The sequence below is a fragment of the Rhineura floridana genome, chromosome 1 (assembly GCF_030035675.1).
Source record: "Rhineura floridana isolate rRhiFlo1 chromosome 1, rRhiFlo1.hap2, whole genome shotgun sequence".
NCBI lineage: Eukaryota > Metazoa > Chordata > Lepidosauria > Squamata > Rhineuridae > Rhineura > Rhineura floridana.
This window is the reverse complement of record NC_084480.1, coordinates 42,644,995-42,933,352: the sequence shown is the minus strand read 5'-3', so window position 1 is coordinate 42,933,352 and position 288,358 is coordinate 42,644,995. Positions and strand designations below refer to the sequence as shown.

The 288,358-nt window shown below is 41.0% G+C and overlaps 3 protein-coding genes across 9 annotated transcripts; 1 reads left to right on the top strand and 2 right to left on the bottom strand.

Moving 5' to 3' along the window:
• Positions 1-14,877: 14,877 nt before the first annotated feature.
• LOC133376456 (interleukin-6 receptor subunit beta-like) lies at positions 14,878-47,457 on the top strand. Its single transcript, XM_061608610.1, has 12 exons — positions 14,878-14,941; positions 15,062-15,176; positions 22,427-22,566; positions 24,681-24,763; positions 25,595-25,805; positions 26,225-26,380; positions 28,540-28,659; positions 32,347-32,499; positions 40,730-40,873; positions 42,514-42,610; positions 44,306-44,387; positions 45,651-47,457. Exons 1-12 carry the CDS (start codon positions 14,878-14,880, stop codon positions 46,062-46,064), a joined length of 1,779 nt encoding a protein of 592 aa, XP_061464594.1. The 3' UTR covers positions 46,065-47,457.
• A 1,936-nt stretch (positions 47,458-49,393) lies between these two features.
• SREK1 (splicing regulatory glutamic acid and lysine rich protein 1) lies at positions 49,394-83,182 on the bottom strand. Of its 4 annotated transcripts, XM_061619497.1 has the most exons (13): positions 82,943-83,182; positions 75,689-75,822; positions 67,442-67,554; positions 66,562-66,726; positions 65,848-66,026; positions 63,664-63,794; positions 61,727-61,835; positions 59,735-59,854; positions 58,552-59,178; positions 57,599-57,694; positions 52,842-52,980; positions 51,958-52,029; positions 51,298-51,385 (listed from the first exon to the last, which is right to left on the bottom strand). In XM_061619497.1, the coding sequence occupies exons 1-12, from the start codon at positions 83,101-83,103 to the stop codon at positions 51,982-51,984; spliced, it is 2,022 nt and encodes a 673-aa protein (XP_061475481.1). In that variant the 5' UTR covers positions 83,104-83,182; the 3' UTR covers positions 51,298-51,385; positions 51,958-51,981. The 4 variants fall into 4 exon arrangements, with proteins under 4 accessions (XP_061475474.1, XP_061475488.1, XP_061475498.1 ...); XM_061619490.1 differs by lacking the exon at positions 51,958-52,029 and having other exon boundaries at positions 49,394-51,385; positions 82,943-83,180; XM_061619504.1 differs by lacking the exons at positions 51,958-52,029; positions 66,562-66,726 and having other exon boundaries at positions 49,394-51,385; positions 82,943-83,179.
• A 7,835-nt stretch (positions 83,183-91,017) lies between these two features.
• ERBIN (erbb2 interacting protein) lies at positions 91,018-226,962 on the bottom strand. 4 transcript variants are annotated; one of them, XM_061619456.1, is made up of 28 exons: positions 225,863-226,962; positions 178,831-178,887; positions 177,317-177,529; positions 171,677-171,874; positions 169,890-170,007; positions 154,852-154,930; positions 154,627-154,716; positions 152,788-152,844; positions 149,333-149,396; positions 148,521-148,595; positions 147,447-147,591; positions 146,698-146,770; positions 146,206-146,335; positions 136,442-136,557; positions 134,496-134,565; positions 133,214-133,313; positions 127,873-127,994; positions 126,791-126,961; positions 124,708-124,890; positions 119,270-119,384; positions 118,283-118,466; positions 115,849-117,385; positions 103,408-103,551; positions 101,336-101,467; positions 99,677-99,886; positions 99,177-99,269; positions 96,550-96,624; positions 91,018-93,769 (listed from the first exon to the last, which is right to left on the bottom strand). In XM_061619456.1, the coding sequence occupies exons 4-28, from the start codon at positions 171,863-171,865 to the stop codon at positions 93,665-93,667; spliced, it is 4,377 nt and encodes a 1,458-aa protein (XP_061475440.1). In that variant the 5' UTR covers positions 171,866-171,874; positions 177,317-177,529; positions 178,831-178,887; positions 225,863-226,962; the 3' UTR covers positions 91,018-93,664. The 4 variants fall into 4 exon arrangements, with proteins under 4 accessions (XP_061475440.1, XP_061475430.1, XP_061475449.1 ...); XM_061619446.1 differs by lacking the exon at positions 177,317-177,529; XM_061619465.1 differs by lacking the exon at positions 177,317-177,529 and having other exon boundaries at positions 126,803-126,961.
• Between the last annotated feature and the right edge of the window lie 61,396 nt (positions 226,963-288,358).

Here is a 288,358-nt window from a genome sequence, read left to right as displayed (position 1 = left end):
TTTTCATGGTAAGCGGCATTCAGATATGGTTTACCATTGCCTTCCTCTGAGGCTGAGAGGCAGTGACTGGCCCAAGGTCACCCAGTGAGCTTCATGGCTGTGTGGAACCCTGGTCTCCCAGGTTGTAGTCCAACACTCTAATCACTACACAACACTGGCTCGCACTCCTACCTACCCATTGTGCAAGTGCTAATTCTAGCACTGGTGCAAGAAGTTGGTTGAATACTGTCCATGATATCTGTTCGTCCTACTTAACTGGGCCAACAGATATGATGGACAGTATTCTACTATTTTTTTTCCAACAGTGCTAGAATTAGCACTAGCACAATGGGTTTTTCCTTCACTCACATGTGCCCTGTGCCATCTGCTCTGGAGGGTTGGGGGAACACTCAGAACAGATTTAGGGGACATGCAGGGGGATAAAAGGGGAAGATCATTTTGTCGTGCAAGAATAAATCCTTCTTCTGATAGAATGCTACGCTGAATACAACCCAATTCTCCTGGCTTAATTAAACCATGTCCACACATTCCCCTTCATCCCCCCCCAAGTATACTAGCTTTGGTGCTCTGATTGTTATTTCTTTACCAAAACACAAATGTTCAAAATAGAAAGTGCTAATAATACAAAATAGAAAATTCCATTAACTTGAAATGGGTGTATGGAATTTAATGAATCTTGCTTCTAGATAACAATACTAACCATTCTGCAGCTCAAGAACTTGGGATGCTACCCCTGTGAGCACCTCACATGTAATTTGTACTGATCTATCTGGCTACAGAAGCCCAGCGATCTGGCACTTTGCACACCTCTGAGCAGGACTAACTCAGACACCCAGAGAACTAGACAGGCTGGAAGAGGGGCAAAATTTGACTTTTGCAATTCAAATATCTCTGTAGATAAAACTCAATGCACAATCAAAGCAGCCACAAATATCAGTAACGACAGTAAAATCCAGCAAAAACCATAAAAGTATCCGATAAAGCCAGCTATAAAACACGATGGAATGCCTGGGTAAATAAAGAGGCCTTCTCCTGGTACCAAAAAGACAGCAAGGTTGTCACTTGGCCATCCCATATGGTTGGAAAGCATTCCATATGTGGGGCTGCACAACTAAGAAAACCCTCTCCCTGGGCATCACCCATCAAACTTCAGATTGCAGGGAGGCCCATTGGAAGACCTCTGATGAAGAACAAAGGGTTTGAGGAGACTCATAGACTGAAAGTGGCTCTTCATTTAACCGGGTACGGAACCATTTCTAGTGACAACCAGAATCTTGAATTATGCCAGAAACAGACAAACAGCCAGGGTAGCTATTTAAGTAATAGTGAGATGTTTGCTATAGCCAATCCCAATTAGTAGCCCAGCAGCTACTAATTTGTATTAACTGAAGTTTCCAAGAAGTCTTCAAAGATAGTTCCATGTACAAAGCATTGCAGTGTTTTGTCAATAACACTAGTGATAATACTAGTGATAATAAGCACCACAATTTCCCCCTCCCACAGTTTCACCTTTGGTGGCCAATTGTTTCCACAATGGAAGATAACATATAAAAATGCAACTGCAAGAAAGGTTTGAAATAAAATGAAATAAAATGAAGTGTTCAGCTGGGTCAGGAATGGTTGCTGCACAACATCCAACAACATCTCCAACAAAGAACAAGGGGGGGGGGACAGCAGAAGAAGCCAATGTGGCTTCACAAAAAGCTTAGAGATTACCTGAAAACAAAAAGGACACATACAGGAAGTGGAAAGAAGGCCAGGCTTGGCTCAGCAATACGACATGTGAGAAGGATCTTGGAATTGTTGCTGATCACAAGCTGAAAATGATCCAACAGTGTGATGTGGCTGCAAAAAAGGCAAATGCTATATTAGGCTGTATTAACAGGAGCATAGTTTCCAAATCACATGAAGTATTAGTTCCCCTCTATTCAGCAATGGTTAGGCCTCATCTTGAATACTGCATCCAGTTCTGGTCTCTGCACTTTAAGAAGGATGCAGACAAACTGGAGCAGGTTCAGAGTTCAGAGGAGGGCAACAAGGATGATCAGGGGACTGGAAACAGAGTCCTGTGAGAAGAGACTGAAAGAACTGGGCATGTTTAGCCTGGAGAAGAGAAGACTGAGGGAAAATATGATAGCACTCTTCAAGTACATGAAAGGTTGCCACACAGAGGGGGGCCAGGACCTCTTCTCGATTGTCCCAGAGTGCAGGACACAGATTAATGGGTTCAAGCTGCAGGAAGCCAGATTTCGACTGGACATCAGGAAAAACTTCCTGTTAGGACCATATGATTATGGAACCAATTACCTAGAGAGGTAGTGGGCTTTCCAACACTGGAGACATTCAAGAGGCAGCTGGACAGCCATCTGTCAGGAATGCTTTGATTTGGATTCCTGCATTGAGCAGGGGGTTGGACTTGATGGCCTTATAGGCCCCTTTCAACTCTACTATTGTATGATTCTATGATCTGGAGGGCTACAGGTTTCCCAACTCTGACGTAGGGGCTTGTCAAATGTTATCCAGTGCATACATCCCTGGAAACAGTTGTTTCCTAGAATTACTCAATAATTTATCCTGTATTGAAGAGATGGTGGAGACTCTGCTATTTAGTTTTATATATATGCTGATCCTAACTCTGTCATTTACAATCTGGGACTAGGAGGGTTCATCTAGACTAGATTTATACTGATATAAAAGAAAATAAGGAGCATAACCAGAAAGTGCAGAATATTAACAAGGCTAAGCATGTACTGTGAGAGGAAATTGTGGTCACAGATATGAAAGTAACAGAAACCAATGTGTTAAGAGATACCACAGTTAAATGCTAGAGTACAGGTTACTGTAACACAAGGAAATATTTCCGTTGCTGTCCTCAGACTGTCAAGTGTATAGTCATTCATCCATGAAGGTGCGAAACCTATCCATTGGAGTAGAAATAGAAACCTCAAGTTCTTTGGTCTTTGGAGGAGAAAGAGGGCGTGGTTAAGTTTAAGGTGGGATTCTGGTGGATTTCTAGAGATGTGTTATTGAGAAGAATGGGAGAACAGAGGGGGTTTAAGAAGCATGAAGAAGGAGGCAAAGGGACCAATTTTGAGATGTTAGGCAGGTGGGATGAAGTGAGAAGAAATGTCCAGTATATGAAGGGAGGAGGGCCTACAGAAACCTAAAGAGAAGGTACGGGACATTAATAAGAAAGAAAATTACAAATCTGAGAATAGAAAAGAGGAGTATGTGTGACAGAAGCACCTGGATGTGAGGTAGGAAAGAGAAGGTTTGGTTGTCAAAGATCTAGTTTTAACCTTGATTTCTAAAGCTTTGAGAAATTCTCAGCCTCTTCTATTCAAGCAAGCAATTAAGAGAAGATTTTTGTTTTAGATGCTTTGGCTTCTTCCTGCCCCCTTTCATGTTGTGTTATTATTTACTGCTTCTTAAAACAAGGTATATAAATTTGGGGAACGCTCTATAGCAGATTGAGGGGAGAGTGGGAGAGGGGAGTCCTCCAACCCTCCAGATCAGATTTTGGTGGTGCATGGGTGAAAGACAGGTAGCTAAGTCCTATTTGCATGAGCAGAAATCTGTTGTGTAAGTTTGAAGCCTCGAGTGGATATCACTGACTATAAATATAAACACATACATACAGATTTTTATAAATACAGAAAAAAGAAATTTCTGTATTTATAATTTCTATTTGTATGTGTTTATCTACTTAAATAAATAAGCCTAAAAACTAGGCTAGCCATATATCATCAGTGCTGCTCTTTCACTACTGTTTATATTTAGTCATATATGCTTAGATGTTTTTAATTGTTTTAAGTATGTTTCTTATCTTGTTGTTTTATTACTGATGGGTCTACAACTGGGCTAATTTGACAGGGAGAATGAGATATAAATTTAATTATTACTATTAATAATAATGGGTTGTATCCAACTAAATTCTATTCAGAGTAGACCCACTGAAGTTATTAGATTTAAGTGAGCCATGTCCATTAATTTCAGTGGGACTGCTCTGAGTAAGACTTACTTGGATACAACCTGTAGAGATCTAGGTGAGAGGAGAAGAGAAGAGTAAAATATCCATTTTCTCCTTCCAACACTCCTACTTTTCTTGATATGAAAGTTCCCAGTATGGTTGTCCATATTGCTCTATAATAGGCTACAGAATGACAAAGGCCACTGGTGGGAAATTACATCTGCCAAACTTCACCTTGAGCTGATATTTAGCTTAGCCAGCTAACAACGCTTGTGTGTACTTCTTCCACACTCACTGAATTTATGAGGCCAGCTCAGCCAACGTTATTTTACTTCTCTGACAGTATTGCATGAAGGTACACAAGAGCAGGGAGTGTGCAGGTGCAACACACATTCTCATTCTGATAAACCATGGTTTATTGGACTGAGATTGTTATGTCTAAACAGGGCCCCTGGGAAAATAAAGTTGTATTCAACCTAGCACTGAGAAGATTGATACATTAGGTCAAGCATTTCTGCTTGCCTAATGGAATGATCTGCCCTCTCCTCCGCCAGTGCACTGCACTGGGGTTTCTTCAGACCCTCAGATTAGGGGTTTGGAGGGAGGAGAGGGGGAAAGTCCACTGGTGCTAGCGGGAATCCTTGCACTGGTTTTGAATATGGCCCATAGGCCCCACTTTTGAAACAATGGAGACCATTTATTGTTGCTATAATGTAGCAGATTGCTGGATAATGTTGGCTTATTTTATCAGACCGTATCTCCCTAAATGAACCTGCCCGGGCCCTCAGATCTTCAGGAGAGGCCCTTCTCTCCATACCCACTTCCTCTCAAGTTCGACTGGTGGGGACACGGGATAGGGCCTTCTCGGTGGCGGCCCCTAGACTGTGGAATTCTCTCCCTAGGGATATAAGAATGACCCCCTCCCTGCAGTCCTTCCGGCGTCAAGCAAAAACTTTCTTATTTCAACAAGCTTTTGATACTGATGGATGCTAAAGTTAGGACTGCCGGGACCTGCACTGCTAATGCCAAATATCATTATTTTATATTGGCTTTGATCCTCTTTTAGCTATCAGTTTGATAATTTGTGTGAGGCTTGCTAAACACAGGTTCTCGGTAGATTTTGATTATATCTCATGCGAAACATTTTGTATAGCGTTGGAGTTTGCACCTTGGGGCATCTGATTCTTTGTTTAGATAATATGGTAATTACAGGATGATATGGTAATTACAGGATGACTTTGCAAAGCAATTTGGATTTCATATTGTTGACACAGCAGTTTTGGGAGAAGTTCCCTGTAGGTGGCTATATAAAATATATTTCTGTTTCTCTGGAGAGGGTGGCAGTTTCAGCTCAACTCTCCCCATAGCTTTGGCTCACAGAGTTTCCAGCCTAACAGTGAGTTCTGTTAATGAAACAGGATAGAGTATTTTCTTAATCAAAAACTGCTTAATGCTATTTCCATTTAAAGCCCCTCTAAGAAAAGGGAGATGGAAACTGATCAAATATTTTACAGCCAAGAGAGCTAGGAATCATCATAAACTATGGGAAAAATAGATTAAAAACATGCTGTACTCTGTGATATATATGGTATGAAATATGTATTTACACTTATGTTTTTCAGCATGGAAAAATATGATCTTAGCTGCTTGAGTCAAGGTAAGAATATACTGAACTGAATAATATGAAGTCCATATGTGTTCTCTTTTATCTGCTCCAGGTGCCTGCTCCATTTTTGGTGGTGGTGGTGGGGTGGGGAATGGAATACCTGCTTCTCCTTTTCACAGCATAGTGTGTCCTGGAGAGGGGCATGGCTAGCTGAAACCTTGAACTGCTATATTCTTGATAGAAGATGAGGTTACATGGCAACATGTTGCTGCAGATCCCCCTTACAGAAGTCTAATTGTGAAAATGCTATAACAAGATCTTCACCAAGCAATACTGGTAGATGGACATACTGGTAGCTGGGAATATGAGAACTACAACAGACATAAGGTGCATATTATTCATTAGTGCCTTTCTGAATTCACATGGGCTCCTTGATGATAGTAACCTGAGAGTGCAGTACTGTTTCATCTGCAGTCAGGAAACCGAAGGGATTGTACTCTGGTGTGTTGTGAGTTTTCAAGAAAAGTTAGTGAAGGTGGTGATAAAAACAGGAAAATGAAGAGTCCAATGGAGCTTCTTGTTTGGCTATTATGATCCAAAGTACTGAACAGGCATCTTATAGTTTAAAAAAGAGCAAGCATGCCTATCAGTTGGGGAAAATGCAGTTCTAGAAATAGGGCAATGTAAGCAAAAACAAACTGTAGAACAATTAATGGGAGGAGCAGCAGCACAGAAGGAAAATCAGCTTCAGATGCTACAGATAATAGGAACATAGGAAGCTGCCTTAAACCGAACCTGTCCATTGTCCATCTAGCTCAGTACTGTCTGCACTGACAGGCAGCTCCTCCTCAGGGTTTCAGACCAGGCAGGCTATGAAGTTTTACTTCCCAAAAATGATTACGCTTTTATTATATTTTTTTGAAAAAGATCCCCAGTAGTTCACCTATAATGAAAATTCTTCATTTCCAGTACAAAATTCATATCGGTAATACTTTATTTCATTTGATGGAAATTGTCATGTTTCCAAGACTTTGAACTTTTATTATTAGGCTCAGATTCTTTTAAAAATAGTTGTGAGTTTGTTATGCGGTGTGTGTATTTGTGTCCTTTCTGAGCCCTCAGTATTTTACATTTTGTAGCTTCACCCTACAAATTGTTTTTTTCTTGGAATGGTTGCTTTAAATCAGATTATAATATTGCGTTGCTTAAGCTCTATTTGAATATTATAAAAAAGTGTAACGTACCGTGTGAGGAGGGAGCAGCATGGAGCACTCTAATTCAGAGCCCCCTCCCCATGCCAGTTTTCATTGCCTTCCATGAGTTGTAGCCCATGGACACTACACATTTAAAGCAGTATCATACCAGTTTAAAGAGTCATGGCTTCCCTGAAAGTGTTCAGAATGACCTATTCCTGAAAACATCAAGAGCTGCTGCCAGTCAGAGTAGGCAGTACTGGGTTAAATGTCTCAGTCATCTGACTCAATGTTAGATAGCTTCAGATGTTTATTTGGGGCCCAGCAGTTATAGTGATGCAACCAGAGGAGGCCCCAGAAGTTGTTTATCGAGAGAAAGAAATTAGATTCAAGTGGGGTGCTTGATTAAATGTTATTGACACAGTATGGGTGAGTGTGTATAGACATACATTCTCAAAAGTTAGCCAGCACAGCTATGACGAAACTTACTTGATGGTAAGTCACAGTAATGGTTCATACATGGCTTAGCACTACTTGAACAAAGCTGGCTAGCTGGACCCTTGGAATAAAATGATCCCTCCTTTTCCTTCTGTCTTTTTTGTGTGCACAGCAGTTTCATTCTTACCTTCCTAGTTTGAAGCAAACTGTGTCAAACTGTGTCATGCAGTTGCCTTGCTAATCAGGACCGGGGACATGATTTTGGTTTCCAAACATTGTTTGCAGGGCGAGCACATACCACAGTCTGCAAGTTTGGATGAAATGGGAAAATATGGTTTGTCTCAAAACAGGAAACGAGGAAGAGCAATTAGCACTAAAAGGCTGAAGAATGTTCATGAGGATTTCTTTTTAAAAATCACAAATTTCATGCAGAAATATTCCATGCAGAACTGAATTTAAGACTGGAAAAATGAGAAATTGAGAGAACTGAAACTGACAGATCTTTCCATCCCTACCTGAAAGGGTGGAATACAGATGTAAGGGATAAATACAGTGAAACAAATGACTAATTATCCTTTTGTTTCTTTTACAAAGGACAAAGGAGGCAGTGTTTATTCTTTGCATTTTTGGCTTGGGTCATAGTAGGTGAGTTTTATTCACTACAAAACACTTTGGACAAGGGCAGTCCTATTATGAGACAGGATAGCTCTATCCCTTCAGTCAGCATATTGGTTAACAGTTAAAAGGAAAGATAATATTGAACAGCTGGTCAAATTTAGGTGCTCATGTGCACCACATCTCAGGTTGCTCCTTTGAAGCTGCTTTAGGGTGTGTGCCCGAAATACGCATGCATGTATGGTAGGATGGAAACCCGTGGCCATGCTGTTTGACTCCACCTCTCACCAGCCTCACACTGCATCGCCAATGGTGAGGGGTGTTGACAGCTGGAGCCCAACAACATCTGGAGGGCCATAGGTTCCCCACCCCTGATGTACAACAGCATCACCTTAAGAGGCATCATTTCCCCCATTCCTCCTCCAAAAGAGCAAATCCGTGCTTCTTTTCCATCCTCATGACCTACACCGCAGATTACAGCAATAAGACTAATTGCAAACATAAAAACTGATGGAATGTGAGTAAATTTTTAATAAATGTTTAAGCATTAAAGGATTTCTTTCCTAACAATATCAGATTATAGTACATCTGAAGCATGAAAAGTCTAAAATTTTGTGGGATAGAACAGCCTTTGCCAACCTGGTTTTTTGGACTCCAGCTCCCATCAGCCCCAGCCAGCAAGGGCAATGGTTGGGGTAAAGGGAGTTGATGTCTAAAACAACTGGAGGGCATCAGGTTGGGGAAGGCTGGTTTAGAGATATACGCTGTAATATCCAAAATTAAGTGTGGGGGGAAATTCGTGGAAAAATTAATCAGTTCTTTGTTTCTGTCAATATACAACTCAATATAAATTAATGTATAGATAGAATTTCATTCCTTAGAGTCTGAAAATATATTGTGTGATACATTCTAATGTTGAAAATGTAATGTTCAAAGAATGGACATATATTTGGTGGCTGTATTTTACAGCTCAAACATATTTGCTTCTCATTAAAAAACAATATTCAACAGGTAACTGGAATTATGTGAATCCATAAAGCTTTAACAATTCTGCATAATTGTTTAGAAGATGGTAGATATAAAACAGCCACGCTCTTAATTATGAATTTCTTAGTCCCCACAAAAATAATGTATGCTCTTCACTGGAAATCCCCTAATGTTCCTCCTATTTCAGAAAGATTTATGAAGAAACTTAAAACTGTACATATGGACAAATTTACAAAAACCATTTAAATAAGAATTTGTCCTCATTTTAAAAGTCCACTGGTGCTACAAAAGTGCTACCCTTTTTATTTATTTGAATTAGAACACTAATTTGGAAAGACTGGAACTATCAGTTATTTGAATCAATCTGGTTTGCAATTATTCCATTTCTTTTTTTGTTGTTTTGTTATTTTTCATGTGATTTGGTTGGTTCTTTTATTATCATTATCATAATGGAAAACAGCAGCTGTAAAAATGCCAAAGGTGACAGGGACAACTAATACTATCAGGAGCAGGTATTTGTGCCTGGAGGGAGAAGGAGCGCAGTATAATGGATAAAGCTGGCCATGTAGCTCAGTGGTAGAGCACACACTTTGCTTACAGGAAATGCCAGGTTCGATCCCTGTGTGAACATTCCAAAAGCAAGCTAATTCCTTCTTAGCTCCTTCTCATGGGGCAAATTGCCAGCATCAAGCGGGGCCAGTCCTACCAATAAGCAGAGTGAGGCACCCGCCCCAAGCAGCAGTTGCTGATGAGCACAGAACAGGGTGTTTGCAACACGATCTGCTTGCTGCCCCCAGGTGCAGTGGAAGGTGCTGCTCCACTGCCAGCGTAAGATTAAAGGGCCCGTCCAGTTGGCTTCTGTACATAGAATGGAGAGGACATCATCTTGTCCATTGCCTCAGGTGGCAACATGACTTGGGTCAGCCCTGCTGCCAACTCATCAAATCCCAAATGGTTTAGGGATAATAATTGGCTTACCTCATCCCAAACTCAGCTTTTCTTTTCTTATCTATACTAGGGGTAGAGAATCTGTGGCCCTCCAGATGTTGCTGGACTCCATCCCTGGCCATTGGCCATGCTGGTGAGAGCTGGAATCCAGCAACATCTAGAGGGCCACAGGCTCCCTTTCCCTGATCTATGCCCTCTACTTTCACAACTGTTAAACAGGAATGCCTTCTGGTGGCAGCTGGTTACTCCCTTTCTGTATCTTTTGATTTTCTCTCTTCATAGCTTCCACTCTCTGCGAGCATGATGGTCTCTCTGTCTGGGGAGGCAGCAAGAGAAACACTGGCTATGACTCCCGTCACTCAATGCCAGCTCCAGGTAAGTGCCAGTCTCGCCAGGTGAGCTGGGTCTACTCTTCTGTCCTATTGTCAGGTCCCGGCCAGGGGAGTCCTCATCAGAGTATGACCAGGAGGCTCCAGGCTTGGGCCCAGCCCTGGCTCAGGCTCCATCTGAGGGTGAGAGGCCAGGATCCTATGACAAGGCCCAGGATGGGCTGTCTGCACCCAGGGCAAGTTCAGCCTTTGGCTGAACAGCCCCTGAGCCCAAGGGAGAGCTGTTGCCTTTGACGCCAGATGGAGACCTGGCCCATCCAGAGGAGTGCCTGACTACAGGCCTGGACTCCTCAGGAGTAAAGGACTGGCTGCAGGTGATCAATGGGAGTTAGCTGAGGTTTGGGGTGTGGTTCAGCAGCTCCAGCATAAAACCCCAGTGCTAGGCTAGGAGGGCTGCTGAAACAATGTCTATACCTGCCCTGTCTATTGTCTGTGGACCCTGGATCAGTCTCTTGCCTTGTCCCTTACCTGCGTTGCTTACAGACTGCTTGGCTTCTGATCCTGGACTGCTCTCACCCCGATTCTTGCCTGACCCCCTTGTTTTTGAGATAGACTTAAACTTCAGACTGATCCTGGATACTACCCTTGTTTTCCCCTCACTTGTGCTTCTGCTGGGGAGTCTCTTGCCTCCTTAAGGAGCCTCTGCCCCTACCCCCAGCAGTTGTCTCCTCCAAGGCTTATATAGCAACAGGGACAGAGTAGAAAAGTTGGTGCATTGGGCACACTCCTGTCACATCGCATCTGGCCCAGACACAGTTACATCCGGCTGATCCAATCATTCCAGATTATGGCCATGTGATCTTGCATCCCCCAGTTTCCCCACATCCCAATTATAATGACCAGGTAGCAGGATGGGGGAAGACCTCTGCTTCAGACCTTGGAAGCTACCGTACTGAGAGTCCTGTCCAAGATGTAACAATGGCTTAATCAGTATGGTAGCCTCAGATGGTTGTCATGGGTATGTATTTGTACAGCTGCAAAATTCTCATAGATCAGAGGTCCCAAATTGTGGTCCAAGGACCTCCAGTGGTCTGCAAGCTTCATTCAGGTGGTCCGGAGTGTCTGTGGATTTGTGGTTGAAGATGGGAGGCCACACATCCATGGTGTTAAATGTCCACATTGATTTTTATATCACAATTTGAATTCTATGGAATTACAATTGCTACAACAGGCAGAAAAATCATCAAGCGATCTGCCAAGACCCTCAGCAATTTTCAAATGGTCCATGGGTGTAAAAATTTGGGAACCACTATCATAGATTATGCATTTGTGTGAGAGATTTACTAAAAGACAGCATGAACCACCATCAGGTTCACTCTGAAAGCAATTCTCTCTTTGCCACCCTGGGCTCCTGCTGCGAGGAAGGGCGGGATATAAATCAAATAATAAATAAATATAAATAAATAAATAAAAACTCTCACTGCTGGCAGAATACCTCCAACAAATCTATTAGCAGCCACCAACCAACTCAACACAGTTTGGAATCATTAGCCAACCATACAATGTCATGTTAAGAAAAACAGTGCAATCCTGTACGTATCTGTAATCCTGAATATGTAATCCTGTACATATTTGGAAGCAAGCCCAATTAAATTCAATAGAACTTATCCCTAGGTATAGGTGTATATTATTATTATTATTATTATTATTATTATTATTATTATTATTATTGATAATGATAATGACAATGACAATATTTATTGCCCACCCTTCACCAATAGGTCCCAGGGTGGTTTACAAAATCTAAAATACAATATTAAAAACAATTAAAGATCATTTCAATCACAAGAAGACAGTGGATTCTGAAAACATATATGTCAGGAGCTGTGTCGTTAACATTCACTGAAAACTGTATAGCAAAGGTACCAGAGGCACCTCTGTATAGGATTGCACTGTAAGGAAAGTTTTTCAAGCATAATTTTGAAAGATGGTAAAATAACATTTTCATTCATTTTTATAATTTCTTCTTACCTTGTTATCTCTCTTACAGATTCTTCTGATTTCTCAGATTGCGGACAGTCTTTGTGCATGTTGCATCCAGGTGATTGTCTTTGATTATTATCAATTACAGAACTGACCCTCCCCCCATCTGCTGATGTCACCTACCCATTGGAGAGATGTCAGCTGGTTGCCAGGAGGGCACAGCTTTTTTAAAATGGCCTTATGACCCAAGCTGGAGCTCCTGGCAATCCAAGATTGGCTCACGGGTTCCCTATCCCTGTGGAGAACTGATGCACACAACTAAGGCAGCAGGATTTAAGTCCTCTCTCATCAGCTGGGAACTGATGACTGGGGGACATAAATCCTACTCAGTTTCGCTGCATGAACCAGTTCTCTGTGGGAACTGGAGTATGCAGCCAAGACAGCAGGATTTAACCCCCCACTCATCAGCTGATTCAATGCAACCCCTTCATTTTAGCTCCTTCTGATCACTAAGAGTTGTGCGTTGAACCCCCTGCTAAAATAAAAGTTTTGTTTTTCTTCTGTTTTAGTGCGTTGTTTGAAGTCCTTACTTTGGGACTTCAGAGCACCAAATCACCTGATGTCATGAGGAAGGGCAGGATATAAATCAATCAATCAAATAAAATAAAGGATCTGGCCTGTGGAGCCTAAAGATTCCCCATCCCTGCTGTATATGCTGTTGCTAGAACATAAGGTGGTCATACAACATCCCATTTTAATAGGCTTAGCTGGAACAAGTTCTTGGGCTGTAAACATACTAGCCACCAGATCAAAGCATTTCCATTAGCCACACCTGGAGGGGGAATGGGTTGATCTGCCAATCAGTTGCAAAATCTCTTTAAAGTTGAATTTTGAAAAGAAAAAAAAAACAAGCTGCTCCCACCAAGATTTACAATAAAAAGGCGCAGGGTTTGATTAGCATCATGTGCCCCCATTTTCAGAAGAGAGAGGTGGAGATGTATTGGAGCTGGCAGAACAGTGAGCGTGTTTCTACTTTGCAGCAGCTTGTAAGGAAATTTCAACTATGTGCCATATTTTCCAGTTGGCTCAGACTGAAATAGCCCAATGGAAAGATTGGGTACAAATTTCTAGTAGGGGAAAGGTTTCTACTTCCCTTTCTGACTCACTCAGACTAGTTTCTGCTCTTTCTTGGCTTTCCCCCCAAAACTCTATCATTGCATCATTTTATGTATCTCAGGATTTCCCCCCAAAGTTCTTATTCACCTGCAAGTCATAGAGTGTTGATACTGATCCCTACTAGTCCTAAAATGAGAAATCAGGGGCTAGCTTACAAAATCATTTTGTAATAAGTTAGGTTAATTGCCCAATTAATTTGTAGGAAGCTCTAATTTGAGTCATACCATTCTCTAGCAGGGTAGATAATTCAGTGGTAAATAATAAGATTAGAACCTTTAAGACATTCACATCACATGTCTGTATCTTGAAATAAACTAGTAAGTAGTATTTCTCAGAAGCCATCCTCTAATTCCTGTGAATTCACAGCCCATGTATTTTAAAAGTACCATGAAAAATACATGACTGACAATGCTATTCTATGCAGGTTTACTTAAAAGTGAAGATGTATATTGACAGCACATTTAATTTAACTCAGTGAGACATTTAAAGCACACACCCCAAAAAGAATCCTGGGAACTGTAGTTTACCACTCACAGGGCTACCATTTCCAGCACCCTTAACAAACTATAGTTCCCAGGATTCTTTGGGGAGGGTGCTTTAAATGTCTCACCGAGTTAAATTAGATGCAAGGAATAGAGTAGTGGAACTTGGGGATGGAGGAGGGTTATCCTGGCTACCACCAGTGGTAACATCCACCCATACTTTTGGCAGGCATAGTGGGGACATCTCCAGTGACAAACACCCACTGCCAGGGCAGCCCATTGGAGCTCAGCAGGGCTGGGCGGAGGACCACCTGTACTGTTACCTAACCCAATCTAGCACAGCAGCAGATGTTAGGATTGCTCTGCCTCTTCCAAGTTAGTATAAGCAAGATTGCAACCTGAGTTGCTTAAAGTTAAGATTCCTGACACACATAATACTTGGCTTATCCAGTTACAAACATAATTCAACAAATGTTCATACAAAGTAAAACAGACAGGAGATAATAGTGACCTTAAAAACACACACGCCCTGCAATCTGAACATTCCTGACCCATGCTTATCATGAAAGACTAAAAATAAAATATTATATTGTGAAAGCATTTGTTGTGATAGATACTTTAACTGAGAATTAGTACTTAGGGTGCAAGCTTTTGCTTTAATTTAGTCTCATTTTCCTTTTTTGTTTGTTTGTTATTCCCTGACTCAGCTCTGTCCTTCCTTGGTTCGAATAAGTATTCAACCCCTTGTGAAATTATTGAAGTTCTTTTCAAAATATTACTGGATCTAACTTGTGGTTTCTTCTTATTCATTACCAGATTTTCTGTTTAAAAAGTAAACCATCTGTTTTGTTAACTTTTTTTATTTTAAAGCAAGTCTGAGCTTTTAATTATCTATTTTCTGTTCAGCCTGCATTTTTAATTGCTGTTTACTTGTTCAGTTTGAATTTTTAAAAATGTATTGTTTTCCTTGTTTTGTTAGTTATAAATGCCCCCCTGAACTAGTGTAGTGATCCTCAGTAGCAAACAGCGGAAACACTTATCTGATCTCCCAGCAGCTGAGTGACTGCTGCTTACCAGGAGGAAGAAGGGGAGGGGCAAGGCAGTGGAGAGGGTGACAGAGTATAAATGCAGCAGGAGCACTAGATTCTCTATGCTGGTGTATTTACACCTTGCTGCCACCTCATCCCCCCTCACTCTCAGGTGTATCACATCAGGTAGTTGCCTCTGCTCATCTACATCATCCCCTAGTGGTGATCCTTATGGATGCTAGCTACAATCTGCAAAATATAATCCTTCAGTCTCAATGGATGAGGTTGCTTGCTTTAATTTTTCAGATTGGCAGGATGATCTGACATGCTACTATATACAAGAGAAATGGATCCTGTATTGTTCCTGGTTACCATTACACCATCCACCAGATTCACTTGTATACACTGTGTTTTTAAAATGGTAAGTCGGGTTCGGGGAGGGGGATTCTGGAAACCACCTGCTTTCTCAGGCCTGAGTAATTCAATGTGCACCAAAGGTGTGTGTTTGTGTTTTTAAAAAACTGTTTCAAAGAAGGAATTTCCCATAGGATCTTAGCTGGGGAGGTAGAGTTAAAGGTCTCCTGTTGTCCTGGTAATGATCAGCATCCTCCAGCTAATGCAATATTTGTGTTTATGAAAATCTGCATGTTAAATGTAAAGTCACCTTTAATATCAATTGCAGTTTCAGCCTCATTTCCTCAACCACATGTGTGCAAGAGTGTAGCCTCAGTCTCTTCATTGGAGCACTGCCACCTGCCGGTATCGTGTGCAAGATTAAGAAATGAAAAGAAGCCAGGATAAAACTGGAAGGCAAACTTTAGAGCTTATTCAAATGAGGCTTACCTAAGGAGAGAAAACGATCTAAGTTAACTGGGTTTGTGCATGGTGTGTAACGCAGAGATTCCCAAATGGTGGTCTGTGGACAACCAGTGGTCTACAAGCTTCATTCAGGTGATCCCATAGCATATCCACATTCGATATGCATATAGATTTTTAATTGTATTTTTATTACTACTTTTATTTCCCACATCCCATTTTATTGTATTACAATTTGAATGCTATGGAATAAAAATAAAAATAAAAAAATACAATTAAAAATAATACAGCATCTAGCACAGTGCATTACCAGTTGCTACAACAGGCAGAAAAATCATTATGTGGTTTGCCAAGATCAACAATTTTCAAGTGGCCCAGGGGGGTGGGATTTAGGAACCACTGGTATGAAGCATTTTTTAAAAAGAGAAGTGCTGCAGCTCAAGCTCACCTGTGTCATATTACCTGATAAAGTCTTGCCCTGCACTCTTTCTGTTCACATATTCCAGGATTGAGCACAACTGTGTGGTTGAATTACAGGGAGGCAAAGGGAGTAAGGACACCTTACCTTTTGTGATGGCCCCTTTGGCTACAGTTTTTAGAAGGCAATGAGAGTTGGGGGAGCAGGCAGGATTGGCTAAAACTGGAGATAGCCAGGAAAGGCTTATTATGGATTTCATTAAGGCCTCTTTTCTACCCCCCTGGCTCAAGATGAGCCCCTGTAAAAAAGCTGATCCCTATTTACAAAGTATGAAACAAGCCTGTTTAACTCCCAGTCAATGCAAAGAGAGAACCACCTCAAGTTAATTCACACACAAAGCTTCTCTAAGCTCATGATGGTTATGTGATGACTGAAAGTATTTGTGTACTGAGGGCCTAACTACCAGTTGTGTTAATTGCATGGCTTGCAGCCATGATAGGGGATTTTAAGTTTTAATTCTGGAGGCAGTGCGAGGTGTTTTCTCTCACCCATCCCAAAGCAAATAGCAGCATGGAGGTGGTTTTCATGGGGATCACAGCTTAGGAAGGAAGGGCTAAACCTTCCTTCCCAGCATGCTGCAGTCCAAAAGGAAATCATACACCTAGTGTTTATTCCTTTGCTTACTAACAACACTTCTGTTCTCTGCGTGACTTACAATAAAGGTTAAAACCATAGAATAGAATGTTTTTTTAAATCCCTTGCTGTGACTGCAAGCCACACAATTAAGGTAATGTGTGGTTAGGCCCTGAGAACTATGGAAGACTGTCTGAGGTAGAGCAACCATTGTGGTCAGCTGATTAGTATTATGCATGGGCTTCACACAACAAACACCACAAGTCTCTCAACTTATTTGGAGACCACAGGCAATATAAACACCAATAAAAAGAAACAAAGCCATGAGGCATGCTCACAGCTAGGTCTCAGATAGCTGCGGAGTAAAGCTTACATCAAGAGAACTTGTAACAAAGAAGCTTCTCTTTAAGGTATCATGACACTTTTATTATAACAAACTGTTTCATCTGTTGTTTAAAAAATTGCTTTGTGATAACAGAAGGTTTAGCAGAACCAGTCCTATTCTTTGAGAATTTGGACTATTCATCCAGAATGTTGGTTTGTGGTTGTGTTTAAGTGAAGGGTTGCTTCTTCAGATACATGTGGGAAAATTACCTCTCTCACCCACTGGTTTAGACTGTCATGTTTCAGTTTTTCATTCAGACACATTGACTGTTTCCAGCTGATTAGTGCCATCAAGTGGTCCTTGACAAGTGAGAAAGTTTTGGTACAGAAGTTGCCTTATATTGTCAGAAAGTCTCTCTGGAAAGAGTGAATACTGCACTGCTAACTGGCTTGCACATTTTGTTTTAAATGGAAAGGTGGGACATAAGTGCTTTTAAAGCAAAGAGTTAGACCCACTTAGTATGCTCACTGCTTGTCAATTTTATTTAATAAAAAAATCATGGGCAGAACTAGAATAGGCTAAACCATGGAAGGACCTAGTGGGTCAGAGGTGGGACCTTGAGGAATCTGGTGAGGTTGGGACCTTAGCAGCTTTTGGGTGGTGACTGGGATAAACTGATGTGCCATGGTGGAAGGTAACCATCTGGAGCTTACAGAAAAGAGGATGAACAGCTGAGGTGCTAAAGCCAACAAATGGTGACCATTTGTTTCAATGCTGTGACACTGCATAAAACAAAGCGTGTGGGTAGGCTGCAGTAGAACAGGGATACTATCCAGAACCTTTGGATGACAGCGCCTGTAACTGGCCATGCTGGCAAAGACTGATGAAAGTTGAAGTCCAAGAACAGCTGGAGGGCACCACATTGACATTTGAGGCCAGCTGTCTTGAAACTTGGACTAGACTCCTTGGGCAGTATTTAACTAAGTCCTACTCAGAGTAGATCCATTGAAATTAATGAACTGAAGTTAGTCATGTTCATTAACTTCAGTAGGTCTACTTTGAGTAGGACTGACATTGAATACCACCCCTTATCTTCAGATCATCTTTTGTCGGTTTATAATACACTGCAAACATCTAATGCATTTCTAAAAGTACTTTCATGGAATAGCCATGAAAAGGAGCAAAAATATTTTTTTAAACACACACACAAGAATACAACTTTTAAATGAAGAATATTAGGCTGCAGAAAATCAGTCTTTTGATGCATGCCTCATTTTGTTTTCTGTCTGTCTGTGAACGTTTCCACTTTTAGATCACCTGCTTTATTAAGACACTGTGTGTGTGTGTGTGTGTGTGTGTGTACACATGGATGTATTTATTTTATTTATTTTTTATTATAATTATGTATGTGTATATATTAGATATATTGAGTTTGTTCTATGGGTTTTTTCTCTCTGAAGGAAATGGAATGCAAAGCAACATTGTGATAAGGTGGAAACAGCCTTGCCTCCTTTAAGAAGAAAACGAGTTCATATTCGTTTACATGCAAATGTCACTATATGGGTATCAGGCAATTATTCCCATGACAGCTGTGCGATAACAACGAAAATTTCATTTATACCTTACAAAACAAGTATAGTACATTTCTTCAATTGTATGGAGCTGCAAATTTTATTGTACAATATTTGTGTTTAATTTTTTTAAATTGTAATTATTTTTACTAGCCGACATGTTAGCTAGTAAATTCTAACACATACAAACAGCTCTATTCGCACCCACGCTGACGTAGCTATCCAGTCACTAAGTGGACAGTCTTCCTGTCTAACCCCTCCCCATCATTTCTCTCTCTCTGTTTCCATCACCCTTTCACTGTCTGGGATAATTTTATGTAAGTCTTTCCTCTTTCTCCTTCCCAGATACACTGTGTGTGATGAGGCTTCACCACACCAGGGCAAAGCAAGACTTGATTATATTATTATTTCAACATAAGCCAGCATTGTATAATCCAGAAACGGGGAACCTGTGGCCCTCCAGATTCTGCCGGACTCCATACGAGCACAGGAATCTGCCTTATACCAAGTCAGATTGTTGGTCCATCTAGCTCAGTATTGTCTAAACTGACTGGCAGCAGCTGTCCAAGATTGCAGACAGGGTTTTTTCCCATCTTTGCCATGACATGCCAGGGATGAACACGGGACCTTCTGCATTCAAAGCAGATGCTCTATCACTGAGCTACAACCCTTCCACCATTTCTGCTGACTGGAGCTGATGGGAGTTGGAGTCCAACAAATTGAAGGTTGCAGGTTCTCCAACCTAATCTGGAGTTAGTTAGGAAGCTGATTGGGTGGCCACACACACAAGTTGCTATATCTTCCTCTCTAATGATCCTGCCCAAGAATTTTATTCTACCAAAACCGTTCTCTGAGATAGATGGCAGATGAGTACCAGAAATAAAGCCTTTGTGGTTGTGACACCTAGAATTTGGAACCACTACCTAACAGAGGTTGCCATAAGTCATAATCAACTTGAAGGCATATAACAACAACAAATGTAAGAGAGGAATGCCTGTCCCCATTGCTGCTTGGTTTTAGGTGAACAGTTAAGACAATTCTATTCTAGGATACTATTTTTTAAGAAGGATGTGACTGCTGCCACTTTTAGATGTCATAATTTCCATCCTTAACTGTCATTTGGCTGTTCCTTTTATTGCAATTTATTGTAGTGGGCTTGGAGCATATACTCAATTTTCTTCCTGGTTTTGAAGAACAATGGGAGTGTCCAGGCTATACTCAACCTCAAGTGGCTGAATCGGAAAATGTCCTACAAGAAGTTCAAAATGGGGACCTTGAAGTCTATATCAGAGGCTATAAATCGAGAGGACTGGATGGCATCTATAGACGTTTCTGAGGCCTATCTCCATATCCCAATTCGCCGACGACACAGGAAATATCTTCACGTCTGTTAACGCCAATCAACATTATCAGTAAAAGGCACTGCCCTTTGGTCTGACCTCAGCTCCAAGAGTGTTCACCAAGGTACTAGTAGCTCTGGTGGCTCATCTGAGGACCTTAGGGGTGATACTTCACCCTTACCTCGATGACATCTTGGTCAGGGCTCCTTCCAGAGGTCATTGTGCCAGGGATGTACAGACAACGTTGGATTGTCTTACCGACCATGGTTTCGTGGTTAACTACAAGAAAAGTACCCTGGAACCCACTCAGATCATCATTCATCTAGGGGTTCAGATAAACTCAGCCCTTTTCAACATGAAGCTCACTCAGGAGTGAGTAGACAAGATTTGAGACCTCACAGCAAAAGTGATTGCTTCAGAGTCAGTAGACTTGATGGATTTAGCCAAGTTGCAGGGAATGCTAGTTTCCTGCAAGGAGTTGGTGAACTGGGCCTGGTTTCATTCTCGTCCCTTGATGCAGGTGCTATTGCCTTTCCAGCATCAGATAGCAGAGTCACGCAGGCTGAGGATTCCCATCAGACCAAGTCTGCATGTGGAGTTGGGATGATGTTTGGTCCCTCAGAGGCTGCTGATGGGGATAAGCCTAGCATCACCAATGAGGAAGATTCTGACCACAGATGCCAGTCTCTACGGGTGGGGGGCACATCTGGATACTCATGTGACACAGGGAATATGGAAGGACAGCAAAAGGTGACATGGTATCAACTGGTTGGAGATATGGGCCGTGTGTCTGGCACTCCAGGAGTTCACATCACAGGTCTCAGGGGCATTTTGGTGAGAACCGACAACACTGTTATCAAGGCATACATCAATCATAAAGGAGGAACAAGATCGTCCACGGTGGCAAAGGAGGCTGGGAGGTTGTTGAGTTGGGTGGAAACTCATCTCCTGTCCCTGAGGGCAGGACACGTGGTGGGAGTCCAGAATGTAACTGCAGATTGTCCGAACAGGACCTCCCTTTCAGATACGAAGTGGCGTCTTCATCCTCAAACCTTCCAACAAATCATCAAGATCTTCGGAGTTCCACAGGTGGATCTTTTTGTGACGTATCAGAATGCTCAGCTCCACAGGTTTTTCTCCCGTTTCCACCACTCAGAAGCCCACTGGATGCATTGGTGATGGACTGGCCAGCAGCTCCTCTACACCTTTCCTCCCATCCCTCTTATTTTACAGACGGTCAGAAGCATCAAGTATCTGAAAGCCGAGGTGATTCTTGTAGCTCCATGCTGGCCGAGGAGGGCATGATTTCCAAAGTTACTACACCTCTCAGTACAGAACCCATGGTGCATTCCATTCTGACCAGACCTCTTGAGCCACGGCCCAGTTTTCCGCCCTTGCCCAGAGATCTTCTGACTAACAGCGTAGAGGCTGAGCGGCAATGGTTAGCGGAATTGGAGTTTTCCGGCTCAGTTCTGAATACCCTACTGGCATCATGAAAGGCATCAACTCATAAAACTTATGGCTCTACCTGGAAGGCTTATATAGACTGGTGCTGAGCCCAGGGGCAAGAACCAGGTTCTAGACAGATTGCGGATGTCCTGGGCTTCCTGCTGGGATGGATAAGGGGCTTAGTACAAATACCCTTAAGCACCAGGCATCGGCTATTGGTAGCATTCTGAGCTGTAGGGGTGATCCCTTTGTCATAGTATCCCTTACATTGGCAGTTCCTTAAGGGGTGGGATTACAGAATCCCCAAGTCATCCATTGGCTCCCCACATGGAACTTAAATTGAGTACTATCAGCCCTTATGGCTCCACCTTTTGAACCCCTGACCACATGTGAGATAAAGCTCTTGACTCTTAAAACAGCATTTCTGGTGGCTATTACATCAGCTCGAAGGGTATCAGAGTTAGGGGCCCTGTCCTCAGACCCAGAACTTTGCATATTTCATCAGGACAAGGTGCTCCTGAGGCCAGACCCATCATTTATTCCTAAAATAAATTCAGTTTTTCACAGAGCTCAGGAGGTGATCCTTCCCTCATTTTACCCCGATCCGTCTTTCTCTAACGTATGGGCCTGGCACACTCTGAATGTGTGTAAGGTGCTCAAATTTTACCTGGAGAGGACCACTAGCTTTAGGAAATCAGAGGTGATATTCATTTCCTTTGGCGGGGTAACGATGGGCAGGAAAGTTTCCCCCTCATCCATCTCACAGTGGCTTAAGGAGGCCATTATCCAGGCCTATCAGGCTTTGGGCAACCCTCCACCACGAGGGCTCATGGCCTGCTCCTTGCGAGGGGCATCTACCTCTGTGGCTGCTAAAGGAGGCTTCCCAGTCATAGAAATCTGTAGGGTGGCCACATGGGCATCACTGCATACCTTTGCCAAGCATTACAAAATTGACTCCTGGGCCTCAGCAGATGCCACATTTGGGAGGAGGGTTATGCAAGGGGTGGTCCAGGCATGACCTTCCCTCAGCCGGAATCCCACCCAGGAGGTTATTACTTTGGATTTTGTTATTTGTAGAAACCTATGGCTTTTATACTTTTTTTTTTTTTTGCATTTTAGGGAAATGTCCTTCACCTTCCAGCATAAGAGTTTATCAGTTATTCCACAAGTTAATAATTATGTGGGACTCACCAAGAGATATACTGCAATACGAATTGCAATACAGGGAAGCAGTGGAAGCAGCCGTACCCTGGATATCGGTAGGTAAATGCAAAAGAGGTGTATTGGAAAGTTTCTTGTGGGCATCTGGTTTGGTCACTGTAAGAACAGAACACTGGGTTAAATAGGCCTTTCATGTGCAGAAAAATCATAGAATAGTAGAGTTGGAAGAGGCCTATAAGGCCATCAAGTCCAGTTGAGCTCAATGCAGGAATCCCAATCAAAGCATTCCTGACAGATGGCTGTCCAGATGCCTCTTGAATGCCTCCAGTGTCGGAGAGCCCACTACTTCTCTAGGTAATTGATTGCATTGTCGTATGGCTCTGATGTCCAGTCGAAATCTGGCTTCCTGCAACTTGAGCCCATTATTCTGAGTCCTGCACTCTGGGCCGTTCGAGAAGAGATCCCGGCCCTCCTCTATGTGACAACGTTTCACGTACTTGAAGAGTGCTATCATATCTCCCCTCAGTCTTCTCTTCTCCAGGCTAAACATGCCCAGTTCTTTCAATCTCTCCTCATAGGGCTTTGTTTCCAGTCCCCTGATCATCCTTGTTGCCCTCCTCTGAACCTGTTCCAGTTTGTCTGCATCCTTCTTGAAGTGCGGAGACCAGAACTGGACGCAGTATTCAAGATGAGGCCTAACCACTGCTGAATAGAGCGGAACTAATACTTCACGTGATTTAGAAACTATATTTCTGTTAATGTAGCCTAATATAGCATTTGCCTTTTTTGCAGCCACATCACACTGTTGGCTCATATTCAGCTTGTGATCAACAACAATTCCAAGATCCTTCTCACATGTCGTACTGCTGAGCCAAGTATCCACCATCTTATAACTGTGCATTTGGTTTCTTTTTCCTAAGTGTAGAACTTTGCATCTATCCCTGTTGAATTTCATTCTGTTGTTTTCAGCCCAATGCTCCCGCCTATCAAGGTCCCTTTGAATTTTGTTTCTGTGTTCCACAGTATTAGCTATGCCCCCCAATTTTGTATCATCTGCAAATCTGATAAGCATGCTCTGTACCTCCTCATCCAAGTTGTTAATAAAAATGTTGAAGAGCACTGGGCCCAGGACCGAGCCTTGTGGTACTCCACTCATTACTTCTGCCCAGTTTGAGAAGGAACCACTGATAATCACTCTTTGAGTACGATTTTGGAGCCAACTGTGGATCCACCTGATAGTTGTTCCATCTAGCCCACATTTAGCTAATTTGCTAATCAGAATACCATGGGGCACTTTGTCAAAAGTTTTACTGAAGTTGAGATATATTATGTCCACAGCATTCCCACAGTCTACAAGGGAGGTTACCCGATCAAAAAATGAGATAAGATTAGTATGGCAGGATTTGTTCTTCATAAATCCATGTTGGCTCCTAGTAATCACTGAATTGTTTTCAAGGTGCTTACAGATTGACTGCTTTATAATCTGCTCCAGAGTTTTTCCGGGAATTAATGTTAGGCTGACTGGTCTGTAGTTCCCTGGTTCCTCCTTTTTGCCCTTTTTGAAGATAGGGACAACATAATCTTAGCACTGTTTTCCCTGTGAGTTTCCACTGCGTTTTCAGTGTTGCCAAATCTAAATTTTGCAGTTGCTTTCTTACTTTTCCTTAGCTTTCCTACTGCTTATGTTCCAGTAGAATTTCTTCTACATACCTTCTTCAGTATCTTTCCACTATTGAAGCTGTCTAACTGCAGCTTCATGCCTAGATGCAGACTTGTTCAGACTGGATTTCATGGTCCTCGATATCTGATTCCTATCCTGTTGACACTGCATTGTTTAAAGCTGATTGTTATTTTAATTAAGGCACCTGGCCTTTGAGAAGAAGTGCAACAGATAATCTCTTTTGCTATGGGAATTATTAATCATACTTATTTGCAGGTTCCTATAGAGAGCGGGGCCTTTAATGCAACTATCTCCAGCGTAAATATATTATCATCATATGTTGCTCGCCTGAGATGCATGCCCGATGGTAAAAGTTGTTCTGTTTGTGTTTGGATTGAAGAAATTATGATCCCACACAGTAAATGTCATTCATATTTATTGATCTGACAACAAATATGGATGTAATTCAACTTTTTGCTTAATTTGAAAATGAAATGCTGATCATTAATATGCTTCTGAGCTGAAATTTGCCATGCTGTTGTTGTTTACTAGAACTTACTGAAAAGCCAGCAATTCTGGAAAATGCACCTAAAAAGATCTCACAAGGAAAAATAAGTATCTTTCTTAAATGGAAGGTAATGTACACTTTTATATTGTACAGTTATATGATTGTATTATATTTTTTATCCTACTCTTCTTCATTGGCATTCAAGCTACCCCCCTCCTTATATCCTTACAACAACCCTATCAGGTAGAATAGAATAAGGGATGGAAAATGGCCCAAAGGCACCCATTGAACTTAATGGCTCAGCAGATATTTTAATCAAGGCTTCTCCATTCAACATTTTGTCCACTGTATCACAATGTGTCTTACTTGGACATCTGAAAATTACTTCAAATTTGTGAAATTGATGTAACTGAATAAACAGCTACTCTGTTCTATGGCTGCGTGAATGACAAGGCCCAGGTCTGATGGAATTATCTCAGTCCAACAAATTATCATGTGCCTTATCTCAGTACTTCCTGGATTATTTGATCACAGTTTCCTGTGAGGTCTGAATTAGAAACTAGTTTGAGCAATAGAAACCAAAATAGCTCAAACCACGGTTTCCTAGTTTGGACATCTGGGAAAATGTGGTTTAACAAACCAGGGTATATTGAGTTAAAGCTGAGAGAGAGGGATGCTAGGTTGACCAACAAATCTCATAACATCTGAACCAGGGCAAAGTAAGATTCAGTAATAATGAAGGTTATGATGTGAAGTTTGCAAAACAGACAAGAAAATATATACAGAGATAATTGATATTGGAATCCATTAAAACAAAATTATGATTAATTATATTCATTGAAAATGTATCTTTATATAATTTACTTTGAGTTGCAGCTTTAACTATGTCTACAATATGTTATGTCATTTTATTTCTGGTGCTTAATAACTGTTTAATGTTCACATTTGTTTACATTAGACATCACAAAGCAGAAATACCATTGGTTACTATATAAACATTGAGAGAATACCCCGCTATTGCCCCTATGTACTGACATATCTGAATGTAACAGAGAATTGGGTGCATCTGAATCTCTCCATGGCTTATTATAGAATCAAAATCTCTGCCTACAATGAAGCAGGAGAATCCCCTCCACTAACATACCTGGTTCCAGATTTCACTACAACAGGTACAGAAATAATATTATTCTGTCAAAGGCATTAATGAAAAAAATGAAGAATTAAAACTTGCCCCTCTTGTTTTGAGGTTTAAGGCTGCATAAGTTGATTGTCATTGATGTGCTTGTTTGCATATTTCTGTCTGATTTTGTATCCCTATGAACTGACTGATGGCATAATGCAAGACAGAGTTCAGTCTGCTTAAGCCCATTTGAATCAGCAGGCTAAGTGCACTTATTTGTGTGCTGATTGTAGACATCATGTGATGCTGAGACCATAAGATGGAATAGTGTTTGCATGCCAGTGAAATCAATAGCATTCACTTCCATGTACATATATTGGGATGCCCATCCAAGAATTTTCTTTTTAAAAACAAAACAAAAAAAACCTTTCTGTTATTTTTAAAAAATATTTCCCTTTTCCCTTACAGATTTACCTGGCCAGATCAATGTCTCAAATCAGCAGAATTATACTGTTATCAGCTGGAATCTAAAATACAAATCACATTGCATTGTGATTGACTGGGGCACTGGATTAGAAGACATGACAATTCGTGTTTCATCTTGGAGAAACAAGACACAACTAAGTATTTAATCAACTTCTGTAAATTTGACAAAACAGGTTTTTTATTTATATTTTTGGTTTTAGACACTTAAGTGATAAAAATAATCAGTTAACTACTTCATTTGGGTGCTCCTGATCGTGTTCAACAATTGATGACCCAGGATAAGAATGTTAGAGGGGCCTTTTTGGACCAGACCAAAGGCCCATATAGTCCAGCATTCTGTTCTCATAGAAGCCATGTGAAGCCCGCAAACAGGACAGAGCACAATAGCATTCTCCAACTTTTATTTCCCAGCAACTACTATTGAGAGACATGGTACATTCAATACTTACATAGATACCATGACTAGTAGCCACTGGCAGCCTTATCTTCTAATCCCCCTTTAATGCTGCCCAAGTTAATGGCCATCGCTATATCTTGTGGTAACAAATTCCATAGTTTTAACTATGCACTTTGTAAAGCACTAACTCCTTTTGTCTGTCCTATATCAACAACCATTCAGCTTCACTGGATAATCTAGATTCTAGTAATAGGAGAGAGAGAAACTTCTCCTTATCCACTTCCTCAACACCATGCATGATACAGATGGAAACATACATGCCCATCTGCATAAAAAGACATCTTTAGCTAGTTTAGTGGGGCCTGGATGAGCACTGTGATGGAATTACACATTCACAGTTAGTGTCTGTGTTTGTACCAGCAGTACACTGGGGTCACAATCTAACACAGAGTTACGTGTGGCTAAGCCCAATGAAATCGAGCATCAGCTGTGGCCTTGGAAACCTGTTTCCACATGTGGATTTCCTTTCCTGGACTATTTATCTTTTGATCAGCCTATCTCAGAGCTGCTAGCTATTTTTCTGGCCAACAAGATCTGGGCATGATTATAGCACAACCACATTCATGCCAAGCATTGTCAAATGTAGCTGTCAAGCAAACCCAAACACCCTATGTAAGATTTCAGGTTTTGTCTTTAAAAAGGGGTATGCAGGGGAAATGTTTCAAATATATGCAGGTATAGAAACAAATTTAAATCAGGATGGGACAATAGGTATAATCCACCAAGTGCAATTCCTGTGCATTTTTTGTTTCTGGGGAGCTTGCACTGAAATCCTGTACAATACTAGATGAAATATCTGGAGAAGATGCATTGCACCCATGCAGTAGCAATGGCAAAACCAAAAGCTCAAAGCCCAAGGAGTCAACCAAAGGCATCCAGTGAACAAGGAAAAATTCTTTACCATCCTTTCCCTAAAAGCACTCTCCATCTCTCTTGCTCTGTCCTTGCACAGTCCTATTTTCCTTTTCTCCTGCATCAGCCCAGCAACTACCAACAAATTCCAGTTTCAGAAAAAGTACCATTAATAAGAAAAAGAGCAGCAGTTACATCAAACTCACACAGTGTGCCTGTTCATTTGGCAATTTTCTGTGTTAGCAAGCCAAGGGGGAAAGGGTTACACATTTTATACTGAGACACATCAGAACAACAATATGGACGAGAAGACACTCTTTGCCCATAGCCACCTAGTGCCGTAAACTTTCCTTACCGTTCTGTCACAGGCTAAATAGCTTTTTCTCATCTTCCTGAAAATTTGTTCTTGCAAAGCCCAAGAAAAACTCCTTAGCTTGTCACAAAGACCATCAGCTTCTAATTCAAGAACATTTCACTGGACTCGTTCTGCATATTGATAGGGATCACACAGGTGATTCCAGCAAACAGATCAATTGGGATTAGTTATAATGTACATTGGAAGGCATCTGAGCTGAGGTTGCCATCAATTATTCATCACCTATTTTCCTTGACCTTCTTTTATTACATGCTCATTCTCTTCAAGTTGCTTTTTTAAACGCTTCCGGAACAGGAAAAAAAATCCATACTTGAACCATCAGGAGTAAAGTCATTTTCTTCTCCACATCAACTCAACCTTGTAGATGTAGCAAATCTAGCATATTTTGAGAAGCAAGGCCATGTGTTATATAATCAACTTCTCATTTAAACAACAGAACACACATATTGTCAATAGGTGGGCTGGAATCCATGTCTATTCAATAAATTCATTTGCAGAATCTTATTAGACTTCTGAGCTTCAGATGGACACACAGCAGATTGATACCTATTTAATTTGTTTATGAATTATACTGTACATTTGCAAGTGTTAATATCTGTATCTACTATCTAGATGGCCTCCAACCATATAGGCTATACAAAGTAACATTGCATGCATTTGACTGTGAGTGTGAGGATTTTGTGAAGCATGAATGGACGTTAGCCAGGACTTACTTCTATGCAGTTGAAGGAGGTATGTCTTACAGCGCGCATATATATATATTTCTTTTTTTTCTTCCAACTTATCACTTTTAACAAATGCCAGTAACGGTCGTGTTGCACTGAGAAGGCAACAATCTAAAACAGAGGTAGCCAACATGGTGCCCTCCAGATGTTGTGACAACTTCCATCATCCCAGACCATTGGCCACGCTTGCTGGGGCTGATGGGACTTGAAGTCCAAAACAGTTGGAGGGTGCCACATTGGTTACCCGTGATTTATTTTATTTATTTATTTATTTCGATTTCTATACCGCCCACAGCCAAAAGGCTCTCAGGGCGGTGCACAACACAGAATAAAATACAATAGAATTACAAAGGTCAGTAGAAAGCATACATATTAAACAGTAAAACAGCCTGGTATAAATTGAAAGCTAAAAAATAAATTAAGTTAAAATGCCTGGGAGAATAAAAAGGTTTTAACCTGGCGCCGAAAAGATAAAAGTGTAGGCGCCAGGCATACCTCATCGGGGAGACTGTTCCATAATTCGGGGGCCATTACTGAAAAGGCCCTGGATCTCGTTACAACCCTCCGAGCCTCTCTGTGGGTCGGGACTCGGAGGAGGGCCTTTGATGTTGAACGTAGTGAGCGGGTAGGTTCATATCGGGAGAGGCGTTCAGCTAGGTATTGTGGTCCCGCGCCGTGTAAGGCTTTATAAGTCAAAACTAGCACTTTGAATTTAGCCCGGAAACAAATAGGTAGCCAGTGCAAACGAGCCAGGACAGGTGTTATATGTGCGGACCGCCTGGTCCTCATCAACAGTCTAGCAGCTGCGTTTTGCACTAGCTGTAGTTTCCGAACTGTCTTCAAAGGCAGCCCCACGTAGAGCGCATTGCAGTAATCCAAGCTAGAGGTTACCAGAGCACGCACGACTGAAGTGAGGTCATCGCTTTCCAGATAGGGCGTAGCTGGGCTACCAAACGAAGGTGGTAGAATGCATTCCGTGCCACCGGGGCCACCTGAGCCTCGAGAGATAGGAATGGATCGAAAAGAACCCCCAAGCTACGAACCTGTTCCTTCAGGGGCAGTGTAACCCCATCCAGAACAGGTTGAACATGTCATGCCCAGTCTTCCATACTATGATTAGTTTGAGGCGTTTGATGAAGTTAGTACAGGAGAGCTGACTAGATTTAATTATTTATTTAATTATGATGTTGATATCTCACCTCTTCTCCAATTAGATCAAAGTGGCATATACGATTCTGTCCCTTCCCCATTTTATCCTCAGAACAACCATGTGAAGGTAGTTTAGGCTGAGAGACAGTGACTGGCCCACTGTCACTCAGTGAGCTTCATGGCTGAGTGGCTTGAACCCTGGTCTCCCAGGTCCAATGCAGCACATAGCATCTGTGACATATAACTTAGACTGTGCAAATAACAATTTGTTCTGGAGTTAAAGGTGTATTCTGTTGCTTGGCAAAAGGTAAGCCCTTCTTGTTACACCATTTGCCACTTATAACAATCCTATTAACATGAAATGTTACCTCTAGCTGTTACGTCTAAATATTACATAGGGCTGTGTGGGCATAGATGCCTCTGTCATGGACTGAATGGCCACAGTGAAGTTATTCTTATGTTCCACTTAAATAATTGGGAGAAATTTGTGGCAATTAATTTGAGGCCTATTGACTTTGATGGGAATTAAGTGTGAGTAGTCTTCTCTGGGCTGGGAACAATGGCTTTAGAATACCGAGTGGGCAAGTTATTCTCCCACTGTATCCTCCTTAGCCCAATTTCATACAATACTTCTGTATTGGTTCTATCGATGATGACTGCAGCTGCAATAGGCCAATATGATGAATCAATGAATGCTTTTTAAAATTATTTTAAAAGACAGTGAGTTAACATATACTCGGGATGAGCAGATTTCTTTTGTTTTCACTCTGTTCTTTTTCAAATATCCTGGTATTCCTTCAGTTCTGCTCCACTGGAATTCTGTCAGGAAGTTTTGAATGTTGGTAATGGATTTAGCATATGTGTTCTCACAGTGAACCAGTTTTGACATCAGAATAAAGCACAGTTTATCATTACTGGAGTGAGCTGCAAACTCATGAACTCCCTCCCCTCTTCCAGCATGGGTGAGAGTGGAAAGTTTGCTTCCATTTCTGATTAATCTGCAGCTTAGTGTCATCTGAACCAAACTGTTGACATACAGGTATATTTCTCCATATAATTTGAGTCAGGAGAGACTAGGCATGATCTGGACCATTGTCTAGGTGCAGTGGTGGATCAGATGAAGGCCAATAAACTGAGCTTCAACCCTGGGAAGATAGAGGCACTGTGGGTGAATTATTGCTGTGTCTGGAAGATTGGCCACTTGCCTGTTCTGAATAGGGTTGCACTTCCTCTGAAAAGAGGAATGGTGACTACAGCTGTTCTTGGACTGGTATAGTCCTCTGGCCACTGTGCATTGGTGACCTTAAAACTCAATTATTGCAATGTGTTATATGTGGGGCTACTGCTGGATCTGGTGCAGAGGCTCCACTGGTACAATTACAACCTGGCTGTTGATGGGGACCAAATATCGCCAGCACATAACTCCAATGCTTAAAAGCTTGTGCTGGCTGCCCATATGTTACCAGGCCAGGTTCAAGTTCTTCTATTAATTTACAAGGCCCTTTACAACTTGAATCCAGGATCCCTTAATGACTGTCTCATTAATTTTTTTGAAAAGAACAAAAAAATGGGGTATCCATGTGCAAGTGGAATGGTCTTCCACTCACACAGTGGGACTTTACCTTCCTCTCCATACCCTTGCAGCCCATCAGAATCTTCTCCAAATGATTGAGGGACTCTCCAAAGCAGATTTGGGTGCATGGGAGTAGGAGAGTAAGGGGAAGTCCCATTGTGCAAGTAGAAATCCACTCACATAACAGTGGATTCCACCTATTCCTCTTTTTGAAACTGCAAAATTCTTCAACTCCATATTTTTTTTGAAAAAGGAAAACAATTTCAAGACCCTTTGTTTTAAATTTATTGCAAAATTCCAGTAGAATATTTCAGTGGGTTCTGACATTTTGAGTGCTTTAGGAAACATATCCAGTAAGGTGGAACTTCAAAATCTTGAGCAGAATCCAACGGAGACAGATTAATTTGGGATGTTTATGGAATCTAAGTGTGCCCAATGAAAGATGTTAATTGTATCAACATCAGTGTTGCATTGCTAAAGGACAAACCATTTTCCATATTTTGTTGCTTATGAAAAGCAATAGAAAGTCATTTCTTCTGCTATGGATGAAGAATAAACTGCAAAAGCAAACAGAGTAGCTCTTTTTTACAAGGGGCAAGTTTGCGCAACATCTAGTCTTATTGCAGGAGATTCCAAGAAACCAGCCCCCTCCCTCCTTCTCTCTCTCTCTCTCTCTCTCTCTCTCTCTCTCTCTCTCTCTCTCTCTCTCTCTCACACACACACACACACACACACACACACACACACACACACACACACACACACACACACACACACACACACACACACCTTTTGTCCAGATGAGTAGGTGAACTATGCAAATGAGATAGACAAAAACTGAAGACAAACTAATTTTCTCCTTGGCTACCAATAAGTGGGGAAGTCTAAAAGGACAGCAAATACATAAAACTAGCCAACAGAAGTGCATTTAGGGAGAGGGAAAAAAAACTGAGCTGGATTTTCTTCTTTAAGTTCCCCAAATAGGTCCAACTAATGTAACCATTGCAGTTGTGACAAAGCATTCAGCTGTTGTGAAATGGAATGAGATACCTGCAGAAGAGCGCTTAGGATTCCTTCAGGGTTATAGAATTTGCTACACGGATATCCTGAAAAATCTCTCTGTGGGTAGGTCACTTTATTGGCTGGATATTATCCCTGAAAGGTTTGTCATCTAGTTCTGGGAGCCGTGACCCCAATGGGGGCTGCAAAGTAACCCAGAGGGGCTGCAAACAGTAAGTAAATGAATTATTTATTAATTTTTTTTAAAAAAGTCTTCATTCCCTGGACACTGTCTGCCCTCCACTGCTGCTGCAGATGACACCTTCCCCTTTACTCCAAACAAGAGGGGAGGACTTTTGCTGAAGCGACAGAGCATCTTTCAGGCGCACTAAAGGCAGGCATCTGCCTATAAAACACAGATGCCAAAGGAGGCTGAGGGTGGAGCTACCAGCAAGAAAAGGGGATTACTATCACCGACTTCCGTCTCCTCACACTGCCCCTGCTGACAACACCCTTACTCAGAACAAGAGGAGAGAGCTTTTTGTGAAGCACAAAGAAGCAAGGCTGCAAGGAAAAGCTGCTCTCCCCGATCCTTCCTGCCAGCCAGCCTGTCTGCCTTTCTTGGCTCCTGATTCACTGCCATCTCCTTTTCAAAATTATTCTTATTTGCGAGGCGGCCCAGATCTTGCTTTCGGCCCAGACGGAACCAAGGAGCAGTGAGGAAGCTCTGGACTTGCTTGCCCCCCATCTCTGAGGCTAAGTGTGTGTGCCAGTGTCCCCCCCTTCTTCCACTTACACTCTGCTCCCCCTTCTTTTTCTCCAAAATGCTGTAGCAGTTGAGGGCTTCCCCCCTCCCATGTGCCCAAACACCTGCACACCTGCAGATGCTTGCAAGAGGGGCAGGTATGTTTGTGTGTGTGTGCATGTGTTGATCTGTCTTCTGGTCCACTCTCGTTCCCCAAGTATAAGCTAACCAAGCGACTTCCCAGGAGGATCCCTACGCCTGTGCAGCCTCTGAGACGGGCTCCCGTCTTGGATGAAACTTTTCCAGTTTAAATTCAGTCAGAAGGCTCTTTTCTGACTGGGAATAATTTCTTCCGGTTAAAGAAGAAACGTGAGATTTCCTACATAGCTTTGTTTTGATTGTTGGAGTCTGGAATTCGTCAGAATTGTCTGTCTTCCAGCAGCTCAGACAGAGCGAGGATTTTTATGCTAGCTCAGCTGGATAAGTGACCCGTTTTTTTTTATACGGATTAACAGGCAAACATCCTCCTGTCTACATTCATCATTTTCTTATCTATACAGCTAAAGAGATTTGTCAAAGTAACAGCAATTGAGATAACCTAGGTGAGGTAAGACTTTCCTTTTTTTATTCACGGAACTAAGGGGGAAGAAAATATAAATAGCTTATCTTTTTTTTTATTGCAAAAAGCTGACATGGAAAATGGCATTCTAAAGATTACAACGGGCGAGAGATTTCTGATGGGAGGAGATAAGAAATCTTTTTGATCTATGGCTGAGATTATTTTTTCTGATCTACTCTTTTTTTGACGAATCTGCTCATTCTCTCTGCTACTAGCTATTTCGACGCTGTGAACTAAAGCTGTTCTTACACTTTCAGGCAGATAAGAGATAAGGGCTGTCTAGCGTGTGACGTAAGTTTGTTGGAAAAATTAACTCCTTTGTAACTGGTTAAAGAAATAAGCTGCTCTTTGTTTGGGACATTGAAAATTGAAGGAGTTTTGTTCCTTTGGCTTTAAGAATGACAATTAAGAAGACCATGGATGTACAAGAAGGGACTTTATCTCTAGACATGTTTCAGAAAATAATGAATGGGATTAACTCAATAAAACAAGAACTGAGAAATAATAGACAAGCGTGGAGAATTGAATTTTACGAAATGAGACAGGAGCTGAAAGAAACTCAGGATTCTATGAGAAAGGAGAATAAAGATAGATCTGGAAAACAAAAAAAAGATGAAAGAGAAATTAAAGGCAAGGTTCAAACTATGGAGATTGGCTTAATTATGGACATGAAAAAAGATTTGGATTTCCTGGCTGTGATGGATCCTGGAGACAAATATTACAGTTTGGAATTCAGCGCTGTCCCTGAAGGAATTGAAGAGATTGGAGATAAAGATATTATCGGTTCAAAAAAATTCTTGGACTGGAAGGATCTGATGGAACTTGAAATGGAGAAAGTTAACAGAATTAATCCCTGTCTTGTGTCAATGGAAAAACCTTCAAGAGATGTACTAGTGTATCACGTGGAAAAGAGGAACAGAGATGCGGTTTTGCAACAATACTTCAGTGATACGTTTGGATTTGATGGCAAGAAAATGTCTGTGATGGAGGAAATTCCTATCAGACTTTTATTATATGACTATGATAGCAAGATTTTTGGGTGCGTAAAGATGGAAGATGGAAGATGGACCCAATATGGATAATGACAGAAGAGCGATTTAAAATCACTGGACTTAGTAGATTTGATGAGTTGGATTAATTGGCATGTTTATTTAGAAAAAAAAAATGATTGACATATCTCAAGGATTGGAAACTTCTCTTTGACTTTTTGTGGAAGATTAAAATGATATGATGTTAATGAGATTTGAAACCAACTAAGATAACTGTTGGAGGAAGGTGATTTTATAATCTATTAAGAGATAGGTCTGTTACATATTATAGATTTATAGTTGAATTATAGTGTTTTGAAATTACTGGATTTAGTAGATTTGATGAGCTGGATTAATTGGCATGTTTATTTAGAAAAAAAATTGATTGATATATATCTCAAGGATTGGAAACTTCTCTTTGACTTTTTGTGGAATATTAAAATGATATGATGTTAATGAGATTTGAAACCAACTAAGATAACCGCTGGAGGAAGGTGATTTTATAATCTATTAAGAGATAGGTTTGTTATATATTATAGATTTATAGCTGAACTATGACAAATCGGAAGTCAATATTTTTATATATATGTATTTTTTTTGTATTGTATTAGTTATTGATTTGTGTTGTTTTCTTTTTGTATTATTTTGGTTTTGAAAATTAGAATAAAAATTAATTGAAAAAAAAAAAAAAGTATAAGCTAACCAAGCCATCCATTCTGATAATCGTACCAAGGCCTAAAAGCACTAACCCCTCTACTCAAACTATCCACCTTTTTGTCTTCACAATCTAGCTTCCCCAACACTACCATATTGGTGCTGCAGCTCAGACAGAGCGAGGATTTTTATGCTAGCTCAGCTGGATAAGTGACCCGTTTTTTTTTATACGGATTAACAGGCAAACATCCTCCTGTCTACATTCATCATTTTCTTATCTATACAGCTAAAGAGATTTGTCAAAGTAACAGCAATTGAGATAACCTAGGTGAGGTAAGACTTTCCTTTTTTTATTCACGGAACTAAGGGGGAAGAAAATATAAATAGCTTATCTTTTTTTTATTGCAAAAAGCTGACATGGAAAATGGCATTCTAAAGATTACAACGGGCGAGAGATTTCTGATGGGAGGAGATAAGAAATCTTTTTGATCTATGGCTGAGATTATTTTTTCTGATCTACTCTTTTTTTGACGAATCTGCTCATTCTCTCTGCTACTAGCTATTTCGACGCTGTGAACTAAAGCTGTTCTTACACTTTCAGGCAGATAAGAGATAAGGGCTGTCTAGCGTGTGACGTAAGTTTGTTGGAAAAATTAACTCCTTTGTAACTGGTTAAAGAAATAAGCTGCTCTTTGTTTGGGACATTGAAAATTGAAGGAGTTTTGTTCCTTTGGCTTTAAGAATGACAATTAAGAAGACCATGGATGTACAAGAAGGGACTTTATCTCTAGACATGTTTCAGAAAATAATGAATGGGATTAACTCAATAAAACAAGAACTGAGAAATAATAGACAAGCGTGGAGAATTGAATTTTACGAAATGAGACAGGAGCTGAAAGAAACTCAGGATTCTATGAGAAAGGAGAATAAAGATAGATCTGGAAAACAAAAAAAAGATGAAAGAGAAATTAAAGGCAAGGTTCAAACTATGGAGATTGGCTTAATTATGGACATGAAAAAAGATTTGGATTTCCTGGCTGTGATGGATCCTGGAGACAAATATTACAGTTTGGAATTCAGCGCTGTCCCTGAAGGAATTGAAGAGATTGGAGATAAAGATATTATCGGTTCAAAAAAATTCTTGGACTGGAAGGATCTGATGGAACTTGAAATGGAGAAAGTTAACAGAATTAATCCCTGTCTTGTGTCAATGGAAAAACCTTCAAGAGATGTACTAGTGTATCACGTGGAAAAGAGGAACAGAGATGCGGTTTTGCAACAATACTTCAGTGATACGTTTGGATTTGATGGCAAGAAAATGTCTGTGATGGAGGAAATTCCTATCAGACTTTTATTATATGACTATGATAGCAAGATTTTTGGGTGCGTAAAGATGGAAGATGGAAGATGGACCCAATATGGATAATGACAGAAGAGCGATTTAAAATCACTGGACTTAGTAGATTTGATGAGTTGGATTAATTGGCATGTTTATTTAGAAAAAAAAAATGATTGACATATCTCAAGGATTGGAAACTTCTCTTTGACTTTTTGTGGAAGATTAAAATGATATGATGTTAATGAGATTTGAAACCAACTAAGATAACTGTTGGAGGAAGGTGATTTTATAATCTATTAAGAGATAGGTCTGTTACATATTATAGATTTATAGTTGAATTATAGTGTTTTGAAATTACTGGATTTAGTAGATTTGATGAGCTGGATTAATTGGCATGTTTATTTAGAAAAAAAATTGATTGATATATATCTCAAGGATTGGAAACTTCTCTTTGACTTTTTGTGGAATATTAAAATGATATGATGTTAATGAGATTTGAAACCAACTAAGATAACCGCTGGAGGAAGGTGATTTTATAATCTATTAAGAGATAGGTTTGTTATATATTATAGATTTATAGCTGAACTATGACAAATCGGAAGTCAATATTTTTATATATATGTATTTTTTTTGTATTGTATTAGTTATTGATTTGTGTTGTTTTCTTTTTGTATTATTTTGGTTTTGAAAATTAGAATAAAAATTAATTGAAAAAAAAAAAAAAGTATAAGCTAACCAAGCCATCCATTCTGATAATCGTACCAAGGCCTAAAAGCACTAACCCCTCTACTCAAACTATCCACCTTTTTGTCTTCACAATCTAGCTTCCCCAACACTACCATATTGGTGCTGCTTTTATTATTATTATTATTGATAATTATAATGATAATACAAATTTATTTTTAAAAAGCTCAGCAGGTTGGCTGAGCCAGGGGTCCACACACTGCAGCTGAAATGAATTTATTTAATTATTACTGCATTTATATCCCACTTTTCCTCCAAGTTGCTCAAGGTGGTGCACATAGTCCTCCCCCTTTCCATTTTATCCTTACACTGACCCTGTGAGATAAGTCAGGCTGAGAGATTGTGTTTGGTTAAAGGTCACCCACTGGGCTTCATGGCTGGGTGGGGATTTGAACCTGGATCTTAGTCAACACTGTCACCCACTGGTGCTGGGAGACAGGACTATACATCTTCAGATTAGGGAGATGGGGATATAAATTTGATGACCCTTTGCATTAAGAAAAGAAGGCAACATTTGCAGATATGATTTTGCCATGCACCATTTTTTCAATTAACAGAGGCTGGAATTACAATTAGCGTGGTGGGGGGTCTTGAAAGGTTTTGAGCTTGCAAAGGGGGTTCCATACTCATAAAGCTTGGGAACCACTGATCTAGTTCACAATCACAGATAATACTTTGTTTCTAAATTGAAATCTGGAAGAAAATTGTTCATTTTTTTCAGAGTTTCAATCGTTTGGTATGGTAGCCAATGGCAGCTTCTCCCTCAACCCAAATTATAGCTCCGCAGAAGCGGTAGGGTTTAAAAAAAACGTAGAGGAGCAGGCAGTACTAGTCATGGGGAAGATCCTCCTCCCAAAGCCTCAGAACACTCTTGCAGCTGCCTGAGCATGTTGCTATTGGGCAGTGCAAACACTCAGGTTTCATTGCAGGGGTAAAGAATCTGTGGCCCTCCAGATGTTGCTGGACTACAACTCCCATCATCCCTGATCACTGGCCATGCTGGCTGGGGCTGATGGGAATTGGAGTCCAACAAATTGTCCACCACTGGGTTAGGGAGCAATCCAACTTGAGTTTATGCTGGGCTGGGGGCAGTTGGATGTGGCGCACCCCTCACTGAGCTGGCAGGCTCTGGCTCTGCTGGGCTTCTTCAGTACAACCCCATCCCAGGAGAAATGTGGTGCTGCTGGGACCCTGCTAGGAGTCCACTAGGGATGGCCAGCGTGGGGGACAGAGAGCCAGCAGAACCAAGAGTATCCCTGAAAAGGTGTTCAGGGGGGAGCTGCTGGGAGGGACTTGCAAAAGTCCAAGTGCCCCTTGCAGCGTTCCCGCAGGTCCTGATCCAGTTCTGCTCGCAAAAAGGTTGATGCAGTACAATTATTCCAATGGTGGTCTAGGGGGAGTGCTGACTCCTCAGGAGGCCTGTCCGTGAGAGCCAACTCTTCCCTTCCAGCTCCCATACACAGCTCCTGTTGGAGCCTGCCTTCAGCAGGGCCAGTGGCTCCCGAGTGGCAAGCAGATGCCATGGAGCCTCCCGATAGTTACTCTTGAATTGGATTGCCTTGCCAGAGTCGACATGCCAAAACTGATACAAATTCTATTGGCCTGGAGGAGCCACCAGCCATCAAAGTCCATTGAGAGCACCTTTATCAATCAGTAACAATACATTTATATGGCACTTCTTGTAATGCCAACTGAAGGAATACATGAAGCACTTTGAGAGTTCTCTTATTTCCGTATTATAGATGGAGAGTTGAGGCTGAGAGAAAGCAATTTACATGAGGCCATTTGCTGAGTCCATGGTACAAGAGCTACACTGAAAACTTCCCAACTTGTACATGTTACCAGCTATATGGCTATTTAAAAGCTTATAGCGAAAGTAACCTCTCCAGACAACAGATTATGCCCCACATAACTTTGTAACAAAAGACCTCCTGAATGAATTCAGTGGCCACATTGTTGACTGGAAGTAGGAGGTTTTATCATATAACACTGATCCTGGCCTAACTTTATTGGCTGCCAATTAGTTTCAGAGCTCAATTCAACTTGCTGGTTTTGATCTATAAAGCCTTACACCTTACACTCAGGGCCCTAATACTTTCGGAACTGCTTCTCCTGCATGAATCTACCCAGACCCTGCATTTGTCATCTGAGACCCTTCTTTGTGTGCCCCCTCTGTGAGATTTGCAGAGGGTGGCAACACGAGATCCAGCCTTCTCAGTAGTGGCTCCCCGATTGTGGAATGCTCTCTTCAGAGAGATGCACCTAGCACCATCACTATCAACCTTTAGGCACCAGGTGTAGATGCTCCTATTCACCAGTGCATTTTGCTCTTAATCGGTGTTCATCTTTTAACTGAATGGGATATTTTTATGTTATCGCCGGATGAGCAACTTTTCTGATGTACTGCAAGTTTGGTGTTGTATGCTTGTTTTGTTTTAAATTGCAAGATAAATAAATATAATAAATAAAACTGTAGTCCAACAGTATCTATAGAGGGTGTTGTTATTGTTAATAATCATAATTTGCCGTTCAACCCTTCCTTATACACCAAGACACTGTTCTTCAACCTCGGATCCCTAGATGTTGTTGTGCTATGTCTCCCATCATCCTTGGTCGCTGGCTGGGAATAATGGGAATTGTAGTCCAACAACATCTGGGGACCCAAAGTTGAAGAACAGCGCACTGAGACATGCCCTTAAGGCAACCTTCTTGACAGGAAAAAAGGAGACGTCAAAACATCTTTTACTACTGCATATGCTGAATAAGCAACTTTCACATAAAATGTACATTTTATTTTGTTTAAATTTTAAAAATCTTGCCGTTCTTCCAAAGAGCTGTAGGTGGCTTCCCCCACCCTTTTATTCCAATAACCCTGTGAGGTAGGTTACACTAAGACACAGTGGTCCAGTGTTACCCAGTGAACTTTGTGGCTGACTGGAGATTTGAACCTAGGTCTCTTAGGATTAATACTGTTACCACTGTACCACACAGGGTTTTGTTTGTTCAAGGACCAGTAGACATATTGCCATACATTAAATGCATGATGCTGATATACAGTAATTGGGTTAATCCAATATAGATGAAACATATGTACATGCTTATTCTGAATTCTTAATAGTGACCTGTGGTGGAAGCAAGGAGTGTTGCTCCCTACAGAAGCATTACATCCTTGCATTTGACCCCATCATCTTTCGTAACATTTTGACTTCTTTCTTCTTGTGTTGCAGCTATTACGGTCAGTTCTTCAGCTTACCAGTACCTCATGACAGAACTGAAGGCAAAAACCCTTTACAAAGTACATATCACAGGATTCACCAGTAAGGGAGAAGGAGTTAAAAGCCAGCCACAACTTTTTACAACACTTAAGTATGGTATTGTGAAGGTTTTTAAGCTTTAATTTTTATTTTATTTTAATATTTCAAAGGTGTACCTCACCTGTCAATACAAATACTGACATGTTGGCTAATGGTGACAAACAATAAACACAACAGGTTGCATCCAGTAGTGCTTCCCCTCATGAAAACTGGGACACCCAATTTTTTGCTGATCACTTAAGCTCCTCCCTGCAAAGCTGCTCCTGAGGACTGGGGTTCCTTCTGGAGCAGAATAGGGTATGGCACAGATGGCTGTAGGCAGCTGCGTCTCCATAAACCCAAGTTGAAATGCCAACTTTGGATAAAATAACTACAGTAATAAAACCATAAAACCATAGCATACCACTTTAAATGTCATGGCTTCCCCCAAAGAATCCTGGGAACTGTAGTTTGTAAAGGGTGCTGAGAGTTGTTAGGAGAGCCCGATTCCCCTCATACAGCTGCAATTCCCAGAGTGGTTTATCAATCAATCTCTCTTCCCAGGGAATTCTGGGAATTGGAGCTCTGTGAGGGAAATAGGGGTCTCCTAACAATCCTCAGCACCCTTTACAAATTACAGTTCCCAGGATTCTTTGGGGACAGCCATGACATTTAAAGTGGTATGCTACTGCTTTCAATGTATGGTGCAGGTGGGGCTTAAGACAACAGAATACAGCATTAAAACAATCTGGCCAACAGTTCAAGAGAAATCCATAGATGGGATGCCACACTACCAAGAATGCCCTCTTTCCGGTCACCATCCACCTCAACTGAAGTGGAGGGGACACCAGGAGGCAGCCCTTTGATAATGATCGCTGTGTTGAAGCAGATTTGTTACTCCTTCTGAAGTTTTTCCCTGAATTATGTGTAGTATGTTAAAGTACTATATTTTTTGTGCATTCCTACAGTATATAGCCTCAATTTTAGCCTGGGGAAATAACAGCTGTAATAATTTGGTTTATAAGTGCAGCAGCCACACATGAGATTCGGGTGCATGTAATTGCCCTAAGCGTGAGCCCCCATCCAGCACAAACAGGTTCCACGGAAAGCTTTTCGTCTATACTTTTAATATAGTAGGATGTACATTAGATGTAAAGGAACAGGTATGTATGCTAAAGGAGAGAAGGGGGAGCGAAATGGACCCTGACAATTTTTCTTGCCAGGGGCACATTAATAATTTCCTCTGTTTCCAGTGTTCAGATTGTGAGTAATGTTGATTCTGTAGCTGAAAATAGCCCCACGCACAAGAGGTAGGGACTCGGCAGGCTTGGGTGAATTCAAAAGGTTTCCAGAAGTACAACACAATCTTTGGGGGGAACTCCTAAGGGTATACCCTAAAACAGCCCAATAAGAATAGAGCATGCCCAGTGCCACGGAATGCTGGCTAGTTGATGTTGGAGAGGGGAATACAGTACCTGGAACCCCAAACAGAAGCACTCCACAGTGCAACATTTTGTTGCAGGGTCCACCTATATGCACCTCATACAAAGTGCAGTGTAAATAAGTAAGCGACATTTCTGCAGAGGCTGCTTTGAAAACCGTAATGGTAGGAGATTCCATTAGCCCTCGGAGCATATGGGTTCCATTGTCACATTTTAGTTAAGAACCCATTTCCAACAATTCATTTAAACAAGTATTCTTAATATTCACATAATCAGATCCTGGGGAATTTGAAGGAAGTGTGGCTGGCCTCTGTCTTGCCATCATGATGAGCATGGTTGCTGTTGCCACACTTTGCTCCCTGATACTTAAAAGGTAAGAGTTTAATTGTCTTGCATGTTTTTATTTAGCCTATATTATTTATTAAGCACAAACCTTAAAATGTGGCAGAAGAGACAATTTAGAGCTGGTATTGTCCAGTGGTTAGTTAAAGAATTCAAGTGGATCCACCCCACTTCCTCCAGCAAGTCACCTTCCTGTTTCTCTCAATTCACTCTCTTTCATTGTTTCCCCTCTGTAACAACAGAAGTAACATAGACCTTCCATACAGGGTTGTTTGTGAGAACTATAAAGATATTAAAGCATTTAGCATTAGCAAATTAAAAACTGCCTGGCTATTCCTGGAGGCCATGAAATCAGTACAAGTATTTCAGGGAAATCCTCATTATGTGACAGGGAGAAGCAAATTATTTGCTAGGAAAAACCATTTAACTGGTGATCAGGAGTTGAAACAGCAAATTATCTGATACATTTAAAATAAAGTTTTTAATTTATTGAAAAGACTAAGACAATCAACATTTAAATACAATTCAAAAATAAATAAATTCCAAGTGCTTGTTAACAGTTCCAGTATCTTTGCACTCGTTGTCTGGAACCCTGGAAAATGGAAGGTTTTACTTCTTAGTGAACAACTGGGTAGAAGACTGCCTGCATTTTAAACATGTTTTGTAGCCCTGGAAGGAGAAAAGCTGTAATATTTAATGAGAACTGAACATTTAGGGTACAGTCCTGTGGTATCTTGGAGGGCATCCCAGGAGTTATAGGAAATAGTAGGACTCTTTGTGGACAGAGGAGGTCCATGGGCAGAGAAGGTGGGCCGTCTGTTGCTGCTCTGCTGTTGGCACTCAGACAGTGGTGAGGACCAACTAGAGGTGATCTGGCAACATCGGGGAGGATTTGAATCTGCTGGATCCAAAGCCCCCTTCTGCCCTAGACATCTGCCCACCCCTCAATGGGGATGGGGAATGCACCACTCCTGGTGCTGCCATACTTATTTTTCTTCCTACCGGAAACAATGCGGAAAGGTGGAAGATATTTTTAAAAATGTTTTTAGAAGGAAACAGCAGAGAGCAGGAAGTGAAAAAGCCACCAGGGATTAGGAAGTGGTAGTACCTCCACCATGGATTCTCCCTGTCCCACCTCACAGGGTTGCTCTGTCTGACAAGGCGAGTATTGTTTTGCTTTGGGTGCATTGGGATTTTTTTTAATCTACATTTTGTGTCAATCACTTTGTGGAATTTATTGTATTCTCATATAGCATTAGGTAAAGATTCCTTTTCCAAAATCCACCCACTACATAAATGGTTACTTAAAAGCAATTAAAATTGCCCTTTTCACTTCTGCTATCAGCTGTTCAGGGCACCTGACAGGAGCCTGGTGCAAATATTAATTGTTTCACTTCAGCAAGGCTGCTGTTGAGTCTCTATTTTTGCCAACAGCTCCATTTCCTCTCCTTTCCAAATGTTTTTATACTGCCCTTCATCAAAAATTCGAGGGCAGTTTACAACACGTAAATACCAATATAATGAAAACAGTTAATTATACTCCAATAAATACAGTAAAATCAGCAACAGTAGCCAGACATTTCTCAATAGCACAGAGTATCAAAGCCCTGCAAATACCTGAGTGAATATCTGACTAATATTAAGATCAGAATGAAATTGCTGGACCTTTTAAGATGTTAATAACCGAATGTGGTCTTCCAAGCTTAATTAAAATTTGTCCTTGCAGATCAAGAAAACTATTTTGGCCAGCCATGCCAAATCCAAGATACAGTACAGCTATACTGAGTATGGAAAGAACCATTCCAGTGGTATGAAAAGATTTTAAAGCATTACAGCACTATTCAATTGCTACCGACTTCTTTCTATGTATTTATAAGCAGCATAGTTATAATGAAGTCAGACATCAGGCAAGTGAGATATCATCAGGGCACATCCACTGCTTCTGAATACCAGTTGTTGGAAAACTCTTTGACCACTGAATTGCCTTCCAATAGACATCTGATTGGCTACTGTGAGAACAAGATGCTGGACTAGATGGGCCCTTGGCCTAATCCAGCATGATGTTTTTATTTCAGGGTTGTAAGTGTGATTGTCACCTTAAGGCTCCAGTAAATGCTGGGGTCACTTTTACAGGACAGTTTGACAGGTTTAAGGAGCCAGACCTGTATGCTACACCTGCATTACCCATGTACCACAGCCAAAAGCAGTTAAAAGTGGCAAATGGATCAGTTCTGTCTGCTGAGTTTATTCAAAATGGTCAATATCTGCATATAAAACTATTGTGCTTTTGAAAAATATTGCACTTTGTCTATTGACTTTCAATTCTATACAAGCGCTATAAATTAAAAGCATTCTATACAGTTCCCCGGCAGGGCTCTTCACATAGGCCTGCACAGGGTTTTTCCTAGGCCAACAAGAGGAGTGGGACCCTGGATTGTACTGATGGGGACAGTGGAAAGTTAATTTATTGTGCCTGAACATAATACTGCTAAGATCACTTTCTGCCCATTGTAGCAACTGTAATGTCGTGTGCTAGATGCTGGGATGTTTAGTTGTATTTATTGTTTCTTTATTTCTTAGACGTTGTATTTTAGTGTATTGCAGCTTGAATTCTATGGAATTTTTGAATTCAAATATACTAAAATGCAATGTTATAAAAAAAGAAACAATAAAAATACAATTAAAAATCAATATATTTAATACAATGGATATGCCATCTCCTGTCTTCAACCACAAATTCACGGGCACACCGCAGGCCACCTGAATGAAGCTTGTGGTCCATGGACCAGGTTGGGGATCCCTGTAATACAGTATACAGATAGTGAATGAATTCAGAGCCACAAATAGAAGATGCATGTGTGTGTGTGGGGGGGGTGTATACACAAACACATTATGTGTGATACCACTAGGTAGTCAGGTCAGATGAAACTCTGAGTTCACCAATCACAATACTTTTCATGACATTTAACATGAATAAGGATTAATTCCTTTACCATTTACTATACTAGTCAATTTGTGGTCACAGTAACAAGGCCATGCCTTTTCTTCTTTCAATTTTGTCTTATATATAGGTTCTCCTGGAACCCAGTTCACACCCACTGCCTCAGTCACAACCATCTAATGGACCCAATAAGCTTTATGTGGTAGAAAATGATTCACAGACACCGTCAAGACAGGGATCCCTTTCTAGGGGCATAATTACAGTGAAGGTTTCCGCAGAGCATTCTGAAAGACTTGCAGGGGTAAATGCAGACACTGCCCTGAATCCTTTGAAAATCCCTGACAAAGTAAATGCCAGTGATTATATTGGCGTGGATGTTGGTCATAAAGCCATGCAGAAGCTCAGTGAGTCTACCCACAAGGAAAGACTATCTACAAAGGAAGTTGATCAACAATTCAGGAAGAGGGCAACCAGCTGCATACTCTCCTCAAAATCCTGTGATGGAAAGCCAAGATGCTGCTTAGTGCAGCAACTCCATCCTTAGAAACCAGAGCAAAGTGCAAACAGAACCGTCTCAGCATTAGGCCAAGTAAATGTAATGAGTGTTCATGTTGAGATGAACAGCAGTTATGGGACAGATTATGGTAATACCTCCCAATGGACTTTTGGAGACAGAAAAATGCAATTGACAATGCAACTGAATTAGCCATTTTGGGGTCTAATTATGATTACACATCAAACTGAACTTTACCTTTGTTCACACAGACTATTTTGGGGGTTTTCTCTGCCATAGGAGCTTAGTTAATCATTAACTAAACACAGCAGCATTTGATTACTAAAGACATGGAGAAACACAGTGCTGCATGAAATCAGATGTGCATGTAGCACATTAAGACAGCTGAAAACTTAAATGCCATTGTTAAGACACCAGGCACTACCAACCTTGTGACCACTGCACCAAGAATGTCTTACACCGCTTGTTTTATTTGTGTAACATGAACAAACAAAATGGGTTAATAGAGATCTTCAAAATGAGTTTGTTAAAGGTACCTAGCTGCAGTGTTTAATTTTAAAACCATCACTCTATGTCTGAACACTTGTTGAAGCAATACTGCTGGTCTAAAACCTGGGCACTGCGTTGTTGCTTGCTGTCCTAAACCAAACCGCACCAAAATGATGAAGATGAATTGAAGGCATTGCAAAAAACGAATATAACAGACATAGACGACAGCTTAAGCTGGCCAACTGAACTGTCTTTTAACCAGGAGACAGGGGATTGGATTTTAGTTGGCTCAAATCATTCCGACTGCTGAATTGGAACTAAAACTGATAGCTACCTAGTATGCTTTCCAATATAAACCTCCAACCTTGGTAATATTGTTGTTTTTTTAAGTTATTTTCAGTGGTTTTGTGAAACTTTGATGGAACGAGATAAAATGTACTCCCAGTCTGTTTTGAATCTAGTCAAATTCATTACATTTGTTACAGTGTACCCAAGAAAGGTATGGAAAGGCCCTAGCTGTTTCTTTGAGAAAGGCCTTTGGTGAATTAAAATTGGCTGTGCTCTTCTTTTCCACACAGGAAGCCAGCAGCTATGCTATATGTAATTTCAAGCAGCCTCCTTATGCAGGCTATTTTATGTGAAGTGGGAAACAGAACATAAAGCCCAACAAAAACCACTGTCAATAGTTTAATAACTGCAAATCTTCAAGATAAATTGAAGAGTAATATCCAATGTTGTCTCCATTGTCTTTTTGGCACCTACTGAAGACTTTCCTCTTTCAACAAGCCATTTAAGTAGAGACCTTATCCCAGTTTGCATCTGTATTGGAAATGTTCTTAAATATGTTGTTTTTCAGTTTGTTTTTTCAATAGTGTTTTGTCACTGTTTGCTGCCATGGGCTCCCTTTGGGAGGAAGGATGGGATATAAATTTAATAAAGAAAAAATTAATCATACTCTGAGTAGACCGACTGAAAGCATAACTTGTTGTAACAAACATATTGAAAAAATGTTTGCACAATTACTACTACAGTCCCTTAGGGGCTTTTTTAAAGAAAAATCTAGCCTAATCAACTGGATGAGAGGAAATACAAAGCACCAACCTGATGCTCAGCAACATCTGTTTTTATACCCATGCCACAGTTCAGGAGACATACAATACTGTTCTCAGAAAATCTTTCATATCACCTCCCTGACTACTACTTATCTGTAGAACAGCTGCTAACTTTCCTTTGTCTCCAACTTATCACCTCTGTCTAGCTACAGAAATTAAAACTGTGATTTGGTCTGCAACCCACATAAAATACTAGTTACAATGTATGCTTTATGAAATTATACACATATCTTCAGGCTCAGCCCTGCTCTTCCACGGCCTTGTGGTGATGGCTCTGTGAATTGATAAAACGTTTGCCCCAGCTATCATCCAGAGAGACATTTCCACTAATATAAAAATGAACCTATAAAAGTATAACAATATTCCAGTGCAGTCGGACATACTAGAATGGGATCAAGAATGAATGCTAACATTCAAGCAAAATAATCTCTGCAATACAACTAAGCATTTTTCACTTTCAAAGAGTGGTGCAGCTCAGCCAGGGGTCATGAGGGAACTGCTGGACTATATTGTCATTCACCTTATGAAATTTAGCATGCAATTTCAAACAGTTCTAATGCAGTGGTAACTCACATATTGGACAACGTTCTTCAGGGTTGTCATACTCATAGGTTTACAAATCAAAAGACTGTTAAAAAGCTTTGAAATGGGCAAATCACTAATAATTACCATGTGGCGAAAGAAGAAAACACCAGCAGGCAAATGTGGAAGAAAATATGAGATATTTAGGGTGGATAAACATTTGAAATGATGCCATACCAAGGGTAATGCCAAATAGAAGAGCTGGATGTATGCACAGGTGCTTTTGTACAAGATATGCATGCCCCCCCATCCCCATAAAATCACTTTCACTCCAGAATATCTCATTTCTGTCTCTGTCTGATGCTAGAGGTAGGGTAGTTATACTATTATGTGGATTCTGTCTACCTCTAACAAATGTCCTGCATCCTTACGTAAAGATGGGAGTTGGCAGGAGTGGGAGAAGTGCAGTTTACTGGTGATGGCTTCCAGAAACAAGAGAGGAGATAAAAGGAAGACAACACACACACACCAAAAAACTTTTTATAGTGCTACAATATACAGTCTGTACATCTCACACTGAATTATATTCAGGATCAAAAATAGGCTGAACCTGAGTTCTGATCTACTAGCCACAATACTTTACACAAGTTCCATTGAACTGAGTGGGAACTGAACACGAGTACATCCTTGCTCTTTTGCAATTTAGGCACAAGGAAAAATTTCATTGTAGGCTGGCGAGGAAGACTTACTGTTCCCTGCAGGGGATATGAAGTACCCAGATCAAACCTTGCCGCAGCCATGAACTCACTAGATCGATTCTCAGAGCCTCAGACCTCATATGCAAACTGGCAATAACAGCAGTCTTCACAATTAATGTGAGGCACCTGAACGATATGAATGCTAAAATATTAAGCATTGCATTATGTTGGCATTAAAGACTTTTGACACACACACACCCCTGCCTTCCTCAGTACTCTACATTTCTGCATCTTTGCTATACATCAAATGCAAACTTAATGCATTCATATACGATCAAAAATCTGCTTCACTAGTAAAAAATAATCAACTTTCAAGTATTCCTTTAAAAAGTGAACAAAAAATACCTTCCCTCTAAAATATTTTATTAGTGATAGTACCAAAGATAACAAGCATACAATCTTTACTCTATGCTACCTGCACATCATAAATATGACAGCTGTTGTTTCAAGACACAATTTTTCAGTCTTTCAAGAAGCATGAGATTTGTCATTCCTTTATTGTCAGAATAAGCTGTGTGCTAGCCAACGTCATGTGGCTTAAACATAAAAAAATGACTGTCCATACTTTACATGGTAAAGCATACACTATAGTTTAATGTACACAGAGTCCAAAAGGAGGGGGGAAAACCCCTTTAAACTATAACAAAAAAGATGGGCTATTAAAGCAGAGTCACAATCAATGGGCTTCATTTCCTTACAGTGTATTTTAATTTTCCCATTCACCAAAAAAAGGCTTACACTTCTATTAACTGTAATTTGAAAAAATGAAAAATGAAATGAACTGTAATTTAGAGAACACAAAATGAAAGCTAATATATTTACTTGGCTTTTCCATAACTCCCGTGAGGTAAGGCAATTTGATTGTATTATACTATATTCAAAATAGTTCTTGATTTTAGTGTAATAATATTTTAAGGTATGAGCTTTTGTTGTCAGTCTTGCAATGCTGAAATGAGAGTTGCATTTGTCATGTTCTGTTCTCTTACATGCTATTTCCCAACTAGTAAACAGGAATCTGGGCGATTACTTCTCCAAGGAGAACTTGCAAGCTGTTCCTATCATGTTTCACAACTGGTGTTAGAAATGAAGAAACTCTTAAGAATGTCCAAAATAGGGTAAACATTTAAAGGGCACTTTTGATTTTGATGATAATACCCAGCCTAGTCCATAACCCAGTGAAGATGTACTTTTATTAAAACTGTTCAATTCACTAACTTGCCATAAGGTAGTTAGTTTATAGATGGACTGGATTTCAGATAGGGTCATTCCACCATATGATGATCCTTGATTTTAGCTATGAACCTTTTTTTTTTTCATTCAACCAGTTATCAAATGACCAAGTACTGACAAGGCTGACAGATCTATCAAATGCTTGCCTACTGGTATGAATCATCTAGAAGATAGATTAGACGAAGGGATTAAAAAGCATGTAATTCCTAGAAATTACTATTCTGTTTCAAAGGCACTAAAGCATCAGCTTGTGCTCTCACATCCCAGTTCAAAAGCAAAACATTTATTTTTGTCATGGGTATCTGTCCTATTTGCAGGTGATTGGGCACACTGCAGTATAGCTCAAAACAAAGCCAGTTGTTTGAAGATTACTACATAGATGTGCTTATAGTTGGAAGAATGGAAATCTAGTATAAACATGGATGTTCTTTCTAGAATCTGAACATTAGCATGCACTGATCAACTACTAGTAAGAGAAAGCTTTTAGACTTACTTGTAAGGAAATTACTTAAAAATATAAAAGGAAAGTCACAAGCAACAAAGTAAAGAATCTTCACTTGCCTTTGTGGGCATGAACACAATAACTGTAAAACTGTTAGGTTAAAACTTTTCATCACTGTCATGTACAACAACAAGGGAAGCATGTGTATCTCTGCACCATTTTCAAGCACATTATCAAAACGTATCACATTGAGTTTAGTTTAAAAACCCACAAAGCAAAACATAAAATTCAAAACTACCAATATTTTAACAACTCTGAATGCATCCCCAGTAACTTTTCTAGGTAGTACAGATTACAGCTTTCCATTTATTTGTAACAGCTGTTGACCAATCTTATCATCACAGAAATACATGGATTCTTACAGATGCTGTTTGCTCTTGTCATAGCGCATCCTATTGGTCAGTGCTGCTTCTTGCTCATCTTCAAGATGATCAAACCATCATAAGAACCAGGAGAGCTGCTAGCATAATACAACATGTCCGGTTGATTGCTCAACAATTTGTATCCTCTTTTGGTGGATTGTGGGGGAGGGGAGGAAAAGCTTTGTCTCTCTATCCACACAGTTGGGTCAGAGGTCCATTCAGTACTCTACACATCTTCTGTTTTAACTGAGAGGTTTTCTTCATTTGGTTGACAGTTGCCATTATGCTGTAGTTTGACTTCTTCTGCAACAGCTATATCCTCCTTCTCTGCTTTGTCAATTTCAGAATTCTGGTTCTCTTTACTCAGATCCTTATCCTGCACAATATTTTTAGAAAAGTACAGAATTGTGGCATAAAAAGACTACACTGCAAGAAAGTTATGTTACATTAAACTACTTCTGTAAGCCTAATGGAGCCTCTTTCTCCCACCCATATCACATGACATCCCCCTTTTGAAACCAAAGGCTTTCCAAAAGCAGTTTGTGATATGGAATGGGACATTGTTGGAGAGCGACAAAAGGAGGCAAATCAGAGCAGATGGGACCCACAGGGCATGGCTCTCAGTCGCTGGAATAAAGTTTGGGTTTTCTGACAGAAAGAGGGGAAGGTGGAAGAGAGTGGCTGGGTAGGCAGTGATAAAGAAAAAAGAACTGGAGAGTCTTAGGACCAAAGTCTGGTATTATATAGAAAAGTGCCAAAAGCCCAGAGTTTCCGGAAGTGGCAAGTCCTTCAGTATCCTGAAAGGCCTGAAGCATCGGAAGGATCAGGAGGTGGCACTGTCCTGATCCATATGAACCAGGATCAAAAAGGTTCTCTTCAGTTTTCCTCTTCAACACCAGGAACAAGTCAAGAAAGCAGAGTGAAGTAACTACCTAGTTGCACCCTTACCTGCTTCTTCGAGATCACCTGCCATTAAACCTTATGATGTGGCACCACCATCAGCCCCATGACAGCAGGCGTCTACCATTCAAAACAAAAACAAAATTCTACTGCGCGTGCCCAAAGTAGCTCTTCATATCCCACCTCAAAAATCCAAGTTAAAAAAAAAGGAAAAGAAAGAACTATTTAGATCACCTATCGATCCTCCTAAGCATCTGCACAAAGAGGTCTTATTCAAGGAGTCCTGTAGATTTCCCTAGTCATGAGTTCCACAGGAAGGGGGTTACTACTGAGAATATCCCAGGGCCAGTACTTCACCTGAGCGCTTGCAATTCAAGTATAACGGGACACTATTAAAAAGCAGTGTGTTTACGTATTGTGGATCAAATACTTGCAATATTTGATCCACAGTGGCTCAGTCACATCTGCAAGTTCTCACTTGGTAACACATGTAGCTATACCACTTCCAAAGTGTCAGCAGTATCCTTAGCAAAATAACTCATTTCTGCACAGCACCAGAAACAGATGGGGTTCTTCTGCTTACGTTGTCCCACCTGCTATACTTCCTGCAAATTTTCCAAGCTGATTCCAGATCCAGACGGACAGGAGGCAGGCAGCAATAACATTGGAAGACAACAGGATAGGCCAATACAACTGATCTTGTTGCCTCTACCTTGAAATGCCACCTTGAATATTCTCCTTATCATCTAAGCTTTAGAAATAAAGTACACCAAGATGAACTATCTATTAATACATAGCTGCCTTGTATTCTCCACAACAAAGGAGCTTTATCAAATTGAAAGTATTCAGTCTGAATGAGGTATCCAAACAATCAATGACAGGCACTCTGTTCCACAGTTATTTCTTGCTTTCTCACTCATTCAGTGGCTTACCTTCAAAGTTGTGGTTTTATCAGATTTCTCTTTAACATCTTTGTCTTTGCTACTCTTTTTCTTGGAGGTAGATCGCTCCCTTTCTCTTCTATCATTACTCAAATCTCTCTCCTTTTCTGTCTTTTTGTCTTTCTTGTTTCTGTTTTGAAAATAAGAATTAGTTAATTGCAATTAAAATAGTAATATATGGCCTGTACACATCCCCCTGCATGCATTTGCTGTAAATGCTGAACATGCCACCGGGGGGGGGGGGGGAGAGAGAGAGAGAGACGGACAGTAACATGGTCTGACAATCTCACTTTCTCATCTTACAGTGTGAAGAAGTTGGCCAAGAGACATGAGCCTGAGCTTGTCTCTCAAGCCTGGTGCAATAGAGATGGAGAGATGATCCCTGCCTTGTCTCTAGCTCCAAACTTTATTGTTATTATTTATTTATTAATGTATATCCCTCCCTTCCTCCCAAAATAGCGCAGAATGGCAAATATTAAAAAATGTAGCAAAAAGGGGAAAAAAACTAAAAACAGTTTAAAACATTCAAAAAACACAATTACAATTTTAAAAATTCTAAAACACAGCTTAAAAACAGTCTTTCCTCAGCGATCTTCAGGTTGCCAGGAATAGTCCTCTTCAGCCATCAAATGCCTGGATAAACAGGAATGATTTCAAATTCCTCCTGAAAATTAATAGTGATGGAGAAAGAGGCACCTCACTGGGGAGGACATTCCACAAATGGGAAGCCACCACTGAAAAGGCCCTGTCACGGGTCAAAATCAACCAGGCAATGCTCAGTGGCAGCCGGTCATTGGTTTCATGATGCTTTATAATGGTCAGGGCCGGCACCAGGCATGACTGGGCCCTTAGGCAACAGCCTGCCCTGGGCCCGTGGCACCGCACCACCTACCTCTGTCCTGCCCAGAGTGAGAATCATGAAACAGAGGCGAGACTGGAATTACTTCCTGTTTTATTAGAGTAACATTGAAGGCAAGGCATCTCATAGATTTCGCTAACTAGCTCACTGTAATCCCTAACTAAACTACTCAGGCTTACTCTGTAGCATGTTAAGGGGAGTTGACTCAGCACCCTCATCGGGGGTGCGTGCTTAAGTAGCAAAGGTTTTTGCCCATAATCTCTGACTCCTGCGCAGGACCTCCCTCTGGCCAAGCCTCTTTTCTCAGTGGCGCACACGAGGTGACAGAGGGCGCACACACGTCTGCTCATCGGACAGTCTAGACTCCTCAGGTGCCGGCTCCATTGAAGGGGAGGAGACGTTTCTGGCAGGGAAGCGCCTGAAGGGCCAGACAAGGAATCCTGGGGGGGTGGAGTTGGCGCATGCGCGAGGTCTTGCTCCAACGGCTCTTCTGGGGTCTCCACGTGAGTGGGCGAATTTCCCGTGGGAATCAGAGAGTAGTTGGTCATGTCTCCTCCCCCCAGATCTTCAGGAGCATCCTCCACATATGACATATCTCCCATCTGCAGAGCTGGGGGTGTGCCCTTGAACAGCTCCCCTCCAGAGTCACTCTGTGCCAGGAAGGGGCCCTGGGGCTCCCCCACCTCCTGATCCAGGCCCCCCTGGGGTTCGACAACTTCTCCCATTGCCTCACGTGAATGCTGGGTGTGCTGCATGCGCACACCTGCCATCAACAAAGATGGTGGCAGGGGTGTTAGCCTCTTAGGGAAGCCTCTGCCACCATCTTGGTTGATGGCAAGGATGCACACACAGCATTCACAGAAACGGGAGAGGTAGATGGGGCTTGCATGTTAGCTTATTGAGGCCTGTACAGTCTGTATAGGGGGGTGCCTGGGAGCTCCCTCTCTGCAATCTGCAGCAGGGTCAGGAGTCGACGCTGCTGCAGATCACCAAACGGGAGCACTACCCTCCCATTGGCAAAGGCCCAACCTGGCCACCCTCCGGTGCCGGCCCTGATAATGGTGAAGGCACTTTTTCAGATACTTGGGTCCCAAGCCATTTAGGGTTTTATATGCTAGCACTAACACCCTGAATTGGGCTTGGTAGCTCACTGGCAACCAGTGCAGCACTTTCAGGACCAGTGAGACACAGTCCCATGAAACCTCCCCATGGACTGAAGCCTGCTATTTGTTTTTGTTTTGTACTTGCTGGTTAAAGCAGAGAAACAAAATAAGCTGGAGAAGGCTGGGAATGAGCTTACTCCTAGTAGTCTTAGCCATGGATCAGGAAGTGCCCAATTCAAATCTTGCTTCTGCCTTAAGACTCAGTAGCTGGCCGACTTCCGGGAAGGGTGACTTCGCTTGTGCCTGCTTTTGAGACGGGCTCCCGCCTCAAAAGAAGCTTATTCAGATATAAATCAGTCAGAACATTTTTTTTTTGACTGATGAAATTTCTCCCGGGCAGGGAGAAACGTAGAGATCAACCTCAAAAGCCTGTTTTTGTTGGGAGGACTGGATTTCATTAATTTATGAGAAAAGGTCCAGCCAACAATGCCGGACGGACTTCCAAACTTTTGCTCTATCTGTTTAATGCGATACGTTTATCTTTTCTTCAAAGAGAAAACCGACTAACAGGCAAGCACCCTTCTTTCTATTATTTTTCTTACTTGGTTTAAATTGTTGCAGCAAAAGGAGATTTGTCAGATTGATCGGCTTTGAAGTACTTCTGGGTGAGCTATAACTCTTCTCTGTTATTCACGAAATTAACAGCTTATCTCTGTTTTTGTTGCAAAAAGCTGTCCTGGAAGTGCATTCTAAAGATATAAACAGAAGAGGGATTTCTATTCCGAGGAATGTTATATTGTCTGGGACTATTCTCTTTTTGGTCTATTTTATTTCGACGAATCTGCTTCTTCACGACGCCACTAACTGTTTTGATGCTGGGAACTAAATTTGTTTTGTATTCTTGAACATAGAGAGATAAGGCAGGCTGCTCTGTTTATACTGTGATGTCATCAAGCCTGGAATATTAACGCAATTGTTGCTGAAATAAGAAGTGGTTCTTCTTTACTTCTGTTTTGCTTTGTTTTCGTGGTTTTAAAAATGGCAATCAAGAAAGTGGCTGAGAATCTGGAAGTAATTATGTTTCAGAAAATAATGGATGAGATTGAGATAACGAAACAAACCCTGCGACAGGGCAGTAAGGAGCTGAAAATTGAACTGAGCAAAATGACGCAGGAACTTAAAGAAATAGGGGATCCTGTGAGAGAGGAGAATGAGATCAGAGATGAGAAAAGAAAAAATAAAGGGAAGATACAAGCCCTGGAGATTGGAACAAATGTGGAATTGGAAAAAGATCTGGAGTTTATGGATATTAGAAATAAAATTTACTGTTTGGAATTTAACGTTATCTCTGAAAAAATTAATGAAGATATTAGAGATAAAGTTATCAATGGCTTGGATAATCTTCTGGACTGGAATGACGTGATGGAGTTTGATATAGTGAAAATCTATGGAATTAACTGCAGCCATGTGACAATGGAAAAACTCTCAAGAGATGAGCCAGTGCATTTTGTAAAAAAGAAGAACAGAGATATGACTTTACAACAGTACTTCAGCAACTTATTCAGAATGGATGGCAAGAAAATATTTGGGATAGAGGAAATTCCCATCAGACTCTTATTATATGACTATGGATATGACAGCAAGATTATTATGGAATACTGATAATGGAAGATTGGACACTGAAATTACTGGACTTAACAGGACTATTGAAGATGGAAGATGAAATTAATAGGGATAATGGAATAATGGCTATTGAAATTATTGGACCTAACAGATTTTGATGAGATGGATTAATCGAAATGTTTATTTGGAGAAAAATTGATAGATATATTTCTTAAAGAATTGAAACCTCTCTTTGACTTTTTGTGGAAAGAATAAAGTAATGTTTATGAGATTTGATGATTAATTAAGATAACTACTGGAGGAAAGTGATTTTATAATATAATTTAAGAGACAGGATTGTTATATATTGTAGACCTATAACTGATTTGATCTGTGACAAATGGGAAGTCAATATTTTATTTTTTGTTTAATCATTTTTGTTTTGTTTTGTTTTTTGTCTTTGAATGTTTTATGATTTTGTTTTGTATGTTTTATGAAAATTTGAATAAAAATTATTGTAAAAAAAAAAAAAAAAAAGACTCAGTAGCTGGCCTTAGGCAACCTTTCCTCTCGCATCCTCGGTCCCCCAGTTGCAATACTGGGATAATAATAATATTGCTACCTTACAGAATTACAACAGGATAATATATGTAAAAAAAGTGAGAACATGCAAGAGTGCAAAACAAATGCAAATATCTAGAAGGATGAACTGTTATTTTGAAAACTACCTGGTGCTTTCTGAGGAGTAGAATACAGTTTCTTCAACATACTAAGTTATCCTAAAGTAATTTGCCACTGGCACAATGTCAAAAATGCACCCATAGTTCAGCTCATGCCCATCTTAAAATTCACATCCCCTCCTTTCTTTATTATTTAAGTTATTTTTAAATTTTATGAACCACACTTCAATATAAATATTTCCAGGATTGCTTGTAAAGAGCAGAGTAACATCAAAAGGGCACCAGATAAAATCAGCATACAACAGCTCAATACAAATTAGAAGGCCTGGAAAATAAAAAGGAAGCAAAATGCAGTTTGGCAATTTCTCATGAACTTTTGATTGACACCTGAAAATTTAATTTTCATATCCTCTCTACTCAGACTAGTAAAACTGAGTGATATGTACGCTGGGGAAAACCTGTATATTGTAGGACCTGGTGTGATAGCTCTATATATACACTTACCTCCTTGGAGATGGAGATCGGGAAGATTTCCTTTTTGCAACTTTAGATGATCTGGGAGACTTTGAGGGACTTCGGCTCTTCCTCTTCCGTCTGTCCCTGTAGGATTCATACATTAAATATTGGCATTGGCAATCACAATTCGCAAGTGGGATCTACAACAAAATGTTGCAGTGTGGAAAGTTCCTGCTCACCATTCTAGTGAGTCAGCCATGCCTGCCTCCACAATCCTCCATTCCATTTCCCCTTCCACCTGGTTTCTCTCCCCCCTCCCCCCGCCCAAACAGTGAATCAGTGTTCTTTGGCCACTGGGCACACCCAGTCCACATTGCACCTTTTCAAGTATTAAATTAAGCTACTAAATAGGAAGAACTTTTAATCATGGCAACTGCTGCCTTATGAACATGTGTGATTTTCAACAGGCCACTCCTGTGTAGAGGCATTTTGTGTGAAGTAGTACCTACTGTGTTTTCTGCTATTTCTATGATGGATTGTTTTTTGAAGGTCCGGTATGTCCCTGAAATAACTGTGGGGGTTGCTGTGATATATGCAACCAAGCCTTTGTAGGGGCAGATCACTCGCCCTGGTTCACACAAATGGTCCCTTTAGACTCCCCAGGCAATACCACATGGGCATGTCATTAGAGAAACGGCTCAACAGCTTGCCAGGGCCTCTCCTTTGCCACATGTATAAGGTTGGCAAGAACACCAGAGTTCTACCCATCTTTCTCTAATCACCTAAATATCAAGCTTTTCACTGCCTGGTCATTATCAGAAAAGGCTGATTTATTATCTGAAATCAAACAATTCTTAAAGACCAGCTATTTATCTCCATGCAATTCTAATGAAATAAGATTGTACACTGCTTTGAATAAGTTTTCTAAATAGAAAATGGTAATTTTCAAAAATAGAAGCAATAAATCTAAGAAACGTGACAAAATTAGAAAAACAGGAAACCTGCTGGAACTCCGTGATCTTCTTGAGGAACTGTAGCTTCTGGGGGGCGTCCTGGATCTCTTCTCCTTCTTCCTTTTTTCATCTCTCTCTTTCTCTCTTTCTCGTTCCCGATCCTTCTCTCTGTCTTTTGCTTTCTCTCCTTCCTTGTCTTTAACTTTTGGCTTCTCGGCTTCCTTCCCTTTTTCTCTTTCACTGCTTTTCTCCCCCTCTTTTTCTTTCTCGTGGTCTTTCTCCTTGACGTCACCCTTGTCATCCTTCTCCTCGCCTCCCTCCTTCTCTGTCTCCCTCTCTTTTCTCTTTCCCCCCACTTTGTCCAAATCCTCTGCCTTGTCTTTTTCTGTGTCTGAGCCTTTCTCCACGTCTCTTTCTTTTTCCTTCTCCTTGTCTTTTTCCTTTTCTCGAGCTCTCTCTCGGTCTTTGTCCTTTTCTTTTGCTCGATCTTTGTCTCTATCCTTGGTCTTCTCCTTGTCCCTCTCCCTCTCCCTGCCCCTTTCCTTCTCCCTGCCCCTGTCTTTGTCCTTGTCTCGATCCTTCTCTTTTTCCTTCTCTTTTTCCTTCTCTCTGTCTCTCTCTCTACTAATTTTTTCTTTCTCTCTGATCCTCTCTTTGCTTTCCTTCCTCTTCTCCCTGTAAAAAGAAAACATTTATTCATTTAACACATGCAGAAATCATTACAACAGAACTAAGCACTAACGTCTGCTAAAGAGCTTCTTATAACCCTCAAGCACGCCTCTTCAGAGGAGGCTACAGCAGAAACGGAGGACAGAGAGATGGCAAAACAGCATCTGCTGGCAAATAGTAGAGGGTGCTAAGTCTAGTAAAGGAAGCACAACATCCACTGAACCTGTTTTATTTGCTTTTATGTTTTTATACTGTGTTATTGATTTTAGGCTTCATTTTGTTTTCATGGATATTGTTTTATATTGTACATAGCATACACCGCTTCAGAGATTTAAAAAATATTCAGTGGTTTAGAAATGCTTTTAATTAAGTAATTTTTTTAAAAAGGCTAACTGTCCTCACATCATGGGGAGAGTCACTTGTTACACTGAAGGAGTCAAAATGTATGTAGGTTATAAGAACCACAATTCTACAGTGAAATTGTAGCCCTAAAATGACTTTTTCAGTCATTAAAGGCTTCACAATAGCTATAAAAGAAATAGCATAATCATTTGAATCTTACCGAGAAGGTGAACGACTTCTTGACCTCAGCCTCTCTTTAGATTTCGAGCGCTTTTTGGGTGGAGTTCTGGATCTGCGTCTGTCCTTCTGGCTAGAGTGTGATCTGTCACGGGATCTACTCCTATAGCATGTAACAGCAAAAGACAAATTCTACAGATTACGTTGTTTCACCAAGTCTATTTATAAACCATCTCTTATAAATTTTAACCTGCAGTTTTCTGCACAGACTATTTTTCTATTTTTTAAATGCAGCTTAGGGAATATAATTCAAAATAAGTTTCCGAGCAAAAAGCAACTGAAAAAGATTTTTTTGAGAAAGCCAGCAAAATTAATAAAAATCATAAGCTTATCAACATGGATGCAAGCATTCCATGATGAAGCCCCTTCCCCCCAATTTTTTTTTTGAGGGGGAAGAATCTTGTGACATTTGCTTCCATGCATATAAACCTTTATATTTTGTATCACATTACAAGTCTTTGTATGGAAGATTGCAACATATATTCCTTCACGATTTGGGATAGGGGGACATTTTGGTGTCAAGATTCATTCAAATGGCCCATATATTGAAGGAAGGTCATTAAAAGATAAAAAAATCTATTTATTATTATTTATTTATTACATTTATACTCCGCGTTTCTTTTCATGATAGAAACCCAAGACGGCTTACATATGGTTCCCAAGTGGTCTCCCATCCAGGCACTAGCCAGACCTGACCCTGCTTAGCTTCAGCAGGTAGCTAGACTCATGTGCCTTCAGACCATAGCCTGGGACCTAGAATAAATACCTGGGATCTAGAATAAATACCTGGGATAAATACTGCTTAATGAATGTAAGCTCCTTGACCTTTCTAATAAATCATCATCATCACACTATACAATGCACCACATATGCTGCTGTTCATGATCCAAGTGAGCAAAGCAGCAGTTCTGTGATCTAAGGGAGATTATTGTATACTAAAAAAATCTCTCCGAGATACAAAATCATCTTTGTGGTGCAAAATGATTATGTATCAGAAAATATTAATGAATACCTCTGCAAAACAATCTCACTTGTTCAGATTCCTGCCCTATGTCATTCTTTACTGCAATAACCCTTTGATGCAACAGGACCTCAGGTGCATGTTAGAGATCTGGAATGGAGCTAATCAAGTTCCCACAAATCAAATTTGTCTTTTATATATTATCAGACATTTATATCCCGCCTTTCTCCCATCATGAAACCTAAGGCAGCACATATGTGGTTTTTAGGGCACTGAAAACCCCCAGGTTGCAGGATTAAAAACACCTCTTTTCCTTCACGGAGATGAGGGCAGAAAAGAGAGGTGGTTTTGCTCCCACATGCTGGGCTTTTGCAGAAAGCACAAGTTACTTCTTGCTGCCTTTCACAAAAATTTAACAAGAAACTAACAAAACACCTTCCCTCCCCCAGCTCCATGGGAGAATAGAGATAGCATTTTCCTGCCCATTAGATTTTTGCAAGAGACAATGGCATGGGTACTTCCTCTGCACAAGTCGCAGGACTCAAAATATGGTACAAATGTGTCTCTGCGTTGCGATCCATGTGGGTGCTTCTGAAGTTTTTTTTTGGGGGGGGGAATCTTGAGTATCATGAGTTTTTAGGTAACTGAGGTAGACCCCAAATCAATCTAACAATCTCAATCTACAAAACAAACGTGCTGTTTCCTCTTAATTTCAGCCTCACAGTAGACAATTAAGCATACAATTAAGACCCTCAGACTGAGGTAGTGTTGAATACTAATTCTCAAGACACATTGAATTGTTTTTACATTTGGTGAATATCCATTTTGCAACACTGTCTGAAACGGTTTTTCTATGGTATGAGAAAGAATGAAACTAAGTTCAAAAGAATTCAAAATTCTCATTTCATTCATCTACCAAGTGTACGTAAATACCTACGCCAAATTTCCTTAAGAAACACAGAATGGACAGATCAACTTATTGCTTTCAGAGATGTTTACACATGAGAATTTTACCTGCGTTTTGAGTGTGATCTTTTCCTTCGAGATTTTGAACTAGATCTGGATTCTGAACGTGAATGGGAGCGCGACCGACCACCTTTTCTTTCACTGCTCTTTCCAGACTCTGAGAGAAAAAACGACTTTGCAGTGTAAGCTCAGAATATTTAAAGATCCCAGCTAACAATCTGGCACAAGTGGAATGTACCACATATATTGCAAGGGGCCTACTCTCTGCACATCTTCCTTCTTTGCAAAAATCCTTCAGAAACATCCAAGAAAGTCATTGCATATATTCGTTGAGTGCAGCCATCCTGCAGCAGTACACATAAACCAGATAATTATAAACAGCTAGCTAAATAAGGAATGGGATTTATGTTGCCGCCACAATGCACAAGATTAAAACACGTTTGGTAAAACCAGCAAGAAACACACAAATTCCGATATAGCAATTTGAAAAGCTATGCAGAAATGCACAAACTTAGCACTGTATTTTATTGTCAAAGCACTATTACAGTTAAGGAGTTTATGCCTGCAACTTGAGAAGGCTAGGTAATCAGAATACCTATAAAGGGAAGCAACAATTCAAAAACTGAGAAAACCTAGCCCCCCTTAGAATGCATTTCACAAACAGTTTCAGTAATATATGCTTTGTATAAAAAAAATGACATGAAGTAGTAGTAGACTGGGAAGAGCTGAAACAATCAACCAAAGTTAGATAGATATATTTAAGCTCAGTTGTTTTCAAATCTGCTCAATTAGAGGAACTCTAGCCAGCCGGATCAAGAAAGAGTATCAACCAGATGCTCACCTTAAGCAGTGACACACATTTCTGAATTGGGGAGTTTTAAAAAATTAACACACACTTTTTAAAAACAGAAACTCTAATACATCTGATTCAGAAGTGCCAGTTACTTTGTGAAGTAGCTAATACAACTGCATGCAGTTCAGTGCTATTTGTTTCTCTTTAAACAATTAAAATATTACAATAAAAATAATAATTAGCAAGCTAACTATTATATACTTTTCTAATGAAAACTTTTACAATAGCTAGCTCTTGCCAGTGAGACCTCTTTTGAAAGTGCTATCACAGAATATTCAGGGTTACTCTCTATAAACTAGGATTGCAAGTTACAGTTTGTTGAAATGGATATGTTACATCTGAACCAGATCTGTTTCCATCTCTCACCTTCACAGAAGATACTAGAATGTGATCAGTCACTTAGACAGTTTCAGAAGTGAGCTCACAAACACAAAGTGAGCTCGCTATAATATGGTTTTCTAATGAGATTAGATATCACATGAAACTGTGATTTAACAAACTAGGAAGTCTTCTCTGAAGCTGTGGGGGCAAGGGAAGAGAGAACACTTGAGCTTCCAGCTCATTCCCACTGTAACAAATCACGGTTTGTCAGACCACAAATGTTGTATTTGAACACAGAGAAAAAGGTTGGAAAGCTGAATGGGATGATGTCACTGAGAAAAGGTGAGGAGGAAGATGAACACAGTAGGAAGTGAGATAAAAGGAAACGACTGAAGAAGAAATAGAAGCCTGGGGGAAAGAAGGGCAGAGGAGGAGGAGGAAATCCATGATAGGAGAGACCAAGAGAAAGGAGCAAAGGGGAAAAAGTCCCATTCCATTTCTTTAATGGCTATTCAAAAGGACTCCCTTCAGCACTTTGACAATAGAAAGCAGTGCTACCTAGTGCGTGAACAGTTCTATCTTGACTATGTAAAGTACTAAAACCACTCAGTGACTAAACCAGTTAGACACCATCAAAACTGATGAGTCACAAAAGAATGCTGTCGACTGGTTGTCACTCAGGGTATCCTCTCTCTTTATTTTGGGGGCGGGGGGAAGCTCTTCTAAATAATCATCAGGATTCATTGCAGTGGAGATATTTTCATCCTAGCAGTGGAAATATTTGCATTGCAAGAAAGTAGTAATATCCTACCTGGTTCAATAGCAGCAGATATAAAAGACTGGGCTTCTCGTACTCTCTTCATCACTTCTTCCAATTCCTTAGCAGCTGCTTGCGGTGTCATTTCAGGAGGCTTCACTATTGCATTATTGGAGTGATTTATTCTAAATTAAACAAACAAACTTAATTGAGCTTGCATGTCACTCCACATATACACACTAGTTGAGCCAGATATACAGAAAAGGTACACGTTCCACATATAGAACCGGGGACCAGCACAAGGCTCAGAGTCTTAGTCCACAGCTGGCTTTGCTGCAACTGGGGGATGACTGAAAATCTACCTCATTATGTTCTTGATTGCTCACTTGCAGAAAGGGATATTCTCTTTCTTTTTTCCTCTGATGCCCCCTTTCCTAATTAAGCTTTGTGCTTTTTTAGATGTTTAGATATTTTGTTCTTTTTAGCTTAACTATAGTATAGTGCCTAGAGTTTAAATCACTTTACAATTAATGAATATTCTTAAATATATTATTATGCAAAAGCAAGAGCATCTTGCTGGCTCCATGCAGATGATATTTGTATCTGATTCTGCAAAGCTCACCTATTTTTTTTACATAGGAAAGAGCCAAAAGGGGACTACAACAGCTGTCAAAATCAGGACATAATTTCTACAAAATTCTTAAACTTAAACTTTGATTTCTGATGATTAATGCCAGATTGCTTTTACCATGTATATTTGTTCTCATCAGCTTGAAAAGCAAAAAAGACATGATTAGCTTTTGGCAAGGGTGGGGAACTTTTTACAGACCAAGAGCTGCATTCCCTCGCAACCTTCTGGAGGTCGTATGCCAGTGGTGGAAGGGCCAAAGACAAAAATGTGTGGAGCAATGGGTGCGACTCTTACCTTTTTACCATAAAAAGTCAGAGGTTTCTACATAGACCCACATCATATGCACACATACACCTCTCATCTCCACCCAGGCAAGCAAGAGGCATTATCACAGTTCAAGGACTCATTCCATCCAGGCAAAAGCACTCAAGAAGATTGCTGAGCAGTACTACCGAATGGCACAGCCAGGAGATGGGAGGGCAGAGACTGGGAAGGAATGTGGCCTTGGAAGAGTCCTGAGGGCCACAGACAGACACCTAGTGGGTTGTATTCAGTCCGCAGGTCTGAGGTTCCCCACCCGTTTTATAGGTTGGATTCAGACTAACCAAGATCCAAGTGTCCCCTCATGGGACACTCCCACGAGCAGAGGTAGAGAGGTTCAAGCGATTTCTACGGAGTCCCCTCTCTCCCTGCAAAGCTGCTCCAAAAGGTTAGGGGACCCCACCAAACAATGTGGAAAGTGACACAGTTTGGGGGGGGTTGCAGGAGAAAAGAAGGAAATTGTGAAAATCCCCCCCCCCATGGGAGCCTCTGGAAGAAACCCTTCTATTTGCAGAATGACACGTCTGGATCCAACCCAGTTTTTCCCCATTTAAATCTTGATATTGCTTTCTATATAAATTTTATGTTGGCTTTTAGCAACTACTCTCCCCACCTTTTTAAAGCTTGCTAGCAGCATATCCTAGACCTTTACGTATTTTAGTATTAAATAAATTAAGCAGTGGCTTATTGGCTCGGTTTTACCTGATTTTGCAAAACTTGTCTCTCACCTCTAGAGCTGGATATACCCATGGTCTTTCTATCAGGGCAGGATCATATCATCACAATATAGAGCCTGAGGGGTATTAAAAGGTAAATGGGGTAGAGCTCACAGAGAATGCTGCTTGAACTGTTGTGGCACATGCCTCTGTTTGCACAGAAGCAACAGCTAAAGAGAGTAAGTATGCACTTCCCCCACCACCACAGTGCTATCTAACGGCAAACAGATTAAAAAGCTTTATCAGCTACTTGCTTTGTTGTTAGCAAAGGGATTAAAGTTACCATTAAAAGAGCAACACCTATATGGAAAGTCTTTCATGGGGTTTCAGCAAATCTGTTTGCCAACATAATCACAATTTAAACCCTAGGATTTAGGGTCTTGCATAAACAAAAAGGCATTAAAATATTGCTACAGAAATGCTATTACTTGCTAAAAATGGTCTATAACTTCTATGTATTACTCTATAGTTTCCCCAAGACTGGACCAAATTGCTTTGTGGCAGAATTCTGCAGATAAGGTTGCAATTATGCACAAATTTTATTTTGATAGTATTTATACAGTTTCTTACTTCAGCGGCCTGTCTCCAAACACAACTCCATTAAAGGCAAGGGCTCTAGGTACAGAATTTTGGTCAGCAAATTCCACAAAAGCAAAACGTGTTGGTTGAGTCTCATCGCCAGCCATCCGCACAAACTTGACTTCTCCAACTTGTTTAAAAAACTCAAGAAGCTGATCAGCGGTGGTAGTCTTTTGAGAGAGAAAGACAGAGAGAGATCAGCTCAAGTACCATTTTATATGTATACTTAACAAGCCTGTCTCCTGGCCTTTGACCTGCCCAAAATGAACTGAGCCCCAACTACTGAAAACTCCTACAGGCCACTCCCCATACTGTACTGTCTGTCTGTCTAATGCAGACTATAAACCAGGATAGTGAACATGACGCCCTCCATACATTGCTGGGACTACAACTCCATTCAGCCTATGGTCAGATATGATGGGAGTTATAGTCCAACTACATCTAGAGGGCACCACGTTGAACAGAGCCCTGTGACCAACGTGTTGTGTACAGCACAATGCTGTACAAGTTGGGAGGAAAAGTCATCATTTTTAAGCTCCTGCAGTTTGAAGCTATGTAGCCTGTACCTAACCTCTGTAAACAGCATCAGGGAAAGGCCGATGCAGCAGATGCTCTTTTAGTTTGCTCAAAATCAGAGCTATTTTAAGCTGTGGAATATAAAGCCACACTTTCCATTAATGCATCCACTGTAGCAAAGACATTTACCTGGGAATTCAAGTTTCCAACATACACAGTCCTTCTAATTTCATCAATCTTGGAAGGATCCACATTGCCCATAATGGGCGGCTGGGGTATGTCTCCAATAGCTGTAATATTATGATCCAACGCTGCTGCTGGAATCGCACCCAATGAACCAAGAGGAATGCCAATCTGAAAACAGAGGATTTTTTTTTTTTACAGAAACAAGCATGAAAAGTTTTCCTCCCACTGTAAACCGATCCAATACAATGAATTTCAAATGAAATTCAACTCAAAATTCCCTAGCACTAGTCCTAAAATTTGCTGTTTGATACGTGGCCACAAGTCATCTTAATTGATCTACCAGGTCAGGAAGGTAATATTCTTAGGAGGAAAACACCAGTGTAACAAGCTGGCTGCACTGTCACTAACCTTTCATGTGAGGAGACCTCTTTAATGCTTAGAAAAAGCATTATTGCATAGGTATTTTCAATCTCTCAATCAGCCTTCTTTCAGTCACAGAAAGTTTAGTACCCAGCAGATGTTAATATACAGTGCACAACAACTCCTGGAGTCCATTTTAAAATTATTTCAAACTGCAGATATTGCCATTTTAACACAATGCCAGCTTCTTCTCCCCACACCCCACTTTTTTTTTTTTTTTTGCGCTTAACATCCAGCCTGACAAAGAATTCTGGAGAACTCTCAATCTTGTCTTGCTGAGACATTTTGGTTGGTCCTAATAAATGTACTCCCCAACTGTGGGTTTTGAATAATTTCAGATCAGGATGTTATCAATAATTACCATTACAGCAGTCATTACACTGTAATGGAACGTGCATCAAAAATGTAACTGAGTGGACTGCAACATCTGTTAAGTAGAATTATTAAATTAAAATCTACTTACTGAACTCACAGGTGGGGTTGGTATAGGAAGCAACCCTCCACCAGGAATCAGGCTTGTCATTGTAGGAGCAGGAGCCAAGAGAGATAGGGCTTTGGCTTCATCTGGAATTTTACCTGGAGAAGCAAATATATTTATTATTAAAAGTTAGGCCACCTCCAACGTGCTATTTTTCTATTTTTTTTAGCAATATCCTTCAACTTAAAAATAGTAAAAAAAATATCAATCTATGAGAGCCTTACAAAAAATAAAATAATTCAAGTTTTTCCTCTGCCCCTGCTCCACTAGGAACAAGAAGTGAGCAAAACTAGCAATTACCGGATTATTACTTTAAAAACTGAACAATGTAGACAATTATTTAACACTTTGAGCTATGGGTCACCTGTACTGGAAACTTAATGTTCATGAACCAAACGATATCAAGCATGGACGCTTTCGCAGGACGTTGTTTTCACGGTGATCGAAAGTTGTGTTACACATGACAACCGTTCGTGTTGGCTGCATCACTAATAGCACACAGAACATCAGATACAGAAAAGAAGAACATTTTTTAAAGTTTAATCCCCAGAAATGGCAAATAACCAAATCAGTCAAAAGGAAAAAAAAGAGGAAACAGGAGTGTGCTAACCAAAATCTTCCCTTTTCTTCTGCTAAAGTAGCTGTGTGAAAAACATTACCAGATGGCTGCCTGATATCAGCCCGGTACAACAAGTCAAGCAAGACAAGAAACCTAGAACTGCACTGATTTGAAGCTAAGGTACTTCAACGTAATGAGGCCCCCAGTTTCCTTAACTTTAGGAGCGAGTGGGGCATTTACCAAAATATTTGCTCAATCACGCTGGTCCAATGCAGACCATTATAACCATTACCAAGCATTACGTCTGAAAGCTGAATCATAGTTAAGTATACATCTTCATCAAGTAAACATAATTAAGGCAGTTTTACTACCTGTCCAGCCTCTTTATTTGCAAGGTGACAAGCAGGTTCTGCTGATATATCCTCTGGGGGCAAGGCTTACCTCAGTAAAACAAACCATAATTTCACTATATGTTTGGGATCTTAACCCAACCATTGCCTGCACTGAATTACTAAGTGCAATGAACTTTACTAAAAGCATACTTACAGTGCAATCCAATGCATGTCTACTCAGAAGTAAGCACCATTGGGTTCAGTGGGACTTGCTCCAAGGTAAGTGTGTATTGGATTGCAGCATTAGGCTTTTCCCTAAGATGTCCTAAGAACAGCTAAATATTGTGATTTCAGTTTAAACCTCAGCATCTTGACTCTAGAAAGCCATAACAAATTCTAACATACACAGATCAGAAATAATTAGTTGCAAAGCTGACCAGAAATTACTATCTGCACATGGCAAAGCACTTTGCCAGAAGCCACCTTTGCCTGAAGTAACACCAAGTATTACTTGTCAAAGAAGCTACAAGCAATCTAATCCACAAAGTCCTCAAAGTATCTCATTATCTGGTGTTTTAATAGCATTTCCAAAGTAAGAAATATAGACCCTTTTGGTATCTTTTTAATACCTGCCCTTTAATACCTTGCTATCTGCTCCTCTTCTAATGCTACAGCTCATCTTCCACAGAAAGTCAAAAACCCTATATAAGGTAATGCTACACTTCAAAAACTCAAGGGAGTTTCTGCTGTTAGAAGCTACCTGAAGACCTGAACAGTGATTTTCAAGCTCCTGAGACAATTTGAGGTTCTGAGGCATACAATGGCAAACTAAACCTAAACAAATATTAACACAGCAGTACAACATAAAATCTTCTTATCCAGATAGGAGAGTTCAATGGTTGCTGATTTAGGTGCGGGAGGTGGGGGGGAATACAAGGCCCATATGTAAAAAACACAACTATGGTCCAGGTATCTATAACTGGCCAGTGTCTCTTGACTGCAGGAAAATTCAAGTACAGAAGTGTTCCTAGTTCTGAAGATCTTGACCTCAAGATCAAGTGAGTGCATGGATAAAAATCAATGGGAACATTTGCCACTGATTTAAATGGTAAGCAGGCTGCATTTACACAAGACTATTTGCAAGCTTGAGTACTGAAAGTAAAACCTTTTCTAGACATTACTAGAAAACAAGCCGTCGCTTTTATTAAAAAAGCAGAATTTTGAAGACTCATCCTCAAAACAGAAAAACCAAAAATTCCATTTCTGATCAAAACAATATTACTAAATGTAAACTAACATACAGAAAACAAATTTCACATGCAACTTCAATTTCTGTGCAGCAAAACTAACCTTTACCTAAACAACATATTTTGTTCCTGACTAAACATGTATCTATACTTTTCTCAATTTAGTAATAAAGAATGGAATTAAAAGCCACAAAAAATAAAAACATTTTTCAGTAGTTTCAATCTCCACAAAGTGCACGCGCGCAGACACACACACACACACACACACAGAGTATCCATTCAGAGCTAGACCATGTTATTTTAAACTGATGAATCACTGTAATTACTTGTGTCAATTTACTTCTGAGTTTAAAAATTCTGGTGTCTTACTCTCACTTCAGGTTATCTTTACACCTCGAAAAAATTTAACATGGGTTTTATATGAATTGGCTCATTAGAAAAATCGGCAGCTTCTGGGAGGTCTGTTGCTAATAATATAATTCCCTATCTCCTCACATTAAATTTCTAAAAATTTCAGAATTCTTTACTGAAAAAGAGAACTACAATGAAAGAAATAATATAATTTGTGATTTTATCACTTCTGTAGAAATATGTAACAGACGAATGTTGGTATTTTTCTTGGAAGGTTTACGCAGAAAATATTCAAACTTGACAACGAAAACACGTCTATGATGTGTCTCTGCTGTATCTAAGAGTATTCCGTAAACATGTTTCAACTCAAGATGCAAGAGAAAAACGCTTGCCGTCTTCCCATAGAATGCTACAGTAAAGAGAAGACAGTATACAAAATAAACACCGGTCAATACTTCATAGTCAATTCACAACTGAGCATTCTCCAGTTTTTCAAGATTTGTGCCAGAATTTAATGATTAAGAATATTATTAGTATGAATGATTTTCAGATAAATTGGCCAGGTACAGATCTTGAAATAACATCCCCCCTTCATGCACTTGTCCAACCATGTGGGAGCGTCTTCCCTAAGGACCTCTCTCACATGGTTTCAGTATTCACATACATACTACAGCTAAGAACACAATGGAAAAGTGGCTCCCACATAACTCAGTTAACTCATGTGAAGGGAGCCATTATCTTTCTAGACTTGCTATTTTCTACAACTGTGCTTGGAAAGAAAGGTTGGGGAGGGGTAGGAGGAATTTTCAAATGGCTTTTCAGGAGAAAATAAGTTTTCAAAGTGTAGTCTAGAAAAGCCATGTAATATATAAACTTCAATAACTTGAGCCAATAGAAACAAGGGGATCACTTCACTTGTCAAGTAATTCTAGCCACATTTACTCAGAAGTCATTCCCATTAATTTCAATTGGCTTCTACTTCTAATTATGCATGCTTAGGATTGTATCTGCAGTCTAATTACAAAGTCTAAACTTTGGGGGTTTCGGCTGATTGATCAACATTTTCACAGGGTCAAGTTTAAAATGAACCATGAACTCTTATAACAGAACACCATTTTTACAGAACTGAAGAACCAGCTCACAGGTAGAAATGAAAGAATTAAAGCAAAAAAGGGACAAAATTAACAAAAAGAAGAGAAAAGAAAGCAAAATAAAATAATAAAAACAGAGACAGGGCGTCCATCTTCTGCAGGCCAGACTCCGCTCTCATTTCCCCCATGAAGTTGTCACTTGGCGGCAGGTTTAGTGGCATGGCAAACAATGCCTAACTCAGGCAAGTGTAACAGGTCTGCCTTGGCCAGTCTAGTCATCTAATAATGCACAAATATCACACAGAGAAAACATACAAAACCAAATTAATAGTCAAAATCCATCTTCCAGAAAATGTGGACATAAAAAAGTTCAGAATGATGGTTAAAAGTGGCATCTCTGACACAATTCAATCTTGCACTCTCTCAAACCAGAACAAACTTTTAGAGAAATTTCAGCTACACATACTATGGTAGAGAAGCCACATTTTGACAATGGTCTTTTGCTGCAACCATAGTCACAATGCTGGTTAATAATGTGAATAGTGGTGAAGTGTGTTTATGTTATTATTTATTTATTTTTATTTATTAATTAAATTTATATCCCACCTTTCCTCTCAGTAGGAGCCCTGGGTGGCAAATGTTATACATTGAACAACTGTGTAATGTCCAATGCAGACTTTTTCATGAAAATCATTTTTGAAACAGGATAGGCTTATTTACAAAAGTTTTTTGAAATTCTTCTGTCTCCCACCCCCTCCCACTCCAATCCCATCTCCCTTTATGCCTAATTTCCACACAATTATCACTTCAGTAACAAAATTATTATGCAACATTTGGATTTCCTGGCAAAGACTAGCCATTTGTGGGCTAATGTAGATAAACAGAGTCTGCACCATTTTCTCCATTTGGTCCAAGGGAAACTCATGGCAGATGCTGGTGCATTTCTATGAAGTTTGACCACTGCTCAACCTAATGCATTTTCTAACTACATAGGAAGCTGCCTTATACCAAGTCAGACCATTGATCCATGTAGCTCAGCATTCTCTACACTGACTGGCAGTGGCTCTCCCAGCCCTACCTGGAGATGCTAGGATTGAACTAGGGACCTTCTGCATGAAAAGTAGATGCTCTGCCACTGAGGTAAAACCCCTTCCGCCAAAATCATTTGGACTTCTTATTAACAGTCCCAAAAAGCACATCATTAGAGAAGTATAGTGAAATATTCCTCTACACACAGCTGCATCTTTGGTATTCCTTGTTTGCACGGCCCTAATTAAGTGCTCATTAAGGCTGCAATCCTTTACAAGCTTACCTGGGATTAAGAAGTACCGTTTAAGAAGCTATACAAGATCAGCAACTTTAAGGAAGCTGATGTAGAAGGGTAGATATCCATGATTTCCACTTACATATACTATATAATGCTTTTTGGAGTTGTACACTATATGCAAACACAGTATTAATTATCCACACCATGTACATATTTTCAATTTATTCTTACACAAACACAGTATTAATTATCAGCACCATGTATACATTTTCAATTTATTCTTGCCTTTAGTTATTTTGACATCTTGCAGTAAACAGTATCTACATATTTTTAGTGGTGGAGCGTAAACTTGAACATGTTAAATAATCTGTAAACTCTGTATCAGAATAGGAACAAGCTAACGAGTTTTCCAACAACTCGTCTTACTAATGGGAAACTTTAATTAGAGATAACAGGGCAGAGGAATACCACCAGGCCCCTGGAGCAGTCAAGTACAAGGGAACAAAAGAAAGAGGGACCCAATTTACAGCTGGAGGAATGATGTTTTATTGTATTTTCTAGCTGGAAATAGTTCTCTCTCATGTGCTTGCCTATTCTTTTCTCCCAGGAGTTACAAGAAGCTCCAGTGAAAGGCAGAGGAGAGACCTGGAAAGCAGGGTAGCAGACGACTCTTATTTGTTCTTAGCACAGTAACAGTGCTGTCGTGTTCTTGATAGGCAAATATAAAATACAAAAACTGTTATCCACACCCAAACTATCAGCCCATAAATAAAGCATAATAATCTTAGAAAGAGGTTGGTTGGTTCAAATATTTTCTATGCTTTAGAAATCTGGTTCTGGTTGGATGAAGATACCCCATGGGTCAAGAACCTATGGCTCTCCAAATGTTGGACTACAACTCCCATCATTCTTTACCACTGCTGAGCTGCCTGGGGCTAACAGGCATTGAACAACACTGAGGGACACAGGTTCCCTGCAGTAACTCTAATAACACTGTTGTATTCAGGGAATTCCAGGCATATGATAAAACAATGCCTTGGCTTATTTTTCCTCTCACTGAATAAACTATACTAAGAAACAAACTCAGAATCATCAATGAAAGCTATTAAAAACTAAAACAAAGGGCATGAACTGATTGGTTAATAGTACTTTGTCATTATTCTGACTCCTGAGAATTTTGCGTGTAATATACCCGTGACATTTGGCAGGGGAGGCATACTATTGGTCAGAACATACATTTTAAGAATAGAACTGTACTGTGTGTACTCTACATCAAAGCTCCACACTCATGTTCTGGGTAGTACAGGGGGCATCCAATTAACATTCTGCCAGTGAAAGGATTTTCAACTATGCAGTGGAACCTCCCCCCTCTCCTCTTCCCACATTTGCCCCGCACCCTTCTGCAATCTGCTCTGGTGGATTGGGGGAACCCTAGCACAAATTAGGGGGCATGGGGGAAAAGTAAAAAAAAGTTCTGTTGTGCAAGTGGAAATCTCTGTAATGATGGAACAAGTTAGTTCGCTCTATATTCAATTTTGTGAACATTATTTTAATTTGCTTAATTCACTTTCAGTCCTGTGAAAGCAAATATTTCACAGAATTAGTTGTATTTTAGCAAGCAATATGGAAGATTGTTAGAGCTTAACTGCTCTAATGGTAGGTGAAAAGGACACCGAAACACAGCCCTCAGACAAAAGAAACCTGATAGCTCTTTGGCTTTTTTATGCTTTTAGTACATATTACATCTCCATAGTCAGAAAAGCTAAAAATCCAGATTTTAACAGGAAAAGCTGAGCTCCACAGGAAGGCATACTCTCCAGGCTACACACAGCCATGTCAATGGGGCTCATCAATTGCAAATACTCTTGTTCAATAGACTGCCGGAAAACCAGACACCAAGAAGATGATATGACACAGAAGCACTGCTTCTACTGCATTTGGGATAATATTGCCAAAGTGATATTAATTTACTGTAATAAACTAGGTCATGATAATGTAACATCACTACGAATGTAAGAAAATAAACAGCAGGTATTGTTAATTCCGAAAATATACAACAAGAATTCTTGACAATTGTTCAGTATAGAAAGTTGAAATCTGTTTCAATAATTAAATTTTAGTAAATGCATTCCTCTTCTGTGTACTAGGAAAATTCTAATGCAAGAATACTTTTATATATCCAGAGTTTATACACTATGCCTATCTCTTTTGGAACTGAGACCTTAACGTTTGGTATCATAACTTCAGCAACAAATGTTAAATATTCTCCACATATAATCATATACATATCTATTGAAGTGTGTAAGTATCTTGGGTTAGTGACCTACACTGTGGCTAAACATTCTTGGCTCATAAGATTACCTCAAGAATTTCCTGTTTTCTTTACTACTTTTCATTTCTCCTCTATTACTGTGGAACTGGGCTACAAAAACTTCTAAGATCACCTATGAACATTAGCAGTTAATTGCGTTTGTAGATCTTGGCTGATGCTCCTGAGACACTTCCTGTCTACCAACTAGGCTCTGCAGGGACAATTCCTTATCTCCAGAAATTTCCAAGACCCTTCCCACAAATGCTAGGTTCCGACACTATTTTCTCCTCTCCCTATTAGGACTAGGAAATTGGCATTCAGATATACACCTATGCAGCTAACAAAGCTATTACTGATATCATACGTGATCTGAACACGGTTGCATAAGGTTTTAAAGGGACTTGCAACACAACTGTGAAAGCAGCATAAAGGCACACTTATTATAATATAGTCACATTAAAGCTAGAGAACAGGCAATTTACTACTCACTAACACCCCAAAGTTAGGATTGTGTTACCACTGAATCTTTAGGATGGGGTTTAACACTTCTCAAACCAAGGAAGAATTAATCCCACCCCAAGTAATTTACTACAATTCTTTTTGATACCTGAGAATCTTAGTTTTCAACCAAAATAAGAAAGTAGTATTCTAGCTCCTACTGTTTCAGAGATGTGTGAGTATGTGATAGGAATTTTCTGGTGTAGCTTCACTTCCATCTGTGATGCCCATCCTTTTCAGACAGATGGCTAGCACATTTTTTTAGGATGAAGTTGTCAGTGTGCAGTTTTAGTGAAAGAAGCAAATGTTCATCCTTGCAAAAGATAAATGAAACATGACCACAGTTCAAAAGAGAAAATACCCACATATTTCAGACCTAATGCAGCACAGATTTTTAAATTCCATACAATTTTTTAAAAAAAAGAAAGGTGTCTTCTGTCCTATCAAATTAGTTTGTATTACAAGAAAAGCAAGACACATAACAACTTCATCTCCTTCCCAGCTGCTGAAAAAAACACAAGCGACAAACTGACAGAACAGAGACCATCAAAACAAAAGTATGCCTGAAATACTAACCTTCAGCACAGGGGACAACTATCAGAGCTCTGTCAATAAAAACCGTGTTTGTAAGATGCTGGGCCACACCAACACTTGAAGATTCCCGAAACTTAATATAACATACTTTGGAGGAAAAAGCAAGTGGTGCGTTGCTGGAAGAAAAAGAAAACCAATTAGGTGCTGTAGTTTTACTGTTTTTGCCAGCCCAGCCCAAATGCAACTATAAATATTACAGACCTATAAAACATGACAACTAAAAGTTTTCCCACATAGTATCAGTTTATGGGCTAGTAGAAATATAATACCAACTCATTCATTAACTACAATTCTCTAGTTCAGGTCAGGGCTGTGGAGTCGGAGTCGTGGAGTCGGAAGCAATTTTGGGTGGAGTCAGAGTTGGTAGAAATGTACTGACTGACTCCTTCAAAAATGGCAAATGTATATTAACTAGTAATAACAAATTTACTGTAGTAAAATGGTAGCACAAGGCATTTCATCACCACCACGTGAATCCAGAGCTTGGAAAAGTTACTTTTTTAAACTACAACTCCCATCGGCCCCAGGGATTGGGCTCGTGGGAGTTGTAGTTCAAAAAAGTAACTTTTCCAAGCTCTGGATTCACGAGGTGGTGATGAAATGCCTTGTGCTACCATTTTACTACAGTAAATTTGTTATTACTAGTTAATATACACTTGCCATTTATGAAGGAGTTGGAGTTGGACAGTAGAAAAATAGAGTTGGAGTCGAAGGTCTGGCGTACCGACTCCACAGCCCTGGTTCAGGTGAGCATGCTTCACACTAACCATGGTCAACACAAACCCTGAATCCAGCCTTTGGAATCTGAATTAGCATAGCCAGTCTCTTAATCTGAATTAACAACTCAGCTAATGTTTCATCTGCATTGTCCTTACTTTATTTGTGTGTGTGTGTGTGTGTGTGTGTATGCACGTGTGTTAAAAATAATAATCCAAGTACTAGCAAAGAAATATTCCTTCACCAGTGGTAAAATTTGATTTCAAGTAATCAAAATATTTTAACTTTTGTAAATTGCAGACAAGACTCCTATGCTAAAATGAAATAAACATTATACATTAGGTAAACCTCTTCGTACAGTTTAAGATTATTTATTTATTTTATTTATTTATTATTTTATTTATACCCTGCCCTTCCTTCCAGCAGGAGCCCAGGGAGGCAAACAGAAACACCAAAAACATTTTAATACATCACAAAAATACCTTAAAATATATTAAAACAAAACAACGTTAAAAACATTAAAAAAAACTTTTAAAACATCTTTTTTAAAAAAAAGGGTTAAAGATATTAAAAGACAAATTAAAAGCGATTCTAACACACATGCAGACTGGGATAGGTCTCAACTTAAAAGGCTTGTTGGAAGAGGAAAGTCTTCAAAAGGCGCCGAAAAGATAGCAGAGATGGCGCCTGCCTAATATTTAAGGGGAGGGAATTCCACAAGGTAGGTGCTGCCACACTAAAGGTCCGTTTCCTATATTGTGCAGAATGAACCTCCTGATAAGATGGTATCTGAAGGAGGCCCTCACCTGCAGAGTGCAGTGATCGGATGGGTATATAAGCAGGGCTGTGGAGTCAGAGTTGTGGAGTCAGAAGCAATTTTGGGTGGTGTCGGAATCGGTAGAAATGTACCGACTCTGACTTCAAAATAAATTTTGATTGACAAATTTTTAAACATATAAATTCAAAATGTCAAAGAAGCTTCCCATGAAGTCAGCTGTAGTTGAGCATTTCACCATAACTCAAGATGGAAAACATTTTGTGTGTCAGTGTATGACACAGGACCCAGATGAAGACAAATGCTGTGATGCCAAGACCAGCTCATATCCAGGCAGCGATAAAAATGCTCCTATGAGAGCTTCCAATTTAAAAAGATATTTACAGCCCTTTCCAGGGCTGTGGAGTTGGAAGCAATTTTGAGTGGAGTCGGACAGTAGAAAAATAGAGGAGTCAGAGTCGAAGGTCTGGCATACCGGCTCCACAGTCCTAAGATGGTCTTACAGGTATCCTGGTCCCGAGCTGTATAGGGCTTTGTACACCAAAACTAGAACCTTGAACTTGGCCCGGTAGCAAATGGGCAGCCAGTGCAGTTCTTTCAGCAGCAGGGTGACATGTTGGCGATACCCTGCCCCAGTGAGCAGTCTTGCCGCTGCATTTTGCACTAGCTGCAGCTTTAGGACCAACCTCAAGGGCAGCCCCACATAGAGCACATTACTGTAATCCAGCCTAGAGCTTACCAGTGCGTGGACAACAGTGGTCAGGCTATCCTGGTCCAAAAATGGCCACAGCTGTTAAGATCTACAGCTATGTTAAGATTTTTAAGAAATGGTGCAATGCTGTAATAGCTGGAATCCTTTTGGGAATACTGCCCCTACATCCCTCCTTTGCAGCTGAATCTGCAGACTCATTTTTTTATTACCCTGGCATAAAGTCCACAAAGTAGCATAGGGGCATTTTAATATTTGTCAAATACACCCTTTTCCTTCTGCACAGGTTGCAGCCTTAAACGCTTGGGGCAACAGGCTCTCCCATGGGCTTCAATTAATAGCAGAACAATCCTAGATTCAGATAACAATATCTGATGCTATGCTAACTCAGTGTACAAAGACAAGACCTTAGAGAGTGTGCTTAAAGAGTGCAGATGCATGACATAAATTTATTTATGACTGTAAAATCCCAAGCAATCTGTGAAAAGCTGCAAAGAATCTCTCCAAACTGGATAAAAAGAAAAAGAATGGCAGAAGAGATTCAGTATCAGTAAATGAGAACTGGTGCATACTAAGACAAGGCCCAGTTTGTATGTCATGGTAAACCAAAGTTAATAGTCTCCCACGAACATGCTTTCTGGCCTGTTTGTCTCTTCTCATCAACCATACGAGGAAACAAATCACTATCCTTGGCTTAGGTCCATATACAAACCAGGTATTGTTGTTTTTTCCATTCCATCAAAACATGATCAGTAAGCCAAGAACAAACCTTGGCTACACATTGTGGATTCTTAGGAACAAAATAAACCAAGATTCCTGCTTCAGATGTAATGCTAAATAAAGGATCATGATTGATCACTAGAGTGATGCCACTGGAGACTTGGGGCAAGATGTCATCTGTATGCAATGAAACTCAGTTCTATTTCTCCGTAACATCTGAAGCAGCAGAGACTATGCAGGTCCTGGTCCTGTGTCTGGATGCAGCAATGGATAAGGGCACATAAATTGAGCTTGCATAGGAACAAGATGGAAGCCCTGTAAGTGGTTCCTATGTCTGAGAAAAGTCCAGTTGCCCTGGACAGGATTGCACTCCCTCTGAAGGAACAGGTTTGCAGCTTGAGGGTATTCCTGAACTCAGCTTTGTCATAAGAAGTCCAGGTGACTTCTGTGGCTAGGAGCAACTTTCACCAGCGTTGGCCATTCCTGGACTGGGATAGTTTCACCAAAGCAGTCCAGACACTGGTAACATCACTAATGGATTACTGCAAATACACTATGTGGGGCTTCCCTTGTGGCTGGTCCTGGCAATTAGTGCAGAATGCTACAACACAATTGCTAACAGGAGTGAGACCACACCAGCATATTACACCTCTCCTCAAAGGCTAGCACTGGATGCCAATTTGCTACTGGGCCAAGTTCAAAGTTTTATTATTAGTATATAAAGCCCTCCTATTACATTAGGCACTCTTGCTGTGCTGGTTTGATGTCTGCTAAAAAAAATTTTGTTCCAGCAAGCCTGCCAGGACATGTAAATAACTTTTGAATTTTGCTCATCTTATTTGTCTATTGACAATTCCTTTAAACTGTTTTATGTACATCACTTAGGAATTCTTTCTTTCTTTCTTTCTTATTCAATTTATATCCCACCCTTCCTCCCAGCTGGAGCCAGGGCGGCAAACAGAAACGCTAAAAACACTCTAAAACATCATAAAAAGACCTTAAATACATTAAAACAAAACATTAAAAAACATTTTTTAAAAAAGCTTTAAAAACATCTTTAAAAAAGGGTTAAAACGTATTATTAAAGAAAACATATTAAAAGCAATTCTAACACACACGCAGACTACGATAGGTCTCAACTTAAAAGGCTTGTTGAAAGAGGAAAGTTTTCAAAAGGCGCTGAAAAGTCTTCAAAAGGCAACAAAATTCTTTGAGTAAGCATTTAGAAATTCTTCTAAATAAATAAAAATAGCCTCATTCTTCATTAATTTGTCTAATTCCATTTTAAAGCCATTTAAATTAGCAAGGAAAAGCAGCTCCTGCTAGAAGGAGCTGTCTTGTTCCCTCTAGCAATTAGTATCCAAGTGCTGTGTGGGTATTACAAAAGTGCAGCGGTGGGTGGACTCCCTACATTGTTGGGAGCCCGTGGTGAGACACAAGCTGGAAAGATCTTCAGCCACAGCAGCTTGGAACAGCCAGCAGAACCAGAGGCACTACAGAAAAGTTTCATTATATGTGTTCATTAATTAAAAGGATAATATGTGGATTGGCCTTTCAATGGCTCTTACAGAGGATTAGGCAATTCCCTAGACCTGCCATTTTTTAAAAAAATACACTGAAACAGAAACTCTATATTCAGAGCCAGTGTACTTATGAATAAGGAAGGGGCAATAGTTCAGAGCACGTATTTTGCATGCAGAAACTCCCAAGGTCAATCCCTGGCATCTCCAGGTAGGAGAAAGACTTCTTTCTGAAACCCCAGAGTCACTGCTAGTCAGACAATACTAAGCTAAATGACTTCTTTCTGAAATGGCCTGACTTGGTATGAGGTAGTTTTCTTTATATGGTACATTATGAGGACAAACAGAAGTTGGTCATCATCATCATACTCTGAGAGTTTCCAGAAGCCTTTGGTAGACGACTTCTGGAACCAACAATTGGACCTTGGTCTGATCTAGCCACATAACCCTTATTTTTTATAAATGACTAGTCCAAATTTTATAAATGATTACTAGTGGTTTGGCTGTGAATTATCTGTGCCTCTAGAGAAACAGCTGTACGGTACAAGGAAGATGGCTACACTACCACAGTGTCAATCAATGAATGAAAAATCACAAATTTGTACATTTATGTGTGGGCAGTTTGCTAAGTAGTTTCCTTACACGCTGAATTAAATTCATGTTGCCTCTCAAATTTGCACAAGGTGCTTATTTTTTTTTACTTTAGGTGATCCATGATTTAGGTTTTTCTGTGCTGTGTTCTAACAATATAATCTTAGATGTTTACATAGATATTTTTTATATATTGTTAGCAGATAAGTATGACACATAGAGGGAATGAAGTACAATTTAATAAATAGGAGTGAACAGAGCCTCTCATTATAGCTTATAATCTTTAGAAAGACTGAAATTCATTAAGTAGTGAACAACTCAGATTTATGCTGCCCACAATGCCTGACCCCAGAGGGTAGCTAAACGGAGAGTATATTATTCCGTGCTATTATGTTTTATTGTATTACTTTATTGTATTTATTGTATATTTTATGGAATATATACCCCATCCTGAGATCAACTCATATAGAAATAAATAAAATAGATATAATATAGCATTATTGTTGACCCTAATGTAATAGTTACACAAAGAGGTGAATGGCTAGAATTATTCCAATTTCTTTGGATCCAGTAATATTAAAGTTTGCATAAAGCGGGGGGGGGACTTTGAGACTGCAGGTGTCAGTATCATGTTTCTAGGCACCTTGGTGGCCAGCCCTACTAGAGCATGTAGCAAGTAAGACAGACAGAAAACGGAATGCTTACTTTCTGTAACATCAAAAAAAACCCTCACTATTCCAGGCTATTCTTTTAGGATAAAACCACTTCTGGCTCTAGACTGCACCTTAAAGTCTAATAACCTAAAAGAGCTAAATATTCTGGCTAACATAAAAACTTCTGGCACAATCCAAAACCTTATTCAGCTGTACTGGTATGAGCTGCCACAAGACATCTGCCAGGAAGGAGCTCCCTGTTCAGCCCACCGAAAGACCCCAAATAGGGCTTTCTGGTGAGGCTGAGCTGGCCCAGGCTTTTGCCTATTACCCACCTTCTGTCCTGATGTAAGCTACAGATGTGGTTGTGGCTACACCACTTCATCATATTACACCAATGCCCAGCCGGGGTTTGGATTGCTCTGTAATTTCCTGTGCTCTGCTACACTGAATAGGGAACTGGACTCCAACGCATTAATGCAAGGATATAATAATAGACTAGGAAAAGTGCTATTTCAAAAAGTAAAAACTAGGATTAATATTGGTTTGATAGTTATGCCTTGGCTACCTACAATTATTTATTCAAATTCCATTAACAATGAAGTCTGATGATAGTATGCTTATATTATAATCTAAATACAGTCATTTTGAAACACAAGTTGTTTTGCATTTTCAGGGTAGTTCTACTTTTATTTCTGATCTCAAATGCTATTAACAAGAACAGTATTGATGGTCAAGTAGGTACTACAACTATTTCAATTGCTTCCCAAAGTCCTGTTCTTCCTAGGATCTTTTTGTTGTTTTTGGTTGCTCCGGGCTCCTTCTGGGAGGAAGGGTGGGATATAAATTTAATTAATAAAATAAAACAATAAACATAAAATCAAGACATAAAACAAACTTTTCCTCATCCATAATTAAGAACTACTGCCTACTGTAAATCCCTTACAATCCCATCCTATACATGCTTATGGGGAACTTATGTCATATTAATGCAAGTCTCATTAATTTCAATGAGATTTGTTCCCACTATGCATGCAAAAGGTTGCACCTTTATACAGAAGTAAGCTCCGTTGAAATGAATAAACTAGTTACTAGCCTGGAGTGCAATGCGGTCCAAGACTCGGGGAAGAGGGGGGAAAAGGATCCCTCAGAGGAACCAGATTTCTCCTATATGGTGTCTTTGCTAAATGCAGAGAAACCGAGACGGAAGACTTCTAGGGAGGTCTCTGGCTGGGTTTTGCCCTCAGCACCCGCGGCATTTTCCAGCACCACCGCCCAGGGAAAGAAATACTGAGGGAACGATTGAAGAGACGCTAGCGGTGGGGGGAGGGGGGAGGGAAGAGAGTGGTCGTCATCTTAACTACGGGCAATTCTCCTTCTCATAAAACAGATGCTGTCCAATGACGCAACCACTATGAAGCGAGCCACTTGACACCCAAAAGCAAGATGGCGAACACGGCATCCGGTCCGTTTTTCACTCTCCCCTTGCCTCAAGGATTGTCATTCCCGCCATTCTCTATGGCCCCGAGGGCCCAGTCAGGCCTCACTTACTCCGGAGGGTAGAGACGCAACTCCTCGATGTCACCTAAGAAACCGAAGAGCGTCCGCATCTGCTCGCTAGTGACCGCCGAGGATAAATTGGTGACTTGGATAACCGAAGTAGGGGTCAAAGGGAAGCCGAGCGGCACCCCGATACCACCGCTGTTCATCATGATGGCGGCTACTGTGCAGTCTGGCCGAACTAACGCATACAGAGGAGGAAACGGAAGTCATAACAAACAAGAAAAAGCGTCGCTTCCTAGAGCGTCTGTACGCCACAACTTTTGAGAGAACGTGGTTGCCCCTAGCGTTGAGGCGCCCGTTATTTGTTTCCCTTGTATGAGGTTTAGTTACGAGGTCAAGGGCTTCTTGGTTAAGGCAATGCAGCAACTGAGAGTCGGACCTGGGGACTGAATTTGACTCTACGAGCTGCTCTGTCTGGCCCTGGGCATTCTCCCTAGCCCCTACACCCTCCTTGAATGTTTTGTCTGGTGTGTAGAAACTAGCGCGCTGTACAAAGGTAACATTTGCATAAGTTGCTTCCCCCACTTTTGCCTCTGGCTCCCAAAAGATTGTCCATAAGGGAATGTGGCCCTACGCTTGAAAAAGGTTCCTCAACCCCTGACCTAAACTGTTATATATAGTATATTTAGGGGTAACATGATCACGTCCAGCGTCATGAGTCTGTAACATTTTAGTTGTTTCTTATAAAGGTCAGGCCTGATGCCAGGGATTAATTTACTCTCATGCAGCTCCTGATGGCCTATTCTCTCAGTCCACCACTAACTCCACTTGCTGGCTACACCCAATGTATTGTTATGAGCATGGGGGTTGGAATGGATGATTTCTGTGAGTCACCTTTCCAGCCTCTGATTTGGAATCCTATGCCCTGGGGGCTGGCTCTGCTAGCCAGATGAATCTCCTTTGTTAATCAAATAGTGGCCAGGTAAGATAATGGGTCGATCAGTTGCCTAGCAACGGTGAATGGGCTAGGAAGACCCCTTTTGTGATTGAAACTCTTCTGGAGAAGAGCCTCTTCCCCCACTCCTGGGAGCTAGCAGAAGTTGTGTTTGTAGTTTTAGTGTGTTCTAGAGAATGGCTGGGGCTGCAGGCACGCAGAGAGGCTATCCCTCTGCATTATGGCTATAGGATGCCCCTGCACCCAGATGGAAAAGCTGGATATTAGACTGCTGATGCACTGAACCCCTCCATTCTGAAGCTCAGGTTGGAATGTGTGTAAATAAACCATATTTCATAAAGACACTGCAGTCTCCGCTAACCTTCCCAAAGGAAACCAAACCCTGGAGAGGTGTAACAACTCCCGAAATCTCACCGCTTGGAGATTGGGGGAGGCGCGCAACAGTATGTATTGGTGTGTCCAATACCAAGTGCAGGGGTGAGGACCATTTTCCAGACCAAGGGCCACATCCCTCCCCCCGGGAATCTTTCAGAGACTGCATGCCTCTAGTAGGTGGCACATAGCTTACTGGATGCCAAAATGGAAGTGGCCAGAGCGAAAAAGTTGGCAGATTAGTGGATGTGATTGTTATCTTTGTCCAGTAAGCCATGTGCCAGCCACAGGAAACACAAAGGTTTGGACACATACCTGCACCCATTTCTCCATCCTTCAATCAGGCAAGCAAGAGAGATTGTAGCAGTTCAAGGACACATTCCAACCAGAACGCTGAGCAGAGTCAGGGCATGGCCTGTGGATGACTGCTAAGGGCCACATAGGACTGGAGGGCAACCTTTGACCGCTACACCCTACACCTGACCTAGTGTCAGGCAACTGTCAGTTTTCCTTTGCCTGGTGCTGTAGCCTGGGCAGCTGGTACTGGTACCTGTCATTTTAATTCCCTTGTGATACCTTAGCTTCTTGATGTAAAGGACAAGTTCTCCAACTCCTAATTTCTGTCTGTTAAGATGATCAGAACATATTCTCATCTCAACATACCCATTTCTGACAGGAATACAATTTTTCCAGGATTACATATGAACAAATGAGTATAGATCACAGATAGAATCTGGATGGCATTACATTTACCAGAAGCTATAACAGCCACTATTGCCCCCAAAAGTTTGAGAATTATATTAAAACATGTTTTAGCTAGTATGAATACCACCATACACTGAATTCAGGGGTAAGAACATAAGAGCAGCTCTGCCAAATCAAACCAAAGGCCTATCTAATTCAGGATCCAGTTCCTACAGTTAACCATATTCTTTGCATTGCTTCTCATGAAACATCTTGTTGAAGCAATTTCACAATACAATAAAATGTTTTATAAAACAATTGCATATATAATTCAAATTCAACACAGATACTGAGTGGGATAAAAATCTCCACTTAGAAGGCTTGTCGAAAGAGGAAAGTTTTCAACAGGCACCTAAAAGACAATAGATGGTGCCTGTCTGATATACAGTGCCTTACAAAAGGAATCAGATCCCTGACCATTGCTCTCATATTACTGAATTACAAATGGTACATTGTGATTTCGTTCTGTATATTTTATTTTGAAACACTGAAACTCAAAATCAATTATTGTAAGGTGACATTGGTTTTATGTTGGGAAATATGTGTAAGAAACTGAAACATGTTGCTTGCATAAGTATTCAACCCACACACATTAATATTTGGTAGAGCCATCTTTCATGGCAATAAGAGCTGTAAGTCTTTTGGGGTAGGTATGTACCAGCTTTGCACAGTGTCGGAGGGATTTTGGCCCATTCTTCTTGGCAGATTCACTCCAGGTTGTTCAGGTTGGTGGATGTCGCTTGTGGACCACAATTTTCAAAGAGCGCCACAGATTTTCAATGGGATTGAGATCAGGACTTTGAGTGGGCCACTGTAGGACATTCACCTTTTCATTCTTGAGCCACTCCAATGTTGCTTTGGCCTTGTGCTTGGCATCATTGTCCTGCTGAAAAATGAATGTCCTCCCAAGCTTCAGTTTTTGAGTGAAGCAGGTTCTCTTGCAGTATTTCCCTGTATTTTGCTCCATCCATTCTTCCTTCAATTTTAACAAGATGCCCAGTTCCTGCTGATGAGAAACATCCCTACGGTATGATGCTGCCACCATCATACTTCCCTGTAGCCATGGTGTGTCTTGAGGCATGGGCAATGTTAGGTTTGCGCCACACATAGCACCAGACTTAACACTGAGTTTTCAGGGATGGCCGTTTCTTGGCAGTGCCTGGGTGGTGTGATGCAGCTTCCACTTCCTGATGATTGATCCCACTGTGCTCAGTAGCATATACAAACACTTGGATATTATTTTGTACCTTCTTCTAATCTATTCATTTGTATTACATAAACTCTCACTTCTGTAGAATGCTCTTTGGTCTTCATTTTCCTTCAGATCCACAGCCTGACCAATGATCCTTCAACAGTGGGTCTTTTATCCTGACAATGTGACAGCAACTTTAATGGTTCACAGGTGGAGGCCAATGGTAAGGTAGCTGTGTCCTCGATAGGGCAATTTCTTTCATCTGTGTAAACTGGGAGCTTCCACAGCGCAGCGGTTGAATACTTATGCAAGCAACGTGTTTCAATTTATATTTCTTACACATATTTCCCAACATAGAACCAATGTCACCTTATAATAATTGACTTTAATTTTGTGTTTCAAAATAAAAAATCATATAGAACAAAATTGCTATGTACCATTTGTTAATCAGTAATATTGTGAGCCGGAGGGCGCTGTATCAACTCCATCTGATACGGAGGCTGCGCCCCTACCTTCCCAACCATCTGCTCCCACTGGTGGTACATGCCTTGGTCACCTCTCACCTAGACTACTGTAATGCGCTCTACGTGGGGTTACCCTTGAAAACGGTCCGGAAGTTGCAACTGGTACAGAATGCGGCGGCTCGTCTGATTAAAGGGAGCCGCCGGCAAGATCACATCACTCCTGTGTTGAAGGAGTTGCACTGGTTACCGGTTGTTTACCGAACCCAATTCAAGGTGTTGGTTTTGACCTTTAAAACCCTATACGGTTTTGGCCCAGTCTATCTGAAGGAGCGCCTCCAGCATCGTCAGGGATGCCGCTCAACAAGATCAGCCTCAGAAGACCTTCTCTCGATCCCACCGGTAAGAACAGCGAGACTGGTGAGGACTAGAGAGAGGGCTTTCTCAATAGTGCCCCCAACCCTATGGAACTCTCTCCCAAATGACCTCTGTCATGCCCCTTCTGAGATGACCTTCCGCCGGACTTTGAAGACCTGGCTCTTCAGGAAAGCTTTTAAGATGGGTTAGGCTTTTATTGTTATGTTTTAAATTTTTAATGCTTAATGTACTGTTTTTATCTTGTACGTCGCCCAGAGTGGCGGGTCAACCAGCCAGATGGGCGACTAATAAATTAAATAATAAATAAATAATAATAAAATAAATAAATATGAGAGCATTGGTCAGGGGTCTGATTACTTTTGCAAGGCAGTGTGTAATGGGAGGGAATTCCAAAGGGTGGGTGCTACCACAGAAATGTTTGATTCAGATATTGCACTAAACAGATTTCCTGGTTAAATATTTATGTGCAGGATGCCTTTCCTGCAGAGCCCAAGGATCAGTTGGGTATACAAGGGATGAGACTATCTTTTAGGAGGATGGTTATCGGAAGCCCACAGCAAGGTATGACTGCAATGGCAATTTCACAGTATCATTGATAGACATCCTCCATGGATGATTCTAATCCCCTTTAAATTTATTTTTAGCAGTCATTAAATCTTGTGGAAGCATACTCCTTAGTTTAACTATCTGCTACGTGAAGAAGTACTTCCTTTCATCTAGTTCTCTATTTTCTAATAGTAAGCTTCATTAGATTATCCCTGGTTCTAATGTTGGGGAACCTTAACCCTCCAGATGTTGCATAACAACTCCCATAATCCCTGGCCATTGACCATGCTTGCTACAACTGACGGGAGTTGTTTAGCAATATCTGGAGGGCCAAAGGTTCCTAACTATCTATCCACTTTCTTTACACCATGCATAATTTTATACATCACCTTTTTTCTAAACTAGGCTCAAATGTAACCTTTTCTGCATTGGGGAAATGTATAAGAAAAAAGCCCTTCTTTGATGAATGAGAATCTGATTTGGATGTTGAAAAACTAATAGCTTCATTATGGTGGGAGCTAACTGGGTATCCAACTAAAGTTGCAGTCCTACACACACTGGAAGTAAGCCAGTTAGTGACTGACTTCTGTGAAAATATGTATAGGATCACACTCTGTGCCACCATATAAACTCATCTTCTCCAAAGAGCTGGCTTACAGGTAATGGGGAATTTTATATATACATACATGTATGATCATAATTATTAAAAGGGGTGTATGTTTTACAATCATAGGGACCTGAGATTCAGGCTAACAGGGAGTCCTGAATCTTAGCATTTTATTCAGGCTAACAGCAAAAACCTGTTGCGATGGAAACAGGTCACAGCGACCTCCTGTTTTCTTGCCAAATTGGCCAGGTACATGACTAGGCTGAGATTAATTATTTTATTGTTTGGAATCAAGAAGCGTTAAGACTGTGAGAGAAGCTGTGATTGATGAAATGCAGTAGGGATTGCCAATGTTTGATTCTTGATGCCATCTAAAGGAGAAGTTTTAATGAAGAGAAATAGTGAGATTTTAAATGTATTAAATGTACAACTTTACAAGTGTGTTGTTATAAAGAAAAGGGTACATCTGGGGTGGTCTGCTTGCCTGCCTCTATATTTCTGAGGCTGAAAAATATTAGTTAGCCAGAGTCATCCAGCTTTTTCCTTAGTCTGTGTGGTTTCACAATGTAGCTCAGGGGTTTAAATAAAATCCTCTTTCATGAGCTATGTATTTTATAAATAAGGAAATGGGGTTTCTGAGAAAGTATAAAGACATAAGAACCCCTATGGCAAAGGAATAGAACTGGGGGTGCTCATACATTCACAAACATCCTGAGTTAAGTTCCCAAACTTAACTCAAGGGACCTTGTCCAAATTTCCCCAATGTACCTTGGTCAGCCTGACTGATCAGAAACAATGAAACAATGACATATGGAATGTACTGGGTATGCTTGAAAACATTCATAGTAGTAACCGTTCCAACTAGTCCCAAAATTCATTAGTCTTGAAGAGACAATAGGACAATGGTACCATTTATGATATGGACAGAATCTTGGAATCACCACTGGAGTTAGCTAATGCTCTCTGACTGGTCTGGAAATATGTTGTGTGGGCAAGGACTCATAAGACTGGTGAAATCATTGTCACATGCTGTAATTGTACTTATAAAAGAGCTTGCACGCAGTGCCTCAGTGCAGTCTCTCCTGGATGTTTCTGGAGGCTGACCCTGCATGTGCATATGCATATGCTTGTAAAGAATAAAGGCCTACCTTTTTGCTCCAAGCCTGTCTTCAATTTTATTCATGGACCCCCAGCAAAAGATCCCAACGGAGAAAGAATTCTCCTACACAGGTTCATCTAGAGCAGGGGTAGCCAACTTCGTACTCTCCACATGTTGTTGGATTCCAATTCCCATCATCCCTGCCCATTGGCCATGCTGCTGAGAGGTGTAGTCCAACGAACATCTGTTGCTAGAGGATTAGTCTTGTAGTACCTGTAAAAAACTTCACTATTGCTCATATAACTGTTGTACAAGAGCTATATAATGCATTTCTTTCTTTAAATCAGGGACATCAATTCTTCAAGAAACATCCTGTCTAAGTCCTCCAAAGGCTGCTATTGCAGGCATAATTGTGTCCAGTTCTTGACTAATTTGCCTCCCATTTGTCCACAGGTACAAGAGAAAACACCAACTGGTGGGACTAGCTGGCATCAGGCACAAATATTTGACTTCTTGGAAGGCTAGATTTTATGCCACTTGATTTCTGTACTGGACAAAACCAGCTTGCAGATTTCTCCAGCATTGCATATTGGGGAGGAAACTGAATTTGCCAAGACGACTTCAGATATTACTACTTTATGCATGTGTTTTGTAGGGTTACTACACTAAGGGACAAGGGATGAGTATCAAAATGCCTTCTATCTACTGCAAGGGTGAGGAACCTGAGGCCCTCTTGATGTCGAATTACAACTTGCATCATACTTGACTATTGAAGCTGATGGGACTTGTAATCCAACAACACCTGGAGGAGAGCTTCCCCATTCTGATCTATAGCTACTGCTGTTTTTGATGTAAGGAAGTACAGCAGCAATTTAATTTACTATATAGTTTCAAGAATTTCTGTCTTTGGGCATAAGGCACAGAGCTTCTTATCAATCCTCAGTATCCAAGACAAGAAAAAGCTTTGTATGCCCCTTGTGCTCAGCTTAATATTCCTTACTTTTGGGTAGCGGGAGTAGCTGTGAGAGGGGGGAGAGAGAGAAAACAGGTAACAAAAACTGATTTTTCCTGCCATATGTCATTTGAATCAGATTAGGAAGATCTGACAAATCCAGGATCAAATTAGGGTGATCTGCCAGATGAGCCCCCATCCAGCATGGCCCATGGTCAGGGATGATGGGAGTTGTAATCCAACATCTGCCTCACTGTTGGTTTAAGGCAGCACTCTGCTTCAAAGTGGCTTCAGTTCCAATTCAAGCAAGAAAGGGGTACTTAAAAACAAATTTTGAATAATCTATACTTGAATATAGAAAAATCTGAGAAATATGTTACTCAATTACCATGAGGAATAGATTCAACAATTTAGAAAATTTCAGACTGATGTAAAGGAAATCAGTAAATTACACAGAGCTTTAAAGAGCATTAGTTTATTATCTATTCTCCATGTGTTACTTCAGAAACAATTTAATTATATACAAAAATTTGGAATGCTGAATAAATTCTGATCAATAAAGACATTACATAGCTGCTAACAAGGGAATAGTTACTTTTTAAAAAAGTAGTACAGCAAATTAATGATAAAGGCTTGGTTCTCTTTGTTGCTTATTGCTATGATTGTGTTCATAGGATGTGTTCAAGTATATACACATTTTTGAAACTCCAGTCAAAAAGTTTTAAAAAATGTATTTACACAATAAATATGTGGGATTTTTTTTAACCAGAATTTGTCATTTGAACTGATTCTTTAATGAACTATCATGAAAAGAATATTGAGTTGACAAACACTTTATTCATTCTATACCAAAGCAACCAATTGTGTAGATATATCTTATTTGACAAGGTGAGAAACATTAAAAATCCACGGCTTCAGAATAATTATCTTCAATTTTGAAGGAGCCTCTTCTTCCACAGCCTCTCAACGTTTTTTCAGTATCTTCCAACACAAATGATGTAATACATTCAAAATTTGCCTTTTTTCAGGAAACAATATCTATCATCGATATTATATTTCAAATATACTTTTTCTAGTTCCTTCCAACCCCCCCCCGAAGCACCAAGTTTCTTGCTTTACATTCTCTTACAAACAATATTTTTTTGGCAACACTGTTGTTGTACAAAACTATTTAAATTAAATTAAATTCTAAAAGCATGGTTTACAATGCTTATTATTTCATACAAAATTGCATTTGAACAGTTTATTTTAACCTGATGTTTTATGTATTTAAAGACAAATGATGCCCATGATCAATAAAGAATCAGTTCTAATTTGGGACTTTTGCCTTCACCATAATTACAGTTTATGTCTCAGGTCAGAGTAGGACTGATCTGTTTATATTCCCTTTAAAAGGTTGAGTTTACATTAATATAATTAAAATCAATGAATGTGAATTTTTAAATTGTCAATAAAAAGTAGAGAAATTAAAATACACTTTTACAAGTGAAGCCTGCCATTATATCACTATGTTTCTTGTTTCCTTTAAAGATTAATAGCACACAGAAAATAAGTGATTTTTACCAAAATACAGCACATTTCTGCTAATATAAAAATCAATTCCTATGTAAATATTAATGAAAATCAACTAAAATTAATGTACAAAGAGTTGTTAAAGGGTTTCAATTAAAATTATAGACTATACACAGTACAATATGCAGGTGATCTTTGAAGTGCAATATCATTGGAGTCTATTTAAAAAGTACTGCCTCTTTCTGTTAGGTATGCAGGTTCCTTTCTGTTCCAGCACATCTTTCCAAAAACTACAGTAGGCTGGTGTTTTTGCTAATTTCACTTTAAAACTACCAATTTCTATTTATTAAAAACTGCAGTAACTGAATATTGCTCCAATGACAGGTTAATAATTTGCCTTTAAAAAACAAACAGTTATTGGTCTTCTATGGCACTTTTCTCTGGTCCATAATCATGTATTTCTTATTACTCCATAAGTTAGGCTATCTCATCTCTGTTATATAAGGAAAAAGAGGAAAAGAATCATGTTTGTCATAAACAAAATTAATTATGTATAGTCCAATATTTTATACAAGTAATAAGGAACAAAGGCAGCCTGTGGTAAATCACTATTACATTAAAATAGTTAGAAACCCTTTAATGACTCTGAAGTGTCTAGTTCACATTTAATGTCACCTGTAGGAACAGCCCTTTGAGAAAGATCATTACAAATTGGTGGGTCACAAGTTCCCATTCCTTTGCTTTACAACTTTCCAACAGCAATTCACCCATCACTGTGCCACAGTCTTATAAAAACTGGCTTTGGTTACCTAGCTCCATACGTATTGTTTCCTTTTATTCCAAGAAAGCAATTCAAGGTCAAACAAAATCACAGTTTCTTTCCTAACCCTTCCTTAGCCATTTACTTCTGGACAGACCAATCCTTGGCAGGGCTCACTGCCATGAACCCCATTAAAAAGAACATTTTTTTCTGGCATAGTAATTAGAGGTTTGGAACATGCACATGTGTGATAGATATATGATGAGTTACAGGCAATACGTAAAAAACTGGCCATTTCAGTTTTTTTTTAAAAAAAAATCTATAAATAAGTTGAACATGGAATATTTAATACAAGGCAGAAATCAACCTTTTGCACAAAACTGGGGATTTTCATGACAAGAGTCTCTGGGCACAACTCCACAGCATAGGTGAAAAAAGGTGTGGGATTAAAAACAAACACACAAAAGTGAATTGCACATAGCAAGTAAGACAGTCAGTGGATGTGATAAGAACCAATCCTGTAGAACTCCCAGAAGCATATTTAGAGTCTCTTTAAAAAGACTTCACATTTTATTGCATTTTTCTATTGGTAGACAATACATTCTCATGTTATTTTCCTCCTTTCTTGACTCCATACTTTCATAGCCATTTTACCTGGCCTTTTAAAATTAACTCAACCAGCCCGACCTTCCATCTACCCATTCATCTGTACAATATGCACATAGCAAAGCCAACATATCAAATATCTTATCAACATCTACAGAAATGGTTTCAACAAAGACATTAAAACCAGGTGAACAAAAAATAAAGGCATCAAACAGCTACAGGACAGAAAGCCCTGCCATCTGTCCACTGGCTACAATGGAGGCTCCTTGTACACAAAAAGTTGAGTAATGTGTATGAATTATCCAAAAATAAACCCACCATCTGTACAAAATAGACCACAGGTTTGTTCTCGGAGGAGTGATTTTTGATTGCTACAATGCTTTAAAATTCAACAAATTCTGTTACCGTACGCATTTCCAAAATTGTTTTTTCTATTTTTTTACAGTGGTTTTCCCCCTATAACCACAAGATTATTTTATTACTGTACATAATTTTAAAAGTCTTTGTATATAAAAATAATCAAAATATTCAGTTTCCCACAAGTTCTTCTAAGGTCACGTGGACATTTCCCCTTCTTCCACAATATTTAAGAAAGCTCTCGCACAATGATGAGTTCTACTGTGTTCTGAAAAGTCTTTAGTAAGGATACCGCTTGTCCATGATCAATATTGATGAAGCTACATCCATTAGCCTGGAAAGGAAGTTTAAATCCTGATAAATGCAAACAACCTATTTACAATTTTCAATAACAGTTTTATTTACACAACTATATTAAACATTTCCTAACCTTTCTTTGCCCAGCTACATCCCAATGCAATAGGAAGGGAAAAGAGTGAACACTTTCATAGTATCATTATAAATAATATATTCACTAACAGGCAAAAAACCCTTGTGGTTTAAGAATGTACCTATAGCCAACAGATATTTCTATCAAACTTTAAAGAGCAGAGAAATTAAGCAGCTATAGTGAATGCACCATGGAAGCAGGAAACCTGACCTCTCTGAGATATTGCACTGCTCTACAAATCTGTAAAAATGCAAACACAATTTGGGTTGGTTTTTCACAGTCCAATCAATTTCCTGTGTAGCTTAGAAGAATTTGGTAACATTTACCTCTGAGCATATGCTGAATGGTGGCAAAACTGCAATCAGCCCAAATAACAGAAACAAGATATGTGCTTTGCTGATCGTGTTTTAGCAGGGAGGAAGCAACAATATTAGAGAGAGCTGATACAATTCAAATAGTGTAATCCTTACTGGTTGCTATCCCATGCCTCTAAGAGTTAATGAACAACCATTCTCCAGCAATCACCACAATCATCACAACAGCCTTGTTGAAGAAAAATAAACTACCACGTTCTGAAAAATGTGTTTTCTAAAGTTTTGGATGTGGTGTGTGAATAAAGCCCCATTTAACCAAAATCTTAAGTTCAGTATGATAGAAAAAAGAGACAGCACACACTTATTTTTTCCATTCAAATACTTTCTCTATACTTCCCTGTTCCTCTTTTAGATATGAACAACCTTTGAAATGGCAGATGAACAACCTATAGAAGTCTTTTGACTTCTATTTAGTCTATATTCAACCCAGTAGTCAAATCCTACTATTTCTTCTCCAAGACATTAGTCATGTGCCTATAAAATGATCCTGACTAGACTATGGTTATCTCCTCCTTGCTGGCCTCTTCCCCTTGTATTTTCTCATCTTCTAGGCCAACTCAGGCTGCCTCTGCTGAACTCATTTTTTGTGGCTGCGATTGTAACAGAAAAAGAACCAGCCTAAACTGAGCCATAGAGACCTAAAGATATGAAGGTTTGTTAAGGGATCAGGATTCTCAACTTCATCAAAAGCATCAAAGGTCAAGGAAGATGACAGACAGACTAATCTTTGGATTTTGCAGTTAAGAGTTGGTAGTTTCAGTGAGGATAGTTTCAGAAAAGCACCAAAAGGGTCAAGCCAAGGAGTACACAGATGTTTGGAGATGATCGTTAAGAAGGGGAGAATGAGTCAAGTAGGATTTGGGTGTTGTTTTAAGAGTGCAGGAGGTGACAGCATGTTTCAAAGCAGTAGTGGTGGAGCCAAAGAGAGAGATAAATTTATATTGTGGTGTGGTGAAACTGCCTTGGTTGTCCTGATAAACCATCTATACCAAGAGAAAGACAAGGTAAATACAACCTGGCTAGTTCTCCAGGACCTGTCAGAGGATGTTGTTACCACTAACCATGGTATCCTGGATAGGCTCTTTGGGTTGGAAGTTTTGAGTGATATAGTGGTTCCACTCCTACCTGGAGAACCAATTCTAGAAGCTGGTGCTGGGGAACTACTATATTAATGCTATGGAGGCCAACATAGTTCAATTATATCTTTCTTTTTTTATTATTTACATGAAATCGCTTGGAAAGATCATTCAGGTGAGTGAGATGCCATCAGTATGCGATGACACCAAGCTCTCTCTTTTTCTTTCATGAGTATCAAGTAAAGCAATGGAAGTGCTGAGATGGTGTCTGTAATCCATAATGAGCCGGGATGAGGATCAATAAAATGAAACTCAATCCCAACAAGATAAAGATTCTGTGGGGAAGTGGTTTGTCTGTTCAGAAACATGGTATTCAAAATCCTGTTCTGGATGGGGTTGTCTTCCCCTTAAATTATCAAGTCTGAAGTCTGGAGTAAATCCTAGATTGAGCTACATTGGTGGAGGCCTAAGTTGAGATATTGAAGACTGGTAAAATTGGTGGTACAGTACAAAAAAGCCCTGCTTGTCCAGTAAAGCTGCAGACAAGAAGGAAGGCAGCATTAATTTAAAATGTAATCAGACAAGTATTTTAATATCCTCTAGAGGTGCTCATCAGACTGATAGGTCTCTCAGCAGATAAGTTGGTAACCCTGATGTCTTATGAGATGGCAGTATATAAATATTTTTTTACAAATAAACAAAATTTAAAAAAACTTGTGCCTCAACTGTACCACTTCAGATTGCAGGTGGGGGGACTCATGTGATTAAAAGTTTCTCCCACACACAGAAAACTAAATGTGTTCTAACCTAGCTTTTTCCCCAGCATTTCCATTTTCTATGTGCAAGGAGTTTTTCCTGAACCAACTGGAGGAACATTCAATCGTGCAAGTCCCTACCTGGAATATGAGTCCACAGCTGGTTTACCAAGAGCCAGACAGCAGAGAATGAGATTGTAGTGATTTAGAATGAGATTGTAGTGACTTTAGAGACATTTCCTTACAAGAATCTCATATAAAGAGTATAAACTGAGATTGAAGGTTACTGGGGTAAATACACTGATAGAACATTGGAAAAAATGAGGTGAGGATGGGGAGAGACTGAAGGTAGAAACTGCAGGGTTTGAGTGGGCAGAAATAACAGATCAGATAAGGAGGTGGGAAAGAGAGACACAGTATTTCAAAGACAGCTGCAGCATCAACAGAAATAATTGTTAAATTACTTTATGCTACATTACCTGAATAATTTTATCTCCTGGCTGCAGCAGTTTAGATGCTGGTCCTTCAGACTGTACCCTGGTTACAAATATACCCTTTCAAGTGAATGGAAAACAAAAGTTAACTATTTGGGGTTGAATTCAACATAGCGCTAAGTAAGTGTCCCATCAGTGCAAGGATTTCTGCTTGCGCAATGGGACTTCTCCCCTGCCCCTGCACACCCCCTAGATATGTTCAAGGGGTTTCCCCAATCCTCTGGAGTAGATCTGAGGAGGGTAAAGGGTATGTGCAGGGTGAGGAGAAGGGAAGTGTCAGGAGCAGAACTGAAGTTATTTCTAATACTATAATTATTTTTTAAAAATGTTTAAGATATAAGGTTTGATGCCGATGTACAATTAACTGGTGATTAGGGATTGATGTAGGGCAGTAAACAACATAAACCCATTGAGTGAGTTTAGAGGATTTCTAGGATCCTCTTAACTGACTTGGAGACTGTTGCACTCACTGCTGAGTCCAGGTAGTGGGATCAGCAATAAAAAGGGCCAGCAGAAGAATATGCAAGATCCCATAGCCCAATCCCATTCTTTAACCCCAGTTAATTTTACACCTGCACTGGCCCTGGTATAATTTACATGTCAAACAGCAACAAAAACAAAGTCTTGAGATGAAATCCCCTCAATGTTAGGTAAGTGCCATCATAATTTGTAAACATTGCCTTGTATAAATTTCTTTTTAATCCTAATAAGCCAGTATGCTAACCAGAACTGGCCCTAATCCATTGTACACAAATAAATATATATATCTGCAGTAGGGATTTTGAAGTTTATATTTGACAGATTCTCCGCATCATCCCAGAAGTTTCTTCAGAAACTATGCTGGGCAAAGTTCAAAGTCCTACTGTGTATATGCACAGACTTGTATATGCACAGCAGCCCAAAATATTTGGCTAGCGTAGTAGTTCCAAGCCCTCTGAACTTGTAAAGCCTCTCTGAGGGAAAGGTGAGAAGAGGCACGGGCACCTTCAGGCAGTGCAGTCCAAAGATCCCCCTTCACCTACCTTTCCCTCCAGAAAGAATTTTGCCTTGCCATGGCCAAGGCTCTTTGGGTGTCTTGGCCATTCAGCTACCAAACCATCTCAGCCTCCCTCAGAACTTTGGAGCTGGGAAAGTGGCAGAGACAGCCAGCCAATCCCCACCCACCTCCAAAGTTTAGAGGAAGGGTGGCTGCTCATTACACTTGCCATATGACAGATTTGTTAAATCCTTATAAAAAGACTCAGAAATTGGCCACTATGCAGAGAACGGATCTCATGAGCCGTCTGTGTCATCTCCCCTGAGAGAGACACATCTATCACTGCGTCTCCCAACCCACAACCACCACTTGAGGCCACTTGAGGCACTTGAGGCAGAAAAGAATTAACACTCCAAAGGACTCTTAACTTAGCCCCTCCCACGGAGTGTCAGTTCATTTTTCTGCCTGGCTTGAGCAGTGCTGTTTCCACCTTGCTCTTCAGTCTGGCTGGCTTATATCCTTATTTAGAATCCCAAATCTTTCCCTACTGTTTTTGATTTGTTGTGTCTGAATTTGTGTTTGAATACAGCCAAACCCATAGTGTTAATAAATCAAAGCTGACAAAACACTTCTCTTTATCCCAATGTAACTAATTCCACTTGTTTTTGTCCTATATAATGATACACTAGGAATGCAAGCTCTGTGTCTCATAGGACAGGAAAAAACCCAATATAAGCAATAGAAAAGAGCTTTTTATTATTAACCTTCTTGACTTATTATTATTAAATTTATATCCCACCCTTCCCCCTTGCCTGCCTTCATGAAATAATATTACATTTGTTTTGGCAGTAGCTTTTTCCTTGTTTTCTTAGGTCTTTTTCTATCTTCCCAATACTAAATTGACCCCACAACTCCATTGTCCATTTATCAGTAAAATGAAGCATTGGGTGATATCCAACTCAGTCATACTCAGAGCTGGCCTACTGAAATCAATGGGTTAATTAAGTCCATTGATTTTAATGGGTCTATGCCAGCCTTTCCCAACTAGTGGGCCACCAGTTGTTGTTGGACCACAAGTCCCATCAGCCTCAGCCAGCATTGCCAATGGTCAGGAAAGATGGGAATTGTGGTCCAACAACATCTGGTGGCCCACTAGTTGGGAAACACTGGTCTATGCTGAGTAACACTGGATATGACACTTTTATTGTAAAATCAGGCTCCTTGATGCAGCTGTATTTTTGAAAGTAGGGAGAGTTTCAAAAGTATGTATGGTTTTGTACAAAGAAGAGAGCCCTAGCAAGCCTTTATGTTGGGCATGTAGTCTCTCCCCTCCCCACAGGCTCTGTAGCTGGGAAGAGGACTTCACCGGAAGAATAGTGAAAAATAAAGTTTACTGGTGCTAGGGGAAAAAGTGTTTGCCTGTGTGTACAAAAACACACAAAAACACCTATTTATTTGTGCTTTATATATTCCACCCTTCCTCCCAAAAGGGAGCACAGCATGGCTAACATAAAACAATGATTAATCATAAAAACATTTAAAACATCAAACAAATCCTCATCAATAAAAATAACAGCAAATAGTATCTCCCTAACACTCATTATACCCCAAAGAGGTGGACCTATTTAATACTTACGTCATCATCAGGTCTGAAGGGGTTTCCTCTACCACCAGTTCCTCCTGATATACTAAACCCAAGCTCTGGATCCTTTTCAATTCTCACTCGAATCTAAGATATAAACAGATTATGGAAATGAGCAGCCATTTCATCATCATATTTATACTGCATATACTAGTAGTACTTATGCCGCTTTTATTTATGGCTTTACTTCTTTGTTTTCTAGCTTATTGATGCTTTTTTTTACTGTATTTCTATTATTTGAATTTGTTTTGTAAGATGCATTGGAGGAAGGGGTATAAGAAACAAAGTAGGATAGAAATACATTATAAATAAAATTTCTCTAACCACTTGGTAGTGTGCTGAACAATTTCTAAAGCACAAATAATAGTAATAATAATGAAGATAGCAAGCCACAACCAGAGGATATTGACAAGGTCTCAATGAAGGAAAAGCTTCCAGCGCATTCCAACAATCCAAATTTATCCATTAAGTCAAGACATTATTTTTGCCATTACCTCTTGCTTTGACAGTTCGTGGCTTTGTCTAGATGGACCCTGGGACTGACTATAGGGTGGCTGATGGGCAACTTTAAGCATTAGATAGTCAATCAATTGCTCTCTAGAAGGATGTCTTGCCACAGATGTTTGGGGCGCAGCATGATGGACTTGACTATAGTTTGCCTGAGGTCTTGGAGGCTGGCACATCTGCCCATTTGTCAAAGGTATCTGGATATATAAAGGCAACATTTTAAATCAGCAAAAATATATTTTGTTTTATACAGCTTGTTTGATTTTCCATGCTTAAGCTGATAATAATTTACAAGAGATATTGTTTTAAAACATGTACACTGTATTTTTCTTTTTTTAAATGTAGCATTCTAGACAAAACAAACTGGAATGAAATGTATTTTTTCAATGATGAAAAATTAGTACCTATATTAGTCGATCGGGATTTTTCCCCGTTAAAAGTATGTCTAATAATTTTTTGCTGTACTTCTGTAGTTTTAATATATTGCTTATATGTATATATGAGTAATGCATTTATTTCCCTCCTCCAAATTGTAGAAGCTCCTAAACTTGGAGAACTGAATATGTATTGTAGTTGAACCTTTCAAGATACAATAAAACACAGAGGCTGCAATCTCACTGAATCTAGTGAGACTTTCTTCTGAAAAGACATGCAAAGGATTGCACTACATGATAAGAGTTCACATTTTGTATGTTAGAACTCGTGTTCTTTAAGGGTAACACAGGTTTTGCTGACACTGGGTTGTATCCAATGATTGTGCAAGCAGAAGGTAACCTGTCCCAATCTTTCTCTTCTCTGCCTTTCCCTTCTGCAATTCTTGCATCCCCAAAAAACCTCTCCAGAGAGTTTTGGGGGCTTTCTGAACCATGTCGGCTGTTTTGTAGAGTTACAATGGGGTAGGGAAACCACCTGAAATTGGGGGATGGAAAAACCCTGCATAGACAGAGATCCATTGTCATTTCACAGCAAATGTATGGGGTTCATGCTCTATTTGTAAAAGGTTCCCTGCCTGATTTCCAGCAATTCCCCCTCCCACTGCAGCCCCAAACAATACAGCTCACAGTGTTCAAGAGCCCTCCTCCCAAACCCTTAAAGAGACTTCAGGGGTGCAGAGGGAGAGGATAAAGATCAATTGTGCAAGCTGACTTCCACTCATGCCTGGATACAACCCACTAAAATTAATTCAGTTAGGTCACTACAAAAGCACTGAATTGTCTTGAGTAGTAAAGAGCTAAGACCCACAATTAGGTAAGTAAAAAGCTGTTGGTGGTGTTTTTTCCACTGTATATTAAATGGCCTTGTTAGTATGCAATTAACAAGACTTTGGCTTACTCCCAGTCCCCTATTCTCTTCCAAAACAGCCACAATAAGAGACTGGAAGCTTTTACTCATTATGCCTGAATCTGGACAAACTGTGGTCAGTCTTAACTACAGTTTAGGGAAACATGCCAAGTTCAAACCATGATTTACTATCTTCGTTAATTTCTCTATATCAAAACCACAGGTCTGGTGGAAAGCTTTGGATGTTCTTGTGGCCACACAAGAGGAGAGGTGGGAACACACACACATACATATAACACTCATCTGAACCAAAGATGACAAAATAACATCTTTATTGATGGTAAATGAGCTATGCGGTTTATTACCTGTACAGGAACTTTCTTCATGTTATCTAGAGAAACATCCTTGAGCCCAAGTGTGGCAGATGAGTAGTTCTGCTGTCCAGAAATGAATACATCTTCTTGACATTGCTCTATTGAGGCTGATGTTTGGGGATGCTTTAAATAATAAAAGTGTATAAACATTTCTGTTATATAGTAACACAAATTATACAAGAATTACCAATTTTGTTCATATGACTGTTAAGCATATTACATAGGTGTTTTAAAGTATTTAATAATATTAATCAGCCTTGAGATGGCCATAAACGTTAACCCCAGCTTTTGAAAAACACTGGAACTTTTAAAAGACGCTGAACTGCATAATAAAACTATTCATAAAAACTGTTGCTATTCAAGGATTTGGAAACTTCTTTTGTAAACTGCTATATTTACCAGAGCTTGGAAAAGTTACTTTTTTTGAACTACAACTCCCATCAGCCCCAGCCAGTATGGCCACTGGATTGGGCTGATGGGAGTTGTAGTTCAAAAAAGTAACTTTTCTAAGCTCTGATATTTACTCCACCCTGTCAGTGTCTGGGTGCATGCAGCTCACCACTGCCACTTCCTACAGTTTGTCTTGCTGAACTATGTTAACAATTTAGCTTGCATGAATACCTCTAAAGAGAATTTCTATTACTTATTTTCCCTCAGGAATTTAAAGGTAAGTAGGAGTAGCACAGCCATTCTCATTTTACTTCAAATATATGGGGTCCTAGTTCCAAAGTAGCTCAATGGAACTACTGTGAACTGTATATTATTATGATGCTCTCACTGTGCATAGCACAGACTAACAGATAAAAAGATAAGATGACGGAGCTGGAGGTGGCATATACTGAAATATGATAATGAAGACATAACGGACAGGAAGGTCAGGCTATGCTCAATATAGGAGTGGAGAGGAAGCCAGTATAGGAATCTAAAGAGGGGCATGATACTATCTGAAATATCAGTGAATTCGTTTTGAGTGGCAAGAGAAGGATAAAAAGGAGAAGGCTGCAGCAGTCAAGGTGAGAGAAGACCAAAGTATGAAGAGTTTTCACCAAGAGGGCAAAGAGAAAGGGTCACATTTTTGCAATGCTGTACAACATTATTTGGAAATAAATTGAACACTGGGAAGAAATAATCAAAGATAATGGCAGGGCTTCATGCCAGAACAGCAAAAATGATGGTTATGTTGTTTACAGGGAGACAAAGATCTGTGAGGAAAGTTGAACCTTGGACATATAAATGAGAGGACACAGATGGGTCATACTTAGAAATAATTCATCTATATTTGTGACTACAAAAGATTGCAAAATTAACTTCCATTATGGGGAGAAGATGGTGAATCCTTATGAACCCCAAAACAGGATTGTGATTCTGGCCAAAACCTTTGTCTTCGCAGCAAGAAGCTGCAATACTGTTTACATACTGTAGTTTCATCACTTTGTAAAGCACTTTGTAAAGGGATTCCTGATCAAATTATAGAAGTTAAAGTTAAAATAAAGAGAAAAACATAACAAGGGAAGCATCGAACAGAGAAGCTAAAGCATCAGTATGAGCCAACAGAAATACATAAAATCACCACTCCAATTTATGTATATTTTAAAATTCCACAAGCTGAAAGCAGTAACTATCAGGTTTCACCGATGCTAGATATTCTTGAAAGATAACAAAGAAGTTCACTACTATTGCATTAACTAAAGGTAGGAAGCTATTTCTCATACTTGAGAAGACTCCCTAAAGTCACCTGCCAATCTAAAGATAAAGAAGTCCTCCTATATATTTATATGGCTATTAGTTGGCTTGCAGGCAAAACATGCCAAATTATTATTTTTAAATTAAATCATATTTCAACACTGCCCACCTCTGATGCTTTAAGCAGAAAGTATTAAAAACCTACAAATATTAGGAGAAAATTCTTCAATAATTGCCATTATTGAATTACAATATTACAGTAATGGGTAGAATCAGCCATAATCTATAACTACACAAATCATAAAAGTGCACGGTTCTAAAGACATTATCACATGCCCTTTCCAGTTTCTTACTAACAGCCTGTTTATGCATGTACTCACACGAACAATGTGAACACCAGAACTTCTTCCATCTGCAACACTCAAGGCAACATTGCCTTGGCTGCCATGCAGATCCCTAGAGCTGCCATAGTGAAAGCTGCTAACTGGAGCATAATTGGAATTAAAGGACCTAGACAGCATGCTCTGAATAAAGAGGGGACAGATAACAGAGATTAGTGCAGCATGCATAAACCACAGGACAAGTTATACATCAAGTCAGTATAGACACACATACTGCATAAACATGCAAAAAGAAATATCATGCGCACAAAGTGTAACACCACTGCGACTAAAAAATCTCAGTGACATGCCATTTACTGTTAACTTAACAAGCAGTGCGGCATAACAGACACACAAACTATATGAAAACAAGCCCATTTATAATGTACACGACGCTAAGTAAAACAGTTTAGCTGTCACATTTAAACACTGTCATCTATTGGCTGCTATATTGACAGAAAGGGAAGTAGATGACTGAAGTACACTTTTCTGAAAATTCATTCTCAGTAGAAACACTATTGCCTCAACATATTTTTCCATTATTGCTTCGGTACATAGTAGGACACTTTCCCAACATGTTTTTCTGACTTTTGAAAACCAGTGCAAAATTAGGATAACTAAATTTAGAAGAGTGACAGGATATAGAATTTTCAATGCAATTTTCATTTATTTATTTATGCGTGCAGTGATAGAACTTTCCAAAGCTTATTTTGATTATGACAACATGTTTTATCATAGACTTTTGTGAATAAAGTACACAAGAATAACAAATGTGCGGGTTCTGCAAAATCAACTGACTTGATAAATGAATTGGGTATGTTGCTGAAAATATTCAAATACAAGCACAGTTCCTAAATATCAGCAATATTACTAATGTTAAGAGGAAACCAACAGCAATAAACACTGACTAAAATCCTAAGTACTCTGAGGGCCCATTTCGACAACTCCTCAGCAAAGAGGGGTGATATTTAAAACATATGAATTCTACTTTTCCTCAAAAACAGTTCAAGGTAGCCAGCAATTAAAACAATAAATGGACTGTTGGTCTCACCTGAAAGGTGGTTTTCCCAGGTATCATGCCATCACATGGGTTATAGCGCTATCTAGCATCCAAAGGCAAGAATGCACATGAGTCAAGACCCGGGCTGCTCCTTCCGGGCCCCCTCCAGTTCATTTGTGATGAGGCCCAAGTGTGATATCTGAACAGCAGTCATAAACAGAACAGGCAGAACAGCAAGGGAAAAGGGCAGCTGCCCACATGAAGGAGCAGCAACAGCCAGAACACATATAAAGGTCTTGACTCATTAACACATTATAAACCTATTGAAATTGTAATAACCTTAGCTTTTTGACCTTACCACTAAAAACATGTGTGGAAAAGTAACCTTACCGCTAAAACTGTGTGTGAAAAATTGATAGTATAATACACCCAGGCAGCCTCCATCAGGGAGGGTCAAGATGGCATGATACCTGGGAAACCCACCTTTCAGGTGAGACCAATAGTCCATTTTCCCCAGGCAGCATGCCATCACATGGGATGTACCAAAGCAGCCCTAGTAAGGAGGGGCTACCCACTGCCTAAACCTAAGAAACAACCTGTTGCAGAACACAGTTCCCGAAAGAAGCATCAACAGAGGCAAAGTAGTCTATCTTATAGTGCCTGATGAATGAGTATGGTGTAGACTATACCGCTCTCTGCAAATATCTGCAAGAGGTGCATTAGTTGGGAACACAGCCATAGTGGCTGCTGACCTAGTAGAGCGCACTATAATATTGCGAGGCACTGGAAGCTTAAGTGACTCAGAGGCCAGGGCAATGCAGGCATGCAACCAACAAGACATGGTGGATTTAGTCACTTTCTTCGTCAGTGTTCTTGGGTGAAAGGATACAAACAAAGATTCCATTAGCCTTATGTTCTGGGTACAGAACAGGTAGATTTTGGGGGCTCTGTGAACATCTAGAGGGTGCCAAGCTTTTTTGAGTGGATGCATGGGATTAGGACAAAACTATGGCAGTACAATGTCCTGGTTACAGTGGAACACAGAGCTTACTTTGGGTTGAAAGGATGGATCAGGGAGTAACACGACTGAGTTCTTATGAAATATGCAGAGATGACGGGCAGATGACAACACTCACGACCTGACACTCTTCTCACCGAAGTGACAGCCACCAGAAAAAGGACCTTGAAAGAGAGCACTCGCAAAGGCACAGACCTGAGGAGCTCAAAACAGGTGTGTGCTTGCAGCACCTTCTGTAAACTCCAGGATGGAAAATGGTGACACACCGCCAGGGAGAGGGAAGCAGCTCCCTTCAAAAAGCATTTAATCAGTAGGTGAGAGCCCATGGGAATACTTGATAGATTAACAGACAAAACTGACAATATAGTAGAGGCTTTGCAACGCAAGGTGTTGGGTTTCAATCCCATCTTCAAACCTTTGTGAAGGAATTGTAGGACTTGTTGGATAGTGGCTTTCAAAGGTCGAAGAGCATGGGAAGCACACCAGCTGGAAAATGCAGACCATGTACTTTGGTAAATGTGATTTGTCTATGGCCTTCTAGAGGCCAGAATAGTATAAATAACCTCCGGCGAAAGACCTGTGTGGATCAGCTGTGTCCGCTCAAACGCCAAGCCATCAGACTCAACCAGCGAGGATTCGGATGCCAGATCGACTCTAGCGAAAGAAGATCCGGCCTTGTTGGCAGCCTCCAAGGATCTGCTACTGACAGGGAAAGGTCTGAAAACCACAGATGGTGAGGCCAGTATGGAGCTAGTAATACCAATTGAGCTTGTTCATGCCAAAGCTTCCTCAGTGTTCTGCCTAGGAGGGGAACAGGAGGAAATGTGTATAGGAGGCCGTCCGGCCAAGGAGTCAAAAGAACATTTACAGACTCAGCCTTTGACTCTAGATACCGTGAGAAGAACTGGGGAAGTGGAGTGCTGTGACTTGAGGCAAACAGATCCACAGTCAGGGTGCTGAAGGGGTGTTGGAGAAGGCGAAATACTGCCAGATGTAGGCTCCACTGTCCTGGAATCACTTCTGCCTGCTGAGCCAGTCTGCAGTGACATTCAGAACCCCACTGAGGTGTTCTGTCGTCAAGGACAGCAAGTGTCTCTCAGTCCAATTGAAAATCAAGGTGGCCTCTGCTTGAAGGGTTTGAGACCTGGTGCCCCCTTGCCAGTTCAAGTGCGATTTCACACAGATGTTGTCTGTTCGGATCAGTACAGGGATCAGATGGAACAATGGCTGGAAATGACAATGGGCTAGATGGACTGCCCTTAGCTCCAGTCAGTTTATGCTGTGATCTCTCTCTGACACGGGCCAGGTACCTTGAGCAAATTGGAAGTTGCAGTGGGCACTCTAACCGATCAGACTGGTGTCTGTTGTAATTACTTTCCTGTTCAGCTCTCGGAATGGGGTCCCCTTCTGGAGATTCCGAGTTGAAGATCACCACCAGAAGGAAGAACGCAGTGAGGGGGGTAGACGAATTTCCCGATGGGTGGAACTGGCAATGTCCAACTGAAACTGCAATAAGGCCCATTGAAGTGGACAAGTACGATGACGTGCCCAAGGGACGATATGAATGGTGGATACAAACATGCCCAGGCCTTTGCCAGTAATGTAATGTCTGCCCCCAGGCGGTGCATTAGGAGCAGTGCCATAACCGTGATCGTTGCCATCCGCTCTGGTGAAAGGAAGACCATGGCCTGAGCTGTGTCCAGAATGGCTCCCAAATGCTGTAAACGTTGCGTAGGGGCTAGACTCTTCTCAATGTTGACCAAGAACCCATGGTCCCTCAGGGTTGCAAGTGTGAGACAAATGTGAATGAAGGCCTGGTCCATGGATTCTGCCCAGAGCAGTAGGTCGTCCAGGTATGGATAAATGTGGACCTCCCCTGGAGACGAAGATAGGCAATCAGAGTAACCATCACCTTTGTGAACTTTCTCAGAGCCGATGAGAGACCGAACGGCGGGACCTGATATTGAAAATGTTGCTGGCCAAAAGAAAACCTCAGGAAACATCACTGGGCAGGGCAGATCAGAACATGGAGATATGCCTCCTTTAGATCGATGGATATCAGGAAGTTCCCCTCCTGCACAGCTTCTATGATCGAGGCTAGGGACTCCATTTTGAAGTGACAGTATCTCACAAAACTGTTCACAAACTTGAGGTCTAGAACAGCCCTCCACGACAGGTCTCTTTTGGAGACTGCCAACAAAATGGAGTAGACCGCCGCATAACATTCGGCCAGCGGCACTGATTCTATCAAGAAGGTGATGTATGGCTTCCTCCATTATCCTCCCCCTCCCTGGAGAGTGGGCTAGGTGGTAGGAAAGAAGCCTGTTGGGGGGGGTAGCCAAACCTCTATTACATAATTGTAAGAAATGAGATCTCTGACCCAAGAGTCCATCATCAAATGTAACCACTGATCCGCATAATGGAGTAATGTGCCCCCGACGGGAATGGTATCAGTATTACCTCCGCTGACGACCTCCCCTTCCAGATGATGAGGAAGAGGAACCTGGTCTTCCCTTGTGTTGAGAACGGTCCTGGAATCGTTGCTTGGGCCAAGGTCCTTTGGAAGATCAAAAATCACAGCCTCTCCCACCAGGCCACATTCCTCAAAATAGCTGAAAGGCATGGTATGGAACAAATCTCCTAAATGCCCTCCGGTTCTCTTTTTTGTTTGTGGCTAAGACTGGCTTCTGCTTCTCCTTGAGGTCCACCAATATGGCTTTGAGAGCCTGTTCTCCAAAAAGCATAGTCCCTGCGTAAGGCATTGTAGAGAGGTTGACTCTGGCCATGGTGTCTGCATCCCAATGTTAGAGCCAGAGTGACCTCCGTGCTACAACCTTGGCCACCATAGCACATACTGCAGATTGTGTTGCATCCAGAGTGGTGTTGGCCGCGAAAGCTGTTGACTTATGGAGCTTCACAAGAACCTTTCTGATTTTGGCAGGATCAGGGGTCATCCATAAGTTCATCCAACCACATCATGGATGCTCTAGTAAAAATTTAAGCTGTGCAAGAAGCCTGGATGGAGTAGACCGTTGCATCATGGGTTTTATGAGGTGCAAAGTCCAGTCTCTGTTCAGACGGGTCCTTGAACTGGGAGTCCCCTTCTTTTGGGAGGAGAGACCTGGTAGCCAAACTTGAAATTGGCTTGTCCACGAGCGGAATCTTCAGACAATTCATAAAGTCTGTAGCCAAGACATAGTGCTTGTTAGCCAAGACTGAAAACCGTCTAGCATGCAGAGGGTGAGCCCATTCCTCCTTAACCAGCTCATCGAGGATCCGGAACAGGAAGAAAACGTTCCAAAGGCCTGGGAGTTCTCAGAACCCTGGCACCCTTCACCTGAGGCATAGGTTCAGAATGAGCAGATTGGAGGCCTAGGGTTTCCAGTGTTCTGTGAAAGAGTGGTACATAGGTGGTTGAGTCAAAAAGACGGTGAGAGGTATCCTCCTCCACCTCTGATTCACCTCCAACAATCTTCAGCCTCAAGTGGAATAGAAGGGTCCCCTGGATCCGACACTGCAGCTCCAGCTCTGCCTCTGGTAACATCGAAGGGGTTCGGTGAGACCGCTTGACCTTCATCTAAATGGCAGTGATGAGTAGTAGTCCTGATGCAAAGTTGCGTAGGGGACAGTTCTCGAGAGCCTGGCAATGTTCCCCAGCGGGTTTCCCAGCGGCTGTGCTTGCGAGAGTGAGCCCAACAAGGCATCCTTCAGTTGAGAGACAAATTCAGGAGTGAACTGCAACCCCAGCAAAGGTACTTGCGGACCCATCTGAGGATCCGTACTCACTGGCATCTGAGGATCCGTAGTCAATGGCTGTACTATTTGAGGCAGAGATGTGATGGCTGCATCAGACTGGTGAGAGGCCTGAGCCCTAGCCCCTGAAGTTGATTGACTGGCCATGGAGGAAAATGCCAACAACTGACGGGTCAGAGACTGATGGTTAAGGATGTCTGAGCTGGAAACCCATCAAAGTCCTCCTCTGATGACCCACTGGGGAGTGAAAGAGGGCTGTTAGTCTCTCTTGACAGGTCTCCTGCACTGCAACAGTGGCCACTGTAGAGGGTACGCTTCTGGTGAGGTTGGAAGCAACACATACCATGCTCGCCCGGCAGCTAGCTGGGTAGAAGAGTATTTGGTTTTGGTGACAGCCTTAGAATGGTGCTTAGGATCCTTGTGTCTTGGAGCCTTGGGTTGAGGCATTGCGGCGACTGTGCATTGCTGCTCTGCATCTGGTGCTTGATCTGCCATGGTATATACACACACAGATGAGGGGTGCAATACTTAAAGTCAAACACATGCACTGGAAGAGGGGTGAACTGAATAAAGCACTTAGCTATATGCACACAGTAGAGGGGTGCGGTACAGCCCCGAGTGCACTTCCGTAGTCTTGGCTGTCTCTCTCTCTCTCTCTCTCTCTCTTAAATTGTGTATGAATAAATCTGTACCCTCCCTGCCTTTGGTCAAAGTAGGGAAAGGGCAGAGAACAGATACAGAACAGACAAAGATAGGGCCAACAGAAAAATGGTGGGAAAGCAATACATAAAATGGTGGGCAGGAAGAGAAAGAAGATTAAGTGAAAAATGAGGAAAGCAACACACAAAATGGCAGGCAGGCGGGCCAAGCAAAAGGACGGGAAAGTCTAATCATCCCAAGGCACGGTTAATGGCAGCCAACTGAAGTGAAGGAGCCCTACAAGAGAGCGTCCTTCCCAGACTGGGGTGGAAGCGGACGTCAGAGCTTGGGGCCGCATCTACAAGCCCCAGAGAAGTGCCCTCAGCAAAAAGGGAAGCCAGGTCAGCAAGCACCACTAATCAGGCTACAGCCGCGAGCTCCAGTTAGGAGGAGCTGCAACAGCAAGCTCCAGTCAAGCACCGCTGGTCGGAGCCGCAGCACTCTGCAGCACCGCTAAAACCGCAAGCTCCAAACCAGCAATAGCCAGAAGGAATTGAGCCCACAGCTACGAGCCCGAAAAGGAAAAAAGGACCTCCAGGGCTGCAGCCATGAGCCCCGCACCCCGAGGTGGGTGAGGCGAACCTCCAGAGTTAAAGCTGAGAGGTCGGTGCAAAAAGGGAGCCCTGCAAGGGAGATGGTTAGGTGGTCCTGATTGATCTGGAAAGGAATAGAAGAGGGTCTGTGTGTTGCAGCCATGAGCCCCACAACCTAGATGGGGAGAGCTGGGAAGGAGGTGAAGAGAATTTTTTTTAATGAAAGCTGAAACCCCCTTAAAAAGGCAGACTCCCCACAACAGACCCCAAAAATACACACAACCAACATACAGACCACACAACTCACTACAAGGAATAGGAAAGATAACAGCCTCAGATGAAGACAAGAATGAACTGGAGAGGGGCCAGAAGGAGCAGCCCGGGTCTTGACTCTTGTGCATTCTTGCCTTGGGATGCTAGATGGCGCTATAACCCATGTGATGGCATGCTACCTGGGGAAAATAAGAAAAATACCATAAAAATAATTAAAAGCAACAAAAATAATAAGCACAGTAATCAAAAGATACTCACTAAAACAATTAAAACTATTTCCAACAGCATTAACCAGAAGCTATCCTAAAAAAGTCTTTACAACAAGAGCAGTAGCGAGACAGGCTTCTCTCGAGAGGGAATTCCAAAGCCTGAGCCTAACTACTGAAAAGGCCCTTTTCTTGGTCCCAGGCCAGATGTATTTCAGGAGTCATTGAGGCTTCTGTTGAAAATCTTAATTAGCTTGAACAGGAGAGGGCTACTTTGCAATCCACTCTGACCATCTGCCATGTGACCTGTGACTTCTGATGTTCCATAGAACAGTGGAAAGGAGACATGTGCAGTGACTGACCCACCACTGAGGTAATGTTAGATGGGGCCTAACTTAGCATTAGTCCTTAACCTAGTGTATTCATGAAGCAGAATGAGGTGGTAGAGTCTTGAAGTTGTATGGTCGACAGTATCATTTCAGACACATTTCAGAATACTCCCTTACTTTTTTAAAAAGTTCTGTCAGGAAACTAGCACAGCAGGACATGTGCTGGGATAGAACCTCTCCCCCGATGTGTTAGTGTTTTATTTTGGCTTTAAAAATATATATATAGGAAGCTTGGTACACAGGATAAACGAAATTGATACAGTCCACCTCATTCTGCTGCACGTGTAGAACTGATCTTCCGCTAGCCAAAATACAGGTCGCAGGGCCATGCTCCATAGGGTAAAACAGTGCCTGCACTTTTTCAGTTATATTGTTTTTAGAAGAGGAATTGGAAGATGTCTTCTTTTTAAAATGAATACTGAAATTCTGGGTGGGCGGGGTATGGAATATTCCTGAGTGGGATCAGGACATGAGAACACACATACACATACCATAGCTGTTAGGTTTGTGAGGTTTAAAATGCATTCAGACTTTTGTATAGGAAACTAATCTGTGAGCTGAGTTTGAGTACTTTGGCCTAAATTCTTTTAATGGCTTTTCTATCAGTTTCACGTGTGAAATTTATTATCCCTGATATGACCTTTACTGAATTCATTCTCACCAGGGGTTCATTTAAATTAACCACTGATGAAATCCAATGAATACAACCGGAAAGGTGAAAGACATCTAAAAATAAATGTTGTACTTTTGTGTGTAAAATATTCATTATAAATTAACTCTCCTAAAGTGTACAATTACAAATGAAAACATGGAGGTTGCCTAAACAAACATTACACTAAACATGAAAGATTATTTAAGGAATAAGACCAGTTTCTGAACTCTAGAACTAATAGCTGATTGTGCTTTAAATTATACTACTTGAGAAATGACACATAGGCCACCTTGTATATATTACTTGCAGTATGACTGCCACCCTCATGTATGTTTTTTGCTTCCTTGGCATAGCTAGAAATCAATCTGAATCATATAGGTGCTGCTTCACGTGGCTGGCTAAGAGTATGGCATGTATCCATTTAGTATGCCTTCTCATCAGAACAACTGCACAAAACTGCAGATGGGGGGTCTACATCAAATGCCAAACCACAGAGAAGTGCTATGTGAAAAAGCCTGAGAAAGAGCCTGGGCAAGCCTGGGGCTCAGGCTCTTCCCAATTCCCTCTCTTGCTCCAGGAGGTAAGCAAATGGTTCCAATCACAGTTTGTTCTGATGTCCAAGGCAGGACCAACTGTGGTTAGTTTTAACTAGAGTTTGTTAAACCAATCAACTTCAAATTGCGGTTTATAATCTTGGCTTGTTCAGATAAAAACATAATTAAAACCAGTCACAATTTGCTCTGGTTTGGACATAATAAACTGCAATTAGTTGAAAATGGAAATAATTGATTCTGTTTTTCTCCTCACAGCCACAATGGAGAAGAAGGAAGCAGGCATGAGCCCAAGTCTCATTCACTTAGCACTAAATTATGGTTTAGTATTACATCTGAATGCAGCCTCTGAGAAAGAAAAGACCTACTTTGGAATTTCAAGAAACAGCAATTACAAATGTTTATACTCTACCATGCAACAAATTACTGTAGTCCACATAGACTTGATTCTCCAAGATTCAGAGAATCCTCACTCGCACCACACAAAACAAATTCAAAAACAAGCATTTAAAGCTGTTGTTGTTATGTGCCTCCAAGTCGACTACGACTTATGGCGACCCTATGAATCAGTGACCTCCAAGAGCATCTGTCATGAACCACCCTGTTCAGATCTTGTAAGTTCAGGTCTGTGGCTTATTTTTTGGAATCAATCCATCTCATTTGGTCTTTCTCTTTTTCTACTCCCTTCTGTTTTCCCCAGCATTATTATCTTTTCTAATGAATCATGTCTTCTCATTATGTGTCCAAAGTATGATAACCTCAGTTTCATTTTAGCTTCTAGTGATAGTTCTGGTTTAATTTGTTCTAACACCCGATTATTTGTCTTTTTCGCAGTCCATGGTATCTGCGGAGCTCTCCTCCAACACCACATTTCAAATGAGTTGATTTTTCTCTTATCCACTTTTTTCACTGTCCAACTTTCACATCCATACATAAAGCTGTATGGAATATATAATAACTAGGAAACATCTAGTTGCAAAGTTTTCCATCAGTCTTGTATTTAAGCACTCACCAGGTAGCCAGAGGTAAGTGAATTGGCTGGCAGAAAAGGTACAGAGGACTCCAGCCTTTCTCTGTGCCCAGCACAGAAGCAAAGCAGGCTGCCAGGGAAGGAAGTCCCCTGCTCCATGCTCTGCATAAAAATGCAATGGGTTGCTAGAGGAGGGCCAGAGGACCCCGTCCTTCCTCTACTAGCTCCTCCAAGACTAGCCATATTTTTTGCAAGCTAGTAAGTTTTTTGGTTTATTTACAAGACTGCCTTGCTGAATTAGTCCAGCTTTCTGTCTCTAAGAATAGCCACCAGATGGCTCCAAGAAGTTTTGAATATATGGCAGGATGGAGTTAGGCCATCATCAACACCTGAATAGAGACCCATTATTTCTTTTTTCCCCAGACAGTTTTATTGAGTTTATATGAGTAACATCTCAATAAACGGAAGAAAGAAATAAGGACAATAAGAGATGTATTATTTCTGATCATCAAGTGCAACGGATAAAATATTGGATGGTTTTTAAAATATATTTGTTTTTATACTATCTTTTTACAGAAAACATTGTACAGATTGTAGGCGGTCTAAAACATGTTCAGAGTTTGGGTTACGTGCTGGGTCAGAAAAGTCAAATCTAGTCTGTATCAGATTAGAAAATGTGCATTTAAACCAAAACCATCCTAGGTGCTTCTGACAGTAGGAACAAATACTTAAGCAAAGTACTCTGTTGTCACCAATTTAAAGTACATGCCAATACTACAGCAGAACAGTGCGTGGATGGTGACTGTAGCAAAAGGCAGCACCCATGCACTTTTAGCCACAGAGTAGCAACACAAGTACACATTTCCTAGGAACAAAATGGGGGCCTGATGAAAGACTATAATGTGGACCACCATTACAAGGTACTGACAGAAAAAAAGGTTTCCTTTACTTGACCCTAAAATGATGTATGTGTTACTGGAGTGGCATGGTTGCCACTTCCTCATGGCTGGATCCCATGCCTTTCCAGTAACATCTGAACAACTGAATCATATTAAAAGTTCCCACATCATTGCTACCAGCCTCCAGGGAGGCATGGCATAGCACTGATGTAGCAAATGCTCATTCTCTCCTCAGAGTGTTATTAGGTGATGCCAATGAACCTGTAATTCCAAGCATTCTCAGACTTTCTATCCTCAGGGCACACTTGAGACAGCTGAAAATTACTGAAGCCCACCAGTCACAAAACGGTGGCAGATGAAGGCAGAGTCTGGCATAATCAGCTGGCAATTACTGTCATCATTTTCTACTGACATCTAATTCATCTTTAGAAATTGCTTTAACTCTTTGCCACGGTGTTTTTTCTTGTGGCAAGGAGTTCCACAGCTCGGTTGTCCACATGCTGAGTACAAACATTTGTTCTGAAGATATTGTGACAACCTCCCCATTTTAGATAGAATTTGCTGGTCCAGAGGCTCTAAGTAAAGAAAGCTTTTTCTTTTGTATTTTCCTCCTTCTAATGCCAAGATGTCTCTGAAAGTATTTTTACTCATGTCCTATAATTTCTTCTCCCATTATCACTCAACCTGTACCTTGTTCCATCCCCACCCCAAACCTGCCAGTTTCTTTCTTTTTCCTGTAACAACTTTTCTCTCTTATCCCCTTTTCTATTCCCAGATTTATTTATTTATTATTGAATACTAAATGCTTTTATCTCACTTGCTGATTTTCTTCAACACCACTTCTAGCTCATTTCCCTTGGGAGGGAACCTTATTTCCCCTTCTCCCCCAAATATCTGTCTTCCAGCCACTTTTACTCAACATGCAAGGAGTTGCTGGTGTTGGCACTGGTCCAGCCAAAAGGCTATGGCACAACTAAGGGACAGGAGAGGCAAGTGAGGAGGTACTGGGCAAGTTGTGGCACGAAAGTGACCCAAAGCCCACTGGTAGGTCCCGATCCACTATTTGAGAAACACTGCATTATTCAAGTACCATTGTAATAGTGTGAGATCCAGCAATGGTGAAGCAGCAACTATGCCACTCTGGCAACATATAACTCAGATTTTAGTATCTTAGCTTCAAGCATCCTGAAGCACATCGCTTTTACACTTAATTTTACATTTAATAAACTTTATAACAAACGACCTTTCCAGCTCCTTTAGTAGCTCATTATTCTAAAACCATGTAGGCAGGATGTCATATATTCACAGTTATTAATGTAACTGAATGCATAGTTTCTCTCACAACTTGAACTTTTTATAAAAAAAATTGTGAACGGATTATTGAAATTTCAAAACAGTATCACAACTGTAGAACATGCACCACTTAAAAAGCTGGACTTTTATAGGTTGACTGTGGAACAGAATGGCAAGTTGAAAGAGAGACAGTAAAGTTATTTACCTTTTCTAACTTTTTGGCTTCAATGTGTCGCAGCACCTGTTCCCTCCAGTCATGGGGGACTTTGCTTTTTCCTGCAGGATCTAGCAGAGAGTGTTCAGAGTTAACTCTTGAGTTTGTTCTTTTGGAAGGGCTAGTCCTTGAGTAATTGAAGTCACTAACTGACATAGTTCTTTCTGGTATTTCATTTGCTGAAGGGCGAGCACTCTGAGGTCGAGGTACATTTGGCCCATCAACACTATAGGTTCTTGCAGAAAGAGGTCTTTGTGGCCCTGACATTACTGGTGGGACTCTTCCCATTGAATGCAAATCCCTGTATGTTAAATAATCTCCTTCAGGAACCTGAGGTCGCCGAGGAGGTCCAGAATCACCAATGTTCATGGAAGCAGTGGAAGAGACACTGCTCTGCCGCTGAAGAGTATTTCGGCTTGCTCCAGAAATAGGTCTGTCATTTGGTGGAACAGCCCACATTTCCATATGCCTCCCACCCATCCTTTGATGCATATTATATGCAGCACTAGCTCTAACATTGTTATGATTAGAGAAATTCATGTTGGCAGAGTGTTTCACAGAATTGCAACTCTCTGTGGTATCTGACCTTGGCGAGCGCTGAGGAGGCAAGCAGCTTTGTTCAACTAGGGAGTTTTGTTTTGGGGGCCACAAGGATTCTTTGGCTGCCATACTGCTGCTGTACTGGATATTATATTGAGGGGTACTAAATTGTTGTGAAGTATTTGTCCCTTGTACTCTTAATATATTAGTACCTTCAGGATTATGATTTGAATCAAATTTGAACACCGTTTTTGTACACATTAAATCAGATGATGATGAACATCCAGGAAATACTTGTAATGGCTGATCATAGAGGAGAGTAGCTGACTTACTCCGGACTATGTTTTTTCCATCTGGAACTGTAACTGCTGGCTTTAAAACTGGATTTAGCTGCTGAGATCCATTGTCATTAATAATATCATAGATTTTCAGAGCACCTGTATCCATGTTAGTTATGCTATGAGATTTCACAACTGGCCCACTCCGCTGCGGAGACAAGTCTTCAGTGCTCTTTGAAAGACATAATTCCAAAGAAGAATCAGTATCAACTGTAGCACTTCTCTTTAGCTCTGCTTTTCCTGCACAATGGAGCACTTCCTCAGAATGTCCATTGACATTATTTATAGGACACAGGTTAGAATATTTATTTCCATTTTCTAAGTGCTCAATTTCTTCTTTCATATTATTGTTTAAAAAGCCCTTAACTGATGATATTTCCTGTGTTTTAATTCGTTCCACCATATTTGATTGGTTTCCTTCCTCATCAGTCAACTTGCAGATATTCATGTTGATTTGGTGAAATTTGTGAGACTCATCAGTAGCATTGTTTAGCTCAACATCTCTTTGTATCAGAGCCAACCTCTCTTCAATGTTTAATCTGAATTCAGTGAAATTTGTAACTTGATCTTCAGCATCCAGATTTTCATCTCCTGTGACATTTACTTCACCTCCATTCTGTAAAAGACTATTAGAATTTTCATTTTCTTGCCTGAAAGCAAAACAAAACAAAAATGTCTAACAGACAGACAGGTATGACAATAGCATTATCATCACCATTATTATACTGGCTTATTGTGTAGACTAATAAATGAATTTTATAGGACACAATATACTCCTTCCCAAGATATAAACTATAATATATTAGGCACTGGATACCACTGAGGTCATTGTTACAATATGAAAACAATCTTCAATGATAAGCATAACATGAAATAAAAAGTTATTGTTCACTTAAATTACCTGAACAGCTGTAAATCAGCTAACTACGTATTTAACATTTTTAAAGGCCAAGATACAAAAATGACAGCGTAAAGGGGAAAATACTTAAGTGTGCCCAAACGCTATACATTGCCTCCTCCCATTATTATCTACCTGGCTATCTAACAGCCACAACTATTCTGGTACTGTGGGACAAGCAGCACCTCATTTGTCCATGGCAGCTATGCTGATACCATAGGGAAAACAGAGAATTTATGATGAAGAGGCGGGTAATACAGAGTCAACTGAGGATAGTGTTAATTGCTTACAGCCCCTACCATTTCACTACAAGCTGCACTTCTGCTTCCATGGCTAATGGACAAGCAGGAGGGGTTCTCTCATTCTACTTCCTTTCACCATGATTTGGACACAATGGACTCCTCTTGTGTGCAAGTCCCATGTCAGGTCAAGAGAGCAAATCACAATAAAAGGATATGTCCAAAGAAGTGGACTTAGATATACGAGTAGTCATCTATAACTTGTATAGCAAACAATAAATCGACCATTTAATTTCTAAAATAATTTTAAACATTTAAAAAAATTATTCAAAGAATTAGCACGGAAACAGAAAATGACTTTTTATATCAATACTCCAAATAACTATACCGCTATGTAATATCTCGCAAACCTGATCTTGGAAGGGACAGCCACTTTAGCTTCTTTGTCTGGACAGCACAGAGATGCTTCATGACTACTGTCAGTATTTAGAGAAACTGAATCGGACATTCGAGAAGGAGAGGAACAATTGCTGTTATTCTGATTGCTGTTGTGGGTGGGGTCATCTGACAATGAATCTACATCTTTATTGTCATCTAAAAAGAGTTCAAGTTATAGTATAGGCATATAATTAGCTTATAGTCTATACACAATTTCATTCATAGTTTTAGGAAGCATAATTTTCATAGCCTACTAAATAATTCTAACAAGCAAATTGTTGTGAAACAAAATTTCAAATCTAGACAATTTCATTTTAAGTTAGTACTGGCTAAAACCAACAGCGTTTTGCCTACTACTGAAATTCATCAACACTGGGTTCCCCTCATCCCAAAACAGTAGCCAAATAATGTGACATACACCTATGGTTTCATAATAAAGTCACAAAACATTTCACAGCTTCTTTGTGGTTGTATTTGAATGTTTAGCTATATGCATTTAGGATAGCAGCAGAATGTTAAAAAAAATCTTATGAAATAATCAGACAGCTGTGCATTAAACAATTATTTTTCCCCACATTCTACATGAATTTGTTTTCACAAATGTATTGGACAAAGTTAAGTATATATATTTTATGCCTGTTGCTCAGGCACAGCAATATCCATCATATTTAACCAAAGTAAATATAGCTGAGTAAGTTATGCACTATAATTATAATTACTTAGATAATCATGCTTCCAGCAGTAAGGCATATGAAAATTGGCTCAATTAACTTAAGAGCACATACCCTAGTCCATGAAGCACTTTCTAAATGATGCTTCCAGATACTTTCATTCAGATTTTAATTTAACATCATTTAAGTTATGAACTGTTTAATAACCTGTAACAATTAATTAGGCATCTTGTAGAAGTATGAATTCTTTTTTTGAAAACTTACTATTGAAAGATTGTTTAAGCTCACCTTTTTTGCTACTGCCAAGTGCTACTACTTTTGGTTGATTAATAGCGGTTTCTATGAGAGGGGGTCTCATTTCTGCTATTTTCATTTCTTCATCAGAAGACAGCTCCTCCGACTCCTGCCAATGGAGCGAGTAGTGTAAATGATCAGAGGTTTCCAAAAATAAATGCTATCTATCTAAATAACACCTTCAACAAACCTGAAGATTTTTGCATGCATTGTTCATGGGCACTGGTGCTTCCACTCATTTAAATTGTAACTCCTCGTACTGCATTGAGGCTGCCTCTGCAATGAACAGCTTATTGTGCAGCTGCAGTCAGAAGACTGTATGATATGTTCTGTATATTTTATTTTCAAACACTGAAACTCACAATTATTGTAAGGTGACAGCTTTATGTTGTGAAATGTTTGTAAGAAATATAAAAAACTGAAACATGTTGGTTGCATAAGTATTCAACCCCCACACATTTATATTTGGTAGAGAAACCTTTAGCTTCAATAACAGCTGTAAGTCTTTTGGGGTAGGTATGCACCAGCTTTACACAAAGTGTCGGAGGGATTTTGGCCCATTCTTCTTGGCACATTCACTCCAGGTCGTTCAGGTTGGGTTGGACGTCGCTTGTGGACTGCAATTTTCAAAGAGTGTCACAGACTCTCAATGGGATTGAGATAAGGACTTGGACTGGACCACTGTAGGACATTCACCTTTTTGTTACTGAGCCACTCCAATGTTGCTTTGGCCTTGTGCTTGGGATCACTGACCTGCTGAAAAGTGAATGTCCTCCCAAGCTTCAGCTTTTGAGTGGACTGAAGCAGGTTCTCTTCCATTTATTTCCATGTATTTTGCTCCATCCATTCTTCCTTCAATTTTAACAAGATGCCCAGTCCCTGCTGACGAGAAGCATCCTCACAGCATGATGCTGCCACCACACTTCACTGGAGGAATGGTGTGTCTTGAGGCATGGGCAGTGTTAGGTTTGAGCCACACATAGCATCATACTTTCAGTTTTGGCAAAAAAGCTCTATCTTGGTCTCATCTGACCACAAAACCTTTCCCCACGGTGGTGGTGGTGGTGGTTGTGGTGGTGGTGGTTGTGGTGGTGGTGGTTGTGGTTGTTGTGGTTGTTGTGGTTGTTGTTGTTGTGGTGGTGGTTGTTGTGGTTGTGGTGGTTGTTGTGGTTGTGGTGGTGGTGGTGGTGGTGGTGGTTGTTGTTTATACCCCGCCTTTTGGCCAAAGGCCCTCAAGGCGACTTACAAAAAACACAAATATAAAATACAATATAAAAATGCATCAATAAAACAATACAAAATACAATCTGCAAAAGTTAAATAACAATACACATAGTAGCTCTTAATGGTGGCTTTATCCGTGGTACAAGTAACTGCATTTTCTGTGTTAAATTCCAGTTTCCTCAAAGCCAGCTGAACTGCATTTGCAACCAGGTCTATAGTTTCATATGTTTGTTGTTGGGAGGGGAATGTCCTGATTTTCTTCGGCGTCCAGCTGCCCCGGCAAGGCGACAGAGGGCAATCCCACTGCCCCTCCGGGGACTCCAGAGGTGCCTTGCGCGGAACCTCCTCCTCCACTGCTGCCGCTGCTGCCCACATCGCCCCCCCCCCCGTTTTGGGCAGCAGCTGGGCAGAGTGAAGTCGGCAAACTTGAACTTGGACCTCAGACTCAGAGCCCTGGGTGTCGGCGCCCAGCAACTCGGCCTCCTCCGCGTCCTGGAAAGTCAGCGCCCGAGGGCTGGGCCCACGTGCCTCCACGCCTATGATGGTAATAATCACAGCTGGAGCACTCTCATGCTTTCTGGCAAACTCCAGATGTGCGTTCAGAGGATACTTTTCTAGTAATGGCTTCTTTCTTGCCACCTACCCATACAGGCCAGTATTATGCAGAGCTTTGATATGGTTGACTGGTGTACCATTTCTCCATTTCCATCCACTGAACTCTGTAGCTCCTTCAAAGCGATTGCTGGTCTCTCTGTGGCTTTTCTCACAAGTCTCCTCCTTGTTCAAGCACTGAGTTTTGAGGGATGGCCTTTTCTTGGCAGTGCCTGGGTGGTGTGATGCAGCTTCCACTTCCTGATGATTGATCCAACTGTGCTCACTGGGATAGCCAAACACTTGGATATTATTCTGTACCTTTTTTCTAATCTATACATTTGTATTACATTATCTCTCACTTGTAGAATGCTCTTTGGTCTTCATTTTCCTTCAGATCCACAATCTGACCAATGATCCTTCAACAGTGGGGTTTTTATCCTGACAATGTGACAGCAACTTTAATGGTTCACAGGTGGAGGCCAACAGTAAGGTAACTGTGTCCTCGATAGGGCAATTTCTTTCATCTGTGTAAACTGGGAGCTTCCATAGCACAGGGGTTGAATACTTATGCAAGCAACGTGTTTCAGTTTTTCATGTTTCTTACAAACATTTCCCAACATAAAACCAATGTCACTTTACAATAACTGATTTTTAGTTTCAGTGTTTCAAAATAAAATATCATACAGAACAATGTACCATTTGTAATTCAGTAATATGAAAGCATTGGTCATTGCAAGGCACTGTATACAGAGGCATATATCATCTATCTTGTAGGGACTGCATTGGCTGCTAATTTGCTACTGAACCAAATTTAAGGTGTGTTAATCACTGATAAAGCCTTATCAACTTGGATCTGGATATCTGAACAAGTGTCTCCTCCCATAAAGAGTTTTGGGCATCTGCTAAAGACTTGCCTGTTGATCCATGCATTTGCTGTCAATTCTGAGCTATGGGTATAGTTACAGCGAATGAATTTTATTGTGTTTTGTAGTACTTTAATAGGTAGGTTTCACTGTAAATCGTGTATTGAATAACTGCAAACCACCCTGGTATTATTTGATAAACGGCTGTATATAAATACTTTAAATAATAATACACACAAACAAGAGGCGAGCAGTGGCTTTGGACAAATTCTGAGCAGATGCTGGTTGCTTTTTAAGGATTCTGGGCTTGCCTGAAGCAAAGCAGGATCTGCACAAGGCATCCAAAGAGAAACATCAAGGAGAAAGATAAAGAGCTCTACTGTGACTGACACGGTCAAGTTCATCATCAAAGGGAATTATTTTACCCACTCTGTCCAATCCCAGTGCTTTGGTGGAGGAAAGCAAATCCCTTTTAGTTCAGGGATAGGTTAGTAACTCAGTGGTACAGCACCTGCTTGGAATATTCCAACAGAGCTAAGAAAAACTTTCTGTCTGAAACCCTGTAGTCTGTGCCAGTCAGAGTAGATAATACCGAGCTAGATGGACAACACTGAGATAGAAGCAATTTGATAGGTTTCTTACAACTCTCAAGTCTGCTATTTTCAGACCAATAGCCCACAAAACACTAGTAAATCCTTTTTTACCAACCTCAACCTAAAAAGGCTCCCCTTGTGGGAAACACTGCAGCTATCCTTCTGAAATTTAGCAGCATTTATCCCCTCAGGAGGAGCTATCATACCTGCAAAGTTCATTCAATTCTGCCCAAAAATAAAAATTATAGACGTTCCTTCATTTTTATTTATTTATTTTAAAAGGTTCTGGGCACACAAAAAAATCCTGGACCTATATGGTAGGCTTAATCTACGACTGCAAATTTTATCCCCTTCTGTCAAAACGGGGAAAAAAAGTTAAAACTGTTTTTCCATTTTCCAAGAGTGAACAGGGGAGGGGGAGGCAAACCCTCATTTTTTCTTTCTGAAGCAAACTTGGCCTTAGACTTTGAGCTGAATCAGGCAGCCTTTGAAGCACTTCTAATCAAGGTAGGCTGTTTTCCAAAGTATCAAATTGGGGTCTGAACTGATTCTTGTGGTTGGCACATAACCCCTACACTACACTACACTACACTACACTACACTACACTACACTACACTACACTACACTACACTACACTACACTACACTACACTACAATCACATCCTCTCTCTCTCTCTCTCTCTCTCTCTCTCTCTCACACACACACACACACACACACACACATACACATTTAACAGTGATTCATTAATTTCTCTGCTTTTTAATCTGAGAGATAAGAAATGGGATCCTGTGCATGTTTGCTGAGAATGGATTGATCATTTGCATGCTGGTTGAGCTGAATGGGATTTACTTTCCTGCAATCATGCTTAGGATATGTGAAACTTACCATGGGGGAGGAGAAAGGGGGAGGGGAAAGGCAGGTATGATCATTTCCATGCTTATTGAGTTCAATGGGATTTACTCCCATGCAATCATGCTTAGAATAAGTAAAATTGACCATGGAGGAGGAGGAGGGACAGGAGAGGGGAGGAGGAAGGGAGGGGGAGGGGATTGAAAGGGGAGGGGGAGGGAGGAGCAAAAGGGAAGGGATAGGAGGGAGGAGGGCAGGTTTGATCATTTGCATGCTTTTTTAGTTCAGTGGGATTTATTCCTGTACAATCATGCTTAGAAAAGTTGAAATTGACCTGGGGAAAGGGCAGGGAGGGGGGAAGGAGGGGGGAGGGAGAGGGAAAAGGAGGAAAGATAGGGGAGGGAGGGAGGGAGGGGGGGAGGGAGGGAGAGGGGAGAGGGAAGGGGAGGAGATTGTGTGGGCAGGCACTGGGCAGAGGGAAAGCCCTTTCCTTTCCAAAAGGAAAACACTATGAATAGTCTCAATGTTTTTCAGGGTTTCCCCCACCTTTTTATTCTACAGCAGGCACAAGTAGTCTTGACACAAGCTGTCCCTGGCCACATCCACACCAGACCTTTATTTCACTTTTGACAGTCATGGCTTCCCTCAAAGAATCCTGAGAAGTACAGTTTGTGAAAGGTGCTGAGAGTTGCTAGGAGAGGCCCTATTCCCCTCACAGAACTACAATGTTTATTGATTATATTTATATCCTGCCTTTCAAGGTACACAGTTCTTCCATCCCCCTTTTATCCTCACAATCCTGTGAGAGAGAGACTGACCCAAGTAAATTTCACAAATGGGTTTTCCTCCCATTTGGTGACATTCTACCATTACACCACACTGGTTTGGATCTCAATAGTAAGGAAAAGCAACTCTGGTGCACGCATTCAAAGAAAAACCTGTGAAAAGTTAGCATACTTACTTCATTTGCACAGAAAAAAATGAAAACAATTTCAGAACCGTTTAACATAATTAGTTATTCATTTCTCAGTTGTGTTCTAATTAAATCCTGCCTATTCAAAAAGTTATTTGGAGCTGGCATTTGTAACTGGATTTTAAGAGCATACTCCCATGCACATCTCCTCAGAAGTAATCCAAGGTAACTGTGTGTACTGGATTGTAACCTAAGAGTTCCTTGAGTTTTAATTACTGATTTTAAAAATGTGTTTTGAAAAATGTTTTTTCATTTATATTATTTCCATCATATTTTTCTCTGCTCTGGTTGCTGTTTAGGTGGGAATAATTTGGAAGAGAAATAATTAAAGTACCTCAAGAGCATCTTCGTGATTAGCAATTGGCTTTCTGTTCTCAAAGGTTTCAATCTGAGTATTCATGCGCAGGTTTCCAGTGCTGTTCTCAGCTTCTGGTTCATTAGACTTCTGCAAACAGTTCCCAATCATATTCTTCTCATTGTTGTCCATTTTTCTCTTTGCTGGAGTAATTTCTGAAGTCTATGAGATTTAAAGACATTAACAAACATTCCCAAGGAAAACAAAGATTATTTATTTATTTAAAAAATTCTATGCCACTTTTCATTTACAGAAATACCAAAACAGTTCACACAACAAAAAATATCCAATAAAAATCATAATCAGTAAAATCATCACAATAACAAGTATTAATAAGATTAGTCAAATTAGTTTAGTTAGTTAATTATATGTATGAATCACTTCACACATCCAGAAGTGACTTACAGTAATAAAATAAAAAAGGTAAGAAATTCAACAAACATATACATGTTAATCCAAAGAAAAACTCACCTAAAACAGTGCAAAATATCCACCCCCACCCCCACAAAGGATGAATACCAGCATCCACCAAAAGCTTGACCATCAGTGCTGTCCAAATTAAGGATCAGAAAAAGCCTGAGTGAACTGGTATGTCTTCTACTGATGGCAAACACACCTGGCAGTTTGTGCCTGCCTAATCCCATGGGAAGGGCATTCCACACAGTAGGTCCCCCAATGGAGAAAGCCCTCCTCTGCAACCCCACCAGATGGACCTCTGTAGATACAGTCTGGGGGGCCCAATCATCAGATCACAGTGACTTGAGCAGTCTATATGGGAGAAGGCAGTTCCTCAGATAACCTGGTCCTGAGCTGTTTCAGGCTTTATACACCAAAATTAACACCCTAAAATTTGGCTTAATAGCTAAATGGCAGCCAATGCAGCTCCTTTAGCATTTATGTGCTCAAGGTAGGAACCCCCACTGCACAACCTAGCCAGTGCATTCTGCATTAGCTTCAGCTTCCAGACAAACCCTAAGGGTAGCCCCCATATAAAGAACATTACAGTAAGCCAATCTTGAGGTTACCAGCACATGCATCACAGTGACTAGGCTATCCCTATCCAAGTATGCTTGTAGCCAAAGCTGGTAATAGGTGTGTCTTGCTGTTGAGGTCACTTCAGCCTCCAGTGAAAGGATGGATCCAGGAATAATCCCAAGCTACATAATTATCCCTTAAGAGGGAATGCACAGCGAGAGTAGGCCCTAGAAAGAATTGCCAGCTCTAGCCACCATAATCTCCCAGAGCATTCGAATCCATATCAGTAGGCATCGATCTCACTAACTAGTTGGTTTAACCACTTGGCTAAATCGACTCTAACCAGATAGCAGCATTTGTTGCTATATTTTAACACTAACAAGTAGGATTCCCTCCACTTATTCTCTCCATCTTGTCTGCCAGACCTTTGCAATCTCATCTGTCCCTGTGACAATCTAGAATTTTATTTTTTTGCAATAGTTCAATAATTAAAAATATGTCAGAAATTTAAACAAGACACAACAGCTCTTTTGACAATGGAAAAGCAACAAGAAAAAAAGTCAGTTAAGTAGTAGCTTTGTTACATTTTTCTCTTGCCCTTCCTCCAAGAAGCTCAGAGCAGCATTTTAACATAACAACAAAACTGCAGCATAGAGAAGGGCTTCATCTGAAAAGTCTACTCACTTTACAACTAAGTGGGGATTGGAATCTGGTATTCCACTTTCAAACCCAGTGCTCAAGCCAGTACACAAGCAATGATCTAACACATTTCTAAAGAAGAAATTCCTATTTTGTCACTTTTTATCATAATAATCTTGATAGAAATCAAATGGAATTTTGACTGCATTCCATCTGTGGATCCTTTGATTTGTCTCTGCAAGGAGTGTGCCAGATGCTGAAAGCAGAGATGCCTCCTTGCCAAGAATCAGACAACACACGAATTACTGAAACTACTTTCTAAATAGTAAAATACTTTGCAATCATTTATGGTCATATATCAACATTTCCACAGCATTTTAGCATTTCATTTAAAAAATGTTGTAACAAGAAAAAGTTGTTCAAACTCAAAGAGAATGTTTAATCTAACCTTTACACCTACATCCTTCACTGAAACTTGCTGGCTTTCTTGCTTTGCTTCTTTACTAGCACCTTCTGGGTTTTCTTCATCTTTCAGTCTGTGTACTATAGTTTGAACTGTTTTGACCATACTCTTCAGCTCATCAGGATAAGGTGTTGGATATCTCTTCAAATTACCCTCCTAAGTAAAAGAAATAAGGTTTTAGAAGTCACACAACAAAATGATAGGTAGTGCTACAAATTCTGACCATCACTGTGACTGACATCAGCCATGGGAGAGAAGAAACATTCCACTGCAATTCATGAGGCTGCTGCTGGCAGTGAAGTGAACTGGTGGCCGGGGAGGGGAGAGAGAGAGACCTTTTCAGTACGCCGCCTAGAGTGGCTGTTCATTCAGCCAGATAGGCGGCCTAAAAATAAAATTTTATTATAATTATTTTATTATACTTTTTTACATTGCTACCCAACCCTTTCTCTAGGGAACTCCTTCAGCTTGGTACTGGTCCAACATCTAGTCAGAGAAGCTGGGGAAACCATGAGCTTTCATGTGTGGTTATAGATAACGCATCTTGTACCTGTAGAACATTCCATTTATTTATATTTTAATCCCATCTTTTTCAAATTCTTCTTTTAAACTACATTTTTACTCCTCTTTTCTCCTCCAACAAAGGCTTCCAAAATACTGGAAGCATCAGAAATAAGAATAATAATTCACTTCTTTAAAATAATGAAATAAATAACACAGTGCTAAACAAAAAAGCTGCAGAACCCAAGGTGACAAACAAGGGGTTCCCAGGCAGTCTGCTAATCAGGCACTAGCCAGGGCCAGGGCCAGAAGTGTTTCGTGCCAGGAAGGTGGCTGGCTGCACTATGTGCCTTCTGACCATTAAAGACTGTCTGCATGCTTTCTAACTGAAACCTACAATCATCAAGAGTCTCATAGAAGCCTGAAGATTGCACAAAAGAACCTGTGACAGAGATGCTATGAGGTTACCCACTTCTGCAAGAGATCTTACCCAAAGCAGATTATGTTTCAAGTACAAAGGGTGAAACATATCAAGTAAATCATGGCAGAAAAAAGCTATTACATACCCTGGGAGGTGCCTCTCTTTCATCTTTATCTTCATCACATTCAAAAGCCACCTGAGCACGCTGTTTCCTCTGCTCCTCCCATAGTGAAGGATTGAAACTTTCATTATCAGATATGAACATAACTAAAGAAAAGAAAAAATAAAATTGATTCTGAACAAATAAGCTTACATAATAGACTGCATTTCTTATTAACCTCTTTTCCTTTGAAAACACGCTGAATGGATTATGAATGAGATATGGATGCTGCCAATTTAAACAGAGGCAGAGTTTGAAATGGTAGAGGCTCAGGTTTGGGTGCTATCATTTATAAATGAAAAAGTAGACAACTTAATGACTTCCGGGAAGGGTGACTTAGCCTGTGCCTGCTTTTGAGACGGGCTCCTGCCTCAAAAGAAGCTTATTCAGATATATCAGTCAGTTTTTTCTTTTTTTTTTGACTGATTAAACTTCTCCCGGGTAGGGAGAAACGAAGAGATTAACCTCAAAGCCTATTTTTGTTGGGACGACCAGATCTCATTAATTTATGGGACGAGGTCCAGCCGACGAAGGTGGGACGGATTTTTAACAGCAAGCTCTATCTGATAAAGCGAACGTTCACCTTATCTTCTAAGAGAGAACGCACTAACAGGCAAGCACCCTTCTTTCTATATTTTTCTTTTACTTGACTTAAATTGTTGCTGTTTAAAAGAGATTTGCCAGATTGATCAGTTTTTGACATCTCACTGGGGAGCCGTAACTTCTCTCTGCTACGCACTAATTAATAGCTTATCTCTGTTTTTGTTGCAAAAAGCTGTCCTGGATTTGCATTCTAAAGATACACACAGAAGAGGGATTTCTATTCCAGATTTTTATTTTGAAAAATATTATACTGTTTTGAGACTACTCTCTTTTTGGTCTATTTTATTTTGACGAATCTGTTTCTTGACGATTGCCATTAATTGTTTCGATCCTGGGAACTGCATTTTGTTTACTTAACTATTGGAGAGATAAGGCTGTCTGCTCTGTTTATACTGTGATGTCACCAAGTTTGGAGTATTAACCCAATTGTTGCTGAAATAAGAAGTGGTTTTCCTATATTTTTCTTTTAAAATGGCAATTAAGAAAGTGGCTGAAAATCTGGAAATAACTATGTTTCAGAAAATAATGGATGAGATTGAGATAATGAAAATTGAATTGAGTAAAATGAAGCAGGAGATTAAAGATATAAGGGTCCCTGTGAGAGAGGTGACCCTGGAAGGGGTCCCTGTGAGAGAGGAGACCCCAGAGATTGGAACAGGGGTCCCTGTGAGAGAGGTGACCCTGGAGACTGGAATAGGGGTCCCTGTGAGAGAGGAGATCCCGGAGATTGGAACCAACGTGGAACAGGAACAAGATTTGGAGTCTATGGACTTTAGAAATAAAATCTATTGTTTGGAACTCAATGTTATCTCTGAAGAAATGAATGAAGATTCTAGAGATAAAGTTATCAATGGCATGGATAATCTTCTGGACTGGAATGATGTGATGGAGCCCAATATAGAGAAAATCTATGGAATTAACTGCAGCCATGTGACAATGGAAAAACTTTTAAGAGATGACCCAGTGTATTTTGAAAAAAAGAACAGAGATATGATTTTACAGCAGTATTTCAGCAACCTATTCAGAATGGATGGCAAGAAAATATTTGGGATAGAGGTAATCCCCATCAGACTCTTACTATATGACTATGGCTTTGACAGCAAGATTATTATGGAATACTGATAATGGAAGATTGGATATTGAAATTACTGGACTTAACAAGACTACTGAAGATGGAAGATGGAAAATGGAACTAATAGAGATAATAGAACAATGGCTACTGAAATTATTGAACCTAACAGATTCTGATGTGATGGATTAATTGAAATGTTTATTTTGACTATGGTTATGACAATAAGATTATCATAATTAGTAATGAGATGGATTAATCGATATGCTTATCTGGAAAAAAAATTGATAGATATATTTCTTAAAGAATTGAAACCTCTCTTTGACTTTTTGTGGAAAGAATAAAGTAATGTTTATGAGATTTGATGATTAAGTAAGATAACTACTGGAGGAAAGTGATTTTATAATATGACTTAAGAGACAGGATTGTTATATATTATAGACTTATAACTGATTTGATCTTTGACAAATGGGAAGTCAATATTTTACTCTTTATTTTTTATTTTTGTTTTTTTTTTTTTCTTTTTTTCTTTTTGTTTAACTATTTTTGATTTTGTTTTTTGTCTTTGAATGTTTTATGATTTTGTCTTGTATGTTTTATGAAAATCTGAATAAAAATTATTGAAAAAAAAAAAAAGTAGACAACTTAAAAAACAATTTACCATAAATACTACATTTCCTCAAAGATTAACTAAGATCTGAATATGAACATCTAGCCCTAACCTAATCTGCAATGAAATCAGTGCCTCTACCAGAAAAAATGGGTTAAAAGAAGTTTTCCTATTAAATGAAAAACTATTTTGACCATTTCTGAAATAGTGAATATTTACATTCCACTCACCAAACATCTTCAGCCATACTACCCTGAACACACCTGATCTTGTCTGATCTCAGAAGCTAAGCAGGGTCAGACCACCTGGGAATACCAGGTGCCATAGGCTTAAGAGGAAGGCAATGGTAAACCACCTCTGAATACCTCTTACTATGAAAACCCTATGAATATATCCAAAAGATTCTTAGGGTCGCCATAAGTCATAATCAACTTGAAGGCATATAAAAGAACAACCCACCAAACATCGGCATTTCACTTTCACCTGGTAAAAATAAATTTTACTTCAGCAGCTTTATTTTGCCCAGTAATTATCAGACCTTATTTTGACCTATCAGACATGGGCACTTAATTTTGTTTGCTACTTTGTTTTCAGCAGTGAGCCGGGCAGCTTGGTATCAATTACATCTGATACAGAGGCTGCGACCCTACCTTCCTGTACATCTGCTCCCGCAGGTGATACATGCTCTGGTCTCCTCTCGCTTGGACTACTGTAATGAGCTCTACGTGGGGTTACCCTTGAAAACAGTCCGGAAACTGCAGCTGGTACAGAATGCGGCAGCACGCTTGATTAAGCATAGCTGTCACCGGGATCATATTACCCCAGTGTTAGTAGATCTACACTGGTTACCAGTAGTTTACCGGGCTCAATTCAAGGTGTTGGTGTTGACCTTTAAAACCCTAAACGGTTTCGGACCAGTTTATCTGAAGGACCACCTCCAATATCATCAATTAGGCCGCCTCACAAGATCAGCCACACAGGACCTCCTCTCGGTCCCACCAGTCAAAACAGCTAGGCTGGTGCGGACCAGGGAGAGGGTGTTCTCGGTGGTGGCCCCCACCCTCTGGAACTCTCTCCCTTATGATCTTCGGCATGCTTCCTCCCTGACGGGTTTCCGACGAGCTTTAAAGACCTGGCTCTTCAGGCAGGCCTATAATTTCGGGGTGGATTAGCCTTCTGTTGTACCAATCAGATGTTTTGTTATCAGATGTACTGTATATTGCAATTTGCGTTTGTATATTGCATATTGTATATTGTATTTTAACTGTTGTAAGTCGCCTAGAGTGTCCGTGAAGTCGGACAGATAGGCGACTAACAAATTAAAATTTATTATTATTATTATTATTATTATTTGTGAGGGTGGGGATGAGCCAATGCAAAATGGAAACCATTCCAGAAAGAAAGATGTATACAATGTGATAGAGAAGCAAGTCCTGGCGGGTAAGATTGAAACAGTAAGCTAGAGTATGGTTTACTGAGACTATGAGTGCCCAGGCTTCCCCCCACAGCCCTTTTTACTGCCACCCCATGCTGAGCTAAGCCAAAGTTTGGCTTAGTATGTTGTCCAACCTCATGGTTAAGCTCTCTCCTCATTAACCATGACCTGCCAAGGAGCCCACACATTTGTGTGGTCTTGGTAAGCCATAGTCTGGCTTATCATCTCATGTGAACCAGACCAGAGTAAATAATACTCTAGTTGTAAATTAACATGGTATACTGGATAGATGTGTACCACTGTTAATGAAATAACAACAAAGTCAGCCTTTTTTTCTTGATGATTTAAATCAATATGTAATTACTAATTCAAATCAATTCACCCTGTTTGCAAATTGGACCTATGTCCATGCTGGCTAGGACTCCCAGACAGAAAAGGCTAGATTCCTTGCTAGTTGCAGAAATAAAAGTTTTGAGATCAGAAAATTAACAGCAGTTTGTCCCTGTTCAAAATGTCAGATCTTCACACCGATTACCTAAATAGAGTTGTATTCAGTGTGGTGCTAGGGTGAAAGCTCTATCAGTGGAAAGATTTCTCTATACACAATGGAATGTTCTCTTCCTCCTACTCCTCTGTTATGGGGTTTCTCCCAACCCTTTGGAGCAGATTTTGGGGATGGTCTGGGCCACATGTGGGAAGGGGAGAATCCCATTGTGCTAGCAGTCATTCTTATGCTAGCACAAGTATTTCATTGAATACTGCTCCCAGCCTTCAACTTTCACTATTTGTGAAACATTGCAGAATAGTTGCTCTACAGTTCTATCAACTCTCCTGCCCCTTTGGATTTGACAGTTGGCATTACATTCAGACTTGGGTCAACTATTTTTACTTACAGATCAGGTAATCTGTTGATCCCTTCCATGGCCATCAGTACCACATACTATCATTTAGTAACACATGTTCAAAACTCAAAAGATTTTCCAGAAACATTAAAAAAAATCCAAAAAAACATTTAGCTAAATACTTTCTGGGAAGAGTTAATGCTACTAGACTGGCTTCTTGCTCAGGAGAGGCCCAATGAGTAACCAACCAAGATGTGCTCCAAGTAGGTACAGGCGGGGGTGACAAAAGGCTGCAAGCCTCCAGGGTTCTCCCGATGGATTATAATCAGGAGGCATGGAAAGCAGGAAGAAGCCAGAGGAGAAACTTAAAGAAGCCAGAACCTGCCTCTTTAACACAAAATAAAGCTACTGGTGTGAGGTGGTTGACTGGGTTATCTACTCTCCCCATCCCGTCCTCCAATAAGCAGGACCTTTCTGGTCAGATGGGAAGATAGAGACGGGAGGACAACCTGCTCCTGAAGGAAGCCAGGAGCAGCTGCCCTAGGCTTCTGGGAACCTATAAGTGTGATACAGGTGAGGGCCCAAGAGTTTAAATTTTAGAATTAGTAGAACAGGTAATGCTGGTGTGATCATTTCATAAGTATAAAATCTATTTAGCCGGTCTAGAACTTCTGAACTTAGACAAACTAATCTAACCTAAATAGATACTTCCTGTTATTGCTATCCCTTTTATTTTTGAAAAAGGAAAAATAAAATAAAATTCTTACCATCTTCAGATCTTGGTTGCTGAGGGAACATATAGTTAGTAAGTACTGTTTTCTGTGTTTCTGGGTCAACTTCTTTTTGAAGTGGAATAAGTGGTTTAGACTGAGAATGCAAACAAAAAAATAAAATACCATTAATACCACCTTTAAAAATATCCTGCATGTACGCACACAGTGAAATCCTTGTTTCTTTTTCATCAAGATCTGTATGTGAAATGTTAAAATGTAATTTATAAATCTTGCTGAGCAATTTTATCAACAGCATCCCAAGATAAAAAAGAGTGGATATTTTAAAAAACTATTTTTCTTTTATATAATGGTTTAATGGAAGGGTCCTTTCAATCTAGTCCAGTTTCTTGCAATGGAGACTATGCCTAATCACTAAAAGTTCAAGAACAGAAAACTTTCATGGGATCTAAATTGATATGCACATATGGGATGGTAGCAGAACAAGAAAGAATTGAATGCGCACCCATTTATTGTAGCATTTCCTATTGCAAAAGAGATACATTATGATTCAGATGTAGACATGGCTTATCTCTTAACCATAAGGAGCTATATGTGCATAAAGCAAGCCTTGCTATATGATTCTCTCTCTCTCTCTCTCTCACACACACACACACACACACACACACACACACTCACACACACACACACACACACACACACACCTCTATTTCTTCACATCCTGTCCTATCTTGTCCCATGATTTAATTTGGAAACTTGTTCCACTACACAACTATAAAAGCAAGATAATAATTTGTTAATATACAGCATATGCTTTCTTATACCGACTGCTGGTCCTGTGATTGTCTGTTCCAAGAGGGGAGACAGCAACATTTTAACTACTTAACAACATAGCCTTGAAAACAGACTATAGCCACCATTACCATCACCCATTCTGCCCAAACATAGGCATGTCTAGTTACACAAAGGAACATGTAAACTTGAGTGCTGCTGAAAAATAATATTGATTGCTCTACAAGAGTTTTGCCCATACTCAGACTACACCTTATTTGGTATGTATAATCTTTTGCAGAATGTCAATGATAGTCCTTTTACCACATTTACCACATGACATGCATTTCAGCCAATAGGCTCCTTCAGTTCGTTAGAAACACTATTACTTTATGAGAAATGCCAAATTTATAAACCAAAATTACATTTGGGCCCAAAAGCAATTTCAGAATGTCACTGCTTTCATTCTGAAGGATAATTTTAAAATGTGCTCAGTTTGGAAGAGATACAAAAGTGTCTAGTCATGCTAAAAATAAATAATGCTTACCTGATTATCTGATAGCCACATAGCAGTCAGTTGCTGTAGCTTCGTAAAGCTATAGGGTAAATACTTCAGTCTATGAACAAAACATGTAAGATTGGGCATCAAGATCAATAATAAAAGGGTGTTAAAAGGGTGGTATTAGAGTGGTAATCACATGAACATAAAAGGGATATTTTTAACAATTCTCAGTTTCCTCTTTAAAATATTGCTGGCAGGAGAACACAATAAAACAATTAAGTCAATATAGCATTATAAGTGATTGAAAGAGAAACACACACTATGGCTGAGATCTAAAGCAGAGGTGCGGAACCTAAGTTCTGGGGGAGCCGCATGTGGCCCTCCAAATGCTTCTATCCGGCCCTCAGGACTCTCAAGTCCTTTTGCCTGGCGGAAAGTGCTTGAAGTGTGATAATGCCTCCTGCTTGTTTGGATGGACAGATGTGTGTGTATAGAAACCTCTGGCTCATGCACTGCTGCAATGCAGCTTAGTGTACAAAGGCACGAATCACACCCATTGTTTCACCCACTTTCTGTCTCTGGCCCCACCCACAACTGGCATGAGGCACCTAGAAGGTTGCCAACAAGGGAACATGGCTCTCAGGCTGAAAAAGGTTTCCACCCGTTTCTGCTTTTTAAACTGTTTCCTTGACTTTGTTTGCAATATGAGATTTCTTTAGTCAAAGCCTTCTCCTTTCACACTGAGATCTAAAAAGAGTAACTTTATGTGTGCAAAATATGATTTTATTTCTCCACTCCCCGTTTCCTTGTAGGCCACATCAAACTGATTTTGAAACTCTTCTCAGTTTCAAAAGCAGTTCACTATGCAGCAGATGAGCTGCTGATCAAATCCACAAATCCAAAATTCCCTTAGACACATAAAACCAGTTACAAAGGTTCTTTGGATCCAAGCCTATACCTGTTACTGACAGGGGAAAAAAAGTCTTAACTTTTGCAATCAGATATTCCTTTGTACTTTATGCAATCTTCTAATGTGGCTCACTGCCAACCCATAAACACTGTTTCCCACAAGCACTTCTTCTATGTGGCCCAACTTAAAATGCAAATTGCTAAAGACCTAAAAAGCCATCTACCATGACCCCTCCCACATGCAATGCCTCATGCACACAGCAACCCAAGTATTAATCCACACTATCCATCTAGTAGCTTTATCTAATCAGATAGCAGAGATACTATATACACAATCCCAGCCCAGCAGAAACAAATAGTTTCAGATGTCTCAAAGCAAACATTTAAAACCATGTTCTATAGGTCAGCCTTTCCCCACCTAGTGACCTCCAGGTGTTTTGGACTACAAATCCCATAATCCCTGTCCACTGGCCATGCTGGCTAGGGCTGATGAGAGTTGTAGTCCAACAACTAGGTAGCAAAGGCTGCTATGGTGTATAATTAGTCTCATCCAAGGAAAAATCCTTCCAAACCCTAAAGCTTTCTCTCATTTTGCCAATACTACTGCAGCCTCAGTCAATCTCAGACTCCAACCATATACATGCATACCAAGCATCACTTCCCTATTGGATCCATCCTACACAATCAACCACAGTTTATGGATTGAAACAGACCAGATTCTACTTAAATTCTTATCCTCCCTCTTGCTATCACCTCAATTCCCCGACCTGTCCACGTTTGTTAGGCACAGTGACTGAATCTTTATATATACACTTTTTTATCACGAAGCAACCACCAGATAAGTACCATGAGGGCAACATACATATTTTACTACTATGCTGTATTTTAATTAGATACCATAATTTATTACATTTTTATCTTCCCCTTCTTCAAGGGGCTCAAAATGGGGAATGAATTTCCATCCCACTACTTTATCTTCATAACGGGGGGGGGGAGTTAGGTTGAGAAACAGTGACTGACCTATGGTCACCCAGTGAAGCTTAGTTATTCATAATTCATACAAAAGAATGCAAATCACAAACCTATTGTCACTCAGATTGATGACTTTTAATTTCTGCGTATCACCCATTTCCTCTGGGAGGAATTCAAGCTTATTAGAATGCAAAAACAGAACAGTTACATGTTTCCAGTTTCCAATCTGAAAAATAAATAAGTAAACTTGATTACTCAGCAGTTTGGAGTATTAATTACTGAACACTTTTAGTAATAAACGTACAAATTATTTTTACATATGAAAACAAACACTCGCTTAAATAGATATTCAAAGGCAAAAATTTCCACAAACTAGGATGCACATTACTTTGGATAGAAAAGGAAGGGACAAGAAAGGTCAAAGTGGGTTGGGGAATATAAAAATAGCTGTTGGCTGATTGCCTTTAAACTTGCAATATTGTTCAGGGAAAATACTGCACCAAAAAGAGAGTATTCTCCCCCACCCCCATGAAGTAATATGTACTTCTATTCACCTAAAGAAGAGGTTCCCAATGTTTCTCGGCCCATTTGGAATTCTGCTGTGAGCACCATCACAAAACTACTGTCTCTGTGTGTTTTTTGAGCAGAAGGAACAAACACACACAGACACTTGAGAGTAGATCACAGGAAAAACAACCCAACCCAGATCCCCAGAAATGAGGGAGACATGAGCAAGACCCCCACAGAAGATGAGTGGGGAAACCAACACAGACACACAGACACTCCCTGCGATGAGAAGGTGGGAACAAAGAATATCAGACTTCTAGAGAGAACTGAGAACACCTAAAATAAACACAGATCCACACACACACACACCACTCTGAGAAGGGATCTCTCCCACAAAATAACTGCCTTCCAAACCACAGAAAGGAGGAAAGAATGAATAAACACACAGGGTTGCATTCAATTAAGTGGACCAAATTAGTCATGTCCATTAACTTCAATGGGTTTACTCCGAATAGGGCTAGCACTGAATACCACCCATAGTTCCTTTCCTTCTCTTCTCAGGTCCCTGCTTCTTATCCTTTCCTCTTTTTTCTCTTTCAAAACACCCTTCCCTCCCAGTCACTCTGCTTTTTCTGAAAACCTCAGATGCCAGTCTGGAAAACTAGCAAGTTGAAAGAGCAAATGGGAAGGAGCAAAACTCCTCTTGCTTTCTCTCTAGTTCTTTATAGTTTTCCAGGCAGAGATTGCTCCCTTTTCACTTCCAAAGGGGAGATGTTAATTCCTGGCCAAAGAGGCAGCAGGGCGGGAGGGGTACAGAGATTTTCACAGGCATTGTTGTGTTGAGGACACAGGCCTAAAGAATGCAGGCAAAATCTACTGTTTTCATGGCAGCTTGCACCCACTCTCAAAGGCTGTAATAGGCTCAACTCTTTAAGGCTTCTATAAGTCCATGGAACCGAACCCATGGATCTGATTTTCAGAGAGGTAACCATGTTAGTCTATTGCTGGAAAATCACCATGAACCTTGTGGCATTTACTGTGGCATGAGTATCAGGAAGTAAGTGGAAAAATCAAAGTACACCCTACATCTCCTAAACTGGAATGCTGTCATGCAAATTACTCAACACTAACCTCTTTCAGTGACATGCAAATACACAGCAAAGAAAGCAATCATCTATTCTTGGTATAGCTGAACTGAAAAATATGCAAGTATTGTACCATTGTGGCACACACTTCTACAAATTCAGATTCAAGTTATGATTTATTAACTTAATGTATTTCAGAAAACTGCATGACAGTCTTGTCTAGTCACTGGTAACTTCCTTCTCTTTATTCCAATGCAAATTGTCTATTGCAATTTGTTCTGTACAAGAAAGTAATGTGATGGAATCCACTAACATATTTTAACAATTTTGACGTATTGTGCCTACTGATAGCTGTCTCTATAGCTTTTTGTGATATTCAAGTTTAGTCTGAATCATAAATTTATTATGAAAACTCAATATATTTAAGAACAATTTAAGCAATTTAAAGGACTTCGGCCTAGCATAAGTGATCTGTGGGGGTCTCTAAATCAGTACAGTAAAAAAAAAGTAATCTGTCAGCTCCATTTTAAAGACAGGGAGGTATAGCGATCACCTCCCCCAAATTTAGCCACACATTGACTGTTTCTTATTTTCTTTTTGGCGGAGAGGAAGACCACAGTCAAAGCAAGGACTATGACCAGGGTGGTAAAAAATACTTGGCAGTTGCCTTCTTCAAAGAGATACAGTGGTGAAAAATCCAGACACCTCTGTTACCTGCCAAAATTGTATTCTCCATCACTGATTGTCTTCTAGATTCTAGCTCACTGTTCTTCAACCTTGGGTCCCCAGATTATATTGGACTACAAGTCCCATGATTCTTGGCAATTGGCTGAACTGGCTGGGGTTGATGGGAGTTGTAGTCCAATAACATCTGGGGGCCCAAGGTTGAAAAACAGTGAGTTAGAATCTAGATAACTGTGCTCCATTTGGTTTAGCCTAGGTTAGTATAAATTGTGGTTAAAATCAGTGATGAAGGAGATGTGAGAGAAGAGACTTTTGGTCTTACCATGAAAACGGTCTTCTCTGTGCATGTCAAATATGATATCAGGTGGGTAAGTAGCTCCACCTAGCAGTTGAAGGCAGAAGAGCACTGTTCATTTTTGCAGGAAATTCCTGTTCTATGTAGCTCCCAGCTCAGTTCTTGATGACAAGCTAACTAGTATTGAGAGCACTGACAGGAAGTACGACATGAAAAGTCAAGCAACAGCGCTCATACACTCTCTGCAAGAAGCCTACCAGGTATCAATTATTGCAGCCCAACTCTCCTAGGAAGTGGCCCTGATATTGTCTTTGACATGCACAGAGAAGACCGTTTTCACGGTAAGACCAAAAGTCTCTTCTCCTGTGCATGGAAATACTATACCAGGGAGGACATACCAAAGCTGACCCATGTAGGGTGGGGATATTGCTGGGCTGAATTCACTGACAGTTGGAGAGGACATGCTGTAGCACTCTCCTCCCAAAGGCTGCTTCTGCAGATGCATAGGTATTGATCTTGTAGTGTCTAATAAATGTATTGGGAGTGGCCCATGTGGCCACTTTACATATCTCCTTAAGTGAAGCATTTCTCGAGAACGCTGCCGTTGTGGCTGCTGCTCTAGTGGAATGAGCCACTATCCTGGCTGGTCGCGCCAGTCGCAGTGAAGCATATGCCAAGGTAATACATGCCCTGATCTACCTAGCAAGGGTGGAGGTTGAAACCTTGTTTCCTATTGAAGCTGGATGAAATGAGACAAATAAACTGTCTTGCGAAAGGGCTTAGTTTTGGATATATATACATTTAAGGCTCTTCTCACGTCCAGTGAGTGCCACACTTTTCTGTGGGGTGCACAGGGTTAGGGCAGAAGGAAGGGAGCACTAACTCTTGTTGACAGCGAAAGGTAGATAGAACCTTAGGATGAAAGGAAGGTACAGTACAAAGTACTACCCTATCTTTATGAAAAACACAGAAGTTCTTATCTACAGACAGGGCATTCAGCTCAGACACATGACCGGCCAAAGTAACGGCCACAAGGAACAGGACTTTACAGGATAGTAAATGGAGGGGAACTTGACTTAATGGCTCGAAGGGAGATTTCTGTAGGGCCATTAAGACCTTGTGTAGGTCCCAAGTTGGGTAAAGATGGACCGTAGGTGGTGCCGATAACATTGCCCCCCAAAGGAAATGCCTCAGGAATGGGTGTGAACCAGTGGCTTTTCAGGAAACTTAGATAGGATTGATGACAAAGTTGAAGCCTGACATCTCAAAGTGTTTAGCCTGAGTCCCATAGTTAAGCCCTGCTGTAGGAATGAGAGGATCTCTTTAATACCTGCCTTACTTGGATTTACGCCTTGTTTGTGCAACCAAAACAAGGCTTTCCATGTGGCCTCATATATTCAAACGGTAGAAGGACACCTGGAGGCCATCATTGTCTTTACAACTTGCCTCGGAATGCCTTTCTTTAAGAGATGTTGCCATTCAATCTCCACACATGAAGAGCCAGCCTGCCAGGATCCGGATGGAGAAAACATCCCTGTGATAACAGATCTTCCCTGAGAGGAATTCTCCACAGGGAACCGACCGATAGGTCGATGAGTTCCAGAAACCAAAGTCTCCTTGACCACCAAGGAGCCACCAGCAGAACCGTTGCCCATGCGGCTCGAATTTTCTGGAGCACTTTGGGAATGATCAGGAGAGGTAGAAAGGAATATAGTTGGCCTGGAGGCCATTGGGCTGCAAGAGCATCTATTCCCTCTGCCCCCGGCGTCTCGTACCTGGTGAAGAATCTCTTCACCTGGTGGTTGAGGCTGGAGGTGAAAAGGTCTACTTTGATCATGCTAAATCGTGTCAGTATTGCCTGAAAGGCCAGAGGATGTAACTCCCATTCCCCTTGATGTACCTTCTCCTGACTCAACCAGTCTGCTTGACTGTTGTCCTCCCCTCTGAGGTATTCTGCCGTGAGCGGCTCCAGATGTTCTTCCGCCCACTGAAAAATGAATGAGGCTTCTCTCTGGAGAAGGGGAGAGCGCGTGCCCCCGATGGTTCAAATGAGATTTGGCGGACACGCTGTCTGTCCTGACAAGCACCGCCCCCAACCTTACTGTGTGTGTGACGTGTGTCAGTGCCAGGCGGATCACCCGAAGTTCCAGTAGATTGACTGGAAGGCTGGCTTCCTCCTGTGACCATGTTCCTTGCACCATCTGACCCTTGCAGATGGCGCCCCAGCCTGATAGGCTGGCATCCAACGTGATGACTATATGTGGGGTATTGTGGAATGGTACTCCCTTGAGAAGATTGGGTTCGTGTGCCCACCACAGTAGAGACTGACGAACTGCAGGTGGCAATACTACTTTCTGATGCTGCCTGGCTGCTATCTTGTTCTGGAACGACAATAACACCCACTGCAGGGAGCAAGAGTGATGACGTGCTCAAGGCGTCATTTGGAAGGCTGTCACCATTAACCTGAGCACTGAGCTAGGTTCATGAGATCTACTGGTGTGGAAGTCATAAGGTGGGATGTCGCAGCTTGTATTTTGTTGATTCTGTCCTGTGCCAGCTGTATTGTCCCCTGTTGTGAGTCTATAGCAGCCCCCAGATGTACAATGTGACAAGAAGGAACTAACTGGCTTTTGTTCTGGTTGATTAGGAAGCTGTGGTCCTTCAAGAAGGCTAAGGTAATGTGCACATCCTCCCAGGCCTTGCTTAGCGATGGGGACCGAATGAGGAAGTCATCCAGGTAAGGAAATATGTAGACTCCTTGCGTCCTGAGGTGGGCTACCAGGGTAACCATGATCTTCTTGAATACCCTGGGGGCAGAAGACAGGCCAAAGGGCATGGCCCTGTACTGAAAATGGTTGTTCCCCACCGCGAACCTGAGATAGCATCTGTGGGGGGGGGGAGAGCATCTGTGGGGGGGGGAGATGGGGACGTGTAGGTAGGCTTCCTTCAAGTCAATTGAGGAGAGGAAGTGCCCTTTTTTCAGCACCTCCTTGAAAGCAAGGTTTCCATTGTGGTCTTGAATGTATTTGTTCAGGTTCTTGATGTCAAGTATGGCCCTGAATGACCCAACTTTTTTCGCAACAGTAAAGAAAATTGAGTAATTGCACAAAAATCTCTCCCCTGCGGGGACTGGCTCTATTACTAACATTTGGAGCAGACAGGAAATCGCTTGCAGGGTTCTTACCCTTTTGTCTTGAGTCCACGAGACAGAGGATGGGACAAATCTTGTAGGAGGGAGGGATGTAAATTCCAGCTTCAGGCTGTTTCTGAGAGTGCGTAAAACCCATTGGTCCGATGACATGTTCCTCCATCGCTGAGCAAAGTGTTGGAGGCGTCCTCCCACCGGAGGGGTGCTGGTGTCAGAATTGATGTTTGTTCCCTCTTGCCTGGATTCTAAACCTCGGTCTATTGGGAATGTATGGTTGGCCTTTTGCCTGCAGATGTTGTCTGTACCAGAAGGGGCGATTGGTGCATGTGTCTCTAGCTCGTCCTGATGTCCTAGAATTCCGAAAGGACTGTGGTTGTGAATATGGGTGGAAGGCTCTTTGAAATAGCCTTCTGTCCTCTCTCTTTTCCTGGAGGAGGGCATAGATTTATTCTTGTCCTTGGATTCCAAGACACCTGCTAGTGCTTTGTCACCAAATAACTTGCCTCCCACATAGGGCTCTGAAGCCAGATTAGAGCAAGCCGTGGCATCTGGTTCCCAGTGACGAAGCCACAGGGTTCTACAAGTGAAGATGCCCGCTTCTAACAACCTAGTTGCAAATTGCATGGCATCCATGGATGCATCTGCCATGAAGGTTACTGCCCGGGAGACTTTTAACAACGATTTGCGTGCTCTGGCAGGGTCCTGTTGTGGGCCATCCAGAAGGTCCTATAGCCATAAGAGAGAAGCCCTTGCAAAGACAGAAGATGCTGCTACTGCTCTGATGGACAGCGCACTAGCCTCATGTACCCTTCTGAGGCCTTGGTCCAATTTGTGTTCAGTCGCATCCTTAAGGTACGCATCTGAGTCTTTAGGACTCAAAGATAGATTTAGAAGATTAACTATGGACGCTTCTACTAGCAGGACTTTCAGCTGGTCCATGATCTGTTGTTCCAGTGTATAGAGCTTGTTACCTGTTGACACCTTCTTGAACTGTAAAAAAACATCGAACTCAGATTTGGTCACTTTAGGTAGTAGTGCAGGGAGCTTGAGCACCCTGGATTTAGGTTTTGGGTCTGCATACACAGTCAGAATCCTGGACGTTGATAGAACTGGAGGGTCATCAGGGGAGTGTAAGTTGAGGGCCTCCATTGCCTTGCATAAGAGGGAGAGGAAATGGGGTCCTTGGAAAATTCTGCTGCTTGAAATCTCTTCCGATTCTGACTCTCCAGTCCAGGTTGGAAGATGATGGGATCGTTGAGGAAGAACTCTGTGTTGCCTGCGTTCCCTGCGTGCCACTAGGGAGGTGCTGAATGGAGGAACCTGTGCCTGAGAGATCCCTGGTCAAATCCGCTAACAGGGAAGCCCTGAGCTGATCCTTCAACTGTTGAAGCATGTGATCCAAGAAATGTAGCTGAATAGGCTGAGAGTGTGCACAACAGGGGTGAAATGCCTCTCCTTGTAATTGGTGAGTGGAGGGAGAAGGGGGGGTGGAACACTTCCCCTTCTGTAACGTGGATGGTCTAGAGAGGCAGAGAGGATCTGGTAGAAAAAACTGAATCCAAGCCAGGGTGAGCTTGTATGCCGTCTTCCTCAGACAGTGACTCTTGGTCTCTTCGAGTCCTGAAAGCAGTGCTGTGTGTCTCTCCCCTCGCCTGGTCTGGCCGGTCTGCCTGTCCATCATGGGCACTGCGCCATCTGAGGCCACCCTGCCCGCTATGTTCATTGCCTCAGCCACCTCCAGCCTGTCAGAAGAAGGGCGGGCCATAGCTGTCTCCATCTGGACGTTCGGCCCAAAGGAAGGCCATGAAGCCTGTCTGGGTAATGGTGGTGGCACTGCTCCTAGTTTGGGCGGGACCGGCTTGGGCCTCTTTTCCGGCCTGTCAGATCTGCGGGTTGCTTTCCTCATGGTGCAACCACACAGCGGGTCTTAGGGGGGCTGGGGGTTATCCGGCATCTACATTCCCGCTGATGCTTCGGTGGCGGGAGGCTGGTGCATCTTGTTGCAGCTGTTAAGGCGAGGCTGCGCCGCTGGCTTAGGAGGGTGAAAGAGGACTCCTCCTGGGGATTGCACAGAGTGCTGCTGATGCAAGGCGGGAAAGGAATGTTGGTGCCTCAAACGTTGCCGCCTGATTCCGTCTCCACTGATAATGAGATTGGCGGGGGGTCGTACAGCTGAGAGTGGCGGTAACGAGCTAGTCCAGGTGAAGGGGAGGGGGCGTTAAGTCCTCCCGTAGAACGTCCCTTACAACTTCCCACCCCTGAACAGTTCTGGTGGTCAAGGAAGAGAAATCCCTTTCTTGGTTTTCCTCATGCCACGGAAGAGCTCCAGGGGAGGAAAAAAGAGTGGGATTTTTTAAAAAACGGGGGGGGGGGGGTAAAGCCAGAGGAGGAAATAGAAAGGATATAAGACAAATACAAAAGACAAATATACAGGCCTGAACACAGAGCAGAGAGAGTGATCAACTGTTGTGTGTGAAGGCAGAAGAGAACTGAGCTGGGAGCTACACAGAACAGGAAGTTCCTGCAAAAATCAACAGTGCTCTTCTGCCTTCAACCGCTAGGTGGAGCTACTTACCCACCTGATATCATCTTTCCATGTACAATCAATGTACTGCCTTCAAGTCGATTCCGACTTATGGCGACCCTATGAATAGGGTTTTCATGAGGCTGAGGGGCAGTGACTGGCCCAAGGTCACCCAGTGAACTTCATGGCTATATGGGGATTCAAACCCTGGTCTCCCAGGTCATAGTCTAACACCTTAACCACTACACCACACCATGCACAGGAGAATACAATTTAGGCAGGTGAAAGAGGTATCTGAACAGTGATCTAGCTGAAAGCCACCAGGCTATATATAATGTTTCATTTTTTGACTCCCAAGACCATAAACAACACTATTCCAGAGATATATCAACACGTAGAAAGATACATGTATAGAGTAGTGGCACTAAGCTGGAAGCCGTGATGTGGCTTTCCACAAAAAATTGAATTACATAACTTATCCCTAAGTCAACAGAACTCTGATTTTACATGCTTGACTTGTTTAGTAAACAAGACTAAAACATGTACCATGTTAATTTCACATGTTGCATAAATATGTTGTATAAATATCTGAAACTTTTTTTTCCCCAACAGCCAAAAATAGTTAGGGACATAAGATCCTGTCTTATACCAAGCCATATCATTTGTTCATCAAGCTCATTATTGTCTACTCTGACTGGCAACAGCTTACTAGGATTTCAGAGAGGGGATTTCACAGCCAAGGACTGAACCTGGGACTTTTTGCATGCAAAGCATGTGCTCTATGAATGAGCTATGACCCTTCTCCTGATTAGAAAAAAAATGTACTGCCTAGGGAAGGTCACCTGAAAAAAATTAATTTCAACTTTTAGTTTGGATTTGACAAGTTTTATATCCATTCCATTAGTTTCAAATGTAGCTACTCCTCTCCTCACAGTCAAGCTCTGGACAAAAATGATTCTACAAGTTTACAGAAGAAACCAGCTGCACACAGTGCTGATTTGGCAGGCTTAGCTTGTTATCACTAAGGAACACTCACCTATCCCACCCAATGCCCAAAACTATTTATTTCCCACCTTTCCTTCAACGAGCTCAAGGTGACATACATGGTTCTCTCCCTGTCCTGAATTAACAGATCAAACACAAGAAAGTTCATGCACGCACTTTTTTTTAAAAAAAGAGGCAAGCAAATCCACCTGAAGCATATATTAAGGGGCAAGACTGATGGCTGAACTAACTTTGGTTTGCTAACATGCATGCACCATTATGTCAGTTATGAAGCTGGATTCACCCCAGGATACACTGAGAGTTTGCTTTCTATTACAAATAGCTGCCATCCCCAAGTGAACCATTTCTTATTTATGAGATGAATGTGTTTTAATGGCAAATTTGGCAGGTGAGTGGCCTCATGCCTTACAAGTCCCCATCTTATAAATCCCTTCATCTGCATGATTATGAACTGGCACTTCAGGAATTTATTCTGCCAACTAAGCCTGCATCATGAGATTTCAGCAACTGGTTTTAAGTTGCTTAAAATGCATAGATATAAAGGCATACTAAAAATTCATGCAGATCTACTCTTGTTTACAAACCTAAACATCTATAATATAACAAAATTCATGAAAATAACTTACCTCTGGTGGCAATTGTGTTAAAAAGTTATGATCCGCAGCAAAAGTCCTTATATTAGAGAGCTGTCCTATAGATGAAGGCAAAGCTTCAATCTCATTGAAACTACAGTCCAGTTCTTCAACGGATGTTAACCTGAAAAGGTAGATTTTTTTAAAAAAAGTCTTGTTTTATTTGACTATCATTTTAAAGTCAAGTAAGGAAAATAAAAATGAACCTATCAGTTTTAATCTAAATGCTAAACAGTAAGTCCTGAATGTTTGGCTGAAGTTCACCTCTTTTAAATGTGGTCCAAAGCTCATTATCCAATGAATAACTGTAGCACTTCCAAAATAATCTAAGTCCTATGGATATGCTGGAGTATGAACCATAAAATAATACAACTAAAAATGCAGTATCTACTAAATTTGATATGTAGCTAATAGGATTGTAACCTAACAAGAAATCATTAACAAACAAAACAGAGTATTAGCCCTTCTTCCTGCAGAAATACCTACCCTCCTATAGAGTCTGGCAAATACATTAGCTGATTTTCATCGATTTTAAGAATTGTTAATTTCTTCAGGGAGCCTGTTACAAAATAAAAACCTTATTAAAATAGTGTTCATAGAGGACAGACACTACTGCTTTGTAGCAGGAGATACAGGGGCATAGGCACGAAAAAGATACAGTATATTCATTCTACCTGTCCTACCCCAGGCATGTAGCAAAAGAAAGGCAGGCAAAAGGAGCATGTTTCTGCTATATTTGGGAGTGTCAGTGGCTAGTTTCTAACTTACATTGTGGCTCATATTTGTGGAACACAGCCTGCAAAAAAGCTGGCAACTGGCTCCTCTAATTTGCCTCTTCAAGGTAAAGACCAAGGCCTTTCAAAGGAAAGCAATACCAATGTCTCAGAAAATAGTTCAGCTTCTTTAATTTTACACAGGGCCACTTTAGTACACACAGTTATTAAGTCATGCATCTTATCTTTTTCCTCCTCTCCTCACACTGTGCAGCCCCCCCAAAAGCCTTTCAAAAGGGTTTGGGGGAGGCCTCCTGAACAGAATGTGCTGTGTTGTACAGGGCTGCAGGGGAGAAATCACCTGAAACTAAGTGGAAGGACCTTGTATGAGTGCAGCTCAACACGCACAAGAATTTGTGTAAGATGAAAAAAGTGTTTTCATTTTTATTTTTGGCCTACACGATGCTACAAGGTTTACTAGGATTTCTGAAATATTTATAGTTAATATTAGACAATACAAACCAATAGACTCTGGCAGTTGCTGAAGTGAATTACTAGTTAACAGCAGGTCTTGTAAACTTTCACATCCTGAAACGCCTTCTTCAAGGGTTTCAATGTTGTTTTTGGAAACATCGAAGTAGGTCAAGTGCTTTAAACTGCCCATAAACTGAAAATACAGACGTGTAGGTGAAATAAAAAGCTTATGTATTCAAATATGAATATATTTTACTCTGCCGATGATAAAAATAGTTAACTATTTGGTATGACATATCAGGAAAAATTACATGATCTGTATCAGTACCCAGTTAGCATACACATATTGATAGTTGGCTGTACAAAATCCAAATATGAATATATAGTTCAGCTATAGATATTTCAGTCTAAGTGTCTGCTTAAAAATTCCAATGATTTAGATGAGCCTACCCTTGTACAAATCCAGGTTAAGTGAAAGTTATGCCTCTAAAGAGGATGGACACAACGTCATCTTCAGTTTCACAATTTTTCTCCCAATACATATATTTTGGGTGGAATTACATCTTATATCACATAACATATTCATCTGCATGCTTCAGAATGTTAAGCATTTGAAGGAATACGTTCACATTTTCTCCATCTGCCTTACTTTCATATGAACAGTTACATTCTTGAGAGTAAAAAAAATCAGTCATTAGAAGAGCTCCAGAATATTCCAAGTAATCAAGAGTGACTGATATAGTTACACATTTAGTTGAATGTCATTTAAACATACAATTGCCATAAATTGCACTAAATAGATAAAATACAAGCTATATCGGGTGTAGACAACTGCTGTAGCAGAAAAGCTGAAGCTATTAAATCAAAGCAGCTCAAGGTTATGCTGACATGGATATGTTTCCTATCATCTAGTATATGTTCATATGGCGTGTAAGCTGGGGTGGTCAAGAAAAGCAAGCACCTTGTGTACGTGACACTTATGGAGGGACTTACTGAAATAATGAACACGGAGACATAGATTTTGTAATCTGTCTACTGTGCACTCTGTGCCCTTCGATGAAATGTTTGTAAGACCTTTAAAGTAAATAAATACATGACATTTAAAAAATTAAATATACATACCCCTGGAATCAGAGTTAATCTGTTACCATCCATCCAAAATTCTTTTAACCCACTTAATTGTTCAAGTACTTCAGGCTGATAAAAATAAAACAAAAGCGTCAAAAGTATTACAGACATACATTTATAACTCTAACTATATATTGAGTGAATTCAACAGTGTCCTTATGCCAGCAGAACAATCTAGAACAGGTTCTGGATGGTTGTGAGACCCTCCGGAGCAAATATGTTAAAACAAGGGGCTGCCAGGGGGAGGAGAGAAAGGGGAAGTTCATTCACTCAAAGTTTGATACTGCCCATTTGAGCTTCTCCTGACTGATTTATTTTCTTTTATATATCTATATATTATATACACACACAAACACCCTACCTGCATTTTCCTACAGGCTTTAGTTTTGTCACCTGTTATGTGAATTTGAATAATCTATAAGAGACAGAGCTTCAGAGTCTTTCACAATGAATTTCATTGCCTAGACACATACAAAATTAGCTAGACCAAAATGTTGTCATAGTTGCATAAATTGTGAGAATTTATTGGCACAGAAGGCAATACTATAATCAAGTAAGAATACTACTTATTTGTAATTTAAATGCATACAAATATACTTTTGTCTATCACAGAAATGCCACACTGATAGGAAATGAAAGCTACTTAAATCAGTGAACTTTAAAAATACTTTACTTAAAGCACTAAGATACAGGCAACAATTGCTCTATAATTCAGCATTAAGCCGATTTTTCTATTTGACATTGATTAAAAATAGATTTATGGATAAGAGGTTTTAGGAAAGCTATGTTACTTAGCTAGAACTCACCACTTCTGTGAATTCATTACTACCCAAGTCCAGTCTCTCCAGCTGAGTCAGTCTGTTCATGGTTCTGCAAAGAGAAAGGATTAATAAGGAATTAGGTTTAAGAAAGATACCAGTTACATCCAATCTTCTTGTGTTTATACTAATGCATCTTTTAATCGGCATTAGATAGTCAGGCAGTTCTATAAAAACAGACATCCTTGATGGGGTCAGATTTGTATACAATGTCATATATCAATTATCCTACAGCTAAAAGCAAACGAAAAACTGTAGTTCAATGTCATTCAGTTTAATTGCAAACCAGTTTTTCTCTCAACTCATTCAGAAAACAATCCCCTCTCTCAGTTCTATCAAATCGTGAGACATCATCACTCTGTGGCAGTGAATGTCAAATATATATGGACTTGTATCTTCACTTGTGTAAAAAGCTGCTGTGTATTGATACAGAACCCACTTTTTAACCATTTCCATTGTAAAGGAAAAACTTAACACACATACAATCCTACACTCTCCTCTTATTTAGTGAGTTTATAGGTCATTAAGGCTTCATTGCTATACACATCTAGGAGTATGACCCACTGAAAGCAATGAGACCTACTTCTGAGTAGACAAGGATAGGGTTGCACTTAAAAAAGCCATTATCTTGTTCAATGGCTTCAAGTATCCATTGAGGGACAGTGTGAAATGCTTTCTGAAAATCTAAATATACTATGCCTGCAGAATAAAACATATCCCTGTGATCTAAGGAATTAAATATAATACTACTAGTTATGACAGTTAACTACTTCAGCAAGCCTTTGTATTGCATGTTGCCATCACCCCCCCAAAACAAACTGCCACCAGTGAGAGTTTCTCCCCCCACCAAGGTTACCGTAATTACTCTCAAATGATTCAGTAAACTAATTAACCAATTATTTTACTGCTAAATTTGCAGCCTTTGCATAGACACTTAAGAATAGCAGCAGCTGGATTCACTGTAAATGTTGGGTCAATCAGGAAACTAAGGACAGTAACAAAGTATTAAACCATAAAAAATATTTTCTAATTCAGCTTCTAAATAAATAAATAGGCACCATTCAACATCTTTTTGTTTAATATAGATTAGTTACATTCAAGTCAGCATGTTCTATAATGGTTGAAAACAAGTTCAAAAGGATGGTGGCTTAGATCCAAGATTTGCTCTTCCATTTGCAGAAGGGTCTTGATCCAGCAGGTTCTGCTAATTGCTTCTTTCCTCTGAAGCCCCAATGCCAGCTTCCACACTGTCATGGAGGGCCCTCCAGAAGATTTTCAGGGGGCATTGGGGGACTGACAAAAATCACTTCCCCCTGCCCTCCCATCAGCAGAATCCCTTTAGTGGAATTCAAAGCATTCAAGCTATTATATCTAGCAAAGAGCATGGACATTCTTTGAACTCATTATCCTTTTCATTACCAAAATTTTACATTACAGTATTAAATATGCACAACTCAAATTAAGAGGAGTGCTACATCCCCATGTTTAAAATTTATGCAAACACAAGTGTTGAATTATTAAAGAACAGGAATTCATAGAATCATAGCGTTGGAAAGGGCCTATAAGGCCATCGGGTCCAACCCCCTGCTCAATGCAGGAATCCAAATTAAAGCATACCTGACAGGTGCCTGTCCACTTGCCTCTTGAATGCCTCCAGTGTTGGAGAGCCCACCACCTCCCTAGGTAATTGGTTCCATTGTCATACCACTCTAACAGGAACTTTTTCCTGATGTTCAATTGAAATCTGGCTTCCTGTAACTTGAGCCCATTATTCTGTGTCCTGCACTCTGGGACAATCGAGAAGAGATCCTGGTCCTCTTCTGTGTGACAACCTTTCAAGTACTTGAAGAGCGCTCTCATATCTCCCTTTAGTCCTCTTCTCAAGGCTAAACATACCCAGTTCTTTCAGTCTCTCCTCATAGGGCTTTGTTTCTAGTTCCCCAATAATCCTCGTTGCCCACCTCTGAACATGTTATTAAATGTTAGTTACTTTATCTGTTATTACCACACTTGCTCCACAAAGTGTATTTATCTTATGTGCATCCCCTCTAGAGCCATTTTGTTTACAAAGACCACACAGATGTGCTAAATGTATTGTTTTTATTTCTAAAAGTATCTTGTGTGGTTTTTTACTTGCTGCATAGATATAGCCAAGTGGGACTATTAAAACAAGAGACTGTCAAAGGGATAAGAGTTCAACAGAGTGATGATTTCTACCCAGCTCTCTGGGGGAGTGTGAACTTTAAGGCTCATATTTCATCTACTGGTTCATTTGCCTGGCATAGAATCTCACATCTATTGTTACCATAGCTCATACCAGAGAACACTTCCTCAAGTCCTATATATCCTTTAATGAAGTTTTTCATACATATTAGCTAAGGATGCACACTCTATTCCCTGGAACCAGCACATTTTCCCAAACTTTTCCTCTTTGTTGCCAACCAAAAAAGAAGAGGTAGCCCAACAAAGGAGGAAAAGAGGCAGGCAGGCCATCCCCTTCTCAGTACAAACCCTTATTTCCCTGAGCAGTGCCTGACACATATGTGAAATGATTGCCAGCAGGGCATCTTGACCAGCCATCTCTTATTGTGCCCATTGGCAATTGCTAGCAAAAACAGCTGCTGACATGGGATCAAGCGCCTTCTCAATTTCCTGAGATTGTTTGGTTAAGCACCGCAATGCTCAATGTCTTCCTTAAGAGGAAGGCCTTAAGGCTGTGACAAAAAAAATAAAAATCACCCCCCAAAAAAACAAAACAGAAGAATTTAAGTTGAAAAGTTTGAGTATTATTATCAGAGGGGAATCTGTATAAATATTATTAGTACCAGATTATTTCTCTTCCAAAATAGCTGTTTCTCTTTTGACTGTTCAGTTCAACATTCAATTTTATGTGATCATCTATATACAAGGCATGATTTTATATCCAAAATCTATCTGATTAATGGCTACATCATGTGTCCCATTTTCCTACATGCAGATCCTTAGGCAGTTCAGCACAGCAGCTGCCTCACTAACAGTAAAAACTATTCACATTGCACTACAAAAATTACAACTATACACACTATTGATCTGCCTACAGGAGATTGTAACATATGAAGCAACCCACAGAACAGGAAGGTGTTTATATGCATTTATTAAAATGCCATATTAAAGATAATTTAGCTCTTTTCAATCTGATGACTGGAAACTAAATGAATTTGTAAAAACAAAAAAGACCTTATGAGTAAGCAATACAGCCATCAAATATATAGGTTAAGCTTTTCACCTAGGACAGGGATCACTGAAAAACGATGGTTTAGAATCCTTCAAACATGAAGGAAACACACACAAAAGCTTCTATAAAAAGCATATTATTCAAGGTTGGTTAGCACATTCTGATTTGTTATAATCTCAATATGTCTTCAAACAAATTATTCACATCAAAATAAACTCAAATAACTTACTTTGGCAACATTTTTAACTGGTTTTCTCTAAGCTCCAAAATCTGGAGTTTAGTTAATCTGTAAAATAAAAACAAAAGATTACCATTAAAATGTTAAAGTAAACAAAATAAAATAAAACTTGCTTATATAGTAAAGTACAATAATTTAAATATCAAGAGAATTTAATTTGCAAATAAAACCTGTGTAAAAAAAACCCCAGCCAGTTCATTGTGACAATCTCTACCTATTAAAGGGAATATTTCAAATACAGACAGCCAAAACACACTTATGTATTTTCTCTAATATCTAGATGTTTTTGTTTGTTGTAGAAGATCGCAGTTCTAAAAGCTTATGTATGCAGAGCCAGATATTATTCAAATTTTGGAACTACTTGTTCTAAAAATACTGTGACAACCCTCTCCAATGGAGGCGGCTTCTAACCTCTCTCAAAACCTTCCTCTGAAGGAGATTCCGCAGATAAACAATGCAGAAAATTGCTCAAGTAATATTATTAGCCAATTTCTCCCAATGAATGAAATATATTTGCAGTCACATCTTCTAATCCACTGGTAAAGTTTCCAAACATTTTTCCTCTCTGCTCTACATCTGAATTTTATATATTTAATTTTAGATTTCTATAATCTTGTTCAAGTTAAACATGTCTCTTATCATCCTCTAGCTTCTTTGTTTTCCTGGTGTCAGTTTTCTAATTTTTATAATTGTACCTTTGTTTTTCCTTGCAATATGTAGTATTTTTACTGCATACTAGTGTGACACATATTAGAAAATGGAGCAGGCCTTCCTCCTGGCTCAGCCATCCACACTAGGGTTGCCAGGCTCAGGGCCTGAGAATGATTCTGTATCTTTTAGAGAAAAGAAAATTCAGCCAAGTGCAGGTTTTCTTGCAACACTGTCATGGAAAAAACCACAAGGTGAAATTCTCCCTTCCCCATGCACAACTTTTAAAGATACAGAAGATCTCTTGGAGGCTGGCTCCGGCAAACAAGAGGTCCTCTGTATCTTTAAAAGTTGTGCAGGGGGAAGGGAGAATTTCACTTTGTGGTTTTTCCCATTACAGTGTTGCAAGAAAACCTGCACTTGGTTGAATTTTCTCTTCTCTTAAAGATGCAGAATCATTCTCAGGCCCTGAGCCTGGCAACCTAATCCACATAGTGTATTATGTAAGAATAGGTAAGTGAGAACTCCATGAACGCTAGCATGACACTGTGACTAAGGTGCTATAGCTTTAAAGGCTGCAAAAATTTCCAGTTCCCAGCAGCAAGAACAGGTGACAAAGAGGAAAGAAGGAGGGCTCATCCAAACTATCACCCTACCGCCATTTTATAGTCAGCATCTCACAGATATATGCTCACAGGCTTGCATGGATATGGTCTTGGAGAGTAGAACCTTGCTGAGGGCGTTTCTTGTCAAACCTTTTGACAAGACTCCATCTTCCTATATTGCATTATTAATTGGTCATGCAAAACAGAAATGACAGCAGAGCTACACTAGGTTTAAACTGTGGTTGACAACATGGTGCCCTCCAGATGTTGTTGGACTACAACTACCTGATCAGCCCCAGCCAGTATGGCCAAAGGTCAGAGAATTGAGGAATTCTTCCAACATCCCTTCTACTGAATTCTATATTTCATTGGGTCCACTAAGTTCCACATTTCCCTAAATATTCCATATTTCACTGGGTCTTAACACCAGTTATCCTAGTTCCTTCTATATATATTCTGAAAGTGTTACTACAGACCATTGTTGCCAGGTTAAATGCTTTCTGCTGATCAGTGACATACTAGGTTCTGCATAGTTAAAAAAACCTGTTGATTTTCAAAAACTAATTTTTAAACTTACCTGCCAAAATTGGCTGGTAAGAACTCAAGAAAAGCATCATTCAGATATAGCTGTGTTAGATTTAACAACTGTGAAAATCCATCTGGAAGCCTAGACAAATTTAAACACACAAAAATTAGAAATGCAAGATCATATGCTTCATTTCAGTATATACTTGGTGTTCACTAAAATACTCACTGCCCTACACATGCTACAAGTTAAACTCATCACAACAGAAGAACTTACTTTGAAATAGGGTTTACACTGGCCTCAACAATTGCCAAAACTTTACAGTTTTTGATATTTTCTGGAAACTCCTGTATGCCTGTAAAAGCAGAATGCACAAAAGCATATCAGAAAAAAACTAAAGCAATAAAATATAACTGCAACCTTATTTTCTGAGATCATAGTACTTCTCTGCACAGACTACATGACCTCTGTTTCACAGCCAGTGGATTTTCAGGGCTACTGCATAAACTATAGATTAATTCACTTAAAAGCAAAAAAACCTTGCAGTTTAAGAATGTAAGTATAGCCAACATACATTTTGTTTTTACTTTGCAATATGTAGCATTTTTACTGCATACTAGCGTTGCACATATTGAAAGTGAGCAGCAATGCCTGGTAAAATCTCAGAAGCCAGAGTTGCTGCTGAATAAAATTTCCAGTGGTCAGAAGGCAAAGCTTCAAACCTTTTTATAACACTTTGCGCTTCCCCATGACTAACAGAAGCAAAATTACATCAAAGTAGAAAAAAACACAGAACGACATGAAAATCATGTGAATTTTCTTGATTTACACAATCTATGAAGATTGCAGACGTCTTTTCTTGTCATTCTGTATTTTCTTCAGATACTATACTTCCAATAAAATATTCTCAAGTTTAGAATATGAAATATTATGTTGAGACCTTAAGCTCCTCGGTGAGAGATGGCTGATGCTCTGAGATAGCAGTTGCATTATTATACATTGAATTCAGCTGTCTGATATTTCATTAATATTAACTGTACATCTTCAGGAATGGCTTTACTGTTTCCAAAAATAGTAAAGCCATTGCTACAGATGCACAATTATTCAGAAATAGCAGAAATGGTTTAATTGCTTTTAGAATTTGTATTTTCTGTATTTTTATCTTGTTGTACAGCACCACTTTGATGTCCTCAGGCTGTGAAGTAGTTTATGCATTTGTACGATAAATAAATACAGAAGCAAAATAAAATAGAAAGGAAAAGAGGTTTAAGGAGTGGGACACAGTGTCAGACGTAATTTCTGAGGCAGCATTAGACTGCTTATGTTTTGTTGGAGCCCGTGTTAATACATAAACCAATATGTTCACCCAAAAAAATCCCTTTAACATGTTAATCAAAGATAATGAAATGACCCTCTTATTTAAGGGGAAATTATTTAAAAGACATACTATCCTCCCCTTTCAAAATCTAATGAGAATTGACTAAACAGCAACAATGGAACAAATCTGAATACCACCTTGCTCAGCTTTATGGAAACCATTATTCTTTCTTCACATCACAAAACATTCATTTAAATCAAGTACATAATTGATGGCTATGTACTGAAACTCTGGAAATATATTCAAGAATTGCTAGTACTTAAACTCCCAGCCAATGAAGTTCTAGACAAAAATTGCTAGTTTTCATATATTGCTAAAGATTAAGCGTTTTATTATTACTATTCACAAACGCAGCCATCTTGCTCCGTTTTGACACTTCTTGGACCCACAACCATAGCACCTCCTTAATCTAAAGTTCCTCTTAGCATATTCTTTCTGACCTTTCCATACTTCTTCCATGTTATCTGTGATGTAGCATGATATGAAATGCTACCATTCCCATTCCTGACATGAGGCAACTATACATAATATGTGTTCGGCATTTAATTTATGGGTGTCTACAGGAATGCATATGGCAAGGAAGAAAAGTCACTGGAAACATTCCTCTGCCCAATAATGTTGATACTTTAAAGAGCCACACGATACTTGACATAGGAGGTCTACGATTTGATTTCCTCCAGTCTTTTTGTCCAAAAGCTGCAAGTAGGGGAGGCAGAATTGTGCTGGAGCTCCATGAAGCTTAGGTGGCCCCCTCTGTGGATGTCTTTTGCCAGTTGTAAGCCCCCAACATTTACTTAAAGGCTGCATTTCTAACTATGATCTCTATCTGTATTGTATTTTAATTGAATATATAGTTTTTAATATGATACTGTAAGGGAGTAGAAAAAGAGGAAGGCCAAACAAGAGATGGATTGATTCCATAAAGGAAGCCACAGACTTGAACTTACAAGATCTGAACAGGGTGGTTCATGACAGATGCTCTTGGAGGTCACTTTATCATAGGGTCACCATAAGTCGTAATCGACTTGAAAGCACATAACAACAACAACAACAACAACAAATATGATACTGTGATTTCAAATTATACCACCCTTGAGAGTAGTACATAGGCATGAGAAGGGCAGGACAGAAATAAATAAACCTTTCCTACACTGCTGTTTAGGCTCTCTTTTTTTAAAAAAGGGGGGAGCCCTAAAGCTACATCATATAACTCTAACACCATATTCCTCCAGATTACTGTCAAGAGGCTTGAGCTGGCCAATTTCTGATGCCCCTCCTATTTTTCTTTCTCCCCCCACACATACATTAAGGTGAGGGATATTAGTACAAAGTGATACAAAATGTCCAAGCAATACAAAAAGATAGGAGTGTCACATTACAACACAGAGCACAGATAAAAATAAGGCCCATTAAAAAGACTGAAGATACAACCACAGTGGCCATGACCCATTCCAAACTTGTAATGAATTGGTTAAAAAAAGAAAAAGGAAAGCTAAAAGTTGTACAATTATTTTCTGTAGTGAGCTAGCCGCTCCCAGTCTCTATAGAGCCCAAGTTGGATAGTGTCAAATCAACATATAAATTCCTGCCAGGCAGTTTTAAAACTTTCATCTTACAGAATGTCCAGAGAGAATGAAATGCTCCCCAACTGATTATATAACTTAAGAGAGAATGAACACATCCCTTGGCCAGTTTTTAGATACAAAATAAAGATCAGATTACAGGGGTACCAAAGAATATGAGAGAGAGGGAGAGAAGAATGTAATATTTATTGCAGCATGATGAAAAGTAGCAAGACACTCTTAAAGACAACTTGAGAATTAAACCAAAGCCCTGCACATGGCACAGGGACTTACTATCTCTATTCTATGGATAATGCTCTACATCACAGGTTCCCAAACTGTGGTTCACAAGCTCCATTAATTTGTGGGTGAAGACAGGAGACTGTCCATCCATCATATTCATTATTCATATTGATTATTAATTGTATTTTTATTGCTTCTTTATTTGTTATAATGTATTTTATTGAATTTTAATGTGTTTTATTGCCTAGCATGGCACATTACAATTACCACAACAGGCAGAAAAATCATTAAATGGTCTGCCAAGACCCTCAGCAATTTTCAAGTGGTCTCTGGGGGGAAAGTTTGGGAACCACAGCTCTACACATTCACAGCAATTATCTACTGCCTGCTACTGAAAACTCCATGCATATACTCATGCTGCAGAGAACTTTATGCTGTAGTGCAGCATACATACACAATAATAAATGAACAACAACATTATTTGTGGCTGTTGGTTTTGCTACAAATCCAAAATCTACAGTATGATTATACCTTTACTATAACCAACCAGAAGTGTCAGAATCATAAACAGGCTTTTGAATTCTCCAGAACTTTTCATCAGGCTGTTGAGTGAAACTGGGGGTGAGTTGTGTGCGCGCGTGGGGGTGGGGGGAATTGTATTCCCAAAGTCTGCAGCGGGTATGATGGCTAGCAGGAGTAGTTTTGCAGGCACAACATTATTTGCCTCACTCTGTGCCAGATAGGTTTCAAGATGCATCCATGGCCACAGGGACAAGAAAGCAAATCCCTCAGTTTTGGAAATATACATTTTCAAGGTTGCTTGGATCGGACTCCAGCACAAATTCTTTGTGAGGCAAAGAACTGAAGTAAAGAGAAACAAAGGAGTATTCATATTATCAAAGCTAGAGATTAATTTTAGGTGGTGTACTAGGTATGCAGTCTTTCAAAAGGCATTTTATGTAAGGTTTTATTATTTCAATCACAATTTTGAAACTTATGTTAGAACAGCTTGAGGTGGGCCTAAAGGCTCATGCAGTAGATTACCATGGCACTATTCAAGGTCACTTTATAGTTAAACTCCCACCTGAGCATTGTTTATTTCATCTGATGCCAAGCACGTATAGTTTTATACTAAGCAAAGTTTTATCTAAGTTTACAGAGAAGAGGTGTCACTGATCCCCAAGATACATGTGAGATGTGAAGGACAGAAGGTTGAGCAGCTGTGAGAAATCTGTGCAACTTCCTCTAAGACTTATATATAACATGAGTGCAAACTGTTTCCAGTTGCTCTCAATTCATTTGCCTAGTAAAACAATCTAAGTGAAAATGCAAAGATGGCAGCAGGCAACAAACCTGGTGGTCTCTCTCTCAGTCATTGCCTATGAAGAGGCAGTAGGGCGTGGAACTGTACTCTCCCTATACTGCTCAAGCAGTTTCCTATAAATTTAGATAAGTCAGATATGGCAAAAACTTTACCACATACTAAAATAATTAAGACGACAGTCAGTAATTCCCACCCAGTTCTCTAAGCAGTATGAGGACCCTAACACCACAAAGGTAGAAATACATTGCATAAAGTTGCACACATTGCAAACTACAATTTTCAAGTCTCAAAACAGTATTAAAACACATTAAATGAGGCCAAATCTCAGCTGGCGGCTTTCTATTAGAAACAGGAGCACACCTTGTCTTGCTGTAACTATTTGGGTATGCGGCATATTCTGCAAGGATGTTTGTCAGATACCTAAAGTCATCAGACATTAAACTGATGCATCTGATAACAAATACAAAAAGGGAAAATAAGAGAAGCCATATAAGTCTTTCTATAAGCTCTCAAGAGGTTTTAGAAACCCACAATATTCATTGTGGAATAATGGGAATTGCAATGAAAACCAAGATGAGACCATGAACTTATCTGCATCGTACTGACTTCAGGTTCACATGTTCATTTAACAATTACACCCTTATCAACTAGCTTGTAGATTTTCAATTTTTATACTGAAGGCTCTGGCACTGTTACACGATTCCTGTCCTGGGTTGAATAATGCGTTAAATGGACTTTTTCAATTATTGCTCTCGATTTTTTGAAATATGAAGTTTAATGCTTTAAATTGTGCTCACTGAGTTTTTATATCAGCGTTGAGAGGCACCGCTGTATAAAAAAATGTAAATGTACTGCCTTCAAGTCGATTCCGACTTATGGCGACCCTATGAATAGGGTTTTCATGAGGCTGAGAGGCAGTGACTGGCCCAAGGTCACCCAGTGAGCTTCATGGCTATGTGGGGATTCAAACCCTGATCTCACAGGTCATAGTCCAACACCTTAACCACTACACCACACTGGCTCTCACTGTTAGATCATTTATTCATTTTAAGATTTTTTAGGCCACTGCTGTATAAAGTGGCCTAAAAAGTCTTAAAATTGATAAATTATCTAACACACAAACTTCCTTCCTTACTGGGGTAAGAGCAAGGATGATCAACTGCATTAGACCAAAGAGAGATTCCATCTAGCTATCCTTTATCTCCTTCTGTAAAGAATTTCTTCTGTCTTGGTGAGTGTGCAAATGTACAGTAGGTTTTCTCCTTATTAGTACTGGGCAGGCGATCAAGGGGGAGGAAAAAAGATGGGAGTCAAAAGAAAAGCACTCCTAGCACTCTCCAGCCTGCACTGCCTGTTGGTATAAGCTGGTGGAAAAAAGTGTCCCTCATTCTTAAATATTGTCATTAGGCTGCATATGGCTAATTTACACAGGGTTAATCATCAAGAGTGTAATAGCACCAATTCTTAGAGGAGCAATACAGAAGGAAATAGACATATACAGTGCCTTGCAAGAGTAATCAGACCCCTGACTAATGCTCTCATATTACTGAATTACAAATGGTACACTGAAACTGAAAATCAGTTATTGTAAGGTGACATTGTTTTTTATGTTGGAAAATGTTTCTAAGAAACATAAAAAACTGAAATATGTTGGTTGCATAAGTATTCAACCCCCACACATTTATATTTGGTAGAGAAACCTTTAGCTTCAATAACAGCTGTAAGTCTTTTGGAGTAAGTATGTACCAGCTTTACACAAAGAGTCGGAGAGATTTTGGCCCATTCTTCTTGGCACATTCACTCCAGGTCGTTCAGGTTGGTTGGACGTCGCTTGTGGACTGCAATTTTCAAAGAGTGCCACAGATTCTCAATGGGATTGAGATAAGGACTTTGACTGGGCTACTGTAGGACATTCACCTTTTTGTTCCTGAACCACTCCAATATTGCTTTGGCCTTGCGCTTGGGATCATTGACCTGCTGAAAAGTGAACGTCCTCCCAAGCTTCAGTTTTTGAGTGGACTGAAGCAGGTTCTCTTGCAGTATTTCCCTGTATTTTGCTCCATCCATTCTTCCTTCAATTTTAACAAGATGCCCAGTCCCTGCTGACGAGAAGCATCCTCACAGCATGATGCTGCCACCACCATACTTCACTGGAGGAATGGTGTGTCTTGAGACATGGGCAGTGCTAGGTTTGAGCCACACATAGCACCATATGAGCTTCCAGAGTTTCAACAGCCAGCGTTAGCATTAGCTCACAGCGTAACAAAATGATAGCAGCTTGCGGTTAAAAATATATATAAAAATATAGCAGCAAATCTATCAAAGCCCAAAACAAACTCCCAGGCTCCAGCTATATCAAAGCTTCCCACATCAAGGGCAAGGTAAGAGAGTAAATGCAATTAAAAACAATTAGAGTTAAAACCTTCCCGGAGCTCTAAAAAGAGCTGTTACTGCACCTAACTAAAAAGTGTCTTACTTTGGTTCAGAAGGGGTCCCTGCTGTCAGAGTAGTTTCTCAGATGGGAGAAAGGTTGTGTGGTCTCCACCTGTTCTGGTTTTTTCCCTATCCTCCTCCTCTGCAAAGAGATAGTGGACGCTTAAAACAAGTAACATGCTCAATCAGGGCAAGGAAAATGGCAGAGGTGCAACAACTACAGACGAAGGAGCTCTACCATTGACGGCTTTTATGGGGTAATTTTGTACATTTTCCCCCCTTGCCGGAGGCTACAACATATCGGAAATACAGGGCAGTCTCCCCCCTCTTTATGCCGTCTCCCTCATACCTGACCAGAACACCAGCTGTCGGTATGGCCCAGGACGCAGCGTGGTGCTTACATCTCCGCCAGGCCGCCGCCACCACCTTCGCAAATGGGGGCATCGAGCCGGGCTGGAGCTGGAGCTGGGCTGTGGCTGCGGCCTTTCAGCGGCCCTGGCGCAGCGGCCTGTCCCTGGGAGATGCCACACTGTTGCTATGTTTTTTCGGTGACTGCTGAGGTCGGGGGAGCGCCCCTGCAGCTGCCACTATTTTACCATCCGACCTCTCTCTGCTTCGCCTTGATATCAGCCGTGCTTACATCCTAGTGCCTTCGTTTTTGGCTTCTCTGAAGAAAACCTCCCTGTTAGTCGCGACTTCAAGGGGTCTGTTTGCTGCGCCCCACTCTCCATTGAAAGTACTGGATGATGAGATCAAGAGGGGGGGTCATTTTTCAGTCTTGCAAATCACCCACACTGGTCTTCTGCTGGGGTGGGAAGACTTACATCAGGAGTTTCCATCTGAAGGAGCACTTTTGGGACTATACAGACGAGAAGCCTTATTGTAACTGAGTTGTTTCTATGGTATTGTTTAGTTTTATTGCTGAGTTTTTGAAGTTCTTGATGTTTTCTATGTTTTTGCTTTGTACGTCACTCAGAGTGGCTGGGTACCAGCCAGATGAGCAACAAACAAACAAACAAACAAACAAATAAATACCTTTCCGTTTTGGCCAAAAAGCTCTATCTTGGTCTCATCTGACCACAAAACCTTTTCCCACATTGCAGCTGGGGCACTCTCATGCTTTCTGGCAAACTCCAGATGTGCATTCAGATGGTACCTTTTGAGTAATGGCTTCTTTCTTGCCACCCTCCCATACAAGCCAGTGTTATGCAGAGCTCTTGATATGGTTGACTGGTGCACCACTACTCCATTCCCAGCTACTGAACTTTGTAGCTCCTTCAAAGTGATTGTTGGTCTCTCTGTGGCTTCTCTCACAAGTCTTCTTGTTTGAGCACTGAGTTTTGAGGGATGGCCTTTTCTTGACAGTGCCTGGGTGGTATGATGCAGCTTCCACTTCCTGATGATTAATCCAACTGTGCTCACTGGGATAGCCAAACACTTGGATATTATTTTGTACCCTTTTCCTAATCTATGCATTTGTATTACATTAACACTCACTTCTGTAGAATGCTCTTTGGTCTTCATTTTCCTTTAGATCCACAGCCTCACCAATGATCCTTCAACAGTGACTTTTTTATCCTGACAATGTGACAGCAACTTTAATGGTTCACAGGTGGAGGCCAATGGTAAGGTAACTGTGACCTCGATAAGGCAATTTCTTTCATCTGTGTAAACTGGGAGCTTCCACAGCACAAGGATTGAATACTTATGCAAGCAACATATTTCAGTTTTTTATGTTTCTTACAAACATTTCCCAACATAAAAACCAATGTCACCTTACAATACTTGATTTTGACTTCCAGTGTTTCAAAACAAAATATCATACAGAACGAAATTACAATATACTGTTTGTAATTCAGTAATATGACGGCATTGGTCAGGTGTCTGAGTACTTTTGCAAGGCACTTTAGAAGCAATTTAAAGCAGGCATCCAAAACATTTTCCGAAATAACCTGACTTCTACAGTCATTTTCAAATCTGTGCCACGTCTCTCTCTGCACCACTCTCAAGTACATAAAAGTTGTATGTTACAACCTTAATACAATCTAAAGCGGCCAAAATGGTGCCCTCCAGATGTTGTTGGACTCCAACGCAGATCAGCCCCAGCCAGCATAGCCAATAGAACTGAAGTGGCTTGCTGGACTATGTTTCAAAAAAGTTCTTCATTGTGATAGGTAAGAATTTATAACCTTATGATGTACAAATGTGCTTATATGGATAAAATCCACTTCTTATGTCCCCAAAACTGATTCTGTGACCATTTTCCTTTTACTTATTTGCTTCTGTCTTTCAAGACTTCTACCTTTAGTATCATCATGACTTAACCATCTTGTCCATAGATGATTATCCCTAAAATACCTTCTGCTAACGGCCATTCAAATTAACTTGCTGCTACATAAACATGCCGTGTACAAGTTCAAGTCAATGTTCCAGGTATTCACACACAAGGCATTACAGCAATATCCAACCTCAATTTCAAGCCTTGGATAGTTTTTGTGTTCTTGAAAATTGAAGTTTTGTGAAGGGATTGTAGCTTTCCCCCCTTCTAATTAGCTCTCTCATCCCAGGTATGTAGGTAGAACTGAGGGGGCAACAAACTGTCTTTTTCCTGAAAAGTCCAGTTGCCATGCAAAAAACAGCTTGCAAGTGCCTCGTAAAGACAGGTTAGCCACCCATTTATAAATGGCAAGATAAATGTTTTGCATTCCTGCTTGCGGGCTTCCCCCAGGCACCTGGTTGGCCACTGTGAGAACAGGATGCTGGACTAGATGGGCCACTGGCCTGATCCAGCAGGCTCTTCTTATGTTCTTATGTTCAAAGCAATTTACAGGAGAGATTAACCTGAAGTTCTCTGATGCACAGAGTTAACAAAATAGTCTGTCTTACAAACTTTGGAAACTTAGGCTGCAATCCAATACATGTCTATTCAGAAGTAAGCTCCATTGGGTTCAATGGGACGTGCTCCCAGGTAAGTGTGTATCTGACTGCAGCCTTAATTAAGGAAATAGCGGACATGTGGCTAGATTCCAAAAGAAGCATTGCCTTTCCTGATAAAACATTTAAGGGAATAAAGTTTAAGAGACTGTTTCATCATTCTTGTGGCAATATGGAGGCAAAATCTCAGGAAAAGATACCTTACGAAGCAGGGAAATGAACACCCTGGATTCACAGTGACTCATATCCTAATTTCACAGCAAACTTCCATTTCACCTGGTTCATTTGAACAATCAATGCAGGAACAGGATCACAAACCATGGTTTGGTCATTATTTACTGGCAAGCAGAAACCACACTTCAGACGCTTGACAGAGACCTTTCTATTCCAGCAGGAATTTTACGTAGTATTATGTTTTTACCTGTGGTTTTTTGTTTGTTTAAAACACCGTATTATTTGATTGATGAACTGGATTACTCTTTTTTCTGTAACTTTGTAACTACCTATGGTGGAAAGCAGCATCTTGGTATAGCAGCAAACCATAGTTTGCCATTAGCCCAAAAAGCCAAAGTATTTATTTAATTTTAATACCTATATATATAAATACTTTGACTTTTCGGACTAATGGCAAACTATGGTTTGCTGCTATACCAGGATTGGAAGTCCAGGATTGCAGGGCTGGAGGTGAGGAGGGGGAGAGAAAGTGCATTCCTGAGGCTCTTCACAGCTAATTAAGTGTGAACAGCCAAAATGTAACTTCAGTATTGTTACAGCAGTGTCGAACTGTTTGATATTTGCACTGCTGTTCTAGTTCATCAAAAGCTTCCACTAGTTTACCACCACAAATACACCAGTTACCACTAATAGCACTCACTAAATCATACTGTCAGGATGCATCACATATAAGAATATGGAAGCCTGCAACAGGACCTGAGCACAAGAGCACCCTCCCCTCCAATAGCGTAGCAATGTCAGAATTTGTATTTTTGTTTCTTGATTTTGCATTTAATGATTTTTCTTCACTAGCCTCAGACATATAGCAAAAGCTCTTCAGGAGCAAGTGAGTTCTATGGCAGCTTCCCCTAAGCCAATATGCAGCTTGGAAGAGTAGAAGTGAGTTTCCTGCCAGACTGCCCAGAGCCATCACTCAGGTTGGGTGGCTGACAGAGAGCAATCAGACTCAAACTGCATTCTCCAAGTGTGTGCATTTTCCCCTCTTTGCCTATGATAGACCAATGATATATCTTCCCAGTTTTTTCAAAAAAATCCAGACACATTCATCTCACCAGTTTTCCTACATGTGTAGATTTAGAACAAATTAATGACAAATTTGAGAATCTGAACTTCTGCAGTATAAAAACAAAAACAAACTCAGACTATGACGAGAACTAAATTTTACAACTGAAATGCATTATTATATCATCATCATCATCATCATCATCATCATCATCATCATCATCATTATTATTATTATTATTATTATTATTATTATTATTATTAAATTTATTAGACGCCCATCTGGCAGGAGTTATCCTGCCACTCTGGGTGACGTACAATAAAAGACAAATACATTCCATAAAGACAGAAGCAAAAGATTAAAACCAACCCTAGAACTGCAATCTAACAACCTAAACCTCCTCCCCAGCCTGGTTGAAGGGCCAAGTCTTCAAGGCCCATCGAAAGCACAGCAAGGAGGAAGCCTGGCGGAGGTCAGTTGGCAAGGCATTCCATAGCGAAAGAGCCACTACAGAGAAGGCTCTTGACCTAGTCCTCTCCAGTCTAGCTGCTTTTGTTGGGGGAATAAGGAGTGAACCATTTGTGGACGATCTTGTTCGATGGTGCCCCTGGTGAGAATGGAGGCGCTCCTTTAAGTAGAGAGGGCCGGCTTCAAATAAGGTCTTGAAAGTTAAACTCAGAACCTTGAATTTGGCCCAAGTGACCACCGGCAACCAGTGCAGCTCTAGCATTATATAAATTGGACAGGTTTACATATCATTGACCGCAGATTCAAGCAAATTTTGACAGTCATAAAACATCTGAAGCGATAGTGTTTGGACAGGCCGAGTAACTGATTAGAGAAACCAGTATGTTTACTGAATAAAATACCACTCCTGCTGAATTATCTCACTAATGGGAAATAGAAAATCTTGCCCAGACACTTCCTCTAGTTTAAGCATATGTAAACAACACATTTTCATATTTTTCCAAGAAACTTGGAACTTGCCTACACTGGGGCCTCATATGGATTCTGCATAATGTTTAGTCAATCCCTTGCCTGTGTCCCATTGTGATCTTTTTGATTTGCCAAGAATGGTCCCTTGATTATTCTACATATGCTCCTAGTTGGGAGACCAAGACCCTTCTTAACAGCTGCCTCACTGCTATGAATTCCCTTCTTCTTCTTCTTCTTCTTCTTCTTCAGACCGAGCAGAGACAAAGCCTAAGTGTGCACATTCTGGAAGTACTGGAAGTTTTAAAATGTGTTGGCTATTGGTGCCTATAGGGGAAATTTTTATGGGGGTTTTATAAGCATTTTGTTGTTTTTTTCTATACCACCATTAAGTTTAAAAAACTCTGGATGGCTTGCAATATTTACGAGCAATACTGAATTAAAAAAATACACCAAAACAAATAAATTAAAAACAACTACAGAAACCAGTAACAAAACACATAAAAACTCAAAACTAAGTAACACATGCTGGAAGGTATAGTTGTAAAGTTTTAAAGAATGAACAAGTGATAGAAATCAATGTTTTCCAAACCAAAATGTACGTTTTAATGCTCTTAGTTCAAATAAATAGCCTAAGGGATGGTAAAAAAAGGTTACATAGCAGTTGTATACATCAAGCCAAAAGCAGGTCAACTTTGAGCATCTTGACTTTACCCTATACTGACAGGAAGCAAAACTGGTATTTGGTCTAGCCACAGGGTCACAATTGTGTCTCTGTTTATCATGGCATTTTGAAATAATGTTGGGAATGCAGCCAACCAAAAGGATAAACCCTAATAACAATACAACAAGGACTGGAAACCTTCGGCCTCCAGGCCAGTTATCATGGCCCCAGGGGGTCCCATTTGGCCCCAAAGGTCATTTTCCCCAAACCATGGCTGCCCACCCACCCACCCACCCGCTTATGGGGCAGAATAACAGGGTTTAATCCTTCTGGCTGTGTGCTCCTGTGTGATCCTCATCGGATGAGTGGGAATTAAAGCCCTGTGCAAAGCACCCTTGGGTGCACCTTGCTTTAAGACAGTTCCAGTGCTCCCATTTGCTCAAATGGGACAATGGGGGCTGTCTTAAAGCCTTTTCCAAGTCTCCCTGTGTTTCACTTTTTATTCTCCGTGATCAGGGACTCAACACAGGAGGAGAGAGACTTGGAAGAGGCTTTTTCAATTCCCCTCCTCCTCCTTTTAAGTACCTGATCATGGAGAATTAAAAAGGGAAGCACAGGGCCACTTGGAAGTGCAAGTCCCCCCTCCCCCTCTAAGTCCCCAGCTGTGGAGACTTAAGGGAAGCACAAGGGATTTTGACAGGTAGGCGCCTGCCTGTCAAATTTGGCCCATGAAACAGATCCCAACCAGGATCTTCCCTGGAGCTAAAAAGGTTCCCCAACCCCCAATATAACAAGATCATAATTAAGAGGAAATGGAGGAATAATATTTTTAACTAAACCCACTGATTACAAAAATCAATCTGGGTTTGCAATCCTGGCTCATACGGAGCGCTCAAACCACAGTTTCTTGGTTTGGACCATCACGGCCAACTGTAGTTTGACAAACCAGAAAATCTTGGATTAAAGCTGGGTGCACGAGGAGGAAAGGGTAGGGGGGAACATATGGGAACTAGTGCATTCCCAATCCAACTAAGCACGGTTTGTTGGACTGGGGATGTGATGTCTGAATCAGGCCACAGCTTGGCAATCACCAAGTTAACCTAAACACTTACTACTATAGAAAAACTTAGTGGCAATACAACAAACCAATTTGTACCAGTAGAGAAAGGGCACCAACCATCACACTTGAACAAATTAACTATGTTCCAGAAAGCAAGATACTCTTTCCATCTAACCTTATTAGAAATGGGCTCCTGTAAACAATGAAAGCCCCAGCAATTACAAATAGTATTTTAAAACAATTTTAATAGTGAACTTGAATGCGTTACAGCAGGGTTTCAGAGAGCACTTTACAGACTCTCATGCCATATATCTCAAACTGCTTTTGAGATGCCCCTCAGTTTCCCATAGGAAGTTTATCTATTTATTTGATTTATATCCTGCCCTTCCTCCTAGTAGGAGCCCAAGGCAGCAAACAAAAGCACTAAAAACACTTTAAAACATCATAAAAACAGACTTTAAAATATATTAAAGCACCTTTAAAAACATTTTTAAAGCTTTAAAAATATCCTCTAAAAAGTTTTACAAACACATAAAAAAACAATTCCACCATAGGCGCAGACTGGGATAAGGTCTCTACTTAAAAGGCTTGTTGAAAGTTGAGATATGCTTATTAAAAAAAAGAGTACAATGCTCTCTTAGGCATACAGAACTACTTGCACCGTCCTTTGGATCCAATTATGCAATGGGTTTCTCATCCAAGAATAGCAATTTTGATTTTGTCCATTCTTGCATATATTGGTCAGAGATTCTTACATGGATGGTCAGAAAACAAATGTGTCATTTATCCTAATTTATCACACAATAAGAGATTAACCTAAACTTAATATCTCAAATCCCACTAGCATGAAGCTTGTTGGAAAGTATGTATCCACCACTGCTACTGAATGTAGTGAAACCAGCAGTGGGAACACTACCATCAACACCTCCTCTTCTTCTCTCCTTCCTACATACAGTAGGGCCCCGCTTATACAGCGGGTTAGGGACCAGGCCCCCGCCGTAAAGCAGAAATTGCCGTAAAGTGGAACCCATTGACTTTAATGGGTCGCGTTGCGCGAAGATGACGCGAAAATGCCGCAAAATCAGCTTTAAAACAGGGAATTTCCCGATTGAAAGCCGCCGCATCAGTGGAACACTGGAAAGTGGGGCCCTACTGTAGCCTTGGACAGTTACCCATCACCACAGTATTCAATCCTAGATTGGTCCCAATGACCAATATTTGCAATCAGTTATTTTAGAGTCAATAAGCTTTTAAAGATTTGTGATGAATAAAATAAATAAATACACAACATATATGAACTATTTAGATGTCTAGCAAACAAATATCCAAATTACTTTTTTATCACTTCAGCAAAGCCCAAACTAAACATACAAAAACACATATAAAAATGGTTCAACAGGTTAGCCTACATCAAGAAAGAGCCAAGTATATTCACACTTTTGTGACCCAATGTTATTTTCAGGGAACAATCAGAAATCTGAAATTCTATACACTGATACAGCCAGGCTCTTTGGAACTTGTGACTGTAGCAACAAAAACAACTCACCATTCTTGCTGACATCTAGTTCCCTGAGATTTATGAGATTTGCTATAGACGCAGGCAACGTTGTTAGATCATTGTCCGGCAAACTCAACTTGTGCAGAGACTGACAGTTAAAAAGTTGCTATTGAGACAAAAATGATGAGCATATTATTTTAATGTGCCTGTTTTAAATTTCTTAAAGTCCAGCTACTGAGTCAGAATACTGATAAAATGTTTAAAATAATCTGCAAGAACATAATTATGTTCTGTTTAATTACTTTGCAAGTATTAGTCACAAATAAATAAACACAGCAAATCACGAAAAGATTGATAACTTTAAGAGTTATAAGAAGCACTGTAAATATACTTTTAAAATTATTGGCAAAACCCCAACTTTATAATTGTTATTAATTAAACCTCTTAATATACTGATTGTCTATAGATGATTTACAAAACAAAAAATGAATTGCAAAGTACAAAAACAGATAAAACTCAAAATTTAATAATGAAACACTTCTTTCTGGTTTTGAAATGGAAATGGACTGCCTTCAAGTCGATCCCGACTTATGGTTACCCTATGAATAGGGCGTTCATGGTAAGCAGTATTCAGAGGGGGTTTACCATTGCCTCCCTCTGAAGCTAGTCCTCCCCAGCTGGCTAGGGCCTGCTCAGCTTGCCTAGCTGCATAAGCCAGCCCCTTCCTTGCCCATAACTGCCAGCTGGGGGGCAACTGGGCTCCTTGGGACTCTGCAGCTTGCCCATGTCTGCACAGGTAGCAGGGCACATAACCCCTGAGCCACTCACTGTGGGGGCAATCTTTAGCTGGCCCTTGACACCCAGGAGACATGAGCGGGGATTTGAACTCACAGACTCTGGACTCTCAGCCAGGCTCTCCTCCCCACTGGCAACATTCAAAACTGATCCTACCCCAAGGAGAAATGTAGGTAAAAGTGAACATGACTGGAAGCCATGAAGGGAACAGAAGCTCTATGTCTGAGCAGGGGAGTCTTGTAAACACGTATTAGCTCTTGTAGATCCTAGAATCTCTGCAAAATTCCATGCCCCTCAAAACCTACTAGCCCTGATTAAGAGGTGTTACATGTAAACAACTGAGAAGAGATCAAATCATGAGCAGAGAGAAAGATAATCTCTAGAGAGGTGAAACTGAGACTGGAATCAAGAACACACACTCTCTCGTGTGTGGGGTTGTCTGCATCTATGTGTCTGTGTGTTTTTTTATCTCCAGATTGCTTTTGAAGCTGAGAGCAGAGGCAATTTCAAACAAAGGACTAGCAGATTTGTAGCTAAGTCTTATGCTCTTTAGCAGTCTACTGATTCAAAATAACTTATCCAAGAGCACTGTCCTTTGTATAGTGAGGATGCCTACACTGCCAAAATTCTGGTCACTAGGGGAAGATGATGGATTTGAGAGTTAGTGTATTATAGTGGCAAAAGTTGGACTAGAACGAGGAGACCAAAGTTCACATCTACATTCAGTCATGAAATTCACTGGGTGACCTTGGACTACTCACCATCTTTCAACCTTGCCCATCTCTCACAATGACAGTGAAGAACAATATAATATATAAAACAATATTAATATTAATATATATATTTGCTTTTTTAAAAAAAGCACTGGGGTAAAATAAAATCAATAACCTAGTATGAGCTGTACACATTAATGAAATATAATTTTAGCTAGACGTAATGACAAACAACAGTATCCAGCTAGCCTGATCTCTTCCCTCCCACCTCTGTCTCTCTCACACAGACACAGGCACTCTCTAAGTAAATATTAGACCATAGCATACCTTTGGAAGCTCTTCAATTTGATTAGCATCTAAATAGAGTTCTTCCAACGTCTTTTCAAAAGTAAAAATCTCTTTAGGCACCTGATCCAAGCTGCAGTGAGAGTAATCAAGGGCAGTGACAGTTTCTTCTTCTCCACGCAAACAGCGGCATGGCACCAGCCGCACAAACAAGTTCCGCTTTGTTGTCATTTTCAGGCACTATTGTGAAAAGAGGAAAAAATAGCATGTTATATTTTTTGTTTAAAAAACAGCAACAGGCTTAGGAAGTTTCACAAAATACTGCCATGTATGGTTTATGCCTCTGCCTCATGCCCAATGCACTATTTATTTATTTATTCAAAATATTTCTATCCCGCCCTTCTACCCTATAATAGGGCACTCAGGGCATCTTACAATAAAATCGAGCCCGTCCATAATAAGATTGTACACAATAAAAATCACAAAAACATTAAAATAAATTAAAATACATAAAATGCAATTAAAATACATAAAATAATATATATACATATACACACACATATACACATATGTGCATACATAGGGAGTGGTACTGAAGGGACTACTGAGGTAAAAATTAACATAGAAGGCATAAAACCAGTGTCAGGCTCTACCTTCAGTCCCTCCCAAAGGCTCTCCGGAACAAGATCGTTTTCAGAAGTCTCCAGAAAACCATCAGGGAGGGAGCAGGGTGGACTTCTTGGGGTAGGGTATTCCAAAGCTTGGGGGCCACAGCTGAAAAGGCTCTCTCCCACGTGCCTGCCAGTCTAACATCTTTCATTCCAGGCACGCAGAGGAGACCAGAGGCAGATGATCTTAAATCCCGGGAAAGTACATATGGGCGTAAGTGGTCCCTCAGGTACATTGGTCCAAGCCCATTTAGGGCTTCAAATGTCAGAACCAGCACTTTGAATTGGGCCCGGAAACAAATTGGGAGCCAGTCGAGTCGATAAAGCACAGGGGTGATATGCTCCCTGCGCTGTGCTCCAGTTAACATTCTGGCTGCTGCATTTTGAACCAACTGTAATTTCCGAACCGTTTTCAAAGGCAGCCCCACATACAGAGCATTACAGTAATCAAGCCTCGATGTCACCAATGCATGTGTCACTGTGGCCAAGTCAACTGCCTCCAGCAACGGACGCAGCTGGTAGACCAATCTGAGTTGGCCAAAAGCACTCCTGGCTACCACAGCCACCTGATATTCAAGCAGCAGGGCAGGATCCAGGAGGACTCCCAAACTGCAGACCTGCTCCTTCAAGGGAAGTGCAGCCCCATCCAGAATAGGTTGCAACCCTATCCCTGGCACAGTTTTCCCCTTGACCAGCAACACTTCCGTCTTGTCTGGATTAAGTTTCAGTTTGTTAACTCACATCCAGCCCCTCACAGCCTCCAGGCACCAGTTTAGGATGAGCACTCCCTCCCTGCAATCAGGTGGTAGGGAGAGATAGAGTAGAGTGTCATCAGCATATTGATGACATTGTACTCCAAATCTCCAGATGACCTCTCCCATTTCAGGCCTGGTTTTGACACGGAAACAGCCTTGGTCGCCCTGTATGATGACCTCTGTTGGGAGAGAGACAGGGGGAGTGTGACTCTGTTGATTCTCCTTGATCTCTCAGCGGCTTTCGATACCATCGACCATGGTATCCTTCTGGGAGGACTGGCTGAGCTGGGAGTGGGAGGGACTGCATGGCAGTGGTTCCGCTCCTACTTAGCGGGTCGGCTCCAGAAGGTGGTGCTTGGGGAACATTGCTTGGCATCCTGGCCTCTCCAGTATGGGGTTCCGCAGGGGTCAGTTCTGTCCCTATGCTGTTCAACATCTACATGAAACTGTTGGGTGAGCTCATCCAGAGTTTTGGAGTGTGTTGCCATCAGTATGCTGATGACATGCAGCTCTATTTCTCCTTTTCATCTTATTCAGGTGAGGCTGTCAATGTGCTGAACCGGTGCCTCGCTGCAACAATGGACTGGATGAGGGCTAATAAACTTAGGCTCAATCCAGACAAGACTGAGATGCTGTTAGTGCATGGTTCTTCTGACCGGATGGCGGATGTCCAACCTGTCCTGGATGGGGTTGCACTCCCCCTGAAGGAACAGGGTCGTAGCTTGGTGGTTCTCCTAGAACCATCTCTGTCACTTGAGGCTGAGGTTGCCTCATTGGCACGGAGTGCCTTCTACCAACTTTGGTTGGCGGCCTAGCTACATCCCTATCTGGACAGGCATAACCTGGCTTCAGTTGTTCATGCTCTGGTAACCTCCAAGTTAGATTACTGCAATGCACTCTATGTGGGGCTGCCTTTGAAGATGGTTTGGAAACTGCAGCTTTTGCAAAATGCAGCGGCCAGATTGGTAACAGGGACCAGATGGTTCAAACATATAAAACCGATTCTGGCCTGCTTGCATTGGCTGCCTGTATGTTTCCGAGCTCAATTCAAGGTGCTTGTTTTAACCTATAAAGCCTTACACAGCTTGGGACCACAATACCTGATGGAATGCCTCTTCTGACACGAACCCACCCATACAGTACACTCAACATCCAAGGCCTTCCTCCAGGTGCCTACTCCGAGGCAAGCTGGGAGTCTGGCAACAAGGGAGAGGGCCTTCTCAGTGGTGGCCCCCAAATTATGGAATGATCTCTCTGACGAGGTGCACCAGGCACCAACACTGTTATATTTTCGGCGCCAGGTCAAGACTTTCCTCTTCTCCCAGATATTTTGGCTTGTGTTTTTAAATTGTTTTTTTTAAAAAAATGTGTTTTTAAATTTGTATATATTTTTTAATGTTTTTAATTGTTGTAAACTGCCCAGAGAGCTTCGGCTATGAGGCGGTATATAAACGTAATAAATGGCCAATGGCCAGGGGGTCTCCCAGCAACACTTTCTGGATCCTGTCTGTCAGGTAGGACGAGAGCCACTGTAAAACAGTGCCTCCCAATCCCATCCCAACCAGACAACCCAGAAGGGTACCATGGTCGATTGTATTGAAGGCCGCTGAGAGGTCCAGCAGCATCAACAGGGATGCGCTCCCCCTGTCTGATACCCGGCGTAGGTCATCAAGCAGGGTGACCAGGGCAGTCTCTGTCCCATGACCGGGCCTGAAGCCCGACTGAAAAGGGTCTAGATAGTCCAATTCATCCAGGAAAACTTGGAGCTGAGCAGCCATTCCCTCTCAATCACCTTGCTCAAAAAGGGGAGACTAGAGACTGGACGGAAGTTGTTACGAAGGCTTCTTTAACAAAGGTCTTATCACAGCCTCCTTCAACAAAGTTGGCATAGAACCTTCCCATAGGGTGGTGTTAATTAAATATGTCAACCACTCCCACTCTGGCAGATTTGATTAACCAGGATGGGCAAGGGTCAAGAGAACAAGTAGTGGCCCTCGATTCTCCCAGAATCCTGTCCACATCCTCAGGCTTTACAAGCCGAAACATATCCATAGAGGAAGTCTCAGGGACATCTGGCACAACTGTAGTTAGTGAGGAGTCTAAGTCAGTCTGAATGCGAGCAATTTTGTCTGCAAAGTGCCTTGCAAACATGTCACAACAAGCAACTGAGGGCTCAGAGTCTAATGTAGGGCCAGAGCCCCAAAGACCCCAGACCACCTGGAAAAGCATCGCTGGACTACACTGAGCAGACGCAATGGTGGCAGAGAAGTGAACTTTCTTTGCTGCCATCACCGCCACATGATAGGCTTGAAAATGAGCTCTAGCCTGTGTTCGGTCAGAAGCAGATTGAGGTTTTCTCCATCGTCGCTCTAGCCGTTATCCCTGCTGCTTCATCAGGCCCAAGGTTTGAGTAAACCAAGGTGTATTACAGACCTTCCCTGGCGGGAGAGCACACTTTGAAGCAATAGTGTCCACTGCCCGGGTCACCTCATATTCCAAAGACTGACCAGGGCTTCGGCAGTATCACCAGCCATGCTGGGAATATCCCCCAGAGCATTCAGGAAACCATCTGGATCCATGAGTCTCCGGGGGCTGACCATCTTAATTGGCCCTTCACCACTGCGAAGGTTACCGGGGGCACAAAGTCTAAACCTTATCAGGTGGTGATCTGCCCATGAGAACGGAGTCACTAAGAACCCCTCCATCCTCAGATCACCTTCCTCCTGTCCCAAATACAACACAAGATCAAGTGTGTGTCCTGCCACAGGTGTTGGTCCAGATGATATTACATGGTTGTCATGGCAGCCATGAAGTCCTGAGCCAGGCCTGTGAGTCTAACTTCAGTATGTATGTTGAAGTCACCCAGGACAATCAGCCTGGGGAACCTCAACACCAATGCCGACACCAGCTCCACCAGCTCACGGAGGGAGACTGTTGGGCAGCGGGGTGGACAGTACACCAACAGAATCCCCACTCTGTCTCCCTGATCCAACACCAGGCGCACACACTCAAAGCTGGAGGTGTTAGGGACAGGGTACCTGACAGAAGAGATAGATTCCCTGGAGACAATTGCAACCGCACCTCCCCGTCCCCTGGATTTAGGCTGCTGGAGTGCCACAAAACCTGGTGGGTAGAGCTGGGAAAGTCCTACTACACTCTGATCATTTAGCCAGGTTTTGGTAATACAAGCAAGGCCAGTGCATTCATCCAGGATTAAGTCCTGAATTAAAGTGGTTTTATTAGTTACTGACCTTGCATTCATCAGCAGGACAGTAAGATCCAGGGAGTTCCCAGCATAGCTACCAGTATCCCAAGGGATGGAAGGGGGACCAGAAGGGATGCAAGCACTAAGATGTCAATCTCTTAATTTACTTAGCCCTGAAATTCAGTAAATCTGCTGTGATTCTGCCATATTATTGTTTAGTTTAAGAAGACTGAACAGCAAATTAACTTTGCTATCAACATAGCTTTGAGGTTCCCTACCTTTAACAATTCTCAAATACATCTCATCAATGTAGGAAATAACATAATACACCTCTTAGAATTGGCAGTCAAGGAGTGTGTGGCATTAAATACTAATAAGATGAACTGCTAGCATTAAATTAGCCACATTTGGCCAGAGTTCTTAAAGCTATCTGAAACTTCCTGAATTCATGGTTATGGCTTGGCTCATCTTCTGCCCCTTCCTTTTTCTTCTTGTTATTTGCATTGATCAATAGGCCCAGTCTGCATTCAATGCTAAAACAAACCATGGCTAAGCACGAACATGTGAGCATGCAGGTAACTCACAGGAAAAATCATGGCTGCTTTGTTCCTCTTCTGGTCTTGTTGCTGCCATGCTACTCAGAGCTAAGGAATGGCAGTGTTAGATCCAAATCTGAGCTCATGCCCCATACAAACAATGAGTGGTAAGCCAAGAACAAACCTTGGCTACAGTTCATGGTTTTTCCAGAGCAAGACAAACCACAAGTCCAGGTTCAGATGTAACAAGGCTAAACTCAACCATGCCTTAGCTCTGGGTAGCAGTGGCAGCAGCAGGACTGTGATTTTCCTTTGAGTGGATGCAAGCTCATGCTTAGCCATGGTTTGGCTTAGCGTTCCATGAGAACTGCGTCATAGTGTTGAAAGTTTAATGGCTGAGGTGATGGGACAATAAAAAGGGTACAGTTGAGGGATTATTTTTCTGAAAACAAAGTATTGCTAAAATTTGAATAGCAAAACTGAATAGCTAAATTGTTTCTTTTTCATCTCCCAATTACCTTTAAATGTATGTCTATAAAAAGTATTTGCCATGAATGAAACGGGTGTTTTCGTGGGGTGGGGATGCGTCTCTACCACCAGTCAAGCCACTGCAATTCCCAAATGTGGAGCATCTAAAAGCTACATGCAGGAGAATCCAGCTAGGTCAGGAGTCACGGCAGCTGATCAGGAGTCAATATGAAGCTCCTTGCAATCTAATTGACTTCCACTATCTATTGTGGGGAGGAGAGAAACAGGAGGAGGGAGAGAGTCAGCATGAGTCAAGAGAGGGAAGTTTAACGAGAAGAGGTGGGGCTGCCAAGCCTGATTTACCAGGGGGCTTGCATCAGAATCTTGCTAAAAAGAAGGGCTTTCAAACAGTCCCAACAGACCCATAGCAATCAATGTAGAGGGTAGGTGAAGGGGGAAGGAGGATGGGGCTGAGAGTGAGGCAAAGCAGTGTTTTCTCACAAAGAAAGGATGATGGAAAGGAGGATGAAAGAAGTAAGGCTGGTTGTAAAATACAAGGTTTATTGCTTAAAAAGTGTTTTTTTCTCCCTTGATTGTGCTTTTTGCAGATTGTGAGAAAGTGGAGAGGAGGAGACAAACGGCTAAGAAGAGTGGGGGTATTTTACAGACATCACTGCATGAGTCAAAACTCCTTCTCACAGATGATGTACAAAAGGCAGGTTTCTTCCCCTTGTAAAATACAAGCAGCCTCACTCTGCTTAACCCTTTGCTCTGTCTTCCCCCACCCTCCCTGAGGCTCTTTCTTTCCCCCCACTCCACTTTCCGACAGACAATCTGCAAAAGGCACTATCGAGGGGAAAATAACTACTTTAAAGCAATTTCCCTTATATTTTACTACAAGCCTTCCGCCTTCCTTCCTTTAGCCTTCCTTCCTTTGCCCCCTGCTTTGTGAGGAAATGCCACCTCACCTCACTCTCCACCCACTGTTCTTAGCCCTCTTTCTCTCCCATGCACATTGGCTGCAGTGAGTATGTGCAAGGAAAAAGAAACATTTGTCAAGCAATGTCCCTTATATTTTACAGGCATCATGTGCGAGAGAGAAGTCCTTCTCTCAGCTGATAAGAAATACAGTGGGAAAGAAAGCTGTTTTTGGAGATCAACTGTGAGAGGGACCTTTCTTGCAGGCAACAATGCCTGTAAAATACCAATTTCTTTGTCACTGCACCCCATGGAGGGTGGAGAAAGAACCACTCTGTTAGCTCTACATTTGGTGCTATGAGAAATGCCGAGCACAGGGCTAGCAACCTCCTATGTGCATCTATTTGCAAACACCTGATTGCCTGCACGATGTTGATGCTTGAGAAACCCCTGCAAGGGGTTTTGATAAGTGAGTTGGATAATGATGTCATGTGATTGATAACTGGGTGCTCCCCACCTGTCAAATTTTGCCTGTGAGGCCGATCCTGATGACACATGAAAGGACCCTGGACTTCTAAACTTGCCATTACACTACTGGAATTAAACACTTTTTATATAATTCAATGGGAAGAAGGGTCAGACTTACCACTGGGCTACGTTTTTGTCCCTGCTACTTCTTCCCTGAGCTTTCAAAGCCAACATTCTGTGAAAGGAAAAATGACAATAGTTTTGTCTATGAATACATAAAACAGGCCTCTGGTTCTCTTTGATTTCTGTCTATTATAAATACATATATTGAACTGAAACAATTTAATACAACCTTTTAAAATCCCAAAGATACTATCCTACATATTTCTGGAAATCAATATTATTTGGAAAAGACAGCAAAACATCTTGGGTATCTACTCATTTTAAAAGGCAGAGAATTGGGTGAAATGGCTAAGTCTAATTTACCATCTGATTTACAACTGCAATGTTCTCTGCATAAGATTCTGGAAACATCCATTTGAAAAAACAAAATAAAATAAAAAAGGAAGTTAATAGACCATGAAATATTACATTTAATCTATGTATGTATTATCCTACGTACTGCAGTCCACCATACCAAATTTGGGGGGGAAAGCATCATCACACTCAACAGAAAAACAATACAATGATAAAAGTATTCCTGCCCCGTCTCCAGAAAATAAGTGGTGCTCATTAAACTGAAAACAACGCCCCACAGTTTATCAGTACAATTAATGGGATCAATACATTTATCTCAGGATTGATAAGCATACAAGCAATCAAAAGGCCAATGTCCATAGCAAAAAACTATTTACATTTCCAGAATGTAATTTTTCTGTATGAAGCAGATGGTAGTTGCAATCTAATATTAAAAAAAGATGCAGGAGGGTGTAATTTTACAAGGCAGCCAATATCGTATCTATTGTATATTTAGTGTTTTCAAAAGACATAGCAAAATATGTGGAAAATCTTGGTCAAGTACTGATGTAAAACACATTAAAAGTTCTTGTAATACATAAAAATGTATTTGTAATATGAACAAGAACACTGGTTTCCCATTTACACTATTACAACTAGGGCATGTGAGCTAGTATGTTTCTCTAACTGCTCTAAGTAAAACCATAATTGCACAGTCAAACCCATCCTGCCGAGGTATTTGTTCCTTTTATGTTAGGTTTCACAAGTGATAGTAGCACAGAATATTAGGAAGCTTTACATTTTAGCAATACTCCAAATTTCTAGCTACAGCTATGAATTTAACACAGGCCCTTGTCAAACCTCTTTCAAATGAGCAACGCTGATTCTTATACAAATCCTCAAGGTATTGTGAAATAATAATGATAAATTTATTTTTGTTGTCTACCTCTTACCTGGAATGCAGGTCCTGAGGTGGATTATACAGATTTAAAAATACAAAACATACATAAAACCATACATAGATTACAAATCCATAAAATCCTTAAAAACATTGGTACAGTGGCATAACGGAGTAAAAATTTAACCAGATACTTTCATGAAAAGATGTGCCTTCAGCAGCTGTCTAAAATCAGGAAGAGGGGACTGATCTTACCTCCCTGGGGAGTGCATTCCATAGTCTAGGGGCCACAATGGAGAAGGCTCTGTTGCAAGTATCAGGCTTCAGATATAGTAGGCAATCACAACAGGCCATCTTTCCTGGCTCTCATGTGATGGGCTTGACGAATGAGGGAAAGGCGGGCAAACAGTTACCTAGGTCCCAAACCATTTAGGGTTTTAAAGGTCAAAACCAGCACATTGAATTGTACTCTGAATACATATTATGGGTACAATCTTTCACAATGCAGGGGCAAAAGAAATCTTGTGTACAGAGGGATCCTGACAGGGCATAATACAAACTTCTTCTCCCCACATGCACACACACATATTAAGGAGGAATGAGAGGTCTGCAACCTGCCTTCATTAAGAAGAAGGGGGCAGAGCATGGATGAGTTTATGCAAGGCACACACAGGCTTCTTGTTTCCTGCAATAGCCTGGAGGTGAAGGCTCTTGTTATGCCTTACTGAGATTCCTCTGCATGCAAAGAAAGGTTGCACCCTATGTATTAGTACAGGAATACTAAATCATGATGGTCCTATATAGCCCAGGACATCTTTTGCAACCTGTAAATACTTATTAGAATTCAGCTTTCTTTTTCTTTTTTTAAAAAAATAGTTCTTTCCTTGTGGCTTCAAAAAGATGTTCGCAAGCTGTACATTCCAAAGGCTCAGAATACAGAAACACCTTTTTAATATTAATAAATGTTTAGTAGGTTTTTCCATATATCTCGGTTTGGTCAATGAGACTGCTAAATGCAGCAATTCAATCTAGTATATAACAAGGACAAGAGTTTTGTATGTTGCCCCGTCACCAAATCTAAAATAGCATCTCTGAAAGCAGTTTGAAAAACTACAATTGCTTAATTGTTTGATAAATGTAATTTATACAAAGAATGCATGCACACACACATTTTCTGTACATTTCCAATACATTGTTTCTTATGGTTTAATTCAGTGATTGCTGAACTTTTATTTTTGTTCTATAGACCACTTGAAAATTGCTGAGGGTCTTGACAGATCACTTAACGATTTTTCTGCCTGTTGTAGCAATTGTAATGCACTGTGCTAGAAGCTGTACGACGTTTAATTGTATTTTAATTGCTTTTATTGACATTGTATTTTGTTGGACTGCAATTTGAATTCTGTGGAATTCAGACTGCAATACAATATATAAGAAAAAAGGAATAAAAATACAAGTGAAAATCAATATGAATATTTAATGTGATGTATGCATATGGAACAGAAATGGGATTACTGAGGGATTTGTGGGTAGTTGGGTCTGATTGGTTGCAAAAGGCAACTCATCCATTTAAGGGGTGGGAAAGAGCTGAAAAGGCTCATACACAAAGCATTCCACAGACATTATAGTTATCTACAAAAACCCCTTAAAATCTTTCAATATGTCCCCTTCTTTGTCCTTTCTCTTCCAAACATAATCACAGCCTTGTCTTTTTTCTCCCCAAACCTCATTATGCAGCCGATCCCATGCATATTTACTCAGAAGTAAGCCCCACCAAAATCAATAGTAGATGTGCATAGGACTGGAACCTCAGAAACTTCATCCCATGCATCTTTACTCAAAATGGAAATGGACTGCCTTCAAGTCAATTCCAACTTATGGCAACCCTATGAATAGGGTTTTCATGGTAAGCGGTATTCAGAGGGGGTTTACCACTGCCTTCCTCTGAGGCTGAGACGCAGTGACTGGCCCAGTGAGGTTCATGGCTATGTGGAGATTCGAATCCTGGTCTCCCAGGTCGAAGTCCAAAAGGAAGACTAAATATGTTATCTGGTGCTTACTTGCAAAAAAGGATCATGGTCTGCAGCCTGGAAATCTTACTGGTATACCGTCCCATAGCCGAAGCTCTCTGGGCGGTTTACAACAATTAAAAACATTAAAAACAAATATACAGATATACAAATTTAAAAAACACATATTTTAAAACAATTTAAAAACACATTAAAAACACGTGCCTGGGAGAAGAGGAAAGTCTTGACCTGGCGCTGAAAAGATAACAGTGTTCGCGCCAGGCGCACCTCGTCACAAACATGATTCCATAATTTGGGGGCCACCACTGAGAAGGCCCTCTCCCTTGTTGCCAGACTCCCAGCTTCCGTCACAGTAGGCTCCCGGAGGACAGCCTTGGATGTTGAGTGTAGTGTACGGGTGGGTTCATGTCGGGAGAGGCATTCCATCAGGTATTGTGGTCCTAAGCCGTGTAAGGCTTTATAGGTTAAAACCAGCACTTTGAATCGAGCTCGGAAACATACAGGCAGCCAATGCAAGCGGGCCAGAATCGGTTTTATATGTTCGAACCGCCTGGTCCCTGTTATCAATCTGGCTGCTGCATTTTGCAAAAGCTGCAGTTTCCGAACCGTCTTCAAAGGCAGCCCCACGTAGAGTGCATTGCAGTAATCTAACTTGGAGGTTACCAGAGCATGGACAACTGAAGTGAGATTATCCCTGTCCAGAGAGGGGAGTAGCTCAGTCACGAATCGAAAATAGGAGAAGGCACTCCATGCCACCGAGGCAACCTGAGCCTCAAGTGACAGAGATGGTTCTAGGAGAACCCCTAAGCTACGAACCTGCTACTTCAGAGGGAGTGCAACCCCACCCAGGACAGGTTGAACATCCACCATCTGGTTAGAAGAACCACCCACTAGCAGCATCTCAGTCTGGATTGAGCCTCAGTTTATTAGCCCTCATCCAGTCCATTGTCACAGCCAGACACTGGTTCAGCACATTGACAGCCTCACCTGAAGAAGATGAAAAGGAGAAATAGAGCTGCGTGTCATCAGCATACTGATGGCAGTGCACTCCAAAGCTCTGGATGACTGCACCCAATGGTTTCATGTAGATGTTGAACAGCATAGTGTATACCCTGTACCAGCAAATTATCCTAGCATGCTATTATAGCCTTATAGCAAGATATATTCAGTATGTATTTGTTAGTTAGCCTAAAAGATTGTATTTTCCCTTTAGAGCCCCAGCATCCTGGGGCTGAGTAGATCACCTCATAACCACCTGTTAGGTGCTCTAATGAGGACATGATGACTTGCCCGGTATGATGCCGGGAATGTATTTTGTTAGTTTAAAGGCATCAAAGGAGCCCAATTAGGCATATATTCAAGTATATGTTTATCAGTTGGTATTTCATAGTTGGCTTAAATTTAAGTTATACTCCAAAGGCAGGTGGATGAGTCAAGGGACGGTCAATGAGCAGATAGTGCAGCATTGCTTGTTAGTGCAGCCAGGAGGATGAGTCAAGTAACGGTCAAGAGAAAGATAGTATAGCAACTGCTTGTTAGCAGAGATAGAGATAAAGATAGGGCTGGCATATAGTTTGCCAAGGAAAGATGCCAGGGTGTTTCCATTTGTGATAATATAGTTTTCTAGCAATTAGTTTCCTTTTGAAGGTGTTCTGTGAAAAGGTCAGAATAGCCAATTATAGGCAATAGGTGCCATTATGTAATCTTTGATACCTTAAAGTCATCATTTATGTATGTATTCATGCCAATATTGTATGTAATCCTGCCAATGTTATATGCCAATTTTCATGCTATAAAAGTGTTTCTTGTGCCCAGTATGGGTGTTCAGTCTGACCTAGCTACTGCAGAGCTGTGGGACTGTTCCACTTTTATTGGGCTACTTGGCTGTATGCTTGTAAGTTACTCAATAAATTTTAACTCTTTGTAAGCAAATCTCTTGTCTGCATCTCATCTCTGGTAACCCAAAACAACCTGAAGTGTTACAATTGGCGCAGCGAGCAGGGTACCAGACTTGAGTATGTTTAGACTCAGGGGGAAAGAAGGGCAAGGATCCAGCACAGAAGTGGTTGCACGAACCTGTCCAAGCACCTTGTCAATATCCTCAAGCTGTACCAACTGAAACTCATCCAAGAAATCAGGACAAGGTTGTGCTCTGGATACCTCACTTGATTCACCTGCTATAACACTGGAGTCTAAGTCCTGGCGGATGCTGAAGATTTTATCCTGGAAGTGCCTAGCAAATTCATTACAGCAGGCCTCAGGTGGATCTACCACGTCCTTGGGGCCAGTGTGTAATAGTCCCCGGACAATTCTGAAGAGCTCCACTGGGAGGCAGATTGATGGGTTTTTTTGCTGCCCTCACTGCCCCTAAATACAACTTACCATAGGCACTTTCCAGTGTGTAATTGCATCCACTAGGAGTTCGTCTCCATCTGCACTCAAGCCGTCTCCTATATTGTTTCATCGCTCTCAGCTCTGGGGTATACCATGGAGCGCTAAGAGCTCTACACAGGAGAGGGTGCTCAAGAGCAATCGTGTCAACCGCCCGGGTCATTTCTGTATTCAACCAGGGTTTCGACAGGAGCGCCAGCCCTATCAGCCGGAAAACTCCCCAGAGCCCTTTGGAAACCATCCAGATCCATTAGTCTCTGGGGGTGGACCAGCTTAATAGGTCCCCCACCCTTGCAGAGGGGAAAAGCCGCTGTAAGTCTAAACTTCAGCAAGCAGTGATCTGTCCATGACAGAGGGACTCATGTAAGGCCCCCCACATTCAGATCACCATCTCCATGTCCAGTTGCAAAAACCAAGTCTAGAGTATGCCCTGATACATATGTTGGGCCAATGGCATATTGGGACAGTCCCATGGTTGTCATGGAGACTATGAAATCCTGATCAGCCCCGGATAAGGTGGCCTCGGCATGGATGTTGACATCCCCCAGAACCAACAGTCTGGAGGATCTCAACAGTACACCCGAGACCACCTCTGTCAGCTCAGCTAGGGAGTCTGTTGGGCAGCGGGGTGGGAAGTACACCAACAGAATTCCCAGTCTGTCCCGCTGACCCAACACAAGGTGCAAACACTCCAGACCAGTAGTCACATGGGCAGGGTGCTTGCAGAGGGAGATGGAGCTCCTATAGACCACAGCAATCCCCACTCCCCAACCCTCAGCTCTACCCTGATGCTGAACCAGGTACCCTGGCGGGCATAGCTGGGAGAGACTGACTCCCCCCTGCTCACCCACCCAGGTCTCGGTTATACATGCCAGATTGGCTGCCTCATCCACAATTAAATCGTGAATGAGGGATACCTTATTGTGCACCAATCTGGCGTTTAGGAGCAGCATCCGGAGGTCTGAGAGTTGGCTGATAGGGCAACAAACAAACCTGCGGGTGTAGGGAGGACTGGAACAAGGCACAGTCGTTAACTGCCTGGGCCGCATTCTCCTTACCTGGCAAGTCGTCATCACACCGCTATTATCTCCCTCTACCCATCACTACAACGACTGGGGGGCCCTTAAGTCTCCCCACTTGGCTCTGAGTCCTCTCTCCCAGGCACATGACTCAAGACCGAAAAAAAAGCCAGGCAATCTGCAAAGCAGCAGCCACCTCAGCCAGCCGGCTTATGTATTCCCTCCAGGGAAGGGACAGATTGACGATATCAGCAACAGCTGGCTGAGTACCTGGAGGCCTGGTCCTACAAAGCGTGACCCCTGCAGAGCAGAAGTCCAACAGGGAGAGGGTGGCAGCGGCAGCAGCAGCAGCAGCAGCAGCAGCAGCAGCAGCAGCAGCAGCAGCAGGCAAGCAAGCAAGCAAGCAAGCAAGCAAGCAAGCAAGCAGCAGCAGCAGCAGCAGCAGCAGCAGCAGCAGCAGCAGCAGCAGCAGCAGCAGCAGCAGCAGCAGCAAACAGCTCTCCTTCCCTGGGCGGTGGTGGTCCCCTTCCTCCTGCAGGCACTGGGTCTCTTTCAAGCTGTTGAGGAGGAAAGGAGATTTCTGCTTCAAGGGGATGGCTTAAAATGGGATACAAAGGGGAGGGATGAAATGTGGATGGTGTAAGAGGGGAACAACAGCAGTTGCTGCAGAGTAGGAATTCAAGAGCACTTTTTGTCAATCCTTCGCTTATCTAACTGACACCATGCTCTATGACTGGACAGACCCTTGGCATGCATGCAAGAAAACCAAAAAAGAGAAAGCACGGGAAGGGCTACCAGAATTGACATCAATCAATCATAAAGGAGAATACCAGCTACCTGCCTTCTGTAGCTACTCCAGCCAGAATTAGGTAAGACCTTGAAATAGACAAGGGGAATGCTGATTGCTTTACTAGTTGCAGAGGAGGAAGAATGGAAAATGAGTTCCACCTCACAACAACATACCGAGCACAGCACAGGTTGGATTATGATGGAGCAGCTACTGCCGCTACTGTACTTCAAAGACACTCTGCAGACCACCTGCATGAAGCTTACGGACCACTGGTGGTCCATGGAACACAGTTTAGGAACCTCTGGTCTAATCACAAACATATACTGAAGTCTTGCTGGGAACAGGGGGAAAAATCACACTTGGTAGTAAGATTAATAGACTAATTCCATTATAGAGAGAGGATTTGCTGTAAAACCATTAAAATATCAAAAATGAGCCAGCTTGATAATGTCACAGATAAAATAATTCAGCCTAGTTTAATCTGGTCTCACAAAGGGACCAAGTGATGCCTTTTCTTAATTTCTGTTAGGATAAAATAGAGTATTTTACTTGAATGACAGCAGCCTAGTTCTCACTGGAGGGGCTAAACCTGTATCTGGGCTGTAATCACATCAGAATACAGGTGGCAATTCATAGAACTGAATGCTGTCCAGTGCAGAAAAAAGTTCCTACATATAGAAATCTAACATGACACAGTGAAGGCTATGCTGTAATGCTTCTCACTGACACTTTATTTTCTATGTGGCACCTCCATCTGCTATGTGAAGTGCTACACCTCAAACACAGATTTACTACCTCAATGAGAACTAGGCACTGTTAAAGCTGAAAGCATTTTATTTGAATGGTAAGCCTACAACAAAATTCTAGTAGAGCATGATCAGTATCATCATCAATAACAGTATGGGAAATTCTTCCTGTGACATAAGCAAGAAGTTCTAAAATTTGGTAATTAGGCATAAGATATTTTTTAAAACAGAAGGTCTATATAATAAATCAGACATCCAGCAGACAAACACTCTCAGATTAGAATATCTGTTCCATCATTCCAGTAATAAAATCCTATCAATATAAAACAGCTAACATGTTCTCTCATTTAGATTTCAACATATCACCTCAAACAAAGTTCATTTCCAAAGCTATTTGTAGTCCTAACTTTCTGGAAACAAGGAGGCACAACAAGATCCTTTCCAACTGAAGATAGTTATGATTGCACAAGTAGGAGCATATCACATATCTGTGACAAAAGGAGTCTCTCTGGTAAATAAGATGCAAAATGGTTAACTGCTGCCTCTGAATCCCTACACCGCTATTAGAATCCAGGGTTTAAATCCTGAATCTTGGGATCATATTTGGATCAACCTATCCAAGACTCCATGCCTTCATCAGTGCCTAACTACATGTCATTTTAAATGTGTTGCTTGAAGGAACATCAGGATTTAAAAAATAAATAAAATAAAACCAAGTGCAGACCCCTTTCCCCCCCAAATCTGTACGAGATCTTAAATGGGAAAGTTGAACCCTTCTGTACTTGCAAAGATCCTCAGCCCCTAGGGTGAAACACTCCAACAGCAAAAAAAACCCCACCTCCCACTGGCACCAATGTGAGGTCTTTTCTACTACTATCGATATTTGCCTCATATTGGGAGAAGAGGATACATTTGTCCAGAATCATGGCAGGAATGTGAAGGCATAAAGCTCACCTCTCTGCACAATGTGGCCCTAATCTGGACTGATCCCAGTTAAAGTCAATGTCAGTTAAGGTGGAGTAGCTGAGCCAAGACCACCAGTATGCACTACTTCCCCTCCTTCTAGCAGGTTGGAGAACATCGCAGCAGGAAGAGGATAAAAGCAGGTAAGATACCTGGGCTGCAGTGCAGAATTCCAAAAGGAGGGTTGGGATTTGCCTCTTGATGAGAAGCATGCTATACCCACTTTGGATCAACTACCTAACCTTTCCTGCTGGGAGCCTGAAAAAAGAAGAAACATTTCCTATGCCCAAAGTGAGATACCTCACTCATTCAAAAGCTCTGCTACCTTCCAGAGAAAGGCAAAGAGTGGGAGCTCTGCAATGTTATAAATTCAGCTCACTGGCGAAAACTCTAGCAAGGTTTTAAAAATTGCATGAGCACCTCCCTTCCCTTGAGATTCCACCTTCCCTACATTGTTGGGAAATAATCATATGACTGTTCTCTGAATCTCTTTATTTCCTTTGAACCCATTGGGGTTCAACACACGCATGCACACACAAGCAGAGAGAGAGAGATCCAGAAAAATATCTGAATAAATGAAAATTGCCACCTTGCAGGTACCTTTTGGCTACCGGATTAAAAGAAGGGGAGACTCAGAAACACAGGAGTAAGATGTTGTGTCAAGGAAAAAACATTATGGTCTCAGGTCTAATAATGAAAAGAATATGCCCAAATATGCTGTGCTGGTAAATATTAAGTATGGGGTGCTAGGAGATTGTAGTTGAGGGAAAGATTGCAGTTGAGGAAAAGGTACTCTGTACATGCTTAGAGATACTTTCCTACATTCTAGGACTTAAAACATGCCAAGCAATAAAAACATACTTCCTGACTAAATCCTGTTTAACTCTGCACACATTATTGGTTGTATTCAATGTTAGTCCTACTCAGTGGACCCATTGAAGTTAATACACATGAGTAACTTAAGATCCTTAATTTTAATAGGCCTACTCTGGATAGGACTTAACTGAATACAGTCCTATGTTATTACTCAGATGAGGAAACAAGCAGGCCTTGCACAAATTGACCAAGAAAGGGGTTAGGTGTATGCACACTCATCTTAAAAGGGCCAAATAAAAGCTGACTTGGGAGTTGATTTTCAAGGAAGAAAGTAGTCTGACGCAGCTAGGTGATTTGAAACCAATATGAACAAGTGAGAGAAGTAGGGCTAATCAGCCCCTGCCCAAGAGTTTTATCTCTCTCCCTCCTCCCATCCCAGCTCAGTGCTTTATCTATGCACAGGGAAGGAAGCATGTCATCATGGTTAAACATGGAGGGGGACTGCGTATATGACAGCAGCCATATTAGAGCAATATTAGTTTGTGTCCTGGTTCTCAACGAGAGACGCAGACTCAGGACTCAAAGGCTGGGTTTCTCCATTAGCTTTATTCCAAAAGTCAGCACAGGAACACAGCATTAGGCATTCTAGGCATGATTCAGGATACAGAACAGGAGCAGACTAAACATATCTCAGAAGCAGGCTAGTCTTCTCTCAAACAGGCTAGGACTATCTCAGGATACAAACTACATAGGTGCAAAACAGCAGACTGCATATCTCAGGATACAAACTGGGCATGTGGAGACAGCAGCAGACTGTTGTTGCAATGACCTAATCACACCCAGTCACACTAGATATAAGAGAAGTGGGCAGGCCCATTACTTGTCCAACCATTCTCTAGCACTTTCCAGCTTTTGCTGCAAGTCAAATGTTTATTCTAGGTGCAGACAACATTTTTTTAAGATGGAGCTATCTCTTCTCTAATCTGCATGACCTTGGCAAAAGCGTAATCTCCGACTCTGACATACTGCTTTCACTTGTCTCTCTCTGGAAGACTCCAGACTGTTCATTAAATTTTATCTGTTCAGCAGCTAGGTCTGGGCTGGGAGCCAGTGGGAATTCCTTTCTCTTTGTCAGGGACACAGATGGGGCATGTGCACCGATTGACTCATCAGACTCAGAACTGCCAGAGATTTGGGGAATCATTTTTTTCCTTGTTTTTCCCAGCATCCTCCACGACATCTGTGACCCTCTCTTCATCCTCCCAATCTTACCAAAGGTTCTCCTTGGGCCCATGACAGTTTGAGCAAACGCAGCTTAACAGTGATGAATTTCCACTTCTAACTTCTCATGCAGAAACAAAATATTATATCAAGAATACATGAAGATAGTGCTCAACAAATTATTAACTGGCAATATTCATGTTTAAATAATGGATTCTTATAATGAGGTTGTATTTCTATAGCAACCAATACAAATAATAGGGCCTAGAATCGCTACCTGAAAAAGTAGGGTTTTTTTAATGTTATGCTTTCATCTTATTTTCCAATTGACCAGTTTAATAAACGAATACGAGGTGCCACTATCAAGTCCCGTTAAGACTTACCATAGAAAGAGTTTGCTTAACTGCTTACAAGTAGAAAACTAGCTAAAATGTCAGAAAACACTTCTTTCATGCCATCAGGTTTTCCTCATTGGTTCAGTTCAGATACTGTATTACAATCTGATCAAAATGTACCTTGAAGGAAAAAGGCTCTCCTCTCAAAGTTTGCATGCATGCCTGCACCTCTCCTCATGTCATGGTGTCTGTAACATGCAGTGACATCATGAATGGGGAAAACGTGGCTAGCATTATGCTTCAAACTATGATTTGAAATGGGCTCCTAAACAAGCTTTTACAGCAGTTTTTACCAACCTTTGGATTCCCAGATGTTGCTGGATTACAATTCCCATCATTCCTCACCATTGGCCATATTGTCTGGGGCTGATGAGAATTGTAGTCCAACATCATCTGGGGACCCAAAGGTTGGAAAGGCTGGTTTAGAGATTGGGGGACTATCAATAGTTTGCCAAATGAAAAGCTTATGAAAGATGCGGGAAAGGAGCACAAAAAATGGCAGAGGGAATCAATGGCACATTCCCAGTCTTCCAATCAATGTTTGGAGAATCATCTGAATTTAACCAACATCTAAATGAAATAAGCAAGAAGTATACCAATGGTTCAGTAAAAACTTTAAGCAGAGCTCTTAACTCATTTCCATACCAACATACACAAAGAGAGAGAGAGAGAGAGAGAGAGACTGGAAGCCAAGGCTTCTGTTTTGCTTTCCATTTTTAATTATTATTATTATTATTATTATTATTGGCAGCCTTCTTTTTTTTGAGTAATCATAATCTTTGCATGAAGCTCTGTGAAAATGCCCCCCTCAACACAAGCTAGAAAACAGATGTCAGATTACCTCCAACTCAATGGTTCCCAAACTGACATCTTTGTTTTATGTGCTTTCTCAATTTATTTGCTTGCTAACAGCTCAGTTAAAGTTGACAGATATAACGCAACTGATTTAAACTGAAAACATGTTCTTGAATCTTGCAGTATACCAGCAACAAAGGCTTAATTGAGAACCAAAATGGTGTGGTAGTGGTTAAGAGTGCTAGCCAGGGCCGGCGCCAGAGGGCAGTCAGGTTGGGCCCTGGCCGGTGGCCCCTGCAGTCCAAGGGGGCCCCTCCTTAGGGTGGGAGGTAGCACTCCTGTTCCACGATCTGTAGTAGCATTGGCTCCTGCCCCTGCCATGAATCACCGAGGAGCTACCAGGCACCCCCCATACAACCTTGCAGACCCACGATGCCTGCCTGCAGGCCCCCTTACCTCTCCCATTGTGGTGAATGCTGTGCGTGCATAGCTATCATCAACGAAGATGGCAGCGGAGGCATCCGCCTTTTAGGGAGGCCCCCATTGCCATCTTGGTTGATGGTAGACATGCATGTGCAGTGCGCACAGCATTCACTGCAGTAGGAGAGGTAGGTGGGGCATGCCGGCGAGTGCCATGGGCTTGGGGAATCCTGGTGCCCAAGGGCCCCATCATGACTGGCACTGGCCCTGGTGCTAGCTTAGGATCAGGTAGGGCTTGGGATTACATGCCGACTCAGCTATGAACCACACCTCATGCATCATGGTTGGTTGGACACATGTAAAGTAGGGCTGAGCTGCAGTTTTTCTGAAAATTCTCAATACTGCTTTCCGTTCAGTGACTTTCCTACAAACAAGTCAGCTCCATATGTCAGCCTTTCCGAACCAGTGTGCCTCCAGATGTTGTTGGACCACAACTCCCATCAGCCTCAGCCAGCATTGCCAATGGTCAGGAAAGATGGGAATTGTGGTCCACCAACATCTGGAGGCACACTGGTTGGGAAAGGCTGCCATATGTAGTCCCATCAAGTATGACAAATGCACATATGTTGAGTAGTTGTGACGTTTGAACGCATAACTGATAAAGTAGATGTTGAACATGTTTGTTAAATAAAATGTGCATGCGAATTTTTTATCTTTACAGAAGTGTAGAAGAAAAGTCATGTGTGAAAGCATCTTCCAGGACACCTCGTAATCCAGCACAACTAGTCAGCAGACCTGGAGACTTTCATCATGGGCTCCCCTTCTGAATTAGAAACTCTTTCTCTAACTGTAGGTGATTTTACTGTGTTCTCTCTTTGAAGCTTGTTAAAATATTTGCAGAGATATGAACAAGTCTTTCCGCGGAGCATAGAGTCCTGGCAAACTAACCAGGAAGTCTTCCTTAACTATAGTTTCCTATTTTGTTCGTACCGGGAAACTGTATTGACAGCTTCAGACTGAGTCAACATATTAAACCAATTTCAAACCATGGTTTTATGTTGTGGCTTGGTCTGAAGCTGTTAATGTAATTTCTCGATTTGGATAAAATGGGAAAATATAAAGGAAGATTTCTTGGTTTGTTTGACAGCCTGTTCTGACAAAGAAGTTGCATGCACAGCCAAAGGGCTCTTTGATATCTTGGCTTTATTAAGCTCTAGATATAATAGTGTGAACTCTCCCAAAGTCTTAATTGAACTTTCTAATTTTCTGATTGCCCGTAACTTCTGAAGATTTCTGGTGGTGTGGTAGACAGAGGCAGTCAGACATACTAACTCATTATAACACCTTTCGGCCCAATATATGTATGTATTTATTTTTTAATGTAATTTTATTTATTTTACAAACTACAAATTCAATTACAGAATACATTTATTAAAATCTGCAAAAACAAAAGGGCCAAATGCATTTATAGTTAAGATTTTTCCAATTATAAATTCTTTCACTGGTAGACTTGTCAAAGCTTTCCAATACACAGTGGTTTAGTTAACTAAGAAGAAAACAGTACATCAGGGAAAGTAGCTTGCTGCTTGTGTGGGTAAAACTTGAAGTTCAACGTTATCCTTTCTCACTTCACAATTCTTGCCACTGAGAGCCAATATCTGTAAATCCTCACGACAGTCATGGCATTGTGTTGTGCTCCCCCCCCCCCCGCCAAAGCAGGGATATCTTGCTTGCTTTTCTCAACTTTAAAGGCCTGGTCTGGGAGTGGAGAGATCAGTTGGGAAATCCCCACAAACTGCAATTCTTGACACCCCTTAAGACTAATGAATGCTTTTTGCCAGAGGGTGGTAGAGAGGCAATTCTTTTTAGGTCATATAGAATTTTCTCAGAGATGGTTACAAATGACTTTCTGTTAAAAATACTCACTTGTGACTTAGATGCAAAAAACTCACATTCAAGACTGCATTTCCCTTTTATTCTTTGGTTTTAAAAATATTTTGAAATTGATTGAGTATAATTGAACCTGAGAATCACTGCAATAAAAGAATGTGAATACATTTTTAATTAGCCAGGACGGTTTTATTAAATGGGGAAGGAAGTTAAATTGCTTCTCCTGTGGGGGGGGAAAGGGAAAACAGCTTTTGTGTTATTTCAAGTGCTTAACTTAGGTGTTTTTCCATTGTTTTTCTTTTGTTTTCTACTGTACTTCTAGTCTAAAATTCTGAGTCTCACATTCTACAACAGAGCAAATACAACTAAATTTTGAGAAAAATGAAATTTTAATTTCATTTTTCTCAAAATTTAGTTCTATTTGCTCTGTTGTAGAATGTGGGACTCAGAATTTTAGACCAGATTGGAATGGACAAACCATGGTACAGTACCGGTGTTTGGCCTCCCCCCCCCCCCCGTTTTTGTTTGGTTTTGTTATTTTAATGTGACAGCAACTTTCATGGTGCACAGGTGGATGCCAATGGTAAGGTAACTGTGTCCTCAACAGGGCAATTTCTTTCATCTGTGTAAGCTGGGAGCGTCCACAGCACAGGGGTTGAGTACTTTTTTTTGGCCAAAATATTTTTATTAGTCTTCAAAGAGAACAACATACAGCAAATTATATGATCTTGTACATGCTTTTCTCAAATAAACAACCAAACATAAAATACAAACTTATGCAGTGTGGTTCTTTGAAAATGTAAAGTCACCAAATAAATTCAATGGAGGACACTATTCATATTGAAAGTATCTTACTGACATCAACATTTTCATTATAATAAATGTACATAACCTCGACACATAGTCCCATCCGTACCTGGAGGACGAATGATCCCTTCTTTCTTGGTAATAAAGTTAATTAAAGGAAACCATATTTTCTCAAACTTGTCATTTTTTGTTAGACCGCAGACCATCGTTCTATACTGAGTCAAGTGTTCCGACAAAGCAATCTCCCATACCCTTTCTAACCAGCCCAAGTGTGAGGGTCCCATAGGGTCTTTCCAATGCCTCACTATTTCTATGCAGGCTCTCCCCAAAATTGATTTTATGTAATAGACATTTTAGGAAGCTGCATTTTATTCTATCAAAGGCCTTAAAGGCATCTAGTGATATCAGGGCTGCCTTCATTTTTTTTTTTATTTGTAGCCTCATGGACTATATTTAACACCCTTCGGATGGAGTCCGCTATGTTACGTTGCGAGATAAATCCTGTCTGATCTGAGGAGATATGTTTCCCAATAAACACATTTAATCGGGCTACCATAACTGGTGATAGTAATTTTGTGTCTATATTGATTAGGACTAGTGGCCTATATGAGCCCACTATGGTGGGGTCTTTGCCCAGTTTCAATATAAATACAAGCTTGGAGTGCTGCCATGTTTCTGGGATCCCCCCCCCCCCGATATGTCATTGAACAGTTTAGTGAGCTAAGGTGTTAATTCACTGCTGAAGGCTTTATAAAAATTCCCTGAGAATCCATCAGGCCCCAGAGACTTCCCAATTTTGAGTTTTTTTATAGAGCCTCTCCATCTTCATATGCTCCTCTGACAGTCTGCCTATCTTAGCTGCAGCTGCTGGAAGAGAAGAACATGTAGTCACGTGTGGTAGATTGTTCCTCTTTAGCAATTTAGCTTTAGGCTTGCGATGTTGGTGAGTTTCTTCAATAGCACTATATCTGGTATTTTTTAATTGAGTCATACTTCTATTCAAGCCCGTTTCACTACATTACCAAGGCTATTAACATTAAGCAACAGGATCCTTACATCCAGAGATTCTTGCCTAGAAATCATGATTCCTACATCAGGTGAGCACCTCCATTTAGAGCAGTAAAGTATATTGCAACTCTCCACACTACATCAAAGAAACATGAACTGAAGAACCACTGAACTCAGTTCCAAACTAAACATACTGTGCCTAGCAAGATGATACCTGTCTTCTGAGCAGGTATCACGGGTCCGGTTACAAGCTCAACCCACATCTCTAGGTCTCCCATAAATTGATGGGGGTTGTATTTTTACTTAGTAGATTTCTTGCTGCTATGAGATGGTTGGTATGTGCATTTACAGATTGTCGCGCTAAAGCAGTTTTATGATGTGGGTACAATAATCTTACTTGCCTATATTGGCAACGAAATGAACCAGAAAAAATTGCTGAATGCAGATGGGATTGTCAGTTCTTACTTTTCCCCCCTTCATTCCTTTTGAAAGTTGGTTGTCTCTGTCATCTTCACTTCTTACCCTTGGATTAACTATTTTGAGTAAACCTACTTTAAGATCCATGAGCAGGTGCTAAGCTTGAGTGTCATTTGAAGCTGTGAGAAACTTGCCTTTATGCTCGATAATCAATTTAAAAGGGAATCCCCACTTGTAAAGGATTCCTGCTTCTCTCAGAGCCGCTGTATAAGGGCAAAAAGCATAGTGTCTTTTTAGTGTTTCTGGGCAAATATCCTGAAATACTTCTGTGGGAGTCTTGCCGTATTTAACTTCCCTTAGATTCTGTAAGGCCTTAAATATTGCTTCTTTAACGCGGTATCTCTTGAACTGCATCATTATGTCTCTAGGAAGGTCATCAGACCTTGATCTTTGCCCAGTCACATGGTGAGTCCATTCAATATCTTCTTCTGATATACTAATTCCCAAGTCAACTGAGTTGATCCATTTTACTAAAAAACTAGGCATATCCACCCCTTCCTCTTTTCCGGGAATCCCACATACCCAAAAATTCTTTCTACGATCCCCATTCGCCATTTCTTCCTGGCAGAGCTCAATGTCTGCCATCGCCATTTTGACAAGCTGCTATGAGATGTGAAGTTCAGTGTGATTATCAAGGCCTATTTGCATTGCCTTGTTTGCCATTGAGCAGACATAGCTTCTATTTTAGTCCCTAATGGTTGTAAGGCTGTCCCCCAATCAACCATGAAAGCCTGTCTCAGCTTGCAGATTTGTTCATCAACATTGTTGCTATCTGTCAATAAGCTTATTAATTTTGCGCCTTAATGTGTTTTAGCATGTCTTTCGCCATGTTATTCCCATCTTCGTCTGGTGAGGACAACAAAAAAGCAGTATTTTTCCCACTTACGTTCAACTTTTTAAATGCTGCCAAAGTGTGCTCTGTAGCATTTTCTATATATTGCTTACTTTTAAAATGTTCGTTTGCTCAATTCTGCCGCCTTTCAGAATCTTTATCGTCCCATAGCTACCAGAGCTGATCTATTTTGTTTCCATTCAGCTCAGCATCAATCCACGCCCCTCCTCCGGGTTGAATACATATGCAATCAACACGTTTTCATTTTCTCTGTTTCTTACAAACATTTCCCAGCATAAAACCAATGTCACCTTACAATAACGGATTTTGAGCTTCAGAGTTTCAAAATAAAGTATCATACAGAATGAAATTGCAATGTACCATTTGTAATTCAGTAATATGAGAGCATTGGTCAGAGGTCTGATTACTTTTGCAAGGCACAGTATTTGAAAAATTAGGTGTGGAATCCTGGAAAGGCTTCATATATTGCCAACTTGGGAGATATTCACTCTCCACAGAGTGGTGTTGGGAGGCATATGTGCATTTTGCTACACAAATTAACTTCCTTGTGGATGGTTAGGCTGCATAATTTGGATGTCAAGTACCCTACAAGGGCTTCACATTATATAGCCTAGTAATTATGTATCTTGTATTGGTTATATACACTTTTCAAAAACAAAGATTGAAAATTTTATTTCTTCTTCAGACTGAGACAGTGAACTAATGCTTTAAATACACCTTGCAAAATTTGGTAGAACTGCCAAGGAGCAGATGATATTATTCCAAGGACTAATGGCCATCATTTGGCCATTTCTGCTTACAAGGCAATCTACACTATTTTACAGTGAATTGCTCTTCTTCAGTTCCCTTGCACTCAATGTACTTCCTTCCTACTTTTATGAAAATTTTCCCCATTAAAACTATTATTAAGAACTAAAGAAGCCACAGACTGTTGGCTCAGTAAGATGTCCTCAGCAGTGTAATTGTAACATCCCAGGCTTCTTGTTCTATATTTATGCTGAGGTTGCTCAGTCAGGAGTGGCTCAGAATTTCATGTCCCCCACTCATGGATATGTTCCCATTAGTATCTGGTCCATGAGTCTGAATAATTAATGAACTGTCTTCTTTGGATGAGGTCATTCTCCCCCTGAAGGAGCAGATTTGTAGTGTGGGGCTGCTCCTGGATCCATCTCATTCACTACAGGACCAGCTAGCCTCGGTGGCTAGGAGTGCCTCTTACCAGTTTGGGCTGTAAGACAGGCTATTGCCTTTTCTGGATTGGGATAGCCTGACAACTGTCATCCATGTATTGGTAACCTTCAAACTGGATTATTGCAATATGCTCTGTGTGGGGCTGTCCAGAAGGCTGACCCGGAAGCTGCAGCTGGTTGAAAATGCAGCAGCTCAACTGCTCACTGGGGTAGAGTATCACCGTCATATTATGCCACAAAGTGGCACCAACATTGTTAACACCAACAATGTGGTGTTGGAGGAGAGCATTGCAGATATCACGGACCACAAAAAAGACAAATAATTGGGTGTTAGAACAAATTAAACCAGAACTGTCACTAGAAGCTAAAATGATGAAACTGAGGTTATCATACTTTGGACACATCATGAGAAGACATGATTCACTAGAAAAGACAATATTGCTGGAAAAACAGAAGGGAGTAGAAAAAGAAGAAGGCCAAACAAGAGATGGATTGATCCCATAAACGAAGCCACAGACCTGTACTTACAAGATCTGAACAGGGTGGTTTATAACAGATGCTAGTGGAGGTCGCTGATTCATAGGGTTGCCATAAGTTGTAATCAACTTGCAGGCACATAACAACATTATGCCACTGTTGAAAGAATTGCACTAGCTGCCAATAAGCTACCTGGCTAGGTTCACGGTGCTGGTATTGGTGTACAAAGACCTATACAGCTTGGGACTAGGATACCTAGAAGGTCATGACACTCCCTACAAAGCCAACCAACCACTGTGTTCTGCAGGAGGAAACATCATGCAGATACCTCCCCATTAAGAGATCTATTCCTCACAATGTTGGAACTGGGCCTTTAGTGTGGAGGTATTCATCCTTTGGAACTCACTCCCATTATTTATCAGGCAGGCAGCTTCTCTGTTGTTTTTTTGGTGCCTGCTAAAGACATTTCTTTCAACTTCTTCTAAATGGAGAACTTTATCTCAGTTGGTATCCATATTTGATTTCAATTGATTTTATGTACGTGCTGTTTCAAAAATTGTTTTTATATATGCAGTCATTTTAAGTGTTTTATATATGTTTTATTTTTTGAAAATTGCCTCAGGATGCACCATGGAAAGTGTTTAATGAAATAAATAAGTACTTCTTAGAAATATAATTAAAATCAATTTAGAATATTCGTTTACTTTTTTTGCTCAAGTATCCAAATTTAGGAACCCTCAACTCTTAATTCATTATTCTTTGAAGGGAGTATTTATGTTTTCTCCTCCTAGTAGCCGAAATGTGAAATAACTGATTCCGAAATATAAAATAACTGATCATAAAATTCTGGGCTGTTATGAATATTTTTTAAGAGAAACATAATACCAAGACTAAATTTACTTAGCCTGTTGACTGTGAAAGTATTTAGGCCCACCCGTGCTGATGAGCCAGTGTGGTGTAGTGCTTACAGTGCTGGGCTAGGTCCTGGGAGACCAAAATTCAAATCCCTACTCAGGCACAAAGCTCACTGGGTGATCTTGGACCAGTCAGTCACTGTCTCTCAGCTTATCCTACCACACAGGGTTGTTGCGAGAATAAAAACAGGGAGGGGAACTATATATGCCACCTCGAGCTTCTTGGAAGAAAGGTAGGGTACAAATGCAATAAATAAAATGAGAGGTAAGTGTCAAAACTTTATTTGATTTACACCCTATGTCTCCTCACCAAATCAGTCACCTTTTAAGGGTTTCTGTTCCTTGCATTGGTGTACAATATGCACTCCTAATTATATTTACAGTAAGAAACTGACTCTTTGAAGTAGATTATTCAGAGATATGACCACTCAGAGATGGTGTCTAATCAAGCCATGGGGACTGTGAAGGCATCATCTATTGGAAGCATTTGCGTTCCAGAAATGAACAGAATTAAGCAAAAGTACAGCCTTATATACCTTCAGTTCATTCCCATGGAATTTCACTTGAAGAGTTCCCAGTGAATAGTGCCTTGTGCTGTTACAACTAATGGCATACAGGTTACAATAATGTACAAAGTTTCAATGAATGATGTAATAAAACTCACATTATTACACTTTCTGCAATAATCATCAACTATCAACAACAGACACTGGAAAGTGACATGCTAATAGAACTGAATTAGCATCACATACAAGAAACCCCGGTTGAGTTCTGCATTTTTGGGGGTCATGCTGTCCTTCTGATGAAGTTTGCCACAGTCCAGTCTGTGCTGATAGGGGCTCCTCGTGGGTGAGCAGTATCAGGCAAACGTTTTACTCCATGAAAACTCCCATTTGTGCAGCAATCAATTACAGCATCAAGCTTTGTTGTTGAACCATGGAAACCCACAGGGTCCAAGGCCACTATTTACAAAAGGGACAGCACTGGCCCCAGTTCTTCCACTATGAGAAGAAATCAAACTCAGTCCACTCCCACTTTGTGCTGCACTGACTACCTGGAGATCACCTGTCAGTCATACTAACAAGCACTTCCTTAACCTGTTTATAAACAAAAGAGGTAACAGTAGCTGCTAAGAACTTTTAAGTGTTGACTGCTGAAGTGTTAATTCTATGCTTTCTTTCTAAAATGTTTAGAGCCATGAAACGGGATGTGGTCTACAAACAAAATGGTGCGCGTGTGTGTGCATACATATAGCTGGATTTGTTTTCACTGTTTTTGCTAATTTCAAAGAGCAGGCTGTACTCAAAAGTATTTTTACATCTAAGCCCTTTCTTCCTCATAGGAGCTCAGAGATGCATTTTACTTTACACCACCACTGAATTAGGTTAAGATTGCAACTTACTCAAAGCCACCCCATAAGCTTTGTGGCCAAATGAGAATTTAAACCAGGGTCTTCCATATCCAAACTCAGAACTCTGCTACTCTAGAACTATTTTAAGTAAACAAGTGAGATGCAGATTATTAGTGATGAATCAATTAATATTACAGCAAGGTGACAGATTAAAATGCTGTTATAAAATAAAAATAGAACCATGATTAATTGAGGACTCAAGCCAGTTTTTTACCTCCAAATCTCCTTCGATCCTGTAGTTTTCGACTAACCTGTGGCTTTCCTCCCTCCTTGCTGTTTGTCTTGATCAGGTGCTCCACCCACTGAACCAGGTGCCTTGAAGAGGAAACTGAGCAGCAGCTCTATCTCACACTTTTTCCTATCACCTTGCACTGATGGAGTGCTGATAAACTTCCTCAAGCTGTGTGCATGTGACAAGGGGGGGAGCTTAAAGCTCTTAAAATTATTTTCTGCTTACTCTTGGTGTGAATTTGTTAGTTTGTATAAATAAAAAGATTAGTGGAAAGGCCTGCAAGGACCTTGTTCTTCAGTAAGGAAGGAAAAGAAAAGCAATGCTAAGTTGCAAGAAATGTTAAGTACAAAAGAGATACCTTCCATTCAACTTATAATGAAGTATACAGCTTGATCTCTATCCTAATGTCCACCAATGTTTGAAATGAAAGTGGAAGCTGCATTTCTTAATGTCTAAAATCCAGAGCTTGGAAAAGTTACTTTTTTGAACTACATCTCCCATCAGCCCAATCCAGTGGCCATGCTGGCTGGGGCTGATGGGAGTTGTAGTTTAAAAAATTAACTTTTCCAAGCTCTGCTAAAATCAGGGGCTGGAACAGGGGTTTCCAGCTAAGTCTATTTCACATGTAGTACTACAATAGTAGTAAAATGACAGCAAACAAAAGCCACCCCCCATCAATTACAATGAATGATTAAATCATTACAAACAACCAAGACAATACCAGCAAAAATATAATACACAAAATGCTACAAACCATGCAAAAAAGAGCAACTGAGCATTTGGGCCATATCTCTCTTTCCCTGTCCTATGGGACCTGTCTGCCCAGATCAAGGTAGTCATGCCACTTGAGCCTCTCCCATCTAGAAGACACAGCTCCATCTGCCCCATAGATTCAGCAGTACAACCCTAGATAAATGGTGTGCACATTAAGTGTACAATTCTAGTTCAAATAAATGTAATGAGCAGATAGGTGACAACTGTACTGTATTGATTTACTGAGTGAAAACTTAACTATGTGTTCAACTTGATTTTGACTATTTAAAAAAAAACAGATTATAGACAAAATTTAACCTCTTGAGAATTTAAGACCCAAGGAATCCTTTCTGTTTTATGGTTTTACAAATTACATTTTGCTTAGTAAATCTATCTGTGATGCAACATGCAAAACTGACAGAAGAAATCATCTCACTAAGCAACTTAAGAGAGGAAACATGTGAACATACAAACACTGAGTAATTTAGATTAAAATTATTGTGGAGGGAGACTAGAGATGTGAAGGCCTGGGAAAAATTCATTTTTTTCAAAGCCTTTTTTGTTTTCCCCCCAAAAAATATAAAAAATGGAAAAAAATAAAAAATGGATTATGGAATGTTTTATTTTAGCATGATGAACAAAATGTTTCATTGAATCTTGGTCCCCCCTTTTTCTCAGTTCTTTTTGTGGGAATGGATGCTTTATGTCTGCTTGGCACTAGCGGAGACAAATAATTTTCTTTGTTATTAATGTTGGTTTCTTCTGGGTTGTTTTTTTTTAAATTGCCTGCTCCTCATAAACTGGCAAAATGAAAGAGGTTCCTTACAGTTCAGGTGTTCCTTACAGTTCAGAAGCTTGTAGATCCATTTGTTACAAAAAAAGTAAAAATTTTAAAAAGTAAATTCAATTTGTAATAATTGTTTGAATAAAATATACTTTTAATATACCAAATGTGATAATTTTATGTCAGACCATCTTGTCCATAATTACAGTTCATGCTCCTGTAGTAATAAAGTGACTTTCAATCTGTAAAAAGTGCTGATACTGCATTTTTTCAATTTTTCCAAAAAATTGTTTTTTCCCCGGGGAAAAATGGGTTTATGGCTTCAAAATTTCTGGAAATTTTGCATCTCCAAGCGCACTTCCTGTAAAACTCAAATATGAAAACCATACTCAAGAAAACACATTAAAAATCTTCTGTAGCATAATATGACTACAAACTTCAGATACATCCCACTTTTCTGTGAAGTAAACTTCTTAAATGAAGAAACAGTTGCGCCTTTTAGCCTTCCATCTCCCACTCCTCCAGCTTCGACTGCTGCAATATTTCCAAGCCACTATATCTACAGCAACCTGGAATTTCTTACTCAAAACTGGGTTTTAAACAATTTTTCAGCAAGTTTATATGCTTTAGTCTCCTAGAGATTGCTACTTCATGACAGAGTGATTGACTGCTACATTGCCTTCCTTTTGCAAAGCCCCACCCTGTTATTCCTTTTTGCTCTACCACCAAGTAACAATTTTTAAAGGGGGAGGGGACAATGGTTTAAGAAACATGCAACATGAAAGGGGATCAGACATTTGCAGAACCACAACAGAAGGAAACAAACTCATCTGTCAACGTCCTTCAGCAGAGATAGTTTTACTCCAATTAAAAAGTGAGAATTCAATCAGATCAATGGCAAAATCAGGAAATATGCAGCAAATGAACCATATATGTATATGTATTTTGCTATCTGTAGGTTCCCTTTTTTCATTGAAAGCTTTCTTATTTGATGCATTTCAAAATGAAATAGCAAGAGTATTCTGAATCTGAAACTATCAGAAAATGGGAGTTTAAAAAATCCAACTGCAGGATTTTCAGTTTTCTTTACATTTAGGACCAGTTAAGTTACTGAATTTAAGAGGGTTTTTTGCATATGACAATATCAATTTCAAAATAATGATGAAACAACTAAAGAAAAAGATATGCAGAAAGACAGACTGCCAAAGTATTAGTAGAACTTGATTAATATCTGGATCATGTAAGTATTCATTTTATTATTCTTTAATTATAAATATTTTGTTATCACCCCTCAGTTGAATTGCCATTTATATTAAAAACTTTAACATTTAAAACAAAAAATAGAATGTATAAACATACTAAAAGGCTCTATTATTATTGCTATTAAATGTATTACCCACCCATCACCACTTTGAAGGGAGAAATGGCTTATTTAAAGAAATAAACATTTGATGGAAAGAAACTCAACATTTCGTTCAATCTCAGTAGATACTTTTTAAAAAGAAGCAACTGCTACGTATGAATCCATATTCAGCGCCTCACCCAGACAGTGCACAACATGAATCCTCCCAAAGCACTGCTTCATGCGATGGCTGCATTCAGAAGCAAACCGTAGTTTAATGGCCATGAGTAGGAAACTGAATCTTGTGCTTCCATTTTAAATTAATTGCACTTTAGCATGAAACCTAAACTGTGGTTCACTTCAGCTATGGCTAGTGAAAACAACCCAGCCACATAAACTATGGCTTGAAATTGGCTTGGTTCTATTAATCTTCATTAAGATTTATCATTTTGTCCATGTCTGGACTATATGACAAACTGCAGTTATTATAAAATGGAAGTGAAAGGTTCCAAACTCCTCTTCATGACTGCAAGGCTCATTCTTCACACATTAAACAAGCATTATGTTCATACAAACCCAGGATATACTTAATATGCATAGGTGCACAGCTAAAAAGTAAAGTATGAACTGAACTAGCAAGTATTTGGAAAAATATTCACCATACAAGTACACTTGTCCAAAAAGGTTAGTTTGCTCACAAATCCCTGATCATAGAATAAGTCCTAGCCTGTTGTTGCATTGTGGGATTCCTTTCAGCACTGCATTCAGCCTTATAGAAAGAGAAAATGCACAGAAACAGTCCCACAGCTATAAAATAAGCACAACCTGGGGGAAATTAATGCCAAATTCCAGGTGACCTATAAACTTTGGAATTTCCAGATTTTGCCCCATATAAATTAGTTTCAACTTTTAAGCTCGATATTAAGCACAGCACGTGATATAGTAAAAGTTACTTTAGCCATTGGGTGACAGGCACAAACCTTGAGTCTTCATTGACGAGCATCCTTTCAAGATATTTTCTGTTAGGCCAAATCTGGGCTTTACTTAATAATAGGCCACAGACCTTGACAAACAGACCTGGTATAATATTGGGACTACAACAGATATATTAACAGGCACTTCCTTGTCACAGATTAATGCTAGGAGCAAATGAGCAGCAAAAGCTATTAATTTGACAATAAGAACATAGCTCCAGCTTAGTTCACAGATACAGAAGCAAGTTTCCCTGATGGAAGATGAATTTAACTGCAGCTTTCTGATTTCTCTCCTATTTCCCAGCCATCAACAGCTAAGCTATGTATTCAACAGAGTCATATGCTAAGGGCCTTTGTCAATTGCTTCACTTCAGAGCACTGATGAAGAACCGCATTTCTGAATGCTTCCCCATGTAAAGAAAATGTTCATTTGAAGGTTAACTTCAGAGAGAGAGTTCTGACCTTAGCCTTCTTCCTGAAATACTGGACATGTTGATACATTATGTGAACAAGCCTAAGTGAGCTCAAGTTGGAAGCTTTTGCTTCCATTTTTGTTGTCATTTTTGTTGTTTTTAAAAAGAGTGGCTTGTTTCATTGTTTAAGCAAAACTGTAACCAATAGTCATTGTGGCCATGCCAGAAGAATGAGGGGGAATGTGTAAGCCCGAGAATCATTACAGCTTATTCCTGTCATCAAACAGTGGTTTAGCAAGACATCCATATGTGGTCATTGAGACTGTACCCTTTTGCATTTTATGGCCTTTTTGCCCCACTGTTTACAATTTTTCTACGTATCTTGTGTAGATACATTTTATCTCTGCCATCATGCATCTGATGAAGTGGGCCCTACTCCAGAAATCTTAATGCCACAATAGATGTTTGTCTTTAAAGGTAACTCAAGGCCTTCTGTCTTGGTTACAACAGACCAACACAACTATCTAATTTAGAATCCGCTCTAAACCTGTAATCCAAATAACAGGGAGAAATCAAAAGGTCTCTTCTGAGCTAATACCTCCTGTCCACAAAAATTAAAAACATATTTGTTCCCATTTTTTTTCATTAAACAGGGTGAAGCAGTGACAGCAAACAATTCCATTTTTAATTCTGGCTAAATTTCTGCACTGACGTCAACTAGCCTCTAGCCAGCAAGGTAACATGTATTGCAGAATTTGCCTTCATAAGAATCAAAATTTTGAAGAAATTCAGAATAGCTTAATTTCATCTTTGCTATAAACTAATTCTAAGCCACCAAGACTATTTTTTGTTCATAAGGAATTATTCCAATTTGTTTCACATGGATTTAATTCACAGGGGTGAAAAGATCAATCTAATTATTATTGTTGTTATTATTGTTGTTGTTGTTGTTGTTGTTATTATTATTATTATTTATACCCCGCCTTTGGGCCAAAGGCAGCTTACAGAGAAAAATAAACACAGGTATAAAAATACAATAAAAGCAATACAATTTACAAACATTAAATTAAATAACAAATAACATTATAATAACAAATAAAATTAAATAACAAATGACATTATTATCAGCACTGCCAAGAAAGAGGAGCTGGTGTTAGCAGGGGCGGCAGCTCCCGAGAGGGAGAAGGGCGACAGGCATTTGTTACAGCAAAGCTAGTGTGATGGATATGATGTTATGCATTTCTGTTGACTAGCTAGTAATTTAAATGTGCATGTCAGCATTTAAAATAGGGCAAAAACCATCAATAGAAACTATTACACTTGGAACTTTCAGAGAACATGATGTTTTTAACTTGCTATTGTATTTATGTAATCCTGACTTCCAAATACAGGCCAGCAAACATGTCTCACTTCATATATAAAACTGGCATGTCTAATGCATGAACGCTGCCACAACCTTGTTTCTCTATGCTAATAAAATTGTAAAGGTAAAGGTGTCCCCGCACTTGTAGTACAAGTCGTTTCCGACTCTTATACCTGAGGATATTAGTCAAATTGGCTTGCATGTCTTGCCTTGACAGCTAAAGAACTGAAGCATTGGCTGCGAACCTAAAAATTGGCAGGGGAGGTCATGGTTATTTGTAATAACCCCTTCTCTCCTCCCACTTTCAGTAATGTCCGTTTCACACATCCACAAATTCCTCTCTCTTTAAAGCTATACAGTAGGGCCCCACTCATATGGCAGGTTAGGTTCCAGACCCCTGCTGAAAAGCGGATCAGCTGTAGCGCGAGGGTCTGGAACCTAACCCGCTGATCACACCAGAGGAGGAGAAGATCAGATCTTCCCTTCCTCGGGCGCGATCAGCTCGAGCGGGAGTCTGATCGTGCCAGAAGAGGAGAAGATCAGCTGTAGCATGCTAGAGCTGATCTTCCCCTCCTCCGGTGCAATCAGCCGGAGTGTGGGGAGCTCTCGCCCACCCCAGCTGATCACCCTGCTGGCACCGTATTAGCGGAACGCCAAAAAGCAGGACACCAAGAAGCGGGGCCCTATTGTATGAAATATATGAATTCCACTATGCCCAGTGAGCCAGTGTGGTGTAGTGGTTAAGATGTTGAACTATGACCTGGGAGACCAGGGTTCGAATCCCCACATAGCCATGAAGCTCACTGGGTGGCCTTGGGCCAGTCACTGCCTCTCAGCTTCATGAAAACACTATTCATAGGGTCACCGTAAGTCGGAATCAACTTGAACGCAGTACATTTACATTTTTTATGCCCAGTACAGTCCATCCATCACAATTCGTTACTAAATTTAAATGTGCCTTTTTACTAAGAACTTGAAAAAATAGTAAAATTACTAACAAACAATCCTATGAAATACTGTAAATCAGCATCATCAAAATAATTCAATCTATTCTAATTGTCAAACATCTTTATTGTTTTCTTTTTTTAAAAACTCCCAAGCAACTAAATTCCCTGGTTCACATGTCACTGTATCACGCTTAACTATTTACCTTTCTTTAAAGGCAAATACAAAGTGTGCTGATATACAGACCCAAAAATTGCAACTGCTTCACTCCTCCCCTGACACACTGCCAGAGGTTAATCCATAGTTTGTCTTACCCTGGATTCATGGTTTCTCTGTCTCCAAACAAACCACAGCTGTAACAAAGATTACAACTTGTGTTTTTTGTTTGGGGCAAACAAACCCCATGAGCCCAGGATCAGAAATAACAGTAAGCCAAACCATGGCTTGGCTGCCGGCTGTGCGGCAGCAGCGTAAGTGGGAGAGGGCAAAGCTGCAGCCACTTTAGCCCTGTGCCCCAGCACATTGCACATTCACCTTTAAACCATAGTTAAGCTCAACTGTGGGACAAGGAAAGAAACTATAAGGAGAGAACAGACAACCCTACAGCCTAGGCCTAAACTCCTAACTGCAGTTCAAGCAACAGGTTGGTGTTGACGCAATGTTGGCTTTTAAAACTGATTCTACACTAGTCAGCAAGCCAGCCAGCCATCTTGAGCAAGATGAGCTGACCAGGGAAATTGGATCTAGAACAACTGACACTTGACTAGAAGTTGTCAGAAACAAATTTACCCCAGAAAGTACATTATCTTCACCACAGCGGAAGACAGACCCCTGTGTGTCCTAAACATTTTTCATTAGAAGTGCTATGTTCAAAGATAAAAAATATTTTAAGAGTTTTGTGGGGGAGGAGAGAAAGTAGCTACCCTGCCAGCTTATACTGCACTTTAAAGTTCCCCACCATCCCTTCCTAGGGATTCAGACTGACTTTATGCTGAGACACAGATGAGCCATTGTCATATCTATTTTGGCCCTCAGGCCATGTAGGAACACAACAGTGGGCACAGCCAGTATTAGTAGACCTTCAATCCTTTTTCACAGGCCTGCTGTTAAAAAAAGCTATGGAACGTTTTAAAAGAAATGGGAATGCCACAGCATCTAACTGTTCTGATGTGCAACCTATACTTCAGACAAGAGGCTACTGTACGGACAGAATATGGAGAAACTGATTGGTTCCCCATCGGAAAGAGTGAGACAGGTGTATTTTATCACCCTATTTGTTTCTATATATATGCAGCGTATGTTCTATATGCAGAACATATCATACGGAAAGCAGGATTGGACCAAGATGAAGGAGGTGTGAAAATTGGAGGGAGAAATATCAATAATTTAAGATATGCAGACGATACCATACTACTAGCAGAAACCAGTAATGATTTGAAATGAATGCTGATATAAGTTAAAGAGGAAAGCACAAAAACAGAACTACAGTTGAACGTCAAAAAGACTAAAATAATGACAACAGAAGATTTATGTAACTTGAAGTTGACAATGAGGACATTGAACTTTTCAAGGATTATCAATACTTGGCACAGTCATTAACCAAAATGGAGACAATAGTAAAGAAATCAGAAGGCAGCTAGGACTGGGGAGGGTAGCTATGTGAGAACTAGAAAAGGTCCACAAATGCAAAGATGCATCACTGAACACTAAAGTCAGGATCATTCAACCATGGTATTCTCGATCTCTATGTATGGATGTGAAGGTTGGACAGTCAAAAAAGCGGGTAAGAGAAAAATCAACTCATTTGAAATGTGGTGTTGGAGGAGAGCGTTGCACATACCATGGACTGCAAAAAAGACAAATAATTGGGTGTTAGAACAAATTAAACCAGAACTGTCACTAGAAGCTAAAATGATGAAACTGAGGTTATCATACTTTGGACACAAAATGAGAAGACATGATTCACTAGAAAAGACAATAATGCTGGGAAAAACAGAAGGGAGTAGAAAAAGAGGAAGGCCAAACAAGAGATGGATTGATTCCATAAAGGAAGCCACAGACCAGAACTTACAAGATCTGAACAGGATGGTTTATAACAAATGCTATTGAAGGTCACTGATTCATAGGGTCGCCATAAGTCATAATCGACTTGAAATCACATAACAGACACATGCTGTTAAAAAAACTGTTGACAAGTGGCATAGGAATTAGAAATTTAACTAATTTGCATATGTATAACAGATTATTTGGCTACAGTTGCATTGTTCACATAGGTTAATACACAAGCTGCTTGGGTATGGGAAAGGTAGTTGCTCAACATATGGATGCTTGTTTCTTTATGGAGATCTGGTTATCTAGTGTGGCCTTAACCTGACACTTGCTGCTAGGGGACAGCTCTCTGATGAACAGGATGGTTAATGGGAAAATTCCCTGTCTGATTTTTTCACACTATATAGTTGCATGAGTATTCTAGGAGGAAGGGCAGGATATAAATTTAATAAATAAGTAAATAAAATATTCTGTTATAGGAATCACTACTTCTCATCCTCTAATTTCAAAAAATTATGGTGTGAATTAAAGTTACTTGTACTTTGAAGGTGTATTTTATTAGAAAGTGGTACTTAATTTTCATGAACCCCTTATTCATAGAGTACTTCAACCAACAGGAGACTTATCCTAAGCTTTTGTTTTTATGTCAAATTTCCCAGCATCAAGCTCCTACGCATCTGGGATTTTTCATCCTTAGTCCAAATGAAAGATTTTGAAAGATCTAAAATGGCATGATACATTAAGCAGTAGGATTGCTCTGGAAGAATAACAACATGAGGAAAGGGAATTGTATATCAATGTCAATTTCTGGAACTGATTATAAAGGTATTAGAAACTTGCCTAATCTTTAGTGACTTTCCTGGGATTGATTTCTCTTATCCGCCAGCTCCTTCCTTCCAGAATGTTTTAATCCCTATCTTCTTTATTTCTTTTTCAGTGTGCAAGCAAGCATGTGCAACAAGCAAGCATGTGCAACTATGACTTGACATCCCAATTATTATTTTTAAATTGAGAGTTTTTTTAAAAAAATTGGTGGGGGGAGGTTACTTGAATGGAGGGGGTTCCCCTTTTGGGGGAGGTGTTTTCTGCTTTTTTGTTTGTTTTGTTTTGGGAGGTGTACGTGTTTTATCTAGGGCAGAGCATTGTCAGATTTTCTTCTGTGAAGTGGGTATTTTTGGTGCCTGTTTTAGATAACAGTTTTAGATTTCCCCAGTCTAGTGAGCCTTTAAAGAATACCTTTAGACACCCCAATAAATCTCTTCTAAACTCATGGTTTTATCTGTACAGTTGTCAATATGTACAGATGTCAATAACAATACCAAAACAAAATTCAGGGCTGGAAACATAGCTCAAGCCCCTAGGAATCAGTCATAAACAGTGATGGAAAAATCTTTGTAACCCTAGGCTAATTAATAGGTTACAGAAGGGTAGCGGTGTTAGTTTGCTACAACAGACAAGAGTCTGGCACTTTCAAGACTTAACAAATTTCTTGTGACAAACTTTTGTGGACCACAGTTCAGTTCATACATCTCATGAAGTGTTATCTTAAATTGGCAAACATATACACAAATTGTGTGGGTGGGTGAGCGTGTAATACAGGGCTGTGGAGTCGGTATGTCAAACCTTCGACTCCGACTCCTCTATTTTTCTACTGTCCGACTCTGACTCCTTCATAAATGGCAAATGTATATTAATGTATTATTAATAAATTAATATTAATATTAAAATATTGATTTTATTTTGAAGTCTGAGTCAGCACATTTCTACCAACTCCGACTCCACCCAAAATTGCTTCCGACTCCGACTCCAACTCCACGACTCCGACGCCACAGCCCTGGTGTAATATATATAGAAAGAAAGTAAATCCAGAAGAAATTACATACAAGACGGACAGAAGTGACAATTATCTGGAAGCAAAATAGTTACAGTGTCCAATTAACTAATCTCTAGTGGAATATTTATTATTTCTAATCAATTTTTAACCCTCTGAGATAAACAATAAATCCACACCGAGGAGCAATCCAACTTTTACAGTTGGAATCTTGGGACAGGCACAATGGCAAGTAAACAAATAAGAAGTTAAGAAATTGTCCATTTGTATTGCTACCTAAAAATATAAGATGATTCTTCACTGCTAAAAAAAAGTCAGGAAGTCTTTGTCTACACCCACCCCCCACCCCGAAGATGGCTGTTATAAAAAATACTCAGGATTGATTCCAACTAAGTTCCACTCAGAGTAGACCCATTGAAATTAGTAGACCTAAGTCAGTCATGTCAATTAACTTCAGTGGGTCTATTCAGAACATGACTAACATTAGATACAACCCTCAATTTTGCATGTCTATTATAACAGCAGTCATGCATAGTGATATAAAATCTCATCTATCAAATAGTTATATAGTTCATTTGACAAAAATGTGATACTATCCTATTCTGGTCTCAAAGAGGAGCCCATGGGGCAAGGCAGAAAGACAGGTTGATTGTCACTGCACTAAGGTTAACTCCTAATGAGCAATTTGCTCCAACAAGGGTTGAAGGCCCTTTTCAATCTCTGCCTTCAGTCTACCTCTCCTATGCTCCATTCTCTTTTGCAAAACTACGGTCTCCTAAAGGGCCAACCCTACACCTTGAAGATAGGCACTTTTCCTACACTGCATAGCCTCCTACTTCGAATGCTTCTTGTACCACTGGACTGGTGAAGTAGCATGGATTCCTTGGACCCCATGAACAGCACCAATGAGGCTCCCGACTGTACTTCTACAGGAATCTGGTTCTGTGGGATTCTGCTTGCCAGCCTTGGTGTCATGGACCCGTCAGAGGACTCATCAGACGAGGATGACTCGGGAGTAACAGCAGCAGACCCAGAAGCAGCAGACCCAGAAGGAGAAATGGAGGAAACCCCTGAGAACCCAGCCCCTTCTCCCCCTCAGCTGCAGAGCACCCCAGACACAGCTGAAGCCCTTCAGCCAGACGCAGCCAGTGAACAGGATACTCCCCCCTCACCTGCAGAACGTAGACAACAGAAGGTCAGGCAGAAGAGGGGCAGGCCTGTCCACTTAAGGCCAAAACGCTGATGGCTCACACCTGCTGACAAACCTGCTCCTTAAAAGTCAAACCTTGGCTTCAGCTTGTTGCTGACTACAATGTCAGGCGTGACCACTGTGTGTCTTCCTATCCCCTGAACCTTGACTTGGACTGATCACTCGGCAAACTAGACCCGGACCTTCACTGACGTCTCTTCTGGATTTCTGGCTTGGCACGTAAGCTTTGAACGGCCTCTGCCCTTATCTTGCTTCCTCCTTGCTAGCCTGGCAGATTTATAGCCAAGCTGCCGGCTGAAGACTTATGGCCTGGCAATTACCAAGGAATCTCCAGCCCTGCCTACACCCCCACAGACACTGCTGTCTCAGTGAAGAGCTGACACTTGGGTTCAGTGCCCCCCAATCACTAGTATCAAGCTCAGAATCAAGACTCTGGCCCAGCAACTTAGCTGGCAACACTGTAGACTCTGTATCAGTGTCATGGCTACTGCTATACTCCAGGGTCATGAAACATATCCCTTTTCTGCTATTAAATATAAATTAATTTATCTTTTTTTGCTAAAATCCCATTCTTTGTATTCAGCATTTCATCTATGTCAATCAATCTGATTGTGGGAGAAGTTTTGTTTTTTAAATCAATGTATGGATTTAAGTTACCAGCACAAATATTTATGCTCAGCTATGTGCTACTAAAAACACAAAACTGGATTTCTCAGCAGAAGCACAAACTACTACACCTAAAAAACCTTCACTGTTTGTATTCTTAAGCTGGTTTTCAATTTGTTTTCAAGAAATTTAAAAGAATTTTCAGTCCATTGCTAGGAAACGCATTTAAATGTGTAATGATTTCCTCTTACTCGTACAGAGAGAGTGGGGCACAGCACTTGTTCATCCACACTAAAAACCTATAATAAAACCAAAGCACTACAGCTAATTTGTATGTTATATGATCTCAATTAATACAGAGACCCACGTGCCAATGAAGGTTAAGAAATTCCATCTTACCAGCTCAGTTTACCTAACACCCAACATCAAATATACATCACCAGTTCAAGCACTTAAAATTATTAAATGGACATAGGACAAATTTTGAAAATATTGTCTACATTCCAGTAATGGAATCCTTTCTTGGGTCTTTGTAAGCATGATGGCTAATAAAGCTTATAAAATTAAAGCCAAGATTCACAACATTCTATTAGAAATGTATGTTTCTTCTAGCCAATATGCTGCCTTTCCCCACCCTGTGCGTAAACTAGAATGAGTCTCTCATTATTTTATTCACTGTAGCCTTCCTACAGCAAAAGAAATCAACTACCATTCCAACACTATGGCAGTACAACTCAGGGCCCCTAAATCTTAAAGACCTACTTATGTACTGTTTTTTTAAAATCATTTGCAGTTCAACACTTACTCTGCCTACAATTCTAATAAGACCTTTTAAGGAATGTTATGATTGTCCAGTACAAACCTATAGGCCAGTATACCAAATACTAATTGCTTTATTATGTTACCCTCACTTCCATTTGCAGCATTATTACAAGTAAATGGCAAGTGTTTGTGTCCATGCTGTTATTCATGTCTCCGCCTTTGGCCATTTCCCATAATTTCCTGCCTGCAGATACTGCATCTCATATAGGTTGAGAGTCCCTGAGCCACATACACCAAAAAGGGGGAATTCTTACCCTATGTGATTAAAATGGCAAACATGATCTCAGGAAAGGTCTACACCTCAAGAGTTGGAGAACAGTTGCAGGTATACAATTTATCACAATTTTAACCATCTTCCCATTCATTTTATCTTGTCAAGATTTCTGTATATCAAATGCTTGTTAAAATATTTTTACACAGCTTTGGAGACAATTGTCAAAGGATAACCAGATTACTTTAATAGTAAAAAATGAGAACTTGTTAAACTTAGCAAGAGGTTAAAATGGGAGTGGGATAACCCAGCAGGCGCCTTCTGTTTTAACTTTTAAGCACCTGCTGAAAGCCTTTCTGTTCTGCCAGGCTTCTGCAAGCAATTAAGAAGATACTTTTTCACAACAGTTGACCTTTGTTTTTATTGTATTTTTTAATGTTTTTTATTCTATGGTTGTTGTAAACCACTTTGATGTTTAATGAAAAAGTGGTATACAAACATTTTTATAAATAAAAATATGAATATTATTTCTATTAATATAAATATTATTTCTATTAATATAAATAAAAATATAAATAAAAATATAAAAATAAAAATATAAATGACCGTCCAGATGTTGGACTAAAACTCCCATATTTCCTAACCACTCGCCATGCTGGCTGGGATATCCAAGATCTGGAGGACCACAGGTTCTCCAGCCCTAGTTAAAGGTGTATTTTATTCTTTCTGTAAGTAAGCTACGAGCTAGAGGGAGCCCCAGCTGATGAAGCGTCAAGGCCCCAGCTGACAAAGCGTCAAGGCGAGTTAAGCAGCAGAGCGAGTTCGGCAGCACGGCGAGGAGGCCAGGGCCCCCCACTCTGCCCGTCTGTTCCCTGACCTCAACTAAACCGCAGTCTCCAACCCATTGACGTAATAAACCTTAAACAAAACTATGCAGGTAAGAAGCCAGCAGGGGGTTTCCAGTGTTTTGCACCGCCTGCAGCATGTACGACTATCTGCCTGTTGGACAGAAGTCGTGGGTGTGCTCTCGGTGCAATGAGCTCCTGGCTCTCCGGGAACGACTTCATTTCCTTGAGGCCAAGGTGGCGGACCTGGAAAAGCTGAGAGAGGCAGAGAGGTGTGTGGAGGAGGCCTTCAGGGACGTTATAGCTGTGTTCCACTCCAACGATGATAGCTCTCCTGCTATCATGGACAACGATGGTCTCGGGGAAGGAGAGCATCCAGCTGAGGAAGAGGGAAACGATCCCTTAGAAGGGACCCATTCCTTGGGGGATGAGCAGCTATCCTCTCGTGCCGAGGATATATCTCCAGGGGGTGGAGGGATCCTTGTAGTGGGTGATTCGATCATTAGGAACATAGACAGTGGGGTGTGTGATGGGCGTGTAGACCGCAAGGTGTTTTGCCTGCCTGGTGCGAAGGTTGCGGATATCGCCCGTCGTTTAGATAGTTTGGTAGACAGTGCTGGGAAGGAGTCAGTGGTCGTGGTGCACGTTGGCACTAACGACATGGGGAAATGCAGCCGTGAGGTCCTGGAAGCAAAATTTAGGTTGCTAGGTAGGATGCTGAAAGCCAGGACCTCCAAGGTGGCTTTCTCTGAAATGCTACCGGTTCCACGCACAGGCCCAGCCAGACAGGCCCAGCTTCGCAGTCTCAATGCATGGATGAGACGATGGTGTCGGGTGGAAGGGTTCGGATTTGTTAGGCACTGGGGAACATTTTGGGACAAGCCGGGCCTGTACAAAAGGGACGGGCTCCACTTGAACCAGAATGGAACCAGACTGCTGGCACTTAAAATTAAAAAGGTAGCAGAGCAGCTTTTAAACTGACTGAGGGGGGAAACCCGACAGGAGCTGAGAAAGGTCCGGTTCGGAATAAACCTCCCCCCTGGGATAAAAACCAAAGAAATGATGAAATTTTAAAAGGGGTAGGCCTAGAAGTAGGCACTGTGAGAGCAGGGGCACAGGATATAAATTCAGAAGAGCAAAATTACCACAGGCCTAACCACAAGTGCCAAAGACACTTGAAGAGAGACACTGCTTACAAGTGCCTGTACGCTAATGCTAGGAGCCTCCGAACCAAGATGGGAGAACTGGAGTGCTTGGTCTTAGAGAAGAGCATTGATATAGTGAGCATAACCGAGACCTGGTGGAATGGAGAAAACCAGTGGGATACGGTTATCCCTGGATATAAACTATATCGGAAGGACAGGGAAGGACGTATTGGTGGCGGAGTCGCTCTATACGTGAAAGAAGGCATTGAATCCAGCAAGCTCGAAACCCCAAAAGAGGCAGACTCCTCCACAGAATCGTTGTGGGTGGTGATACCGTGCCCCAGGAGGGACTTAATACTGGGAACGATCTATCGTCCCCCTGATCAAAATGCTCAGGGAGACCTGGAGATGAGATATGAAATTGAGGAAGCATCCAAACTAGGAAAGGTGGTAGTAATGGGTGACTTCAACTACCCAGACATAGACTGGCTGCATATGTGTTCCAGTCATGACAAAGAAGCAACGTTTCTAGATATTCTAAATGACTATTCCCTAGATCAGTTGGTCATGGAACCGAACAGAGGGACGGCAACCCTGGACTTAATCCTCAGTGGGGACCGGGACCTGGTGCGAGATGTAAGTGTTGTTGAACCGATTGGGAGCAGTGACCACAGTGCTATTAAATTAAACATACATGTAACTGGCCAATTGCCACGAAAATCCAACACAGTCACATTTGACTTCAAAAGAGGAAACTTCACAAAAATGAGGGGATTGGTCAAAAGAAAGCTGAAAAACAAAGTCCAGAGGGTCACATCACTCGAAAATGCTTGGAAGTTGTTTAAAAACACTATATTAGAAGCTCAACTGGAGTGCATACCGCAGATCAGAAAAGGTACCGCCAGGGCCAAGAAGATGCCAGCATGGTTAACAAGCAAAGTCAAGGAAGCTCTTAGAGGCAAAAAGTCTTCCTTCAGAAAATGGAAGTCTTGTCCAAATGAAGAAAATAAAAAAGAACACAAACTCTGGCAAAAGAAATGCAAGAAGACAATAAGGGATGCTAAAAAAGAATTTGAGGAGCACATTGCTAAGAACATAAAAACCAACAACAAAAAATTCTATAAATACATTCAAAGCAGGAGACCATCTAGGGAGACAATTGGACCCTTGGATGATAAGGGAGTCAAAGGTGTACTAAAGAACGATAAGGAGATTGCAGAGAAGCTAAATGAATTCTTTGCATCTGTCTTCACAGTGGAAGATATAGGGCAGATCCCTGAACCTGAACTAACATTTGCAGGAAGGGATTCTGAGGAACTAAGACAAATAGTGGTAACGAGAGAGGAAGTTCTAAGCTTAATGGAGAATATAAAAACTGACAAATCACCGGGCCCGGATGGCATCCACCCGAGAGTTCTCAAAGAACTCAAAGGTGAAATTGCTGATCTGCTAACTAAAATATGTAACTTGTCCATTGGGTCCTCCTCCGTGCCTGAGGACTGGAAAGTGGCAAATGTAACGCCAATCTTCAAAAAGGGATCCAGAGGGGATCCTGGAAATTACAGGCCAGTTAGCTTAACTTCTGTCCCTGGAAAACTGGTAGAAAGTATTATTAAAGCTAGATTAACTAAGCACATAGAAGAACAAGCCTTGCTGAAGCAGAGCCAGCATGGCTTCTGCAAGGGAAAGTCCTGTCTCAGTAACCTATTAGAATTCTTTGAGAGTGTCAACAAGCATATAGATAGAGGTGATCCAGTGGACATAGTGTACTTAGACTTTCAAAAAGCGTTTGACAAGGTACCTCACCAAAGGCTTCTGAGGAAGCTTAGCAGTCATGGAATAAGAGGAGAGGTCCTCTTGTGGATAAGGAATTGGTTAAGAAGCAGAAAGCAGAGAGTAGGAATCAACGGACAGTTCTCCCAATGGAGGGCTGTAGAAAGTGGAGTCCCTCAAGGATCGGTATTGGGACCTGTACTTTTCAACTTGTTCATTAATGACCTAGAATTAGGAGTGAGCAGTGAAGTGGCCAAGTTTGCTGACGACACTAAATTGTTCAGGGTTGTTAAAACAAAAAGGGATTGCGAAGAGCTCCAAAAAGATCTCTCCACACTGAGTGAATGGGCGGAAAAATGGCAAATGCAATTCAATATAAACAAGTGTAAAATTATGCATATTGGAGCAAAAAATCTGAATTTCACATATACGCTCATGGGGTCTGAACTGGCGGTGACCGACCAGGAGAGAGACCTCGGGGTTGTGGTGGACAGCACGATGAAAATGTCGACCCAGTGTGCGGCAGCTGTGAAAAAGGCAAATTCCATGCTAGCAATAATTAGGAAAGGTATTGAAAATAAAACAGCTGATATCATCATGCCGTTGTATAAATCTATGGTGCGGCCGCATTTGGAATACTGTGTACAGTTCTGGTCGCCTCATCTCAGAAAGGATATTATAGAGTTGGAAAAGGTTCAGAAGAGGGCAACCAGAATGATCAAGGGGATGGAGCGACTCCCTTACGAGGAAAGGTTGCAGCATTTGGGGCTTTTTAGTTTAGAGAAAAGGCGGGTCAGAGGAGACATGATAGAAGTGTATAAAATTATGCATGGCATTGAGAAAGTGGATAGAGAAAAGTTCTTCTCCCTCTCTCATAATACTAGAACTCGTGGACATTCAAAGAAGCTGAATGTTGGAAGATTCAGGACAGACAAAAGGAAGTACTTCTTTACTCAGCGCATAGTTAAACTATGGAATTTGCTCCCACAAGATGCAGTAATGGCCACCAGCTTGGACGGCTTTAAAAGAAGATTAGACAAATTCATGGAGGACAGGGCTATCAATGGCTACTAGCTGTGATGGCTGTGCTCTGCCACCCTAGTCAGAGGCAGCATGCTTCTGAAAACCAGTTGCTGGAAGCCTCAGGAGGGGAGAGTGTTCTTGCACTCGGGTCCTGCTTGCGGGCTTCCCCCAGGCACCTGGTTGGCCACTGTGAGAACAGGATGCTGGACTAGATGGGCCACTGGCCTGATCCAGCAGGCTCTTCTTATGTTCTTATGTTCTTTAAGTACTATTACAATCTCCTACAAGTAGACCTTTTCAAAAAGTGAATACATATTGTTCTTAAACGTCCTACAGGTTAAGAATCAAGACAGTAATGAAATGTCCTAGGTATAATTTGATATACTTATTCTAAACATCCCATGCAAGCACATAACATTTTAAGCAACTTCACAAGAAGCTCCACTTCAGTTGTTAAAAGATATGCATAGTGATTTGTCCTATCTGGTCTGATAGGTCCATATTCAAATACATCAGCACAATAATCATCCAATTCTTCTTCAGCTAGATGCTCTGCAATCTCTGAGCTTAGTAACTGTTTCCAGTTTTAGAGTTTACACTTACTTCACATGAACCTATTTTTCAAGCAGACATATTTTGGCAGTTCATACTTGTAGGTGTAATTGCAAGCCAGTAGATTAAGCATGGTTTCAAGAGCTGGCAGACTTTACATCCAATGTATGGATGCATCATATCGGGTTACCCAGAGTTAATTGTGGGGTGCACATCCCCAATTCCTTTTTCATTTCAACATACACTCAGTATTATCTTCATGGGAGCTGTACACCTGACAGTGTGCTGCAACCCAACTGAGTACTGGGCCAAGTACAATGTCATAGTGTCTTGGAGAGGTCACTTTCCTGGAGGAAAGGGATATGATTTGGGTGGCCCAAACCTGAATGCAAGATGCACACTTATTCATTTCTACATGCACTGGTTCTTATTAGCATGGGACACTGTAATGGAGGTGCAAGTGACCAGATATAGTGTTCTGGGTCTTCTATTCCCTGGTGCTAACTTGAGCAGCTCACTTCACCATGCCACATGGCAGGGTTACCTTTGGATAAGACTTCCATAAATTATTTATTTATTTTATTTATTTATTTATATCATTTTTAAACCGCCCATAGCGAATAGCTCTCTGGGCGGTGAACAAAACAAGATTAAAATACAATATTACAATAAAATTACAATAAAATCAGCAACAAGTTAAACGGAAAATTGTGACTACACACAAAATTGTTGTAGATCTGCCACCTATTTTCCATCTCCTGGGATGCAGAAATTCAGCATTATTCATCACATTTGGTCCTGGCTCTAAGGCAAAACAAGAAGGAGCCCATAAAAAAACAGACTCGGACTGGGAGTGCACTAGCCTAAGAGACATTTAATGTAGAATTACATTAGAATGTAGGTTACAAAAGTATTTCCAAATCAATGCTGCACTCGTTTAATTCTATTCAACTAAGCATTGTAATACACAGAGAGGCTACACACTTTACATGACAATTATATTGCAGTGATTTCGTGAAGCAAATAAATGAAGCATACATGACAAGCTATAGCTGAACAAAACTAAAATATTTGGGTTGCAGGTCTAGAAGTAAATTCATCACTCAGTTTACTAAATTTGGCTTCACAGTCACTCAGGCAAGTGAACTGAAAGTATTTCTGGATTGTCAATGCATATGGATCTACAGATCCCAGCACTGTCTTGGAATGCTTTTCACAAATTTCTATATGGTGAGGGTATAATATTTTTCTCAAATGTTGATTTGTTAATAATTATACATACCACCGTACCCTCAAGACTTGGCTATTTTAATGCTACCTATATACACCTTTCCTTCAAAGGATGCAAATGGTGCAGAACAGAAGGGCTTATCTCAACAGGCATGAATTACTAGGAAAATGTTAGACCAACACTCCCGGCTTCATGGGCCCTTCAGGCATAAGCCGGGGTTCTATTTTAACATATAAAAAGCTGAAAGGACTGGATCCTACATATTGTCTTTCTCCCACATTAACAATGAACTGAGGACATGCTATTAATAATACCCCCTTCTACCCAAATTGCATAGAGGAAGTAGTTACAACTGTCATGTGTTCAAGCTGCCTTCCCTTGGCAGCTCATAAAATCTTCTCAACCTTAATGCATAAGTCAATGGGCATGCTTTATATATTCCTGAAGATGAGTAAAAAAAATACAGGCTTGTTTTTATCCATAATATGTAAGCTGCCCTGAGGGTCAACGTATTTAGTGACTGAATAGATGTAGTGTGAAAAATGTGCATATTACAATTTTTTAAAGAAAAATAATTCTAATTCTACCTCTCCTGTGCCCAAGCAACTCATAATGTTCAAGAGAAATATCCTTAAAAACCACAAAGGCCAAGAATTTTCAGCAGCAGCATATCAAGCACTACTATCTGAAAGGCTTCCTGAAGAAATTTTTGGCATTCAGGAAATGTAAGAACAGAGATTTGTTCTTTAAGTAGGCTATTCAACAAACCCAAAGCAACAATGTCCTGTTGCTTGCGGTGATCAACATTCCACTTATAATGACAACATATATATCAGGACACTCAATATATTTATATCTTAATTGACAGGAGAACACATGTTTTGAGAAGAGATCTTGTAGGTAACCATAAATATATTCTTCATAAGTCCAAAAATTAAATAAATCATTTTTTCAACTCTGTTACAAATGCTAACAGGACAGTTTCCTTTAGCTTCTCACATCCAAATGAAACTTGAGAGTTATGAAGCCAAGCCTTGACTGGAAGGATTTCATTATGGTCACACCCACAGATGCTGTGGTGTTTCATAATAGCATATACAGCCCCCAATCCAGCTTTGCACAAAATCCTGTTGTGAGTACACATCTGCCAATCAAGACAGCTGACACTGTCAGCTCTGAGGAGAATAGGCTGATCTGACTGGCTGCATCTTCTAGGTAGAAAGTAGATACAGTTTTGCACATAGAATATAAAATTGCCACATAATGTCTGTTCTGCACTTGTAAGGAATCAGTCTTTCAGAGTAGCAACACCTACATTCTGGAACTCCCTGCCCACTGACATTAGACAAGTACCTTCCAGGTACTGTTTTCAGTGCCCACTAAAAACTTTTTTGTTTAGGCAAGCCTACCCAGAGAGGGAAGTTTGACATGCATTTCATATATGCATGCCACCCTGGGCTCCTACTGGGAGGAAGAGCCGGATATAAATCAAATAAATAAATAAATATATTTTTGTATACTTTTAGCTATTGAGTTTATTAATACTTGCATTTTTTATGTCAACTTGTTTTTCACTTCTGACTTTTATTGATATTTTAATGTACATTTTATTTTCTATGTAAACTGCATAGACATTTCATTAATTAACCAGTACACAAATTTTAAAAATTAACTGTGGAACTGTGGAAAATCAAATAAGCAATAGCTACATGACCACTCAAGTCCATATTTTACTTTTGAAACTAGATATTTATGCAAAAATGTATTTTAATAAACTGATTAATAATTTTTTTGCTCTTTATAAGACTTCTGTTAATGAGACTACTTTATTACACCTATTTAAAAGTTGACCACATCCAAGTATTGTCACTTCATTACTGCTTTCACTAAAACCTGCTTTAATTGCCTAGTCAGTTACACTTTACTGGCACCACAGCACCAACTGTACACATTTACTGTTTTTGTTTAGGCTCTCATTGACTCACTGAAGACTACAGAAACTTATTTTTTTTTAATGTTTGTTGAAACAATTTATTGAGGTAAATTTCAACCTTAATGTGCTATATTTTTTATATAATAATTTTAGATATAAAAAATAACACATAATTGTATGAAAGTATGCACATTCCTTCTTTTAAAAATCCTGCAAAGAAACAGAATGGTTAATTTTACCGGTAGCACAATGTAATTAAGATTGAAAGTTACCAAACTAATCACACACAAAATGGAAAATGGAAATGGACAGCCTTCAAAACAATTCCAACCCTACGAATAGGGTTTTCATGGTAAGCAGTATTCAGAGATGGTTTACCGTTGCCTTCCTCTGAGGCTGACAGGCAGTGACTGGCCCAAGGTCACCCAGTGAGCTTCATGGCTGTGTGGGGATTTAAACCCTGGTTTCCCAGGTCATCGTCCAACACTCTAACCACTACACCACATTGGCTCTTGAATCACACACACAAAAAACCCCTAAGGTAAGAATAAAGGTTTACTTATTTATTTAATTTATTATTGGTTTATATCCTACCCTTCCTCCCAGCAGGAGCCCACGGTGGCAAACAAAAGCACCAAAAACACTTTAAAACATCATATAAACAAACTTTAAAACACATTAAAACAAAGCATCTTTTAAAAGTTTCTTTAAAAAAAGCTTTCAGAACATCTTCTAAGATTAAAAACATTTTTTAAAAGAAGGTTTAAGAAGCAGTTCCAACACAGATGCAGACTGGGATAGGTCTCAACTTAAAAGACTTGTTGAAGGAGGAAGGTCTTCAATAGGCGCCAAAAAGATAAAAGAGATGGTGCCTGTCTAATATTTAAGGAGAGGGAATTCCACAGGGTAGGTGCTGGTGCTGCCACACTAAAGGTCCATTTCATATGTTGTGCAGAATGGACCTCCTGATAAGATGGTATCTGCAGGAGGCCCTCACTTGCAGAGCGCAGTGATCGACTGGGTACATAAGGGATAAGACGGTCTTTCAGATATCCTGGTCCCAAGCTGTATAGGGCTTTGTACACCAAAACTAGAACCTTGAACTTGGCCCGGTAGCCAATGGGCAGCCAGTGCAATTCTTTCAGCAGTGGGGTGACAGTTGGGCTATGTCCCTACATACAAGTACCACTGACGCCTCACAGAGTCCCTAAATACCATCAGTTATTTCTTAAATAACCTGCCAACATTATGAAATATAGTTCATAGTTCTAAGACATAAGCTGGTCACCATATCGATTTTCTGACTAAGAATATGACAACATATGTAAGCAAAGTTTTACATATATATATATATATATATACACACACACACACTGAAATAACATACACAAATACAGTTGAAAAAAGCAAATTACAACAAGCTTCCACATACCACTCAACAAATGTAACACACACTAGACAGGCTCTGAACCAATCAGATAAAGGGGGAAATTTAAAGGCCTGTCAGATAATTTACTATCATACAAGCTTGGTTTGCCAAGAGCACTAAACCCCACAAATCTTTTCAAACTGTATCAATTAAATTAATGCAATTTTATGACATAATGACTAGCCACAAGGCACAGCTTGTTACATTTAACTCTTTTTAAAGGGGCCTAATACTGTATGGTGACTATATTAATTTAAAACTGAAATCTTATACACCTTTACTTGGGAGTAAACCTACTTCTGAAGAGCCATGTACAGGATTGCACTGTAAGATGTTATAAGTTCAGAAATTCAAGAGCAGTAATATCAAGAGCAATAAACAGTTCAAAATACAATACTTCGTCCTCTATAGCTTAAATGCAACTTATAGCTACATTTGTCATGCAGTGATACCTTTTATCCCCTTCAGAACCTAGAGTCTTTGTTGGGAATGAAACACTGCTTAGCAAGTGCTAATTCACAGTGAAATGATTACTCTGTTTAGACTTAGCTGCTTTTCTGCCATGCATAAGCCATATAAGGAAGTTGAAGTTCACTACCATCTATTTCGTCCAATCCTTTGAGATGGCCAAGAATAACCTTTACTGTGTTTCTGAGGATCATACATAGTTTGAAAGTTTACTAATCTTTCATTGATAAAGCTGATTGAAGCCAGCAGAAATTCGCCTTTACACCAATCAATAGAGACCAGGAAAACAAAATATGGATGTTGATTTAAAGTATCTGCACTGGACAAGTAACACTTCGGTTGTAGCCTTCAGTGTAATACACGATTTAGAAATGTGTTCAATGCAGATTCGTTCAGTAGCTTGTGAAACCATCAACACTGTATAATTCAACAGCTGAAATGATACAATTCATTTTCCTTACAATAAGGACTGCTTTAAAAACTAGTTTTAAGAAAAACCAATGTAACTATTTCCATACTTTCCCCCATTACACCAAGACAAAAATATTCAGTCAAGGAACAGCAGTAAATATCAAACAAGGCAATTCCACTATCAGATTAACGTTTGTGAATACATCATTTTAACAGGTAAATGTTTGCAAGTTAAGTTAGAATTTATCAGAAGACAGGCAATAACCAGAAGTACTGAAGTTGTTTTATGGGAATACAATAGAAATACCTCCACTACTTAAACATTTTTGAACGATACAGGTTTTGAAAGAACAAACACTTGCTAGGCTCGTAAGTAGTTCATCGGGCCTTTCTAAATATGTGCTTATCCGACAGCCACGGAAAGCCTATTAAAGAAAGGCGTCGGTCATCAAAAAAATGCAATCTTTATGGTACAAGAGAAAAAGAATCGTTGCCCTTTATGCAACCAGAGTATGTGCAGAGAAAGTTATCTGCTTCTACAGATGACAAGTTTTAAGATCACGCACACATAATCAGGCCGTTTTACTTCAATACCTTCTACTACAGAACAAAGAAACTTCTGTTTAAGAAGCTTTGCAAAAAAGCGGGGGCTTTCCTACATTTCTCCTCTACAACAAAATTTTAAAGTAACGATTAGACTCGCAATATGAAACAGGAAGCCAACTTCAAAATCCAGAAAGTCATTTTAAAAAAAAAACTAGTAACACTTAAGAACAGAAAACAAACCCACCATCTCAAAATGAAGTACAAACTGGTTCTTTCTCCGACTTACAAAAAGATTTTATGCGTAATGCCTCACACACACACATTTTTTCAATTTTTTTTTTTAAAAACCAACCTCACAACGCGGGCGTCCAGATCTCCTCCATTTGCACTGGGTTCGTTCCCTACTCAATTGATGCTGTAAATCCAAATCAAGTTTTCTCGGCAATCAAGAAAAGAGGAAAAAGGATGCAACAGTTTTGTCGTTAGGAGTTTGGAAGGGGGGGGGCGGAGAAAGGCGTGGAGATACAGCAATGCTAAGCTTGCGGCCCGGCCGGTCGAGGTAAATTATTCCCCCCTCCCCCGCCTCTTCACTTTTCCTTCGCAGTTGAGCGGGGGAAGGTCTCGTTGTGCTCAGCTTCTCCTCTTCCGCCGTGACAAATATGCGGTTTCAGGTGCCTTAAAACGCCGCCCAGTCCCGGCTGAAGAGTCACTCCTCGCCCCTTACTTGGAGAAAGGAGCGGGGCAATAACAACCAACCGAGGGGCCGCAGTGCCTGCGCCGGAGCCTTGCCCACCTTTTCCGTTCAAAGAGGACCGAGGGGAAAGACAGAGAGCTCCGAACCCGCCTCCCGCCGACCCCCCTCCCTCGCTTCTCCTTTCTCTGCGTCCCCTCTCTAGGCCAGGCCCTGGATGCTGTAGCGCCTGCCGCAACCCCGCGCCGACGCCTCCACCACGGGCATGCGGTGGGAGGGGAGACCGAGAAGGAAAGCGCAACAAGCCCCCTTCTTCTTCCTCCACTCCGTAGCCTTCTTGTCTTCTATTCGTTCGCTTTTCCTTTCTACCCTCCTCCCCCCCCTTCGCTTTCCTGCCTCTCTCTCTCTCTCACGCACGGCTCCTCCTCTCTACACTTCCCCCTTCCTTCCTCCCTCTCCCCTTTCCCGCCCCTCTCGCTTGGCGGCTCGCTCTCTGGGCTTCGGCCAGTAACTCGCGGAGGTGTCTCCTCCAACCTCCCCGGAGATAAAGGAGGTGGCAGGCAGGCCACGCTGAGGGACGGTGGCGGGACAGGTCTATTCCTACTACTATTATTACTACTACTACTACTACTAGCACCGCCGCCCAGGCCAGGGGGAGACACTACAGCGCCGCCCAGACAGTCAAGCGTGACTGACTGACGCGCGCGCTCTTCCCCAGTCAGCCCCACCGCGCAGCTGCACTAGTTTCCCCTTCATACTTTCATCCTTAGTGCCAGACAACAAGTCTGTAAACTGGCGAAGCGAGCAGTAGCGCGATTTAGCCAATCTGGAGAGAGGAGCCTCTAGCAACAGCCAATGACCCCGCTCTGAAGGGCGACTGTGAGGGGAGGAAGAGCAGGTTAGGGTGTGTAAATTTAAAAGGCGAGAGAGAGAGAGAGAGAGAGAGAGATCAAGCCGTCTGGGAGTTTTTTTAGGACAGCTTTTGCGTTCTTATCTTTGGGTTGAGAAAGGTTGAAGTGAGTTGAGAGAAGAAGTAGTGGGGCTTGGGAACGGGAAAGAGGGTAATAATTGGGAGAGGGAAAGAAACGGTGTTTTTTTTTAAGCCAACCGAGGGAAAGGGAAAGGTTGGAGGAGGAGAAAGAGGAAGAATGGTTGGTATTTAAAACAGTATTGAGAAAAGCAGGAAGACAAGGAAGGGGGAAACTCAATAGCAAGTGCAGGTTAGACAAGACTTGACCTAGATTCCCGTGAAACTAACTGGGCATCTTCCAAGCCAGTCTTGTGGTATCTGATAGCTGTGTATGTAAACAAAACAAAAATTAAAGGGTACTACCTGATTTTTTCCTTCTCACCATCAATCCCTTTTCTTGTTTGAAGACAATAAAAACAACAACCAAGCTACTAATTTTGGATGCAGTCATAACCATATCTACTCAGAAGTAAGTTCTATTCAGTTCAAATGGGCTTGCTTCCAGGTAAGAGGGGTTAGAATTGCATCATAAGCAGAGATTCAGTGGTAATTCAGTGGTAGCTGATTTCTCAAAATATTTTCTGGAATACTTGAACTTTTCTAAAATGCTGATATACACCTGCCTATCAGCATTATTTTTCATAGACAGGCTGCATATGATGTTCCTATTACATGTTCACTGAGTGTGTGATGGGGTTACATCATCGCTAGCCCTGTTCCAGACTGCCACTGATGTGCTGAACAGCTACCTTCTGCCTGGCATGCACAGAAAAATTGGCTGTATGAACAACATACAGATGGATGTAGAGCTACTACATGTGAGAAGGGATCATGGGCTAATCAGGATTCTCCCTTGCATGGAAATGTTCTATGTGCATGTACTTGTACATGCACAGGACCCCTTCACATGGCCACGCAACATGTGCCCAAACAGGGAGTAACCAGTGTGTGTGGCAGGGACAGGAGACTGGCATGATTCTGTTGTGACCCCCCTCCCATTTTTTCAGTGTGTAAATAGACTGAAGTTAACCCCCATTCCAGGTACAGCCAGGCTTATTCTATTATTCTTCTGTATTCTCAAAACTCCTGCTCTTTGTTCTCCAGTTTTCTGCTTAACTATTTCCAGTCTGGCTTGTGCCCTAGCTGCTGCAATCTCAAAACAAGATTAATAATGGTCATCTTCTGATGGTATCAGTGGACCAGCCCAGCCTTCATGCTTGACTTGTCATCTCTCTTCAATGCAGAATGAAAATACTTAGGACCCTTTCTAATGCTGAATGTGTGGTTGCTGGGGGTGCCTCCAGGGTATATGATCCCACTCCCCTTATTCATTCACTGAACATTGGGGTGAGGTCATTAGAAGAATCCTGTTGGATACTAGTCCATCATCCTCTTTTGCATAATGGTCAACTAGATGCCTTTGGGAAGTGTGAAGGCCCCTTTAGTCTACTGGGGAGATAATCAGGGAAAATGGAAAGCAATTGCATGTGGGTATGTGTGCCTCAATCAGATTGGGTTGGCTGGCAAAATGATAGGCATTCTGAAGCCTCTCTGATCTGAATGTTGCTGGGTGAGGCCATCAATTCTTGTACCACTCACTCTGCTTGGGTATAAATGTTCATACTCTACTTTGTCTCTTCTGAGGTCTTTCTGTAGCCAGAGGTAAAACCAGAGACATCCTGTATGCTAAACCTGCTAGAATACCATATAGAGACCCTTCAATCCTGATGTGTACGGCTGAGGGGCCATGTCATAAGCTAGATGATAAGTGCCCCATGAAGCACTTCTTCTGTATGTGATGTTGTGAGGCTGTAGCTCCCTGGTAATAATAGTCCTGAGTTCAGTCTCACTGCTTCTCCTTTTTCTGCTCTGATGATCGTCAAGCCCACATGTGTTTCTTATTGGCTTGCTCTGTCCCACTGGGCAAGCAGGCAGTTCACACTGCTCCCTTGCTATTGCAGTATCCTGTCTTCCTTATACATGTGGCTTCCACCCATCCCCTGCAAAAAGCTTGTTCCCCTCACATAAACACCAATACAACCATTTTCAGTGTAGGGTTCTGAATATTGTTTGTGAGGTATAATTGGTCCTTCAGCAGGACTGAAATCCTTATCCTGGGTCACTTGAAGCCTCTGGGTTCCACATGTGGTTTTCCTTCTACACAGAGGTGATTGTATATTGTACTTGAAATGACATTCCTTGCCTTGTCCTTGCCTTTCCCCTGGCAAAAAGGTTGTTTGAAGGCTACTGCTTTTTGCTGTTATTCTGCTGCTTGGTCTGTGGGTTGCCAGGTTCTTTCTGGCAGGTCGTTTATGCATTGTGTGTGAGAAGGTATTGGGCTGGTGACATCTTCATCATGTCACTGCATCTTGACTGGTGCCTTCAATGCATGGCTGAAGTTTAGAAAAAACTGGCACAATATTCTGATCAGTGGGCAACAGCAGAGTTGCCAGGGACATCATGGTAATATTTGTCAGTGTTGCTACATTATCTCTTGTTTCAGCAGCTGTTTCTGTTCTTTCTACTTTGCTGCTGGAAACTCATGGGCTTTTAACTGTATGACATTGACATTAGTCCTGGTGCGGTGGCTACTGGCATAGCGGGACCATAGGATCAGAGAACTGAGAATTTGCTCTCTTTTCATACTTCAGAAAAAGTCTGCTAGAATCTTTCTAAACCTTTAAGCACATTCCATCTGTCTCCACAGTTAAGGAACTTATGCTGGCATCAGCATCACAAATGAGACCAACATTAGCTTTTGGATCAATTCCATTCTCATGAGATCTGAGCATTGCTTTTTTATATACATGGTACTTCCTCTTTCATTACCCACAAGAACTGTGCATTACTCTTCCTTGTAAGAACTGAGACAGAGGATGCTATGACTATGCTGGAATGCCTTCTTAAAGTGGTTCTGTGGATAACATAGTCACAGTTGTGCAAAACACAACAGAAAAAAAACCTTTGAGATCTCTCACAGCCTTTATAAAGAGAAACATTTGGGAATATAGACCAAACTGAACTATGACATTTGATTTTTCATTTGCAAACAATCTGTCATTAACTTGTTTTCATAATTTGTTCTCAAAAGTCTCCAGAGAAGTATAACATCAGCAGTACAAAGTGGAAAGTCAAACAGAAACCAATTTTGATCCACAGAGATGTGAATCGGAACTAAACTTAAACTTGCAGGGTCACACTGAACTTGAACAGAAAGCATACACAGAACTAAAGTGACAAACAGTTCAAAATAACAGGTGCAGTCCTCAAATGCTAAGAGAGGAAGGGACGGAGGGAGGGTTGGGGGAGTTACTAATAAGGAAGCTCTATCCAGGTTTCAATCTTTTGCATGCTTACCAGGGAATATGCCCTATTGAACACACTGGAACTTACTTCTGAGTAAACATGCCTATGATTTATTTATTTTAAATGCTTATGCCCTAGGCAACTAACAACATATAATTCAAAACCACAACACAACAATTATTCAACTAGTACAAAGTGTATAAGTAAAAAAATACAGCAGGGAAGAAGAGAATTCAAAGCAGCACAAAACAAAAAACAGTGAGCCCCATACAAAGGTTTGTCAGTACAGAGAAAGGGACAGCAAACCCAGAATAAAAATTCAAGACTCAATGTAGCCCAAAGACTACTCAGAAGACCCCAAATTTAGCCTGGTGCCAGTTCATAAGTAACGGCTTAACAAAATCATGCTTTGTTAAGCAGACATTGAGCATTGTGCCCATATACTGCCACTTTGCTGTTCATGCTGGCTTTGGAATTTATTTGTTTAAAGTTAAGCCGTAGTTCCCATTACATCCAAATCCAGAAATGGTTTAATCTTGGCATGCTTGTCTGTGAACCTAAGAGTAAGGCCTATTGAACATAGTGGACTTAATAGTAAACATGCATAGGATTGTGCGGCAATGAATCTTAATTATTAGGAAATCAAAGGAAGCAGAAGATGACTGGCTTAAGGATCAGTGAAGCACCCTGCAATAATTACTTAAAAGAGTGAATAAGGCATTATTTATAGCATGAACAAAAGAAGGAAAACAAGAGGCACAGCTTTTAGAGACAAACAAGGAATTTTCCTGAAAGATAGAAAAGTCACAGAAAGATGGAAAGAGTGACCAGGTCTACTCACTTATGGGTGAAAAAAAACATCCTTTGTAGAGGCAGCTCCTGGGCCTACATGGAATAGTAGCCTGGAACAGCTTTTCAGGAGCACAAAAGGATGTAGTGGCAAAGGTGGTAAAGCCTCAGTGTGCATATGGACCAAGGTATGTGATCTAATGAGTCTAATGAATTTGGCCAATATATATGGCCAAATTATGGAATGATCTCCCTGATGAAGTGCGCCTGGCGCCAACACTGTTATCTTTTCGGCGCCAGGTCAAGACTTTCCTCTTCTCCCGGGCATTTTAGCATGTTTTTTTTTTAAATTAAATGTATTTTTAAAATTTGAATATTTGTTTTTAATGTTTTTAATTGTTGTAAACCGACCAGAAAGCTTCAGCTATGGGGTGGTATATAAATGCAATAAATAATAATAATAATATAGCAAAGTCAAGATAAAAACTGTCATATGGCACAGCAGAAAGAGATGTGGCACAACAATATTAGATCACAATTTCACAGAATGTTGAAGGAACCAAAAATGGAACAAACCAGCAAGAACAGACAACCTCACAGTTAAACTTTTAAATATATCTATTTTTCAGAAATGTGCACAAGCAGCAATGTACATATTGTTTCAGGCAGTGTATTAGTATCTATTCAGCAAAAGGCAAATACAGACAAATGCAAATAACAGAGAACAGTAAGCTATGCTTGAAAAATATTAACAGAGATCATTGGAAGAAAGGGTGGGACAAAATTAAATGGAGATTAGTTTGATTTTAAGGAACAATTGGGGAACAAGGAAAACTACCCTTGTGGTTTGGATATAGATACAAAGGGAACATGATAAATTGGGAGGGATATGTACATAACATTTGCTGAGTTACAAAAAGTCTAAAATGAAATAAAACATTTACCATATAGAAAAACAAAAAGCAGAATGTAATATATAAAAATCAGGAAGTTAGAGCTACAGTTGATGATAATAGGTGAATTCTCTTATCAATGATGTTTACTGCCTTTTAAAAACATTTCTCAAGGATGCAGTTAACAACATAAGAATAAATTTAATTTAGTTATTAAAGTAAATGGAAAGGAAGAAAATTGGTTACACTTGTGGATAATGTAACAGGACTGGCACGAAGAGAAGCTCCAGAACATAGTAAATATAATTAATTCTGTTTTTCAGAGCCATGACCAAGTATGTAGCCTCTTGTTAGAACTGAGATAAAATGGTATGAGCAAGTACAATCTAAATTTTGGGGAGCAAAATAATGTACAATGGGACATCCATAACAAAAGCTAAAAGCAGAAGAGGCTTTGCAAAATAGATATAAATAGCACCAGCTGGACAGAAAGATTAATATTAATATTCGCACTGAAAAAAAAATTCATTAAATTATATGTGGGTCTGCACTGATGCAAAGAATGGACAATAGATAAAAATGGTGAAAGGAGCAAGAGAAGCCCTAGATAATAACTGAAAGAGAAGTATGGAAATATGTCCTGGTCTGAAAAGACTTATAAAAGATAGACAAGAAGTAGAGAGAAATTTATAGGAGAAAGAGGCAGTTCTGCTCCAATGGCTCTAAGAATGTTATAATAGAGAGCCAGTGTTGGACTAGGACCTGGGACTCAGCCACAAAGAGGGTCACTGGGTGGCCTTGGGCCAGTTGCTGCCTCTCAGCCTAACCTACTTCATGCTCTCAGGGTTATTGCAGGAATTAAATGAGAAGGAGAATAACCATGTAGGTCATCTTAAGCTCCATGGAGAAAGGGTGGAATATAAATAAAATATATAAAAAAATAACCCATTTCAGGTGATTCTGAATGAGCTGCAGCAAAACAATGGTTTGATACTGGTTTGGCTTGATTAGAATAAACCACTGTTCACCAAATTCCTCTGTAACACAAAAGTGTGATTTGTTCTAAAGTGAAAGCAGATGTTTTCACTCTTCTGCTCTCATGTGTGAAGGAAAAGAGGGGAGGTGTATGGGTAATTTTCAATCACCTTGCTTCTTTAGCTTATGGGTGGGGAACCCTATCAATGGCACCTTTGAATTTGGCATGTGATTCCTCTCTCTGGCCCTGCACTTCACATGGCAATTTGGAAGATTTGGAGGGGGGCCCCTCGGAAGCAGGTCCTCCTGGCCATGGGACCAGTCACTGGAGCAAGGCAGACTGGACCTCTGATTTTCCCTATTGTGGAGGTCACATGCAGTCCCCCATCAACATCAACATGACGGCCACCCTCTTTAGCACCCAGCTAAAGTCCAACCTGCTCTCTGATCACAACCTGCCTCCCAGACAGATGCTCCGCCTTCAGAACAATGGACACACAGGTCCACTGAGGCTTGAGTCCTGGAGCCTTGCAGCTGGCGGACACTCCCACCGCCTGCCTGCCCCCCAGGAGGAAGGAGAGGCAAGAGAAATGGCAGCAAGCTGCAGCAGGGGAACAATAAGCTTTTACCTGCTTTAGTTTTCTGACACTTTCATAGAGCAGGGAGGGCGGCTTACAGGATTCCCTTGGTGAATTCTGACTTTTATACTGTGTTTATGTATATGTTTATGTATATGTATATTTTTATGTATTTTGCTTTGTAAATTAATTTGATGTGTTTTTTATTGTGTATTCTATTGTAAACAGCTTTGAGATCTTTTAGATAGTAAGCAGTCTGTAAATGGAAATAATAATAATAATAATAATAATAATAATAATAATAATAATAATAATAATAATAATAATAATAATAATAGAACAAGTGAACAATCTATGTTGGGGCTGGAATCTAACATAGGATTGGGTACAAATATTGTCAACTTTTCAGGGCAAAATTTTTCTTTTTATATGTGTGTAAAGCACTTCATTGGAAACATGATGGGCTTTGTGCCACAACTATATTGAAACATTTTAATTGCCTCTATGTCTTGATTGGAAAATAAAGGGAGCCCTGCGGGGCATTCTGCAAAAAGTCTCTTTGCTTGAACATATTTACTAAGCTACTTCCACAATAATATGAATAGTGAATAGTCTTCTCTTCATCCTTATGAAGGTGCCCTTTGAATTCCAATTAATATTGACAATACACAGAAGAAAAATGATCACCCAGGGAAGTCTCTGAAGAATTTAGGATTTTACACTCCAAACCTTCTGTTCTATATTTGCAATTCATTTATGTTTTTGTGATATGAATTGGAATGTGACATATGGCTGATTAAATGTTGTGGGATGTGTGCTTTTCAATTTCATGGGATATTTAAATATTAAATCATAGTTTATTAATTGTACTGGCTGATTTCACTTTAGACGATACAAAAATTAATAAATTTATTCCCAGGGAGAATATCTGGGATAATAGACATAGGGCTTTTTCAATGCTACCAAATCAACTGCTTTGGCAGGAACAGTGCTGATTTCCATATGCTGTTTGCCTTATGTCCCTTAATCTGGTTCTGAAGGGACCACTTCAAAGGATTAAGGTAGTTTGATTTTCATGCCTCTTTAATTTTTGGCTTCTCTGCCAGAACTGCTAAGAAATGTGCCAATAGGGATGATGAACTAAACATAGAACATTTAATGTATATAAGGCCAGAGAACAGATGTGAGATAGGGTACAATTCAGCCAGTTTTAATAAACACTTGTAAAATCCACTGATGTTACTATGCATATTTAAGTTAAGTGAAAGAGACTTAAGTCAATTGGAAAGAAATGTGCTTTAATTTGGGCTAGATTATGGTAAAAGTGGTGAATCTGACTTTTCAACAGAATCTAGTTATGTTCCCAAGCCGTGGTAGGGCTATAGGTTACTGAAAATAGTTATTATATTTATAAATTTAGTCTATGCATTGGTAACCTCAAGGCTGGATTACTGCAATGTGCTGTATGTGGGCCTGCCCTTGGCCCTGGTTCGAAAGCTCCAGCTGGTACAAAATGTGGCAGCCAGACTGCTGATGGGAGCACATGGCCAACATGTGACACCATGCTCAAAAACTCTGCATTGGCTTCCCATTCACTATCAAACCAGGTTCAAGGCCCTTGTATTAATTTACAAAGTCCTGAATCATTTAGGCCCAGGGTATCTTAGGGACCACCTGAACCCTTATATCCTAGCTCAATCGCTGATATCACTTGCAGGAATGGCCTTGGTTGTCCTCCAGGTTGGTGAGGCTCATTTAACATCGACATGAAATCAAGCCTTCAGTGCCATTGGCCCAGTTCTCTGGAATGCTCAGCTAACAGAGATTCAGAAGGTGCCTTCTGTTTTAACTTTTAAACACCTGCTCAAAACTTTTCTGTTCCACCAGGCTTATGCAGACAATTAAGATGTATTTTTGCAATTGTTTTAATGTTTTTATTGTATGGTGTTGTTGTTGTTTTTAACTTGTTGGAAACCACTTTGATTATTTTAATGAAATAGCAGTATACAAATATATTTATAAATAAATAACATAGGAGGAGCCCTGCTGGATCAGACCAAAGGTCCATCTAGTCCAGCATCCTTTTCTCATAGTGACCAACCAGATGCCTATAGGGAGTTCACAAACAGGACCTCGCAAGCAACACCGCTCTCTCCACTTGTGATCTCCAGCAAATGGCGTTCAGAGGCATACTGTCTCTGACAGAGGAGGGAGACCATAACCAGTGTGGCTAGTAGCCTTTGATAGCCTTATCCTCCATGGATTTTTCCAGTTCTCTTTTCAAGCCATTCAATTCGGAACCATTGCTACATCTTGTGGGAGCGATTTCTATAATTTCACTAAGTGCTGCGTGAAGAAGTACTTTCTTTTGTCTGTCCTGTATCTCCTAACATTCAGCTTTGTGGGATGGCCCTGAGTTCTAGGATTGTGGGAGGGGGAGAAAAACTTTCCCCTGACCACTTTCCTCACACTGTACATAATTTTATAGATCTCAATCATGTCACCATTATTCACCATTCTTCTAAACAAAAAAGGCCCAAATGTTGTAACTTTTGCCCATGGGAGAGTTGCTCTAACCCCTCAATCATGTTGGTTGCCCCTTTTCAGTACCTTTTCCAGCTCTACGATATCAATTTTGAGGTAAGGCAGCAAACTACAAACAGTTTTCCAATTGTGATATATATATATGGACTAAGGAGTGACCGTGCAATCCTACACATATCTTCTAAGAAATCCCATTGGGTTCACTGGGATTTTATTCTCAGGTTAGGGTATAAAGGATTACAGCCTAAGCACCACTGAATTTGGGGACTTACTCATGACTAAGCATGCTTAGGATTGGTTTGTAAAAGTATGCCTCACCAGCATTCATAGCTGATTCATACCAGCAGCTAAAAATGTTGAAACTTCATATGAATCCTTATTCCTTTTGAAAGAGAAAAAAGTAAGAATATTGCACAGTGGCAGTTCTTAGATAGATAGAGAGAATTCTGAAATGTACAACAGCAGCTTTAGTGGGGCACATCAGTTGTCCCAGTACTCTGTATAACAGAAAATCACGAGTTCACTATTGGATGAAATTATTTATCATACTGTATATACACCATACATTTAAAGCACTTTTATACCACTTTAACAGTCATGGCCTCCCTCAATGAATCTTGGGAACTATCGTTTGTTATGGGTGCTGGGAACTGTAATTCTGTGAGGGGTCTCCTGGCAACTCTCAGCACCCTTAACAAACTACAGTCCAGGATTCTCTGGGTGAAGCCATGACTGTTAAAATGGTATAAGAGCGCTTTAAATGTATAATGTGGACATGATTGTGTTCATGACATGTTATAGAACTACATAAGCAAAACAGTTCAGAATAACTTTTTATATTTTAGCCCTGTTCACACAATACTCACATGGAGAGCACAGCTGTGTTTTCTGGGGAGTTGGGTTGTGGTTAGCCCTATCTTTAACATTGTGGCTTTCTTCCTCTAACAACCATTAGTTGTGTGTGGCTGTCTATAAAGTAAGTCCAATGTGCAAGCTCCTGCTTGCATGTAAGGGAACTGCATGATGAAGACACTTGCACATCTGGGTGTCCCAATGATGTAGAGTCCCTACATGCAATCAGGAGGTTACTTATTGGACTTGCTGTACAGACAACCAAATACAACCCATGGTTGTTATAGGAAGGAGATGTGATGTTGAGCATGGGGCTAAAAGCATGGTCCAACTCCCAAGTAAATATGGCTATGGCCTACACATGAGTAACATATGACTAGGAGTATCATAGTATGCTATTCATAGAGCCATTGGGCAAATCCCAATCAATACTGGGAGCAAGGACAGAGAATGCAAGAGAAGCAAAGAGACTGTGAAACAGAACAACTGAAATGCCTATGGAATGTTTTCCCCAGTGAGATCCGCATGGTGCCTTCACTGACATCTTTTTGGCATCAAATAAAGACTTTGATCCCAAGCTTTTGATAGACTCAGTTGATTCTGTTTAATTGTTAGTGTGTTGCCAAAGCTTCATATGGCTGTCATGTGGAGGCTATGTTTTGTTTTTTGTTTTTTGTACTTTGTATGAAAATACTAATGTTTTATATGCATTGTTCTCTTTTCTTTCGATGGTATAATTGTTTATGTTTTTAAATATAAGTATCATGGAGACCTTTCAGGTAAAAAGCAAATAATAATTTTAATAAGTAAATAAAGTATGGTTAAGAAAAAGAGTTAGAAAAAAGTATGGGTGGAGGAAGAAGGTGTTGGTGAAACCTGTTAAGATAAATGTAATACTGAAACAAAAACATGAGTTAAGAATGTTTCTTGTAGGTCACATCACAAAGGAGGAGATGAATGAAGAAGAGAAGCAGATAATGTAAGCAAGCAAGTCAAGCCAGTGTTTAGTTTCTAAAATGAGCAGGCTTACGCCTACCTGGAAATCAGGAATCCCTTTCTTCTCACCAAATATGTGAGGATAAGTATCAGTAGTGAGAAAGAGACACTGCCTATGTTAAGATGTCTCTAAGCACATATTCCAGGCTAAACTTTGTCACTGAAAATGGGTTCTTCTCAGTCCTGGCTCACATTAACCTGGAATCAGGTATGTGGATCTTCACATCTAACCAAGCACACGCTGTTCTGCTATCCACATCCCAAATCTAACCATGTTCATTGATAAGCCAGCTGCAGTTATTTGATTTCATAAGAACATAAGAAGAGCCTGCTGGATCAGGCCAGTGGCCCATCTAGTCCAGCATCCTGTTCTCACAGTGGCCAACCAGGTGCCTGGGGGAAGCCCGCAAGCAGGACCCGAGTGCAAGAACACTCTCCCCTCCTGAGGCTTCCGGCAACTGGTTTTCAGAAGCATGCTGCCTCTTACTAGGGTGGCAGAGCACAGCCATCATGGCTAGTAGCCATTGATAGCCCTGTCCTCCATGAATTTGTCTAATCTTCTTTTAAAGCCGTCCAAGCTGGTGGCCATTACTGCATCTTGTGGGAGCAAATTCCATAGTTTAACTATGCGCTGAGTAAAGAAGTACTTCCTTTTGTCTGTCCTGAATCTTCCAACATTCAGCTTCTTTGAATGTCCACGAGTTCTAGTATTATGAGAGAGGGAGAAGAACTTTTCTCTATCCACTTTCTCAATGCCATGCATAATTTTATACACTTCTATCATGTCTCTTCTGACCCGCCTTTTCTCTAAACTAAAAAGCCCCAAATGCTGCAACTTTTCCTCGTAAGGGAGTCGCTCCATCCCCTTGATCATTCTGGTTGCCCTCTTCTGAACCTTTTCCAACTCTATAATATCCTTTTTGAGATGAGGCGACCAGAACTGTACACAGTATTCCAAATGCGGCCGCACCATAGATTTATACAACGGCATTATGATATCAGCTGTTTTATTTTCAATACCTTTCCTAATTATTGCTAGCATGGAATTTGCCTTTTTCACAGCTGCCGCACACTGGGTCGACATTTTCATCGTGCTGTCCACTACAACCCCGAGGTCTCTCTCCTGGTCGGTCACCGCCAGTTCAGACCCCATGAGCGTATATGTGAAATTCAGATTTTTTGCTCCAATATGCATAATTTTACACTTCTTTATATTGAATTGCATTTGCCATTTTTCCGCCCATTCACTCAGTTTGGAGAGGTCTTTTTGGAGCTCTTCGCAATCCCTTTTTGTTTTAACAACCCTGAACAATTTAGTGTCATGAGCAAACTTGGCCACTTCACTGCTCACTCCTAATTCTAGGTCATTAATGAACAAGTTGAAAAGTACAGGTCCCAATACCGATCCTTGAGGGACTCCACTTTCTACAGCCCTCCATTGGGAGAACTGTCCGTTTATTCCTACACTCTGCTTTCTGCTTCTTAACCAACTCCTTATCCACAAGAGGACCTCTCTTATTCCATGACTGCTAAGCTTCCTCAGAAGCCTTTGGTGAGGTACCTTGTCAAACGCTTTTTGAAAGTCTAAGTACACTATGTCCACTGGATCACCTCTATCTATATGCTTGTTGACACTCTCAAAGAATTCTAATAGGTTACTGAGACAGGACTTTCCCTTGCAGAAGCCATGCTGGCTCTGCTTCAGCAAGGCTTGTTCTTCTATGTGCTTAGTTAATCTAGCTTTAATCATACTTTCTACCAGTTTTCCAGGGACAGAAGTTAAGCTAACTGGCCTGTAATTTCCGGGATCCCCTCTGGATCCCTTTTTGAAGATTGGCGTTACATTTGCCACTTTCCAGTCCTCAGGCACGGAGGAGGACCCAATGGACAAGTTACATATTTTAGTTAGCAGATCAGCAATTTCACCTTTGAGTTCTTTGAGAACTCTCGGGTGGATGCCATCCGGGCCCGGTGATTTGTCAGTTTTTATATTCTCCATTAAGCTTAGAACTTCCTCTCTCGTTACCACTATTTGTCTCAGTTCCTCAGAATCCCTTCCTGCAAATGTTAGTTCAGGTTCAGGGATCTGCCCTATATCTTCCACTGTGAAGACAGATGCAAAGAATTCATTTAGCTTCTCTGCAATCTCCTTATTCTTCTTTAGTACAACTTTGACTCCCTTATCATCCAAGGGTCCAATTGTCTCCCTAGATGGTCTCCTGCTTTGAATGTATTTATAGAATTTTTTGTTGTTGGTTTCTATGTTCTTAGCAATGTGCTCCTCAAATTCTTTTTTAGCATCCCTTATTGTCTTCTTGCATTTCTTTTGCCAGAGTTTGTGTTCTTTTTTATTTTCTTCATTCGGACAAGACTTCCATTTTCTGAAGGAAGACTTTTTGCCTCTAAGAGCTTCCTTGACTTTGCTCGTTAACCATGCTGGCATCTTCTTGGCCCTGGCGGTACCTTTTCTGATCTGCGGTATGCACTCCAGTTGAGCTTCTGATATAGTGTTTTTAAACAACTTCCAAGCATTTTCGAGTGATGTGACCCTCTGGACTTTGTTTTTCAGCTTTCTTTTGACCAATCCCCTCATTTTTGTGAAGTTTCCTCTTTTGAAGTCAAATGTGACCGTGTTGGATTTTCTTGGCAATTGGCCAGTTACATGTATGTTTAATTTAATAGCACTGTGGTCACTGCTCCCAATCGGTTCAACAACACTTACATCTCGCACCAGGTCCCGGTCCCCACTGAGGATTAAGTCCAGGGTTGCCGTCCCTCTGGTCGGTTCCATGACCAACTGGTCTAGGGAATAGTCATTTAGAATATCTAGAAACTTTGCTTCTTTGTCATGACTGGAACACATATGCAGCCAGTCTATGTCCGGGTAGTTGAAGTCACCCATTACTACCACCTTTCCTAGTTTGGATCCTTCCTCAATTTCATATCTCATCTCAAGGTCTCCCTGAGCATACGATAGATCGTTCCCAGTATTAAGTCCCTCCTGGGGCACGGTATCACCACCCACAACGATTCTGTGGAGGAGTCTGCCTCTTTTGGGGTTTCGAGCTTGCTGGATTCAATGCCTTCTTTCACGTATAGAGCGACTCCGCCACCAATACGTCCTTCCCTGTCCTTCTGATATAGTTTATATCCAGGGATAACCGTATCCCACTGGTTTTCTCCATTGCACCAGGTCTCCGTTATGCTCACTATATCAATGCTCTCCTCTAAGACCAAGCACTCCAGTTCTCCCATCTTGGTTCGGAGGCTCCTAGCATTAGCGTACAGGCACTTGTAAGCAGTGTCTCTCTTCAAGTGTCTTTGGCACTTGTGGTTAGGCCTGTGGTAATTTTGCTCTTCTGAATTTATATCCTGTGCCCCTGCTCTCACAATGCCTACTTCTAGGCCTACCCCTTTTAAAATTTCATCATTTCTTTGGTTTTTATCCCAGGGGGGAGGTTTATTCCGAACCGGACCTTTCTCAGCTCCTGTCGGGTTTCCCCCCTCAGTCAGTTTAAAAGCTGCTCTGCTACCTTTTTAATTTTAAGTGCCAGCAGTCTGGTTCCATTCTGGTTCAAGTGGAGCCCGTCCCTTTTGTACAGGCCCGGCTTGTCCCAAAATGTTCCCCAGTGCCTAACAAATCCGAACCCTTCCACCCGACACCATCGTCTCATCCACGCATTGAGACTGCGAAGCTGGGCCTGTCTGGCTGGTCCTGCGCGTGGAACTGGTAGCATTTCAGAGAAAGCCACCTTGGAGGTCCTGGCTTTCAGCATCCTACCTAGCAACCTAAATTTTGCTTCCAGGACCTCACGGCTGCATTTCCCCATGTCGTTGGTGCCAACGTGCACCACGACCACTGACTCCTCCCCAGCACTGTCTACCAAACTATCTAAACGACGGGCGATATCCGCAACCTTCGCACCAGGCAGGCAAAACACCTTGCGGTCTACACGCCCATCACACACCCCACTGTCTATGTTCCTAATGATCGAATCACCCACTACAAGGATCCCTCCACCCCCTGGAGATATATCCTCGGCACGAGAGGATAGCTGCTCATCCCCCAAGGAATGGGTCTCTTCTAAGGAATCGTTTCCCTCTTCCTCAGCTGGATGCTCTCCTTCCCCGAGACCATTGTTGTCCATGATAGCAGGAGAGCTATCATCGTTGGAGTGGGACACAGCTATAACGTCCCTGAAGGCCTCCTCCACACACCTCTCTGCCTCTCTCAGCTTTTCCAGGTCCGCCACCTTGGCCTCAAGGAAATGAAGTCGTTCCCAGAGAGCCAGGAGCTCATTGCACCGAGAGCACACCCACGACTTCTGTCCAACAGGCAGATAGTAGTACATGCTGCAGGCGGTGCAAAACACTGGATTTCTATGGTATTTATTTCCTGTAGCAATATTTATATGTGCAACACATTTTAAATTGTCATGGGTCAAGGACTCGTATCCATTTAGATTATTAATGTTCTAATATTTAAAAGTATGTTCCTCTGTACATAAATAGGGAGAGATTCTGGAGTCATTTTTAAAAAACTAAATGCAGTTATATGAACTAAAGAAGGATCTCAATATTTAAGGTATTCATTTAACTTTGCCTTCTTTTAAGAAGTTATGGAGGGGCCATAAAACTGGATTTAAAAGTAACTTTGCTTATGCATTTTACAGGAAAAAATTGTCTAATTTTGCTTAAAATTATTTTCTGTTCTTGCTAACTACATTCATTCATGCTCAGTGCCATGTGCTGTGGTGGCTGGAGGAATCAGGAACTCCCTACTGATTTAGATTTCAAATAGAGCTCTGAATCTAATAATAAAAAGCTTCCTAAGCAATATGAGTCAGCAGCTGTTATCAAGTGGATCAGACAGCAAAGTCTGATCTTGCACTGACAGCTGGTGCATAACTATATTTTATAAAATGGTAAGCACTTGAGTTTAGCAATGAAAATACCAAAATTAGCATAACTTGTTTACTATGGAGATAACAATGTGAATGAAAATGTGGCTAGATTAATTAATTAATTAACTACATGATTAAGTGGAATAGAGATTAAGTGGAAGAGAATAGGTCCCTGCCTTGCATAGCTTGCAATCGAAACTTCAACACAGAAGGCACAACAGAGGAGAGATGAGTAGTGCCAGAGGGAAACAGTGAAAGAAGATATGATTACTCGAGCTACATGGAGCCATTTGTTTATTTAAAATATTTATATCCTGGTTTTCCTTATAACAGTTCAAGGTGGCTCACAAACAATAACGATAAAGTGCAATAAAATCAGACCATATAACTAATAAACCACATAATCAGTTGAGATTTATTTTAATATTTTATTGTTGATTTGTTTTGTTGGTATATTTTATTGTTGTAAAATAATATTAATAATTCTGCCCTGGGGACCTTCAGAGAAAGGGCAGGATATAAGTTTTAGAAGTTAAATAATTAAATAACCAGACAGAACAGCCGACCAAAAAAAAGTCAAGACAGCCACTAATAACAAATAATAATCCCAGCAAAAGAACACTGTAGACCAGGTGGTAAAGTCTGGACTTTCTAAGCAGTTTTAACATCATGGTGGAAGGCCACTAAGGAGGGCTCAAAGTAATCTGTTTGGGGACTACATTGTGGAGGGGAGGGGTCTGCAGTTCAAAGACAGTAAAAAATGCTGCTGGGTATTTGGAAATCTGTAAGGAAAAGGGATTGAAAAGAAAACTTCTAAGAACATAATGCCCTTATACAAATCTATGGTGTGGTCCTCTTGAAATTCTACATATGTTCTAGTCCCCACATCTCAAAAAGCATATCGTAGTTCTGGAAAAGGTGCAGAAAATAGTAAATGAAATGACCAGGGAACTGGAGTGGCTCCCCTTCAGGCCTGTAGCTGGTGGGGGGGAATGGGGGCATCATGCCCCCCCCAGCATTTGGGGGCAATATTGTCTTCTTTTTCATCTGAGACATGACAGACAATGACAACTTCAATTTTAAGAATGATAGCTTGTTTTAAGAATAGGAGCAATTTAAGAATAGGACCCCCTCGCAGGGCGAGTGCACAACAAAGGCCTCATCTGGAAGAGCTCTCCAAAATCTGCTCACTCAAGACTTCCCTGTCTGAGGGTGGATTTTTCATGAGCACAATTACCCTAATTTAAGTGATCCTGGGGGGGAAAAGCCTGTATACGAAGATGACCCCTGAAGAGTTAAATATTAGAACTTTGTATTATGGGCTAGAGTTAGACTCCACCCCTTGGACTTTCCTTTGCTCTGCTGTTCATTTTCAGTAGTGCTATCTATCCAGTAAGCAAGAAAGAAGCATGTTAATTAATTAATTAATTAAATGTATATCCCACCCTTCCTCCCAGAAGGAAACCAGGATGGCAAACAATATAATGAGTAAAGGAGGATTGGCTGCTTATTGCTAAAGGGTGAAATAAAGAGATGTGATCTGAAAAAATTGCTACCCTTTACTCTTTTAAAGCAGTTACTATACTCACAATCAGAACTTGGAAGTAATTCATTACAAGCAACATTTTGATTGTAATAGAACTAGGAGTAATTTTATTACTTTTGTGGAGTAATTGTAATGTTTCCGGCATTACTTTGGAGCATTACAGGGGGGGAAGCCAGGGAAGTCTTCTGCTCCTCTGATTTGTGGATGAAAATCATGTGCCTCAAACTGGGCTTCTGTGCAGCGTCGCTCTTCCCTCATGTTCCGTGGGTGGGTAGGATGCGATGAGGGAAGGGGTGGAGAGTGAGACGGGGTGGAGAGGAGAAAACAATTGTTTAAAAAAGTGGATGGTGGTGATGAAGAATGGAGTGGAGAGAAAAACGAGCTGGAGAGTAAGAACATGGATAGAGGAGAAGGAGGCAGCAGCAGAAAGGAGATAAAGAACTGTGGAGGTAAAAGATGACGTGTGCGTATACTGTGTTTGCATTTGGCACACAAAGTGGCCTTCACCACCCACTCTGGTTACTATGCTGCATTTTAAATGTTTGCTTGGGTGAGTGTCCCTTAGTTGGTGGCAGAGCAGGGCCCAGGAGGTAGTTAAGTGAGAGAGATTATGCTTGCTGGCTGAGTGTGGGGGGTTGCACTTGGTTTGACATGCAAAGATCTGAGTAGTGGCCTCTGCCACACACCCCACCTCCCTTACCAATGGAGAGACACCATTGCTATCTTATGGATAAAAAGAATTATTCTACTACCTCTGTAATCATAGTGGCTATTTTTTATTATTTTTCTTTATTACTTGATGGCAAAGGATGAAAACAGCTGTAGAGGAATAAAAATATTGCTGTGTATGCTACAGTTAGCTAGCTGGTTGGCTGGACACCTAGGCTGTAGCTCAGGCCTAATTTCTTATTTTCCCTATATGTGCAGCTCAGCATGGGGCCTTTTTAGGGTTTCTGGACAGAAAAATCAACCCAGAAACCAGTAAAAACAATAAATGCAATTGCTTTCCACAATTAATTTCCAATTGCTTAGTGCATCCTTTATATAGCAGCCAGTTAAAAAATTTCCCTTGATTGCCCAACAGGAAGGAAAATCTAAAGGCCAGGAGACTAGAAGGAGGGACTCTCAAGGAGGAATTAACAAACATACCCTATAGGAGGCTGGGCCTGGCAACCAAGAGGTCTTCTGTATCTTTAAAAGTTGTGCAGGGGGGAGGGAGAATTTCACCTTGTGGTTTCCCCCATTACAAAGTTGCAAGAACACCTGCACTTGGCTGACTTTCTCTTCTCCTAAAGATACAGGATCAGTCTCAGGCCTTGAGCCTGGCAACCCAATAATTTCCCCAACAGATCAATTTCCACATGTATTCGCCAGAGGAACTTCAAGTGGGAGAGTAAGGAGCAGCATGGAAAAGCACCCGGGTGGAGGTACACTGTTCATAGGAATTGTTTGCAGCTGTTACCCATGAATCATTCCCAACCACAGACATTGTTGTTTCAGCCCATCAGCCATTCAGTATGTGCAGGAGCAAAGATGTTCCTCACTTCTAGGGCGATGCAGATAACATGTGAGGCATGCAGCAGAAACCAGTCAGGAATGCAATGCCAGCTCTTTCTCTGGTGGAACCTATTTTGTTCAAATAGGGGCTTGCTTGTTTTTCCAGAGTACATAACAGACAGAAATGACTGACAATCTTCCGATGTTCCTGCATTCTGTCCCCAAGAGTCCTGATGAATCAGACCAAAAGTCCAGCTGGACCAGCATTCTGCTTCTCATGGTGGCCAAGCAGATGGCCCCAGGAAGCCCACAAGCAGGCTCAAAGGCCATTCTCTGCTGTTTCTCCTGGTGTTCATTGGCATAATGCCTCTCAACATGTAGTCTCTGCATAACCTTCATGTTGTGACTAACAGGATAGACCACTCCTCTTTCATGAATTTGTCTAAATCTCCTTTTAAAATCCACTTAAGCTCAGGCTCATTGCCACATCTTGTGGTGGTGAGAGTTTTATTTATTTATAAGATTTATATCCCACCGTTTCTCCCAATAGGAGCCCAGGGTAGCAAGTTCCTTACATTAGTTATGCACTGTGTGAAGAAGGACCTTATTTTGTCTTGTCATGAGTCTACTGCTGACCATTTCACTGGAGAGTTGCCCCAGCATGTTACGCAGCTTTACAAAGCACAGGACCCTGCAGGAGTGACAAGGTTGGCCACCCCAGCCACCCCTTGTTTGTTTCAGAGCTCACTCCACCACAGACAAGGTTCAATAACAGCTTAGATAAGGAACTCTCTATATACTGTTTCTTTGTCACTTGTCTTCAGGATGAGGGACACAATAAGAGGAGCATTCTTCATCATCATATCCTCACAGGCCTAAGAATCTACATCACTGGTTACTGCTGGTGTGCCAACCCATGCAGTTGATCTGAGTTGTTGCTGTTGTTACTGCTACTACTACTACACTTATATCCCACCTTTCTTCTAAGGAGCTGGAAGTGGCACACATGCTTCTTCTCCCCCCACCTCATTTTATCTTCACAACAACCTGGTGAGATAGGTTTGAAGGTGATGTGCTGCAGCCAACTCAGAAGGGACAGGAAGGGGGGAGGCATGCGTTTCAGGCACTCCGCAGCCAGAAGAAGCAGAGTTGGGGATTGTTGTGTCTGAGCAGGATCGTGCAGGAGGGGGGCAGTCTGCTCTCCAGCCAGTTCCCACGAGTAACGCCCTTTCCGAGGAGCCGAGCGCACCGCCCCCAGTTGATGCAGAGGACTTGTGGGGGGAAGCTTCAGAGTCAGTGCCAGCTCCTCCTTTACCAAGCAGTTCCCAGGAGGATTCCAGTGTGGCACCACCCCCTGACCTCGAGCCTGTTGCTCGGGAGCAGGTGTCTTCAGATGAGCTGTTGGATGCGCGTCCCCTGTCTCCTCGTTCCCATCGCCGCGAGAAACGGACAGGGCAAAGACAGGAATTATGAAGGAGTCAGAGATTACGTTCGAAAACATTTCCTATATAAGCCTGCCACTCCCAGTGGGGGGTCGTTGAGTCAACTTCCTTCACACGCTGCAGAGCATGTCTAGAGTATAGTTAGGGACTCTAGTGAGTTAGCATAGGGTTTCCTATGAAGCGCAATGCCTTTGATGTATCCATTACTCTAATAAAACGAGATTTACTTGCACACACACTGCAGCCTCATTCTTTCGGCTCTGGACAGGACAGAAGGAGAGATAATGACTAGCCTAAGTTCATCCACTGAGCTTCATGGCTAAGTGAGATTTTGGAGGACTTGGGGCAGCATTGTTGGATCAATAAACAAGAGTGGCGGAAATCATCCTTGGGCCCATTGAAGCAGACAGTTATATGACTTCCATTGGTCTTTGCCCCACTCAGGTCTCATCCAAACTTACCTCGATAATCCACATTTTCCATATTCGCTTTGTAATATTCGCTTTAGTGTGGCAGCACCTACCCTACGGAATCCCCTCCCTTTGAATATTAAGCAGGCGCCATCTCTGCTATCTTTTCGGTGCCTTTTGAAGACTTTCCTCTTTCAACAAGCCTTTTAGGTTGAGACCTATCCCAGTCTGCGTTTGTGTTAGAATTGCTTAATATTTTTTTTAATAAAGTTTTTAACTCTTTTTTAAAGTTGTTTTTTTAAAAAATGTTTTTAACGCTGTTTTGTTTTAATGTATCTTAAGATCTGTTTTTATGATGTTTTAAAGTGTTTTTAGCGCTTTGCCGTCCTGGACTCCTGCTGGGAGGAAGGGCAGGATACACATTAAATAATAAATAAAATAAATAATCAGAGAATCCTCACCTTGGGAGTTTGTTCTCTGTTTTCAACATTAACAAATCTGCTGTTTTCGTGCCCATTCATTTTGGTTTTCCATAACGCTCTACCTGTCACTCTGGCTATATGAGCCAATTGGTCCTCGCGCACTGTCTTGGACATTCACGTGCATGCGCAGGTTTGTGAATGCTCTATTGGCTGGGAAGGAGAGAAGGGGCTTGGAAAATTACAGGGAAATGCCCATGGACTGCCCCTGGAATTCCCATTTAAGTAAAGTCCACGGCATTGTGTCCAAGCTCCATGAAGGTAATGCAATTGATTTCCGTTTTAGGAAAGCAAATTGGTTTTTCCTATGAATCACAAATGTGGATTTGTGAGCACGAAAATCTGCAACACATTGCAACGTCGTATGGACCACATAGAATTAATCACTACACAAAGCAATTACATTGCAGATTATACAGTTGTTTGGATGGGCCCTCACTCTGACTGGGTAAAGCAGCATGTTGACTTAGGTGACCACGCTTGTCTCTTTCCAGACCCTTCTGATGAAATTCTGTGGCCAGAAAGTGAACCAAGGCAGAGGCAACTACATTACTTGCTGAACCCATGCAGTTTTACTGAGCTGTAGCTCCACGTAGCACCCCTTTGATACCAGACTATGTGGGTGGGATCATCCAATGCCTGAGGCCAGGGAGAAGTGCAAAGAGGACATGTTGTGGGTTGTGGAGGACATGTTGTGGAGAAGTGCAAAGAGGACATGTTGTGCAAAGAGGACTCCTGGGAAACCATCAGTATCCCATCAGGAGCTTCTTTATTGTTAGTTCTTGTGGTTTTGCAGTTGGTGTATTGTTCTGTGGAGCAGAAGGTGTGTGGGGAGGGCAGGATTTAAACTTGTTGTGGCCCTAAGCTATAACATGAGTGAGTCCCTTCCCTCTTCAACAAATAATAAAAAATTTAAATGCAAAATATGGGCTGAACAATTAAATGGAATTTGATGGTCGTGTAATATAGGTATTAAAAATGCAAGTTATATGTGTGCACATTCTTTATTTAGGAGTTTGTCAAACACATAACGCAATTAAACAATATAAGGTTAAAATATATAAATTAGATATAATTTATATATACACGTGGGCTGTTTTCTGCAAGAATCCAAAAGGCAGCATGTGTATGACGTTCTATAGAATTGTTTACTGTTTACTGTTGTCGATGAGCGAGCCGCAACAATGATATTCAATACCTACCAAAAATTATCTTAATTTTATATGATGTTTATGGTTTCCCGGTGGCAATACTGTAAATGGTTTTTTTCTTTCTTTCTAACGTGAGGCCCCTCGTAATGTGAGGCCCTAAGAGCTGTAGCATGTTTAGCTTGTATGTAGATCTAGCCCTGTGTGTAGGTTTCTTCCAGCTGCCCCATTCTTTTCCAGTTTAAATTATAATTGCCAGCAAGCCAGCCATTGTCTAAAACAAACCTGAGTTCTCCCTGACCCCAATAAAAACATGCTGCAAAGCAAGTAGTAACTTTTCTAATTCTTAGCCACTAGACTAGATGATATCACCCTTGGTTCATACTTGACAGCATTATCATTTTGTAATTGCCTCTTTAGGCACTGGTCTTGCATCAGTTTGCGATCATTGGTACTACTCATGTGAGTGAAGATATCTGCGTGTGGAAATTGCAGGACTGGCTCCTCAGGATATTTCTTCCCTTAACAATTGTTTATTTTAAGCAATTTAATGCCAAATTACTCCTCTGGTCTTTCAGCTAAGAGAGGTTACTATACAATCTCTAAAGGCAAATTCGAAATTAATTCAGATTCAGTGGAAACAGCAATGGGGAACTTGCCTAGGTAGGCTTCTTTTTGGTCAGAAACTGAATGGAGCAGCTTTGATGTTAAAATATTGCAGTTTTTAGGTCAGCAGGTTTGAAACTCAATAAAAATTTTAATGTTGGGCAATTGGTCCCTGTTCCCCCACCCCCAGCACAAAAAAAACAGGAGAATGGTCTAGGAAAGGATCTTCCTTCTGCAACATCACAGTTAGATTAGTTCTGACTCCTCTCACCTCTGCTGCTTGCCAACATTCTTCTGCAATTGCTACTAAGTGGGATAGCCTACATGATTCAGAGAAAAGGTACAGGGCTTGGTGGACTGAAAATATTTTTCTTTCATTCAGCATGATCTTCACATCAGTTGGGCTTGGCTGCTTGGATTGAACCCAGTCTACACAATGGAATCTAATCAGCTTATGTTCAAGTATTTTGGCACAACTGGCTTGTGGATCATAGCCAAGAGATCATATTTCTGGAATGTCAGGCTAGGGAATGCATTAATGGAGCTTCCTTGATATATATTTCATGCTGCCCATGATGATCTTAAGTTTTGTTAGCATCACTACCAGAGCAGGATAAATCATCCACACTTTCTTCTTAAACCAGTTCTGTGTGGTAAATTTTTGAAACAATTAGCCTAAATGTGAGATTTTTATGTTTCTTCTACTTGGTTGAAACATCTGTGAGATATATTCCTACAATCCATTAAGCATAGACTTGACAAAATTGGAGGCAACTTGTTGGTCCATGGAAAAAAAAGTCTGATAATGCATATTCCCTTTATCAGGGACAAACTAAAAGGTCAAAAAATAAATTAGCAGGTTTTAAAAATTGTAATATAATTTTGTTACAGTTTTTGTTGCGGGGGGGGGAGGTAACATCAAGCCTGATAAACTTTCTGATAAACTTGGAAGTTTGCTCATTCCTTTGTGACTTTTTAGTGTTGTAGTATAGCTATCTATACTGCTGCCTTTGAGCATCTACTAGAAGTATATCAAGCAATAGGGTTATCATTGAGTAGTAATGGAAGCACTTTTAATGAGCAAAAGACAATAGGCTTCGACCAGTGTTTTTTGGTGAAAGCACCGTATTTATGCCTGGTTTCTGTGCAGTGGACTTCTCTATCATGTTACGTGTTACAAAGTTTTATCTCAGATTGCCAAATGATACAATCAAAATCTGAATCTTGTCCACCTATGACATAACACTGGTAATTTCTTCTTTGTAAAAGGTTTAGAATTTCTTCCCCAAGGTGGGGATTTTCAACTACGTGTTAACACCTACTTTAAAACTTTTTCAGCGGTCAGTGTCCCAGCCCACAGTTCCCTGGAGTTATTTGGTTAGTAACACTGGGGGGGCGCGATTAAAATAGCCTCCTGGAGTGAATCAGAGGAGTACTGCTGGCCCAGGGTAAGCCAATTGGGAGAGGGAAGGGATGAGGAAGACACCTGCCGAGGCAGAGAAAGAGTGGAGAAAGCCAGCTGGAAAGGAGAGGAAGACCACTGGAAACTCCACTAGACATGAAAGGGCTACCAAAGGGCTCCATGCCATGGGCTCTGTCGAGTTTGAAGCTAGCTTTGCCACTCAGTGACTGTCCATACTAGGCTTGCCAGGTTCAGGGCCTGAGACTGATCCTGCATCTTTAGGAGAAGAGAAAGTCAGCCAAGTGCAGGTGTTCTTGCAACACTGTAATGGGAAAACCCACAAGGTGGAATTCTCCCTTCCTCCTGCACAACTTTTAAAGATACAGAAGACCTCTTAGTTGCCAGGCCCGGCCTTCAAGAGGTCTTCTGTATCTTTAAAAGTTGTGCAGGGGGAAGGGACAATTCCACCTTGTGGTTTTTCTCATTACAATGTTGCAAGAACACCTGCACTTGGCTGACTTTCTCTTCTCCTAAAGATGCAGGATCGGTCTCAGGCTATGAACCTGGCAACCCTAGTCCATACTGATGTGAGCCTGAGTCTTGATTATCTTCCTACTGGATGTCACAATTCCTAAATCCTTTAGACCCATAGTCAGAGAGAGAAGGAAACAGATGCTTAGGGAAAGCATTAACAATTTGAAAGTGAAGGGTTGTTCCCAGGGCTCAGGTCCATCACTTGTGGGGCATAAAAAAAGGTAAAGGTGTCCCCGCACTTATAGTGCGAGTCATTTCCGACTCTTAGGGTGACGTCTTGCGACGTTTACTAGGCAGACCGTATATATGGGGAGGGATTGCCAGTTCCTTCCCCGGCCTTTCTTTACCCCCCAGCGTATGCCGGGTACTCATTTTACCGACCACGGATGGATGGAAGGCTGAGTGGACCTCGACCCCTTTTACCGGAGATTCGACTTCCTCCTTCCGTTGGAATCAAACTCTGGACATGAGCAGAGCTTCGGCTGCGTTACCGCCACTTACCACTCTGCACCACGGAGGGTCTATTTTGCCCCACGGAAGCAATAAAGACAAATGCACCTGAGCATACAAAGAGTGACTTTCCACCACTACAGTTTCCATAAAAACGATGCTATAGTATAGCTTTTCCATTCACAGGGTGGGAATTAAAAATGGTATTTTCCAATCCCAACAGAACAATCTTGGGGGGCAGTTTTTGTACTGGAAAAAAGCCAAACAATACAGTCCATTCTGATCATTTTTTCTCTTAAATCTCACCTAAAGAGATAAAAATGTGTGGATAAATATGTTTCAACCAGTCCTTAGGAGTAGTTAACCTCCTTAGAGTCCTTCTGTGTTGTAGGGGCTTTTGATAAAAAAAAACTGTAGCCAGTTTAAGGATCTTGGGTTCTGTTCTGCACAGCTTTATTTACACATCTGTTCAGAAGAAATATTTCCCATTAAACCTATTGTTTATGAAAGACCCACCTGTTCTGACTCTTAGCTGGCACATAGGACGTCAGCAGAACAGTTGATGAGGGCAGACCAGTGCTTCAAGTGCCATTAAGTAGTGCGGACCAGGAGAGGGGAGGACCTGCCAAACGTTTGAGCAGTAGATCATTTGTTCTCTTATGGAAGAAGTTATTTCTAGCGTCCCAGGAGTTGTTGAAAGAAGACATGTCAGTAATGTAACTTTCAAACAAACTGACATTTGATTGTATCTGTACAACTAGAATGTCCTTTCCAAAACAAATGCTAATGCAAGCTAGCATAAAGGTATCTACTGTGTGTTTAATAAAGCATACCCTCCAACTGTACCTATTTAATAGGTACAGCATATGTGTGTTGCTGTTGTTTTACTACATTTACCAGATTGTAGAATGTACTGAATTTGTGTAACACACTGCCACTTCAGTGTTCCTTGTACCTGGCTGGCTGGGACACTTCTGTGTTTGCTGTTTCGGCATTGGTTCTCACAACTTTGCTGATACGCTTTGAATTTCTTGCATGCTTGAAATACTCTCGGTCTGTTAACAAAATGCTGCATGACAGTTAAGGTGTGCACGGTTATGTGAAAAGCATTTGCTTGTGAGCAAATACATATGTAAGACTACTCTTTTTATCACTAGCTTCAGTTGGTATAGCTTGAGGACATTGACAAGGTGCTTGGACAGGTTCATGTAACCTGTGCTGGATCCTTGCTTTCTTGGCTAATAAAAGCTAGCAGGGATGGAACAGCCAGCTGGGCCAGGGAAGTGATTAATGCCTCTCTGTGAGAGGGGGTGGTCCCTGGGAGCCTGAAAGAGGCGGTAGTGAGACCACTCCTGAAGAGACCCTCCCTGGATCCAGAAAATTTTAGTAACTATAGGCCAGTAGCAAATGTTCCATTCCTAGGCAAGGTCCTTGAACGAGTGGTGGCAGGTCAGCTCCAGACACTCTTGGATGAGACCAATTATCTGGATCCATTTCAGTTACGTTTCACGCCTGGTTTTGGCATGGAAACAGCCTTGGTCACCCTGTATGATGACCTCTGTCGGGAGAGAGACAGGGGGAGTGTGACTCTGTTGATTCTCCTTGATCTCTCAGCGGCTTTCGATACCATCGACCATGGTATCCTTCTGGGAGGACTGGCTGAGTTGGGAGTGAGAGGGACTGCATGGCAGTGGTTATGCTCCTACTTGGTGGGTCAGCTCCAGAAGGTGGTGCTTGGGGAACATTGCTCGGCACCCTGGATTCTCCAGTAAGGGGTTCCTTGGGGGTCAGTTTTGTACCTCATGCTGTTCAACATCTACATGAAACGGTTGGGTGTGCTCATCTGAATTTTTAAAGTAGGTTGCTATCAGTATGCTGATGACATGCAGCTCTATTTCTCCTCTTCATCTGCTTCAGGTGAGGCTGTCAATGGGTTGAACCAGTGCCTGGCTGCGACAATGGACTGGATGAGGGCTAATAAACTGAGGCTCAATCCAGACAAGACTGAGAAGCTGTTAGTGCATGGTTCTTCTGACCAGATGGCAGATGTCCAACCTGTCCTGGATGGGATTGCACTCCCCCTGAAGGAGCAGGGTCGTAGCTTAGGGGTTCTCCTAGAACCATCTCTGTCACTTGAGGCTCAGGTAGCCTCGGTGGCACGGAGTGCCTTCTACCAACTTCGGTTGGTGGCCCAGCTATGCCCCTATCTGGACAGGGATAACCTGGCTTCAGTTGTCCATGCTCTGGTAACCTCCAAGTTAGATTACTGCAATGCACTCTACGTGGGGCTGCCTTTGAAGACAGTTCGGAAACTGCAGCTTTTGCAAAATGCAGCGGCCAGATTGGTAACAAGGACCAGACAGTTCAAACATAAAAAACCTATTCTGGCCTGCTTGCATTGGCTGCCTGTATGTTTCCAAGCTCGTTTCAAGGTTCTGGTTTTAACCTATAAAGCCATACATGGATTGGGACCACAAATCCTACCAAACAAATCTTATCTCATTTTTTGATTGGGTAACCTCCCTTGTAGACTGTGGGAATGCTGTGGACATAATATATCTCGACTTCAGCAAAGATTTTGACAAAGTGCCCCATGATTTTCTGATTAGCAAGCTAGCTAAATGTGGGCCGGATGGACAGTTTGCTCCAGCATTGTACTCAAAGAGTGCTTATCAATGGTTCCTTCTCAAACTGGGCAGAAGTAACTGTGCCCAGTGCTCTTCAACATTTGTATTAACGACTTGGATGAGGAGGTACAGAGCATGCTCATCAAATTTGCAGATACTACAAAATTGGGGGGCATAGCTAATACCGTGGAAGACAGAAACAAAATTCAAAGGGACCTTGATAGGCTGGAGCATTGGGCTGAAAACAACAGAATGAAATTCAACAGGAATATATGCAAAGTTCTACACTTAGGAAAAAGAAACCAAATGCACGGTTGTAAGATGAGGGATACTTGGCTCAGCAATACATGTGAGAAGGACCTTGGAATTGTCGTTGATCACAAGCTGAATATGAGCCAACAATGCGATGTGGCTGCAAAAATGGCAAATGGTATATTAGGTTGCATTAACAGAAGTATAGTTTCCAAATCGCGTGAAGTATTAGTTCCCCTCTATTCAGCACTGGTTAGGCCTCATCTTGAATACTGCGTCTAGTTCTGGTCTCCGCACTTCAAGAAGGGTGCAGACAAACTGGAACAGGTTCAGAGGAGGGCAACAAGGATGGGGGACTGGAAACAAAGGCCTATGAGGAGTGACTGAAAGAACTTGGCATGTTTAGCCTGGAGAAGAGAAGACTATGGGGAAATATGACAGCCCTCTTCAAGTACATGAAAGGTTGTCACACAGAGGAGGGCTGGGATCTCTTCTCCATCATCCCAGAGTACAGGACACGGAATAATGGGCTCAAGTTGCAGGAAGCCAGATTTTGACTGGACATCAGAAAAAACCCAACTGTTAGAGCCGTACGACAATGGAACTAATTACCTAGAGATGTAGTGAGCTTTCCGACACTGGAGGCATTCAAGAGGCAGCTGGACAGCCATCTGTCGGGAATGCTTTGATTTGGATTCCGGCATTGAGCAGGGGGTTGGACTTGACAGCCTTATAGGCCCCTTCCAGCTCTACTGTTCTATGATTCTATACCTGATGGCACACCTCTCCCGACACAAACCCACCCATACACTATGCTCAACATCAAAGGCTCTCCTCCGGGTGCCTACTCCAAGGGAAGCTTGGAGGATGGCAACAAAGGAGAAGGCCTTCACAGCAGTGGCCCCCAAATTATGGAATGATATCCCTGACGAGGTGTGCCTGGCGCCAACACTGTTATCTTTTCGGCACCAGGTCCAGACTTTCCTCTTCTCCCAGGCATTTTAGTATGTGTTTTTAAATTGCTTTTTAAAAATGTGTTTTTTAAAATTTGTATATTTGTTTTTAATGTTTTTAAATGTTGTAAACCGCTCAGGGAGCTTTGGCTATGGGGCGGTATATAAATGCAATTAAATAAATAAATAAATAAATAGCTACAACATGCCAACAATGTCGCCAAATTGTATTGGCAAATATGCAGCTGCAGGGGGATTTTGGGTGTTTCTAGGGTATACTCTCATTCACACAGGGTGATTATGAAGCCTGTATGGAGAATGTGACCCACACTGTGCCCTGACATCCTTTGCAATGCACAAGGGTCCTATGGCAGATATGTAGGGTAGGCTTATGTGGAAACAGTTCCCTGCCAGTAGAATATTTGATAACCACTTTTCAATCAATGCACTTATTTTTCTTTGTCAGTGCTGCCAGATATGGGAAATATTCTTCTTATTGGGTTACCTTTGATATTTTGGAGCATTTTAATCTTAATCTTTGATGACTATAGACTTTTCTATGGCACATCACTTTAGTTAAAAACCAACATAATACAGTCCAGTATTTTAAGAAACCAGATTATTTTATCATAACGTTATATATGCTCACTACAATTTGGAGCAGTAAGAAGTCCTTGAGTCTGGGCAGAGTACCGCTTCCCATCCCCCTGAGCAATGAGAAGCTTGAGCATTACCTGGCTTTGGCTTCCTTTGGAGGAGAGAGGCCACTGAGGCCACTGAGGTTTATGGAGTTTTTGTAACATACAAGTAGAACATACATTGAAGTAAGCGGTTTGTGTGTACTCTTACTAGGTCACAGATCCACTTCCTTGCATTAGAACTAGAGAGAGAGAGATGCTTCTGCCATATTGGCCTGATGTGATATCCTGGTTTGCTTAAACCACAGTTTCCCAGCTAGGGCATGTCAGGAACTTTTGATTTAACAATCCACAACCTCTTCCTTGAAGCCTGGTGCATGAAGGAGGAACAAGGAGGCAAGGCAAGCGCAAGGCTCCTTCTCGGTCCCCAAAACTTACCAGATTGTGATTGTTACATTTGAAGGATACCCTTCTTTTATTAAATATCAGATTCTAATCTAGTGAAACACCTCTTCAGGTGTTCAAAAGAATGCATGTGGACTTAAAGTGGAAAGTATGGACATACAGGCTCTGCCCACCCCCCACATCTCCAGCTGCCCTTCTGATCTTCACATATCAAAGGTCTGAAGAGGGAAGCCATCCATCAGAATCCTTCCATGGGGGGGGGGGAACTCTGAACAATTGGGTACCTAATCAAAGGGAGAGTTTTAACTGTGTTCAGCTGAATATGATTAGAATCTACCTGCAGACCTTCATGCTCAATGAGTGCAGTTTGGGAGAGGGAGTAGAGGCAGCATACATGGGGACATTGAATACAGGGCCAGTATGCACACGCACACACACACACCCCTACACAGTTTGATCCCTCACTTTTGGAGGGTTTTTTTTAAAGCTCCAGAAGAGGCCTACAATAAACCCACAACAATAAGTTAGGAATGCTTACTTGGCTTCGCACTGTATGTATAGCAGGGGTGAAGAAACTGGAGCTGAATACAGCCCTCCAGCGGCCTACAGTAAAGCATTTCCATTGGCCATTCCTGGAGGGTTGATATTTGAAGCAGATTAAAAAAAACACTCAAGCTGATCTCACCAGGTTTTACAGTAAAAAAAGGCTGGATTTGACTAGTAAAAAGGGGCTGGGTTTGACTAGCCCTGTTTTCAGAAAAGAGAGGTGGAGATGCACTGGAACTGCAGAACAGTGAGTGTGTCTCTACCCACTCTACCCATTACTCAAGATACAATGTGGCTCTCGGGCTGAAAAAAATGTTTCTCACTCCTGATGTATAGCATAGATATGTTACTAGCTGCCAACTGCAATTCCGTCTTTTCCTATTTTCAGACTAATCTTTCTGGCTACCACTGTAATCCTTTCCTGTGCCTCACTCAAAAGTTCATGCTCCCTATATCTTTCCTTCCTTCGTGCTAGATTGCTAACAGCTATTGGGATGTTAAAAAACTAACACCTCTCAAGCACTGAAAGGGGGAAGAGGATCATACCTGACAGCTACGCACACACACACCACTGATGCGCCTACCAGCCACAGTCCCCTGCTGACCATGTGTTCTATACCTGAAAGGGCCAAACATACATACCAACGTATGTGCACAGAACGCTTCCATATCCGGGGGATTCTGATAGACTGCACAGTTGCCAACATGCAGCTGGTGAGGGATGTGGTTGGAGTGGAAGGCAAGGCTAGCCCTTGAGGCCTCTTTCACCTCCCCTCCCCTTAATCCTTTAATGCTTTAATGTGAAGGTGTTTGCCTTAATCCTCCTATTTTAAGGAAGATTTCAGATCCTGAATTCTGAGATGTAGTATAACATTCTTATCCTTTTCAGTAATTGAGGCACATTGGATTGTTTGTATATGCATAATAAATTTCTGTTCTCTATGTGTTACTGAGGTATCTTAATATGCCCTTAGTGAGTTTGGGAGACCTAAGTATTTTTGTAAATATAGGTATCTTTGTAGCCATTCCATCAGGCTGCGGCAGAGGAGGAAGAGAGAAGCAGGGCTACTCCATTGGCTCTGCTGAGAGACCAACTCCGTTTGGCTTTTCCTTTCCCTGAACAGTTTCCTTTCAAGCTGGTCATTATAACAACTTTGTAACTTGAAAAACTGGTGTCTGAGTTTACTTGTTTTGCACTTGTCTCCTTATCCCTTTTGTGTCATGTCTTTTAGATTGTAAGCCTGAAGGGAGGCTTGTCTTATTTGTCTTGTTTGTTATTGGTTGCATGTTAGCTGCTCAGGGAGCCTTTTTGACTGAAGAGCAGTGTAAAAATGCTTTAACTAAATAAAAAAAAAAAACAAGCAGTGAGACCAATCACAATTGGAGTTATATATAACTACTACAGTAATAACACCAGCAACTGCAAGGTACTGCAGATATAAAAGCCAGTTTCTGGGTCTGGCTTCTGTCCTTGTCAGACTGGGATGCTTCCAAATACAGTAGTGGTGTGGTCTGGGAGTGAAGCAAAACAAGTGTGAGCTCATATATTTTCAATTTCGTCAATTTTGTTCATTTATAAAGCCACCCTTCAGTACCTGGGCTCTCAACAACAGAACTAACAAATATCTGTGGCAGAACCACTATCACAGCTGCTGAGCCATGCAGGCATCTTGTCTCCAGGGTGCAGCCCATCAAATTGATTCAACCAATCAGACCATTGGCCCATCATGCCCAGCAATGTTCACACTGATTGAAAGTGACTTTCCATGTTTTCAGGCAGAATATTTTCCGGTCCTACTTTAGGAGGCCAGTGACTGAACCTGGGACCTTCTGCATGCAAAGCAGATGCTCTTCCACTGAACTACAGCCCTTCCCACTTAAAAAAAAACCTTCTGTTTCAACTGAATAGAGCAGCCTTCACCAACCTGGTGTCCTCCAGATGCTTTGGACTATATCTCCCATGAGTCAGCATATGCTGACTGGGGCTGATGGGAGCTGGAGACGAACATCTGGAGAACACCAAGTTGGAAAAAGCTGGTATTGAGAAACCAAGGCTTTATTCAAGCTATAGCTTAGCATTAGATTCTGTGAATTAATAATAAAGGAAAGAATGCCTTTGAGTATGTACAAACTCCCATTCCTCACCACATCAATGCAAACTGAAGCCATGGGTTTTAGAGCAGCAAAATCAAGTACTGGAGGGAATGACAGAAGCAGGCTGATGACGCAGCATGGAGCTTCTAAACTGAATTCATTTAATAGCATCCAAGCTAAACCATGCCTTCTCTGTGTAGCTCTAGGGGAATACTGGTGATATCATTGACACAGTCTTTGGGGAAAATAGACTTTTCCAGACCTCTGGTGAGCAGCCAGTTGATTCATACTGACATGACATGATGGCTGAGGTCTTGCAGCACTTAATTTAACTCCTATATATCCAAGGTGATAAACAATTCTTAAAAATTAATATATAATCAGAACAATATTAAACAAAATACATATGGGCAGAAAAATCCCAAAGGGTCAGGGGAAGCAGAAGCCAAGCCGGAGGAACCCCAAATCAATAGTCCTGCTGGGCATGTTCTGGCAGGATAGAAGGTGGTAGAGTATTACATTTTCCGCTCCTGTTGGTTCCAATAAGGTAAAGTAAGTATGCCAGCTCCATGTCTGTTCAAGGGGTGTGTCAAGGGAATAGGATCCGCCGGATCCAAAGCCACCCCCAATTCTTCCCCAACATGACCCTTTCCCCCTCTTCCTGCCATTGGAGCACTCATGTTGGAGGAGAGATGGCTGTGGGGGTTTCTATGCTACAACATGGAGGCCTCCGTGAGTGGGTCTCCTGCTTTCCCTGTGGAGGAGGAGAGCTGCAGAATCCTGTGGTCCCTGGGATACCCTTAATTAGATGAAAAGTATAAACACACAGAGAGAGAACCTTCCTGGGACTTTTCTGGGATCTAGGTGAGATCAAAGTTCTGATATTTCTTTTAGGAAATTTCCAGAGTAGGGTTGCCCGGTTCAGGGTCTGAGACTGATCCTGTATCTTTAAGAGAAGAGGAAATTAAGCCAAGTGCAGGTGTTCTTGCAACACTGTAATGGGAAAACCCACAAGGTAAAATTATCCCTTCCTCCTGCACAACTTTTAAAGATACAGAAGACCTCTTGGTTGCCAGGCCCGGCCTCCAAGAGGTCTTCTGTATCTTTAAAAGTTGTGCAGGGGGAAGGGACAATTCCACCTTGTGGTTTTTCTCATTACAGTGTTGCAAGAAAACCTGCAATTGGCTGACTTTCTCTTCTCCTAAAGATACAGGATCAGTCTCAGGCCCTGAACCTGGCAACCCTACTCTAGAGAGACCCTGCAGAGCTATTCCATGACAGAGTGGGCAAATATAGGGCTGCTTCCTATGTCTGAAGGTCAGAATTCTCTCTCTTTACCAGGGAGCAAAGTAGCTCTGCTATGTAAAGACCAATAATCTCTCTCTAGTATTTCAACCTGGTCTTCAAAAGTCTTCTTGTGCAAGGCTTTTCAGGTTGGCATATATCTCTGCCCTATCATCTTTCTTTAATTTGCTCAATGCAATTATATCTAAGCTTCCTTCCTCTTGCTCTCCTTCGGTCTCGTTTCCCTTCAGTCACATCTTTAACTAGTTCCTAATTATTTCAAATGTGCCTCATCATACTTGGTTGCCTCTTCTACATGCTTTGCCACCGTCCTCACACCTCTCCCAGTCTTGCCCAACATTTCTTTATTGTACTTCCTCTATGCTCACATCCTCATCCAGTACATTTCAGATAGCTCAAGTTTCCTCTCTTGTGTTTCTTGTTCAGTGCTATACTTACTTTTCCTTGTAAGCAGTTGGGATTCCTATAAATTGCCCAGCTTTTACCATGCTTAAAGTGCAATCAGTAGTGTAGCGGCAAATTCAGAAGTGCAGAGTCCCTTCATGAGAGTTACACCATGCCCCCTCACAGCCATGCCCCTTTTCCCTGCTTCCCTCTTCTCCCTTTCCCTCTGTGTCATCTCAGAGACCACATTCCATTACAACAGACATCCCTAGGAGCTAATCAGCATGAAAGGGGAGACTGTGTGTTAGCTGTTGAGAAGAGTCTTCTCAGTGGCTGACATCTCCTTTCACTTTAGCTCCAACGAGCATGAAAGGACAAGAATGCTTCTCAGTGGCTAACACATTCTCCTTTCATGATGATTGGCTTGTATATAGGGACCTGGCTGGGACTCTGATCCCAAAAAAGGCAAGGGGTCTGTGACTCCCCACAACTACATCCTTGAGTGCAATCCTCCACATGGTTACTCAAAATAATTTCCATTGAATTCAGTGGAGCTTATGCCCAGGTAAGTAGGTATACAGTACAATTGCTTCCTTACTCTAGTTTGTATTTGTTATATTTATAGCCAACTTTTCCTGGAAGTAGCTCAAGACAGTGTACATGATTCACACCCACATTTTATCCTCATAACATCCTTTTGAGATAACAGGTTTAATCCCCGGTATCTCCAGGTAGGGCTGGAACTTTCCCATGCCTGAAACTCTGGACAGCTGCTGCCAGTCAGTGTAGGCAATACTAAGCTAGATGGGCCAATGGTTTGGCTTGGTATAAGGCAGCTTCCTATGTAAAAGGACAAGAAGTCTCCTCCTCCCCACCCTCCCATTCCACACACAGAAATGTTGTACTGGCCCTTTAATCTTACTTCAACACTGGTTATTGGACAGCATCTTCCACTGCACCTGAGGGGAGCTTAGAAGCCTCAGGGCAGAGCAAATGTTCCGTCTTCTTCATGCCCTCAGCATGAGGGTGGCCTGAGGTGGCCATCTCACTCTGCCTAATAGCAAGTCTGGCCCTTGAAGTAAGTTAGGTTGAGATGCAATGGCTGGCCCAAAATCCACAGCCAGCTTCATGAGCGTCAGTAGCATTGCATACAATATTGCAACCAATATCTCTACCACTACTGAAGTTTGTCACAGGTACTATAAAGTAAATTCTACCCCTGTTCAAAACATCTGGACCAAAGTTGACCATAAAAAGGTTGTATTAAGTAAGAACTGCTACAGGTCTAGTCAGGATTTCATCATCATCTTCTTTGCAGAGGGGGAAAAATAACTTTTGAGACTCTTTCTGGATTTGGGCGAGATCAAACTTCAGACATTCTTGTAAGCTATTCTCATGAGTCATGGTCCTCTCTGTAAACCAGGACTTACTGCACAGAATTGGCATCCAGGATAGCAAGCTCAAGGAAATGCAATGCCAGGTATTCAAGGGAGGGCAATTTCATTATTCCAAAACAACATGTGTTAGCAAATCACTGTCCAATTTGAGACACCCTCCAAGTGCCATATTGCAAGCCCATTACATCAGAAAATTTGTTGCAACTCCATTAAGTGATGATTAAGAGTTAAAATGAGACAGCTTATATTGTCACAGATAAAATAATTCAGACTAGTTTACTGATCTCACAACTAGATTTTCATAAATTTTGAAAGGATGTGACTAAGGCAACTGTAGAGGATGTTATGCTACTGATGTTGGTCTGGTTCTCACTGAAGTGATAAACGTCAGTCTAGGCTGTACCACTTGGGACTATGGGTGAATACTCACAGGATTTAGGGCTCCAACATGGGGGCAAGAAGAACCCACTTTCCTTCACATAGATATCTAGCATGTTGAAGAGAAGGTTAAGCTAAAAAATTTCTTCTGACATCTCATTTTCTAAAATGAAGAGAACATCTTTGTTTGGAGGACTATGTAGTCATCATGTGAAGTCCACCTGCAATCTGCAATGAGACTGCTGAGACAAAGCTTTATCAATTCAGTGAGAACTAGGCCCCGAATTCTTTTTTTTTCCTGGTGTAATTCTTCAGGACTGGAGTGTCATAAAACTCTCTGTAAGACTTAGAATCATGTTACCTACATCCACAGGTAGTGCAATCCAATACATGTCTACTCAGAAGTAAGCTCAATTGGGTTCAATGGGACTTACTCCTAGGTAAGTGTGTATTGGCTTGCAGCCTAATTCCTCCAGGCGTAAGCAAAAGAAAAGGTATTAATAGCTGCTTTGGATTATGTTCTATTGGGTTTTTGGAAAATAGGAAATTGTGTCATCACTGCTTTCAACAAAGCCAAATAATTCTTTTTATTTAATCTAACAAACATGATTCCCAAGGCAGATGGATATATTATCCTATATCCTATCCAAATTGCAATTGTCTGGTGTGCTAATCGACATTGTTGTATGATAGCACACATAACAGCCCCCTTCAGTACACTTACCCAGTTTTTTTTAAATCACAATTGATTACAGATATTAGAAAATATGGGAATTTCCTAAATGCTGGTCATTGCATGACTAGGTCCAGCAATCAAATCCATTCTGTATCCCTAACAATGAATTGTAAAGCGGGTAAGAGTCAAAACAAGTGACCAAACAAAAACCTAAACAGAGCCAGAAAAGCTGAAGAGACCTTAGTAACAAAGTTAAAAGAGTCAGGCTGGCCCTGGCATTAGGCAGAGTGAGGCGAATGCCTCAGGCAGCAGATGCAAGATGTCAGGGCAGACAGCGAGCCTGCTCCTAACAGAAGCAGACAGGGATCCTGTCCTGTCCTGTTGCTAATGTTGAAATAAGAGTCAACTACCAATGTAGTCAGCTTTTGTACATGGAATAGGAGGGAGATGCCATCTTGTCCTTTGCCTCAGGTAGCAAAATGTCTTGGGATGGCCTTGTTGGCCAACCAACTTGCCAATCTTAAATTTTATTCTGCATATTTCTGCAGCAATTTGAGTATTTAAAAAAAATTCTCATGAAAATTTGTCAACGTTTTATAGTGTGACTTTTTCCTAACAAACACATTTTTGAATACAGCTTTGACTAATGTACACATTTTTGCAAGCAATTTCTCCTGACATATATAATGAATTTTTGTAATATAATATATTTCACTAATGTATTCATTATTGTGCAGAATTTCCCCTAATATATGCATTTTTGTAAACATTGCTTGGTTGGAGAACTAAATCGCAAAATTTGGATGTGTGAATTTCGAAGAATGGCAGTGTTTTGATTCTCAGAAAATGTGAATTTGATTATTTCTGCTTTAAATGTGAACTGAATCAAATTTCTCCCCCAGCACTGCTGCTGTGTCCTGGAGGCTGTCTTACCAAAACATAGGATGCACCTTGCATCTCTGTGAAGAGAGTAGATAATGAGTCCTGAAGGAACTCCCATCTTACCTGTTATGTCCTGAATTCACTTCCAGTATCTGGTGCCACCTTTATTTCCTCACATCCTTCCTTAAAACCCATGTTTCCTTGAAGTCTTTTGCATAACTCTTTCCTCTTCCAACAAGCCTTTTGAGTTGAGACCTATCCCAGTCTGTGTCTGTGTTAGAATTGCTTTTAATATGTCTTTTAATATCTTTAACCTTTTTTAAAAAGATGTTTTTAAAGTTTTTTTCTTTTTTTCTTTAATGTTTTTAACGTTTTGTTTTAATGTATTTTAAGGTCTTTTTATGATGTTTTAAAGTGTTTTTAGTATTTCTGTTTGCTGCCCTGGGCTCCTGCTGGAAGGAAGGGCGGGGTATAAATAAAATAATAAATAAATAAATAAACTCCTTCATCCTAATTCTCAGCTGAACTGAAACAAAGCCTAATTTTATCTATGCTATTATTTATACTTTAACCTTGCCTCATTGAGTTTTTGTTGAGGCAACAAAATGTTAAAACATCTGTTCAAAACACAGGTTGTGGTACATGTATCTGGAACTACCTATGTGACAATACTGCATTTTTCTTCTGAACGCTGGCTACTGTGGCTATATGCATTATTTATTTATTTGGACATATTCTATACCCCTAATATTTAAACAAAATTTTTAGTGGTTTACAACATAAGTTAAAACATCTTAAAGAAACAGCAAATACAACAAATACCAAAGAATTTCTACAGTCCATAAAACACAACAAACTAAACACAACATCCTTCTTAGTAGCAAAATAAACATTGGACATAAAAATCAACAACAAAAATAAAAGAAAAAAGTCATTATATCCATGGACTTTTCATCCATGATAAGGCAGGATGCAAAAGGTCTGAAAGCCACATCTCAGAAGGAACATCTCACTGCTAATGGGTTGTGGACTTGACAGCCTTAAAGGCTGTGGAGATGTGTAGCCTTGTTGCATGGCTTTGCAGCCTGCTCCCTTCTGAAAGTTTGCCCTCTGCTGCCTTCCACAGAAACAGCAGAGGGAGGGGGAAGACTAGCGTGACACACAATTTCCCATTTCAATAGACCAGACCAGCCTTTCCCAACCAGTGTGCCTCCAGATGTTGTTGAACCACAGCCCCCATCTTTCCTGACCATTGGCAATGTTGGCTGAGGCTAAAGGGAGTTGTGGTCCAACAACATCTGGAGGCACACTGGTTGGGAAAGGCTGAACCAGCCTAAAAAAAATAAATATCAGATTTTTTTTATTTAAATTGGATTTTTTTTATTTAAATGAGATTTCAAAATGTTCTTCAACCAATCAGTAAAAAAGAGCCTAGGTTGAAGATTTTTTTATTTAATTTGTATACCGATTCATACTTGAAAAAAGCCCCTAAGCGGTTTACAAAGCTGGAAAAAATATCATGAATACTAATCATATCACTTCTAATTATATTCTGTGACTATGTTAACAGCAGTTTATGGAGATGGGCGATAACCTGATCAGGTGGTGTACATTAAGTACACTGTCGCTTGTTCTCTTGCTTTCAAGGCCTTGCCTCTAAATGCAAGGATAGAGAAGAATTTGGGGAGATGGAGTAGATCTGAACAAGGAGGAGAAGTGTTAGCAGTAGCAGTAACTCTTAACAGCAGTAGCCTCTTCTGAAGGCATCTATATATTTTTTTTCTTCCTTTGGACTAATTCATTCTAAATTGGGAAATAAATTGGGAACTGAAAAAGCAGGAAAGCTTATATTTCTTTTCCAGACAATGAACCAGAGCTTGGAAGTAACTAGTTACAAGTAACGAATTACTTGTAATTTATTACTTTTTTGAGTAATGAGTGGGTAACTTCATTACATTTTGCTGGTAACAGAACGTTTAGTAACTTCATTACTTTTGAGGAGTAATTGAAATGTTTCCAGCATTACTTTTGGGCATTACTTGGGGGGGAGCAGGGGAAGTCTTCTGCTCCTCTGATTTGTGAATAAAAATCATGTGCTTCAAATTGGGCTTCTGTGCAGCATTGTTCTTCCTTCATGCTCTATGGAGGCGATGAGGGAGGAGGTGGAGAGCGAGACGGGGTGGAGAAAACAATTGTTTAAAAATTGTGGAAGGAGAAAAGAGCTGGAGGCAATATATATATACAAAAATGTGTGTGTTGGGGTATCATCATTGCTGGGGGTGGGGAGAGGGGATATGAGATTCTGTTATGCCATTCTGTTAATCTTACAGATTAAAAAAAAAATCTACCCTCTGTGCGTGCGTGCTTATTTTTAATGTTGTTTTAGGCTACTTAGATGTGCAGCAGCCAAGGCCAGCACCTTGTAGGCAATTTTTTTTGAAAAAAAGTAACTAAAATGTAATTGTAGCAATTACTTTTGAGTAAAAGTAAAGTAATCAGTTACTTTCATAGCAATTGTAATTGTAACAGTAATCACTACTTTTTGGGGCCATGTAACTGTAACTGTAATTTATTACTTTTTAAAAGTAATCTTCCAAGCTCTGCAATGAACAAGGAAAACTAAGGTGAAGAAGATTGAGTTAACTGTACCACCCAATATTTTAAGTTTCTCATGCTGACTTAGTTGAAATTGCCTACATTTTATTTTTTAAAGAACTTTACATTTATCTAAAAACTGAAATAATTAACCATTCAAAAATCCATGTGCATGTTTAGTTAATGTTGTTGTTTACTGAAAAAGAAAACTAGTCAGATGAATAAACAATCTTATTAGTATCATTTAAAAGCCTGTTTGGTGGTGGTGATTCTTGTACATCATGACAAAAATATAATTATTTATTGAACAGTTGGAAGTGGTCCATCTCCTGAATGACTTCACAAGTTCATTTAGCTTTAGTACTAAAATGACCAAATCATCAGCCCATTTTTTTTAATGAAAATGAATATGAAAACAATCCGCAATTGCTTAGTGTGTACCTACTTCTAATGAAACCTACCCAATATGTACTAAGGTTATATTAAACAATAATGTATGTCTACTAAAAAAAGATTATGAAATAAAATCTTCCTCACTGGGGTGGGTTAGGTTTTAGTGTTATTGTTGGAATTTTAAGGTTTTAATGTGAATTAAACCAGCCAGATGGGCGACTAATAAATCTAATAAATAAATAAATAAATAAATAAATTTAAGCTGTGATTTAAATAATTAAAATTGAATCCTTCCGAGAAGCGATTTAAATCATAGCAATCTTGCCTCTAATTTGCGGTATTAAAAGTGGACTACATTGCAGGGCTGTTGTAAGCCACTCTTTCTCAGACACAGCCCACCTCCCAACCTGCACTATGAGGATAATAGAATGTATTTGCATTGACAGTGTTTTTTACGTGTTTAGAAAATAGAAAATAAAATTCCCCATATTTTGCATTGATTTCAAGGGGCAGCTTTGACTTCTATCCTGGGAGATATTCTATATTGAGACCATGAGATGGGTTACTCTGATATTTTATGGGCAGATATTTCTTTAAATCTATGTGCTGCTTTCTCCTTTGTGTCTCTTTGGCATCACTGACCTTCACATAGGCCCAGGACCTAGTGGGACACTGCCAGTTTTCCCAAAGAGTTGTTCTAGGTGACGTTACTGCACTTTTCACAATGTGATAGTTTAGTTGAGAAAGTTATTTTACCATCAAGATTATATTTTACATGGATATTGTTGTTTCAAGAATGCACTATTTTTTGTTTGAACAATGTACAGCTTTATTAAGTTAAAAAGGAATTTATACTTAATAATAAATAAAGCAGCTCATTAGACTGGTATGTAACTTTAAAATCTTTTTCTAAATATATAGTTGTACGCTCCCACCTACCTGTTTGATGTTAATTTTCATCCATCAAAAGCACGCTCCAGCTCGAGGATGGGGGGTAAGTTTAGTTTCCAATACCAAGATCATTTGGGATTACTTCTCAATGGATTGGCGGCATCATGGCAAAGCTTTGACTATGTGTTTTACCTATGCTATCTGGCACATCTATCATGGCCCCAGCAGGGTTTAAAATTTCTGCTTTCCTCTCTGCCGCTCTTCAAGGCGTGCTGCATCTCTTTACTTGGCAATTGCATGAAACTTGGCATATACAACACTTGGATATAAGAAACAGATGCTCTACTTAGGCTAGCCTACCGATCCAAAAGTAAAATGTGTTGTGACCCTATAACAGAATTCACATTTCTTTTGCTGCAGTGCTGGTGATTTAGCTGTCCTGGAATTCCTCTGAACAATCTCTGAGTTAATCAGAATTCTCTAAGAGGAATTCTCTTACAGTCTCTGAATGTTTTTTTTTTAAATCAAATCCTCTTAGGCTTCATTCCAACCCACCTCAGGACAGAAAATAAATATGGTTCATGAGGAAGGGGGGAAAGTCCAATTTGCCTTTCCAACTTTGAGTGCTACTAATTCCAAGAATCATATTTCATTTGTAAATGTTGTGAGCTCAGCAGCTTTTCTGCAGCTGAAACGATGAAGTCTCTGAACTGCGCTGGTATATGCTACAGTACCTACCCCGTTTCCATAGAAATGGATACAGAAATGGATAAAAGAAAACAGGAACTTCAGTTACCAATACAATTACTTGATCATTGGCTCAGCTTTACCTTTTTTTTTTTTAAAGCAAAATAATTTTTAACCACTCAAATGTCAAACTTGCCACTTTAAAAATTATTAGAGGCTTGTGTTTGGCTGCAAGTTCTGCAAGCATAATTGAGCTAAGTAGGCAGAAATCTTTACTCAGCTAGATGAATACAAGGGGTCAAGTATTAAGTGGCATCTCTAACCAGAGGGAGCAATAAGGTGCTGGGTGCAAAACATACATTTTATAAGAACATAAGTAGAGCCTTGGTGGCCGTCTTGTCCACCGTTCTGTTTCCAGCCACATCCCCTGGAATCTCACAAACACAGCATGAGAGTGATGAAAACAAGAGCCCAGCTGACTCAGGCCAAAAGTCCATCTCATTTAGCATCCTGTTCTCACAGTGGCCAACCAGATGCTTATGGGAGTCCGCAAGCAGGACCTGAGCCATGGCAGCGTTTTCTCCACTTTCACTTACCAGTAACTGGTATTCAAACTGCCTCCAACACTGGAGGGAGAACAGTGATAGCCTTCTGTTCTTTCACTCCAGTCCAGCAACTGGGATATACTGCCATTGTGCCCAGAAGTCCCACTTAGCTTTAGTGGTTACTGACAGACCAATCTTGCATGATGTTTTCTAATCCTACCAGAAGACCATCTAAGCTTGTAGCCAGCACCATAATGATTTCTATGCAAGGCAAAGCTAGCTTAGGTTAGGACGTCAAGGAATGCATTTTTACAGCTAGTTTTACAATGGGCAAAATATCTGCTCATTATATATACTAACAGTAAACTCGATTCTCATGGTATATTGGTACCATCCACAATCAAGAGGGAGATATCAGCAACAAAAAAGCTTTAGAAAATAAATCCCCCAAGAGTCCAAAAATATCCTAATGAAAACTGAGCATGCTCAGTGGCCACAGAATGATGGCTGACTGAAAACCAGAAGGGAGGAATAATGGAATGGATTGACTGGACACCTATACAGAAACGTTGCTCTCAATGCTGCGGCTGGCCTGCTCCTCAGGGTGCCGTTGTTGTGGTGGGGTCGTTGTTCTTCGTTGCTGTCTGCTGCTTGTCTGCTGTCGCTGTCGACTCATTCACTTCTGCCACTGCTGTGCCGCCGCCGTTGCCGCCCTGCCGCTGCGGGCCGTTGGTCTGTGCCGCTGGTGGTGGGCGCCTGCTGTCGGGGGTGGGGGCGTGGCGTGCGGAGTTTGGGGCGTGGCGGCGGGCCGGACCCTGTGATGGTGAGAGCGTCGCAGAAAGGGTCCAGGCTCATGATTTAGAGGACACCGTGTGGAGCTGCACATGAGGCGGAAAGAGATTCGGCTGAGTACAGAAGATGCTGTGTGGAGCGACACTGGAGGAACGAGACGGCCGTGTTGGCAAGAACAACGCGGAAGCCCGGGTGAACGCCCAGGGGCCATGTAGCAGCTTGTCGGTGGTGAGAGCACCGCAGGAGGAGGATAGGCTGTCGTCGTGGGCCAGCTGGCGGCGACGGCGGTGGCAGGAAAACGCTGCGGAGAATACTCTAGAGAAGACTTGTTATGGAGGAGGGTTTTTTAATGCTGGTTGTTATTGTTGTTGTCTGGCTGTATTTTAATTTGTTTGTTTGTTTGTTTGTCTGTTGTTGTGTGAATGAGATTGAGTGGATGTGTGTGTGTCTTTGTGTTTATGTTGTCTAAGTGCTTTGTTGTGTTAGTTTTATTCTAAGATGTGCCTGGGAGAACATACCTCGGGTTTAGCAAGGAGTTTTTCGGGGGGCCCAATTAACGTTGTGATGGGTAATGGGAGGTACGGTGTTGGGAGGAGAACATGCCAGGTAAGGGGAACTCGTCCCAGACAAGTTGTGTCTGTGCCTTGTTCCGGTTCTCCTCATATCCACAGGATTGTTGGTTGTACTGTCAGCCAGCTCTCGGATCTCCAGGTGCTGCTTTTAAATGCTAGGTCGGTCATTAATAAAACCCCCCTTATCCACGATTTGATTGTGGAGAAGGGCGCCGACCTTGCGTGCATTACCGAGACCTGGGTGGGTGAGGAGGGAGGAGTTGCTCTTTCCCAGCTTTGCCCACCTGGGTATTCGGTGCAGCACTGTGGTAGATCTGAGGGCCGGGGAGGCGGGGTTGCTGTGGTCTATCGGAGTTTTTTCTCTCTCACCAAGCACCCTGTCCAGTCGGCGACTGGTTTGGAGTGTCTTCATCTTGTGTTGGGCCATGGAGACAGATTGGGAATACTGTTGGTGTACCGCCCACCTTGCTGCCCAACGGCTTCCCTAGCTGAGCTGATGGAGATAGTCTCGGAGGTATTGTTGAGGTCCCCCAGACTGGTGGTACTGGGGGATATCAACATTCATGCCGAGGCTGTCTTGTTCGGGGCGGCTCAGGACTTCATGGCCTCCATGACAACCATGGGGCTGTCTCAAGTTGTTACTGGCCCTACGCATGTATCAGGACATACTCTTGATTTGATCTTCGCCACTGGTCATGGAGATGGTGATCTGAGGGTGGGGTATTTTTCATCTACCCCATTGTCATGGACAGATCACCACTTGCTGAGCTTTAGACTCACGACAGCCCTTTCCCTCTGCAGAGGTGGGGGACCTATTAAGTTGGTCCGCTCCCGGAGGCTTATGGATCCTGTTGCTTTCCAGAGTGCTCTGGGAGTTTTTCCGGCTGATAGTACTGGCGCTCCTGTCGAGGCCATGGTTGACCTGTGGAATGCGGAGATGACCCGGGCCATTGACATGATTGCCCCTGCGCATCCCCTTCGGTGCAGAACTCAAACAGCACCGTGGTATACCCTGGAGCTGAGAGTGATGAAGCAAGATAGAAGGAGGCTAGAGTGCAGGTGGAGGCGAACTCCTGATGGATGCAGTCATTCTTTGGTGAGTGCCTCCACTAAGGCGTATGTAAAAGCGGTTAGGGCGGCAAAAAAGTCTTACTTTGCTGCCACCATTAGATCATCTCTTTGCCGCCCAGCGGAGCTTTTTAGGGTGGTATGAGGGCTCTTACATTCTGCCCCTCATGATACTAAAGAAACATCAGAAGCCCGCTGCAACGAATTTGCAGAGCACTTCCAAGACAAGATTGCTTGCATCTGTCGGGACTTAGACTCTGATGTTATTACAGATGATTCCATTGGAGTGTCCAGAGCGCAGTCTTGTCCTTTATTGTTGGATGAATTTCAGTTGGTGCAGCTTGAGGAAGTGGACAAGGTGCTTGGAATGGTGCGGGCGACCACGTCTGCCCTGGATCCTTGCCCATCTTGGCTGGTGAAGGCCGGCAGGGCTGTAACCACCGGCTGGGCCAAAGAGGTGATAAATGCCTCCTTGAGAGAGGGAGTAGTCCCTGGTAGTCTCAAGGAGGCAGTAGTGAGACCTCTTTTGAAGAAACCTTCTTTGGACCCAGATGTTCTGAACAACTACAGGCCGGTGGCGAATGTCCCTTTTTTGGGCAAGGTCTTGGAATGGGTGGTCGCCGGCCAGCTCCAGGCGCTTTTGGATGAAACCGATTATCTGGATCTGTTTCAATCCGGTTTTAGGCCCGGTTTTGGCACCGAAACAGCCTTGGTCGCCCTGTATGATGACCTTTGTTGGGAGAGGGACAGGGGGAGTGTGACTCTGTTGATTCTCCTTGATCTCTCAGCGGTGTTTGATACCATCGACCATGGTATCCTTCTGGGGAGGCTCGCGGAGTTGGGAATTGGGGGCACTGCTTGGCAGTGGCTCCGCTCCTACTTAGCGGATCGTCGCCAGAAGGTAGTGCTTGGGGAACACTGCTCGACACCCTGGACTCTCCATTGTGGAGTCCCTCAGGGGTCGGTCTTGTCCCCCATGCTTTTTAACATCTACATGCAGCCTCTGGGTGTGGTCATCAGGAGTTTTGGAGTGCGTTGCCATCAGTACGCTGATGACTCGCAACTCTACTTCTCCTTTTCACCTTCTTCAGGTGAGGCTGTTGATGTGCTGAACCGTTGCCTGACTGCGATAATGGACTGGATGAAAGCTAATAAACTGAAACTCAATCCAGACAAGACCGAGACACTGTTGGTGAGCTCTTTACCTGCCCAGATGGTGGATGTTCAGCCTGTTCTAGATGGGGTTACACTCCCCTTGAAGGAACAGGTTCGTAGTTTGGGGGTCCTTTTTGACCCTTCCTTGTCGCTTGAGGCTCAAGTGGCCTCGGTGGCGCGGAATGCGTTTTACCATCTTTGCTTAGTAGCCCAACTATGCCCCTATCTGGACAGTGACGATCTTGCCTCTGTTGTTCAAGCTCTGGTAACTTCTAGATTGGACTACTGTAATGCGCTCTACGTAGGGCTGCCCTTGAAGACCGTTCGGAAACTTCAGCTAGTGCAAAATGCGGCAGCCAGGTTGTTGACGGGGATCCATTGGTCCGCGCATATAACACCTGTCCTGGCCCATTTGCACTGGCTACCTATTTGTTTCCGAGCCAGATTCAAGGTGCTGTTTTTGACCTATAAAGCCTTACACGGTGTGGGACCGCAATATCTGATGGAACGCCTCTCCCGCTATGAACCTACCCGTTCACTTTGTTCAGTATCTAAGGCCCTCCTCCGGGTACCAACCCATCAGGATGCCCGGAGGATTGTTATTAGATCTAGGGCCTTTTCTGTGGTGGCCCCCGAACTATGGAACAGCTTACCTGAGGAGATATGCCTGGCGCCTACGGTACTTTCTTTTAGGCGCCAGGTTAAGACCTGGTTATACTCCCAGGCATTTTAACGTTCATGTTTTATATTTAATGTTTTTATTCTACTTTGTTGTGATTTTGTATGTTTTATTGTAACTTTGTATTTTAACTCTGCTGTTCACCGCCCAGAGAGCTATTCGCTATGGGCGGTCTATAAATAAAATAAATAAAATAAAATAAAATAAAATAAAATAAAATAAAATAAATAAATAAATAAATAAGTTATGCCAGCTCCAGGGCTGGTGCTGTTTTTGCCCAGTTCTGGGATGTGTTGAGGAAATGGGAGAACTTTATATGCCCATGACTCTGTGCAGGGCTGGTTCTAAGAGGTGGCCAGGTTGGGCACTGGCCAAAGGGTCCTGCAGCTACAGGAGCCCCTGGGGGGCCCCTGAGAGGCCCTCCACTCCCCTTCTGTGATCGTGCCACGGATCGCAAGACAAAACCTTCCAAGCCACCCGCCATCCCCCCTGCTTCACCTACTTTTCTCGGCTGTTTTTTGTGGCTGCGTGCACTGCACGCACAGGGTTGCCATCAACCAAGATTGCGGCAGAGGCTTCAGTCCCTTACGGAAACCTCGGCCGCCATCTTGATTGATGGCAACCCTGCACACGCAGTGCGCGCAGCCGCAATGAACAGCAGAGAAAGGTAGGTGAAGCGGGGGGGATGGCAGGGGTGGCTCGGAAGGTCTTGTCTTGCGATCCATGGGATCGCGGAAGGGGAGCGGAGGGGCCCGGGGTGGGCTAATGCCCAAGAGTCCCCACATTCCTGGAGCCGGCCCTTATCCTAATAAACACATTTTTGTAGACAGTTTTGACTAATGTATACATTTTTGCAAGCAATTTCTCATCATATAATGCATTTTGAATGTTATTTTCACTCATATATTAATTTTTATGAACACTTGCTTTTAAAATATGCATTTTTGTAAACATTGGTTGGTGAACTGGGTTGAAAATTCAAATAAGTGTGAATTTCAAATGATGGCTGTGTTTTGGTTCTCATGTTGTTTCGGAAAGTGCACATTTAATGGATTCGGCTTGAACAGCAAACTGAATCAACTTTCTTGCTCATCCCTAGTCTAAAGTAAAGTCATCCACAGAAACAAATATATCTGTCCAAGATAAATGAGCAAACGGTCTCAATATACACTGATTTCTACACCTCTGTGGCAGCCTGGAATCTGGAATGAATGACCTACAGTTGAACCTGCTTTGTTCCTTGAGCATCATTCAAAGATCACAATGTGTTCAGCAGTCAGTAACAGTTTGCAATTGAACATGCACCTCTTAAGTGGAAAATATGTATGGAACAGAACTTTACAATATTTTTGCACTGTTGGGGAGTTTGAGAGTACCAAGTCTATTGGAATGTTTCCTTTGTCTCCAGAGATATAATAAGAACCTTAAGCTTATTTATCCCAGTGTAATGTAATATATCAGATAACCTTCTCCATTTGTTCCAGGGCCACTGAGTCAGAACAGATCTGGTTCATCAGCTGTGATTAAGGGAAGGCAGAAATAGTTCCATTCTGCCTGCCAATAGTTTAGCATTCTTAAGGCATTCATAGCTGTGCTGAATAAGAAAAACATCCATAGTGCATAACAACGTTTCAGTGACAGATATAAGGAAACATGTAAGGCAAACTATGTGTAGCCACTGTGGATTTGTTTTACATAGTGAAAAGGAAGTGTTCTTAATCCTTAATATGTATGTGCTATATATTTTTACTCATCATACCAATACCCTAGTTAGATGTTTTTGTTTCCTGTGGCTGAGGTTTTGGCAGCGCTGAGTCAATCTGTTTAACATATTTTCCAGCCCCCCCTCCAATTCATATAGACCAAAAGTTACACTGTATTTCTTTTTACATGTGTATTTTTCCATTGTGCAAGGAGGTAAGCGTTGCATGCCTGGGAGTGACCCTATTTTATCTTCACAACAACCCTGTGATGTCGGTTAGGTACAAGCTAAGCAAATCTGGGTCTGGGTCAGCGCCTTGGTGAGAGATCACCTGGGTATCCTATGAAGGCTGTTTTAAGTTCAATTTTTTAAAAAATGTATTATATAAATACAATAAATAGATAACTACATAGTGACTATATAGTCATATAACACGGGGACTGGGGTCCATTTCAGCAGGTAGTTCCTGCCTGTTACACAAGTAAATAGCAGGTACACAGCAAAAGTTTAAATTATTATCATTTAAATATTTATTTATTTCAACAATGTATGTACCTCTTAACAACATAATTTCTAAGTTGTGTACAATGAGGCTACAAAAGAGATACAACAGAGATAAAGGGTTGCATCCAACAAAGCCCTACTCAGAGGAGGATCATTGAATATGATGGACCAAAGTCAGTCATGTCCATTAATTTCAGTGAGTCTATAGTGAGTAGGATTAACATTGGATACAACCCCAAATAACTTAAAATTAACTATAAAACCAGAAAACGTTTTTAAAAAGTCACCAAGCACTTGAAATTTGACAGGGAGGGGGCCAATCTGATCTCAGTCAAGGCAGGATTTCCACAGAATTGAGCCACAATACTGGATGTGCAATTCCTGGTGAATACTAGCTGCCTATCTTTATTCTATTGTATATAAATACAATACATTTCCAGAGCTTGGAAAAGTTACTTTTATAAACTACAACTCCCATCAGCCCCACCCAGCATGGCCACTGGATTGGGCTGATGGGAGTTGTAGTTCAAAAAAGTAACTTTTCCAAGCTCTGCATTTCACCATAGTAGAAAAGACTAGGAAACCTGTGGGCCTGGTCAGTCCATTGTTCCAGTGCCCACTGCTGATGGGCACCCCCATGGCCCTCTCTTCTTATTTATCTTCACATCCAACTGGTACTGGATGACCCTTCAAATAGAAGACTCCTTTAAATAGAGAGCCATCATTTGTGAGTCTTTCACATACTATCCTCTGTAAAGCAGGATACCAGGCCATCCAAATGTAGAGAATAATATGTGTTGGTGGGCAGATCCACATCATTTAATGCACAGGACATCCCCCAAAGAATCCTGGGAACTGTAATTTCTCCCTCACAGCACAACAATTCAGAACATCCTTAACAAACTACAGTGGGGAAATGCCTCTCACTTTTTGTGAGTGGCCCTGCAGGGTATTTTCTAACCCTGTCATCTCAGTTCCTTTAGCTGAAAAGGCCAGAATCTGAGTCACTGGCATCTTACATACCAAGCTTGCACTCTGTCATTATGGCCCTTCCCCACAGTGTACACAAAGTTTACTATATCAGCAGGCCCTGCGTTATATTTAGAACAGAGGGAACTGTTGATATTTATGACTGGGCAGCCTTAAGGGAGATGAAGTGTTTTGAGTGACAGAAAGAAAAATCCTGCAGGCTGGAGAACTGCATTTCCTTATTCTTAGGGTTGCCATATTCCAGTTCCACAAATCTGGGCAAGCTAATTTGCATATATATTAATATTTGGATTGTCCAGTTGTTTTGTTTTTGTGCCTAGGAATTACCACCAAAAACTGGGGAAAGATGTGAGAAATATATTTTTTAAAAACCTTAACATTTTCAGCCTTAAATGCCTAGACTAGTTTCCAACACTATGGAATGTTGATTGATTGATTAAGAGGATTTATATCCTGCCCTTCTGCTGTTAAAAACAGAGCTCAGGACAGCTTACAAATATAATAAAAACAATAAAAATACACAATCAATATAAAAACATCATAAAAACACAAAATAGCAACAAACATAAAGTAAGTCAGGGCAGCAGTACGGTTAACCATTACATATACAATATATTTCAGAGATGTGGTGGGTGGAGAAAAACAAGAATCCAAAATGTTAGGAAAAGGAGTCTTTCACACTACATGCTCAGTTGTAAATACTGTTGCAGCAATGGTGCAGGCACTCAGACATTCAAAGTATCTGTATGTCTCTTAGGTTTTATAAAAGCAGAGCTTTGCTTAACTAAAATTTTATTCTCCCTTTGATCAACCACATCTACACAGGTTCCACCTCCATACTCAAAATGAAACTGGGCCTGGAAGTGTGCAACAACCCCACACATACCTTGCTAATTAGATTACCAATGCCAGGATGTCTGTCTTATCGACTACTCTCCTGTTCCCCCCCCCCCCGTTGGGCATCATGAAAGACCCAGTCCTGGGCTCAGAAAGAAAATAAATATCTGGTCCTCTTCAAAGTACTGATAAGCCTCGTTTTAATTAAAATAATAATTATACGTTCTTGCTCTTATCACTAATGGGAGTTAGTTATCTTGCATATGCTGCTGTTGCTTCTATGGCTGTAACGGAGTGAGGTTAAAGATAAGTGAAATGCAAATAGGAAAAAAAAACACAGAAGACAGTAACACTTTCCTAAATGTAATACCATACCAACCACAACAAGATTCCTATGAGTAAGGCAGAAAACTAAGCATCTCACAACCAGTCAGGATTCCTAACCAAAAACCAAAAATATGATAAATGAAGAAATATTTATATAAGCATGACTATCAAATATATTTATTATTTACACAAACTGTAAAGATATTTATAGTGCAATCCTAGGTTTATTTATTCAGAAGCAAGTCCCAGTGTATTCAGTGGAACTTACTCAAACAGGGACAGAACTGCAACCTCAAGTGATAAGCAACTTCATTCACACAACCCAAAATTCTGAATCATGCCACTTTACGCTGTTTTGCAACTGTTTATACTTGTTTTTATGGTTATTGGATTTTAAATGGCTTTATTGCTTGTTGTGAGCTGCCTTGGTTTCCAACCCTACCTCACAGGGTTGTTGGAAAGACTACACACACACACACACACACACACATTGCAGATGTATAAATACATACAGCCCATATAATAGTTTATTGTCAAACCAGTTGGTCATTGCAGAAAAATCAGTATTAGTTTAAAAAAAATCAGTATTAGTTTCCTACAGAATAAAAACTGTAATACCTAAGTAAGCCCTGCCTACTTCCTTTAAAATAGGACTGGAGAGGGAGGGGACAGAAAGAGAACACAAACACAATTCTTTTTTACATTCACTTCAAAGTCCCATTGATTTTGAGCACATTCATAACCATGTCTACTCAAAAGTAAATCCTATTGAATTCAATGGGATTTACTCTGGATGTATGGGATTAGCAATGCGTTTACCCCCACAAAAGCAAGTATTGGGAAGGTTTTCAAAACACTGTCCAGGATCTGACTCCTACACACAAGAGGGGAAAAAACTGAAATGTATATACTTACCCAATTTATGAGATTTTCAGATAAACAGAGGGGGGGGACCACCATTTTCTGGCCTTCCAATGAGGTTTACTAGACACTGCCACAGGTCAACCAAACACTTCACTGATTGGCTGCAATCCTGAACGGTCGGGGTTAAAGCTACGAAGTGCTATACAGTAGTTTTAAAAAAAGATTTAACGGGGGGGTTGACGTTTTTATGTATATCTCAAGAACCGGACCACCTAGAAACTTAATTTTTTTTTAAATTAAAGCTGAGAATCTGGGCCAGCTAAGGGACTAAACGGGCACTGGGCAGCATGCAAAGAATCCGGGTAAAACCCGGCTAACCGGGCAATATGGCAACCCTACTTATTCTTAAAGTGTTGGCAAGCAAATATGATCTTAGGGTTGCCAGGTCAGAAGCATCTCAAACCTTGAGCTTTTGGGGGTGGGCCCTAGTGATGTCATGGGGGTGTGCCTGAGTGATGTCATGGGGTGGGTCCGAGTGATGTCATTGAGCATGATACAGTAAACATCAACCACAGTTGCTTGGCATATAACAATTCAAACAAAAACATTTATCTGATTGGAAATTAAGATAGAAATCTTAGCTAAAAAATGGAGCCTGGATAGGGAACATTTAATTTAGCCAACTTGCTTCTGGCAAAAAGGGCTTAAGCGACCTCAGGCCAGTCCAGTCACCAGAAGGCCATTGTAGGAAGAAAGGAGCCTAGTGTTGTGGAGATGTTAGATGGGAGCACCCAGGAGTGAAGATGGATGCCCCTGAAGGCTGCAATTCTAAACACACTTAATAAGGGACTAATCCCCATAGAACTCAATAGGACTTACTTCTCAGTACATATGGTTTGGATTGTGTTGTTGGTAAAGCTTGACCAGGGATCCTCTGCAAAGATATCCATATCCAAGTAGGGCTGGCAACCCCCTGCCTGGAATGTCCTGTCCCTACATTTTAAAGTGGCTGCTCCAAATTTCTTTACATATTTGACCCTTCACTTAAGAAAGAGGTCTGAGAAATGAGTAAGAGTAAGAAGATTCTCTACTCTTTTCTGTCTCCCCTGTGGGCTGCTATAAACTCGATTGGACATCCAACCCAATTCCAGTGAATAATAATTAACAGAGAAAAAACGCACATGATTTGGTCTACCTTCATAGGCAGCAACTTGGAAACGACAACAATTGCAGCCACACTGCCCAGTATGTGAATTCTCTTTTTACCACTATTGGGCAAGAAACAAACTGTCATGTAACCAACAAGGCGCATCATCAGTGGGTTTAAGGGGGTTGAGCGGAGCTCATGGAACCACTTTTGTTGCGTCTATGGATGAAAGCGAGTGAGGATAAAGGTAAATGACATTCAGATAGAAAAACAAAAACAAAATACAATGATGATTTCCTAAATGCAATACCATACCAACCACAACCAGATTCCTATGAGTAAGTCAGAAAACTCAGCATCCCACAACCAGTCAGGATTCCTAACCAAAATCCAAAACTAAAAACATCCTGTCAGGCTGTCAGCCAAGATCACAGAAATCCGCACGCAGCACAACCTGACCTGGGGGCTGCAATTAGTGCACAATGCTGTGGCATGATTGCTGACATGAGTGACACCCTATCAGCACATAATACCTCTGCTCTGTTGCTGATTTGCTACCAGGTCAAGTTCAAGGTGTGCTTTCCATGTTATGGGTGCCATATAGTACTTGTTCCGCTCTTGTAAGAAATCAGTGCTTTAGTGCAGCAGCACCTACGCTTTGGAACTCCCTGCCTATTGACATTAGCAGGTGCTTTTATTGTACTATTTTTGGCACCTGCTAAAGTATTTTTGTTTAGGCAAGCCTACCCAGCATGTAGAAGCTATTATCTTTTTATCTATTTTTAACTCATTGTTGGTTTTATTATTTTGAATATTTTTAAATACCTGTCTTTAACTGTTTTGGCCAATAATTTTATTGTTTTAATTCTTTCTGTAAGCTGCTTTGAGATGTTTTACAATGATTGGTATATAAATGCTGTAATTAAAATACATAAATTTTAGAGTCACTGTGGCCCTTGGGTCTCCTTCCATTTTTAGGAACAAAGGAACCTGCCTTAGGCCATTGGGTGCCATCTAGCTGAGTACTGATGACATCGACCAGAATTGGCTCTCCAGGATTCCAGGTAATAGTCTTTTCCAGAAATTGAATTTTGGGCCTTTGCATGCAAAGCATATGTTCTACCACTGATCTTCAACCCTTCCTCTGTTTAAAAAAATGTATTTTAGAATTGTTCTTTTCAATTCACTAATGAATGCACATCATACCTAGTGCAGATCCACGCCATTCATTTAAAGCACACTCAACACATATTTGAAGCACATGAATCCCACCACAAATCATGGGAACTGTAGTTTGTTAAGGGTAGTGGGAACAATAACTGTGAGGGGGGAACTGCATTTCCCAGGATTCTTTAGGGAAAGTCATGTGCTTTAAATGCAAGTTGGATGTGCTTTAAATGTATTGTGTGGATCTACTTCATAAGCTTTGCCTGCATGTAAATTGTTTTAATTATTTTTTTTAAATGGAAATGAGCTAAAAGTGTACTGGGTGACCATGGGCTACTCACCATCTCTCAGCCTAATCTGCCCCTCAGGATGAAAACGACAGAGGGGAACCTGGAAGAAGGGCACACTTAAAATGTAGAGGAAGTAATAGTGTGAAATCAGATACTTATTGGGACATAGTATGAAGAAATATTTATGTAAGCATGATTTTCAAATAAGTTTATTATTTACACAACCTGTAAATCCTAAACACAATCCTAAATTTGTTTACTCAGAAACAAGTCCCAATGTATTCAGTTGGGCTTACTCAAACAGGGAAGTGTGCAGAGAACTGCAACCTCAAGTGATAAGCAACTTCATTCACCCAAACCAAAGTTCAGAATCATGCCACTTTAAGCTGTTTTGCAACTGTTTATACTTGTTTTTATGGTTATTGGATTTTAAAGGGATTTATTTCTTATTGTGAGCTGCCTTGGTTTCCAGTTCTTCAAAAGTCCCATCAATTTGCATCACAATCCTAACCATGTCTACACAAAAGTAAGTTCTATTGAATTCAATGGGGTTTATTATCGGTATGTGGGATTAGCCTTGCAGTGTTACTCCCAGAAAAGCAAGTACTGGATTAAAGCTTTATACTGGGAAGTTTTTCAAACAGTGCCCTCTTCAACAGCCCAGGAAAATGTAAGCTTGTTTGACTCCTGCAAATAAGAGAGAAAAAGACTGAAAGCTATATACTTACTCAATTGATAAGATTTTCAGAAAAGCAGGAAAAACAAGTTTTCTGACTTGCAAAGGGCTCTAGTTACTGCCTTGTCAATCACAACCCTGACTTCACTTATTAGCTACAAACCTGAAAGGGCAGGATCAGAGCAGCCAGCTATGAGCTCATTTAACTGAAGTTGTGGGGGGTCGGCTAACGTTTTGGTGTATATCTCTTGAACCAGACCACCTAGAAACTTAATTTTTTTTAATGAAAGCTGAGAGTCTAGAGATTAAGTTGACTCACCTGGAGACCTGGACAGCACCCCAAAAATCTGCAGTCCCCGGGCAAAAACCGGACACCTGGCAACCCTATTCTGCATCCTTCCCAAAGACAATATTGTTGCACACACCCCAATCTCCAGGTTGTGTGAGACTACCAGTGGTTGCAGTGCTTACCCCAGGTTTGGGTTCCTTGGAATGACGGTCAGCGGAGGCTGTGGTGTCTTTATGATATATGATTTATTTTCATATATATTCAATCTGAGCATAAGATTGAGGATTCTTAGCATTAACATTCCAGCAGATCTTGCTTCTCCATTAAATCTCTAGGGGAGTCCCCAAAGTTATAGCGTGGAGTTCAGCACAGAGAGCAGGCCTTTGTTTGTGTCTTTTCAGTTCCTACCTACACATCAGACTCACTCAGACACAGGCCACTTCTTGGCTCCAGGAGGAGGGGACCTCCAGCCAGGGGAGGGATACCCTCATTCCTATGGCATCACATTGTTCTCCTGGCCAAGTCTTTGACATGCAGATTGGGCACTTGACAGACCCATTAACCTAAAGAAACTGGCATTACCAGTATAGCAGGTTTCTTCCACAGCAGATCCTAATTTCCAGATACAGGATTACAAGCTTAAAGGGGGTCCATAGAAATCATCTATACCAACCCCAAAATCCTGTAACACCCTGCTGTCCAACACAGTCACCACTTGCCATGTGTGGCGAAATGGCTATTAGCATGTGGCCAGTTGGTGGTTTACTGCTGCCACCCATTTTGTAAATGTTGTAATAGAGTTATTTTATACATGTACCAGTTCAAAAAAATGTTCACCCTCCATCCTTAACAATCACAGATTCATTATTTGGTCTTATAAACAGCTGACGTCCCTGGTAAGTGCTGCAAGGACTGGGATCCCCTGCCTGACCCTGGCTCCAGAGAGAGGCTGCAGTTAATCTTGCAGCCTCTTGCATCAGCTCCTGGCTGGGTCAGGAGACATATAAGTCTGGCTGCCCTTGGGGAGCCCTGAGGGCAAGGGCACTACCCTCTTCTATTTCTTTTTTCCTAACCAATCAATCTGGGGGAGATTGATAGTGGAGAGGGTTTATGGCTCATGTGTAGTTCCTACACAGGTGAGAGCCTGTGCAGTGAACTGAATGATAGGAGAAAGTTGCCAGATGCCTTCAGAGTGAGAGTTTGTAACTGGCAGAAGGCTGGCCCTCCCTGGGTATGAGACAAAGGGGGAGTAGATGCGCCTTGTGTGAAAAATACTGAGTGGGTCTGACTGTTCCCAATTCTTGCAGAGGCCTACTGGCTCAGATAGGTTTTGTTGGTGGGCTCTTCTTGGGTCCACAATAAAATGACTTTCTGGTGATGACTTTAAAGGTACATGACAAAAAGGAGGTCTTGCACCCTGTTGTTCCAAGCCCTCAATGTTCCTGTAAAGATGGGTCTGGAAAGCAAAGATGTGCTCATAAGAAATCTGCTGAATATTATCCACAGATAAAGGGGAAGCATACACCAACCGGAACATAATAAAAACCATCATTGGCAATGGGGGTCACCACTGTAGAACATCCTGTGTTTTTTCCATATGCAAAGAGCATAATGTACCAGCGAGTAGAGAACTTTTCTTGGCTTTCATAAAGCTGCTTCTTCCTTTTCTTTGTAGTTAGTTGAATAGTTTTTTTTTATCATTTTCTTTACCTCTTTTGGATAGGGTTGATTGTTCACGCTCTGATAACTTCTAGACTGGATTACTGTAACGCGCTCTACATAGGGCTGCCCTTGAAGACTGTTCGGAAACTTCAGCTAGTGCAAAATGCGGCAGCCAGGCTGTTGACAAGGACCAATCGGTCTGCGCATATAACACCTGTCCTGGCTCGCTTGCACTGGCTACCTATTTGTTTCCGAGCTAGATTCAAGGTGCTGGTCTTGACCTATAAAGCCTTACACGGTGTGGGACCGCAATACCTTGTGGAACGCCTCTCCCGCTATGAACCTACCCGTTCACTTCGTTCAGTATCTAAGGCCCTCCTCCGGGTACCAACTCACCAGGATGCCCGGAGGACTGTTACTAGATCTAGGGCCTTTTCTGTGGTGGCCCCCGAATTATGGAACAGCTTACCGGAGGAAATACGCCTGGCGCCTACGGTTCTTTCTTTTAGGCGCCAGGTTAAGACCTGGGTATACTCCCAGGCATTTTAATGTTTAATGCTTTATGTTTAATGTTTTTAGTTTAATGTGTTCCTTTGTTACTGATTTTATTCTATATTGTATTTTAATCTCGTTTTGTACACCGCCCAGAGAGCTATTAGCTATGGGCGGTCTAGAAATGAAAATAAATAAATAAATAAATAAAATTAATAAAGGAATTAATTGATATTTGTTTGCAGACTCTGAAGAGATACGAGAATATTGATTATTAGAAACAGTTGGGTGATACATATTCAGCTGACTTTCTTACTTTGAAATGAAAGTGTATTATTTCTGGGCTTTGGTATAATAGTCTAGACATGTGGCCCAATTGATTTACTAAGTTTGCCAACTTATCAGATGTTCCAAGGGTATGAGATTATTCCATAGAGATAAAATTAATGAATTGATGTTCCAAACATAGCCATATACTTTACTGCATTATCGTGGCCCAATCCTCTAACCCCAGGGCAATTGTCCCCGGCCAGGCACACCCCATGCCTCCCCTTAGCAGGACTGAGTTAAACCCAACACCAACCCTGTAAGGTAGGTAGACTGCCACCACCCCTTGTCCTGATCTCCTGCTCTGAGTCAAGGGGAACTCAGGCCACCAAATAGACTGGCAGAGATTCCGAAGAGCAAGAGCCAAGTTCCACTCACTGCTCTGGAGCCTGTAGCCAACTCCATTTCAGTAGTCAGTAGCTTTGTGGACAAGGTACTGGTTTCAGAGCCACAGCCCAAAGTAACACACCAAGTAATATGAGGTAGTTTATTAAATATAATAAAAGTACATATAAAAAGAGCAGCATACAAATTCCTTAAAGCCAAACACCCTTAAACAGGGCTTAGGCATAGTCAACATTCAAAATACAGCAAGAAGTTCTACACAGACACTGCATAACAAACTTACCTAGCCTAAGCTAGATCCCCCTGGCCCCTTATACCACTATTTATCACATAGGTAAGTCAAGACAGAATGGGGCAATTCAGTGAAGGATAGGCTCTCTTTTATGGGAATTTGCCCAGCAACAGCAAGAAGGCCAATTAGCCAATCATGACACCTCTTGATGATGGAATAGTCCAAAAGTTCACTGCAAGGGCAGGCTTACTCATTTACGGCTACTCAGGCCTCCTGCCCTTTGTACCAGGCAATACAGATAAGATTCACCTGCCTCCCAGATCAACAGGCTGCAGCTTGATGATATGAGACACCCTAAATTTTCCCAGCTGATAGCATCCCAGGAGCCTATGCAGCATATTCCCCACAATCCCTTTAGGCTAGGACATTTCACTTTGGCCAACCTTGCTGTTCTTGACAGTGGGAAGGAGAGAAAATATGAAGACGGCAAAGAACTTTACATACTATCAGTGTAATCCTATCTACTTTTTCTCAGAAATATCACTGAGTCATAGCCCAGCAAATCTCAACAGATACAAGCTTTTCTTTACTTTTTTTTAAAAAAATTATTGCTTTTCCCAAACAAACCTGAAGTATCTCAGTGGGCACAGATTTTGGGGCAAGTCAGGCAATGATTTTGAATTACTTTGTGCTAGAGAAAGCTATAAAAGAAGGAAGAGTGTAAACACACATACCAAATAGATGGATACTCATAAAAAGGCAAATTTATCTCTTAATGTCCAAAGAACAATGATCTGTCTGTTCAGCTCCAACAGGCACAGAACCAGATGAACGTAACTTATTTGTCAAGCACCACACACACACACACATTCTCCACTGCATTTAAGACACCTAGCTGTGATCCTACCAACTCTGATTCCACATGATGGGGTCAGCTATTGTCCAATAATTATAACACAAGTAATAGAATTTAACTATGGAATAGTTCAAGTAACCTTCAACTTCATTTGTCCTACCCCTGAGATACTAGGTGCATACTGATCTCTATTTACAGAATGATTGTTAGAATAATAGTTAACGTGGAGAAAGTATGGCATTGTTTATTTAGGAAAATTAGTAAACTTTTAAGTTCCCTAAGACCCTTCTACAGGCTAGATGTGCGATGAAAACAACAAACCGTGGAAGGGTCAGGGAGGAAGAGATTTTACTAAACGACTGTTCTGGGAAATTGAAAGCTTGCTCATTACTGTATACCTGAAAGCACTATTCATAGGGTAGCCATAAGTCGGGATCGACTTGAAGGCAGTCCATTTCCATGACAAAGTGTACATCGCTGTTCTTTGAGTGGATGTTTCCTAATGGGCCAGCGTAGCTACCTCTGACTGTCTGCTTTAGGAAAATGAACAAAATAAGGTTTTGCAGCTTTTCTGTGGCCAAGGGCGTAATCTGCTATCAAAGATGGTAACAGGCTGTACATAAGCCATGCAGCTGATTCAATATGGTAGTTCTGATCAAATGGTTCCCAGCAGTGAGTTCACAACAAGACTACCAAACAAAACTTAATCTTTTGGGGAGATAAATGTAAAAACCTGTGGTTGCTAAGTAATTAATGTGTACACTCATTTCCAAGCAAATGTGTTAACAGAACTAAAATCCCATTGATTTTAATGCAAGTTACAAGTGAACAATCTTGAGATCACAGCCTAAGGAATATTGATGATAGTTTGCCATTTACCTCAGTTGCACTAGCATTGCAATTATTACATCCACAGAATATCCCTCCAAATCCTGCTTTGCTTAGAAACAAAAACAAAGCTACAAATATCAGCCAATTTTACCCCATCTTTTTTCCCTGTTGCCCCAAATCTCAAATATTCAAGTGGCAGCTGCTGCTACAGCCGCTCTGTTCAGATAAAGGTCTCCCTCCTGTGGAAGTTTCTTGCCAGCAGATTTAAAGAAAAGTTATCTCATGATGCATCATATGTTATTTCTTCAGGAACCTCTGCATTCCATATAAGTTGAGAAAAGAACTATTGCTCAGTTCCTCTTATTCCCAGACATCCCTCTTTTC

Bases quoted from the DNA above. Each gene is read 5' to 3' on its own strand.
- SREK1 (XM_061619490.1), bottom strand. From the start codon at position 83,103: ATGATGAACAGCGGTGGTATCGGGGTGCCGCTCGGCTTCCCTTTGACC. The intron at 67,555-75,688 runs GTTAGTATTTCA...TTGCTTCTCCAG, and splicing joins AGTTGTCCCCTGTGCTGAAG to GTAAAATTCCAGATGAAGCC. The intron at 61,836-63,663 runs GTAGGATATTAC...TTTTTCTCTCAG, and splicing joins ATCTGCTGCTATTGAACCAG to AGTCTGGAAAGAGCAGTGAA.
- LOC133376456 (XM_061608610.1), top strand. From the start codon at position 14,878: ATGCTGGTGTATTTACACCTTGCTGCCACCTCATCCCCCCTCACTCTC. The intron at 40,874-42,513 runs GTATTGTGAAGG...TCACATAATCAG, and splicing joins TTTTACAACACTTAAGTATG to ATCCTGGGGAATTTGAAGGA. The intron at 42,611-44,305 runs GTAAGAGTTTAA...TTGTCCTTGCAG, and splicing joins TGCTCCCTGATACTTAAAAG to ATCAAGAAAACTATTTTGGC.
- ERBIN (XM_061619456.1), bottom strand. From the start codon at position 171,865: ATGACAACAAAGCGGAACTTGTTTGTGCGGCTGGTGCCATGCCGCTGT. The intron at 146,771-147,446 runs GTTTGTATTGTC...ATTTTGTAACAG, and splicing joins GCAACTGCCAGAGTCTATTG to GCTCCCTGAAGAAATTAACA. The intron at 99,887-101,335 runs GTAATAAACCGC...TTATATATCCAG, and splicing joins TGAAGAAAGTTCCTGTACAG to ATACCTTTGACAAATGGGCA.